A 247,752-nucleotide genomic window follows, 5' to 3' on the forward strand; every position below is an offset into this window, starting at 1 on the left:
TGTAGCATATTGTTTATATTCGTCACTTAACTGTCGAACAGCAACAGTCGAATTTTTTGGTTATGCAAAACTTCAGTAGCTTTTTCTGTGATGCACTGAACAAGTATCAAGTCCAAAGCAAAGTAATTATTGCAGACCTACAATAAGTATTTCTGACTTTGGTGACTCTGGCAATAAATTTCTTACTACAATTTTGATTTGGCTCAGTGTTTCTCTGTTTGTTTTTATCTTTTGAATGTTGTAGTGAATTTACAAGTAAGTGGAGGTGGTGGAATTAAATAATGATGGGACCAATATGTAAGTTTACCTTTGAGAAAAGATCAGTAGTTAGACTAGCCTACATCTTCTGACAAAAACCCCTGCACAGAAGTGTGCATGTATTTACATCAACTGGAATTTGAGCATTTGCTGATGGTTTTCATATTATAAAATGGGGGAGAATAAGGAGGGAGATTGGCCTGGTTAAAAGCCTGGGGGCAGTCTGGGTCGGAAGCAGAAAGAGAAGCTGGAGTGGGAGAAACGGTGAGAGTGGGAGAGATTGTGGGGGAGGAAGAAGGAGCAATTGCTTCTTTCTTTATCACGATCCCAAATCTCTCTTGCCATCTCCCTCCATCAACCCTGACCCTCTTTAAAACACTGCCTAATTCTGCTGCACCAAACAGTTAACCCTTCCCTGCACCCCCGCAATGATTCCTGCCCTGCCTCTGCCCCAATCCCATCCCCTCATATCCCAATGAACCTTGCCCTCCCAATGAATCCCACTCTTCATACTCCAGTGAAGTCTGCCCCCACCCCCCATGCCCCACTCCCCAATGAAGCCCACCTTTCATGGCCCAGTGACCCCTACCCCAGCCTAGGCTTCCCCTGATCCCAACCACACACCTGTCTGTCGAGTTGCTGCCCCAGTCCTGTTGCTCTCCGGGCACAGGGCCTTGGTGATCCATCTGCAGATGCTCTGCTCCCTCACACCGCAGCTGAGGCTGACTGAGGTCAGAGGGGGGTAAGGCATGGTGCAGGAGGTTAGTCACCTTCCTTCTGCTTCCCCACCCCCCCTCTCAGCCCCGTTCTCTCGTCCTGCCCAGTCACTGGCTTCTTGCTCAGCCAATCCCAGTTCCATAGCAAGTCCTTTGTCTTCAGTCTCTTTGGCCAGCCAGTCCCAGTTCTCCCAACACCATCTTCTATCTAAATTTCCCCTCCCAACCCACTGGTGCCCAGTTCTGGTCTCCCTTTCAGGCTTCTCCTCTAACCTAAGTCTCCCTCAACCCCTCCTTTCCCTCCCTGGTTTCTTGTCCAAATCGCTTTACTCAGCCTGTGTCAGTTTGTCCTTTGCATCCCAAGTCCATGTCAACTCCCTATCCCTCTCCCTCACTGTGGTTCCAGTTTGCATGGCCAGCCAGTTCCCAGTTTCCCCTGACTCCTTGTCTGATTTCACTGTTCCCCCTCGCCGAGGGAGCTGACCACTAACATACCTTTCCAGCAGGCACCAAATACCACTACTTCTCTTGAATTTGAAACGTAATTTCCTAGTGTTTTGCTTGAATTAAAAAGCAGAAATTCTGCAAAGGTCAAAAGACTAAAAAAAGTTTTTTTTAACAACCATAATTTGCAAGGAAGCACTGTTATTTTGAGGACTGGATCAATTCTGCGTGCTTACTTTACCATCTATAGCCGATTTAAGACTTGTAGCATTTCTCTTTCTAGTTTGTCAGGTAAAGCATAGTACAGTGGTGAATATGTTACTAATAAATAGTACTCTACTTATGCTAGTGAGGGGGAAAAGATGAGTTAATTTTTAATGGCCTAAGGGTTTTATTTTGAACTTAATCATGTGCCACCTATAAAAAAATAAGCAGAATAATTTAGTCCCCAAGCTTGTGACTGACTCCATCTGGGCAGCCCCTTGTGCCTGCACAGAGCCCCATTGATTTTGGTTGCAGGATCTGGGCCTTATGTAATACTTTCCATCTCCAAAGCCTTTTCCGGGCATTAAAAATTATAATTTTATTTAATTTGCTTCTTTTTAAATCATGTGAGTGATGAGGGTATTCCGCCAATGGTCTGTACATAGCTTGAGAGAAACTTGCCTGGCATATTAGGAAAATTCCAGGAAAGGTTATCAGAGGCAAAGCATAAAACAACCCAAGGAATTTACTGAAAAGATCAAATGACACATGACTTCTAAACTTTTTATAATTGCACGAAAATTGGTTGAATGGATGTGAGCAGGTCAGTGTCAATGTAAAGTTGCAGGACCTGAATTTACACAGTTGATCACCTTACATTTTACTGAGCTTGGCAGTTTGACAAGGCTGCTACTTTACCCAGTTTCATAGACTCTAAAGTTAGAAGGGACCATTGTGATCGTGTAGTGTGACCTCTTGTACAATACAAGCCACAGAGCTTCTCCAAAATCATTCCTAGAGCAGGGCTTTTTGAAAAAAAGCTTCCAATCTTGATTTAAAATTTATCTGTGATGGAGACTCTGCCACGACCCTTGGTAAATTGCTTCAATGGTGACTTATTCTCACTGTTCATATGCCTTACTTCCAGTCTGAATGTATCTAGCTTCACCTTCTGGCCGTTGGATCATGTTATACTTTTCTCTGCTAGATAAACCACTTTTGAGGAGTTCTTTCTTGATACTTAGTGCAAACCCTGTTTGCCATCAGCAGGTTCTCAGTTTTTCTTTACCCCTTTCTACAATATTTTTTTTTTTAAGAAAAGAAGTTGGAAAATACAAGAAAAATTTCACTCTGCTGGGTGGCAACTTGTTTGCAAAGTTTACTGGTAAAGTTGCAGCTGAATGCAAAATTCCACTTTAGATGCACGAAGTGCATGGCCGTGAAAAGTGTATTTTGATTTTTCTGCCTACAAACACTCCCTCCCCAACCAATGGAAATTTAAGCAAGGCCAGAGTTTTGTAGGTCTCGTAAAACACATCATGATGAAGTCTAAATAAAATCTTTCTCTGTCGGCCTCTGTATCACCCACACTGTCCCCTCCTCTGGGAACTATCATGCCCATTTTAAGGTCCCCTAAGCTTGTGAGGACCTTAAAACACCAGTCGTGTTTGTTGGGAGTTTGTATTGCATTGTGCATCAGGAAAAGGAAGTGGGTAACATGGGAAACAAATTTGGCCAGTTCTCTTTGTGAGAGTGCGAAATTTCGTGAAGCAAATCAGAATGTCCATTCATTTTTGAATACAACCACCTTCCTTTGTATCTTTGGCCAGTCATGCAATTTAATGTGGGATCTTGTTCCATGATCCTATTCCTTTTAAAGATTTTAGTACCATAGAGCATCTGGTAGTTTTTATTTCACCTCAGAAAGTCTGTATGAGAGGTACTGTGGGGAGAATGAGGTCAGTTATTGTCATCTTCGCAGTACAAGATAAAAGGCCAGTTTTTCTGCCCTGTGTAGGTTACACCAGTGCAAAGTTGATATTAATTGCAGACCATTCTGATAGTGTGTTCCACCCACTTTGCACTCAATTGGGACAGGGACAGTGGGACTACACAAGGTGTAAAGTAGTGGTGCATCAGCACAAGAGGGTCTGAGTCTTTTCTCACTCACAAAAGAGTAAATCAGAAGTGAGAGTACAATCAAGTCCAGAAAATTCTCTTGAAAAGGCACTTGCAGCAAAGGTTGTCAAGGTAACAGCTTTTCAGGGTGCTTAATAATATAAAATAATAAGCACTTACACAACTCTTTGCAGCTCCAAAGCACATTAATTCTCCCAATATTCCTATGAGATATGTGAAGAGCATCATCCCCATTTCACAAATATGGTGAATCCACAGTAGAGAAGTTAAATGACTTGTCCATGGCCACACAGTGAGTCAGTGGCAGAGCTGATGGGGAATTTAAGAATTCCTGGCTCCTGGTTCCATCCAGAGGGAGATTCATTTGGAGGGCAGACTAGGGTCTTTTCTTCACTGCAGTGTAGCTCAAGGGATAGCTTGAGTTTTGGCCCTAACCTGATGCTTGTGGTCAAGTAATGCTGATGCTTAAGCTACTTGAGAGGAGTTAACTCAAGGGTTGATACCCGGAGCCAATACTGCAGTGAAGAAAAGCTCTTGATGACTGTCATGATGCCTTCTTTAAAGTCTTTGTATCTAGTCTCCTGCCCAGTTTATTAGGCCATTCTGCCTTGTTCCATGCTGGCCATGTCACATAATTGTTTGGAGGCTTTGTGAATACGAACATGACTGAGGACTTGTATACACTGGATTTTTTAGTCACTGGATAGCAACACTGGCCTTGCCATACCAGTGCAAGCCTCTAGTATAGACACGCCCCACTGGTTCAAGTCCTGGTTGACACCATGGGGTAAGCTGAACTAGTGCAAGTCATGATTCAATCAGTAGTGCATGGTCACACTGATGCAGCTGCCCATGGCTAATAACCTCAGTGTAGACAAGGCCTAAGATTCTGACCTACGGTAGATCTACTAGCTGGAGAGGTGATGTGACAGAAAATATTATAAGACATATAAAGGCAGCAGATGTCCCAACAATGATCCTGCTCCCGCTGAAAGCAATGGTAACACTCCCATGAACTTCAGATGAAACATTATCTGGCGCAATATGGGCTTATGTCCAATAAAAAAAAAGAGGAAAAATGGATCAGAATGAGTAATTTTAATGTATTTAAATTAAAGAATTTATTTTTCTAAAAAAATCCCCAAACAAAACCAAAACAAAACAGTGGTTTGATCTAGATACAGCAGCACTGTGACATTATTAGACATTATGTACGAAGAATTCAAGCAGCCATAGAACACAGAAGCCATTATCTTCAGTAATAACCTCAAAATGAAACTAGTTTCATAAAACAATGTTAGAATCTCCCTGTAATAAAACAACAACAAAAAACCCTTTGGATACTAGAATGATTTTTTGTGTGTGTACAATGTCAACAGCCACTAGTTCTTCTAATTGAGAACATTTGCTTTAATTTATTACAAAACTGATTTGTTGACTGAATTATGAAAGACAACTTTAACATTTCTTTAGAAGTGTCTGTTCCTCTTACAGAGACTACAGTATTAGCAGTGCTTAAAAACATTTACTCCTGGATACGCTTGTCAAATTAGATCAGAATACTACTGTGTGTGTGTGTGTTAATACCAAATGTGAATTTTAATTTTCAAAGCCGGTGAAAAGACTAGTCGTAATATGAAAGTCTGCAGTTTTACAATTTAATCATTAGTCAGATATGGGCAAATACAAGATGGTTCATGAAATTTTTAGATCTATCTACATTGCTTGGAAATGCAAAATGAAGTTTTTACATCCTCCACCTTCAAAGGAAAGGCAAAAAGTTGAGTCTTTTAGATGAGTGTCCAGTATTTAAAAAGTGCAATCAAAGGAGATTGCACTCAACACATACAATATAACTCACATGGACTGGTTAATAAACACACTGAACAGCTGTGGAATGACAAGAATGGAAAATACATTTATAATCCAGGCACTATCTGACATGTTTCTTCTTTCCTGGTAGTGATGGTTCCTTGGGGGCCATTTGATTTCCAGAACGCCTGGGATTCCCTTTTGAAGTCCTTTGATCCTAGAAATGTGATAATCTCTTTAGTTTTCATAGATGGGCCAGTGAGTTTTCCCAACGTTTGTCCAACATGCATCATTCTGATTTAACACAGCATTTCAGTTATTCAGTATCTAGGAATTCTGTCACATGTGGAACAACTGTTCAGCAGGCAAAGAGAGATTTTGAAGTTTAACTGGTGATTATTTTTTGTCCCCTCCCTCATAGATATTTGTTTTTAATATAAAAAGGGGAGGATCTTGAATGATTGCTATTACTCATTAGCTCTGAAACAAGGAAACGAACACTTTAAAGTCTATACTGTTAGCTCTGCAGGAGGTCTCGCTGCTGAAGCAAAGTGCATAAAATTTCAGCATCTCAAAGGAACTAGGACAAACTATTTGAAAAAAATCATGAACCCTTATTTATGTGAGTTGTCTCACTGAAGTTACATAGGTAAGAGCTGCTAGATGAGGCTCAATTCATTCAAATAAAAAACAATTAATATTGATACTTAGCATTTTTTTTTTTGTCTAGAGACTTCTGAGTGCTTTCCAAAGGTGGCTAGGTTTCATTACTCCTTTTATCAGACCAGGGAAGCTGAGATGCGCATAGGTTAATTTTGTTGCCACGGGCAAGACAGAGAATCAGTGGCTGGCTTAGGGATAGAACCCAGCACTCCTGACTCCAAGTATAAACAAACAAACAGGGGAAACCTGAGCCAGACACAAGGAGATCATCTTAAATCAAAAATCACTCTGCCACTGCCAATATAAGTAATGCACTGTTTAAGAGTCTCTCAGCATATGGCTCTTCCTTTATAAAAAACATCTGATAGTATTCTGCAGTAACAGACCCCAGCATGGCAGCTGATATTTGTATTACTGCAGAGTAGAGGGGCTATTAGTACAGACTGCTGTTGGCTGGCTTTAAACATCCTCTTACAGCACTGCATAAAAGCTAATAGTTGTTCTCGCTAAAGGAGGTTGCTGTCCTCCTGACACATGGGAATTTGGAATGAATAGGATTTAACCCTGTTTCCTCGGCTTCAGCCTAAGGACACTCATCGCTATCATTATTTTTTAAATGATAGGTGGAGTTAGTGCTTGTGAGAGGTCTCAAACTGATAGCTCTGTTTAGCCACAGCTTCTCTTGCACTTCCCTGCTAATGGTTCTCCACCCGGCCTGGGATAGACCAGGACCAGCTCCCAGGATGAGGGCAGGTCAATCTCTGAGTCCATTCGCTCCTTGGCCTCCCAGTTTTAAGGGCCTTCAAATGTGCCAGTGATGTTTTGGTGAAATGGGCACCTAGGCACTTATTAATGCTGTTATTTAAATTAAAGTAGCAGCCCAAGGCCACAAGCAGGACTGGGTCCCATTGTGCTAGGTGCTGTTTAAACACACAGGAAGACATGATCCCTGCCTGGAAAAGCAGACTAGCCCCGGGCAAAGAGAAGTCCAACTTTTCAAAGCAAAGAGAAGTCCAGCTTTTCCAGTGCTGTTTAGAGAATGCTCAGGAGCAGCTGATGAGCCATCTCATTTTGATCAACATATTTAACATGTGGGAGGGAGCCTTACAAACTTTGAACAACAAGAATTTGTGAACTTAAAGAAGAGAACCTTTCACATGAACACACCCACACACTAACCTAGTTCTCAAACTGTACTTAGGAGTTCATAGATACTGTATCTCCCTGTTTCTGCTTATTTTGTTTGTACTACAGAAGTTTGTTTATCTGAGGCTTCTCTACTGAAAAGGATAATAGCAACTGACTTTGAAATGTGAGACTTGGGTGGAAAAAGTAAAGATGCCAGTTGGATCTAGCTTGGAAACATGAGAGTTGGCTTAACAAAAATAGTCCCTGCTGGATATTGTGTGTTCTAATTCTATGTATACTCTGAAGAAGAAGAAAAAAGCAACTGTATCCAGTAAGATACCAATCAATCAGCAAAGTTTGGCTACATGTTTCTTACAATGAAATTGGACATAGTTACCCGGGGAGGGGAATGATCACAAGTGACTTCAAAGATTTCTTAAAAACATTCCAAATTTTCTATGAAAAACAGAGCGTCAATTGAACAAATTCCTCTAAATATCTATATTAAGTAGATCTGATTCAGCACTGCAAGAACGGTGTTCACTAACTTTCATTTGAATTCCTATTGGCTGCTTGGTTTGACCAGTTTTGTGCGTTTTTTCATTTGCATGAACAGGTTTTTGTTCACACATGTCTTAGGAATGGCTGTTTGTGCACGAACACCCTTATTTTCACATGAACAAGGTTATATGTGCAGACTCAAAAATATGTATTTGCTATTATTTTCATGTTTCAGAAGTTTCAATCATCCAAGCAGAAAGCAGAAAAAATGCCATGTGACTCCTTCACACACAACTCAAACAACCATTGAACTGGAAAGTTAATGAAGAACCCATAGACCGATGAGTAATTTTCAGCCTATCAGGAGAAGACTTAAAAATAAATCCTGTTGCAGAATTCAGAATCAGTTTGTAAATGTTTTCCAAACATTTAAAGAGCTAAATTTGCTCAACAGTCTACTCATACAAATAATTCAACCAGCTCGAATCTTGTGCACTTCCCAAAAGGATCTTTGCTCTAATTGGAATGATAACAGACAAAATGAATCTTGTGCTGGAAAACTACGAAATAACTATTTCTTTCTACTCTTTTGCTATGTGCAAACCCACCTCAGAGCTATTCATTATGATTCAGAGTACTAAACACTCTCTTGCTAGCAGTATGCTCTATCCAAAGTAGTATAAAGAAATTATAGAATCATTGAAAATCAGGGTTGGAAGGGACCTCAGGAGGTCATCTAGTCCAACCCCTTGCTCAAAGCACGACCAATCCCCAATTTTTGCCCCAGATCCCTAAATGGCCCCCTCAAGGATTGAACTCACAACGCTGGGTTTAGAAGGCCAATGCGCAAACCACTGAGCTATCCCTCCCCTCATGTTGTAGGCCTGGTTTTCAGAGGTGCTGAACCCCCATAGCTCCCATTGACTTCAGATTGAATTGCGAGTATTCATCACCTCTGAGAATCAGGCTCCATGTATTTGGGGGAGTTAGGTTGTGCAACAAATTGATTCACTAAAGTTCCATCCATAGATATCTGTGTTCCAATTTTTACTGGATCACACAAGTGAATGCGAGCACAGTGTGTTCTCAGCCGAGTCTCAAGTAGGATATTTAACACAAGTAGGATATTTAACACAAAATACTGCTCAGCTGGACATAGTAGGCAAGCGCTGTTCAGGAGACTCACAGGACGGGTGGTCAAGACTGGTATTGACTGGCAGTGTTGTGGCTACACATGATGTTCCTTCGAGCCAGGGTTATCAACTGGTCATTTAGCCTTAACAAACAGCCTTCAAGGGAGGGTTCACTGTAATTAGGTTTTTCATCTCTAATCTAAATGTGAAGAGTTAAAACAACAACAAAAGAAAATGGAGTCTTCATGGACCAAATGGTTAAAAAGGTAGAGAATGAGCTCCTCATGCATACGCTCTGCACTCACGTTTAATGATGAATATTAATATGTGACTCTTATAATGACTTTTATCCAAGAGCCTCATCACACTTTACACACATTCATGATTTAAGCCTCACAACCCCTGCCACACCCCGAGCGGCAGGCAAACATTATTATCCACATTCTTCTAATGGGAGATAGGTGCCTCTATAATGCTACAAAATGAGGGAGTAGCAGAACTCAAAACAGAACCTAGGACCATGCTCTATCTACCACTCAGTGCTCCCTTTGCTTTGCATTTGTGCTTATGAATTAACCGGTTTGAGAGAGCACTGACATACTGCGCACACAGATGAATCTGAGTGTAGTTCCGGCACGTGGAAGTCAGCCTTTCCCTTTGAAAAAACGTTTCCCCATAAGGATATTCTAGGCAAAGCAAGGAAAGTTCTACATACAAAGCTTCTCATGCACACTGGTACTGAAACAGTGAGCCCTACATTAAGCCCCAGAGATACTGAGGTTCCTCTTCGAATTCTCACCTACATTTCTTGAAATTGGGGGAAATCCACCCTGATGCAGAGGGCTCATGCAAGGCCATCCACAGAACGCAAACTTTGCATAAGGGGCCTAACACAAAGCCCACTACAGTAAGCGCACAGATTCCTGCTGACTTCAGAGGGCTTGCGTCAGAACATAAATGGAGAGTTTCACTCACACGGTACTTCTCTCTTCTCATGCCTACTAGTGAGTTGGAAGTATTACAACTAAACTGGAGACATAATTAGTCCAAATTCTCAGCATTCGCTTCTCCACATTCTTTCACCTCTGCTCAAATCTGCAGTGGCATCACTAACACAGGTGAAACTGCTGGCACTCTCCCTGTTGGATCTTTGCATGGATAAAGTGAGGGGTAAACACCCTCTGTGCCACCGTGTCTTCCCAGAACATCAGTCAGAAGGAAAAGGGAGACCATTTTTCATTACTGTTTTGGATTGTTTACAACACAGTCTTAATTACCTGTATCTCTACAAGTGATTGAGAGAACCTACAACCTTATTAGTTGACCTACGGGGTGTCTTGGCTTCTTGGCATTCTGTACTCCATGACAAACGCACATCAGCCCAGTACATACATACATAGCCCAATATCTCCATTACTGACCTTAAGTTGTTCTAGAACAGGGATCGGCAAACTTTGGCATGCGGCCCACCAGGGTAAGCCCCCTGGCGGGCTCCGGGCCAGTTTGTTTACCTGCTGCATCTGCAGATTCGGCTGATCGCGGCTCCCACTGGCCGCGGTTCACCGCTCCAGGCCAATGGGGGCTGCGGGAAGCCACGGCCAGCACATCCCTCGGCCCGCGCCACTTCCTGCAGCCCCCATTGGCCTGGAGAGGTGAACCGCTGCCAGTGGGAGCCATGATCAGCCGAACCTGCAGATGCGGCAGGTAAACAAGCCAGCCAGGGGGCTCTTACCCTGGTGGGCCTCGTGCCAAAGGTTGCTGATCCCTGTTCTAGAACTTACTTTATTTTGAGTCCTTATCATTCATGGCTTTTCCTGTAAAAAACCTTATGTACTCTGTTGCTCTTTCTGTGTTGGCCAGGGAAACCAGTTTCACATCAGCATCGGCGCCGACTCTGTGGGTGCTCCGGGGCTGGAGCACCCACAAGGAAAAAATGGTGGGTGCTGAGCATATACCGGCAGCCCCCTTATCAGCCCCTGCCCCCCAGTGTTTGCCACCTGCCAGCTGGCCCTGCTGATCAGCACCTCCCCCTCCCTCCCCGCGCCTCCTGCCTGACGCAATCAGCTATTTTGCGGTGTGCAGGAGGCTGCGGGGACAGGGAGGAAGAGCGAGGGCTCAGCGTGCTGGGGGGGGAGGGGGCGGAATGGGGCAGGAAGAAATGGGGTGTGGGTGGAATGCAGGCAGGAAGAGGCAGGGTGGGGCCCGGGAGGAAGGGGTAGAGTGGGGGTGGGGCGTGGGGCAGAGCCGGGGGTCGAGCACCTCTGGCACATTAGTAAGTCGGTGCCTGTGCACACCAGTCTAATCAAAGAAATGCAGGGCTGGAAAGGACTTCAAGAAGTCATCTAGTCTATCCTCCCATACTGAGGCAGGATTAAATATATCTAAGCCATCCCTGACAGGTGTTTGTCTCACCTGTTCTTAAAAGCCTCCAATGATGGGGATTCCAGAAGCTCTCTAAGTAACCTGTTCCTTATGGCTAATTAAACATACATGTAATTCTTGCTAGAAAGATGCTAACCCAGTTTCCCTGGGCAGCACAGACCTGGTCTAACCTTAGCGTAATGGTTTAATTCTTAGACATGACATGTCAGGCATCAGTTGTCCCAAAGGTTTAGGAAAACTCAATCAATTAAGCAACCATTGTAAAAAACATGGTCAACCAAACTATTTTACAGCAAATGTTGAATTCAGCAGATTCTGTCTACACCAGTGGGGCAAATGTTTCCCAACATCCGTTGAAATGTGTGAAGCTGTGTTTGACACTTGATGTCCTACATGGCATGTTTAAGAATAGATACACTCCTGGCATATAGTATGCTTTTGTTAACTGGTTCATAGAATGGATATTGAACCTGACTGAGCCCATCTATACCAGTGGGACAATTGTTTTAAACAATGATTTGGGGTAGCCTGAGATGATGCATTGTGGAATCAAAAAAGAGCAAATGATACTGTTTTACAATGGGCACTGAACTCAGCTAACTCTCTGTACTGGGACAGTCGTTTCATCACTGGTTGAGGGGGCCAGAAAAGAAGCCATACAGCCTAAGGGCTCTAGAACGGCTCACTTGACAGTGGACATGGGTCGGAATGGATATAATGGACGTGAACAAGTTGAGATCCAGAGCTGAACCTTCCTGGCTTGGTTCTGTCCTCTATAGCTTCCCTGGCCAGCACAGACAGGGCTATTGAGTCAATCTCCTGGTAGCTCTGTGACATAAGCAACTGTTGTAAAAGCCTCTCACTTGTGGCCTGATCCTTTATCACTGAAATCAATGGGAGCTTTGCTGTTAATTTCAATGGGTGCAGGATTTCAGGCCTTTGAAGAACTGAGGACAACTTGTCTTTCTTATCTCCCCTTGCTAACATTTGTTCTTTCTCTCATTAGCAATAGTAAAAAAAGTTTGAAGAGGAGGGCTTAAAACAGGGTTCCATTAAAAACAATAATATTGTGATGATCTAACAACAAAAATAAGTGCAAATCTCAACAGTGCTGGTCCCATGACATTACGAACTTCAGACATAGCAAATAGTATTCTTAGATGCGGCAAAGTCTTGACTACGTATTTTAGCATTTAACACAAGACTTTACAAACCAAGAAAGAGGAAAAATGTATGCAGTGTTGCTGTAAGCCAAATATACAGATGTAAAATAATTAAGAATAAATTGTGCCATAAAAATGCATGTCAGTAAAACCAACTTGATAAAGTGAAATATGAATAATTTTCTACACTTACTAAAAAGAATGATTTCTCATTTGAGGCTCTGGAAGTCTTGAGTCACATTTCTTTTAAAAAAAAGTCTTAAAACACATGGCTTTACAGCTGCTGCTCAGAAAATATACACCCCAAAGTCTGACTTTCATTTAAATACAAATGTACAAAATGTAAACTGAGACAATAGAGAAATTTACAAAACTTTTCTTTAAAAATAATAAAGACAAAATTCAGTTCTAGTATGATGCTATTTAAATACGTGCAAGTAGTCATGTTCGTTGAATTTCTATTGCAATGTTCTAAATAGACAAATCTGATTCACACCATCTTGAGTGCCACCTCCAAAAACAGACCTGAGTGGAAATTTCTTCATAAAATGTGAGGCTCCACTGGAAGGAATGGATAGAATATCTCCATTGCTGGGAGATCATTTATTTTTTTAACTCAACGGTGGATGCTCTCTCATCCTTAGAAGCTCCATAGATTATAGTGGAAGGATGCAACACGTTGTTTCATGAAAGTTGAGTTCAAACTAGCTGCTTCCGGTGGAGTTTGAACTTACATGGTTTGAATTTATGTGGTGATTTAAACTCGCCTTTGAATTCGGTGAACTCTTTGAATTGTTTTGATGCTGGAGAAAGGAGAAAACAATTATATTTATATCCCCCAAACATCCCAGACCTCCCATCTGTTTCACATTTTGGTCGTGTCATATTATCCCGCCTACTTCTGGTCTTGTAACATTGTGAAGATTTACTGAAATAAAAATTATTCAGTGTGCTTGCCCTTATTTTCCATGGGTCAGGAGAACCATGGGAGCTCTCCAGAGACACAGAGAAGACGATACACGTTAGAGGAGTCAATTCAATACAGCACAAACCGTTCTGGCCTCCTAAGCTTTGTCTTCCTCAGAGCATACCTGCTAACATTTAGGGAGACATGCCTTGTAACTCCAGTGTAATATGCTGGGTTCAAAATGTTATGTGAAAAAGTGGTCAATATTGTTCTAAAAAATAAGGCCTGTCACTCTTAAATAGGGATGATGGGTAGGTATGTCAGAGCCAACACAGCAAGAAGTGTTAGGAATGGCACATGGGGGCCCAGCATACTCCAGTGCAAAGAAGACACAGTGCTGCGCATGCACCACTGTAAAATAAGAAAACCAAGTCTCAGTCGTGAGCTCCACTCATGCAGTAGGGAGGCGAGGTGGAGAGAGACAGAGGACGTGCTTGTTTTGGGAGGGAGCAGTAGGGTTTGGGTTCATTAGCATGACTAGTTCTCCCAGCCTGGCAGCCAGCTTTGCTAATGCCCCATTCTTAGCAGGTGTTCTTTTCATGGACAGTCCCCAGTAGCCCTGGACACAAAGGAATCAGCAGGGGTGGCAGAGCTGCCCTTTGTTGGACATAGGTGCTGAGCCAGGGGTTACTAAGAGCCTGTGAGGGTGGGACTGAGACCAATGTCAGGAGTAGAAGGTGTCCTTGCTAAATTCCAGCCTAAACTACCTGCAGCCTGTTGAGGGGAACATGATAAACAACAGAGCTGGTCAGGAAATGGGATTATTTTCTGCAGAAAATTCAGATTTTTCAGCAAAATATCAAAAACTGAAATATTTCAGCCAACCCCCAAAATACTTGGATTTGGAAATGTTGCTGTGATGCCTCTTTGAGAGTCGCATTTCAGATGCCTCATGCTCCCATTCCCCTCTATGGGCCAGATTCCCTGGTCGGACAACATCTCCTATGGTCTGGGAATTCGTTTATTTAATGAAAAATTGACATTTTCCATGAAAAGCAGACAATTTTCTCTCTCACCCACACAATCATGTAACTTACAAACCCAATTTTCCATTAAAAAAACCAGCTTAGATAGAAACATTTCAACCAGCCCTAATAAATATCAGACTAGCTATGGCCAGGTCTTAGAAAGTTGGAAGTACTGAATCAAATAAGAACTCCTAGGTGCAGACACTTATTTGAACCACCTGAACATACAGAATCTTCAGAAAATTACAAGGAAACTGTGAGAACGAACCCTCCCTGGCATTTCATGTCTCTCTCGTGATGGACATACCATAAGGGCAGCATACATATCACACAGGAAAGTTCATCAGGACTCGGAGACACAGGCGCCGACTTTGCAAAGTGCCAGAGAGTGCTCGACTCCCGGCCCCACCCCGGGCCCCACTCCTGCCCCACTCCTCCTGCCCTCACCCCACCTCTTCCCACCCACTTCCACCCCCCACCCCGCGTGTGTCGTGTCCTCGCTCCTTCCCCCCTCACCCCTCAGACTTCTGCACACTGTGAAACAGCTGATTGCAGCAGGTGGGAGGTGCGGGGAGGGAGGGGCCTGCTGGCAGGCAGGTGGGAGGGAGGGAGGGAAGGGGGATTGATAGGGGGACTGCTGGTGGGTGCTCAGCACGCACCATTTTTCCTCCAAGGGGTGCTCCAGCCCCAGAGCACCCACAAAGTCGGCACCTATGCTCAGAGAGGCTCCTTCTGTTACATTTAAGATCTCACCTGACGTTTAAATATTCTATGTAGTAATCCTTTCTTGGGTGGCTCTGGGGGGTAGCTTTTGTTTAGGTCTGGTGAAATAGTACCATTTGGTCCAAACACATTTAGTTCTTTAAAACACTCTGTTTCTATCATCTGGTAAAACACAGAAAGAATAAAAAGAGATGATGCATTATTACTATTATTTATTAATATTACAAGAGACTCCAGATGCCCCAATCGGGATTAGGGGCCCCATTATGCTAAGAGTTGTACAAGCATGAAATAAAAGACAGTTCCTTCCCTAAAGAGCTTACAGACTAAAGAGGGACAAGATGTGACAGGAGGGTGTAGGAACCAACAAGGGCCAATCAGCAACAGAACACTTCTCTGGCTATTATTGTTAGGCAGTTTACTGTGGATGTAGTAGCAGAGATGGGTCTGAAGATGTACAGTCTTCTGATGGCTTGTTAAATTGAACTGAGTAACTCTAAGGTCCTAGAGTGGGAAAATCAGAGTTAACCTCACAACCAAAACACCACTTTCAGTTTCACTGGGAGCTTCCGTAACTAAGCAGTTCTGACCGCTGATGCTGTCAGCCCAAGATGACCTGACCGTAGCCACCTCGAGGAAGAGTCTCACTGTTCAAAACAGCAAGGCAGTTTAGTCAGCTTTCCCACCATATTCATCACCTCTCATGAGGTGCTGTCAGCATGCCAAGGAATCAATACAGTGTAAAAAGCATCTTTTGCCATCAAGGGTTTGAAGGGGAAAGTATATTGTGTTCAAGCAATAGCTGAACCCCTCTCTGTACTGGCAATACAACCTAACAGATGGCTTCAATCTCTAATGTATAAGCTTCTGCACTATTCCAATACGTCTTACTAAGAGAATGCCCCATTCAATTTTGCATTGTTTTTCTTTTCTATGTTGGAGAATATAAAATACGGATTGGCCTGAACCCAAAAGGCCAGTTTTGAGCCCCCTAAACCATGGGGAAGTTTATACTTGGATCTGAACTTTACAGCTGGCTCTGTTTCTACTGCAGGCAGAACAAATCCCCCAATCAAAAACCCTGGCACTTCAGAAAAGTTCAGATCCAGATTCAAATGCAACAGCTGGGGCCCATCAGATACAAAATAATGAATGAGATGAGTGTCACGGATAGAGAGCCACATTAAGGCAGAAATCCATTCCGCGGAAGTTCTTTAGAGCCGTTATCAGAACATCTCTATGGAGACCAGCAGGAGGAAGTACAGGAGGACCCTTGCCAATTTATACAAATATGCAGAATCTGCAGATACAGTCACCTGAACCTGACATCTGTGGTACTTTATAGATCTTGAAAGAGTGCGTTTGTAACTTATGAATGCATTAGAGTCTAGCAAATTACCCAGTGGGTATACATTACTGGAAGCATACAACTGCTCTTAAGCAGCCTGGGTTAGAGATTGCATTGGGGTGATATGATCATGATGTACCCTTACCTCATTCTGCCATGGAATAGATACGGATCCTGTGGAAAACTTGGAATAGAAATCATCATCTGTTTGGTCCAGGTTTACCCCTTTCACTGTGGAGAATTGCTCGATGTCTAACACATCCTTGCAGTACACGGCTCTGGGCTGTCTCGGGAGAAAAAGCAGGAGAGAAAATGTCTTTGAGTCTGGACACGTGCCTTTATTCACACACACATTCAAGTGAGAATGTCTGACCACAAGCGACTAGCCACATCCTGCCTTCCTATACTTGCTCTGCCCATGTGTTTATCGTCACAGGCTGACTTGCTTTAAGCATTTAAAGCTTCCACTTTGAAGTCCTTACAGCATCAGCAGAACCACAGTGGGCTTTAGTCATCCATGTAGCACATAGCTAAGAGGTGATGTGATGAGGACAGAAAAAATAAGATAAGGTAAAAAAAGGATAAAAAAAATAGAAGCACTGTTTTCTTTTAGAGAGGGGGACACACACAGGCCATTCAAAGACTGGAAAATCTGTACAAAATGCACACCTGGGATGGCTTTGTCTGACCCAGATGGAAGTCTCATTCTCCTCAGCCAGCTGTGGAGTTTGCAAGCTTAAAGCTTTAAAGGAATTTGAACTAAATGCTAAAGAACACAGAAGAGGTTTTGAGTTTTTCTGTTGTTTGTGTTAATAGCTCAGCTCTTTCTCAGCCGTTGGAAGCTCTCTAGAGCCATTCCTATGAACTGCGACAGTTTTCACTGCTGTATTTCTACAGATGCAAAGTCAAATACCTTGAACTATTTTACTATCGCTCTTAGCTCTCTGGAACGACTGCTACGTCACTTTGAAGAGACATTTTCCTCAGCTAACACACCAATAGTCAGCCATATTGAACAGAAAACAGAAATACTCCCTAGTGGTTACTTAACATGGACTCATTGCATGTCCGCAGAACCTACCCTAGCTGCACAAAGTTACCCTTTAATAAGGGCATAACCAAGATGCAGCTTGCAGGACTAGAGTAGCCCACCGAATTCTACAACATGATCCACTTCCATGTTAAGGAAGATAGCGTAAGTGCGGCTTGCAAAGCCTAGAGATCCCAGCATGCAACTGAGCAGTCTGGCCAAATTAATCAAAATGAAGTGCTACATGCTGGAATCTGTATTCTCTGTGTGCTGTGCCTTCTTATTAAAGATGAGGACAGCTATAGCCTACTTAATTCTCTGTGGAGGCAGTGTGGTCCAGTGGCAGAATGGGAGATGTGGGTTCTCTTCCCACCTCCATTCCTGACAGTGTGACCTTGGGAAAGTCAATTAACCTCTCTGTGCTTCAGTTACCTTCTCTGTCAAATGGTTATAACAATACTATACCTCTCTCTGTAAAGTGCTTTGAGATCTATGAATGAAGAGAGTTCTGTGAGTGCTGAATTACCTAGCTTAGATGCAGCTCTTGAGTTACCAATAAATTGCCAGCTGCCCTTAATGGGGCAAAAAATTATGAGCCTCTACTTTAGCAAACACATGGATAATAGATGCCCTCTAGCCATTACATACCACAATTAAGCTTTCAGTAGGCTCTAGCTGATCCCATATTTGAGTCCAGAATTTTCTAATTTTCTTCATGAGAAAGAAACACTAGTTTGTCTCCTATTTCTTCCCACTGAAGCAGGTCATAACACTCTGGGCTAATTGGCAGGAATAATGAGGCTACATAGTAAACTGCAAAGCCAACCAGAGCAGCTAAAGTAAACTTTTGTAGCTTTTAAACCACTTTGGTTTGATTGAGTTTGCAGCAATGCAAACCAGAGCTGCCAAACTGTTACTTTCCCTAATATGTTAAAACTACAATGTTTACTTAGAGCCATATGGGGACTTTAAGGCTAGAAGGCCTAGCCAGATAGACAGGCTGGGAAGAGGAAAATAACCATGGAACTCTGTGCATGGGGAGGAGCATGGGGAGGAGCAGTGGCGGATTAATGATTTTGCCCTAGGCCCAGAAATAATTGCCACCCCCCCCCCAGCTCACCTCCACTCCGCCTCCTCCCCTGAGCGCGCCACCAGGTCCTGCTTCTCCCCGCTCCCTGCCAGTGCTTGTGCACGAAACAGGTTCATGAAGGAGGGGGAAAGGGGGGGAACGCGGTGCACTCAGGAGAGGAGGCGGGGCTGGGGCGGGGATTTGGGGAAGGGGACCAATAGGGGCAGGAAGGAGGTGGGGAAGGAGCAGAGGTGAGCTGGGGGGGGGTGGCAATTATTTCTGGGCCTAGGGCAAAATCAATCTATAATGTATTTATCCTCACATCACCCCTCTGATGTAGAGCAGTGCGACTATTCCCATTTTACAGGTGGGAACTGAGGCCCAGAGAATGTAAGAGACCTGCCCCAGGTCAACCCAGAAGTCTCTGGTGGAGTAGAGCAGCGGTTCTCAAACTGTGGGTTGGGACCCCAAAGTGGGTCACGACCCTGTTTTAATGGGGTCACCAGGGCTGCTGTTAGACTTGCTGGGGCCCAAAGCTGAAGCCCAAGCCCCACTGCCCAGGGCTGAAGCTGAAGCCTGAGGGTGGCAGGGCTCAGGTTACAGGCCCCCTGCCTGGGGCTGAAGCCCTTGGGCTTCGGCTTTGGCCCCCTCCTGGAGTTGTGTAGTAATTTTTGTTGTCCGAAGGGGGTCGCAGTTGAGAATCCCTGGAGTAGAGAACTGAACTTACCTTGCCTAAGACTGAACCATTCTCCCTCTCTGTACAAATATACATACATGCTTAGCTGAGCTTTCTGAATCACTTATGTCTCCAAAACTGGACTGGGAATTCTGTGAAAATATGCTTCCCTATGAATTGTCTGCTACTTGCAGGAGGGCTGGTGCCAGCTGGAGGTGCTCACAAGGCACAAAAACAGGGGAGAAATAAAAGGAGTTCTTTTAGAACCTAAGAAAAGGTTGAGTTTAAGTTTGGGGCTCGGGAAAGGGTTTTATTTAAACCGGTTCACCATCCTTATCCAAAAAAGAAATGAAACAAGTCATTGCCAGCTATGGGAAATATAAGGGAACAGTCGTTTTAGAAAGACATCTAAAGAAGGGGTGCGTGCAATATATTCTCTCTAGATCCAGGCAAGTGGGGTTTTCTCTACCATATGCTACTCACATCAGGGACAAAGGGGGGGTCCAACATTCCTGCTTCTAATCGTTTGAAGTTCATACTCTTGAAGAATGGGTGCTTCTTCACTTCCACTGCACCTTCCCCCTGACATCCCAGTCTCTGCTTCACATCTTTGGTTAGTAGCTGAAACAGACCAGGCAAAATTGTAAGAAAGTCTGAAAAGCAATAGCCCTACGATGATATTTTTCCAACTGTTTGTGCTTGAATAGGGGCGTGGGAACAGGAGAATTATCATGACTTAACATTTACATTGTGGCAGAGCCTAAAGGCTAAACAGGTCAGGACTCCATTGTTCTAGGCATTGTTCAAACATATAGACAATGATCTGCCTCAAAGATTACAATCTCAATAGTAAAGGAGTACTTGTGGCACCTTAGAGACTAACCAATTTATTTGAGCATAAGCTTTCGTGAGCTACAGCTCATTCATCCGATGAAGTGAGCTGTAGCTCACGAAAGCTTATGCTCAAATAAATTGGTTAGTCTCTAAGGTGCCACAAGTACTCCTTTTCTTTTTGCGAATACAGACTAACACGGCTGTTACTCTGAAATCTCAATAGTGTTGTCCTCTATCCTATAGTCTCCTCCCACTTATTTTCAATGGGTAGCTGAGAGAAGAGGAGGTTTGACATATGCCCTATAGTCCCACATATTCTCTGAATGCTCGTTCTCAAGCTACTGTTGTTGGAATGATGCTCCTTTGTTACTTTGGCCTGTTTATCCCTACCCAATGCAATACTTTCCAGTATAGCACATAACACTGAACTTTTAAATCACACTTTTTTCGTTACTAAACCTACTGGGCCCATTCCTGCTCCCGCTGACGTCAACGGGAGTTTTCTCAACGGAGCTCTACACTGATTTACACCAGCTGAAGATCCAATATGTGTCAGTATTGGCACCGTGTCCAACCTCCATCAGCCCAAGCCTAGATTTTTAAAGGGCACCACAAGACACCATCTCTGCACTGCTACATCTGTTCCTAAATCCTGAATTCAGGCATCTTATAATGGGCTGAGGGAAGCTCACTTGCAACCCTGGAGGAGATCTGGAGAAGTCGACAGAAGAATCAGTTTGACTGCAGAGATTTCCTCTCTGCTCACAGGGATCCTTAACAAGGCAATGGGGATTGACTGAACTCAGCATAACTGGTAAATTAGATAAACATGCACAGGAAGATAACCACAGAGACATGTGTGTTAGAACCAGAGTCCATGGGGAGGCCTCTATATTTCTGATAATTGGTCTGGGGAGTTAGTTCAATGAGTGAGATATTTTGGTGCCTAATCCTTTTAAATCAAGTACCCGTAATCAATTAGAACAAGCCAATGACACAGTGTTTACTCAAACTAACGATTATTTTTTTTAGCTTTGAAAGAAAGGCAGAGCTATGTATGTAATGACGACCTTTGTGCATCAGCCTATGCCAATTACAGATGGCCTTTTTTATATGTCACTACTGTATCACAAATTTCTGACATTCTCCTGAACCGTAAAACTGACAGTGGCCTGGAAGGTTTGTGGGGGAGGGGTTGTCTTCATTCAGTTTAAGTGGCTTTTTCTTGCATGCAGGCATTTTTAGCCAAAACAGTGAAACATGAGCCACAACTCATAATAAACTGACACTGCAGTTGACTCATATAGTGAAAAATACTTCCCCTTGATAAGTCAAAGGAAAATAAATACGCAATAAAAGCAACTGATTTTACAAAAAGATTAAAGTTAGATCTGTTAGCATATCTTCTCTAGCGAATGCTGGTTTCTAACGCTGAAAGACTGGGGAGAAAATAAAAAACCTGCCCTTTTAAATGAGACGGGGATACTTACTAGAGTCAGGGGAATACCATATGGGGAATATCCGACCGGAGAGTTTTAACTAAAGACTCTCCTATGGCAGTCTGATTCCAAAAAGGCAGCCAAGACATATGCTACACGGACAAGTCAGGCTAGCAAAAGCCTTAGGTTAAAAAGGACTCTATCATGCATTAGCAGCAAGGCGTATAAGGGGTACTCCCTCCTTCTCTCCAAGCACTGAGAAAAGGAAGAAAAAACATAGGATGGGAGAGAAAGAAATACAGTTTCATTCTCAATATAGAGGGAAATTATTATACAGGAGGGTACAGCTAATAGTTCACACAGCTCAGCTGTTCTTAGAACATCTCAATCCACCAGGGGGCAACAGAGGAAAAGATAATTGCAGCAAGTACATAGCAAACATCTAGTATGTGAGCAGCATTACACTTTCAAAAGCATCAGAAAAACATGGCTGAGTAAGTAGGCAAACCCCCAGCCAAACAGACTCACTAGCACTGTGTGATTCATTTGCCTCTTCTGAGTATTCAAGCAGACCATTCCTAGTGGGTTCTGCCCCCTAAGGAGGCAGATGATCAGCAGGGACATGGCTCCGTGTCTGAGAACCTCTCTGGGGACACTGCTTCCAAAGAGGAAACAAGGAGTAGTAGTTCCCTTCCTGTATTTCACCTCTCTGTGCAGCACAACAATCACATCTTCCTCTGAACTGAAGGGTTGCTGGAGCTCCAACCCTAGGAAGGGCTGGAATGGCAAGCCTGGATGCTCAGAGAAGAAAAACCACCAGGCCTTTCTTTATCATCTCCAACTATGCCGTTCCTACAGAGGGAGTCCTACTGCAGTGAAACCCCAAGGGCTGGACATGTAGATAGGTCTTGCTCAGGCTAACAAATCACCTTGAGAAATGGCAGCCATGGTGGACTTGGACTTCTGGGTCTCCATTTGAACTGTGATGTTCAGGGTCTTGGAACTCAAGTTAGCCCTGATGCCCGGGGAACAATGTGAACAAATCACTAGTCATCTCTCCAGCCTTAGAACTGATCCAAGAGCCTCAATAATCAGCAAATGGGGATATAGCCTCCATCATCTGCTTGGGCTTTACCATGTTCCAAGAGCTAGGAAGGGGACAAATCACTCTGTGAGAGAAAGGGAAGATCTGCTGAATTTTATCATACAGCCCATTGGACTGAGAATCGGAGGATGCCCACAGGGATCACAGCACCTCAGGCCTGGGAAAGGAAGATGGGGAATCAGGAATCCTTGTTGCAGTGGGAGGGTTGTCTGGAGATGTCACGCCTAGCCGTGATGTGTTCCAGTGCCCTCTGTCTGAGTGATGGTCTCAGCTGCAGAAGCTGAAAGGACTGTTTGCTCCTGATGGAAGGTTTGTAATCTCTCCTTGGGTGCCTGGCTAATGACAGGGGTTTCTCACCCTCATCCTTGGCTTATAGGATAACATTTCCTAAGGCTTCTCCAGTTTGCTCCCTGCATGACACCAACAATTTGGTGGTTTGCCTTCCACTGCCTGATCCATAAATGGCTTGTCACAAACCTAGTCACAAAGAGTATCCAGGGACAAGTCTGATATCAAAGCCACTGGCTCCTGGTCGTTAGCCTCTGAGAGGGAGCCGATACACAACTGAATAGCTCAAGTAAGAGATGCCGAATCAGCAGAATTTTAGTGTGGCAGAGGTGTAATTGCCTTGCCAGGAAGACTGAATCTGGCAATCACCCCCCAAAATGATGACCAATTAATTCACAAGGTCACCAATGACAATGTTAACCTTTGGGATGGTGACAGTCTGATTTTGGCACTGGGACTGCATGGAACCTTTGAGACAGCTTAATGAGCCTCAGACTTATTTATTAGCTCCTCTCAATCTAATCACCTTCAAAGCTCTTTTGAGGTGGTGGAGGGAGTTTGAAGGACAGCATCTATTTGTTGTCTCACCATTCTATGTGCACAGTAGGTTCAAGTGGTCAAGGTTCAATGGTTACCTGGTACAATATCATGCTGAAACAGTCCAGGGGAAAGAATCTTTTCTGGCACTCTTCCGCTGGATCAAAATCAGACAACTTGCCTTGCTCAGATGAGAGGCAGGAAGGAAGTTTTGCTTTTGATGGCTTGCAGGAGACTGTGAACTGGGATGTCTTGGGGCATGTTTCTCTGCATTTGTGTTTTTTTAACCACAGCAGGTTTCTAAATTTCACCCTTTATAGGGAAAGCTCATTGAGGTCGATGGCCTAAAGAGTTTCCCATCTGAGTCCGACTTTTCTCCAGCCAGTTTCTGTAGCTCCTGGGCAGAGAGGAAAAAGACCATATCCACTTCCTGCCTTTATGCTGAAGGGTCCTGTCCTCCTATGAGAGGAGAAATCTCAGCGCAGAAGGCTCTCTTTTACTCTTAAGCTTCTGCTGGTTCTTGGGCTTTACTTTGGCTGACTTTTTCCTGGAAAATGTTTTACTGATGTTCAGAAGCGTTCAGGGCCAGCACTGCTGACAACTGAGATGCAGTGGGCAGGGGTAGAATTGGAGCAGCCTGTGTTAGATGGAAGATGCCTGCAGCTCTTTCTCAGGATGGAGGGAAGACAAAAGGGCCCCACTGCTTTATTATAGTTTCCAATAGTCCTTGCAGAGCTTCGACCTCTGGGTTGGCTGGGGATATTAACTCAATCTGGGAATTGATCCTCGTCTGGCAGAAAATGTTCAGGCTGCTGTTTGGTACATGCGGTCACAGGGTGTGTTGGCTGAGGCTGGGTGGGGAGACCTGAGTGCCACAGCGGTGTCCAGGAGCCAATTTGCAACAACCTTTGATGCGGAAGCCGGTCTTTGGAGCATGCGTGGAGTTGGCAGCTGGTGCATTGCTGCTTCTGGCTGCAGAGGCATAGGTGGAGCAGGCAGCTGGGAGTTGGCTGAAACCACTGGTCACTGCACAACGGTCTGGCCCCTGTTGAGACACTGCCTCACAAGACACACTGAGCCTGGATCTGAAGTGCCAACAACTGTTCCTCCAGCTGGGGCCACTGCCTGGAAGCTGCTTCTGTTGGTGCAGTGGGGTCTGTTTGAGAGGAGAGTGCACTTGCTGGGGGGAACTCCACCTGGACACAGAAAGGGCAAGATTCTCCTGCCTGGCTCAGCTACAGGGAACCAGCACTCATCTCTCTGCCTTTGCCTGAGGCCTGTATGCTGCTGAGCAAACTTCTTAAAGAGGCCGTGAGTCCCAGCAGGGACAAACCTGGAGCCATATGGAAATTCTATAAGGACTTCCCAATGCTCTGTAGCTCAGGTGAAGTAGGAGACTCCTTATCTGCTGCTGCTGGCAGGAAGCAGAGTGGACTGGGGAGTTTTGTAGAAGGAGGTGGCCCATTACTCCACAGGCATTGACAGGTCCTCCTGCTTGCTGAAGCTCCAGTGGGCTTTAGCAATAGTCAGCCTGGATATGAGACTGAAATGTCCATCCCATGTAGACATGACCAGGAACGGAGATGATGACTGTGTATTTTGAGCTGTCTCTATAGTTTGCAGAGGGTTTTCTTTTTAAATGTTAAATTTGCAAAAGATGCATTTAATATGAATAAGGCACAACAAAAGCGAATGCATCACTATTGATGGCAAGGCCTCTTGGGACATTAGCCAAATGACTGGAGCAATTGTACTTTAATCTAATTCAGAGCCTATCGTCTATGAACAGAGCTACAAGTCAGAAGATCTCCTAGAGACCCTCACGCCAACCAGTGAAGTTGATCCTAAGCAGCAATACTTTCCATCAGGATGACACAGGCACAAAGTGGGATGGCAAGGGTGTAAGTGAGGGCAGCATTTAATCCACAGTGATTTACAATCACCAGCATAGGGCTATCACGAAGTGGTCTGAAATGGCAATGTCACACTACTGCTAATGCTCCATACTTTGGTACAAAGGATTCTCTGATCCTTTGATGTCACAAATTCAGATCTCAGTTAGGGATTCCAACTCTGTAATGTCAGAGACATTTTCTGTGTAGTTTTCCCCTCTACAGGAAAAGAAACAACTGGACCAGGGATTGTCAAATCAATCAACCCACAACCCCCTTATACATTTATGGATTAAATATGTGTTAGGAGATTCAATCTGTCAGATTCATATCATACCACATGACAAAAAAAAAGCCTTTCCATCCTAAAATGACAGGAATAAGGGAAGCAATTTATGGGATAATATGGAAAATGCTGAGCAGGGTGGGGAAACAGCACAAGGAGAGTCACAACACTCGTTAGGTCAATTAATATAAGGGGGCCCATTAGATTAATTTTGGTCTCAAAATGGAAACCAGCACCCAAAGGAGAGACTTTGTTTTAACTAACTTTATTAAGGTTAGAAAAATAAGACACCGTGCACGTGGTCGACACTCAGTGAATGAACCATACTGATACTGATTGGGTTAGGTAACAAAGAGGCAGAGATAAATAAAACATTGTATATTACACCAACCAACGTGCATGATGTCCCAGGTCCCATCAACCTGGAGGAGACTCAAAAGTCTCTCTCACAGAGTTAAAGGGGACGTTTTGTGATATCTGAGAGTTCAAGATCTCATTATGAGGTATTATTATTATGTATTATTATTCATTTTGAAGAGTGCCCTAAAGTGTGTGAAGTGCTTCCCCTGATGGGTAAAAGAGATTATCACTGACACCCGCTACGTCCAACTGCCCCTTGACCTAATCTAGTTTTATTGGCTGATTTCTGATAGGCATGACATCAGGGACGGGACAATTCTACCACCAGTCCACTAACCCTCACCTAGCTCTCCTCAGCTTTAACTTTTTGTGGACAGTGGCTACATTATTTTACTCTGAATGACACTTTTTCCCACCATGCTTCCAGCCCTATAACTAGGTGCAGAAACAGAAGTAAAAATCATTTTTGTCTCCTATCCATTTCTTTACAACAGGCTGGAGGTTTCTGTTTGGTGTGTAATGTAAACTTAATGCTGGCATGGCTCATGAACACCACGTTGCCACCAGAAGGCTTTCCCCCTTGCCTATCATTAGTTGAAATGGGGCTTGTCAGGAGAAGGCAGGCTGTTTGAATGCATGAAACCATCATTAAGGAATCGCCTACTGTCCTTTACCCTTGTACTCAACTCCTACTGACATCAGTGGGGAGTTCTACTCGCAGATCAAAACAGCATATGGCCTCAAGAATCTATCAGGAATGATGCCCGTTAATTACCACTCCATGAGATGAGGCACTGGGTTAGTGCGCTGTGAGTGAATGACTTGCACTCATGATGCTTGCCGGTGGTGCTGTTCTTAGTTTGCTAGGAGACCTCAGTAGCTCCTATCCAGTCCACCAACCAGAATGATATTAATACACTGCTTGCCTGTGTGTTGCATAAGGTATTGGTGAAGCTTGCGCTATTTATTCACTAACCTTTCCTTTTCCTTCTGTTTCTCTGCTAGTTTGTATTACCCTGCAGGACACCACACTAGAAAATCAAGGCTAAGGCAACACTCCTTTCCAAATTAAAATTTGGCCTTTCGAAGCCCTGTGCTGGAATGGCATTGATTAACTCTTACATGGTTTGGGGATTTCCCATGTGGTTTGGGGATTTCCCTTACCAGCAATGGCCATGGTTCTAGAAAAGAGCACTCCCAGCTGAAAGGGTAACAAAAGACATTTTAAAGGACAGCCCAACGGTGATTTAACAAGCCGGTCAGCATGGCAGCCCTAGGGATAAGTGATAGTAAAGGGAGCAAGTTGGGGGTGGGGGGAAGGGGTTTACAACACTGTCATAATGTAATCTAGGTCCTGAGTACTCTCAGCTCTCATGGAAGACAATGGCAGTTAAGAGTGCTCAGGTCTTGCATGAGACACTCAAGAGTCCTGCAGCACCAGGCCTTTCTTCCCACAAGGTTCATAAAAGCCACAAGGTACATTCTTGGCTAAAATCTGGTGTTCAAAGTCTCCTGAATCCATGAAAATATAGCTACTACTCCCCCATCCAAAGAAGATTAGCTAAAATCACGCTGATCCTCAAGAAACTCAAACCAGCATTGAAAAAAAAAACCCAAATAAACCCACTCAACACAATCTGGACGAACAGTGGATGCAAATCTCCTGGTAATGGACTGGTGGGGTTAACCCTGCGTTCTGCAGCCCTCTGAGTTGTAGTTTGTGGGCTACAGCCTGCTAACGAATCGACCACAGTGAGTTGTCAAATCCCCTTACCATTTTACAGACAGACTTTGCCTCCTCAGAAAATTTATGGGAGTACACCTCTTCTGTCTCCAGGACTCTCCTGTCCACCTCTTCTCTCTTTACCTTCTCTTTCCTTCCACGAAAGGGTGATTGTCCAGCAATCATTTCATAAATGAGGCAACCTAGCCCCCAGTAGTCAGGGCTGAGGGTGTATCTCTGATTGTTCAAGACTTCTGGAGCTGTGAGGGACAAAGACACATCTTGTGAAAACACTTAATGTTTCTACAGAAAAATAATTCAACCCCCCTAGCCCTCTTATTTCAATGACTGAATATACAGCTGGAGAGAACTGTGGGGAAAAATATAAGAGTCCCTCCTGGCTTCTACTAGCTGAGTTACAGAAAATACAGAATACAGCTATTCATGCAGAAGCATATATAAAAATACAGCTGGGGTTTAAAAAAACAACAACAAAAATCAGTGGAAGCCAAATATTTTTGACTAGCCCAATCTTGAAAGTTCATAAAGACTTTACATTTAAAAAAGAAATGACAAACAAACATTATTTAAACAAAAACAAAATTTCCTAAAAAGCAAATTCTGTCCTTTGGATCAGTTTGTGTATATATTTTCATTTAAAATACAAACATCTACTGTGTGCTGTATATATACTCACTCTGCATACAGTCACTTTCCAACAGGTATGTTTACTCTCTGAACACAAACACATGGTCCTGAGCTACACACAGATTTGCATCAGGATAGCTAAAGATGTGCTTTATAACTTATTTAGTTACTTAGATGCAAGTCTACCTATGGAATACAAGTGGCTAAAGTCAGTTTGTTATCAACTTTAGCCAAAACATTTTAAACCACTTTTATTCCAAAACGAGTGTCTGCATACAGATTTACATTGAAATAACTCAGTTGGTTTTAGGAAACTGGGGTTAGTTATATCAGTGCATGTTTGTGTGTAGACTAGCACACCAACTCTCTCCTTTTCACCCAAAGTCTCTCTCTGTCTGAAACACACAAAGACTTGCTCACTCTATCACAAACACACAGAGAAAACCTCTCTCTCTCTCTCTCACACACACACACACACACTCGCTCTCTCATACATGTACACACACATACTTTTTCTCTTTCTAACAGATACACAGAGTCCCACAGTGTATGTCTGTACTCAAGTGGATGTGTGACTGTAGCAAGGGCAGGCATACACATGCTAATTTTAACCCAGCTGGCACAGGTAACAATAGTAGTGAGAGGTGACGGCACAGACTTCAGCACAAGCTAGCAAGCCACGTACAAGCCTGCTGGGGATCCTGGATATGTACTCTGGTTGCTAGCCCATGCTGACATGTCTTCATCACCATGGATATGCCTACTCATGCTACAATCACACCTTCACTTGCAGGGTAGATGTCCCCTCACACGTTAATACACACACATACAGTTCTCCCCCCTCTAGTACACATTAGGACGCACACACACACACACACACACACACTGTAGTTAACACTAGTATAACTCTACTGACTGCAAGGTTCAATTTAGCCCACTCACACATTCTCTCTTTATGTTGAAGAGCTCTGCATTTGCAACATGCTAACTGAATGCTGACTTGTTTTATATTCTAAAGCAGGAGAGAATTAATACCACGCTCATTTGAAGACCATTGCAAAACTTGAAACCCCTTTGGCAATCACCAGGAAATTGGAATCAAGCCAGAAGAAGAAAAAACAGCCATCCCTTAATATAGCCCCTTAAAAATACTGGAAAACTCACAGACATCTCTACTGGTTTGATGCTCTGGTCTTGTAGAACAGTTTCCTATAGATTTAGTTAATCAGCACTCCAGGCGGAGCTCCAAAGTCACAAAAGCAGAGTAAACTATCAATAAAATGAGCTACTGAGGTACTTACCCATATACCCTACTGTTCCTACCCTTCCACGGATTGAGTCACCCTCTGGGATTTTAACAGCTAGACCCAGGTCAGATATTCTAATATGGCCTAAGGGGGAAAAAGCAAATATTAAAGTGCAGTCCTCCAATGGCTAAAACCACAAAAGTTACACTCAGTGGACCTCTTTTGAAATTCATCTGAATGCGGTGAGGAGAAAAATGCCACTAGCACTGACTTTGAAAAACTACAGTCAGGGCGGGAGACATGATTTTGGGTGACACTCGGGGTTTTGCCTAAGAGCAATGCAGTGAAATTAAAAAAAGGAAGGTTTAGGCTGAATGGCAGTGAAAAAATCCAAACAGTGAGGTCTGTTATACTGTGGACTAGTCTTCAATGCTTGACATATCTAAAACTGGACTGGAAAAAAAACAATGGTAGGTATATTGTCAGGAACTATCTTGCATTGACCTAAGGGGATGGACAGGTTGACCTAATTGGTCTTTTCAATTTCTAACTTGTATCACTGTATGATAATTTACTTTGTAAAAGTAACTAAATTTGGTCCTGAATCTATAACTAAAGCTCCACTTTCAGGTCTCGTTTGCCACATAAGAGTCTGTTCCTTGAGAAATACTATTTAAGAGCCCTGAAAACCTGGAGGTCATTACTACTTATATCCAGATTTTGGAAAGTCAAAGATTGGGGAGCATGTGAGTAAAGGAACAGATTTTTGAAATTATATTTGCCCGCCTCCCCCACCCCCCGACCATATTTTTAACTTAAATCAAATTATCTCAGAAAGGAAACCACTCAACAACTATGGAAACATAGAAATCAGCTCAAGTATACTGCATTTTAGAGCAGTGTTTTCATTAAAATGTCCAGTAACTTTACAGATCCCTAGTCTATGGTGTATCATTCCTTTAGAAAGGTGGGAGAGTCAAGACTGAGATAACTTGGGTAACTTAATCTATTTAGTCCATTAAGGTTCCTACCGCAATCCCATTTCTGTGGTATCAGAGGACCAAGTAGGTAGCAATTTGATAGTTCACTAAATTATAAATGGCCTAATGATTTAGTAACGGTCTGAAGGCTGCATAGGCTTGAAAGCCACAGTTCAAATGGAAGCACATCATATACATGATGGTAGTCACTCATGTCCTGCACCAGGAAACCTGGCACTGGCATGGTCAGTGCTGAGCCAGAGTCATAGGAACACAGGATTTCCCATAGACTTCCTGCCTCAAAGAAAGATATACCTGCCCTTTGACCAATTCTGCACTGCTGTAAATGGGGGAAATTTCCTTCCTGACCATAGCAGTGATTAGTTTATGCACTGAAGCATGAGGCTTGATCATGGCAGGTTGCAGCTAGCAATGGGCTCACTGGTTTGAATAAAATGACAGCTGACAAACAGGCGGTAAAGTACCTCTGAAAAGGGAGTCGGGGGCATAGATTTCACAACTTCCTTCCCATTGTGGAAGTAATGTAGGGAAGACACTGGAAAAGGCAGACCCATTGCTAGGAAAGCCATTGTCCAAAGGAACATACTCTGCCATGCAGCCTAGTTTCCTCAGCTGTGTAGCAGTTCTTTTGTAAAGTTTATCACTTTATGCATCCCAAGACACAAGCATTAGTATCTGATGAGCCTCTTATTCACTTAAGAGCATTATTTGCCTTATTACAATGTGTCCTAAAACTAACTTAAGCTACTCTCCTGTGAAAAAAATATCTCTAAACCTCTGAGACTTACCATAATCATCTAGCAGGATATTTTCTGGCTTCAAATCTCTGAAAATGAAAGATAGCAGTTATTTGTGTGAAAGTGGTTCACAAGCCCAGTGCAGGGTATGAGTACATATCCTGCTGGCGATAAACCAGTTGGGAGTCAACTGAAACAGTAAAGAACTTGTAAAACCAATATGAGACTCCACTATTTATTGCACAGCAAGACTGAGTCCATATATGTCTTTTTCTGAACTGCAGTTAAATTGTTTCCCTAAGGAAAGACTTCACTTCATAATTTGCTTTCTAATGGATTCACACTGCCTTCTGATAGTTGGCCTGGCACATGTTATAGGCCAAGATGGTAGCTACCCCGCCTGTAGTTAAGGTTGCCTGACAGTTCCCATCATAAAATCCCATTTTCAGTTGCTTATAAATTTGGTCAATTATAACCATTCAGGCTGAAACTTTCCAAGCCTGGTGTCTGCCTCAGCCTGTTTTTTTTGTTTTTGTTTTTGTTTTGGAAAGGCACCATATTGCTCGCAATAGACCAAGTTCTTCCCCCTATAAGTGTGTTAAAGTAATGGGGTTGAACAGGGTGTAAATTCAGGTAGAATTTGGATCACTGTTTTTTAAAGGCCACCTGGATTTATGAATGTATTAGATTCCCCATTAAGAAAGCTTTCTTTTCAAATTGTGTGTGCGTGCGCACATGTGTGTGTGTGTGTGGGCAGTGGGTGTCAGAAGGAGAGAAATCTGCATTGCAGAAGGCCCACACACCGTACAGAGTCCATGCAGGAGTGCTCCCTGATATTTCAAACTGGGCTATTGGAATAACTGGAGTTTTGCAATCATTGGATAGGGGTATTTTATAATCTGACAGTGCCCAGGGCACATCTGCAAAACCTATCTTGCTCTCGTTTATTATTTTAAGCAGAAACACATGGTGCCACAAACATTCTTTTTTGCCCTTTGCCAGTTAAAAACCCTCTTGACCTCACAAGACAAACTTTGCTGAGTGCCCAGTGGTACCAAGCCTACTTTTCAAACAAACAGTACTCAAATATGTGAAGGGGAGAAGAATGCTGTGGAGAATGTATGACTTTATTTTACATACTACTGTGTGCTTCTCTCTCAATGTTAACCAAAGGCTCTCCGTGTTGGAGCCATGTAATAAAAGTCATTCCCCACATACTTTTTTCAATCTAATTTTAAACTCTTAGGAGCCATTTCCTTGAGGAGCCTAGATTCCATCCTTTACTTTCATTTTCAATCCTGTCAGCAATCAGTCACATTTCATGCTGCAGGATCAGCCAAGTGAAGTAGGAAAAACCTGAACCTGCATGTTCAGGTGAATTCAGAAATTAATTTTGATTTGAATAGGAGCAAAGATGGTCTTGTGATTTACACTCTGGGCTGGGTCTCAGGAGACAGTGATTCAAGTCCCAGCTCTGTCACTAGCTCCATGTATGACAAGGCATGTCATCTTTCGGTGCCCCGGTGCCCTATCTGTAAAATAGAGGAAAAATACTTCTGTTCTCTCGGCCTGTATTTGTCTTTTAGACTGTAAGCACCTCCAGGGCAGACACTGTCTCTTATGCATGGTCTACACATGAATATTTTAATGGTATAACTATGAATTTTTAGAGTGGTGTCATTTTTTTACTGAAATAGTTATACTAATAAAAGCCCTACTGTGAATGCAGTTATAGAATCATAGAAATGTAGAACTGGAAGGGACCTCGATAGGTCATCTAGTCCAGTCCCCTGCACTCATGGCAGGACTATGTATTATCTAGAGTAGACCAGCCCTGACAGGCGTTTGTCTAACCTGTTCTTAAAAACCTCCAATGATGGAGATTCCACAATATCCCTAGGTTATTTGTTCCAGTGCTTAACTACCCTGACAGGAAGTTTTTCCTAATGGCTAACTTAAATCTCCCTTGCTGCAATTTAAGCCCATTGCTCCTTGTCCTATCCTCAGTGGTTAAGAACAACAACTTATTACCCTCCTCCTTACAACAACCTTTTACGTACTTGAAGACTGTTTTGTCCCCCCTCAGCCTTCTCTTCTCCAGACTAAAGAAACCCAAGTTTTTCAATATTTCCTCACAGGTCATGTTTTCTAGACCTTCATGTTGCTCTCCTCTAGACTTTCTCCAGTTTGTCCACATCTTTTCTAAGTGTGGTGCCCAGAACCAGACACAGTATTCCAGTTGGGGCCTTATCAGTGCTCAGTAAAGAGGAAGAACTACTTCGTGTCTTGCTTACAACACCTCTACTAATACATCCCAGAATGATGTTTGCTTTTTTTGCAACAGTATTATATTGTTGACTCATATTTAGTTTGTGATCAATTATAACCCCCAGATCCTTTTCTGCAGTACTCCTCTGTAGGCAGTCATTTCCCTTTTGTATTTGTGCAATTGATTATTCCTTCCTAAGTGTAGTGCTTTGCATGTCTCTTTATTGAATTTTATCCTATTTATTTCAGATCATTTCTCCATTTTGTCAAGATCATTTTTAATTCTAATGCTGTTCTCCAAAGCACTTGCAACTCCTCCAAGCCTGGTATCATCTGCAAACTTTATAAGTGTACTCTCTTATGCCATTATCCAAATCATTTTTGGAGATATTGAATAGAAATGGACCCAGGACAGATCTCTGCAGACTCCACTCAATATGCCTTTCCAGCTTGACTGTGAACCATTGATAACTACTCTCTGAATATGGTTTTCCAACCAGTTGTGCACTCACCTTATAATAGGTTTGTCTAGACTGTTTCTGTTGTTTATTTATGAAAAAGTCATGTGAGACAGAAGCCATTACCCTCTGATCCCACTGAGAGTTACCAAAAGCATCTACAGCATTTGCTCAAGAAACTTCCTGAAAAAGCACAAGATCAAATCCGCACAGACACACCCCTGGAACCCCGACCTGGGATATTCTATCTACTACCCAAGATCCATAAACCTGGAAATCCTGGGCGCCCCATCATCTCAGGCATTGGCACCCTGACAGCAGGATTGTCCGGCTATGTAGACTCACTCCTCAGGCCCTACGCTACCAGCACTCCCAGCTACCTTCGAGACACCACTGACTTCCTGAGGAAACTACAATCCATTGGTGATCTTCCTGATAACACCATCCTGGCCACTATGGATGTAGAAGCCCTCTACACCAACATTCCACACAAAGATGGACTACAAGCCATCAAGAACACTATCCCCGATAATGTCACGGCTAACCTGGTGGCTGAACTTTGTGACTTTGTCCTTACCCATAACTATTTTACATTTGGGGACAATGTATACCTTCAGATCAGCGGCACTGCTATGGGTACCCGCATGGCCCCACAGTATGCCAACATTTTTATGGCTGATTTAGAACAACGCTTCCTCAGCTCTCGTCCCCTAACGCCCCTACTTTACTTGCGCTATATTGATGACATCTTCATCATCTGGACCCATGGAAAAGAAGCCCTTGAGGAATTCCACCATGATTTCAACAATTTCCATCCCACCATCAACCTCAGCCTGGTCCAGTCCACACATGAGATCCACTTCCTGGACACTACAGTGCTAATAAACGATGGTCACATCAACACCACCCTATACCGGAAACCTACTGACCGCTATTCCTACCTACATGCCTCCAGCTTTCACCCTGACCACACCACACGATCCATCGTCTACAGCCAAGCTCTGCGATTCAACCGCATTTGCTCCAACCCCTCAGACAGAGACAAACACCTACAAGATCTCTATCAAGCATTCTTACAACTACAATACCCACCTGCGGAAGTGAAGAAACAGATTGATAGAGCCAGAAGAGTTCCCAGAAGTCACCTACTACAGGACAGGCCTAACAAAGAAAATAACAGAACGCCACTAGCCGTCACCTTCAGCCCCCAACTAAAACCCCTCCAACGCATTATTAAGGATCTACAACCTATCCTGAAGGATGACCCAACACTCTCACAAATCTTGGGAGAAAGGCCAGTCCTTGCCTACAGACAGCCCCCCAACCTGAAGCGAATACTCACCAACAACCACATACCACACAACAGAACCACTAACCCAGGAACCTATCCTTGCAACAAAGCCCATTGCCAACTGTGCCCACATATCTATTCAGGGAACACCATCACAGGGCCTAACAACATCAGCCACACTATCAGAGGCTCGTTCACCTGCACATCCACCAATGTGATATATGCCATCATGTGCCAGCAATGCCCCTCTGCCATGTACATTGGTCAAACTGGACAGTCTCTACGTAAAAGAATAAATGGACACAAATCAGATGTTAAGAATTATAACATTCATAAACCAGTCGGAGAACACTTCAATCTCTCTGGTCACGCAATCACAGACATGAGGGTCGCTATCTTAAAGCAAAAAAACTTCAAATCCAGACTCCAGCGAGAAACTGCTGAATTGGAATTCATTTGCAAATTGGATACTATTAATTTGGGCTTGAATAGAGACTGGGAGTGGCTAAGTCATTATGCAAGGTAGCCTATCTCCCCTTGTTTTTTTCCTACAAACCCCCCCCCCCCAAGACGTTCTGGTTAAACTTGGATTATTGCTGTGCACATTGTAAGATGAGCTATTGCCAGCAGGAGAGTGAGTTTGTGTGTGTGGTTTTTGGAGGGGGGTGTGTGTGTGTGGGGGGGGGGTGGTGGTGAGAAAACCTGGATTAGTGCTGGAAATGACCCACCTTGATTATCATGCGCATTATAAAGAGAGGTTTCAAAGAGGGATGGGCTATTACCAGCAGGAGAGTGAGTTTGTATGTGTGCCTGTGGGGGGGGGGGGAAGGGTGAGAAAACCTGGATTTGTGCTGGAAATGGCCCTCCTTGATGATCACTTTAGATAAGCTGTTAGTTACCAGCAGGACAGTGGGGTGGGAGGAAGTTTTGTTTCATGGTCTCTGTGTGTATATAATGTCTTCTGCAGTTTCCACGATATGCTATGCATCCGATGAAGTGAGCTGTAGCTCACGAAAGCTCATGCTCAAATAAACTGGTTAGTCTCTAAGGTGCCACAAGTACTCCTTTTCTTTTTACGAATACAGACTAACACGGCTGTTACTCTGAAACCAGTACTAAAAGCCTTATTAAACTTGAGATATATCACATCGGCTGCTTCTCCCCCATCCACGAGGTTTGTTACCCAGTCAAAGAAGGGTATTAGTTTGGTTTGGCATGATTAGCTCTTGACAAATCCATGCTGACTGTTATTTATCACCTTATCTTCTAGGTCCCTATAAATTAATTGCTTAATTATTTGCTCCATTATCTTTCTGGGTACAGAAGTTAAGCTGATTGGTCTATAATTCTCTGGGTTGTTCTTTCCCCCTTTTTATAGATAGGTGCTATATTTGCCCTTTTCCAGTCCGCTGGGATATCTCCCCTCTGTGACACTGCACTCCATATTCTTCATAGAGATATTATTATGATGATATGATTATGGCATAATTATGATGTATTTTATGCAAGATAAGTCATGTGAGGTGTCACTGGAAAGATTATGATTTACTGAATATGATTATCCTATTTGTATGCATGTATCATTTTTGTACCTGAAGTTGGGGATATTGACTATGTATCTATATTACAAATGTGTTTATACCTGGAGAATGCCCACTAGGCAAAAGGCTCTCAGTATAGATGGCTGGCTGAGAAGGGCCCATTCAGGTTAATGAGCCATTAGGAGAAAACAATAGCTCTTAGAATAAGCTTATCTCCCACCCGGGAGCCTTCCTGAGGACCTTACAGACAGCCTCCGAGTTATGGCTGCTGCAACACTACAGGGACATGTGACCAGGTTACCTGGTGCTGGACTCCATCTTGGGATATCAGTGTTTTTCCACTGACTGGTGTGGGAACCAAGCTTTGAAACAAAGGAGTCGCGCCATATACAAAATCTATTTAAGGCAGGGGAGAGACATCATCATGGTTCTTCACTGACTCCCCACCCAAAGAGACTCCTGGAAACACCTTAGGAACAAAGGCTGAATTGGGGGAAGTGCTAGCCCCAGGCTAAAGGGATTTTTAGCCTGTGAATGGAACACCTGGGGATGCCAAGCTATAAGCCAGTGCACCTTGCTCCTTAAGAGTCTGCAACTTGCTTGTATAATCACTTATGGTGAAGATTTGCTATTCATATCCGACCTATATAGTATATTAAGTTTAGTTTGCATGTGTTGTTTATTTGCTAGTTAATCTGCTTTGATCTCTTTGCTATCACTTCTAATCACTCATAATCTATCTTTTTGTAGTTAATAAACTTATTTGATGTCTTAATCCAAACCAGTCTGTGTTTGGCTAAGATGTCTGGAGAAAATCTAATTTTGGTTACCACAAATGTGCATGGTCCTCTTCACATTGAGGGAGAGGCAGACCGGGTGTTAAACCCATATACTGGCCAGATTTGACCAGGGCAGGATGATACTGCTGGACTGGGGTCCTAGGCTGGGAGGCTGATGGTTAGAGAGCCTGCATATAAGTGCAGCTGGGTGTGTTCCTACCCATGTGAATGCTGGTGAATGTGCAAGCTTGGAGGGCTTTGCACTTGTCACAGCAGGACGGTATGAGAAGGAGCCCAAGCTGGTGGGTCAAGAGGGCTCAGTGGTACCCCAGTTCCAGGTGGCACCCCAGGGGAACCTGTCATGACCTCCACCATGAGTTCTCAAAGATAATTGCTAATGGCTCAGAGATCTCTTCAGCCAGTTCCTTAAGTATTCTAGGATGTATTTTGTCAGGCCCTACCAACTTGAATACATCTAACTTGTCTAAGTAATTCTTAACTAGTTCTTTCCCTATTTGAGCCTCAGATTCTACCCCATTTACACTGATGTTCATTATGTTAGTCATCTGACCACTGCTAACCATTTTGGTGAAAACTGAAACAAAAATTACATTTAACACTTTGGCCATTGCTGCATTTTCTGTTATTGTTTTCCCCTCCCCATTGACTAATGGGCCTATCCTGTCATTGGTCTTTCTCTTGCTTCTAATATATTTGTAAAATGTTTTCTTGTTACCCTTTATGTACCTAGCTAGCTTAATCTCATTTGGTACCTTGGACTTTCTGATTTTGTCCTTACATGCTTGTGTTGGGTTTTTTTTATATTCATCCTTCATAATTTTACTTATTTACCACTTTTTGTATGACTACTTTTTGAGTTTCAGGTCGTCGAAGAAAGCCTGGCTAAGCCAGGGTGGTCTCTCCCCATACTTCTTATTTTTCCCACGCACTGGAATAGTTTGCTCTTGTATACTTAATAATGTGTCTTCAAAGAACTGCCAGCTCTTATGAACTCTCTTTTCCCTTAGACTTGCTTCCCACAGGATCTTACCTACCAATTCTCTGAGTTTGCTACAGTCTGGTCCCTTGAAGTCCATTGTCTTTAATCTGCTGTTTTCCCTCCTACCGTTCCTTCGAAGCATGAACTCTATCATTTCATGATCACTTTCACCCAAGCTGCCTCTCACCTTCAAACTCTTAACCAGTTCCTCCCTATTTGTCAGAATCAAATCTAGAACAGTCTCTCCCGTAGTCACTTTCTCCACTTAGACAGGCATAGGTTTCATACTGATATAAGATTATTCCCCTTCCCATAGTGGAATAAGCTGTACAGGCATAAGCACTCTTATACTGATATAACTGCATACCCAGTAGGGAGGTTGTACTGGGGTAGTTAAAGCTGTACAAGGCCTAACTATATATTTCTACAGTGCCTAAAACAATGGGGCCCGGATATACAGTAGATGGGAAACTCCAGGCACTACTGTAACATAAATAATAATTAATAATTCAGCTGGGTCCGCAGCATGCTTGCTTTCCAGGAACAGTTGAGCTCTACTATTACAGACATGGTTGAAAAGTGAAATTTAAGCTCAAATGTTTGACTAGTAACAGGAAGTGAACTCTGAATTGTATATTTAATTGTAAATATTCCAAACTGGACACATTCTCCTCTGATGGTACTGGTTTCAGAGCTATCTAAAAATGAATACATTTTGGAATTTTTGTCAACTACTTGCAAACATTTTGCAAATAGAGTAAGAAGTGAAATGTGATGAAAAAGTGTGATGTTATGAATTATTCACTTGGCTCAAGCTGCGGCATTTTAGTTACTACATTTATTGCCCTATAGTGCCGTTCGTAAGACTCAAAGCACTTAATAGAATTACAAATAATGGGCCGTTGCTGAAGCTTCCAAAATAGTGCTGGAACAGTGTCATGGGCAGGAATGTAATGTCACCCATCACCATCACTCCTCTCAGAAGTTTCCTCTCCCAAAATACTCCCTGACACTCCCTGTGAGAGTTAGCAAGATCACAGCCAGAACTGGTATAAAATTGCAATAAATGCTTCATTCCTTATCCTATTCCTCACAATAAAGATAGCACCAGACGCTGTATGGCCACATTCGTGATTTAAATTGTGGTCTCATGTCAAAACACGTGATCTTCCTGGAAGTAATGCCCCTTGGATGGTACCTTATCAATACACAGGACCTCGGCAGTATAGAATGCCAGTAATAATGATTTCACAAGCCAGGCTCAGGAAAACAAACATTACATATTATTTTAAACTATATTAGAGCGCCATTTGAAAAAAAATATTCCTGGCATCCATGGAAATTGACTCTGCATCCAGCCTGCTGATTCAGCAAGAAATCCCTGACCTCTTCTGCAAAAGCATTTGTACATGGTGTCCTGGTGCAATGAGATGCCCAGCCAGTATGGAGGTGGAGAGCTCAGACACATTATCTGTCCTCCTGCTCTGCACCCGATGTGCCATAAAAGAGTGTCTAACCCTCATCAAGAACCGCATGCTGAGTTTTTCAGGCTTGGGGTCTTTTTTTGCCTACTAGCTGCACATTCGGCATCCATTCAGCTTGACGCTGCAGACCTGGATCAAGGTTATGACATGGTCTATAGCATGCCTCACTTGCATGACTTCTCTGAAGCTCAAATCAGTGTCATTTCATTCAGACACCTATTGTTTTATTCACCCTACTGGAAGGAAGAGGAATAAACCCCTCACCTACTGGAGGACCACATGCTTTCTAATGTCATTATTCTTTTCTTTTCCCTGCTTATAGGTCTCCCTGCTGACTGACCTGTCCATTTCCAACAACAATGTTGCTTCTTGAGGGAAAGAAAGAAAGAGAAAGCAAGTGAATGAGAAACCCACAGAGAATGCCTAATGTGTCGTTCTGTAGGGGCCGAAGAGGGGAAGGTTGGGTGGGGAGGGGAATTTGGTCTGTAATTATCTCATGGTGCTGCATATTCTCAGTACACCTGTGGTGTTTCTGAAGACAGTGTGATGGGAGGGAAATATGCAGATTCTCGTCTCTCACCACGTTTAAACCTCTCTGGTCGTTAAGAAAAAAAACATATTTGGCTACCTTGACGGAAGGAAGAGCGATAATCCCCCATCCACAACTCCTTTTGACTTTATTAGAGTCACTCCTGAGTTACACCAGCATTCATGATAGGAGAATTACACCCAGTGTGTTAATTTAAAAAACAACAAAACTCAACCATGTAGTTAACAAACTATGTGTCCATAATCACTCTCATCATTTTGCTTGCATGTTACATCCCTTTCCATCATCCTTTGCCTTTGTATTTTTAATCTGTACCCTTCTGCCTTCTTTTCTGTTTGGGAAGTACATAGCACATTACAGTCACTACCACAATCTAACTAGTAAAAATGGAAGTTTCATGTCCCAGGATGATCTCTGTATAATACTGACTAAGAAGTAGCTTAGGAGAAATAACTCCTACAGAATCTGTCTAGGTTTTATACATGCAAGTTGAGACAGGATTTTGGGAGCTTTAGTGAGTTCTATATAGTATGTTCTATATCATCTATACAGAATGTATTCTGTAAAGCTACTGCTTCCTTCCATTATTATTGCGTCTTATTGTATTCCTCCAAAGCCCTGAGAAATCCGAGACACCGCATAAGCATGTAGGAGGTATTGCACTGAAATAGGCCCTACAATTCAAGCTTCACCTGATGACTATCCCAAGACACTGAGGAAAGCTTACCTGTATACCGTGTTTTCTCTATGCAGATCTTCCAAGCCACAAAGAATCTCTGCTGCATAAAACAAAGCTCTCTCCTCCTCAAAGCCTGGGTTGCCCATGTTGTAGATGTGGAACTTCAAGTCACCCCCATTCATTATGGTCAGAACTAAACACAGTGCATCCTTTGTTTCATAGGCATAGGCTAAATTAACCTAGAAAGATAGTTGTAAAATAGCACTCGCAGTTCCGTCATAAGTTGTGTTGAAGTCATTGCTAACTTTTGTACAGTAAAAGTGCCAAAATTTGACAACAGTGTGTTGTAAACAAAGCAAAGTGCGGAGAAGATAGAAGCCTTCTTGCACCATCAAGCTTGTTTTACAAAACCACATTAAACCCCCCAGCAATTAGAATATGATGGACTGATACTTTGAATCCTCTGGGGCCTCAAGCTGGTGCTTTAAAAATAGCTGCGTAGGCCGTACTTTGCAGTTGCAGCTCCGGCTGGAGCTCAGGCTCTGAGGCCCACTCCCTTCCTTACGTTTCAGAGCCTTAGTCACAACTGCAAAACACTGTCTCTACTGCTATTTTTAGAGTGCTAGCAAGAGCCCTGCTGGCCTGAGTCTGTCAACCCATGCTGGGAGGCTTGCTCCCGCTTGCTCCAAAATCTATGTAGACATACCCTCAGTCACAGGACGGTAGGGTTGCTGACTGTCTAATCGCACAAACCCAAACACCCTTGCCCTGCCCCCTCCCCGAGGTCACACCCTTGCCCCACCCCTTCTCCGAGGCCCTGCCCCTGCTCACCCCATCCTCCCACCCTCTGTCGCTGACTCTCCCCCAGCCTCACTCACTTTCACCGGGCTGGGGTAGGGGGTTGAGGTGCAGGAGGGGGTGTGGGCTCTGGGCTGGAGCCGAGGGGTTCGGAGTGTGGGAGGGAGCTCCGGGCTGAGCCTGGGGCAGGGGGTTGGGGTGCAGGAGGAGGTTCGAGGTGTAGGATCTGGGAGGGAGTTTGGGTGCGAGGGGGGCTCAGGGCTGGAGCACGGGGTTGGGGTGAGGGGTGCGGGCTCCGGCCGGGCGGTGCTTACCTCAGGTGGCTCCTGGAAGCAGCAGCATGTCCCTGCGGCTCCTAGGCTCAAGGGTGGGCAGGCAGCTCTGTGTGCTGCCCTTGCCTTCAGGCACCGCCCCTGCAGCTCTCATTGGTCACGGTTCCCAGCCAATGGGAGCTGCGGAGCTGGCTCCTGGGGCTGGGGCAGCGCACAGAGACCTCCTGGCTGGCCCTGAGCCTAGGAGCCGGACATGCTAGCCATTTCCGGGAGCCACGCAGAGCCAGGGCAGGTAGGGAGCCTGCCTATGCCCCACTGCACTGCTGACCGGACTTTTGGCCAATTAAAATCTCCCGGATTGCTTTCAATAGCAAACAGGAGATTGAGGCCGATTCTGGGAGACTCCTGGCCAACCTGGGAGGGTTGGCACCCCTGCAGGACAGACCAGGCCCATATTGACTAAATGGTTCCTGCTAGCCAAGCACCATCATCTTCGTCTTACTGGGTTGAGTCTCAGCCAGCTCACTCTCACCAAATCCCTCTCTCACCCAGGTACTGGGAAATCAGGCAATCACTGGGGATAAAAATAGCTCAGCCTGACACAACCCCAATACAACTGGAGGCTGCAAAGAGTAAACATTTTAAATTTCCTAAATAGAAGTAGCCACCACATTTGATGCACGTCTCACATACTGCAAGCCAAAACTAGAATCAGTTGAATGGAAAAGAGAAGGGCTCCGGTAAACTGAGTAAGCATTATAGAGTTGGCCAGCTTCCACTGCCACTATGTGTACCATGAAGCCAATTGGAGGCACTGAAGTCAACAAGAATTATGCACAGGGACTGACAATGTAACTGGGCCCAGAGAGAGGAGTTCAATACTCACTACAAATTGACTATTGACTTTTTCTAAAATCTGCTTTTCATTTAGTGCCATGGATTCGCCTTTCCTCTTTTTTATTCTCTTCTTCTCTAATCTTTTGCAGGCATACATTTTCCCTGTCGCTCGGACTTGGCAAGCACAGACCTAAAAATTAAAGAGAAGGGAAAAACAATTACTTGGGTAGCTTAAAGAAAATACCCTTTATCTCTAAAGTTTAGTACCTCACCGTGTGATTTGTCTGCAGGCTTTTTTAAGGGCTTGCTAATGGTGTGAGAGGCAGTGTAGCCTACTGCATAGGGCACAGGACAGAGCATCCAGAGACAAGGGTTCTCGCCCTGGTTCTGGAACTGACCTGCTTTAGAAACTTAGTGTAGTCATTTCACCTTTCTATACCTGTTTCCACTCCCACCCTTTGTCTGCCTCGTCTACTTAGGGTATGTCTACACAGCAGAAAAATCAACATGGCAGCAAGCCTCAGAGCCTGGGTAAACTGACTCGGGCTCACACTGCGAGGCTAAAAAGAGCAGTGTAAACTTTCAGGCTTGGAGCCCAGGCTCCAAGACCCTTGCTGGGTTTCAGAGCCCAGGCTCCAGCCAGAGCTGAACATCTGCACGGCTATTTTTAGCTCCACCGTGCGAACGTGAATCAGTCGACCTGGGCTCTGAGACTTACTGACGCAGGGTTTTTTTGCTGTGTAGATGAACCCTTAGATTATACACTCTTCAGGGCAGGACCCTGTTTCATACTGTGCATTTAGATGATGCCCTGATCTAAGCAGAGGCCTCTAGTTGCTATTGTGATACAGATAATAACTGTGTGAGCATGATTCAAAAGTAACTAACAGACAAAACAAGAGAGTCATTTCTGTAGGTGACCCTGGAGGGTTATAATCTTATGAAATGTTAACAGAAAACTGTCAGCAATTAAGTGGTTAAAACCATCCTCTTTCTTATGAAAAAGATTTCTTTTAACCTGCAGTGCCTGTGAGGTGAGAAACATTCTTAACAGAAGCTTTCAGAATTACTCACCTCCCCAAAACCACCTTTTCCTAGTACCCTGTACTGCCTAAATGTGTTTTTCGTTACTGGTTGCCTGAAAGAAAAGGAAATATAAAAAGAAACTCTACATTTAATGCACTCTCTAAGATTTATTTATTTCAGATCATACTTTCGAAAGAACAAAATAGCTAAATATTGTATAATCACATTATTTCAAGGCAATCACATTATCTAATAGACTACATAATTATGTAATTACATTACTGCAATACTGTGTATGGCTTGAACTTTTCAATTCCAACATATTAAGCTGTAATAAAATACAACACATTAGTGAGTCACTGGTGTGCAGCATAATTTCTGACAAAGTCTTAGGAGTACATGGGGACCTGACTTTCCATCATACAGGGTTTTTTTTAAAAAAAAATATGAGGAGTCAGAAGAGTTTGAAAAGACACGATCATGCTATGAATCATCCGATAATTCACAGGTATCTATTAAGGGTCAAATCTTGCCCCTTCCTCCATGGGCACAGAGTGCCTTACCTTGGGTGGAAATCCTTCAGGCTCACTGGACTGATAGGGAGCCTGTGTCCCATTTGTCTCATGAAGTCAAGCTTCTCAGGGACTCTTTCTTTGTCCTATTGCAGTGGGGTTTGGTGCGGGAAGGCAGGAATGGAATGGGCAAGGAAGAGGGAATTGAGCAGCCATATTTGTAATGTACTTTCCCTCTGGCCCAACTCAGTTTCATGTAGTTGTCATGAAAGCCTGTTGTTGTTATTTATTATTTGTATCACCACAGCACCTAGGTCATAGACCAGGACCCCACTGTGCTAGGCGCTGTGCAAACACAGACCAAAAACATTAGTCCCTGCCCCAAGGAGCTTACAATCTGCAGACTGGTTTTCCATTCAGGCCTGTTTCTATATTTATTTTAGAATAACTTCTATAGAACTTGATCTCTATTAAATGTTATACAATTTTCCCATAAAAGGCAGGCCTCCAATCCTAATTCTAACATTTACCTCCCTTACATTTTTATAATTTGCTGGAGAATATTTGATTTCAAATACCTTACTTTTTAAATCACCGCTCTGTCACTAAGGAACGAAATAAAACTATAGTAAAAGCTACTGCTAATGAATATTCATATGAACCCTATAGTAGCTTTGTTTTGCTGCTGTAGGGCAGCAAACTGAGCACAAGTTAAATAGCATAGCTGTGAGACCAACACAAAGGATGTGGCTGTTGATAACAAAGGAAGTAAACATTAAGGTGAACCGTGTTCATTTGTGCTCTATTTTAAAAAACAGCAAGCGTGAGGGAGGGAGAAGGAAACCTTATATAAATGAAATGGGAATGGACCAAACTGGAAGGGGAAAATGTGATTTTCAAGCTTCTACGAAAATATTGCAAACACTAGTAGGGTTAAAAGCACCAATTAACCCTGATAACTATGTATTTGCCAGTGTCCCTGGAATAAACTGAGCATTTAGCTGTTCTGTTGAAGCCAACAGGCTCTCAGAACGAGCTGTTAATCATTCCATGCTAGTGAAGTTGTCTTTGTTTAATGCTGGAAAGTCTCTTCAGTTTCCTAAACTGAGTGGACTCATCTGATGTCTTGTCAAGTTTGTTTTGTTTTGTTTTGTTTTTTGAGGGGGGGAGGGGATAAAAATCTTCAATGCATTGGACAAAATTCCAAATCCTAGATGTGACAGTAGACTGAAAAAGGTCAGACTTGATAGGAAACATCTGATCTTTTTCAATTTAAGTGGAAGAAAGAAAATAGAGCATAACAGTGAACACTGGATGCTCTGGTTTTCATGTAGAATATGGCATGTACTGACCTGAAATGACTGACCATCAGCCAAATGGTATTTAATTTTAAGAGCTAGATTTTTAGCTGGTGCAATTGGCACAGCTCCGTTGATTTCATCTGAATTTTGCTGATTTACACAAGCTGAGAATCTGGCCCTAAATCTTCTCTTGTAATTCACAAAAAGAAAAGGAGTACTTGTGGCACCTTAGGGATGAACACATGTATTTGAGCATAAGCTTTTGTGAGCTACAGCTCACTTCATCGGATGCATGCAACCACTCCATGCATCCGATGAAGTGAGCTGTAGCTCACGAAAGCTTATGCTCAAATAAATTTGTTAGTCTCTAAGGTGCCACAAGTACTCCTTTTCTTTTTGCGGATACAGACTAACACGGCTGCTACCCTGAAATCTTGTAATTCAGATTGTGGAAAGTGTGGAATGCCTTTAACTCAGAGTTACAGACACCATTAGCCAGCGGCACCAATCCGCTGTGGCACCAGCCAACAAAGAATACACGTTTCTTTGTCTTGGCAGGTCAAAGCCCCTAAGGATTCCTGAAAATGAAGTGTGCCTGGAAATGTGTACCTAATAATTTTGGCCCTAGGACACACATGCTGTATTTTCCTTTGTGTTATAAAAACAGAAATAGTGGGTCCTCCAAAAAGTTATCGTAGATCTGTCTTGGTCATCAGCATTCAAAGGTTAGCTACGCAAAAGGACGGCTCAAATTGCAGAATGTTTTTTTTTTTAAATGGTACCCAGTGTACTGGAAGTTAAACACTACAACACACTAGCCATAGCTAGGGCGTTTTTCTGTTTTATTATTAACTTTTCTAGCAAGCAGAATCTGGTTTAGCATTGCTTATCAAGCTGTTTGCAAATGTGAAAACTGGATATTAGATGCACATCTAAAACTTCACATCATAGACACATGCAGGTAGGATGTAACTGCTGAAGTGGGTCATTTAAACATATTTGCAACAGGGTGCAAACATCTATTTGCCTGCAATGAAAAACTTTTTGTGACAGGGAGCACAGTAACTATTAGGGAAGAGATTTTTTGAAGCCACATAAGTAAATTTGGATACCCAGTTCCCATTAATTTTAATGGGAATTGGGTGTCAAAATTCCTCAAGCAGCTTTGAAAATCTCATCCTATAGGTCTATGGTGCACAACCCACATTCTGCAATGTAGCTTCCCAAGGTGTTATCTGTGGCCTACGACTTCAATATAGTCTGGTCTACACCTAAATATTAAATCAACCTAGCTACATCACTCAGGGCTGTGAAAAATGTCATGCCCTGTGCAACATACTTGGGTCAACCTACTGTAGATGCAGCAAGATCAGCAGAAGGATTGTTCCACAGACCTAGCTGTCGCCTCTCGGAGAGATGGATTACCTTCATCAATGGAGAAACCCCTTCCATCAACATAGGAAGCGTCTACGCTACAGTGCCACGGCAGCATGTGCCGCAGTATCACTGTAGTGTAGACATATCCTCACTATCTTGAGGAAAGTGGTATTCTAGAGAGTGGAGGGAAGGGGAGGAGATTATTCCTGAGTCTGTGCACATACAAGGAGGACCACTGCTATCTTGGCTATAGTTGGTGTAGACTGGTTCATGGTTGGAGGAGCTCAGCTAGTGGGTGAAATGGGATCTAGCCCTGAGGTAAGTTTGATTCTTATCTGGTTTCATTCTGCAGGACAAAGCCTCAATCGGCTTTTTGACCCTTCTAACAATGGGCACTTATGACCAAATACTAAGCTTGAGGAAGCCTTTCTGAGAAGAATGGAAATCCTGAAGCATAGCTTAAGGGCGCAGAGAGCATGGCACGAGGGGTCTTTGTGGAGGGAAAGAGGGAGAATGGAGGAGAGCAAAATCTGAGAGCTGTTATATGGAGTCTAGGAGGCAAGAGGGAAAGCCGATGGGAGGGGAGGTTCTAGTAAATGTCTGGATGGTCAGGCAAATTCTCACTACAATAATTTATGTCACTTCCCCCATCCCTCTTCTCATTTGTTGTAATTTTACATTCTAAAATAGTTTGTAACTCAAAGATAGGGCCAAATTCTGCCTTTGATTTAAAAACCAGTGGGAGCAACGCATGCTTTTTTGACACACAGACTGCACGTTTTGCATAGAAACTGAAAATATATATATTTTTTAAAAGAGCAGTGCTTACCTTTCCAACCACTTCCACTGCAGAAACCTATCAAAGTACATGCTGCCTAGGTATTCTTGAAACGGCTCTCCACTTAGGTAGTCAAGGACAGATCTGTCTCAGATGAAAAAGATATATAAGCATTTTATAATCCTGAACTTGAAGAAAAAAAAAAGGAATTTCAGTCTTGTTCTAAAGCAATGTTGCTTAGTTTACTTCCACCTTGTTTTAGTCACAGTTTTAATCAGTAGGAGCTACATTGGAACAATGTGTCATGTACGCTGTACCTCACCATGTGTGATACTAGTATGCCACCGTGTGTGTTGACAAAGGCACTGGTTCTGAAACTCTTCAGCTGGCTGGCACCAAGAGCCGGTAACAATGGTAGCTAACAGTGAGGTCACATGTAGGGGGCATGTAGGTCTTGATCCAAAGTCTATTGAAGGCAATGGAAAGGCTCCCACTGACTTTTTGGACTTTGGATTAGGCCCTTAGCCACTAGGGCAGTTAATAACTTGAGGAGGGGGCCAAACCAAACCCCACCGGAGTCAGTCTTCCTGAACTTTGGGGAATGTTCAGATCTGGACTCAAACTTTCTGGCATTGACATCTCAGTTATCGAGTGACCATCAGGGATGCTGTTAGCTAAAGCAAAGGAGTCAGTCATAACTCATGCTTTTGGGAAGAAGTAATTTTAGTCCAAAGAAAGCAAACAATTACTGAATTAAGCCAAAGGACCCTGCCCAAGAGCTATGTTGCTAGCAGAATGAAACAAATGAAGAAAGTGGGATGGGCCTGTGGATCTGGACCTGTGTCAGGAAGGGGCCTTGGGTGGTCATGTTGTGGATGCAAAGCTTTGGTAGAAAGCCAGTGAAAATGTGCCAGAGAATTAGTGTGGGATAGGCAACAAGTGGCCAGAGGCAGAGAGAAGTCCTGTCAAACTGGCTGAGGGGCAGGGCTGAGAGAAATAAGATGAGACAGGCCTCAGGCATTGATGTGCAGGGTCTGCTGCTGTATAACTGATTGCTGTCCTGTCCTTTCAGGTCACTGCTGATTGGTGAGCTAGTACCTCTGCTGGCATGTCATCGGGGGGCAGAGCTTAGCCCAGCGTGGAAGAGACACAGCACAGGGAATGAGAGTTGCTCTCCCCGCAGCCTCACAGCACAGTGGCCCAGAGTTACTTGAGGGGAAAAGGAGGCATCTAATCATATAGAGTCTAAAGATTAGTCAATCAGGGCTCCTCTGATAGCTCTTGGTCTCCTGATTGGCTAGAACTGCTGGAACTAGTCTTACCTTGTGACCAACCAGTGCAATGGAAGGCATGGCATGCTTTCTAGCCAAATACACTTTAATTTAGAAAAGGATTTCAGAGACAGAAAATGACATCCAGACAAGTACTGGTATAAACCTGTTGGCAATGACGACATCACACAAGCACCTCTCTAAGTAGAACACAGCTCTGAGAGAAAGGAAACATTTCTATGGTATGTCCCATTGAGGAACAAGTGTGCTTTGGGACTAGGTCTTCTCATTATCTAACTGATATGGTTCTCGAGCTGAGCAAATTATTCATTGTTAATAATTTATCTCCTGAATTTAGCTTTTCTCCATTCATTAATTGCCCATGAGCCATTTTTAATTTTCTGGAATTTGTTGTTTGTTTGAAATTATTTCCTAGTAATTCTTGTTTTGTAGATTGTGAATGAGGAGTTAATTGTTAGTATTTTACATTCAAGATTCCAATTCAAGTTGTCTTGGTTAGTTTTGATAGGACACACAGATCATGTGGTATATGTCTCAATGACAGCAAATATTTTTTCTCAGAAGTGTAGTTTACAGAAGAAAATCTCAACATTAGCGGGTTACTAACAAAAAGAAAAAAAAATCCAAAATCACACCTAGACCCAACAAGATAACAGTGGTATATGCCACCGCAGCTATTAAAAAACAAAACAAGGGAAACACATGCAAATATATATATTTCTCCAGGGGATCAGTCTTATCCATGGAGATGTATTTGAAATAAATCCTTGCTACAACACATGAAGGCAGGCAAACATCACATTTCATAAAATCATAGAATATCAGGGTTGGAAGGGACCTCAGGAGGTCATCTAGTTCAACCCCCTGCTCAAAGCAGGACCAATCCCCAACTAAATCATCCCAGCCAGGGCTTTCTCAAGCCTGACCTTAAAAACCTCTAAGGAAGGATATTCCACCACCTCCCTAGGTAACCTATTCTAGCGATTCATCACCCTCCTAGTAAAAAAGTTTTTCCTAATATCCAACCTAAACCTCCCCACTGCAACTTAAGACCATTACTCCTTGTTCTGTCATCTGCTACCACTGAGAACAGTCTAGATTCATCCTCTTTGGAACCCACTTTTAGGTAGTTGAAAGCAGCTATCAAATCCCTCCTCATTCTTCTCTTCTGCAGACTAAATAATCCCAGTTCCCTCAGCCTCTCCTCATAAGTCATGTGCTCCAGCCCCCTAATCATTTTTGTTGCCCTCCTCTGGACTCATTTGTGTGTGTCCTTTCCCTGTCTGGGTTTGACTATGCACACTTCCAAAATTAACATGGTGCAATACATTTAGCCCACACCAACAGCAAGTTTTTCAAACTTCCTTTTAAGCCCATTCCAGTTCATGTGAAATGATCAGCATTTTTATGAATGAGGTTTCATAACCATTTATGAACTGAAACAGATAAATTAGCCAGTTATCTCAAACTCTTCTTAATACAGAACTCAACTAAGTGGTGTCCAAAGCTTGCCATCTAGTAATTAAAAGTTTCACATATTATAACAAACAATGGCTGCCTTTCACCAGTTATTTGCTTTTTTGTTGCCGTCCTCAGCATCAACAAAATACATTTTACAGTAAACTGTCAGCTTTGAAATCGAGTTCAGAAACGGAAACCGATATCAGGTTTTTTACGTCAAGCAAAGCTCTGCCTTTGTCATCTTCAGGACTCATGCACTCAGTTGGGGTAAGTTATATCAATATCCCAACAGACACGAGACCAATACAAGTAAACCAATTTGTTATAACAGAGGGCCAGAAGTAATCCACACCTTTTCCCAATGCAAAGCATAACTGAAAGCAGAAAAGGTCAACAACAGGAGCCAAATCAGTGAATGACAGCAGAGCACATTTTCAAATCCGTGTTACATCACCTAGGAAAAACAAAATGTGCTCAGCCAGAGACCAGATGGGACTGTTTTAGATGTTCCCCCCTTTTCGTATTTTTGTTTGTTTCTGATCTACTAGCATTAAACATACTAGGATCGGTGTTTTCAAATGCAAATTGCATACTGGGAACTTTAGGACACAACAACACAATTGCTTCACCTCTGCAAAACTGATAAGCCTTTTCCCAGACAAAAGGATTAAATAGTGCACACACATTTCAACTCCATAGACAGACTGATGGTATTATTTTTTTAAAAGCCCCATCCTTTTGTTGAAGGTTTTCAGGAAAAGCCATGCAGGCAACATTTGCACATTCCTCTGTATAAATGGACTGTATAACCACTTAATTTTTATTCACTTTGAAACAGAGATGTTTTCTTTGGATTCATTATCATTGTACCTCTTTCCACACAGCATGAAGTCTAGGGCTGGTTCACTTGGCTAGAACATTCTGTCAAATACCTGAAACACTAAGTTCCTGTATGTAGTCTGCATAGTGGAAGGGAAATATTTACTATATTTTATACAGATGAAGCAATTTCATCACTTGTCAGTTATTTGTCTGAGAGTATGAATGTAAATTTAAGAAAATGCAAGGTGCAGATCCAAATTAAAATTTCCTCCCCTTATCTGACGCGGTCTTTTACAAGTCTGACCACTGCAACTGTGTGATTTTTGGAAGTCAAGTTATACTTACTTTGCACAGTGAGAAAACAGCTCTTTGCAGGGGCTGATTTCGAGTTTTTCCTCAGTCTGCTGGACAAGATCTTGACTGACTTCTGCAACATAAACTGGGGACTAGGGAAAGACGAAAGGAGCAGTGTTATCTTTGTTATAAGGCGCAACCGATTCCCTGCTAGCACATTAAGACATGTTCATTAGCCAAGCTCTTGGCCATTCTAAGTCAGCTCCAAGGGTTGTGTAAGAGCAAGTGAGAACTGAGTCGTGCTGCAGAAAAGTACGATACTGTAGTAATTTGCTCTACGCTCCACTGTATCCCCACATGAATGCGATAACCTTTCATGCACTTTTCTGTACTTTCACCTCTTCTTGATCTCCATGGATACGCAAAAGATGCTGGCCTGCCAACTCTATCAGTTCACAGACCACATTTTACATCCCATGAAAAACCTGCAATACAGAACTGCATAGGGACTAGTCCTTCATTCTTTAAAACAAAAGAGAATTCTGCCAGTGTTTTCATCTCATTGATACTTCTTTGTGTTGTCTAAAATAATCCATTTTTTTCCCAGCAGGAGCGCAACATAAACCAAGAGCAGAAAGAATGTATTTTATTTATTTATTCAGATTTACGTAATATTAAAAAGACACCTATACATGAATCTGGGCACCCGAACATAATTAGTAGTACAATGAAATCTCAGCACATTAAAATAATCATTTCAGACAGGAATTCTCCCAGTCAACTACCTACAAGAACTCCTTTCCACCCCTTCATTGCTGTAGGAAACATACCTTCAGCGCTCTGCAAAATCCTTGTCAAACAGATGTCTTTTGCAATGTGCCTGGAAGATCACCAAGTTGGTCTATTTCAGACCAGTTAAAAGAAGGGACTTGTTTTTGGAGACATTTCATACATTTGCATATTGATAAGAAAACTGTGTAATTATAACATTTGAATGAAATCTATCCATCGATCTATAGCTATCACTATAGCTATATTTCATTCACCTTCTTATTTGTGTCTGTGCTTATTTACACGAAGACCACCCCTTCCATATTCAAATCAGTGGGATTTGAGCACCTACCTCCGTTTGGCTCCTTTGAGATCCCAGCCATATGTATCAATCAAACCCTCTCAATATACGTGCAGCAGGAGCCCTAACACTTTGTGAAGAAAAACTTTTCATTCATGACCATGACCACCAGATGGTGCTGAGTGGGAGGATCACAGGCAGTTAACCACTCACTTCTAACCAGATGGCCTGGGTAGCTCACGCTTGGTTTGTGATATCCTGACAAGTATTGTAATAAATTGCAGTGATAATTGAGCAAACGATGGACGCGAAGGAGAAGGGGACAGGAGTAAGTAGGAGCAAATCCCCAGCTTGGTGGAAGCTGAATGAAATCTTTCTTTTTTTCTCTGCTGAAATGAGAATACGTTCCTGATTACAACAGGGAAGCATATTCTGTGCTCTGCTGGAGTATTTTTAAACAGGGCTGCAGTCTACTTTATTGGGCAATGGAGGCTCAGAGTTTAGCATTTTAATAAAATCAGTAGAACATGCCTGATGTTTTTGTCCTCGGTGGAAGATTTCCTCCTTCCCTCCATATGTCTAGCCCAAGAAGGTTGGATGGAATGCCTGTAAAGTTCATTATCACCACTCAGATCAGCCACAGGGTTTCTCTGGAGAGCAACATGGTTGCTGGTGAGTATTTGCTTCAGGTTGGGGGGCTGTCTGTAAGCAAGGACTGGCCTGTCTCCCAAGATCTGTGAGAGTGATGAGTCGTCCTTCAGGATAGGTTGTAGATCCTTGATGATGCGTTGGAGAGGTTTTAGTTGGGGACTGAAGGTGATGGCTAGTGGCATTCTGTTATTTTCTTTGTTGGGCCTGTCCTGTAGTAGGTAACTTCTGGGTACTCTTCTGGCTCTGTCAATCTGTTTCTTCACTTCAGCAGGTGGGTATTGTAGTTGTAAGAATGCTCGGTAGAGATCTTGTAGGTGTTTTTCTCTGTCTGAGGGGTTGGACCAAATGCGGTTGTATCGTAGAGCTTGGCAGTAGACAATGGATCGTGTGGTGTGGTCTGGATGAAAACTGGAGGCATGTAGGTAAGTATAGCGGTCAGTAGGTTTCTGGTATAGGGTGGTGTTTATGTGACCATCGCTTATTAGCACTGTAGAGTTCAGGAAGTGGATCTCTTGTGTGGACTGGTCCAGGCTGAGGTTGATGGTGGGATGGAAATTGTTGAAATCATGGTGGAATTCCTCAAGGGCTTCTTTTCTATGGGTCCAGATGATGAAGATGTCATCAATGTAGCGCAAGTAGAGTAGGGGCATTAGGGGACAAGAGCTGAGGAAGCGTTGTTCTAAGTCAGCCAGAAAAATGTTGGCATACTGTGGGGCCATGCGGGTACCCATAGCAGTGCCGCTGATTTGAAGGTATACGTTGTCCCCAGATGTGAAATAGTTACAGTGGACACCATCATAGGGCCTAATCACATCAGCCACACTATCAGAGGCTCATTCACCTGCACATCTACCAATGTGATATATGCCATCATGTGCCAGCAATGCCCCTCTGCCATGTACATTGGCCAAACTGGACAGTCTCTACGTAAAAGAATAAATGGACACAAATCAGACATCAAGAATTATAACATTCAAAAACCAGTCGGAGAACACTTCAATCTCTCTGGTCACTCGATTACAGACCTAAAAGTGGCAATTCTTCAACAAAAAAACTTCAAAAACAGACTCCAATGAGAGACTGCTGAATTGGAATTAATTTGCAAACTGGACACCATTAACTTAGGCTTGAATAAAGACTAGGAGTGGATGTGTCATTACACAAAGTAAAACTATTTCCCCATGTTTATTTCCCCCCCCCCCACACACACACACACACTGTTCCTCACACGTTCTTGTCAGCTGCTGGAAATGGCCCACCTTGATTATCACTACAAAAGGTTTTTTTTCTCTCCTGCTGGTAATAGCTCACCTTACCTGATCACTCTCGTTACAGTGTGTATGGTAACACCCATTATTTCATGTTCTCTGTGTATATAAAATCTCCCCACTGTATTTTCCAGTGCATGCATCCGATGAAGTGAGCTGTAGCTCACAAAAGCTTATGCTCAAATAAATTTGTTAGTCTCTAAGGTGCCACTAGTACTCCTTTTCTTTTTGAGGCCTGCAAGGCGACACCGAATAGGACCAAGTGCTACAAGCAGGGCCCATTGATGTAATATGAACATTTAACTCAACAGAAGAACTTCTAAATAATGACATCAGACTTCATCAAAGGACCTCAAAGTGCACTACAACAAACTAACTAAGCCTCATGACACCATGGGAGGCAAGAAGTATTACTGTACTCATTGAACGGATCAGGAAACAGGTACAATCTCATCATGATAGCTCACTGAAGGCAATGGGAATTGCGGTGTGCAGAGCACCATGAGAAATCAAGCCACTTATTTAGGCGCTTAAATATGGATTGAGATCTCTACATTTAGGCATCCAATTTTGAAAATTTGTATGTATACGATTGACTGGAGGCATGACAGTGAACGAACTGGAAACAAAATATAATATAAATTCTAAGGCATTTAAGAATATTTGTCCAGGGCCTGATCCAAAGACTACTGAAGTTAACAGGAGTCTTCGGGGGGGGGAAAGGATAGCTCAGTGGTTTGAGCATTGGCCTGCTAAACCAAGGGTTGTGAGTTCAATCCTTGAGAGGGCCATTTAGGGATCTGGGGCTAAAAATATATTGGGGATTGGTCCTGCTTTGAGCAGGGGGTTAGACTAGATGACCTCCTGAGGTCCCTTCCAACCCTGATATTCTATGATTCTATAAGCTGCGTTAGAAAACATGTTAACTTAAATGTTTTAATTAACATGTGGTTAACCCCCACTCACTACCTAGTGTAGACAAAGACAGCAGTGTTTAAGAATGTATTAGTTGGATGTGGTTAGCAGAGCTGAAGGGAGAGGCAATGATCTAACACATGTTAAAACATTCCTGTCCATACTTAGACAGCTAATAAAAATGGCCTGGTTTGTAGAGGTGTTGAGCATCTGTATCTCCCCTGGGTTTTTGTGGGATCAATAGTTTATGCGACCTGCAGGCATTCAGCACCGGAAAACAAGGCTTTTATTTAAGTGCCAAAATACAGATATAGGTGCAGAGCTTTAAGCATTCATTAGAACACTTTGGCTCCATTTCCATCCCCAATCATACAGCCATGCTCTCCATTTCTCCTCCTCTGTCTGGGATCAAGTTAATGTTATGGCACTGAACACATCACATTTTGTCTGAGACCAAAGTGTATTACAAAATGGAGCCCAGCTGGGACCACCATTCTCCCCCGCACGCACACACGGACGCAAAAATATGCAGGGGAGACCCCTCACACACACTCTGGTGAAAGTATGACCCAGGTGCACCTTCTCCACCCTCACCTTCCTTGGAGAAAAACTTCAGATTGCAACCAGCCAGTGGGAGCAGTGATAGAAGCAGCCAAGGCAAGGGATCTTTGTACATTTGATACATTGTAGTTTTGACTGGCCATTCTCTGCTCTGTGCTGATTGGCTGTTTGCTCCAACCCTCCCTTTTCTCTTACCTCCCAATTTCTTCACCTCAGCTTCACTCCACACCTGCCTCTTATACCTTCCCCTTCCCTGCTCTCTCCCCCTCACACCCTTCCCTTTAACATCCTCTCTCCCTTCACTTCTCTTTCCATTTAGCTCATCTCTTCTGAACTAACCCCCCCTCAAAAAAAAAAAAAAAAAGAGAATCGGAACTAACAATGTTTGCTGCCATCACATTGTTCATGCTGCTTGTGTGTCATAAGTCTTCCTCCCACCCTTTCTCTGTCTTGTCTGTTTAGGTTGCAAGCACTTTGGGACAGGGACTGTCTGCTACCATGTTTGTACAGTGCCAAGCACAATAGAACCTCATTGTTGCTTGGCTCTTAGGCACTACTGTAATAAACATGATTAACAGTAATGATAATAGGATATTACACTTTCAAAAAAATCATAAGCACAATTTTAAGAACCATTTTAATATGTGAGGAGACTGAATTTGGGATAAAGTGAGGGGAGAAGGAAGGGAAGAAAAAAGAATGTGAGAACTATTTATAAGTACAGTTAATTGCCCTTTTCCATCCCAAGTTCATGAGAGACATAGTCAATGCTTAATTTTTCAAAACCACTCGCAACTGACCTTTGAATCGCTCTTCTCTTTCCTCCCCTCTTAACAAATCAACAGCAAATGAACAATATTAATGGAAGTAAAGGCATCTAAGAACACTAACATTCTGCACTTTTTAAAAGGAAACATATGGATGGACTGGAGCCCAGTATATAGTGCAAACAGTTTTACTAGACCATTTAATTTTCTTTAACAAAATACATTTTTTTCATCTGCAGTTCATTTTCTGAGGTATTGTATGTCTATGAAAACAAGTTGTGTAATTGGGCAGCCCTTGAAACCGTTCAAAACCAGAGGCTTAAAGCCAAAGGGACCATTCCAACTCAATTAGTGTAGCCTACCCTTCTGTACACCTTATAGTCCCAAAGAGTCTGCTATATACAATATAGACTGACATAATTTCTTAGATTTTTCATATGATTTCATATCTCACAATGATAGACCGAACGTGTCCATCAGAATTCTTAAACAATCCTGTCATTTTTTCTTAGCTCTTGCAATTCAACACATATTCACATTGACTGGAATTAAAAATAAACAAAACACCGCCCCCCTGATCGCGCCCCCCCCCCCCCCAAAAAGCCCACCAACAACCCACACAACCTTACTTTTGCTCTGGAGAACAACAAATAGGTAGTTTGAGGGGTTTGGTATTCAGGAGAGGGCTCCAGGGTTGGGGCTCGGGGTTGGGGCGTGGGCTTACATCTGGTGGCTCCCAGTCAGTGGCAAAGTGGGGCAGCTAAGGCAGGCCTCCTACCTGTCCTGGCACCGTGGACCGCGCTGCATCCCGGAAGCAGCCAGCAGCTCTGGCTCCTAGACGGAGGTACGCCAGGCAGCTCTGCACACTGCTTTTGCCCACAGGCACTGTCCCTGCAGCTCCCATTGGCCACGGTTCCCAGCCAATGGGAGTGTGGAGCCAGTGCTCGAGGTGGAGGCAGCGCGTGGAGCCCCACAGTCCCCCGCCTAAGAGCCAGAGCTGATGGATGCTTCTGGGGCACAGCGCGGAGCCAGGACAGGTAGGGACTAGCCTGCCTTAGCTCCGCAGCACCACTGACCGTACTTTTAATGGCCCGGTCGGCGGTGCTGACCGAAGCCATCACGGTCCCTTTTTGACTGGGTGTTCTGGTTGAAAACCAGACACCGGGTCACCCTACCAGTGCATAGTAATGCATTTTCCCTAATGACTACTACATTTTCTCAAATGCTAAAAGACTGATTTTGATCTCACTTGCACCAATGTAAATCAGGAGTAACTCCACTGAAACAGGTGTAATTCAGATCAGAATCATGTCCTAAGACTCTGGCAGAGCATGAAGCTATTGAGTTGATCCAATAAAAATGAAACTCATCAAACTACACCTGTTGACTAGACGGTTTAATCGAAGTCGAAAGGGTAACTGCTTTTACCAGACTTTTAACCAAAATAAAAAGCACTATATACTGCTGTGTTTGTGTATATCTGCATATCTAAGGATGAAGGTCAACAGGCACTGAGATACCTCACTGTGCAAGTACTGAAGGGAAGCTCAGACTCTGATGAAAGCTTCCAAGATGATTCTGAAGTCCCCATTATCTGTTATTTTAAATGTCACCTTGTATCATTGTGCTCTAGAATGTAAACTTGCCTTTTATGACAGTGCCATAACGTTCTGCTACAGGGTGCTTCACTCAGCCATTTAAGACTCATTATTTGTTGTCTACTGAACAAAAAAGGAAACAAATTATCCCCTTCATCTCTATATGTTTTGTCGTAATATCTGTAATATTTCTATGATGAGGAGATATTTTCCATGGGAACCTGTGTAATACATGTGGCATTTTGTCATTCTGCCAACTGGTCAAACCCTTCAGAAGTATTGGGTAAGGCACTTCAGCAGTAAATGGTTGTGATTGGAGTATTCATTTCTCTAATAATTATATTACTTTGTTAAGATGTGTTAAATGTGCTACTGCTCCTTTAAGATAGGGAACTGCTAAATGTGGTACTACTTTTTGTTTAAGACATGGAAACTTTGGTCGGGATGTAGTGAGCTGGAAGGTTATGTCTGGAAGTTTCTAGTTAGCAAGGCTTGGGTCCTAAACCTGTTCTGTGAATAACAGAAGTTTCTTGTTCATCTGGGTCAGACTGACTTTTTAACCAACAACGACAATTTCTTAGTCCATAAATAGTAATAATTAATACTTTGCAGTTGTGCAATGCTTCTCATCTAAGAACCTCAAAGCACTTAAGATGCACTAAGTAATTAAGCCACACCCTGCAGAGGCAATGTCGCCTAGAGGGTAGAGTCCCAGACTGGGGCTCAGGAGACCTGCATTCTATTCATGGCTCTGCCACCGGCCCATTGGATGAAACTGGGCAAGTCACTTTACCCTTCTTTGCCTCACTTTTCCTATCTATGAAATGGGGATAGACACTGAGCTCCTTTGCAAAACACTTTGACATCTACTGATGAAAACCGCTATATAAGAGCTAGTTATTATTATTATTACTGCCATTTTACAGATCAGTAAACTGAGCATAGAGAAGTTAATAAGCCCCCCATTTTTCAGATGTGCTGAGCATCCACAACACCTAGTAAAATAAAGAAGTCCCACTGAAGTAAGATGAAGTTGTGGGTGTTCAACACTTCTGAAAATCAGACTATACATAGCTTGCCATTGTCACACAGTATGTTAGTGGCAGCATAGGGAATTGAACCCAGGAATACAGGTTCCATCCCATACTCGCTCTAGGGCAGTGGATGCCACTCTTCAGAGAACCTTAAAACATGAATGTTGAGATAGAAGCAAAGCTAGACAGGAAAAAGAATATCTTTTTTTAATAGTATTGATTGCATGCAAGCTCTCTGATCATAAATATAGCTACACTGCTGGCAAGTTTCAGACAGGCTGCAATGATGAATCATTATGTGTTATTTTAAATGTTGCTTGTATAAAACAAATAACGTTCAGCATATGTTACGTTTCAGTTTCTGAAAACATTCCACGACAAACTAGTCTAAAATTAATTAAAAATGGTTCAGTCCATGGACAAAAGGTCAAGCCATAACTTTTCCTAAGCTGTCTCCAGATCCAAGCACTTATGACTTAACGATGTGTATATTTTCAGATGTGGGCAACCAACATTCCATGTGTAAACGATTTGCAAATTCTCTACGTGGACTAAAAGTTAGAAGAGGTATGAAAGCTCTGAAAGGAACAGTTTCAGATGAAAAGTGAATGTCCTATAGCATGATGTGATCAGAATGGTCATGTGTCTAAGAGAACCTGGAAAAAATAACTGTCCAACTGTCCTGTGGCTTCATTTGATCTGCATATTTGCATATCTCTCACCGCTCTGCAGCACCGAAAGCAACTCACTCTGTCAATACTAGCAAACCTTTGGCATGCAGTACCAATTCTGCTGCTGCTTCATTCATCCCATATCCACTTCCAGATGTTTCTGAAAGGTATAGCCATTATAGGATGTGGTTAATGATGCCTAGTGGTGCTTAAGTTTGCCCCCACTGTAAGTCATATGAATGTGGTGATGAGAGGTCCTGCAATCAGGGAAGGGATTGGAAAGAAAATGGACTGAGTGCTTCTAAGAGGAATGCAAGGTCTCTGATGTTGGCAGAGGGCAGCACCAGTGTATGTGATAGTATAGGAGGGTGGGAGAAAGTGCATTAGATGAATATGTCTGGAGTTGAGGAGCAGAGATAGTGGGTTGGTTTCATGCACTGCACAGGGAGGTGCCACCAAGGCCAGCCTTCTGCTTGCCAGGGGGGACTCACTCCAGGAGAGGGCAGATGGTATTTCCACTGGAGGCTCCACTGGTGCCCCTGCAATGGGGATATTCTGACTCTCCATAACCCAGGCTAGGCAGGGAATCATAGAATCATAGAATATCAGGGTTGGAAGGACCTCAGGAGGTCATCTAGTCCAACCCCCTGCTCAAAGCTGACTGGGGGCGGGGGAGGGATGTACAGCCACTTTCTGCGACTGCACTCTCCACTCCCACCCCAGTGGGCAGGGAAAGGCCAGCACAAACCAAGATTTAATCTGACCCAGAGACCGACGGGGTAGGAAGAGGTAAGCAGGGCTTGTGGAGTGGGTGAGCTAGTGAGGGACAGATTGAGGGGGATAAGGTGAGAAAGGCAGAAGAGGAGAGGAGAGTGCAGTCAGAGAGGAGGCAGAAGGGAGGTATCCTAGAGACTGTTTGTGTTTCAGCATGGCGTGGATCAGATGTGTGTCACCCCCATGAGAGAAGAGGCCCCAGTACTGTCCCATCGCACACACATTTCATTGGTCTCTTTGGTAAGGCACAGAGACATTTGAAAATCATCTTTTTTCCCCTGACCTTCAGAGCAAGTTGCATTTGTAGAGAACAGTCAGTTTCAGATCATGAGAAGCGGCATCAGTTTAAGTAACCGACAGCTGGGTTTTCTTTTCCTACCACAGAGTCATCTGGGTCTGGCTGAGGCAAGCCAGCTGAGCACAAGGCTTCATAGTTCCAGAATATTTTTGTTTCATATCACAGATATAGGAATTGACATTGGGAGTGGATAAGAGCACGAGCTGCAGCTGTGTTATTATTAGTATTAATTCTTTATATTGTGGCTAATACTTGGGATAACTTCCTCAGACACTGACAACATCTATCCTGCCCCCAGTCCTGGGGACCTATTGCTTTCAGCTGGGCAAAGGCCTGAGTCCACCTCTCCCTCAATTGGAAGCATGCTGCCACCCTGCACTGCAGTGCCAAAGGAACCCTCACCCCCCTCCTCTGTGGATTCTAAGGTTCAAATACCCTTCTCCGGGCTTCTCTCTGAGACACACCCCTCCATGCTCCCTAGGGCAAGATCTATTACTGGCTCAGCTGCATCGGACCTGCAGCTACCAGCTGGAACAGCCCTTTCACTGGCAGGCAACACCCTCTCCTCCCACTTTGGGAACCCTACACAACACTCCTTCATGCTGCGAGTTACCACACCAACAGTCCTGGCCTTGTGGAAAAAATTGTTCCCTACCAACATGTCCACTGGGATGTCCTCTAGCATCCCCACAAGTAAATCGCTTTCCAAACCTTCCCACTCCACATGAACCTTTGCTAGTGGTACTGGGAACCTTTCCGGCCCCACGCCCCTTAATGCTGGCCATTTGTCCAGGTAAAATACTAGCCTCTGGGACCACACTCGATCGAACCAGAGAGCTGGGCCCCAGTATCTCTCCAACCCAGGCACTCTGTGCCATCAATTCTGACAATCTTAATGAGTTCCTTGTCTGGTTCACCAGGCCCAGTGTTCACCAAGAAGGTGTGATAAGTTATGGGGGTACCCTCCGGTGACTTGGGGCTGAGGACAACCGAGCCAACATGGGACAGGGGAGGTTTATTCTCCTTCTATTTGGGGCAGTTATACTTCAGGTGCTCTACAGAATCACAGTGGAAGCACCTTCTAGGGTCTCCTCTTTTTGAGGGTGGTTTGGGACAGGTATGGGAGTGCCTCATCTCCCGGCCACCCTCCCTTTCCCCAGGGATAAAGTGGTGACCTGGCTTCCCACCAAACCTGAACCCCTCTGCCTGTGACTTGTTCCTAATAGGTGCTTGGGATTGTTCAAAATTATCTGCAAAAGCTGCAAGTTCTTCGACCATTTCTACCTTTTTATCCCATAAACACTGTTTTACATCATCATTAGACATATTCAGGAACTGTTCCTGAGCAACCAAATCACACATTGCTTCAAAGTTTGTAATACCTTTTCCCTTCGTCCACTTATCCAGTAAATCTCTCATTTGGTTCACATAAGCCACATTACTTCATCCAGCCCCTTTCTTAAGGCTTCTAAATTTTACTCTATAAATTTCAGGTGTAATCTGAAACTGTTTCAAAACCAATTCCTTAAATTTACCATAATTGGAAGCATCACCAATTGGCATCTTATTGAATATGTCCAGAGCTCTCCCAGTCAATTTTGCAACCAAAGTGGTCATCTGTTGATCTTCAAGAATTGCATGGAGCATAGACAGCCTGTCACAGGTGATGAAATATTCAGCAATGTCCCCAGACTCATTGTACGCTGGGCACAACCGCTCCCACTTGTGGATTTTTGGAGGGGGGGGGCTTAGTGTAGGGTTCTGTCTCTTCCACTCCATTGTGGCCAGTTGATGCTTCCTCTCTTTTTCCTCCTGTTCTTTGTCTTCAAGTTCCAGGGCTAACTTCTGCCTGGCTGCTTCTGCTTCCATTTCTTTGTCAGCCTCCAGTTTTCTCCGTTCTCAGGCTTCCTCAGCCTCTAGCTATCTCAATTCCATGGCCCTCTGATGTGCAGCCTTTTGCTCATCCATTTCCATCTGTTTCAACTCTATCTGTCTCTTATACATCTTTTCATTTTCTTCTACTTACAACCGGTAAAGCTCCAACTTTTTGGTAGCTTCACTTCCGCTCTTTTTCCTGCTTTTCCTGTCCCTACTTCTCTTTCCCAAAATAAGCAAACAGAAAATAACAAACCAGTAACCACTTTGTCTGATGTCTAGCCGACACACTTAGAACTCACTTAAAATCACCACCAGTGTTTCAGAGCAACATGCTGTACATGACCCTGCTCTCTGCACCACTGTGATGGGTTGGACCCCTTGTCTGGGGTGTCACTTGATGTACTGGGGTTTCACTGAGCCTCTCCTGCCCCACCAGCCTGGATTCCCTCTCCCTGTTTTGCTGAATTAGGCTCTCTGGCCTCTTGCAGCACACACACACAGGTAGGGCCACACCCAGCTGCAGACACCGACTGAAGTCAGCTCTGTGTGAGAGGACTCACCCAGCACTCACATGAACACTCCTTTTGGGAGATAAACCCCAAATAATACTGCCTTGCACTGTATAGAAAGATCTGCACAGCGCAAGCTCATAAAAATTCACCCTCTCCCTCAATGTGGAGAGAGATGTGCACAGCTTCTTGTCCCCCCAGATATGAATTGCACAAACTGGGTTATGTTATAAACAAGAAATATGTTTATTGACTACAAAAGGAAATTTTAAGTGATTATAAGAGATAGCAAACAGATCAAAGCAGATTACCCTAGTAAATAAACAAAAACTGCAAACTGAGCTTAACACACTAGCTAGGTAAGATATAAATTAACAAATTCTCACCCTGAGTGATAAACAGGCTAGCAGATTCTTAAGGCACAAGATGCCTTGACTTTCCCAGGTTTCCATACACAGGCTAAAAATCCTTCTAGCCTGGGACCATCACTTCCCACAGTTCAGTCTTTGTTCCTCAGGTGTTTCCAGGTGTGTTGTTGTCGGGAGAGTGAGGTCCCCCCATGATGTCATTTTCCCCCTTTTATACCTTCTCCCCACTTGCTGGAAAGCTCTTTTACTGTGAGCTGGGTCAAACAGTTCCCATTGTGTAGTGCTATCTCTGAGAGGTTTCTAGTATACACAGTTCCTGGGGTAATCCTTGTGCTTGTATGCATTTCCTCAATAAGCCATTAACATAATTTGGCCTTTTTACTGTCATACCTGAAAGGCTGTGTGTGGGTGTTTTCAACTTCAGGACCTGTTTCAGCAACCCATACATAGCCAAACTTCATAACGTCACACACGATGACAGCACATACAATCCAATGAGATATTACTGTCTAGCAGATCAAGACTTTTAGAATGACACCTCACAAAGCATGCTTTGTATAAGACATATCCTAATTACATGACAGTGGTGAATGCTGGGGTATCAAGGTGTAACAAGGACAATTATTACTAGAAGTTAGATCTGTGATACCTCATTATTGGAAAAGGACAGATTTCTCAACATTAGTGGCATGGAGAAATAAAGTATGAGAAACTTATTCAATGGGAAAAAATGACAGATAGTCTTTTGTTCAGGATCAAGTAGATTTTACAATATGTGGTTACCATTTTTGGAATTTGAATAAAATATATATACAGATAATGATAAGATTCATTAAACACAAACAGGTCTTTTAAAGGTAACAATTGAGATTATGAATGAGATTTGTTACTACTTATATGGAAAGCTCATGTGTGTTAAGAAGTTAAACAAGAGAATAGAATAGAAAGTTCTCTTTCAAAAGCCTCATTTTCCAGCCACACATTAAAGGTTCCAGCCAAAAATCAAACATCTGTGAGAAGAAGTCATGGTATACCTCACTTAGTTTGAAGAAAATCAGAACCAATCTACATTTTCCTGCTTTTGCTACATTTTGGCCTGACCTCAGCACAAACCCCAGAATCAAATACCATTAGGAAAGTCTGGATTTTAGAATCCCGGTTTGTCATCTGACCCTCCTACATATCATAAAATAGGCCAACCCAAACCCCAGATCTGAAGGCTGTGACACTTGTGAGAAGTTCAAACCTGACCTGTCTATCTCTAGTTCAACTGAACATATTTTTCTGGTTAAAAAAAAAATTTAGATAACTGTTATCAACAATCATTTTTCTTTTGTGCCTGGCTCAGATTTCTGTTCCCATACAGGACCTGGCAACAGAAGCAACAAGATAATATGAGAAAGCCTGTTCTAACAAGCTTTCCTATTCAGTTTAACGTGCTCAAGAGTTTTGGATGAGCACCCAGCTCTTCAGCTGCTTATTGGAACTTCTCTACCTTTTGACATTCTCCTATCACTGGTGAGTCGTCTAAACATTAGCAAGCAACCTTATGTTGCAATAGTCATAGCTTGGCTTGCTCTGGTAAACCAAATGTCATTTGTTCCATAAAAAAATAAAAACTCATTTACAACCTCGCTGTTATTTAATGGCTTTCTAGAGGGAAAACAGACAGACCACTGCCCAAATTAGCTCACCCCAGACATAGGACCTGATTCGGAAACTGTTATGCATGTGAGTAACTCTTCCTTTACAAGCTGCGCCACTGAAGTCATTGGAACCACTTGCATTGAGTAAGGTTTGCTCACGTGCATTAGAGGCCTGATCCAGCTTCCACTGAAGTCAGAGGATTTCTTGCTCCCAACTGCAATGGGAGTTGCATTGGGCACAAAGTTTGCAGGCTCTGGCCCTCTTTAATAATGAGCTTCACTACGTAATAGGTCAAAATCCTGAGAGGGAGGGAGGAAGAGAGAGAGTGCGTGTGCACGTGAAATGAAAACCCTGCAGGCAGCTTGCTATTTGAGGGTATTAAAAACAATTTGGAAATGAGTAAAATTAATATAAAACAGGATGCTGGGTGCCACTTTTACTGAAAGACTGGAAACACCCACATGAGAGCAGAACAAAAAGTCACACAAACACCGACCCCTTTTAAGAAGGGAGTCCCCTGATCACGTGTACCATGTGAACGGCCAGTTAGATAACACGCAGTAACTGCCATCAGAAGAGAATGGAGAAGAAAGATGTTTATTGTTCAGGATGACATGCTGTTTACAGTGGCATATTCTGCTCTTCCTCAGTTTTATCTGTTGGACAAACAACAGCTGTTTTAGGATCTTTAAATTATGATGCTAGGATTTTGAATTGGGTCCAGGCTTTAGCCTGATTAAATGATATTAAGTTAATTTACAAGCAGAGGCTTGGCATGCAGGTCAAGTGCTTTTAACATGTGTAGTTCCCTTTTAAAAAAAACAATTTAAAGTTGAGCGCTTTGAGAGCCAACTTTCCACAGCATGAATAAGCTAGTTATGTTTTAAACCCACCTGCCATCAAAGGAATTTTTGGAGGCTCATATTTTTTTTAAAAGAGATTTTTCTCCAATGAAGTTTTAATGCATTTAAATACATTTTGTGTATTTATTACTTGTGAGACAAAACCAGTGTCTTAAGATGCTGTTGTGATTTTTGGATCTGTTAAAACAAAACACTCTAATGTTATTAGCAAACTGATTTTCCCACTCGAATTTTACCAGATAAGAGCATAAGTCTCACGGCTCACATCGTAAATCTGCCAAGCCCATTCATAAAAGGGTATCTGGTTAATGTAGCTTTTAGATGGAGAAATCAGGAGGCAGGCATCATATTTAACCTCACTTTAACAGTCACTCTTAAGGGGGATACTGACGGCAGGTACCAACACAAACAGGCTAAGTGTAATCTGCATTATCCCTGTGTGAGTTTTTGTCTCCTTCTACTGGCTGCAGTTGATCAGTCTGCTACTGCTTTTAAGCTACCACAGATGCTCCTTTAACTCAAGAAGTGGAACACCACCACCCCTCCGCACGCATGCTTTTAGATCCAGAGATTCCAAGTTCAAGTCCCATAGATGATCCCCACCAGCAATGTTGTTATAAGTGTTGGCCCATACGGAGATTTGAACTGTTGAGGACCTCTGACGTTCAGGACAAGCTTCCCCAGTCAGTGTGTGACCCATATATACCAATCTAGGTTATGTGGGTTATACAACCATGGTGGGAAACTTGCTTCTCCTCATCACCCAACGCCATAAGAAATAAGCAAGCTGTAACAAGAGACATACTTATGGTTTGAGGGCACAAAGTGCATCTCCTCCATTTCTCAGATTCCCCTGCCAGACAGTACACTATTATTAGTATTAATAATAATTGTCTACTTCAGTCACTGGCATCATAGTGTTTTGACCAACTTTGTAAACTTTGTCCAGTATGTAGGAATCTCTTCTTCACCCAGCTAATTCCGAGAGGAACAATGTCATGTGCATAACATCTGCAGAACAATTTTGAGGAGGGAAGTGAAGATTATCTTCCCCCAATGGAACAGCAGGGGGATTGGCAAAGCCGGGGTGGTTTTAGATTTTATAAATTCTTGTCAGTTGGGTTTGGGTTTTGAAAAACAAATCCAGGGTTTTTGTTGGAATTGGATCCAATTTTATCCAAAGTGCAGAAGTTCAGGGTTTGGGTGTGAGGTAGAAACTCAGACAAATGATTAGTTTTAGCCCATTGCTACAATATTGGTAGGCAAACTAGAATTGCCTTCTACCTAAGCTGCCGTTTGGCCAGTTATGACTGCCATGGGATAATGGCTTAGGAAAAGAATGGACATACGCCCTCCTAGCTAATAAAGGAAAGGTTACTGCAGCAGAAGTTACTTCAGGTAAATGTTGTGTATCCATAAAATTCAGCTTTACAAATTGTTGTTGGTTAAACATCCAACACATGCAGATTGAATGCTGACATCTCTAGAAAGCAAACCATCTAACTTCTCAGATACACTGGCTAGAACACAGTCTCTATGACGCTAGTCACTGTGAGTTAACAGCCTGTGAGGCCTGCCCAGATCGAATGACTCACATGCTGTCCAGTTGTACACATTTTGCTGACATGATTCAGCTGGCACAAGTTTCCATTTTTCAAAGGTCAGACCAGAGTAATTCTGTCAAACCTGAGCCAGATAAATGGCCTTTGCCCATGGACCAAGTCATCTCAGTGATTTTCCTGACCACACATGACAAACTGTTGAGAAATGTCTGCTCAGCAAAAAATATGAACCTGAGAATTTAACCCCGCCACAAAGACAAGTCAAGCGACATTTCCATTTAAAATGTGAGCAGTGCAGTTATTGTACCTGGCCCAACCTTTTAGCCACATGAAAAAGTGTTCTACCAGAATAGCCCTGTGTACGTCAAATGAGCACAGAGGAGTACCCATAGATTTATTTTAGGACAGTGGAATAGAACAGACTCCATATCATTTTCAATAGGATATCCAGCAGTTTGGCATCATTGCAAGAACCAGAAGTCCTAAGTGTTTAGTTAGCTAGAGTATGTATTATAAACACTGGGTAAGGTATTAGGGAACAGGGCTTGAACAAACCATGGGAAAATGTCATTTACTTTGAGACAAGAGCAAAGAAACTCCTCATCAAACCAGTTGTACAATTTTTTTGTTTAGATTCCACTAACACGCAGTATTACAGCTTGTCCCCTGTAATTGGAAGAATGCTTATTAATAGTAAAGCCTGATTATAAAGCACTAATTTGAGTAGCAAGGTCACTGGACTGCTGTTCAGAACCTTTGCCAAAATGGAAACATCCATGTGAATCTATGGAGATCTGCTTGTACAGAAAGCACACTGCAAAGTTTACTTCCCAACTTTCTTAGGACTGAGACACTCGGATCGCTAGAGACATTGATTATGCTGTCTCTGGAACAACAACAATTACATATTGATTTCTCTGGAGACTGGATTATATATTGATTATGCTACATACAAGGTGGAGGCTCAAATTAAACACTCACCACTAGTCACTACATAGTAGTGAAGTCAATAAAAGGAGGAACAACAAATTCATCGAGTCAGAGGGTGAAATCCTGGCCCCACTGAAGTCAATGACAAAACTCCCATTCACTTCATTCAAATCACGATTTCACCTAAAGTATTTGGCATCCTAAAAGTTTTGCGATAATTCTAAAAGCTGCTGTGAATAACATTCGGAGCTGGTAAATACCCATGGACAGTCTTAGAACCCTGCAGCATGTTGTGTTCACATGGCACACCACACCACATGCCCCTTTTGTGTCAAAAATCAAGTGCTTACTGCTTTGTCGGTAATCTGATCAGGGGACTCTTGTGCAGTCTCAGAATGGTTCTACAACCAGCTCTGCAGAGAGCCACTCCCCTTCGTACAGGCTCCCACCTCCACCGTGACATGCATCAGGTATGTTCTGTACAAACACTGCACACACAGTATCCAGTGAAAGAGAATGTACTGTACTGTATGGTGTTGCTCTTTTGTTACCATTGAGACATATAACTGGAAAGTGAAAGGCCAGCTGGGTATATGACCAACTGGCTGGATTTGCTTGAGAATGCAGTGTTCTAGAAAGCAATCCCAGAAAGTTTGTCTCTCAGAACACTAAGCCTCTGTCTCACACTAAGCTTTCTAGATTGTTTTTATCGGAACTTTAATTTCTTCTTTCTGAGCATCATTTCCAGTGACTTTCAACTTCGATTCATGGCTGCTCCAAAAAGTAATTATTGAATCTTTCCTGCAAGGCATTTAGCATAACTAAACAGAGAGATAGCAAGAGGTCTCAGAACTATAGTGCAGTTCTCAGTATGATGTGACCTGCCCTTCCATAAATGGGATATAGCCAATATAATTAAAAAGTGATACAGCGAGTCTTCCTCATGGGAGATGGAAGGCAGCAGTGATCCGAGAAGATGATTAATCCAGCCAGATGAGTGCCTTGATTTTGCATTTATGTCACCAGTGGAAAAAACAAGAAGGGAAAATAAATCTCAAGGAGACAACAATGGATGTGTTTGATAGTGGAAAATAAAACCCTCAATAGCAGGATTAAAATGATGCTGTGCAACAAGAAGTTTATTCTACGGCAGTGCGTGACTGATACAAACTCTGGGAGCACTAGACTCAAGTGGGAGAAGTTTGCCCAGCAGAAAAGGTTAACATACAACTGTAATTTCCTCCCATCCACATTAAAAATAAGTTGATATCATTGACAGAGCCTAATGTGAATGCACAGCACTCCTTAGCTGGTATACAAATGCAAGGCCAGACACTGCTGATGAGCCAATTTCCCCTTCACAAGACTAAGCCCTCCCTTCCTTATCCTATAATTGTTTGTAAAAACAAAGGGCACATTTTTTTTTAAACAAAATACCCATTGCTCTCCCCTCACTGGAATACAAGGAACTATATCCTTGTCCTATTCACCTCCTGAAGAAAAGGGAAAAAATGGCAAACATGGCCTTTATTCAGTGCATTTCCTGAAGGAAAGGTGAATGAATAGGAATTCAGATAAGAAAACGACTGCAGTTACCGTTCTGCGGATTCTGTAAAGTATATTAATGGGAATAACAATGCACATTAGCCATCCCATTCAGTAACATTTTTAGTACCCAGCTGAGTCCAAATATAAACTGTAATGGCATATGGAGAATGTCTTAAGAGCCATTTCAAATCAATTTGCTTTTATATAGCATCTCTCAGACAAAGTATCTCAAGACACTGCAGAGAGAGAGAGAGAGAGAGAGAGAGAGAGAGAGAAAATAACGAGCTAATGATTTAGTAGAGTTGGGTACAGTGGTTCTTACAAAGACAGCAAGACAAAAATGATGTAGAGAGATGGCATGCAAAGCTCTTATTTAAAAGCAGTACTAATGTAAGTATACCTCTTTGCCTGCTATTACAGTGGGGAGGGCGGGAGTCAGGTACAATAGGAAGCCAGGCAATGAAGTAAAGCTGTGTTGGGTTTAGTTATAACTGTTCTATGACTACTCTTGTGGACTTTCTATCCATAGACAAGGTGGAACTTAAATCTCAAACATTTCCATTATATCAATGAGTTTATGAAAAGCCAAAACACAACCTGCCAGTGAAATCAGGAAAATAATGTTTGTGAAAATTCACATGAACATTTTTATCAACCCATATCACAGCTTCAGAAATTTGCTTTCCTTTTAGGCTTCCAAGGTGCTTCAGCCTGTGCCCTATGAGTGGGACTCATCTCTCTCATGGCTAGTTCTATCAAACAGGAAGGTGTTGAGTAAAACCAGTTAGGAATTTTTAGAAGAAATATCTTGTGTTGAAAAATGCCAGTTCGACAAAACCAAAACTTTCCATGGAAATATATTGGTTTTTGACAAAATTTTCATTAGAAAGGTCTCTGAGGTCCAGGGTGGAATTTCTGTTCAAAACCTGAAAGAGAAAGAGAGGTCTTGATTTTGTTCCGATGAGGAATGAAAGGAAATTCTGAAACCTCAACATTTTTCATGAATCAGAATTCTTGTTTTCTGGCCCACCCTAGAGTTGAGTACTTTATTTGTAGCGATTGTTAAAGCTTCCCTAAAGGGAGTAAGGTGCCATCCTCCCTGAAACAAGCCACTAGTGAAGAAACTCTCTCAAAGCTAACTTAGCAGACAATTATTGCCCAGCCCTTAGTCTTTCCTTTTTGGTGAAGTCTACTGAGAAGGTTGTGCTGAGGCAACTTTGAAGCCATCTGGAGTCTTCAGATTTCCCAGTTCCTTTCAGATGGACATTCTGTCTGGGTATGGCATGAGATGGCACTCATATTTTTGGATAGAGGTCTCTTCTTAAGGATGGACAAAGGTCTGGTCCATGCAAAACTGGCTGTCTCTGTCGCCAGCCTTTGATACAGTAGCACATGAAATTTTGTTGACTCACCAGTGGCCCCTATCTGGGGAAAAGGATAGAACCCTGAGGTGATTCCATTCTTTCCTCTTCCAGGTATCTCCTAGAGAGGTTTAGGGTAATTGCTCCTCTGCCACAACAGATCTCATATGGAGATCCCAAAAGGATTTATTTGATCTCCTCTTCTTCTCAACATTCGTGTGAAACCGCCAATGAAGATGACAAATCAGTTTACGTTGAGGCAGCATTAGTATGTAGATGCAGTTCTAGGTCTCATTTCCATCAGAGCCAGATAGTTCAATGCCTCTGTTTTGCCAGGTTTTGGCTGAGACTGGGACTTGGATGTGAGTATGCTGGCTTCAGCTTAATTCAAACAAGAAAGAGGGAATGTTAATGCATCAGGGTAAGGTGGAAGAATGGAGGATACCTACCTGGAATTACGCCTGAAATTACAGCGGTCTTCTGTGGCCAAAAGCACCTATTTTTATCTGCATCTGGTTAGGCAACTCTGCAGCTTGCCATGGTGAAACATTCTTTTGTGGCTTGTCGATTGGATTATTACAGTGTCCTCTAAGTGGGGCTGTACATGGAGACTACCTGGTGGCTACAGCCAGTACAGAATGAGGCTACTTACCTTCTTTGTTGTATTAGCCATGGCAAACATATGAGCACTTTTCTCCTTGAACTGCACTGGTTACCTATTTGCTTCCAAGTTCAATTCAAGATGTGGACTTTGATCATAGTCTGAGTCATGATTATTTGAGGCATTGCCTCTCTCCACAACATCTGACAGGAGGTGCTGAGCGAGCACAGCCTAGATTTGATTGTCTGGGGGCTAGTGCTGAATATTATCAACAGGCAGTCTTTTACTCTGGAATTCACTTCCCCTACTGATCTGAGGACACAGTGCAAGGCCCATCTCCTTTCAGGCTACCAGCTGTGTGAGTCACATGAGGATTTTGGGGGTAGTGAGGTATGGTCTATTTATTTTGGGGAAATGTTTTCTTCCTGTTATTTCTATGACATGTGTAACTGAGCGTATTTTAGAGTGATGATATATTTTATTTTGTTATACTTGTAACTCTTTCTAGCTTCATTCCTTATACTTGAACTCACTTAATCCTATGTATATTTTGTTCATAAATTTGTTTTATTTTTACTATATACCAGCTCAGTGCTGTGTTTGAAGGGAAGAGTGTATTTACCCCAGTTAAGTTAATAAGCTGTAATGTGCTTTTGTCTCCTTTAAAGGAGCAACAAACCTTATTATAACTCTGAGTGGCCCTGGTAAGGGCTGGACACTCAGGGCACACGGTTGTAGGGAAATTTGGAACTGGGAGTGTGTTGGGGTCACCTTGCTCGTTGTAACCCAGGCTGGTGGAAGCCAGAGTGGGGCTGTAGACAAGCTGCTGCGGGCAGAGCTGCTGAACCAGGGCTGTGGTGGGCATGCCTGCAAGCTGGCTATGAGCATCCCATGATATAATGATGATCTATTATATGTATTGCATCCTAATGGGCATGGCACAGCTACAACACTACAAACTACTTAGAAATCGAAATAAAAATAATCATAATTAATAGCCAGAATATGGAGTCAGCATTTTAGTTTGATTTTGCTTCTGATCCTGCATTCCAAAAAGCAGCAGCAGCAGCAACAAATTTACTCTGATTTTAAATTTGAACCATCATTCCAAGAAATAAATCAAGAACATCTATAATTTTCTTCCATCAGTCAAGCTTTATGCCAAACTATTTTTATACCAAGACAGTGAGGTTCTTTGAAGTACAGACATAAAGCTGCTGAAGAAAAATGTTCATCTGAAAGCAGAAGGTGTTTGAATCTGAGATAACTTGTCTATTTTAATGGGCAGGTAATTAAACAGAGAAATGCAAACCCCTAATGAAAAAGAGCTCTTCTTTGCTGGTTTGGATGGTACCCCATCAGGGCATCTGCTCGATATATTTAGGCTATGTCTACATTGCCTCGCAGTTCGGACTATGGGTGTGAGTGGGGGGTGAATAGCAGTGCACACTCTCCCACTGTAACTCCGCCATATAGATTCTAAAGGTGTGAACAAAAAAAAGTTCCTAGTTGGCATTAACTAAATGCTGTTTTGGGGGCAATGTAGACAAGCCCTTAGGGTCCTTGAGAAAGGAGGAGATTTGGATTAGTAAATCTAGTAACCAATCTGCAGAGGTGGCACAATTAGTCTAGCCTCTGGGAAATATTTTCTCCTCCATAATGAGTTGCACTGACGTCATCTCCAAAAAGAAACAAAAATGACACAGTATCTTCTTCCAGTAATAACAAAGTGAAGGGCTGAGGGTAGTGCAGGTACTAATCTCCCACCTCTGGAGACCTGGAGTTAGGTTACAAAGGAAGTAATATAACTTCACATTTCTATAACCCCTTCTACCTAAGAATCTTAAAGGAATGAAGCCTCACAACACAGACAAGTGAGTAACTATTATGAGAGGACACAGGATGGAAACTCCAACTCCGGAGTCTTAATATATTTAATAAATCTTGATATATCTTGATTTTAGTAAGGCTTTTGACATAGTCCCACATGTCATTCTCATAAGCAAACTAGGGAAATGTGGTCTAGATTAAATTACTATAAGGTGGGTGCACAATGGTTGAAAGACAGTACTCAAAGAGTAGTTATCAATGGTTCTCTGTCAAACTGGGAGAGCATATCTTGTGGAGTCCCTCAGAGTCAGTCCAGGGTCCAGTTCTATTCAATACTTTCATTAATTACTTGGATAATGGAGTGGAGAATATGCTTATAAAATACACAAATGACACAAAGCTGGGAGGGGTTGCAATTGCTTTAGAGGACAGGGTTATCATTCAAAATGACCTTGACAAATTGGAGAATTGGTCTGAATTCAACAAGATGAAATTTCGTAAAGACAAGTGAAAAGTATTTTATTTAGGAAAGAAAAATCAAATGAATAACTTCAAAATGAGGAATAACTAGCTAATCAGTAAAGGATCTGGGGGTTATAGTGGATCACAAATGGAACATGAGTCTACAATGTGATTCAGCTGAGAAAAAGGCTAATATCACTCTGGGGTGTATTAACAGGAATGTTGCATGTAAGACATGGGAGGTAATTGTCCCGGTCTACTTGACACTGGTGAGGCCTCAGCTGGAGTAGTGTGTCCAGTTCTAGGCACCACAGCTTAGAAAAGATGTGGACAAACATGTCAGTGATGGTGATTTACTTGGTCCTGCCACAGTGCAGGGGGCTGGACTTGATGACTTCTTGAGGTCCTTTTCAGCCCTACATTTCTGTAGTTCTATGATTCTTCTTTGACCTCAAGACCATCCTTCCTTTTGATGAGAAAGAAATGAATTTCTACGAGAGGCGGTTACTGCTCAAGAGACTGTAGGTATGTCTACAGAGCAATCAGAGGTGTGACAGCAGCACATGTAGACAAACCTGAGCTCACTGTGAGCTAGCTAACTCAAATAACAATAGCAGTGAAGCCATAGCAGAAGAGGCAGCAACACGGGCTGCAAACGTCTGCCAAGGACCACGGGGATATACTCAAGCAGCTAGCCAATCTTGCTGCAGCTTTACTGCTGCTGTCATTCAAGCTAGATAGATCAAAGCTAGCTTGGGTATGTCTACAAGTGCTGCAGTCAGTCACAACTAATTGCAATGCAGACAATCGGATTGCAGTGGTGCTGTTGGTCAGCACTGAGGTGGATTGTCAGAGATGTTTGGGGAAACTGCACCATTCCTGGTCATGCTTAACTCAAGCCAGTGAGCACTGACCTTCTCTTGCTTTGATTAGTGCTCAAATGTCACTAGCATCACCAACACTCACTTCTCCACTGCAGAGAAAAACAAAACAGGTGTTTCTGGGGCAAGAGGAGAATGATGGCCTTTAAATATTCAACCCTCATCCCTTATTACTCTGCAACAGAGACTTCAACCTAAACTACCACCTTGGAAAAATAAAACCCAGTGGTAAACTTGGGGTCTATAATGAATGGATAGCAGCAATTCATACCAGCAGCATCTCTTCCTTATATACTTAAAACTAATCAGGTTCAATAAATGAAACTAGGTTGCAGACAACTCCCTGAGAGAACTTAAAGTACACAATCAACTTTATCATAGGAAAATGACTGACTGGAAAAAAAGGTGGTCTGCCCTGCCCCTCCACCTCCAAATCACACTGTATCATTTAAATGTTTTAAAATGCATTTACTACAACATGTAATATGTTATCCTTGGGGTTAAACGCATTCCTCTTGTAAAGTCCTCTAAGCGGTGGTTGTGGGACTCAGTTACTCTTAGGAAGCTTGAAGCAGCTGAAAGCCTACAATAATTCATGTGTTTGAAGCTCAGCGTTTGTTGCTTACTGGCACAGACTTCTGCAAAAGGTTAAATGTGGTCAGCAAATGAACAAAAAACAAAAAAGAACTAGTCCCAGCTGCAGCCTGCCCAAAATTCTTGCAGCAGCCTTGTGGTCCAGTTCGTAATGCCACCCAGTGGACACAATGTTCACATGAGTTTTTCTCCTTCATGAATACCAAAGATTTAACAGCAAGGACTTAACAGGGAGAAAAGAATATGATTTCTGAGTATGAACCTATCCTTAAGAAAGCAGCTGAAGAATAGCGTTCCATGTCTTAAGAGACACGCAGCTCCATAAAGTATTTACAAGGGATAGAGATGCAACACTAAGTAGTCTAATTCACCAATCGATATATAGCAATTGCCACTAAAAAGCCACCACTCACCAACGCTTACCACATAATTGTGTCCGGGATGCCACCGTTTTTCCGTTTGATTAGGATAGGAAATAACTGTGGAATCTGTTGGCAGATGTTTGCTTTTTAATGGTGGCCACTGTGTGAGGATTGTCTTCACACTGCATATGTGTAACTTCTACATAAAGGGAAGAGACCAGAGAAACCCTCTTATGCATCAATGAATGCATAAGGCCCCTAAAAAGTTCATTATCTTTCAAAGTGAATTTTTGGACTGAAATGTGACCCCACTTATACCTGGCTGTTTTACTTAACAGATTAAGTTTTGTTCTCTGGAAGATATTACCACTAAACTGCACACCATTGATTTAAGAGCTTGTAGCAGAGGAGTGCCCTGCATTCCTTCAGTGATATCATTTTGGCAGCCCCTTACCTCTGGTGTGAGGTATTTCATCATGATTTCCTTTCCTTTCTCTCCCAGTTTTTCATCTGGAGCAATTTCATACTCTGCCTGGAAAAGAAATAAAGAAACCATCAATATTTGTACTCATACTTCATCATTATAACTTCATTTTGGAGATGGCCTTAACTGAACATTCCACTTGAATAATTTGGAAGGCAAATATAATCTTCTGATGGAGGTAAACCTGTACAGTTGATCTAATTGAAAAGCAAAACACTGGCGTCAAGATGTTTTGACCAAGACCAAGAAAACGGTTCTCTGAAACCAGCCCTCTTTGACAAGGCCACATATGAGTAAATTTAATTTATTTATACTTTATAGATATGCCAAGCCCCAATGTTTTGAAAATGTTTCTGATAATTAAGGACCCCTCTCACGGAGCTTTATTTGTTTTCACTTACTTGTATGTAGGGAGTAGAAATTAATTTTTCCAAATCATAAAGGAGGATTATTTGTTTTGTTAATCTCTATGACAGAAAAAACTACTTTATTTAGGCATAAGGAGAGCTCTCTCAGTAGGTAGGGCTTTTGGAAGCTTGGGTCCTCCTGTGGATTTTAATTTTTTCTCTCAGTATAACACTCATTTCTCAAACTCTTCCCCCTCTGCAGAAATTTTGCCAATTTTTTGCTTTTTGATGCAGACTTTTGAAAAGGGATATCTCAAAAACCTGGGATATTTCAGGGCTTAGAAAAATAAAAGGGACTAAATGAAGAGTGATGTTCAGTACATACTGGAATCTTGTTTGATTTCTATTGGGCATTACAAAAGAGAGCACACACACTGCATTTTTAAAATATTATTCTAAGGATTCTGCATATCGTACCAGCACTGATCTGTGGTAAATTTTAGGATAAACTTTATTTAGGAAACAAAATATTACTTAGGCATCACTGAGACATTGATCATTTTACTTAAAATTCTTCAGCAATGCAAATCATTAAAAGACAAGAAAAAAACCCATTTAAAGCTTGCAACCCCAAGTGAGACAATAACTAAATGATAATGACAAATTCTTAGAGACATTCTAATTTGTCACTGCCTGGGGTACAAAATTTTAGTCTTATGATCAAAAGGGCTTTCTGGAAAAAAAAGTCAGTTCAACATATTTTTATGAATGCTCATATTAGGAAAAGGATCCCAGAACCTCTTGCCAAACCAATTAAGTAAGTTGGTCCAATACAAGCTGCCTGAGATGATAAATGAGGAGGAAGTAAAAGACAACATATGGTAGATCAGTCTGAACTGGCACTTGGAAGAACGCACTTCAGAACTGTTGCACACTTTAGGACATATACATTGTTCTCAGTTTCATACAATAAATCAGATGGAAGGCTATAACAAATACTCTAGCTAAACAGACCAAGGAATAACATGAAAACCGCGAAAGTAATAATAATGCTATTAACTATGTATCCGGCCAATGCTGATTTAGCCATTGTAGCTTAAGCTTAAGACTTTATACAGCAGGGTGTTCAAACAATCAGATTTAATTTGGTAAATGACAATGACCAAAAAGAAAAGAAAACAGTACTGCTGATGAGAAATACACTGATGGTTAAAATCCACAAGTACAGTACTTCTTTCTTAGTAACCATGTCGGGGATGAACTGATTATGTTCTCATAAAACTTAATACAAGGGGCTTTTTTTGGAATCTTTCATTCAATACCCTGTCCATTTAGATGGTATCCGATAGGTCATTTCAGCTCTTGAACGCATGAACACTCCAGAGTGTTTATAGAATCTTAAGAGCATTTTTTCTCCCAGAATCTCTGCTAAAGGATAAAACAAACAATAAAAAAAAAAAAAGAGCAAATTAAAGAAGGTCGGAGAAGTTGCATTTTAGCTAGGCACTCACCGTTAATGATAACTTCAAAGACAGGCTAGGGGATTTTTAATTTAAAGTAAAGATTGAAATACAAAATGTCTTTTAAGAAGAGAAAATATTTGTATTTAAATTTAACTCTCTGTGCAGAAGACTGCCAAACACAAAAGCCAGAATTTATTGGTAATGTCTCAATGGAGAAGGATTTGGGAGCATAACTAAGCCCTCATAGAATCATAGAATATCAGGGTTGGAAGGGACCTCAGGAGGTCATTTAGTCCAACTCCCTGCTCAAAGCAGGACCAATTCAGCACAACTCATCAATCATCTAATAATTATCATTCATTGTTCCCTCAGCAGCTTTGAGATGCTAAATATTTTGCCATATCAGAGGTCTAGCAAACAGATCCTTTAAGCGATTTCAGTGGGACTGCATTCATAGCAAATGTTGGTCAGGTAATTCATATAGTTTGAATTAATATGGCATTTGCTTCAATAAAACAGAGATCAGGAATTCAGGTGGTATTCTCAATATATGCATCATATATTGTGATTGACTGGCAAGTACCACTGCTCTCTACTGGATATAATTAGACTTGGGTACATGTGTGATGGTCTTGTTTTGTGGCTTAAACAGAGATTTTAGTTCATTTCAAGTGAAAGAAGCCTGAGTTTCTGAAACAGATTACAAATTTGTAACTCTATGCCATATATATTCAATTTATTTTAAGATGTTAGTGTCTGCCCATAGCTATGGATTGGTGCCAGAGTGTTCCATGGGATTCCTGTCAATCCTAGATGCCTAAAGATAAGCTTTGCACTGACTAACCTTTGGTAGTGAAAGTAGTAAAAGGAATTATGTCATGTATCTGTTGGGGGTGGATGTAAATCACTGCCTTCCTCAAGACAAAAGCAAACCTCCTCAACCAGCTGTGATTAATTTTCCGCATAGTGTGATTATTGTAATTTATTAGATCTAGCAATTAAGACACTCCCCCCCCCCCCCCGAGAAAGCTATATCTGGTACAAAACACAGCAACTTGTCTGCTTAACAACATAGGATGCTGTGAACATGTCACCTCAGGGCTTTACTCTCTTAACTGGCTCCTGACTAACTAAAGTCTAGTTCAAAGTCTCTGTTCAAATATTCAAAGTCCACCAGGGGATTGTCTCTAACTGCCATGAGAACGACTCTCCCTTTGCAACCATGACATCCCATTGTAGTTACCACAACAATGAAACTGTTGGCCAGTAGGCAAAGCAGGGAGGAAGACAGAACTTAAACAGGAGCAGGACATATGCTATGGAACTCCCTCCCACAAGAAATAGGAATGACCATGGGCCTCACTACATACAGAACGAAATGCAAAACTCATTTCTTTGACTAGCTTTCCCGCAGCAAGTTACACACACACACTCTATACTAAGCCTATTTCTCTTACAGCTGGGAACAACGAAAGAGATTTTCATAATTATTTCTATTTTAAGTTCTCAGGAGGTGCTCAGATACTAAGGGGACAGACAGACAGACAGATATGAGAGTGAAGATCTGAAATGGGCCTATAAACCCTAATATTGGTGAGTGTTAACAAAAATTCTCCTTTCGCTCAAATGTTAAAAGCTGGGTTTTGATTTTTGGACGAAGATCATGAGTTTTATCTCCAATATCACTTGCATGCTATTCAGCTTTCCATGGGCATCTGTGCATATTCTGCCATAGATTGTTACAATAGGAAGAATTATATAAATATAGACAGATTAAGCGTGTGGCCCAAGGTCACTGAAAGTTTGTTCTGGAACCTGGATGAGTACTCAGGTCTGCTGACTCACAATCTTGTGCTTTAACCAGAAGACCCCTCCCCTTCTTCCTCAGCACAAGAAAAACTGGTTACAGTCTGAAAGTACATAATTAATAGCAATAGCATTATTAGTTACAATTGCGACATGGTGCACAATCAAAATTCCCTTAAAGTCCATTAAAGTCCACTAGGAAACTTTAAGTGTACCCAGCAGGGTCAGCATGGGCCAATTAGTGCACAGCACGTTAGTGCACTTTAGAAATCACACCCCTGTAGCACACTGCTTAGCCACGCCCTATATCTTAATGTAGGAGCAACCTTAATTCTGGCATTTCCTCATTTGAGTGCTTGCCTTTGCAACCTTAATAATATTCTTTTAACTTAGGTTTTTTATAGTGTGCCATTTCCTAGCTTGAAAAAATACACCAAAACTTAAATGTCATGTGGAGCCATATAGAGCCATGGGTCATCAGCATGGAATCTCGTAACTAGCAGCAGTAAAAGACTTATATTCCAGGTGGACATGCCAATACAGGAGGATGGAGACACACACTTTGCCCATGGGTTTCACAGCTATTTGCCAGATAGCAAAGGAATGTGGTGACTCAGGAGTAATAGGTTCAATTCCAGGTTCTGTAGACCTTTCTACCCCATCCCTCTAGTCTCTTCCTGTCCTCATCTGCTCCTATCCCCCCTCCACAATCCCTACCCTGGTCCTGCTCCTGTCCTCTGACCTGGGCCTTCCCCCAGCTCATGCCCGTGTTCCCCTCTGCTCCTATCCTTCAACATGCTTGGTTCCTGCCAGTCTATGCACTTCCTTCTGTTCTTGGCCCTTCTTCCCCTACCCCCAGCACCTGCTCCTAACCCCTCTCCTGCAAGTTTTCTATCCTCCTCATCAGCTGCCATGCACCTTTTCCCTCTCCCGCACCTGTTCCTAGCCTCTCTGCATTCAGGTCAGGCTGCTTCCGCCTTCTCCTCCATGCCACCCGGACACCAGCAGGGGGGACACTGAGAGAAAAAGTTTCCCTGCTCTCGGTTTTCATAGCTGGCACCATTGGAGGAGCAACTGCAGTGAAAGTCCTGCTCAGCCCCTGCAGCCCAAGAATGGAGCATGCTCAGGCCCTCTGTTGGGATGGCACAAGAGCCGTGTGGTCAGCACACAGGCACTGGGAGGGGATGGAGCATGCTGGGAGTTGCCTGCAGGAGACTGCCAGCCTGGAGCAGGCTTGCTAAATGAGCTAACCAGAGATGCCTGGTGCAGGGAGGGAACCAGAAGCAGCTAGTCCCTTATAAAAGAGCTGAAGCCGTTGTTTGAGGAAGTAGACTCTGGGAAGTCTGCAGGGGAGTCAGATCTGAGCGGGACAGCTGCAAGCCAAACCTCCAGGTGGGTCACCCCTCGAGAACTCATAAAAAAGAAAAAGAACAAGATGAAGGAGCCCTTTTCACTCGCCCAGGCTCTGAGGTAAGAGCCATGTCTTGGACAGATTATTTGCGGGACTCTGAGTATTACTTTTGAGTTATTGCCTGAATAAACCCAGACCCCTATAAAGGTAGTGATTGGACAAACAAGCATGTGGAGTCTCTGTAAAAGGGCTTGGAAGAAGGAAGAATAATGGGCAGAGCAGAAGCACCCCACCCACAAGGGGACACACGGAGGCAGCCTATTCTTGCACAGAGAATTTAGTTTCCAAACTCTAACCAGTCTCTACTGAGTGTGTGCAAAATGAGATTTTTTTTAGAGGTTTATACCTTGACCAAATGTGGGTGGATTTTCACAAGGACAACAAAAGCCCCATCTCTGTTAGCAGGGCAACCCCCCCCCCTATCAAATTTAAAGTCACAGCATAGAGGTACTACAACTTTTCAGCTACACAGTTGTAACAATTTTTGTAACGTGGGCAAAACAACATATTTTCCCCTAAACATGGTCTATGAAGTGGCTTAACCTGAGGCAGACATCCAGCACAGAAAATTTCAGCCCAAATGGTTAAAGTTTGGCAAAGTGATAAAGCAACTAAAGCCAGGATGTTATAACGGGAAGTGTTGGGTAACCTTAATGGTAGACATCACCACCTGTGCTGTTTACCCCTCCCGCCGTCCCTCATATACACACACACTCTGCAGTTTGTATACCATGTACAGGAATCAAACTAAACAAATGAAAACAGTCTAGACGAAAGGGTAACTTTTAATAACTGGAATTAAAGTGGATGATTGTTGACCTTTTTTACCCCTTTCCATATGTGTGTCTAGTGAAGCATTCAGCTGAAAAATTCCACGAGGTAATTGTACCCCCACTGCCAGCCCCTGGCTCCAGCAGAAACAACCTAGACAGGCAATTGGGCTGTTCTCTATTCTTAAATCATGCAGTTTACATTTCTGCAGGATGCTCTTTTAGTTTAGGGCAGTGTAAGCAAGTACAATGTAGCTCTGCTCTTTGGTGGGTGAAATGATTTGGAATTTATTTTTCTCTTGACCTGAGTCAGCCAGTCTGTTCATGACTCCCTCCACTCAGACCCATTCTGGCTCATGTTATAAACTGAAAAGCCCCCCACTCTCCCCCCCCCAAAATGATTAGGAATCTTCAATTAAAAATGAGTAGAGGAAGCAGGGGAGGGAACTGAGGGAGGCTGCAAGATAGGCAGAAGACCAGTCCAAAGGGAAATCATGACACAGCAGAGACCTGCTGAAAGTCACAGCGCCTGTTTATGTGTATTATTTTATGAAACATTCATGTTAAAATCCTGCACTGGATTACCATATTCTAATTCTGCAGATACCAGCTTGGAGAACAGGAAATGTATACAGCTAAGATGTCAGCTACTTATTGATCCCCCCCCCCCCCAGCACAGGAAATGTGTCCTGCAAAACTTTATTTTAAGGACCTTCTTTCAACAGGTACAAATAGATATTTCTTTTGTAAGCATGCTACTACAATGCCTGGTAAGGGTAAGGGTTGTAAGGGTTTGCAAGAGAGTTAATTTCACCATAAACCAGCTACAGCATGCTGCAGTAACAATAGCTTTCATTTTGGACAATGCCTTCCTCTGGAAGCCTACCAAAGAGTTTGGCAAATGACTGTTTTACACACAGGAGATATTACACATGTATGTATGAGGATACAGGTGTGTGTGTGTGGTGGTGGGGAGATGGTGGTGTGATGTGGTATAAAGACTTCTCAGCAGGAGGGTGGGAATGCCTGCAATTCAAGGCTGGGATGCTCCTCTCTCATTTAGGGGAGAGGCCTATTTTGATGGAGCAGCTAAGGAAGCCAACGGAAGTGAACAGATTTCAGATGACTGGAGGGGTGTACTTTGTTGTCAGCTGACCACCATATTTTAGCAATCTTGCATCCATGCCTGTTGATAGAGTGGCATCTGAGTGTTGTGTCCCTTGGCTTTGGCAGCCCAGAGCACTGTGGTTTACAGGTGATTTGGGATGGATGAGGTGACAGGGAAAGCTGGTTAGAGTGCAGGTGAGGTAGGGCACCTCCTAATTTTCAGGGCTGGTCCTGGACTCGCTGTTGGGTTTCACAATTGAGTCAGCTTCTCTCTTTGGAGTTTCAGCAAGTTTCACTCACCAAAGGTCTGGCAGTGTTGGGGCACTTTGGGCTACCACATACACATTGACCCATGTCCCTCCTGCCTGGTAAAGGCCAGTGGTAAGACACTCTTGTGATCTAGAATACTTAGCCAAGAGCATGGCCCCATTGCCCGAGGTGCTGTTCATACACACAGCAGAAACAGTCCTGCCCCACAGAGCTTACAACATAAATAGACAGGAGAGACAGAGGGTGGGAGAAAGGAAGTCCTATTATCCCATTGCACAGATGGGGAACTGAGGCACAGAGAAATTGAGCGACTTGCCTGTGGCCATACAGGGAGTCTACAGCAGCTCTCCCAAGTGCTAGCCCAGTTCTTCAGCCACAGGATCATCCTTTTTCGGTGCATATTAAAACCTTCAGTTTTATTACAAATGTAGGGCATCACCTTTGCAAGCCACCCCTACATATACTTTGTTCATTTTAAGGGCTGCCTATTTCACTTGAAACGGCTCAGAGAACATATCTAATCTTCTGCACACACATGCCTTCCTTACCGAGAAGCACTTGGAAGCAGGGCTATAATTCTGTGTGGTAGGACAGATTGACACATTCCTGCACTTTCTGTCCTACGGCACACCTAGCCCCCAATGTGTAACAGCATCTCAATCTCAAGCCCTTGGAACGTATTGCTAGGAAACATTAAAACACAGGGTGACCAGTTTTAACTTTCTGGTAGTTTATTCTGTTTGAGAAAGGCTGATTTACAAAATTGTGGCACAGTTTTTGGTTCAGAGCCACAGCTTCCCTTTTGGCAGGTGCCCTTCTTAGCCATGGGCTCTAGCATGACACTTTGCTTAGCATCACTTATAGTCCCCTCCATTTTTAATTCTCTCCTTATGTTGGAATTGACCCTTCTGGGAACTGTTCCTCTGTATTTGGCACTGGTGTAACCACTGCTGGAATAATGTATCCAGTTCTGGTACACACAATTCAAGGAGGATGTTGATAAATTGGAGAGGGCTCAAAGAAGAGCCATGAGAACATTTAAAGGATTAGAAAACATGCCTTATAGTGATAGACTCAAAGAGTTTGATCTATTTAACTTAATAAAGAGAAGGCTAAGGGTGACTTGATTATAGTCTCTAAGTATTTACACGGGGAACAAATATTTAATACTGATCTCTTCAGTCTAGCAGAGAAACGTATAACATGATCCAATGACTGGAAGTTGAAGCTAGACAAATCCAGATTGGAAATAAGGTGTAAATTTTTGACCGTGAGGGTACTTAACCACTGGAACAATTTACCAAGGGTCATGGAGGATTCTCCATCACTGATAATTTTGAAATCAAGACTAATGCTAATGTTAGGGCCCTATCTTCATGTTTAAAAATAAAGCCAGTTAAATTGGAAATTTTGGCCTGTATGCATATCTGTGACTGAAGCACATTATTTGGCAGGACATAGTGTACAAAGGAGACAAGTGTTCAAATCTTAGCATTAAATAGAGATGAAATGTAAAGTCCAACAACTTGTTAATTTCAATAAAATATTGTATTAATTTTTGCAGGGTGGGATTTTCAAAAAGGCTCAGTGTTGACCTAACTCTGCCCTCATTGAAGACAAGGGGGGGTGGGGGTGGGGTTGCCCTGGATTTCAATGGGAGAAGAGTTAAGCCAATGTTGAGTGCTTTTGAAAATCTTATCCATAGTCATAGATGCAATCTTGTGTTCTTATCACTGTCATTCATGTCTTCCCCTCCATTCCCACTCCTCTGCATTGTTCTCTACCCACACTGTCACAGCTTGCCCCAACTGACTTCGAAGGGCTTTGGATCAGGCCCTGAACTGGTCACACAGATAAATCTATTTGAAAATGTAGGCCCCGATTCTCCTCTGCCTTGCACCTTGTGTAGTCAGTTACACCTGGGCAAAGTGAGTGTATAATGCTACTATTGTGATTCAGCAGCATTTGATACCCAGGCAGCACTCTCTTGGCAGAGATATAAATCACTGTGCAAGGTGCAAGGCAGTGGGGAATCAGGCCTGTGATTTTTATCTAGTCAACATCCCTTGTCACACTCTAACTGTAACAACCCGACAATTGTATCAGCAAGAGGAATCTGTTTCCTGTGCTAACTTTAGTGATTGTGGAACGTGCTTTATTATAAAAATGAACACTTTAAAAATACAAACAAATTTATAATATACCCTATAATCAGTCTCCCCAGTAGATCACGTTGGGTGCTCGTGACAGCTGAAATAAATGCCATGTAAAGGAGGGACTTTTCTCAATATGTAATGCAGGTCGATATTACTGATGTTTGAAATCAGAGGAGTGAGAAAGTTCTCTCTAAAGTGGGTCTGTCTTGCATATGGAAAAGAGAGATCATGGGTAGGCTGGTGACTGTCTGACAGAACTCCTCAGCTTGCAGTTTCCACTCCAACCTGTGCTTGTAAATCACACACAGCATTTATTGTTGCCTGCTTTTGGAAGCAGTATGGTCTAGTGGTTAAAGAAGGGGACTGGAAGGCAGGAGACATAGGTGTATTCTGGGCTGTGCCACTGATTTTCTGTGCAACCTTGGGCAAGTCACTTAACCTCTCTGTGCTTCACTTTCTCTCTCTCCGTAAAACAGGGATAATAATACTCGCAATCCAGCAGAGTGCTCTGAGATCCTCGGATGAAGAGCTGAGTATTTTAAATTATTTTTCATCTTTATTTGGTACTAAGTAAAAACAAAGTTTTGTTGTGTTTCCTACTTTAGACAGAATAATGAAGTCACAGAGCAACCAAAAGGCTGTACTTCACCCACTGCAGGTCCTGGGGCAGCAGGTGGTCTCTAAAATGGTATGGTCCACATTTCTGGTGGTCTCAGAATGGGTCTGTAAAATCAGACATTTGGTCTCATTATGGGCCTCTTCTGTGTAACCTAGGAATTGGCCTGGTTCCCATTACCCATGCCACACAGACTGACTTTGGCGGAAATTCAATTTAATGGCTATGTGCTGTGTTGCTGGACCTTGAGGTTGGATAATATAGGAAATTTCACTAGTGGTCAGCAAACTTTTACAGAAGTTGAAATCAATAAACAAAAGCCATCAAAGCTGTTCAAAGATAAGAGAAAAGGAGTACTTGTGGCACCTTAGAGACTATCAAATTTATTTGAGCAGAAGCTTTCGTGAGCATGAAAGCTTATGCTCAAATAAATGTGTTAGTCTCTAAGGTGCCACAAGTACTCTTCTTTTTGCGAATACAGACTAATACGGCTGCTACTCTGAAAGATAAGAGAGTGACTATCCAGACCTCCATATAGCTCAGTCATTTTGTTCAACCAATTATTGGTGATCTCAGTTGGACTGTGAATACAGATCTCTTGGCTACACTGAAATATTGCAGTAGTACACAAGACAGTTAAGGGCCAGAGCTGCAAGAAAAGGGTGTTTGCCAAGGGCATCTCTGCAGAAGGGTCGTGGGATATTTGTCTGGGGTTATTGGGGTTTGGAGCTTTTAAACACAACCATTTCCCTTACCAGCCTCCTCTTAACCTTTCACGGTATTCTTGTCTAAGGGTTTGATTACAGTGCAATAAAACACCCATGACTGGCCTGTGTCAGCTAACTCAGGCTTGTGGGGGCTGTAAAATTACAGTGTAACTGTCTGGACTTGAGCTGGATCAGTGGGGGATGGTCCCAGAGCCAACACTCCAGACATCTACACTGCAGTTTTATAGCCCCACAGCCTGAGCCCTGTGAACATGAGTCAGCTGACCCAGGCCAACTGCAGGTGTTTTATTGCAATGTAGACATACCCACAAACACTGCACTACAGATAGGAGGGTGCTGAAATGCCATAGCTGGTTTCACTCTCAGGATCTCAGGCTAAGGGCTGCAGAAGGGTAAGGCAGTTTGTTGCCCTAAACTCCAAGAGTGACTTCAGCAATACCCCCAGTACTTTGTGTAAAGAAAGGTTATCATGTTGTATTGTAAAGTTGATTGTGTTGTCGTGACAGGATGATATACACCCAAATGGGGATAATAATACTTCTTTTTGCCCAGCCTTTGTCTCTCTTATCTATTTAGACCGTAAGCTCTTCAAGGCCTAGACTTTCTCTTACTATGTGTCTGTACATGACTAGCACAATGGGACCCTGATCTCTGAGGCTTCTTGGCATTCCTGGAATACAAATACAGAATTCAGTTTTTAAAAAGCAATTCTGACAGGCAATATCCATGTTTAATTTTAAGCATAAGTGTTTTTATCAGGGCCGGCTCTAGGATTTTTGCCACCCCAATCAAAAAAACTTTTGGCCACCACTGCTTTTTTTGTGCCCCCCTCCGCCTCCGTCCCAACTCCCCCCCCCTTCCCACCCCCTTCCCCAAATCCCTGGCCCCGCCTCCTCCCCCGGGAGTGCCGCATTTCCCCCCCCATTGCCTCCTGCAGCTTCCCGCCCACAACCCCCTACCCTAGCTCACCTCTGCTCCGCCTGCTCCCCTGAACACACCGCCGCTCCACTTCTCCCCCCTCCCTCTCAGCCAAGGGAGAGGCAGTGCGTTCAGGGGAGCAGGCGGAGCAGAGGTGAGCGAGGGTGGCGGGGGAGCGCAGGAAGTAACGGAGGTGGGGGTAGAGGAACCGCTCCCCGCCCCAGCTCACCTCCGCTCCCCCGAGCGTGCCGCTGCTCAGCTTCCCCTCCTTCCCTCCCAGGCTTGCCACGCGAAAGAGCTGTTTCGCACGGCAAGCCTGGGAGGGAGGGGGGAGAAGCGGAGTGGTGGCGGCGTGCTCAGGGGAGCAAGAGGAGGCGAATGGGGGCGGCAGGGGCACGTTTCCAGGGGCGGCATGGCCGGCGCCGGAATGCCGCCCCTAGGAATGTGCTGCCCCACGCACCTGCTTGTTTTGCTGGTGCCTAGAGCCGGCTCTGGTTTTTAATCGATTTAATTTTTTATAATTGCAAGAAATATGGGGGGGGGTGTCAGACAATAATTATTTAATGACACTACAACACAATGAGATTCAAAAAGTTAAAGCTTTATAACCATTAAAACACAATTAGTCAACATCACATGTCAAAATATACAAAGTAAACATCCTTACATTAAACTCAAATAAGTTCTCTAGCAACCCTTTTCTTTCTTTGCCTATCTGTAAATTTCAATGATCAATAGAAATATTTTTTCTGTTGGTTTGTGTGTGTATGGTGAAATTGACATTTATTCATAAAAATGTAATCCCTCTAAGGCTATTAATAATAGACAATAGTGGCACACAGAGCCCCTAAATTTTGTAACCACTCTGAATTTTGAAAACTTCCTGTTTTCTTTTAAATGGAAGACACACAGAAACCAAAGATCATTCTTTCTCGTTGTTGTCTCCCAAACCAAAATGTAAGACATAATCTTCGCACATTTTACATGGATGACTAAAGGCACTTCCATCAGGCAGGCAAAGACCACTGTTCATTTCTGTCCCCATTTCCTGAACTAAACTGTTGTGTAGAGGCCAAAATCCATCCCAAAGATGGCTTGTGTTTCAGTGGAGGACGAACAGAGTCATTCTATGACAGCAGCTTCTGCCTGTCCTCCCGCAGCTGCCCACAGGTTTTCTAGCAGGCACCTGTGTGCAGTAGCTAATAAATGTAGCTATATGCACACATTTAGCTACCCAGTTGCACTGCCAGTAGGAGTTCAAGATGGAAGCTGTCTGGCTACCCTACCGAATCTACTCCATAGCTACTCTATGACAACTGCATGATGGCTACTGTCACAGAATGCTTAGAGGTAGGCACTACACTTTCCATTGAAAAATAATGATTTTGGCTCCTTCACTGTCCTCCTATGACAGAGATACAGCATAACAGTACAATCTTGGATATATTCTTAAAGGCATTTGTAACCTTTTTTCACTCTACTCAGCAATCTGAAAGTTCTGCCAGGTGAGCACCCGCCGTAGCATGAGGAAACTGTGAAATGTATTTGCAAGTGGTGAACCCAGAGATCAAAGAGATCGCAATCTGACCTCTAAAACTGCACTCACCACCCTTCACATCTAAGAGTCTGAGTGTGCAATTCTCCGATGCACGTGCAAATGCATTGATGCATGCAAATCCACGTTGGTGCATCTGCAAAAACAGAGACATGAAAAGTGGTGGGTGCAATTGTAAGGCCATTTTTCACATATGTGTCTCTGTGTTCTAAGCAGAGTGTAGAGCATTTCTGAGCCTGCTTATGAAAGAAGGCATATTGCTAAAAGTTGCTTTATCGTTTGTTACAGAGGCAAGGCAGCATGGTAGTCTAACACACTACACTTAGAACCAATTGCCATCCCGTTTTATACCGTATAAACAAACCAAAGAAAGAGTCTGTGTTTAATGAGATCCTGATCTTGCGATACATTGCATGGACTCAGCAGTCTGTTTGTGCCACCAAATCCCAGGATCAGAGTCTACACAAAGATTTTGGTCAAATAGCATTAACATTCTTTTTATGATGTCTATCAAGCTAAAAAAAAAATCTTACACTCTCTTGCACTGAGTTCACAGATGACCAATACAATTTTTTCCTTTTTAAGTAGGATTGGATCAGTAATGTCAATTCAATAACATTAAAAACCCTGTATTTTCCAATATATTTTATAGTCAAGGTTTACAATGATTGCTGGATGTCAAGAAGAAGCTTCTGGAGAGGGAGCAAAAAAATTTTTGACTATTGACATGATAGAGATATTTATGGTGACAAACCAAATATTCTGTAGGAGCCTAATACATGAAAGGCTCACATCTTTATGCTCATGTAGAGAATGTTACTCCTTAAGAACAATGGTTTATTTTTTGTACTCCTACACTGATGTTCTTAAGTTCATTACCAAGGAACAGAGTGCAATAAAGCACTGCAAATATCAGAAGAATTAACTTACCACCGAGTCAAGGAACCTAATGCAACACTCAAGCACCGGTCGAGTTTCACAGAACTGCCGAAAGAGAAACCTTCCAATTGGCTGCTTGTCGCATAAACTGTAATAATCTCTATCTAGAGGCAATAAAAGAAGAAGAAAAAAAGAGTGTAAAAACCTGAAGATCCTCTGTGTGTGTTTTGGGCTGGCTACAATTTTAAAACACCACAAGTGAGCGCAGTAAAAGGACTCCAAACCATAACCCCCCCTTGGGAAATCAAAGCCAAAAACACAGGACCCACGAGGCAAGCACATGCTCAATTCTACACTCCTAGTGCAGGCAAAAAGTCCCGCTCATGTCATTCAGCCATGATAAGATGACAATTGTTGACCTTTCATTTCTGGAGTTATATAGAATCAGAGAAGGCAATTCCCATATTGGTTACCTTTGTGGGGAAAAGAGAGAGCGGGGGAAAAACCTTCAGGTGAGAGTTACCAGAAGCCTTGAAAAAGTGAATTTGCACATGTAGTTACATCAATGTTTGGAATTAACGGGAACTTGCAATAGCCCTATCCCCAGTTCCCCATATATTTAAATACAGGTCAGAATGCTGCTAAACTCTGGGAAAATTAGGGTTTGACTTTGTGGCTAAAGCCCTTCTCTAATATACATGTATTTATGGTATATATATCTTAAAAGTATTTAAAAATCTGTGTTATCTGTTCATTGGCAGTAACGAGGGCTTTGCACATACAACATCTTACTGATGAGATTGAGTTTCACATGACATCCCCCTTTAGAAGTTTATTTCACCTACTGCTTTATTGTATTTTTAATTGTTGTTCCATCATTGTACAGCACTGAACAGCCATGTGACTACAGTGAAAAGCACTTTATGAATCAATATTTAAAAGGAAAACAAGGAAAAAGAAAGAGTACCACAAATTGACATGGCTCAAGTATAAACCAGCTGGTATCAAATGTTAGCTTTGCAAGATCAGCATTAAACACTAGTTAGCATGGGGCTGCTGCACACACTTAAGATATATTATTGCTTTAAAAATACACAAAATGTCAAACAACATATTGTGTTCCCTTAAGCATTCTTTTCACCGCCTTCCTCGTTGCCATATGGCAGTCACTGTTATTATGGAAACAACTCACTTCCAAACACATAATATAATACTGCAAACAGACATACAAAACCCACACAAGTTGTCAGTGCCTGGGTTACTTTTATCTTACAGCTGTAGCAGCTTGTGCATTTATTTCCCCCACCCTCTACTAGTAGAAAAAAACATAGGTGAACACAGGAATCTGTGAATGAACCGTCCATTTGATGGAGATTCTACATACCCACAACAGGGTTTTTACCCACTAGAGCTGATTTTGTCATGCCCATCCCCTGCAATAACAGGATGTAAGCCCCAGGTGGAATATATATCCGATTTTGGAATTGCTCACATATGGCCAGATTACAGCCATCTTTTGCATGGGTTGTAAAGGCAGGGGCAGCCAAACATCCTCCACCTCCTATGTAGGGGCTGGTCACAAGTCTAGTGATTGCATACACCCATGTGTATGGATTGCAGGTTTTTTTGCATCATCCTCTGATGCATAAGTGCCAACTCCGTGGGTGCTCTGGGGCTGAAGCACCCACCAAAAAATAAGAGGAGGTGCTCAGAACCCGCAGGGCTGGATTAATCTTTTGTGGGCCCTGGCACAGACAGTGGTCCTACCCCCTACTCTGCCCCGAGGCCGCGCCCTTGCTCAGCATCTTCCCCCTGAGGCTCCTCCCACCGCTCACATGGAGGGGATGTGGCAGAAACGGGCACCCACCAGCAAAAACAAAAGTCAGTGCCTGGGATCTGATGCATCGGGTACTGGTGGCTGTCAGAGACAAGATACTGGACAAGTTGGATAATAGTCATATATTTGCCAAGAACCCAAAAGTGAATGGTGTATCGTTATTTTAATCATGGGTGGCACGTGACTTCTCCATTTGGTGATCCCACCGTGACCCCACCCCAAGGCCTGCCCCTGCTTGGCCTCCTCCCCCTGGAGCCCCGCCCATTCTCCACCCCCACCCACCTCTCGTGCCTCTTTGCCCCCTTCCCCGAGGCCCCACCACCCACCTCCCAGCCAGCCGCTCACCACTCATGCATGCCTCTTTACGCCCTCCCCTCTGGCCCCCATGCGGGTGGTGCGGGGACGGGAAGAGGGGGAGTGAAGGCGGGGCTTTGGGCAGAAAAGGACGAATGGGAGCAGGGCCTCGGGGCACAGCATGGGTGAGGCCACGGCCGGGGTGCCCTTTTGGCGGCGGCGGCATGCTCCAAAGGTGGCAGGCCAGCTGTCAGGGCCTCTTATACAAGCCGCCCATTATTTTAATCTTAATTTGTCCTCTGGACCACCCACTAACAACAACTTGTGGTGCTGGTGTGTTTGTATTGGCTGGGGTATGCAGCATGGAACAGTATGACACAAGCATACACTGAGAGAAAGTCAGAATGCTGAATTTTAGGCCTAACTGCCTTGATAGTGGCCCTTTCAAGCGCTGCATGGTTTTGCAGCTCAAACCTGTAGGTTTCTAGAGAGAAGACACATGCAGAGCAATAGCAATCAAAGCAGAACTTGCTCAATTCAAGTGAGGACATAAAAATGAGAATCCTTTGATTGGAATAGAGAGGGGAAGAAAGAGATGAAGGGGAAGGAGAGTCAGATGGTAGGGAGAAAGGCATAAAGAGAATACCAGTATGGATTGGGATGATGACACCTGGAAAACAGTGATGCTGAAAGAGACCCGGCACAAGCCTTTATCCATCAAAGCATTTAAGTAAGTGCTTAACTTTAAATATGTGCATGCGCTTTAAGCATGTGCTTAAATTCTTTCCTGGGCCAGGATCAGAGTGGGCAGCAAATTCAATAGAAGTTTGCAATGCAATAGGGGGGCAGAAACAGAGACCTGTGGCAAACTAAATGTGCTGAGCCTCGAATGAGGTTTAGCTGGATTTCTGAAGGTAGAATTACATAGAAACCTTTTGCTGCATTTGCTGTCTCAGTTCAAGGTTAACAGTAATTGTGTACTTATTGTGCATCATGTACACTCAGAAAAAACATCCTGAGTCTCTGTGTCACTCATCTTTTCCCCAAATTAGGAATCGAGCCCTTCTAAAAGTCCCAAACTCTACTATGATTGCTCTGAAGCCAAGACAATGTAAAGTGAACAGTGCGAAAGGTAATATTTCTTAATATAGATTAAATGTGTGAATCAATGTAATAAAATGCAGCATACATGTACACATATATGTAAACATTTGATGCATTTTAAATGTTTCTTCTTGTAGAGCCTTATTTTATCTATAGCATAATTATTTATAGTATAAAAATATATGCAGCTTTTTAAAATTTGTCAAAATAGGATAGTATGGGAAACATTCACCCTAAAATGCTTATAATATCATTAAAGACTAGTATTGGAGCATATATATTGTCTGAATAATCTATGAGACTCATACATTCAATAGATTGACATTATGGCATGCAAGATACAGAAAACATTATGAAGCAAGTTAAACATTATTTTTATTGATAATATAAAATAGAGAATAAATGAACACACACCTGCTACTATAGCTATATAACATGGCCAGCACATGAGAATGTTAACCCATTCTTAAGGAGGAAAAAGGAAATACCAGTAATAACACCAGCTAAACACAAGACTCAAGTCCAGTTCCCTGGAGCCAGTCTGTCTTTGATAAAAAACGGGATATATTTGATAGGTAACATAAATAAATGGTGTAATTGTTTTCATTCCTTTTAGGTGATATAATTTTTTTCCCCTAGGCCCTGATCTTGCAGTTGACCCTGCTCAGTCAGTTGCAGGATTCTGGCCTGCATTAGTATTTTGGGATAAACGCACCATGTTCTGAATTAAGAAGTGAAACCATATGTCTCAGCTTAAGCCCAGAAGGTGACAATTTTGTTATATTAAACAAGTGCAAAACCAATGCAAGCTGTGCTGTAATTGCACATCCAGATTCTTGACTACAGACTAGCAGCCAGGAAGGGAAAAGACAGATCGCTGGGCAGATCATATGATCAGAAGCCTATCTTGGACTGGGTTTAATTATTGTGTCATTTTCTGTATGCCTGCCAATAAAGATATCCATCCAGTTTCAAAAGTTTAAAAAACAGAAAGAATGATTTCCTGAGGAAATGGAAGGAAATGTTAAACATTTGGAAGTGAAACCATATGTTTGTGATGACGCAGTGGAACTAAAACAATTCTGCAAGCAGACTACCCCTCCCATTTTGGAAGACTTTTGCTTTAACACCTGCAAGGTCACACACAGACAGAATGGATCTTTAAAAAGGGAGGGGTGAAAACTATAGGAGGTCAGTTAGTTTTAACCTTTCAGTTTCTTTATTTAGAGATTGGCAAATACAGTAGTCCTGCCAGTGAACTGTTTATCATCCCAATTAAGCAACTGTCCAGATTAATAGAGGAGGCTATTAAAAAGATGGCAGAAAAAATTTCTTTAAATAAAATATAGTAACAAATACTAGATGATAAATTATATTCACTCCAGGCTTATTGTACATTTATTTGGTGATTTCTATATTAAGAGTTCGGAGTTCCATACGTTAAACACCACTTGAACATTTGGAATTGGCCAACAGCATTTTCATTGAGCTAATTATGTCTTGAAAAGCGGAGGTCACTACTGTTCACTGTCATAAGGCTAAGCTTGTTCCCTGGGAGATGTTTCTATAAAATAGGTCTTTTGATTAAGGCCCCAATTCAGCAAAGTACTTAACAGTATATGCCTAACTTTAAGCACGTGAATAGTCCCATTTCCAAAATTTCATTTTGGTCAACCTTTTTGTAAATAAATAAATAAATGAAATGGTTTCCATTAACATTGTTTTACTTTTGGTAAAACTTTTTAATGAAATGTGGGGGTTGTTGGTTTATTTGGGGGACTGGGGGAAGTGGGGTAACACTGAAAAAAATGATCAAAACGGTTTTTTGAAAACTGATAAAAATGAATGGATTTTGATTTTGGGTAAAGAAAATGCATTTTCCCCTCTCCCCCAAATCTCATGCAACATAATTAGCATTTTCTACCAGCTCTAAAGAGGGCCTCAACATCTTTGGAGGGAGATTGGGGGATTTTTTTTTTAATCTTTGCAATACAGATTTTATTGTTTTTTAGGGAAGGACTAAAAAGTTGGAGAGGGATAATGACATTAGGCTGACAAAATTATTCTGATGTTTTCAGGTCTAGTGTAAATTGCAAGATAACACCAAATTTGCAAATTTTTCCCAAGGTGTTGAAACATGTCAGAACAATATGCAGCTTCTGAACCAGCTTAGGCATGCGTGGAACTTTTATCTAGAGATGGGGTAAAACCAGAACCATTCAGCCAACAGCTCTGTCTCCTACTCAAAGTTAGGATGGTTCATATAAAATAGATCCTAATTGCCCTTCGTTTTGGTTTTGCAAACCTAAACCCCAAATAGGTTTTGCAAAACAAAAATCACCTCCATTTTTTGCCCAGCGTTGCTTACAAAATGTAATCTCTCAAAAGCACAAAAAAATGACAAAAGCAGGAAATAAATTAAATGTTAAAGGAATATACTATTTGCTTATCCAAAAAAGAACATGAGTGCTTTAAAATATAAACATAATTGTTATGTGTACCATCAGCATAATAATGGAAAGTACCTTTTACAACACTGAATAACCCCATTTAGAGACACTTTAAAAAGAAATATGTTTTTCCTTTTAAAACCAGTAAGTCTAACACTAGTGCTTACCTGCAATAATTTATTCTTGCCCTTCTCCAGTCGAATGTGAAATTACAACTACCTACATATAAACAGAGCACACTAATCCATCCAGTCTTTGAGGGTGATGAAAGTTGCTTCCTATCAAAGGCTTCTTTGTGCATGATTTAAAAGGGCCTGAAATGCTTTGATTGCATTATTAACAGTGTCTGTGTTACTGTTATATTTTAGAATAAAGTGCAAAGTTGGAATGCCAGCTATTACATTCTATAAAATATGGGATTTCATCTCCTATAATAAATGTGTTTCACTACAAAAGACCATCCTTGTGTTCCAAATTAAAGAGCCAACTTCAGCCTCATTTACACCAGGGCTCCCCCAATTATTCTGTTCGATTCTATTCTGGTCCTTTATCACCATAGATCTGAGAGCTGCATAAGGCTTTCCGGGGAGCCATGTATTTGCAATCTGCAATAAGAAAAACACCATACAAGAGTTCAGCATTGTTATCTCTGAAAAACAGTTCCACGGCTCATAGAGTATTTTATTCTTAATGGGGAGGCAGGGACATTGTTGCCCCAGCTCTGCCTGCTGGAAATGTATTTACAGTGGGAAGAGAATCATTTGCTTGGTGACTTAGGAGGAATACTGCAGGCAAGTTGGTGGGTATGCAACGTAGGTCTCACCTGTTTTACCATCGGGTGAATGTGGCAGTCTACGGGTTCAGACAGTGCTGAGAACTTGCCCTCTGAAAAGCAGGCCCCTTTAAGATGTCTCAAGCTGGGCACTCAAAATCATGAGTCACTTTTGAAAATCCTGGCCTAAAAATTAACTAAGCAAATCAGATCTAAACAAGGGTGACCAGACATCCCAAAATAGCAGCAGTGTCTTATATATGCAATTATACTCCCCCCCTCGGGAAAAAAAAAGTGTCCAGATTTTTCATACTTGCTATCTGGTCACCCTAATCTAGTCATTTTAAAGAGAGAACACAAGAGGGAGAAAAAGTTATAACTCAGTTCACCCAGGAAATCCCCAGAAACTATGATGATAGTCACATTATAATTGTTGAATATAGACAGACACTACAGATAATGCTGCACCCACTGCTCAGTGGCGCACAATATTTCCATCTGCAAAATGGGGATAATAGCACTTCCCTGCCTCACCGGCATGTTGTGAGGATAAATATGTTAAAGGTTGTGAACTGCTCAGATACTATGGTAATAGGACCACATAACTGTGATAGATTAGATTAGATTATCTATCACTCAATTTCTTCAGGAGCGATTGACTTAATATTGTTTCAAGTGCTAGTGTCTCTCAGAGAAAACCCTCCTATAAGCATGCAGCTTCTGGCTAGCCTGAAACCAACATAGACAGTGGTGACTGTCTAGGAAGATGAAGAGATTCAGCCCCAGCTCACCCAGTTCTAAGGAATACTTTGATGAGTGAATGTCCCTGAGTTGAGATGCACATCACTCAAGAGTGGCTAGTGCCGGGGATTTAAGGTCCAGTATAATAAGGCTGAACAATAACAACGGATGCAGCACAAGGAGGAAAATGTGTTTATTCTTTGAAGAACTGAACTGGATCCTCAGAACTCACCCTTCCCTAGTGCTACTAGATAGTCTTAAAATTCCTTGCTAATTACTTGTAATCCAAATCCATAAAGTAGACATTGAGCCCAACAGATCACAACAGATCTCTTTTTATATTGAACATCTACATGTAGGCTGGGAAGGATTACAGTTTTATTGGTAAATGTTGATTTCATCATACACATACACAAATTGACGACAAACCATTTCCATCTATGATCATCAAAATTGGCAAAAATAGGAAAAATAAGAAAAATTCTGCTTCAAGATATTTATTTTGCATATTTTGACATGTGATGTAGATAGCTTGTGTTTTAACGGTTATAAAGTGTTATCATTTTGAATCTCAATGTCTACTGCTATTCAATAATTATTGTCCGACCCCCCCAACCAAAATTTCCTGCAACTGTGACCACTTAAATTGATAAAATTAGAAAAAAAAATCACTTAAAACCCATCATTTTGTACAACTGTGAAAATTTAAAATCGATAAAAATTAAAAAAGGCTTGAAAATAAACATCTGATATTCTTCATTACAATTATAAAAAAAATTGAATTCTGACAAGCCTATCTATACTGTACCATCATTTTGCATGCACTTTACAGAGATTAAAAACAAGGACATGGACCAAGATGCTCAAAAGTGCTAGTTCCCTTTGATTTCCTAAGGGTGTTAGGGAGTTTTGAGGATCTGGGCCATGGTTCCTGTCTTAACAAGTATATAGATTAGCACAATGTCTGTACTGCATAGGTGCATAATATCAATCCTAAAAATAAGGTTTGGAAAGGAGTTACTTTACCACTAACAAAAGCACACATTTTCTAAAATTCAATACTTCACCCATTTATTATTTTTATTTACGTTAAATACTAAAGTGGATTAGACTACGCTACAGTTGAGAGGCTTGCAATATTTTTTATTTTAAACTGCCATCGTTTTCAGTTTGCTACTCAAGCACTCTTCCCCCTCCCCCCCCCCGCCCCAGTTGTATAACTTTAAAACATCCAGACAGTGTATAGTAAATTCCAGCCTGGAGCACATTTTTACGCCTGAGTTATTTCCCCCCTTGTATGTGGGATTTTATAACTCTGACAGACCTACAACCAACCCCATTGGACTGCGTGTTGCTTTGATGCAGACTACACTAATTAATTAATAATACTAATATAATTAAGATTATTTGTGACAATGGAATTACTTCAAACTGGTTTCAAGTCCTGCCAATTTCATTTTCTCTGCTTGGTCAACTGTCTCTTTTAAAACAAACAAATATAATCTTCGGATGTTTAATCATCTCATTTATTCAGATTCAGATAATGCTTTGTATACCTTCCTTTCCTCCCCCCAGCCCCTCAGCTTTCACTGTGTTACACTACATGCATAGACTCCATGCATTAGAGAAGCACTACACTAAAGATGAAATGTTCCAAACATTAGACCTAGGCTGATATTGCAAAAAAAAAATAAAAATGGTTAGGAGAATACTTCAGAAAATTCCCACAATTTCATTTGCTGCAATGGTATGGGGGTCCCTTTTATTTGTTTCCTGTGAACAGATGTGGTGAAGTTTTCCCCAGGGAAATTTGTGTGCAAAGTCGAATCCCATGAACAGCTGCATGAATACGTTTGCATGAGCATTTGCAGCAGAAATGTTTATATGTTTATAAAAACCTCTTTGTTGATTTTGGAGAAAGGCTTTGGATGAACAGCAGGAGGGATGACTAACCCCTCCCCACTTTTTTGTAACGTGCAACAGCAGCAAAGCAAATGACGTGTTGTGGGAGTTGTACGGCCACCACCACCACCAGAAACATCAGTGGGGTTGAGAGTGTGGTAGCACTTCGTTGGCAGGAAGGCATCTGGTAATCCAGCCCTGTGTCAGGACTACAGCCAAGTGGTATGGCAGGGGAGTGTAGCCCCTGGGATCCAGCAATTGTGTGGTAGCATGTATCTTTCAACTTAATGAAGCCCGGCTGTCTATATTGGCTGTGGACATGGACAGACAAGTACATCTGTCAATGGCACTGCTAGAAATCCCTCTGAGTTATTCCAGCCCTCCTCTGCTCTGTAAAACTTCTGTTCCCTGATTGGATGACCATAAATATTACCATGTGACTTAGGTGACCAATCACACAGCTCAAATAATGAATTGAGATACTGTATAGTCAAAGTAATTTTTGCAGATAAAAAAATGTGAAAATTTGTTCATATGAAAGATTCAAACCATTTTGAATCATGAACAAAAAAAAATTGCTTGCCAACTATTTGTGAACAGGAAAAAGGGGGGGGGAACCAGCTGAATAAATTGTTAGTTACAAATAATGAGCCTGATGCCAAGCCCATGGAAGACCATAGAAAGACTTCCACTGATTTCAAAGGGCTTTGGATCAAGCCCATTGTCCCTCTCTGGCAAGCACATTTTAAATCAGTGGCGCCCAACCTTTCCAGACTACTATACCTCTTTCAGGAGTCTGATTTGTGTTGTGTACCTCCAAGTCTCCCATCACTTAAAAACTACTTGCTTACAAAATCAGCCATAAAAATACAAAAGTGTCACAGCACACTACTACTGAAAAATGGCTTGCTTCCTCATATTTACCATATCATTATAAAACAAATCAATTGGAATATAAATATTTACTTACATTCTGGTGTATAGTATATAGAGCAGTGTAAACAAATCATTGTCTGTATGAAATTTTACTTTGTACTGACTTCTCTAGTGATTTTCATGTAGCCTGTTGTAAAACTAGGCAAATATCTAGATGAGCTGCTGTACCCCCGGAAGACCTGTGCATACCCCGGGTTGAGAACCACAGCTTTAAATGAATAAAACACTCAGTTTCTCTCCCAGCTATGCATTAACTGTGATGAGAATGTATGGGAGGTGACCTGTAATTGGGTATCATGTTCTGAGTAAGCAATGTTTATTTGGCTTTTTTTTAACCTTTTCATCTAATGGTTATCTATCCCATTCTTAAACAAATCCTATATTTTAGGAATACATTTGTTACAAATTAGAATTTAGGGTATTTAATGGAGTCAATGAACTTGAGAAGAGCTGGTATATTTTTTCACATCTTTGGTAGCTCAAAAATCCAAGCGACTAGTAAAGAAGTAGCTACTCTTCCTGTAAATCACACCCTTTATAAACATATGTCACTGAATCCATGCCGGGGGGGGCGAAGGGGGGTCTCAGTAAAGCTTCAAGAATGGATCCTATGTGATTGGTTGGGACGCTACTGAATGGACAACTGACATTTGCATTCTCTTTGTGTATCCCCATTAGCAGGCCATGACACCAACCGCCTTGGCATAGAATACCTCCCCCCAGCCAGGTTGACACAAACATGGTTAATGTTTTATAGCCTTTGTGAAACAATTAGCAGTTCCCTGATAACCATATCTGATATAGACACTTAAGTTTGGCTAGGAAAACAATTTTTGTCTTCTTAAACAATGCCGAAAAATGTATGAGCCACAAGGACAGATGGATTGAAAAATTCCCCCAAAGAAATATGAAAGGTCACCTCAGACTCTAGAGGTGTCCCTTGGAGTAGGGAATGAAGGTTTGGTTATCCCTATGATGTAGTAGTTAAAGCAGCTAGTGAGTTTGTCTTTTACCTTGGGGCTTTTATGTCTGGTCCTAGAGATATTGACTGAAATACCCAACTTATTTTCTGTCTAGTACTTTTATTTAGTTGTTGTCCTGGTTATATCCTGAGTAATACGTGCTGAAAGAATATTTTAGTAAAAGTTGTAATTTGAATGTTTAAGGTTATGAATTCTACAGAACTGTTGCTGTTGTACACAGAACAAAATAAACATCCCAGTTCCAGGAAACTAAAGGAGACATCTTGTGAATCGTTTTCTTAACACTAAAAAGAGTTCTGTAAAACCACTCTATGCCTTCTGAATCAGTCTAGACTAAACCTTCATCAGATCTATATAACGGTGCAATGGGCAAAGAAATATGCCAATGCACATGTATAAGCAATATAAGTTTCTACTGTGCATATAATAAAATTCCTTATGTAAAATTGTTACTGTGCATACTATCCAGTAGCCACTTCAAGTTTTAAACATCTTAGCCATTTCATTAACGATTCTTTTAACAAAACAGTAGATTCTGTTAGTTGCTGCCTGGTTGCTAGATTTCTTTCTTTCTTGCTGGTTTTGAAATACACACTCAAAATCCCCAAACAAACTAATGAAACCCCACAGTCTTAAGATGGCAAATTATTTTTTAAAAACATTTGTCTGCCCCCATCTTTTTATTTTTAAAGTAAACTAAAAACTATTGAAAAACAAACCCAATAATTATATTAATCAAACAACCAGTAACACACTGTAAAATATTTTTTTTTAAAAATCAATCCCTTCCACCAGTTTTGAAGAAATGGATATAATTTTCACTCTTTAACAGATACCTATCTTAACAAGTTAACACCAATGCTTTTGAAAAACAAGGTTTCTCTCTGTAATCGGAACACTGACATAAGCTTAATTTATGTTCTCTCTCTGCTTCAACTTCCTGCTGAGCGATAACCCCAGCTGAGTGGGTGTGAAGGTGCTGGTATGCTGGGTAAAATTGGTATTAACAGTGGAAAAGCTATTTAAAAGTCATTTGGAAACTCAGAAGAAACTAAGAGGAACTTGTGCTAAAGGGGACTGTTAACGGAAAGTATGTTGATTTCCTTTTTAACAGACGTATGCAGTACCAAGCTCCTCTCTTCACTGAACAGTGTGATGGATTGAGAGGGCTCAGTGGCTGGTGTCCAAATACGTAGAAACCTTGAACAATATTAAAGAGAGCTAAAAAGAGAGTGTATTTTTACGAGGAACCTCTTTCATGTATTTATGAAAGCTCATTTGTCTCAGGAAACTGACAATGGTTTCCCTCTCAGCGATCATCCATACATTTTCTAAGCTGCTCTTAATTCTTATTCTTCATTTTATCTCCTTTCATTCTTTTCTTCCATTCCCTGGTTTAGTTTCATATTGTAATACGAATCTCTTACACTTATATAGCGCCTTTCATCCCCAAACATCTCAACATGCTGTGCATTCTTATGCTACAGCATTTACAGGGATCACAGAAAAGCAGCCACTGTTTAGCAGCACACATGAATGCTACGCAGAGGCATACAGTAATAAGCAAAACAACCAGAGGTGAAAGTAAGCCAGTATGGTCCGGTACGGTGTACCGGCAAGAGCCAGTATGCCGTGCTGGACCGGACCAGCTTCCCCAGGCTGGCGCTTTAAAGGGCCCCGGGCTCCGTGCAGTGGCCGGAGCCCCGGGCCCTTTAAAGCACCACCCGAGCCCCACTGCCGGAGCCCCGGGATAGCGGCGGCAGGGCTCTGGCGGTGATTTAAAGGGCCCAGAGCTCCGCTGCGGTAGGGGCGGCCAGAGCCCGGGGCCCTTTAAATCGCCCCTGAACCCTGGGGCTCCCAGCTGCCTCTGCAGCTGGTAGCTCTGGGGATGATTTAAAGGCCCCAGGTATTTAAAGGCCCCGCCTCTTCCGGTTGAGGACACGCCTCTTCTGGTCGAGGCCACGCCCCCCCCCCGCTCAGGACTCCGGAGTACCAGTAAGTCCTTTAAGTTATTTTCACCCCTGAAAACAACCAAGGGAATTTCAGTAGACAGACTATAATTCCCGCCCCCCCGCCAGGAAACTGACAAGAACTCTGGGCTTAACTAACACCCCCACTACTGTAAACTGTGCGATGAAATGTTTAACTCACCACAAGTGGTCAGAAGCTTTGATTTGCTTCTCATTTGAAAGACAACACCTGAATGCCCCATGCGGTACGACTAATTCTAAGGGAAGTACCACCTAGTGAATCACCAACCTTACACCTCCTAAGCATCCCTGGAAGGCCTCCCATCCAAGTGCTGACCCAGCCTTACCCCACACAGCTTGGCAATGATAATAGGATCACTGCACAAAGGGGCATGGCTATTTGCAAACCACCTCAACGGTTTCAGAATATTTGATGTTCCCTGAAGCGTAGTGTGCCCACTTATGTGTTTACATTGTTCATGTAAACTGTTGAGTTTCACTGAGCAAGGAGAAATGTGGGGTTATCTCACAATTACAGTATATCTACATTTTCATATACACATAAGGTTTGACTTCAATGAGGCGTTGGGTGACTAAATGCCATTCATTTATTTGAAAATGTGAGGCTTTGGAGTGCACAGCACTGCTCATGAAAACAGGCATGCTGTGTGCCAGGCAACCCCCACGCATATGATAGAGCAGCCAGAAGTCTGCTCTAAATTACAATGTCTGCTGGCAGTCAAGGATCAGTCTGATATAACAGAGACATGGGCGTAACAGAGTCACAGGCATAATAGAGTCATGGGCATGCCCCCTTTGCTGCCAGTACAGCACTTATACAAGTAGTAGGGAGTAGAGTGAGGTAGGAGACACCAGGACTGCTCTATGGCTGGGGAGGGTGACCCTCCAATGATCAGTTATACCAGCTTTGTGCCAGTAACTCAGTGCAGATTCTTGATTATAGTTTGGTTCTTTTGGAGTGGGGGTTAGTGTGTGTACACTGTACTTCATTATACTGGTTTCCTTCCCGGTGATAGGAGGCCATTGCACGAATTTAAGGAATTAGGGAGCTCAAGCTGAACGAAATCGTACACACACACAAACCTACAACAACATGTCCCCATCAATGATTGTCAAAATGTACAGAGAGGCACAGTAAGAAAAATGCTGCTTGAGACTTATTAGAGTCAAAATCTAGTGATTTAGACTTTTGAATTAGGCTGGTTACAAATGAACAAGTGAATGAACAGTAAGAACAGGTATGATTTGCTGATTTAAAAAGATTTACTTTGTATATGTTGACAATTTGTGTTTTAACAATTTATAAAGCTGTAACTTTCTGAATCTCAATGTCTACTGCCATTAAATAATTGTCTGACTCCCCAGAATTTCCCACAATTATGAAAATTTTAAATCGATAAAAATTGAAAAAACAACAAAAGCTGAACATTCCTAATTTTGTACAACTGTGAAAATGTAAATAGATAAAAACTAAAAAATGCTTGAAAATAAACATTCATATTTTCCATCAAAATTACCAAAAAAAAAATTGAATTCTTCTGAGCCTATCTATGGTTTGTGAACAGTGCACAGTGCACTGTCCCCTGGATGAAGATAATTGGGGGAGGAAAGGATATGCAATGTTTCATACAGGCTTGGATACTATAGTGACAGACATCATTGAGAGACTCTAGATAGCTAGAATTTGTTGAATGCCTTTAAAAACACAGAAAAAATCTTACTATCCATTCCTACCACAGATATAACCATGCTGTTTATAAACAGTTGTTGCTAGCGTGGTTTACTATGGGTTTCCAGACGAGTACGGGTTGGGTCGGGCAGGGGTGGGAGGGTTAAAAATTTATGCTAGAGATTTAGAACAAGCAGTCTCCTCTTAACTGGTTAAGAGGTTGCATGAACTCAGGCTGCAGATTCCACAGCAGGGAGGTGGAACAATCCAAATAGAACAGAATAGAATGGAACATGAACATCACTCCAAGATCCATTAAGGAGCAAGAATGCAGGAATCGATCTGTGCTATCTTCTTAGCCATCAAGCAAGTCCCTGAACTTGAATGAAAACTAGGATTTCCTTTTCACTGGCCACATTAAATATGTTTGTGCAAGGGGAAGAAAAAAATTGAGGTGGAAAAAGAAGAACCGCATGCCTGATCTGAAAGGAAAGCATATTTGTGCCGACACTGAAACATTAGAGACATTGTTCAAGAGCAGTTCATTCTTCCAAAAATATTATCCTCGTAATGCTGCCAAGGTCAGTGAAAGTATGGGATACCTGCCATGGAAGTACTGGGTATGCATGCTTATTTACACTCTGCACCTAACTTTTCAGATACTCTCAAGTTTAGCATTCATGTGCTGGCATGACCTGTTCATTCATGCATTTTCTCCCCTTCTCTTTATTTGCCCTTTGGGGAATCTTTGGGCCCCTGACTGTGCAGTGGTTGAAAATTCCATTGCTTGCCAGAGAAACCCACATTGATTAATTTCATCCTACTTGCATGGAAGAGGCAAGGTATGCAGCTCTCCAACTAGGGACAAGGAAATCCCTGCTGCTTACATGCCACATCAAATAAAGTAGCTCCTGGATAAAGCCACTGGATTTCAGAATTCACTCCGCCTGCAGGAAAAATGCAAACTGCCACTGCAACATGAAAACAGACAACAAATATTACAAAACTGCTCACCAAAGGGTAGGGAACAGCAATGATTTTCTTGGTAACAGTTTAAGCAAGAAAGAATTCAGCTATTGCCCTACATTTATGTCACTTCCCTAGATTAATCAGTTATTTTAGTTGCAATTACACACCAAATATCTAAGTTAAAATAACATTATGAAGGTTGCAAGTCAAGCACTCCAAAATTAGGAATGCCTACACTAAGGCTGCTGGTGTAACTTGATTTGGCCCCCGTGTGCTTATGCATTATAACGTGGTTTTTAATTACATGATCTCATACTATTTTTTCCATAGGACCTCTGCCTCATTCACTGAACAGGGTGAATGGTGCTCACTAAATGAGCAGCTACTTAATATTTTGTTTTCTCCTTGTTGTTCAATGGGCGGCCCTGGGCACTCTTTACAGCACACTATTCAAACCCTGCTCTGAAGACAGAATGTATAACTTTCCTGATGGTCTTTTCAATGGGCTCATCACTATTGTATCTGAGTGCTTCACAAATGTTACTAAGCTTCATCTCACAAAATCCCTGTGAGCTGAGGGGAGTATCTCCCCAATTTACAGATGGGGAACTGAGGCACAGAGAGATTAAGCTCAAAACTATCCAGTAATATTGGGTGTCCAATTTCCGATGCCTAGGACCTGATTTTTCACGCTACTTAGCATGTTATATGTTCAAAGCACAGCTCCCGCTGACTTCATCTGCAACTGTGAGTGCTCAGCACTTCTCCTACTGAAGACCCCAGCACCCCACCTGAGGCATACAGAACATGAGGAACACACAATTAATGACCACATCAGAAATCATGCACACGTTTGAATTCAACCACATCTGAAGCAGGAAGTTTCCTCCTCCATACTGTCTTGGCCCATCAAGTGTCTGTCTCAGGCTGGATATTTTGGGAAAATTTCAGCCCAAACAGTGCAACTGTTGCAAGAATGAGGCTAGAGGAGAGTATATTATTTTGCCCATGTTCAAGAATGCTGGTGACCTTTCTTTCAAAAGCGTTAGCACCCCCATGCTTTGAGCAGGGCCTTGAAATTTGGCAGAGCGTGGCATTTACAGTAGAAATCTTCCCATATTTTGCTAAGTTAGAAAAATCACAATTTGGTACATGCTCAGTGAGATTTCTTAGATTTTAGAAGCTAAATTTTCTGAAGACTCCATCAGCACTGAGAGCATGTTCCAGCCCAGGGCTGAGCAGGACTTTCCCTGCAATTACAGCTCAGGGCAAGATCCAGGTCTGGGCATCTGAACTGAGATCCCAGAGACCATCCCGGCTGCCCCCTCAATGCCCCATTGGGGCAACTGAAACAGGGTTTTATAATGGGAAGGTTATAATGAACAAGCTTAATAACCAGGCATCCGATGAAGTGAGCTGTAGCTCACGAAAGCTTATGATCAAATAAATTGGTTAGTCTCTAAGGTGCCACAAGTACTCCTTTTCTGTTAACCTTAATAATACAGTGCTACCAGCCCCACCTATAATAACCATTCCTCAGAGATTTTGGCTTTTGGAATAACAAGTTATTACGTATTATCTGTGAAGGGCCCAATTATGCCCAGCCCTCCTTATGCTGAGTTATTCTGTAAGGTTTTACTGATCTCAGCAGGACTGCTTGCAAAATAAGGTGCCACTGAATGTGTGTAACGCAGGCAGAATCAGACACTCAAATGGCAGCTACAGACAGTGTCTGCCCCAGTGACCATACCATAAAAATTAGACAGATATGGGGTGGGCAGGATTCAGTGAGGAGCTCAGAAGAGAGAACGACTAGGATGTTTTAAAATATTCTTCGTATTATAGGTTTATAATAATTATTAATCCTCATCTTTATTAATGCTTAAAATTATTTCACACTCTTATATCTAAGAAATTCATTCCATCCCTGCACCATGGATATTCCATATTAAGATTTTCTTCTCTCTCAATATTACTTAACCTTTAGTAAGGACTCAATACGTTATAAAATCTGGCCTTGGATCCTGATTTAAGAAAAAGGCCATTTGGGGCTGAACCACGGACCACTGCTGTAATTTGCCAACAAGGGTAAAGTATAAGATGTCAGTAAGGAACTAATGCATTTTCTTTCTAAGTCATGAAAAGTCACTGGTATAGATGTGTAGTAAAAGTTATCGATAATATTTTGACAGATTTTTTTTGAGTAACTTCCAGTTTAAAATATTGTACAAAGCCTTGCATTGTGGCCTCAAAAGAGACCGAATTGTGAGTTATTGCTATGCTTGACCCCACTTCAGTCAATGGAAAGTTTCACTGGCATCTGGATTTGTTGCTTTGGGTCACTGCCTGGCTACCAGCACAACGTGGCATATAATACTGTCATCAGATAAAGATGAATGTACCGTCCCGCAAGCAAGAAATGCATGGAAAAGTACATTCCCCCCAGCATGTTTTGCAATCTCCATGGTATTCCTCTCCCCATCTTGCTTTCCACTCATCTCATTTGTGGAGAGAGAGAGGAGAGGAGGGAATGCAGGAAGTAGCACATGCTGACCAAGAACTACCTGCGGAATGACCAACACAAAGCCTGTGCATCACATAGTTCCTTACAATAGATGGTGTGTTGACACAGGAATGAATTTCACCTCATTAAACAGGAAGCAGGCTTCTCTGCAGGGGTTGTGAGGTAGGATGACAGAATCCTCCCCCAGCATGGGAAGTGTCAGCAAAGTTGCTCCATGCCCTGGTCATCTTCGTACACAGAGATTTTGCTCAATGGAGCCATGTTGTCACTCTTCATTGGCTAATCCCCTCTTCTCCACACTGCCCTACCCCCTGTCTTCCTCTGAGCTATTGTAGAAAAAGGACCTTTGCAGCACACTCCGTGGAGAGCAGAACCCCCTATGTACGGTCTCCACGTCCTGCCCCAAACACAGCAGAACTATACCCTTTTCACTGTCATTCAAGCCCTATGTGCTTGCAATGGGGACAAAAACAGGCAAGATTATGGCCTCAGTGTGTTGGTAATTTGGGACAATCTGCAGATTATCTATTTAGATTTCTAAAACTAAAAAGTGCATCCATAGCTCTAAGCATTGTGGCATCTATTCAAATATCAACCCTGGCCACCTGGTGCCTATTAGCTATGGAACTGGAGACAGTTTTTCCCTCCTGTCCCTTGCTCCCCGCACATATACTGCTCACCCTACTTCCCATCAAGGAAATTAAATACCTTAAAATAATGCTAAAACATTTAAAGTTGCACAGTCAAAATGCTAAAGTTGGAAATGCAAAAATTACAGATCCTAGAGCAATGCTAATTCTCCCCCTTGTACATATTCCAATTCTTCTTAAATGTGTAGCTGCATATAATACTCATTCTGCTAAATATATTTAAAACAAATATAAAGGATGTGCGAAGGTTGCTATATTCACAGGGTTGCAGGAGTCTTATTTGTTGCATTCACTGTTTAGTGTTGCATGAAAGTAGGATTTTTGCATTAGGTGTGATCCTCTACATACACTCCAGGTGTGTGATGGTGATAGCCACATGAAAAACTGCATCTTGCGCTTTGTGTCTTACACTTTGATCTCTCATTTGCTCTCTGCGCGGACTGCTATGTTTCTAATATTCCAAATTCAGAAAGGCTTTCAGTCACTGAGTCAGAAAAGCACTTAAACCCCTTTGACATCAGCGGTACTTAAGTAATTGTCTAAAGTTAAGCACATGCTTGGCTGAATAAGGGCCACAAACAGCTGCCATTTAAAAACAAAACAAACCACCCCTAAGAATATTTTTTCCCCACACATGTGTAATCACCCCTGCAAGTAAGATTGGCCTGAGGTGCTGGACTGACAATATTCAGTTCCAGACTAGTGATATACTTAAGGTTCAATATCTTGCAGCCCCAGGAGCGATAGCAAAAAGGGCATTGCTCCCACTACATATCTGGGAATGACCTCTGTGTAATGGGGACAGAACATCTGTTTCTAGCTCTGGCACGATAATGGAGCTGAAAATTGCAATATTATGGTATTTATATAAATGTTATTTTTCAGTAATTTTTAGCAGTACTTCTAATGGGCGAGTTATTAGTTTCCTCTCTCTTTGAGGTAAATGCTGTAGGCTTCAGGGTAGTAACCCAACCTGGAAGAGGCATGCCATAATTCCAGGGTCCGATGCTGTCATTTTAATTGGACCACTTGCAAAGAGAGGTGCTACTCAACATGAGTTGGGGGCACAGAATTAGATGCACAGTAAACAGTCCACAATAAAACAGACATTTTGCTTCTGCACTTGACTAGCTGTTCTATCTGTGCTGTAAATCCAGTCTCAAACATGTCATTGCATCTTGTTTAGTGACTAAATACATTAAATGCATGGGCAATGATGGTACCTGTTATGCAAGTGCCAATACAATACTTCTGTTGTGTAGCAGAATATATAGAGGAACAAGTTCCACAGGCATGAACTCTAACCTCTGATACGTTAGGTAAGAATGTGTGTCTCTGAGACTCAGTCTGAGTGTCTAAAAACATATCACTCATTTCACTTTTGCCCCTAAAAGACCATTGTTCTTGTTCTTTTCATTAGGATCCAAGTATGAGGAAGTAATAAGGTTTCCCTCACTTAATTGACCAGAGTGCTATCTAAAAATATAACAAGTGGAACCAGCTTCTTGAGTTAATTATGTCTGTTAAAAAATAAACCTGCCATATAAAATGACATTCACGGACACCTAGACATGCCCTGAATAAACCTACAATTTCTTCCTATCCTCATGCCAACTTTCAAGGTTTCTTTTATGAGGAATCCCAGAATCTGGCCACCAACCATTCGGTGATCAGGTCTTGCCTGTCTGACTGTAGCTGTTATTCCTACACCTTCTTATATAGTTCTGGGCATTTAGAAGGAAGATAATTTAATCAGTATTGTAAAAAAAGAAATGAGGTTTGTTCTTTTTGGCACTCTGGGCTGCAAAGGAAAAACGTGTCTGCAAAGAGGCTCCTTAGAGGTTTGGCACCCTTTTACCTCTACATAATGGGAGTCACTGAGATTTCTCTGGGGACATTTACATACGCTTTTTAGAATTTAAAGCAGAGACACAAGTGGGCCCAACAATAAGGGGTTACTTGGTCTCCTTGCAGAGGAACTGCAGAGTGGGCAAGCCAGCCATCTCCCAGAAAGGAGACCCAACAGAGAGCGCGGAAGCAAGGCTATTTCCAGGAGACCTACTGAAGGGATTATGATCTACCTGCCAATCCCCCATAAAGCAGCAAAGCATTGAGAGAGAGGCAGAACAGGCTATTCTTCTTCTTCTTCATTATTTGTATTGTGGTAACACCAAGGAGCCCCAGACATGGAGTAGAATCCCCATTGTGCTAGCCGCTGTACAAATACAGAACAAAAATGCAGTCTCTGCTCCAAAGGACTTAAAGATTTGGAAAATGTGAATAAATGTCCCTCTCTTTGGATGCTTGTTTCAACCACCTTCCAAACCTTCTGAGGTTCAACAACTACGATTAATTTACCAAGAGAAACGATCATCGGGATTTACTTGGGTAATGGAAGAGACACCTAAAAACACGTTGTGGTGATTAAGTAAAAACAAACAGAACAAATGAGCCTCTTAAATAAATACAAAAAGAAAAGGAGTACTTGTGGCACCTTAGAGACTAACCAATTTATTTGAGCATAAGCTTTCGTGAGCTACAGCTCACTTCATCGGATGCATACTGTGGAAACTGCAGAAGACATTATATACACAGAGACCATGAAACAATACCTCCTCCCACCCCACTCTCCTGCTGGTAATAGCTTATCTAAAGTGATCACTCTCCTTACAATGTGTATGATAATCAAGTTGGGCCATTTCCAGCACAAATCCAGGTTTTCTCACCCTCCGCCCCCCCCCACACACAAACTCACTCTCCTGCTGGTAATAGCCCATCCAAAGTGACCACTCTCTTTACAATGTGTATGATAATCAAGTTGGGCCATTTCCAGCACAAATCCAGGTTTTCTCACCCCCCCCCCCCTTTTTCCAAAACACACACACACAAACTCACTCTCCTGCTGGTAATAGCTTATCCAAAGTGACCACTCTCCCTACAATGTGCATGATAATCAAGGTGGGCCATTTCCAGCACAAATCCAGGTTTTCTCACCCCCCCCCAAACTCAAATACACACACAAAATAAATACATATTCAGAGAACAACCCTGATGTAAAGATGTATTTTTTTCTTTCAGACCCTTGTTATGGACCAGCTCTAAATAATGTACAGTAGCTACTGTGTCTTACCATGTTCTGACCATACGGTGTTAGCAGCTATAGAAAAATCTAAGAAAAGTAGATATGCTAAAAGGTAAACAAATGAATCCAAGGTCCTGGAGAAAAAGGAGAAAACATAGGGGTGTGTTATTTTATGTGAGTGTATGTGTAGTTCTTATTAACATTAATCACAGATGCATGCTCCTAAGCGGTGAAGAGACCCCACATAAAGCAGAGTTGGGGGAATGTGAGGAGTGATTCATTATTAGCAATGGGTGATCTTCAAAAGTTTGGTTGCTTGTTTTACTTAAGTATCCAACGGGGATATTTAGGTGGGCAGAATGTAAACACCCAAGATGGAATTTGGCCAGAACACTAGGTTTAACATCGTATTCCTAACAAGGAGCACCATGCAGACTGTAATTTCCAAGCAAAGCAGACACAAGCTCAATGTTAAGGTCTCCTTTGGAAGACCCATACACAGCAAACTGCAAAGACCTCAATTTATATGCCTGGGAAGTATGAACGGTTGACCTGGCCCACAGCTGGCAAAGGTGGTACAGTATTTTGAGCAACATCTGTTATACATAAAAGCAAGTAAGGCAAGTGAGCTTTCCCTAGCGGAGTCCAGGGCGTGCTCCACAGAAAAGAACATTATCTACTGGAGGCCCCATCTCCTCTCCCTGTACTGTTGACTTGCCTCTCTTCTTTGCACCATGGTGCTCTCATTTAAGCTTGCTCACAAAGTAATGACAGCCTCCCTGCTCCCTGGACACCAGATTCTCAACTAAAGGAAATGAGGTGTTGGGAGTGTTTTCACCTTCTCCTCTGCCAGGAACATTTTCTTCCCTTTCCTATTTCTTTCTTTCTAGGAGCAGTCAGGACACTGTTAAGGCCTGGTCTACACTATGGGGAGGGGGGAAATCAATCTAAGATACGCAATTTCAGCTACGAGAATAGCGTAGCTGAAGTCGACGTATCTTAGATCGACTTAGAATCACTTACTTCGCGTCCTCATGGCGCGGGATCAACGGCCGCCACTCCCCTGTGGACTCCGCTTCCGCCTCTCGCCCTGGTGGAGTTCCAGAGTTGACAGCAGAGCGATCGATTTATCGCGTCTACACTAGACGCGATAAATCAATCCCCAGTAGATCGATCACTACCCGCCGATCCGGCAGGTAGTGTAGACGTGGCCTAAGACAGAAACTCTCAATAAAATACAGTTAAAAACATTTAGTGCCTGGCTTCTTCTTCTTTCCCTTTCCTTTCCCTACCCATCACTTCTCTTTTATCCTCCTTTGTCATCTCTTTACTTTTTCCCCACAGTATTTTTCCTCAGACTAATTTTTTCTCCACTTCTTCCAGCTTTTTAAGAGGGTTTACTTGTTCACTAAATGCCTGTCTTCTCCAAAAACACCTCTTTCTTCCGGTTTGGTCTGCCTTCCCCACTCTAATATTAACTTGTGTGTGTTCTACCCTCCTTCCCTCTCCCCCATCTTCCCTCTACTTTCTTCTATTCAACTCCCACCCTCCAGGTCCTTTCTTCTCCCTTCCAAATGTAGAGTTATGACATCCGTTTATTTTAAGGCAATTTACTGGAATTTGGGAGAATGTCATTGACCCCAGTAAGTGCTTTTACAATTCCTTACATGGTGTGCTGTCAACATGTTAGAGATAATAATGTGATGCCTTAAGAAGATAAAGACCATGGACCAAATTCACGACAGTATTACTGAAGTTTTGCTGGTGTGACTCCACTGAAATCAATGGAGTTGCACTGACATAAACTGGAGTAATGTGGTGATGAAACAGGCCCAGAGGTCTTAATTTATTTCCTATACACTCCAGTATTTCAGATGGGACCACATTGGCATGTGGGAAATAGTGAAGACATGCCTTCTGGATGTCTGTTTTCACTCACATCATGTTCTTCCCAAACTGCTCTATCTATAAACTAGCAGTGACTAGCTAAGCTGTTTATATTCTATTGATAACAGTTGGAGGCCTGCTTTTGTAACAAGAATTCTACTATATTCAGGCTGCTTCCTTCCAAAATTAATCCTTGAGTTTAAGCAGCACAGAAGGCAAAGAAGTTTGTTGATCTTGGATTTTGGTACCCAGACAACATATTCTTCCTCAAATAACCTGTCTACAGAGATCTGAACAGAAAGGACACGTAATGGAAAAGACTCTCTAAGCAAGTTCAGTGGAGTCTGTCATATCATCTACTTAACACCTTTCATCCTAGGATCTGAAAGTGTGCTAAAGTACTAATTAAGCATCACAAAAACCCTATGAAGTACGTATTTATTGGCAAAGAGACTTTTTCATTTGCATCTGTCATAACCTATACAGTGGTATCAGCAAAATGTATACATGGGTATATTATACAGGAGCTGGTGCAAGTTATCAGTGACAGGTCATCTGATAAAATTAATACTTTATATTTTATGACATTACATTATCTAACATTCAGGTGGAAACTTATAATAAATATATTTGGCTTTTACCTTTTACAGTAGCAATACTTGTAATTTAAACTTTCTATTTTAAATGTTTAAACCAATGGAATACTCCTGTAAGTAACTGCTTAACAATGAGAGTAAGGGGGCACAATCTGGCTCCGTGTGACATGCTCAAGGTCAAATGAAAAGTCAGCGACTGAGTCAAGACTGGAATCCCAGACTCTTGACTCCCAGTTTCCTTCTAAGACATACTGCCATCAAACATCATTTCTACTGGCCACATTCCACATACCACAATGGCCACAAGACTGGAAGGTGTGTGAGCCTGTGCAAATTGAAGTGAGTGTAGGGCATTCAGAGAGGTGACAGATTCTCCAAGCCGAGTGCCATGGAAATTGAAAAGGCCTGAATCATGGATTAGGCTTGATAGGTGCCAAAGTGCAGAAACCTAGATGTCCACCACCCACAATATTAAGCCTTTCAGAGGACTGGCACTTGGAGAAAACAGCATTTTCTATCACGTTAGTCTAATAGGACTATTCCAAAACAAAATCTGTGTCTTGAGCAACATTTTATCGATTATACATTTCCAAAGACTTCCTTTCAACCACAGTCATTCCGTGGTACAGCAGCAAATATCAAAACAGGGGGACTCTGAAGAAACATGCAGTGTAACGTTTTTATTTAGACCCTTAAACCTGTTCCTGTTAAAATAAAGTATATGTACAATAAATAAAAATGTTTTATTTAAGGTTAGATTAGTAGAAAAAAAGGATGTTGCCCATCATTTCCATCACCCCAATAAGACCAACAGGACTATTAATATCCAAACATCGCAGATCCATCTGCCCTTTGGCCTTTTCAAAAGCCTGAGAACAATATTTAATAATGGGCTCTTCAGTCTAGCAGAGAAAGGTAAAACATTACCCAGCGGCTGGAAGTTGAAGCTAGACAAATTCAGACTGGAAATAAAGGCATACGTTTTTAATAGTGTGAGTAATTAACCATTGGAATAAGTTACCAAGGGTCTCGGAGGATTCTCCATCACTGCCAATTTTTAAATGAAGATCGGTTGTTTTTCTAAAAGCTCTGCTCCGGGAATGATTTGGGGGAAGTTCTATGGCCTGTGTTACAAAGGAGGTCAGACTAGATGGTCCCTTCTGGCCTTGGCATCTACGAATCTATGAATCATACCCTGTGATGAAGCTTGATGTGCAATTATCTACATTATTACGTTGAAACCGGCAAGATGTGTTATTTCTATGGAGGAGTTTTATATAGCTGCAGCAATTATGAACTTAATCAAACCCTGCTTTATGGCACACATTAAGCTGCCAAGTAAAATCTGTTTGAAAAGGGTAAACAGAAAACAACAATGGGCGTAGTGAGATGCTCCCCAGTATGGATTCTACATTCAGTCATCAGTATATATTGTTTGTGCACCTAGTTAACTGAACTGGAAATAAGCAGATCTACATTTTAGACCTTATTAGGGCTCAAAGCATAAGCTTTAATGAGCACAAATTACTGCGTAGGAAACTTTTAAAAGCCAGTTCACTGTTCCTAATTACACCTTAAAGGTATAAGAGAGCTGGCCTCAGAGTCAGTGACCAGCAAAACATTTAAATATGCCAACTGCTATTAAACTTTCCCTTGGTTTCCTTTTACAGTGAGAAATAGGTGGTGCTTGACTAGCATAAACTTGCTAGTTTGCTTCAAATAAATAGTCCAATTAGACCAAATGTGCATATATTAAATGACCATTGAAATTGTTATATTATTTTTATTTAAATTTAATAAGGGTCCCATAAAAGTTAACATAATGATTCATCACCTAGCTGCTGCCAAATGTTCCAGGTAAGTCAAGGTGGAATGCGCCCGCTGAGTTGTTAAATGTGTCAAGTACCCAAACATGCCTATTACATAATATTGATTTCACTGGTTAATGGAGGACTGCTGCACAGCGGATACACTTGGGAACAACTTGCTTTTCTGTAGTGCCCCTTTGCATTGTGGAACTCCAAAGGCACTCAGGGGCAAGGAATCCATGCTAGTGACCAGGCTCCAATGTTGCCAAGGCAGGCAGAGCTCCCATCACCAATACAGAAGCAGAAGATATCTGTGCAGATGGCCCCATGCTTCTGGCGAATCACTGAGCTCCGCAAGGAACTTGGGGGAAGCTTGGAGTTTGGTGATCGCAATCCTTTGATTTTTTCCATTGGGATGGGATTGGGCAACTTCTCAGAGTTTTCCTTCCTGCGCAACTTTGTTTTATAGGTTTTTTTCCCCAATCTGAGGACGTAATCTGCACCTTACCTTGGGTATTTGTCAATTGGGTCTCCCCTTTGTGTTGTTTTCCCCAGACTCTATGTATCTACTTCTCATATATGCTACAAAGAAATATCACAAGAACTGCAGGTGATGAGTCCAGAGAAGAAAAGACAGAGAGGAGACCTAAGACCTAACTAACTGAGAATACTGGGGTCAATAATTCTCCTTAGTCAAGAAAATTAGTCACATGAGTGAAGTTGGCAGGAATTGGCTTTAGAGTGAAATAATCACCTTACTTATTTTATACAAAACTCTTATTATAGGACCTAGTATAGTATTTATCTTGTTTTGGTTAATGTCACACTGTTGACATGCTCAGTTTTTCACCCATTATCATCTCCAAATCCTCCCCTTGGTATCACCACCTAAATTATTATTACCACATCTATATTTCTACATTCAAATTATTCCTTCCTTCATTTGCCACTTTACATATCTTTATGAGTGCTGAGCACATGCAATTCCCATTGACTTCAGTGGCAGCTGTGGAAATTCAATACCTCTTGGGACCAGACAACTGATCTGATTTAATTGAGCTCAGACTGGTTTTCCAATTCATCCTGGTCATGCTGTATTTTAACCCTATCTTCCAATGTATTTTGTGATCCCTCTTCATTTGATATAGGTCTCAGATGTGATTAGTTTGTTCTCCACTCCATCCTCCAAGTGCCTGATTAAATCATTGAATAGTACTGAACCCCAAAAAGGCTCAGCAGGATCCTAGTGGATACCTTGCAACTCAACACAACTACTAATTATTTCCTCATTGTGTGTTGCATTTATTGTATTCAGCTTTGCGTCAAATCTATATTTCTCTAGTTTCCCTTTGAGAGTGCCACATGGAACCATATCACTGACCTCTACGTAAGTCAGGCCTACTATATTGACTGCATTTTTTTTACCCCTGGCTCCCACTCTTTCCCTATGTATATGCATAGGTAACAAGTGGGTTTTGGGGAGAGGAACTTCTACAGTGCACCATTACTAACAAGGAAGTGTCTGACACAATGTCTTCAGTGCTGTCATAAATATAAAGGGGAAGGGTAAACACCTTTAAAATCCCTCCTGGCCAGAGGAAAAACCCTTTCACCTGTAAGGGATTAAGAAGCTAGGATAACCTCACTGGTACCTGACCAAAATGACCAATGAGGAGACAAGATACTTTCAAAAGCTGGAGGGGGGGGAAAACAAAGGCTCTCTCTGTCTGTGTGATGCTTTTGCCGGGGACAGAACAGGAATGGAGTCTTAGAACTTAGTAAGTAATCTAGCTAGATAGGCGTTAGATTCTGATTACTTTAAATGGCTGAGAAAATAAGCTGTACTGAATGGAATGTAGATTCCTGTTTTTGTGTCTTTTTGTAACTTAAGGTTTTGCCTAGAGGGATTCTCTGTTTTGAATCTGATTACCCTGTAAGGTATTTACCATCCTGATTTTACAGAGGTGATTCTTTTTACTTCTATTAAAATTCTTCTTTTAAGAATCTGAATGCTTTTTCATTGTTCTTAAGATCCAAGGGTTTGGGTCTGTGTTCACCTATGCAAATTGGTGAGGATTTTTATCAAACCTTCCCCAGGAAAGGGGGTGTAAGGTTTGGGAGGATTTTTGGGGGGAAAGACGTTTCCAAACGGGCTCTTTCCCAGTTATATACCTGTTAGACGTTTGGTGGTGGCAGCGACAAAGTCCAAGGGCAAAAGGTAAAATAGTTTGTACCTTGGGGAGTTTTAACCTAAGCCGGTAAAAGTAAGCTTAGGAGGTTTTCATGCAGGTCCCCACATCTGTACCCTAGAGTTCAGAGTGGGGAAGGAACCTTGACAAGTGCCCTTTAAGAGTTTTCTCTAATATCTGTTCTGAAGTCTATAGGGGCACATGGTACAGTTTAATATGACACTAGAGGATTGCAATTCCAGATATGACCTACATAGTCCTTCATAATGATGTAGTGCTGGTGAAGGGCACTCCTTGTAAATGAAGACTTCTGTTTATCCAAAGAGCAGGTACAGCACAGCTAAAAACAGTGCAAGCCTCCCATTCTGCTCTGCTAATGCTCCTGCCTTTCATTTTCTAGGTGTGAGAAAATATCTCTGCTCCTGGGAAACATGCAGTCCTAGGTCCCTACTGAGACTGATGCTAAGGGGACCAGTTCTGTGTCAGTTGTGATGGTGCTTTAGATTTTGTCTGTTTCATGCCATGCTTACATGATGGCCCTCATTGTTAATCACTAAACCACAGCCTAAGCCAGATTCAACTTAGTGACTGAGAAGTGAAAGTTGAAAGGTTTTGTTTCCCATTACCAATCCACTGAGCCGTCCAGTACTTGGAACTGTGACATTTTATCATAGTCATAGCTTGGTACCTGGGGTCCCCAGGCTTCTTTGAACCCACTCAGTTTGGTTCTAGTCCAAACTGTACTATGGAGGCTCCTTCCTTTGGGATACAACCCAGAGGACAGTATTGGGCAATTACTCCTCTATGCTGAGGTTCCACTGAGCTATGTCTTGGAACCATTCCTATATATCATACATATTCTGGTTAGCTAAGGGTATGGCCTATAGTGTCTTCAGCATGCGCATGGCTCCGAGCTCTAACTTTTCACTTCATCCAATAAATTCAGAGTGGTCTAGTGACTTACCTAGTGCCTATCAGAGACTATGACACGGATGAAAGCTGGCTTTTTCAACATACATAAAACAGAGAAAATATTACCAGTCTGTCAGAAATAACTGGAACAGCCAGCCATGTTTGTCATTGCCCCCGAAAGAGGTAAAAGTTTGTCACTCTGATTCATGAGCTATGAGTCCTGGTGGATCTCCAGCTCTTCTTGGAGGTACAGGAAGAAGAGGTTACAATGAGTGCTTTTTACCATATGCAATTGCCAAGGTTGTGACTTTGGGGTTTTTTTATATGGACCTTGCCATGGTGACCCATTCCTTTGTCACCTTCAGACTAGATTACAAGGATGCTCTCTACATGGGACTCCACTTTCAAACCATTGAGAACTGGTAGCTGGTGTAGAATGGAGCACTTTTGCTGGGTTTCCTCCTCAGCACATTACACAGGACTCTGTGATCTGCACTAGCTAACATGTGACTTCCAGGTGGAGTTTCAGCCACTGACAGATAAAGCCCTAAATGATTTGAGATTTTTGGCTACCTTCTCCCATGTCAGATGCAATCTTCTGAAGTGCTCCAGCTAATAAGTTCAGTGGTTTAAACAGGAGGGGGATAGTTGCAGAGTATTCTCAGTGAAAGAGTCCTCAACTCTGGAATGTACTTCCCCACTTGATCCACCAGAGCCTGGATTCTGTAACCTTCAGATCATGGTGCAAGGCCCATCTGTTTTCCCAGGCTTTGTGGGGTGGAGAAGTTTGAGAGGTTGTGAGGCTGCAGTGGGAAATTCTTAGCTGCAGGGAGGTTGGAAGATTTTCAGTTTGGGCACATTGGTCCAATGCGTATAGATTTTACCAATATTGTGTAAATGCACCCAGTGTGCAGGATGGACACATTTTAATAAATCTAAAGGCAAAAACACTTTTTGACTTTGTTGATGGGGGAGATGATAGAGTATTTCAATGGGCTGACAAGCAAAGTAGCACTGATTCAATCTTAAATCTCTGTGAATAAAGCACAGTTCAAATAATAAAAAAAAAACATGCTAGCAGGACACGTAGATCTTGGAATTGTAAAGAAAGAACAGGAAAAGAGAAAAATAATTTCTTTAAGAGCTTGTTCCAAAGAGATTAGTTAAAAATAGTTAATGTTGTTCCCTTTGCCTTCTAACTCCTTGAAAGAAATCACCATTTTGTGTTGATGCCATTTAAAGTAAATTATACTTTCAGTTTTGTCTGTTTCCTGCTATATTTATATTAAACTATTACCATGTACCAGAATCTAGAGAAAGCAGGCCATCTGACTGGATGTTGCTGGGAATGGTTTTCTTCAGATGACTTTAACATAGAAGGCTTTTAACACGGGTCAGCAGATTACCCCAAACAGAATACTGGAATTTAATCTCTGTGTGTATGAGCTGCTCACTTACATGGCCTTCACAGTGTTCTTTAATTACATTCCTACTGTAAACGAGGGCTAAAAAAATCCCTTTAAAAAGGCAGCTCAGTTTTCCCTGAGAGACTTTAACTATGAATACTATATTAGGGAGCTGCCAAGTTGCTTGCTGAGGTCCTATACCATTTTACCTCTTTCAGGGACACATGTTTAATTAAAGCATTCCACAAGCTTTGAAACTGATTTCAGCTGGAAAATGAATTTGGTGTTGTGGGTTTTGGTACCCCGCCCTCCCGTCCAAATAAACCCTTTCCTTCTGTCTCCACAAATAATAGATTCAATTCATGAGAGCTAGGAAAGTAAATGTCAGCTTTACCTTCCAGACTGCTAGGGCAGACTGAAAATTCATCTTTCTGGGTTTCACTTTCTATTTAAAATGTCAGGTTTCAGAGCAACAGCCGTGTTAGTCTGTATTTGCAAAAAGAAAAGGAGTACTTGTGGCACCTTAGATAGAGACTAACCAATTTATTTGAGCATAAGCTTTCGTGAGCTACAGCTCACTTCATCGGATGCATACATACTATGCATCCGATGAAGTGAGCTGTAGCTCACGAAAGCTTATGCTCAAATAAATTGGTTAGTCTCTAAGGTGCCACAAGTACTCCTTTTCTTTTTATTTAAAATGTGTTTCTTACATGAGTTTATTGGGTCGGGGGGACAGAAACAGCTGGAAAACTGTTATTGAAGAGACTGGGGGATTAAAAAAAATATGAATAACATACTGGCATGGCAACTTGGGTTGGCAGTTGGCAAGTTTACTGCACAAAAATCACCGTCACAACTGCCACCTTGCAATCTCAGACAAGAGGCCAACAACTGAATGGTCATAGGAGCTGAAATATTCTCTCTCTCTAAGCTATGGGCCTTCCAGGGCTGTGAAACAATGGTATGGCAGTGAAGCTGGGCTGTACCTGTTTGGTGGATAAATAGAGGATTTCTGCGCCCAGGGCTGCCAGTTCACCATCTGTCACTGGAACTTAAATTTACATACATTAAGGAAAAAAAGGAGAAGTGGTATATTTGCTTTCTAGTTTTATTGTCTAGATGTTCCGTGTCTTACACATGGAAGTTGGATTTGAACTCTCAGTAGCATCTGACTGCAAAAATTCAAAAAAGGAGGTTTCTGGTTCTTTCCACAGTACATGTTTGGGCCACATGTTGTGAGTGGGTGGTTGACAAGTGTGACTTATTCCTATGCCTCAACAAGTGAAACCCTGGGAGCAGCCAGGTCTGGGGACTTGTTAGAGAGATGCTAGCTGGCTGCAGGAAGGGAAAATACTATAGCAAAATATAATCTATTACTTTCAGATAAGACAGTATTTGGATCTGCATCATTCTAAAGACACCGGCAGCTACTTTTGAGACAGGATATAGCTTTCTGTATGATTTTAATTAATCATTACCTAACGTCAAGCAAGAGAGTTGGTCAAAATCGTCAGTAAAGGACAGAGGAATTACCAACGTAGATCTCTTTTCACGGACAGTGATGCGTTTACAACTGCTGTCAAATTGAATTAGAAGAGAAGCCAGTATATTCTAGATATCACTACTTACGCTGAGCATTTATAGAGCCTTTTCATAGAATATCAGGGTTGGAAGGGACCTCAGGAGGTAAGCTAGTCCAACCCCCTGCTCAAAGCAGGACCAATCCCCAACTAAATCATCCCAGCCAGGGATGTCAAGCCTGACCTTAAAAACTTCTAAGGAAGGAGATTCCACCACCTCCCTAGGTACAAGTTCAAAGCACTGTACAGACGTTTAGTAATTAATTATATGAATGGTATTCACTTTTCCTGCACAGAGCCCAAGTAATTCAGCTGTGCTAAGAAGCAAAGGGTGAAATTCACTCCCTGTTCTCTGCTCAGGGCACCCTGCCCCAGTAGGGCCAGGCTTGGGCCTTGAATAATGGATAGAAGTTTGGCCCTAATGCCTTGTGCAAGTGGGCCTCCGGTTCCGTGTAATGGTGAATGTCATGGCCTGAATCCCTCCGCCCTGGCCAGTCCTTTCCCACATCTCTGTAATTACGTGGGCCTGGACCAGAGAAACCCTCAGCAGCAAACAGAGGGAGCAAAGGCCTTCCTCTGTGACCCTTCCACCAGCAGCGTCCCTGCAGGGCCTGAGTGCTATACAGGGCTTTGAGCAGCCTCTCTCCTTTCACATGGATTTCAGCCTAAATGAGCATCTTTTAACCTGCAGGAAAGGCTCTGGCTCTGGCCTAACTTCTGCTGACACCTTGAAACAGACTTACAAAAAAAGCCCACAATTGATTTCTGTGATAGGAATGAGTAGGGGGCACTGTCCCTGGCAGAGGACTGGGAGTCTGGATCCTGGGGTCTAGCCCCAGCTCTAAGCAGTGATACAACAGGTAACTGTGGGTCAGTGAGGTGCTGACAATATTTTTAGGAAGACTTCCACAAAAAATGAAAAAGCTGTGGGGCTCACTGGTGACTCAGGAGGGAAGACTATCAGCATTGGCCTAGATCATCTCTGCCAAGCATGGCCCCATCAGGTAGGTAGGCTCCTCCACAGCAAATGGAGAAAACTGGAGGATCTTTAAAGGCCTGTGCTTTTACAAGGACATTATTCCTCACTGTGCCTCCTGCCCCTGGCTGTATGGCTTTCACTGGAGCAATGCTACCAGGGCTTTACCTATCCATGGGATCCTGAGGTGGGGTTTGTGTATGTGTGTGAGAAGTCATTGGCAGGGATAATACTACCTCAGGCTAATTTCCAGAAGGACAGAGGGAGTATGATATGGATACATCCTCAAGACCCACCCCACACATCTACTCGTCCCTCAGGTCAGTTCAGTCTCCATCTCTTCCCTCAGCACAGATCTCCGATTGCATGGAGAGACCTCCATTGGTCTGGAACTGGAATGGTATTGGAGAGGCGGATAAGCTTCCAACTGGGTGAAAATGGGAAGATCCATATCCAGGGGGTGTGCCCAGCACCACTTCTTGCACCACCTATTCTTTCCTAAAGGTATCCTATACAATTACTTTCACAATGACTATCTTCAGCTGATGAGATCTGGCAAGGTCACTTTGTGAGGTAACATGGCTACTGGCTATAAAACTATTAAAGCATTTCATATATTGGATTGGTATAATAATAAAGCTGTCCAGTGTGAAACTGCCATAATGGTCTACATTCAAATTAAATAGTCTGCTCCACACATAAGTAACATCTCTGCTATGTTTTGGAGTAAAAGCTATATAATGTGTTTGCAGCATACTACAATAGCCAGTTACTTCCTAGGCCTACAGTGGGATCTAAATGTTGACGTTCTTATTAACATGATGCTGAAAGTTTAAAAAATTTAAAGGATCTTGAAATTTTAGGCTGTTTGCTCAAACCTCAAGCATTTACACTGAGCTGTACCCATTTCTGGACATCATAGAGCCCTTGAATGAAGACAAAATACATATAAGCAGTGGGTTATGCACAGTTTCATAGACTTGTAGGGCTGGAAGGGACCTTGAGAGGTCATCTAGTCCAGTCCCCTGCACTCAAGACAGGACTAAATATTATCTACACCATCCCTGACAGGTGTTTATCTAACCTGCTCTTAAAAATCTCCAATGATGGAGATTCCACAACCTCCCTAGGCAATTTATTCCAGTGATTAACCACCCTGACAGTTAGGAAGTTTTTCCTAATGTCCAACCTAAACCACCCTTGCTGCAGTTTAAGCCCATTGCTTCTTGTCCTATCCTCAGAAGTTCAGAAGAACAATTTTTCTCCCTCCTCCTTGTAACAACCTTTTATGTACTTGAAAACTATTATCATGTCCCCTCTTCTCTTTTCCAGACTAAACAAACCCAATTTTTTCAATCTTCCCTCGTAGGTCATGTTTTCTAGACCTTTAATCATTTTTGTTGCTCTTCTCTGGACTTTCTCCAATTTGTCCACATCCTTCCTGAAATGTGGCGCCCAGAACTGGACACAATACTCCAGCTGAGGCCTAATCAGCGCAGACTAGAGCAGAAGAATTACTACTTGTGTCTTGCTTACAACACTGCTGCTAATACATCCCAGAATGATCACTTTTTTTGCAACAGTGTTATACTGTTGACTCATATTTAGCTTGTGGTCCACTATGACCCCCAGATACCTTTCTGCAGTACTCCTTCCTAGGCAGTCATTTCCCATTTTGTATGGGTGCAACTGATTGTTCCTTCCTAAGTGGAGTATTTTGCATTTGTCCTTACTGAATTTCATTCTATTTATTTCAGACCATTTCTCCAGATCATTTTGAATTATAATCCTATCCTCCAAAGCACTTGCAACCCCTCCCAGCTTGGTATCGTCCGCAAACTTTATAAGTGTACTCTCTATGCTATTATCTAAATCATTTACGAAGATATTGAACAGAACCAGACCCAGAGCTAATCCCTGTTGGACCCCATTCATTATGCCCTTCCAGCATGACCGTGAACCACTGATAACTACTCTCTGGGAACAGTTTTCCAACCAGTTTTGCACCCACCTTATAGTAGCTCCATCTAGGTTGCATTTCCCTAGTTAGTTTATGAGAAGGTCATGTGAGACAGTATCAAAAGCTTTACTAAAGTCAAGATATACCACATCTACCACTTCCCCCCTATTCACAGGGCTTGTTACCTTGTCAAAGAAAGCTATCAGGTAGTTCTGACACAATTTGTTTTTGACAAATCCATGCTGTCACTTATCACCTTCTAGATGTTTGCAAATTGATTGCTTAATTATTTGTTTCATTATCTTTCTGGGTACAGAAGTTAAGCTGACTGGTCTGTAATTCCCCGGGTTTTCCTTATTTCCCTTTTCATAGATGAGCACTATATTTGCCCTTTTCCAGTCTTCTGGAATCTCTCCTGTCTTCCAGGACTTTTCAAAGATAATCCCTAATGGCTCAGATATCTCCTCAGTCAGCTCCTTGAGTGTTCTAGGGTGCACATTACAGGTCCTGGTGACTTGAAGACCTCTAACTCGTCTAAGTAATTTTTAACTTCTTGTCATTTGTGTTATCACAGCTTCGTTCTGCATGTGTGTCTCAGTAACTTCAGTAGCCTGGTTCCCCCGCCCTATATCCTTCCGTTTTCATCTTCACTTGTGTTGTCACGTCTTTCTCTAAACTGTAAGCAAGTTGAGACAAGGAACATGTTTGTTGTACACGTCTCAGAAGCTATAAAAATGAAATAATTGGTGTAACTAACAACTATTAGTCAGAAAAGTATTGGTGCAATCAGGAATGCTATCAAGAAGTGATATTTGGATCTGATCCTCCTTTTTCTTGACCCACACTCTACTACTGAGAGTGCCTTTTAATTCCAATTCTCATGTTTTAATCTACAGTGCATTAAAAGTAATATCTTCATTACCAGTTCCAAGAAGTTTTCAAAATAGCATCTTAAATGACTATTTGAAAAATAAGTAGACTCTGTGAATAATTGTCCTGATTGAGGTAGATGTAGTCGCATTCCACAAAAGTTCTTTAGTACAGTTAGGCCAAATAATGGGAAAAAATCAAGTATTTAATATCCCACAAATCAGTTTGTTTTCATCACTTCTTAAAAACAGGGTCATAGCAAAGAATTGAAGAGCACGTCTTTGTAGGTTCACCATAAAAATCTCATACTTCTCTTCCCCTTGTAAGACTAGAAATTGGGAACCATCAGAATATAAGGGGCCAGATTTTTATTTACACTAAAGTCCCTTTACCCTCCTTCTTGCATTGTGAAGAGGCCTTAAAGTAGATATACATTATTTTTATTATTTACATATTTATTAATTTTAAATGGCTGTACATTTAATAATATGTATTATATTTATATTCACTTTAAGGTCCCTTTTCCCTGGCAGGATAGTAAAGGGGGTAAGTGTAACTGAAAATTAGATCCAGTGTCTTTGTGCCCAATAGAGAGCTCAGAGTCAGGAAGTCCTACAAGTTTAATAATAAAAATGTTAATATGATTTATTATTTATTAAAGATGCTCAAAACTGTTATATTTTCAAAAATAAATTTCAACCAAAACAAACACACACTGTATAGTATGACAAAACTGTCAGTTTTTGTTTCGCTAAAAAACTGAAAAATTCTGTGAAAAATTTTCAGTTTTTGAAAAACTAAACAACAAATTGGTTTGGTTTCTTTTCTCCCTTCTCTCCCCATTCTTCCCTTTTTTTCCATTGGAAAATGGAGGGGTACGAGGGGGGAAATTAAAAAGAAAGGGGGGGGAATGCTAAATCTTTCAGTTTTCAGCTTTTTGTCAAAAAAGGAACATTTTGACAAATGTATGTTTTCTATGAAAATATACATATCAAATGAAAAGGCATTTTTATTGAAAAAGTGTTTCAACACAAAGTTCAAAGCAGTTCTGTTATCTCCTATATCTACATTTGTGTGTGTACGTAAAATAGGGGAGTATTTCAGAGAGGTGAATTAGATAATACTAATCAGAATAATAAACAGCATCTATTCCAGAATAATGTGGTGCATGAGTATAAAGCAGAGCAGCTATTCTGGAATCACTCCCGAAGTGTAGACACTCTTATTCTGGAATAAAATTATCTTTTTCTGGTTTAACTTAATCCACTGCTAAAGTGGAACTAATGGAGTTATTCCAGAATAGCTATCCTGGATAGAGCTGGGCAAAATTTTTCAGACAAAACTTCTTTTCCATCAAAAAAAAATAAATAAATAAAAATAAAAAATCAGGTTTGGCTCTGTGACATTTTGCAAATGTGTGTCAGATTCACCAAATTGTTTCTGTCAGGTAAAAAAAAAATCCAGAAAAGCTAAAAAGTTTTGGTTTGACTTTTCAATTCAAAATGACTTTTCATAATTGAATTGTACTTTAAATTTATTTTTAAAAATTATGAGTCTGATTCAGCACCATTTAAGGTAAAGGGGATTTTGCCATTGACCTCAGTGGAGCTGGAACAGGCCCTAACTGCTATCAGTTGGCTTCTTCTGTCCTGCTACTTTCCTTCAGTGGTATCAATGGCAAAACTCTGATGGACTCCAGTGGACACAAGAGTAGGATTTTAGCATAAATTCAGCCCCCCCCCTCTAAAACCTGCATAAGCTAACTCAATTTTAAAGAAATTTTTCTTATCAATTAGGTAATACTTAACACGAACACTGAGTACTTAGATAGCACTTTACAATTTCAAAGCTCTGCACAAGTATTAATTAGTGTTAATGACTCATATTACCTAATAAGATAATGACAAACCCTGCAGCTCACAATATCTAATTTCTATTTTCAGTGATAGATAAGAGGCATCTCTTAAAGGCTGTATTTTCTTCTAGATCCCTTTCTGCCTATTATTCTGATAGTTTTTGGAAACTGAGTGTGCATTGTGGCATTTTTCTTTTTAATTTGTGGGCAAGAATTCATTGCACAAAACACACTTTTGTCCACAAAAAAGGGGTTTTAGTGATAGTATCTCTGGGGGTTTTATACAGAATGACACTGGGTCAATGTGGTCTCCTAAGCATTACTGGATAAGGAGAAGGGGATTCATTGCCTGTCCTTTAGGGGAAACAGCAACGGCTTTCTTGGTTTTTTGCTGCATTGCCATTGCCAAGGTAGTGCTTAATGGATTAAGTTTTGTGAAATAAATTCTGTAAACAGAATGTGGGCTGAGATCATTTAAACTCATTTCCCCTGTGTCCCCTTACAGTCCTGGAAGCTGTCAAGTGCAGGCAGCCTGCAAGCAGACTGTTCTCCCAGTGTTAGTATTGAGTCTCAATAGATGCATAAAACAGCTTGTTTTTCACATACTTTCTGTGATGGTATTAAAAAAATTACAAAAAATGCTTCTCAGTTTCACCCATTGCCTTTAGCTGCATAGAGCTAATCCTACAAGGGCACCAAACATTGCTCTGTTTGTCCGTCATTAGAACATTAAAGACGTATGTTTATGGAAGAATGATATGCGAGTCTGAAGGATTTTAAATAAAGGAACTGCACCAGAGATGGGTTTATGAATAAACAATAACATCCAGGCTTAAGCAGTATCATTTCAAGTGCTGGAAGCATAGAGAGCATGAGGCAAGGCTCTTGCCCTGAAGAGTTTATAATCAAAAGTGGGCGAGTGCATGACATAGAATTACATGTCAAACCTGAGAAAGTGCTATGGGGATGGTGCTGGGGGCAAGACCCACATAGGAAGGATTGTGAAAGAAGTGGGACAGAACATTCAACTCATGGAAGTGGGGAGGCTGTTCTGAGTGTAGAAGAAGGAATAAACCTGATGATGGGGATTGAAGGAAGGGCCCTGGAGGATGAGAAAGGGCTGATCTTCATTTCTTATTTAGAAATAAATCAGTTTCACTTTTCAGTATTAATGAAATCCATAAATCTACATAACTTTTTCCAGAGCAATAAATCCTTTCAGAGGCTTTTAGTAGTTTCTCCAATTTTGATTCACTCATCCACAGACTCCTCTTTTTCCATGCTGAGTGTTGCAGTGGAAACCTTCTCATGCAAGCCAGGGGAGGTAGGGCAGGATTTCAATTCGAGCAGGAAGTGAACAAGAGTAAGATTCATACCCATGGCACTAGACGCAGTTGCCATGAGAATGATGTCACCAGCCGGGCTAAGAGAAGCAGTAAATCTCCAAGGACACTACCAGCAAATAACCAAGAGTTGTTCTAGGCAAGCCTTCGAAGATGGGGACATAATTGGCTGCCTCGCCTTCACCACCATATTATCTTGCCATGCAAAATTGCTAGCCCAGATATTCAGCCTTTTGGATGTGGTTCTTCCAGAAAGGACAACTCAACGTGGTAGATCATTGTGTGGGATTCTCAATTACCTATCTTTACAGGCAGGAAGTTCACAGTATGTTAATTGCCAGGGCCGGATTTCCCATTAGGCACAGTAGGCCTAGGGGCGCAAGCATTCTAGGGGTGCCTAAAAATCCAAATTTTGCCGCTCCCGGAAGGGGGGACAAGCTGAGGAGGAGATGGCCCCATGCAGCCCTGCTGGAGCGCTCCTCGCTCAGCCTGGCGGACAAAGTCACCTCCCCGCGGGGCCAGTGAGTGCGGCGATGGGCAGGGCTTGGGAGAGTGGGTCTCTGATGGGGCTTCAGGGGGGAGCTCTGGGCAGTGAGGGGGTGGGGAGTGGTGGGCAGTGCAGTGTTTTATGGGGGTGGTCTGTGCATGTTGGGGCGCTGGGAAGTTGTAGTGGGGTTGTGCGGGGCAGCACTGGGAGGTCTGTGGGGGTGCCTAAAAGTTAAAAGTGGTTGGGTACCACCGCAACCTGCTGCAGTTAGGCGCTCCGAGCCACCGCGGGTGGCAGGGGGACCCCGGAGCTCTGTGCCTAGGGGTGCTCAAGGTGTAAGTCCAGCCCTGTTCATTGATTATACCACGGCTGAGTGAAACACATCCTACAGCCACCTCAGGTCCTGAATCCACACATACTTCCACATGGGGCATAGTGCTACTAACATGAAGTCCCAGTTGATGTCAACTGTATTCAGTGGGACTGCTCATGTGAGTAAAATTACACGTTTATAAGTGTTTGCAACTTAGGCCTGAAGTGATGTGGAGGAAAGTCATTGTTTTCTTGAAACTCTTTGGGTATAGATATTTCAGTGAATTCAATAATTGTCTGATTATCCTGTAGTATTTATTACCGACATAGCGCCTTCTATCCAAAGAGTTTAACCAACTCCAGTGGAAACCAAATCACTCATAGAAGTATCTGAGGCCTCAATCCTGCAAGCGCTTACAATCATGCTCAAATATAATCACATGAGGAAACTACTGGCATCAGTGGGACTGTTCACTTGTGAAGTAAAGTGTATGCCTACATGTTTGCAGGCCTGGGGCAGAAGTAGTGTAAATGTTGCCATATTTTCTATGTGTCTTGTTTATCACAAAACTTCAATCTTATAATTAGAGCTGGTCAGAAAATATTCCTCCCCACTCCACAGCCCCTATGGAACGTTTTGATGACAATAAAACAAATCATAGACATTTTCAATGGAAAATTTTGATTTGCTGAAAAAAACCCAAAAAGTTTTCCAACACAAAACTGAAAATTTTCAAGTGAAGCAGAACCTGACTCGGAAAATGTTTGTTTAGTCCAGAACTCAATATTCCATCAAAATATAATTTTGATGGAAAATGTTAGACTAGCCCTACTTATAATATTTGATCACTAATTGTATAAAATGATCATAAAAATCATGCATTCCCTAAGCATTCAAAATGGAAAGACAGTTGCAACTCTTTACCTTTGTCTTCAGTCATTATGAACATTTGAACTGAAGAAATAGTTGAGAGGGAAAAAATGGACATGACTATGATTAGATTTGAAAGTGAACTTTGATTATTTATTTTTATTACCATAGTGCCTAGGAGCCCATGTTATGGACCAGGACCTCTGTACAACCACAGAACAAAAAGCCAGTCCCAGATTGCAACCTTTTTTGTACACTATTTCTGTGACTATTTCAGTATTTGAGCTCTGTGAACACCAATGCTCACAAAGAGTTAATTTTACACTCAAATGCTCAGTTTCTGAATTGCGTGTTTGACTGTATAATGTGCAGGTTTCACTATGTTGGTTGTTTGTTTAAGTCATTCAATCTGGGAACAGAAAGCGTCTGAGGTAACTAAGGCTGTGATCCTGCAATCTGATCTGCATGGAACTTTACACCCAAGCCAGAACAGGGGCATAGGGTCTCCCCATGTGGATCGGATCACGTGGATCGGATTGCAGGATCCGGGCCATGAACTATAGTGACTGAAAGTGGGTACTATCTTGTAGCTGGTTAGTAGCTTATACAAAATGAGTTGCTGGGCTCAGTGTAGTTCCCAGAGAAGAGTTGTCCACATTGCTAAATATCTACACAATTGCTATTAACTGGCAGAGTTGGCCAATGGTAAATTTGACCATGCAGACTAAATTGCCCTTTCATCCTTAAAGACCCACAAAACCAGGTGGAAGGTGCACAGTGGGCAGGAGTGTGAGGGTAGGAAGTGCTGTAGGGATTTTCTTTCATTTCTTTTGCCTGTGCAATACCTGGTCTGTGGATTATCAGAGAACTTCAGTCTGTGAGCCAGATACCTTAAACAATTCAATTTAAAAATGTAAGAAAATAATGCAGATTTTCTGCAGGCTTGGAAGCCGCTGTACAGAGACCAGTTCTTTGGAGGGAACTCTCTGCACCAAGGCATGATTTTTATGACAGCAAAAAACAGAAGGATGGTGTGGTAGTTGAAGCATATGTGATGTGGATTCTATTCCTGCCTCTGCACTGATTTATTGCTCAGCAACCTTGGGCAAGCCTCTCTATTACAGGTTCCCCATCTGCAAAGAGGGTGTAATAATACTTCCCTTCCTCAGAGTTTAATGAGGTTTCATTCATTAATATATTTCTAAAGTGCTTTGAGATCTTTGGAGTGAAGGCATCACAGAATTATTAATGGGACTTCATTAGGACTCATAAAAGCCAAAATATCAGAAAAGGTCACTCATCTGAAGGTCTTGATCACGTTTTAAAAAAAAGCATGGACTTTTTTTTTTAAAACTAACTTTCACAAAAAAGCCAGCCTGTGAATGATATGGTTTGAATTTGGACCAACTTACTCTATTCGTCCTGCCTACAAAATCTCTACACAGAGAAGAGTATTTTTAACAACACTGAACTCATCCCTGCCAAAAAAAGGAGTTCAAAGTTTGTTATCCTGACCAAGATGGACACGTATGACTTGCAACAGGTTAACTGCAAGGCGAAGAATTATAATTATTTTTTTAAACCAAGCATTACAAGTGGTAAAGCAAAGTTAGTGTTGATCCTTTTGATTATAAACCTCTCTAAGTCTAAAGCCGTAACAAGATAAAAACACCAGAGTTATCCTTCTTATTTGCCTATAATCCATGGCAAGAATCCTCTTTACTGAAGGAGTTAAAGTTTTTGCAATAGTATGCCACAAGCTAAAATTTCTGACAGCCAATCTTGTGTAATGCAACAAATCAGTGTGACATAACAAACAGCAGCCGCATTCTGTGGCACAGCGTCCCCATAAACTTCAATCTCTGGGTAAAAATCTTGATTTATTATATAGCTTTTGGACAGTTACGAAAGAAAATTTGCCAAAGATCAGAATAATCAACTCTTTCACCCAAGCAGTTTTTTATGAAAGAATAAAGCACAGAATGGGTCTGAGCAAAATAAATAAAAATTCCACACTTTTAACCCACAGAACCTTTTGCGTCATTCAGAAATATTTGCAGACATTAACAATCTTTTATCATCAACAAGGCACTCCAGCCTTCAAAATTAGGGATTTTTCTTAAATTTTCTTTTATTTGTGGCCTTCTAACTATCCTGTTAGTGCCATTACTAACTTGTAAACACTTACTGATGTTACATTTGTCAAAGCAGGGCTTTTTAAAGATGCATGTAGCTAATTTCCCCTAAAAAAAAACTCCTCTGTTTTGCTAAGATATTCTCTGCAGGTTATAAAAATAGTAGTATATAATTTACAAATAGTATCTGTAATAGGATTCATTGTTGTGAATGTCTGAACTATATGTTTTCATCCACTGAAAGGGAAAGTAATACTTCAGACTCCTCTTGGAAATGCTGGTTGTTTTAATGCAATTTGCTTCTCCTTATTTTGGACTCATGAAGAGGGTTGCAAACAGAAACATACATTAGCCATTCATAATAAATATACTAGCCCCATTCAGAGCATGTAAAGGCATTACTGTTGCATCATTCTGAACAGCCCTGCTGTTCCACTTGCCCGTGTAATTAGCACACAATGCAGGCCAGACCGTTTCCTGGCGAGAGGCTCTGTGTACTTAGGACGAAATAAAATAGTAACGGTAAATAATAAATAAATAAAGGCTGTTTTGACATCTGACTCAAGAAATGGCTTCTTGGCTAAATGGTGCTTTCGTGAAGATGTTCCCATTGTTTGTTGATTTATCAAAAAAACATTGCTACTCACTGATGTTTAGATATTTGTATCTGGGGGGGGGGGGGATTATTAAGCAAGTCTTTCAGTAGGACACCAGATGATGGACAGTCAAACACAGAGTCTCCTGTAAACACAGAGAGAACCAAAAGGTATGAACTGACTCATAATTGTGTCAACACAGGTTGCAGACCCTTGGTTTATTTCAGCCTTCCTGTTTTTCACACTGCATTTTTAGACACAGTCTCTTTTCAATACACTTTCGTGGGGTGCAGAAGAATAAAAGTTTTTAAACTGAAAGGTAGACATTTTTACACACACACACACACACATGTATATAGTGTGATGGGTTTGGTCACAGAGACCCCCTTGGGACCAGAGTAACAGCCGTGTTAGTCTGTATTCGCAAAAAGAAAAGGAGTACTTGTGGCACCTTAGAGACTAACCAATTTATTTGAGCATAAGCTTTCGTGAGCTACAGCTCACTTCATCGGATGCATACTGTGGAAAGTGTAGAAGATCTTATTACATACACACAAAGCATGAAAAAATACCTCCTCCCACCCCACTTTCCTGCTGGTAATAGCTTATCTAAAATGATCACTCTCCTTACAATGTGTATGATAATCAAGTTGGGCCATTTCCAGCACAAATCCAGGTTTTCTCACCCACCCCCCTCAACACACACAAACTCACTCTCCTGCTGGTAATAGCTTATCTAAAGTGACCACTCTCCTTACATTGTGTACGATAATCAAGGTGGGCCATTTCCAGCACAAATCCAGGGTTTAACAAGAACGTCTGGGGGGGGGGGGGGGAGGCCAAGGGGAAATAGGCTACCTTGTATAATGACTTCCGCAGGTGAGTATTGTAAGAATACCCACCTGCGGAAGTGAAGAACATATTGATAGAGCCAGAAGAGTTCCCAGAAGTCACCTACTACAGGACAGGCCCAACAAAGAAAATAACAGAACGCCACTAGCCGTCACCTTCAGCCCCCAACTAAAACCCCTCCAACGCATTATTAAGGATCTACAACCTATCCTGAAGGATGACCCAACACTCTCACAAATCTTGGGAGACAGGCCAGTCCTTGCCTACAGACAGCCCCCCAACCTGAAGCAAATACTCACCAGCAACCACATACCACACAACAGAACCACTAACCCAGGAACCTATCCTTGCAACAAAGCCCGTTGCCAACTGTGCCACATATCTATTCAGGGAACACCATCACAGGGCCTAATAACATAGGCCACACTATCAGAGGCTCGTTCACCTGCACATCCACCAATGTGATATATGCCATCATGTGCCAGCAATGCCCCTCTGCCATGTACATTGGTCAGACTGGACAGTCTCTACGTAAAAGAGTAAATGGACACAAATCAGATGTCAAGAATTATAACATTCCTAAACCAGTCGGAGAACACTTCAATCTCTCTGGTCACGCGATTACAGACATGAAAGTCACTATTTTACAATAAAAAAAACTTCAAATCCAGACTCCAGCCTATTTCCTCTTGTTTTTTCCTACCCCCCCCCCGCCGTTCTTGTTAAACCCTGGATTTGTGCTGGAAATGGCCCACTTTGATTATCATACACAATGTAAGGAGAGTGGTCACTTTGGATAAGCTATTACCAGCAGGAGAGTGAGTTTGTGTGGGGTGGGGGGTGAGAAAACCTGGATTTGTGTTGGAAATGGCCCACCTTGATTATCATACACATTGTAAGGAGAGTGGTCACTTTAGATAAGCTATTACCAGCAGGAGAGTGAGTTTGTGTGTGTTGGGGAGGGGGGGGTGAGAAAACCTGGATTTGTGCTGGAAATGGCCCACCTTGATTATCATACACATTGTAAGGAGAGTAATCACTTTAGATAAGCTATTACCAGCAGGAAAGTGGGGTGGGAGGAGGTATTTTTTCATGCTTTGTGTGTATATAATAAGATCTTCTACTCTTTCCACAGTATGCATCCGATGAAGTGAGCTGTAGCTCACGAAAGCTTATGCTCAAATAAATTGGTTAGTCTCTAAGGTGCCACAAGTACTCCTTTCCCCTTGGGACCGTCATCTGACGTGCTGGAATTACCTCTGAGCCAGTTTTCCCTGCCAGCTTGGGACTCCAGAACCCTGCCTTGGTTGGCCAGACATGCTTAAAACTCACTTAAAATCACTACCAGTATCTCAAAGCAATCAGCTGTGCACAGATCCTGTTTGACTACACCACTGTGACAGGACCTGTCACAGTGGCCCATCACACATAGGGTTGGGTTTTTTTCCATCTCAAGAGCCTGACCCTGCAACTGATCCTCATGCAACTAGACCCACTAACGTCAATGAGGTTTTTCACCTGTGGAAAGGTTGCAGAATTGGACCTGTGATTTGGAAATAGGTTGTCATGTGGAATGCTAGATCTTTTCCAAAAATCCATTTTAAAGATCTCACAAAATTGTATAAAACTACAGAGCCAAAAGAACTGCTCCATCCAATCTTCATCCTCAGTAATTTAAACAGTCAGATATTAGGCTTAGGGCCAGATTGTGACGTACTCCTGTTGAGTAGTGCCTAAATCCTTCTATAGTCTTATTAAAGTCAATGGGTAAAGTGCTATTCAACAGGAATAAAGGTGGCAGGATCTGGACTTCTTTTTATTTCCATCTGTACCAAAAATGCATCAATCACTATAATTTTTAATCAACAAATAATCTTTGCAGAAAAGCTACATCTGACCACTTCGCCCCAAGGGAAACTTTGTGCCTGCATTTTTTTTTCTGGTCCATTAATAAAAATATACGAAGAAAACAAATTTTAGAAGGGAACTGCCACAAATAAATGTCAGAAGTGACACCCATATAAAATTTCAGAAACAATAAAAGTTGAGACAGATTGAATTTTTAACGATCTTCCTTGAAGGTTATTGTGTGTTTCTTTGCAGCAGGAAGTCTCATGCAGTACAGTTTTCCCTTTTAGAAGCCAAGGTTAATTCAACAGCAGAGATAATTCCATGTGCAAATGACAATATATTAAATTCCCCTTGCTCCCAGCAGGTTCTGTACCTTCAGAAACTGTTCCAAGGTTTGAGTGACTATAGAGTAGGCAAGTGTCCATGAACTGGAAGAGGTGCTTTTTTTTAATGTCCATTGCCCTTCTTTAGCTCCCTTCAACCACACAGCAAGGGAAGTGAAATTTGCTGGAGGAGACCATGAAAACAGTTTCATAACTTTCCACATATTTTCCCTGCATAAATACACAGCAAATTTGGAGTGTAAATCATGCTATAGCACATTGGTCAAGTCCCAGGAGTGCCACTGAAGTCAGACAAATTATGGTATTTGCTATCTCAGTTGTTACAATTTCTCGCCTTTCATTTATTCATTGCCAGTATCTGGATTTACGTCAGAGGGGAAAAATAGGAGTTTTGCTAGCTAAAGTTAACCCCTTATTGCAGGAACGGTAACATCATGTTTTCCGGCAGCAATTTACAAGGATATACCCATTAACATTCTCAGTAATGATGCAGTCAAGAAAATTTCCAGATGTGAGTAGGAGAGATTATACTCTGTGGAAACAGCAACTGGAAACTCCAATGCCAAACCTTTGTTTTATTGATGTGAAACAATTATTAAAGTAATTTAAAAAAAAAGTTTTACAAGGCCTATATAAAAGTGCATAAAGACAGTGCTGTGACATGCATGCTGGATGGCTACTGCTGAGCGAGTCTGCCTGGCTGTACAAAGTATTTACTATTTGCATAATACCTCCAGAATAAACTAAAATTATTAATGTCAAACCGCACTGAAAGGCTCTCTGCTTTTACCAAGTCTCCAACTCCCTGATATAGGGCTACTTCTTTCAAGGCAGTGTGGGGTGATGCAGAAAAGGATCCATTTCCACTCGGTAGAGCCTGTTATGCACAATGTTGGCCCCCGTATGGACCAACCAAAGCATCTGTTACACATACCCTGAATTGTCTAATGGAGATACACCTTTTAAACCAAGTCCCCTTTGACTGCCAGGGCCTGCACACACAACCAGAGGGGCATTGCCTTTGTCCTCTGCCTTACAAATGTGCACCTGTTGTAATGGTCAGTGCGTCCTATGCCCATAATACTGACGTTAGTTTATAATGCCTCCTTCAGACACAGAAAAACGTGTTGTTTGCACAATGAAGTTACAGGAGCTAAATGGAAGCTGCTCAGGTGTGGAGAATATGTACTTTGTTCCTGCATTGTTTCTAAAAGAGAATAGGCCTCTTACCTATTGTTCTTCGGAGATCTTCACACAGGCTAATGTGAGGGAATTTCAAGATTTCCTTCCACTTTTTGCTTTTGCCTTTGCGCTTTCCTCCACCCCCTGCAGAAGAAAGAGAAGAGATGTCAGGATTATAGTCTTTTTCAATGCCACGCCCAAGCCAGACCTGGGCTGTCCTCTCACTCAGTTTTATTAGCACAGTCACAGCCCACATAAACACCTTTTGAGTATCGCAGCTCTGTGAGAGTGGCAGTCAGAGTCAGTGTTGTGTTAGTAAAAGGCCCAGGCTACACTGAGATTTGAACATTGTATTGGCAGAGATAGGTCAAGGAGGAAAAGTCTGGATCCAGACCTGGATTACTGAAGCCTAGAGTTCAGCCTGAGCCCCAGACCAGACCAACAAGTTTGAGAGTGCTGAACTGAGCTGTTTTCATGGCATTTCAACCCCAAGCAAATTCATTAAAATCAGACATTCGTCTGAAGTTTCCACCACCTTAGACTTCATCTAAGGTTCATCTGAATAACAGGCCTCTTCCAGTTTTGAATCTGATCCAAGCCCCATAACTAAGGAAGGCTTGGATCTGGAGGTCAAAAGTGAACACCTCCTGTCCCTACCTCAAATTATTTGTACAGCCATAATCTCAAAGTGGCATTGCCTTTAGGAGTTACACTTATGGATCACTGCTTCCTGAGTAGGGTTAGTATTCATTTAAAAGAAGAAGAAAAAACAAGAAAATTCAGTCAATTCACCCAAGTATACAAAGAAGAGATTCTTTTCTTATCTTTTTTGTCTTTCTTTCCTTTGCTGCTATTCATCCTTCCCCCGCCCCCAATCCTCCCTCACCTTTCCTTTGGGCCCGATTCTTCTCATTGCAAAAAATAAGAGGCAGTTTGGAATTAATCTGAAGCCTGTATTGCTGCTAAATACCATTTTAAAATGTGGATTGCAAGACAATAACAATAAATGCTTCCATCAGAGGGTCTAAAAAGTGAGCGACAACCGTTTATATAGAAAATAATACAATATTTGTTCATATATCACTTCATCACAAAAAATAGTTCTCCACTGAGGATCAGGAGCCAGGACTCTGGGGGCGAGTGTGGGCTGCTTCGCAACACTCCCCACACGGAGCTGCCTGGAATCTGGGAAGTTCCTAAGGCCCTGAGCCCATGGGGTACAAGTTGCTCAGAATTCTGCCTCTGCAACCCCAGCCGGAGTCAAAGTACCATGGGTATATGCAGGCTGCTGCCTCTGCTCCCACTGAGACCAGTCTTGGGTGGGTTACTAAAGCTTCCCAAGCACGGCTGCTGAAGCTCCAGGTCGAACCAAGTCACCCAGGGCTTCTCTACTCCGGGAGGTGAGACAAATTAAGCAAAGCTGTGACATTAATCCCCTCCTGTGTGGATGCTCTCATTCAGAAGTTAAAGCACATAGCACATAACAAAATTTCAGTTTGTTCACTGAAAGGCCACTTTGCTTCTGAATGAGCGCATCCACATGGGGGTTTAATGCTCTATGTGCTTTAACTTCACGGCTTTAATTAATTCGTCTTAACTTGCCTGAATGTCCCTGTGCAGACAAGCCCCCGGGGTGAGCATTGGGCCACTCTGTCCCCCATATCCCCACCAGAGACCTGCCCCCCAAATCACCTTTACGGATTCTACTGCTGGCATCACTGCCTTCTCTGAACAATCTCTCTCGTGAGCATGTTTAACAATGTCACCTCCCACCCCTCTAGTTTCTGTGCTCCCCTCCCCTTTTCCTCACAACTCCACACAATTACATCCTCCTCCACACTCCTCCCGCTCTCCTGCCTTCCCTCCACCTCTTGCCTTCCTACATTCCCCGCTCACCTTGCTTTTCAGTTTTGACACAGTAGTAACAATACCTGATTCGCTACACTCACAGATTCCACCAACGGAACTGCACTGGAATGATGTCTACAATCAGATTTTTTTGAACCCAAGATCTGGGGACAAAGAATGCATGGGCTGGGGAAACAGAGTCCTACCAGGATTTAGGGCAAGGCAGAATGATTCCTGGACAGATGGCACAATTGCCAATCAGATGAGGATTTTGGACAATCAATACCCAAATAATTTTAGGTAACATTCTCTCTTAGGCTCTAGAGTCTTCTGGAGCATCTTTAGCAGAGCTCTGCTTCTTACTGGGATCTCCAGAGGTTGTAGTACCTATGGGCTCACTCATTTCAGCGCAGGGAAACATAATGAAGCCAAATACGCTGTAATTATTGTCTTGCAGTGTAATGCTAAACGATTTCTCACATGTAGACTAGCTTAGCCTACTGAGGGTATTTTAATACTGATTCTCTGTTTCTTTCTCTGTCCTGGCATTTTAAATTCTAACTTTTCTTTCTCTCTCTCTTTTTCACCTTCTTTTCCCCCCATGATTACACCCCACCACAGGAAACAACGGGTGTCAATAAAAGTTTCCACATCAGCAATAATAAAGGGTATAGGAATGTGATGAGGAGAGTTTCACTCTCATCACAGAACCTGCCATGCGTCTATTCCAATTAGACATCACGGAGAATGAATATTCTTCTAAATCTGAAACCCCAGCTGTTTTTTCTGAGATTTCCCTCAGTGCTGTATTTATTGTGATTCAGTCTCTGCACACAAAATCCGATTCACATAATTCTACTTTAGATGCCATGACACGTCAAGTGACTAATTCAGAGCCAAGTTCATTGTTAGTGAGCTGGGAGAGATGTAATCATAGATTGAGAGTATGGTGGATACTACATGATTTTGCAGACTAAATAACGGGTGTTGATTCAACAGATAACAGAACATTACATGGGAAGCTTGAAAGCTTTGGAAGTTTTGCAAAAATCATGCAGTATTTGGGGTACTTCTGATCATGTAAATACAGCCTTTCCACAATATGGGAAAAAGGGGAGTTCTTTCTGAATCATGACGAACTCACTTCTCTATTCTCTTGCCTCTGTGACTAATGGCTTTGTCGTTTAAGGGCTTGGTACGCCCACATCTTGAATATCGTGTGTAGATCTGGTCGCCCCATCTCAAAAAAGATATATTGGAATTGGAAAAGGCACAGAAAAGGGCAACAGAAATTATTAGGGTATGGAACAGCTTCCATATGAGGAGAGTTTAATAAGACTGGGACTTTTCAGCTTGGAAAAGAGACGACTAAGGGGGAATATGATAGAGGTCTATAAAATCATGACTGGTGTGGAGAAAGTATCTAAGGAAGTGTTATTTACTCCTTCTCATAACACAAGAACTAGGGGTCACCAAATGAAATTAAAAGCAGCAGGTTTAAAACAAACAAAAGGAAGTATATCTTCACACGATGCACAGTCAACCTGTGGAACTCTTTGCCAGAGGACGCTGTGAAGGCCAAGTCTATAACAGGGTTCCAAAAAAAAAAAAAAAAAGAAAAAAGAAAAAGAAAAAACACCTTGATAAGTTCACAGAGGATACATCCACCAATGGCTATTAGCCAGGATGGGCGCGTATGGTGTCCCTAGCCTCTGTTTGCAAGAAGCTGAGAATGGGCGACAGGGGATGGATCACTTGATGATTACCTGTTCTGTTCATTCCCTCTGATGCACCTGGCCACTGTTGGAAGACAGGATATTGGGCTAGGTGGACCTTGGGTCTGACCCAGTGTGGCTGTTCTTATGTTCTTGCCTTAAATTAGACTTTAAACTCTTTATTGACAGGAACTTAGTTATTGTAATACTCTCCTTTCTATCCTTGCCTTTTCTCCTCTCTTCCCTCTCCAGTCCATCCAAAAGGCTGTTGCTAAAGACATTTTCATTTTCTATCCCTCTAACTACGTCTTTCTAGAATCACTTCATTTGCTGTCCTTGTTACTTGCATATCTCCCACTTCCTGCCTCCTAAACGTCTACTCTCTCTTCTTCTTCAGACCCCATTGTAAAAATCACTTATTCCAGGAATGTTTTCCTCCTTCTAACCACTGATAATTTTGATTGCACTCTCTTCCCTGAACTACTGTCTCATGCCTTGTCTTGTGTGTGTTTGCCTTGTTTACTGTAGATTGTAAACTTTTGAGTGTTCAACTCTATGGTGTTATATTTCCATGGGAATTTGCTGCACGATATAAATATTTATTAACTAGTTGTGGGGACAGATCCTCAGGTGGTGTAAACAATTGGGCTATGATAAAATACACCAGATGAGGAACGGCCCCACTGAGTACAAATGTGCCAAAGATTTTAGGATCAATCATTCTTTTCTTTTTTTCTAAGCCACCTTCACAGAAATTCTCAAGATGTGTTTCCAACTGTAGCAGCACAAAGCAGTGCAGTACATTATAAAGCAACTCTCCACCTGAAATGTCAGTTTCAATATTGTGTTGGGGGGAACCTGAGCATGATGGGGCAGAAGGACTTTTAAAATGCATTTGATTTAAAATATATATTGATACAGACAAAATGGAGGACGCATTTTTTACATTAATTTGCATCGCAATCTGGGAAGGGCTCCTACGTCCCTAGTTGCAACTGTGACTGATGCATGGTATAGCCAGTGAGTTCTTTTCTCTTCGGTGCCCATCCTACAAAAAGCAGCAGCCTCCTCGGATGAATGATTTTCTCTAAGCTAAATGCAACGTAGTGTTACTATTTTGCCTGTGACGTCTTTATGTTAAAGATGATGATCAACTGCTTTAATCTACCTGACCTTTCGGCTCTCAGCAGCAGCACTTGCTGGCTCCAAATGTAATTCTAGGGTGTTTGAAGGACATAATGCATTGAGACAGCTGAGACAGGGTAAATTGTCTGGCAGAGTTAAAAGCTAAAAGGGAAGGTTTCTCTGAATAGTTTGGTAATTGTGCAGGTTGCACAAGTAAAGGCTTTTCACTTGCCTTGATTCCTGTCTTTACGCTGTCTACTCAAGCCAGGGTGATCTGCAATCTTAAAGGCAGCTTTTCTTAGCAAAAGCTGGCAAACCTGCTGTGTTTTATAGGTGAGTTTTATCATGAGGGTGTGGGGTGGCTGATTTGAAACCTCAGTTTGATGATGGCAATACAAGGCGAAATGCCAATAACAGTATGAAATCTCAGTGCTGTGACTGTGCATTCACTTAATGACTGGCATACTCAGGAGTGAAACTAATTTTTCATAATGCCATCCAGTCCTACAGGCAACAAAAATATTTCCTCTCTGCAGAACTTACTGAAAAAATACATGGCCTTTTTAGTGTCAGATATTCAGATCCCTTATGGCAAATCTACCTCTTTTCTCTATATGTATGTTAAATAAAAACATGCATACAAAACATTTAGGACTAGCAACTGCCCTTAATCCAACCTGACTAATTATATGGTCCCCATCACTGTAGTACATGGATGTTTACCATCACAGCCCCCAGAAGATCTATCCAGGGCAGCAGAGGCAGTATTGTCTCCATGCCCATTTAATCACTGGCCTTTCTACTACCACTGACAATTGGGGTACTACCAGTCATGTAGACACCTTTCAGCTTGGCAACAGACTCGACTGATGCAACCAACTTGTTTCACATGAGCTGCTGAACAGCCACTGCATAGCAACCATTTCTAGTTGTGACTGAGATGGGTTGGTTTGAACTAGCAGCCTAGTAGATTTTATCTATTTTGCAGTCATGAATAAATAGGACACCCCCCCCCCCAAAAAAAGGACTGAATTTTGGGTGGTATTGTGGTCTGATTTCTTAAGACCTGGTGATTTATTTCATCAGGGTGTAAATATTTACTTAATACACTTAATACATACTCATTTGTATTTCATAGAATCATAGAAGATTAGGGTTGGAAGCAGTGGTGAGCTGGAGCCGGTTCGCACCGGTTCATGTGAACCAATTGTTAAATTTTGAAGCCGGTTTAGAACTAGTTGTTAAAGGGGTGGGCAAACTCTGGCTCGTGGGCCACATGCGGCCCATTGGACCGTCCTGTCCGTCCCGCCTGAGCTCTCGGCTGGGGAGGCTCCCCTGTGAATTTTTATTCACCCAGTGGCACTCCGAGCCTTCGGCGGCGGGTCCTTCACTTGCTCCGGGCCTTCAGCGGCGGGTCCTTCAGTGCCGCCGAAGACCCAGAGCAACTGAAGGAACCGGTTCTTCAGCTTCTGGCAGCTCATCACCAAGAGCTGGAAGAGACCTCAGGAGGTCATCTAGTCCAACCGCCTGCTCAAAGCAGGACTAACCCCAACTAAATCATCCCAGCCAGGGCTTTCTCAAGGCGGGCCTTAAAAACCTCTAAGGATGGAGATTCCACCACCTCCCTAGGTAACCCATTGCAGTGCTTCCCCACCCTCGTAGGGAAATAGTGTTTCCTAATATCCAACCTAGACCTCTGCCACTGCAATTTGAGAGCATTTGCTCCTTGTTTGGTATGACCTCTCCAGTGTACTCTCACACTGGGTGGGGCGGGGCAGGGAGGGGGAGGAGAGGAGGCAGGAACAACTCTGGGCCTGGGAGGCCCCACCCTGGCAGGCCTATGGGCATGTTGCAATGGGAGGAGGGGCTTAAAAAGGAGGTGCTGCAGCCCAGCAGGGGGCAGGCGGAGAGAGACAGACCTACGCTCGCTGCTGCGGAAGGGCTATGCTAGGAGGGTATCCCCAGGAGGAGGACTGCTCCATGAAGCCAGGAGTTTCTAGCCTCCAGAGGCCCACGGGCTGGGTTGCAAGGAGAACCACAAGTCACAACACACCCGAAGCAGGGACAGAGCAGTAGGAAGAAACCCAGGGGAGAGTCAGCTGGACTCCAGGCAGAGGTGCTGGAACTCGGGGTGCTCCCGCACCCCCCGGCTTGAAGTGGTTTCCATCATATACCAGGTTTACAGTTTGGTTCAATGGCTCTCAGCACCCCCACTATACAAGTTGTTCCAGCACCCCTGACTGCAGGTAGTGGACGCCTTCCTTACGGTGCCACGGGAGCCCTGGGTTGGAACCCAGGGGAGTGGGAGGGCCTGGGTTTCCCCACCATTAGGTGGGGCTGCCGCCACAGACTCTAACCACTAGGCAGGGGCTCACCCACTCACAGCAGCATATAAGAATCTCTCTGAAGATGGCGCCTACTCAGCTGAAATTAAGCACCACACATTTAAAATACAAAACATTAAAGAACAACCTTCCCAAGTCGACACCAACTGAAACCCTCAAAGGCTCTAGCAAACGTGCCCTCAGGCAAACCACACTGACACACTCCAGTGAACACACTCTACAGGGAAAAATCTATTCAAAACAACTTAGAAGTCCCAAAAGTGGCAAAAGAAAAATTGGCTGCAATGAATGGACCTCAAATATGGATTAAAAGCAGCCAACGAGGGATTCAGACAGACTTTATGTGGCAGAAAGTTCCACAGATCAGGTACCCCAGCAAAGCAAACTCTGCTGCTGAGCTGATCTTGACCAACACTAAAAATTCAGGACCTGAAAGGAAGCAGAGAAACTGCCGTCTGGCATAGCAGGGGTTAAAGAAACCTTTCGGTTAAGCTGGCCTGCCCCCACTATACCTGCAGCCAATGCCAGGCCTGGAGGGGGATGGAGGGAAGAAATGAAGGGAGCCTGGCTCAGTTTGGGGCTGACTGGTGAGGAGGCAGGAGCTCTCTGTCTGCCTGCCCAAAGGGACAGATCAGCGACCTGCCAGCCAGCACAGCCACTGCCAAGGGGAACCTGCAAATAAGCCCTAGGTGCCAAGCCCCAAACTAAAGAGACTTGAAGGAAATAGCCCAGGGAAGAGGGTCTCAACAACCCCTCCCCCACAACCCCAGGAGGAAGACCCATCTCCCCTGTTTAGGGGTTGACCTACACAGGGCCCTGGGCTGAGACTCAGTGGAGAGGGAGGGTCTGAGTCTCCCTGACACCCCTTGTCGCCTTACAGAGTGAAAAACCAGCTATCTAGCCACTAGGCTGCACGGCCACAGAATGCCTATCACAGGACCTGATTCTCACTTATACTTGGGTTCCTTGACTCTGGCAATGAAAAGAGGCCTTAAAATGGGAGTAAATGTAGGTTACGTTATGGCCCCTTTTGGTGCTGGAGTGGTGTCGAGGGCCTTTAGTGTAAAATGAAAATCAAGCCCCAGGAGTCAATTTGCAATGGCTGATCAGACTGTGGGCAAGAGAAATAGTTGAGTGGCAGTCACTCAAGTAAAGTGATTATTAAAGAGTCATATTTTACCCAGAGTTTCCATGCTCTTGTATCTAAGACACCAGTTATTTCTTTTCTAGATATAGGGAATTTTTAATGTGGGTAAATATTTAGTTTTTAACAGTGACTACTGTGGGCCAGAATTATGAAGGGTTTTAAATAACAGTAGTAAGATTGTGATGCGTCTTTTGGTCCTCTAGCTGCCAGTGTAGATGATGGAGAGCCACCATGAAATAACTGTAAGCGCTTAGACTCCAATTAGGATGTTATTCAGGAAATTCACACCTCTCTGGGTCTGGAGGACTGAACGTGAATTGCATCTGCCATTAATTCTCAAACAAACAGTGATGGGATACTTTCCAAACTGAAACTGTCAAGCATGTATATCTATAACAACATGCAGATGGATTTGTGTGCAAATGTGCCGTGATATTCACAAACACATTAACAAAATCTTGGACTAGTCTGAGAGCCATGCTCAGCAAAAAGGGATCTGCAGAAGCCCCTGACAGATCGTGGCTCTGGCTTTTGCATTTTGATATACGATGGTAGCTACAGAATTTTATTCTCTTTGGAGAGCGTATTTTGGGCTTTTGATGGTATTTCATAAGTCACAAACACTAACTTTCTTCATTTTATTGGTAGTAATAAATTAGGGGATTCTTTTGGAGATTCCCAATGATTCTATCAGGTTTTCCAAAAAGAGATTAGCTATGGGGCTCCCCTAGTATGCTAGATGGCTAAAATAAGCTTCCTGTTTTATTTTTCCCAGGGTGAAGGGATGGGATTGTGGGGGAGGAAATTACTTTATTGTTTGTAACAGGAACCATTTTTATTTTTTATAATACATTTCTATTGGAGAATAGGCAGGGTCGATGGGCAACAAGAATGATTAGAGGCACGGACAAACCTCTGTATGAAAAGGATCTAAAATACTGGGATTATTTACTTTAGAGAGGAGATTAATAGGGGAGTCGACATGTAAAAGATACACAAAATAATGAATTAGATTAAAAAGGTGGCTTGGCAACTTCTCTCACCATGTCTTATAATACAAGCAAAAGGGGATGTTCAATGTAATGAAAGGTACCACATTTGAAATGGATAAAAAAAAAATTCCTTTTTAACAAAATGCACAGTTAGCTTGTGGAACTCCTTGACACAAGCTATCATTAAGGCCAAGAAGTTAGTGGGATTCAAGAAAGGACTGAACATTTATTTGGATAATGACAGCATCCAGAATTACAGTTGAATGGATTTACAATTTTTTTTAAAAAAAGAGTGCTTTGGAAGATATATAAACCCTCATGCCTCTGGGAATAAACCACATCTCATTAATGGGGTTGAGAGCACTGTTCCCTCTAAGCTGTACGCGTGTGCGTGCGCACACAGATCCTAAACCCCACGCACACGGCGAAATACCGTGTGCACATTTGTCCCACATCCCGACTGCACATCGGTCAGGACGCCCTTTGTCCCAATATCGGGGACTGCTCACCATCACCGCCAAAGTCCCGGGGCTGGCGTGGCGGTGCTTTCTGGGGCAGCTCCCGGCGGCGCACCCTCCCACCGGCAGGAGCCTGCAGTGCGGGTGGCCCCTAGGCACAGAGGCAGAGGGAGTGTCAGTGTGCTGCACCGGCTCCCTCCTGCCCAAACAGAGCTCCCGGGGGGGAGGGAGGGAGGAGAAATCTGTGTGTATTGGGAAAATAGTGAGTGGGGGGTTCTGTGTGGGGTGCTGGGCAGCTGTGATGGGGCTGTGGGAAGGGGGGCGCTGGGCAGGGGTGGTGGTATGCACAGCACTGTGCATTTGTGGTGGAAATGTGGGGGTGTTGTGGGGGGGCTCTGGGCATAGTGGGTTCAGGGTAGGGGAGCTGTGTGGCTCTCTTTCTGCCCCCCACCCCTGCTCACCCAACGTGTCCTGATATTTCACTCTTGCGATCTGGTCACCCTATTTACGGGCGACTTTTGACATTGTTTGCCCACCATCTATCAACACAGTCAGATTCTACTAGCTGACAAGGGGGTGGGGGGAAAAGGGAAAGGAGGGCAATGAATCGTACCCCTCCCCGCTGGCATTTTGAACGTGGAACGTTGATCACGTCGGGATGGTCGGGACCCACACATCTCCTTGTAGTCTGTTCATTTGGCTGTGTACAAACTCAGGTATGTGCGAATAAGTCAAAATGCTTGGCCGTAGTTGCTAAGGAACTGCAAAGATTTCCCAGAAATGAACAAATGTAAGTGTTGTTTTCGTGATTGAAATTTTTCAAAGGCATTGGACTCCATACATTTACTCATGATGCTTTAACATTTTCCCGCATTTTTTGTGGCAGATGCATGGACGTGATCAGAGTTATGCACAAACTTCCAGTATCCTGATCTGAATGATCTCCCATTTGCCCTTTTGTTGAGTCACACTGTTAAGCACATTGAAATAGTAGCCATATAATAAAAGTATTAATTTTAAATAAACCAATCTGGTAAAAAAATCAATCCCAAAATGTCACTGTCTAGAGGTCTAAAGCGTAAAAGAACAGCGACTTCATTTAAATCTGGATGGCTGGATGAGATTATAGAGACAGTTATACCAAAGTCACATAGTGTAATGCTCGTTAAACTTCGTGAAATATTCACATATGATGAGGACAACGGCGTGGTTTGTGTATAATGTCGAGATGCCAGAGCTTCGGGAGAATTTTCAAAAGGAAGAATGTGGAACGATGTATGGAAGTTGGATTTCTTAAAGCGTCATCTGTCAAGTAAGTCTCATACAGATGGTGTAACAAGACTTAGAAACAAAAACAATTCCTTACGGAGTGGATTGCTTTGCATGATTCTTAAAAGTCCAGCTGAAAAGCAGAGGACACAAATTAATCTTGAACGCAAGTACTCAAACCCAGAAGAAATCAAGGTACTTATTGACAGTGTGTTGTTGGCTATTAAAATGAACAGCTCAGTGCTTTCTGTTCAGGATATTAATGACCATATGGAAAAGTATGTACGCATACCAGCGAGCTGGAGAAGTAAAAATTATGCTTTTGAATTTCTTGAATTATCATTAACTGCATTGTCCAAAATGACCTCATGCATGAAATAGCATCGGCAATGTTTCATACTCTAGCTGTTGATGAAAGCACTGATATATCCATTAACAGATACTTGATACTCTACTTTAAATATAGATCCATAAATTCTGCAGACTATAAAACTTTGTTTGGTGGACTATTGTGATTGCAAGAATGTGATCTGTTTCAATAGTGTCTGCAATCAAAGAGTTTTATAAAAAACATCAACTTGATCTAATGAAAATGGTGATGTTCACATCTGATGGTGCCTCCGTGATGTTGGGCAAACTCAATGGTGTGGCAGCTCAGCTGAAACGTGATATTCCACACTTAGTCCAGCAACATTGCATTGCACATCGGGAAGACTTGGGGATTTCCAATCCATGGAAAGAGGTCAAGCTGATAAGAGACATTGAAATTTTAATGAGAACTGTCTACATGGCGTTCTGTCGGTCATCCAGGAGAAAATGCAAATTTCAGAAAATAGTGGATGCTTCTGAATGTGAGTCAGTGGCTTTCAGCCCACTCAATCAAGTGTGCTGGTTATCTAGGCACTTTGAGCAATTATTCTCAATTATAATCCTCTTCTGGAATATTTTGAGCAAGACAAAGATACTGATCCAGTTTCTAAATACTGCCACAAAAAGCTGAATACCAAATAACATTAGAAGTTTTGAATGATGTTTTGTTGGAGCTGGCTTCACTGTCCACGCTGCTCCAGAAACAGGGCCTTACATCTCTTGAAGCCTTTCACCTTGCCCAAGGTAAATTGAACAAGATCAGAAGACAGTACTTTGGAGATTCAGTCTTATGGAGTGACAAAATTAAGGCTCAGTCTTAACCAAAAAGATATGAGCTCTCAAGAAAATAATGAAATTGATACCAGTTCCATAATAACTTTCATATACATCTTGTGTGCACATTTGGCAGACAGGTTTTCAGAGGATGAAGTCCAGGAGCGGTCCGCTTTTGATTGTGCAGCAATAGTTAAGCGTGACTTCAATTTTGGAATTCATCAGGTCAAATCCTTATGTTCAAAATACAAAGACTTTCTTGCTGAAGAGATTGTTATAGTCAGTCAGTACAATGATTTCAAGTTTGCAGTAGCCGAAAGAATCAAAAGCCAACTGGTTTTAAGTTTCCCGGATATGGTGACATTTGCTCACCAGAACGAACAGTTTCAGGATCTTGCAAAGTTGATGGATATTGGAGGAACATTCCTAGCATCAAGTGCAGACTGTGAGCGTGGCTTTAGCTTAATGAACACTTTAAAAAACAAACTACGGAATCATTTACAAGTAGATCATTTGGACATGCTGATGTGTATTAAGAGTTACCAGCTGGATGGAGGACTGATAGATCTGGACAGAGTTTATATTGAAAGGGCAAATGAAAAAGATTGCAGGGAAAAACAGTAAGGTTAGTTTAGCAGTCTTTGACATTTCGACCAATAAGGAAATTAAACTGCATTTGTAATTACATATCTTATTCTTGGCTGATAATCATTTATTGATATTTTTTAAGAAAATTTTAAATTTAAAACACAAACTCTTGTTTTTCTTTTTTTACTTATGATGTCTCTATCTGAAAACCCATATAAATTGACATAAATTGCAAATTAAAACTTTTTAAATGTATACGCATTTTACTCGCTTGGGCGCATTTGCCTCATGGCACACAAATTTGAACTCTGCTTCAAAAATTTGCACAGAAGAAATTTTTTGCGCATACGGCCTGTCAAAAATTAGAGGAAACACTGGGTGAGAGGAAACTTTCTCTGAGACAGTAACTGATTATTGCAGGGTTACTTACACTTTCCTCTGATGCCCCTGGTATTGACCAGTGTCAGATACAGGATACTGGACTGGATTGGTAATTCTATTGTTTCTATGGCAATGGAAACATCTAGAGTGGTGCTGATATAATCAGACCCCAGTTTCAATGGGACCACTCATTTCTAAAGCCATAATGTCTGGGCTTTTCTTCAGATGTCATTTTACATCTCCAAAGTAGCATAAAGCAGCCATGGTGTCTGATGCAAAACCCACTGAACTCAACAGGAGCCTTTCTGTTAGAATCATAGAATATTAGGGTTGGAAGAGACCTCAGGGGGTCATCTAGTCCAATCCTCTGCTCAAAGCAGGACCAACCCCAACTAAATCATCCCAGCCAAGGCTTTGTCAAACCGAGCCTTAAAAGCCTCTAAGGATGAGATTCCACCACCTCCCTAGGTAACCCATTCCAGTGCTTCCCCACCCTCCTAGTGAAATAGTGTTTCCTAATATCCAACCTAGACCTCCCCCGCTGCAACTTGAGACCATTGCTTCTTGTTCTGTCATCTGCTACCACTGAGAACAGCCGAGCTCCCTCCTCTTTGGAGCCCCCCTTCAGGTAGTTGAAGGCTGCTATCAAATCCCCCCTCACTCTTCTCTTCTGCAGACTAAATAACCCCAGTTCCCTCAGCCTCTCCTCGTGAGTCATGTTGCCCAGCCCCCTAATCATTTTTGTTGTCCTCCGCTGGACTCTCTCTAATTTGTCCACATCCCTTTTGTATTGGGAGGACCAAAACTGGACGCAATACTCCAGGTGTGGCCTCACCAGTGCTGAATAGAGGGGAATAATCATTTATCTCGATCTGCTGGCAATGCTTCTACTAATACAGCCCAATATGCCATTGGCCTTCTTGGCAACGAGGGCACACTGCTGACTCTCATCCAGCTTCTCGTCCACTGTAATTCCCAGGTCCTTTTCTGCAGAACTGCTGCTTAGCCTGTCGGTCCCCAGCCTGTAGCAGTGCCTCGGATTCTTCCTTCCTAAGTGCAGGACTCTGCACTTGTCCTTGTTGAACCTCATCAGATTTCTTTTGGCCCAATCCTCCAATTTGTCTAGGTCACTCTGGACCCTATGCCTACCCTCCAGTGTATCTACCTCTCTCCCCATTTTAGTGTCATCTGCGAACTTGCTTAGGGTGTAATTAATCCCATCATCCCAGATCATTGATGTTGACTCAAGTGGGCTTTGGATCAGGTCCTTATTGAGAGACAGGATCTGCCTCAAAACCTCAACAAGTTTTTCTACCCCTACAGGTGGCCTCACCAGATCAGGGGTTGATTAAAGCTGGCTAGAAACCAGGAATTCTATTGCATGGGAAATACTGGCATTTCCAAATTTGTTTCCATTCTAAATCAGAACAAAAAGTTGACATTTCATAAATTTTTGTGGAACAGAAATGTCAGAAAATTAGATTTGGGAATAATGAAATATTTTCTTTTGATAATGTCAAATCATTTCATTTCAAGAAGGTGAAATGTCCCATCTCTCTACCGGTGAAACATATAATATATAATATTAAAATCATTGTAATATAATTAAATAACAAAAACAACATGAGAAAGAATTATTTGCGTTCAGCTGTTTTCCCTCAAAATATCATCAAAATCAACATGTTCCATGTTCCTGCAAAATGTTTTGATTTCAATGAAACCATATTTTCTGACAGAAAACTGTTCCGTTTAAAATGTTCTTACTAGATCTAGTTTTGATACATTTGCCGGGCAGCATGGTAGAAGCCTTAGTTGTGCCTGTTTTGAATGTGTGGGGAGGAGAAATTGGTCTCAGTTCTTCAGGGCTGGCAACTTTCTCCAGCATTAGAATCATATGGAAAGTAAAGAACCCAGAGAATGTTCTCCCTGGACCTACACCCAATTTCCTACTTTCACCACCGCTTCCTTTTACCTAAATGACTTGCACAACTGGAATATATACTGAACATAAAGGTCCAGCTTCATCTTCCTAACAGTTCTCCAAAGAGTGAGCACAACCTTGGGTTTCAAGCAGCCTGCTTGTAAAGGGCTTGATAACATCTCTTCAGGAAGGAACCATTTTTTACAACAGCTTTTTCAACTTACGACCTGCTTTATAAATTTATTACCCTGTTTTAGTAAAGCATCCAGAGCTGCTGGCTACCGTTTAAGAACTTGATCCTGAAAATACTTCAGCAGGTGAGTGACTTCACTCAGGCATGCACGGAACTCTTGTGACACAACTCACATGAACAAAGGCACTCATGTGTTTAAGTGTTTGCAGGGCTAGCCTTGAAATCCAGAATTCCCAGAAGAGCTCTTGTCCCTTTTAGATACCAAAAAGAAGTGGCTAGATTTTTGAACGCGCTCAGCACACTGGCTGCAAAACTCTCTTGGAAATCTGACTTTTCAGGTCACAATGGGAGCTATAGGGGACATAGTGCTTGTGAAAATCTGGCCCTTGTGTGGATACCCAAAGAGGAGTTGAACTCTCTTGAAAAACTGGGCCCCACTGGTAGGTGCTGAGCACTTGAAAATTTGGCCCTGAACTTCAGAAACTCTCGGCTTCCATGTCCATGTCAGAAAGAGCTGTGTGGGCTTTTTCTCCCACAGAAATCTGTTGTGCATAGTCTCCAAAAAGAACTTAGGTTCCCATTTTGTCCTCATCCATGTCATATTTGTTTTTTACTGCGGGTATCCCTGAGCCATGGAGATCAGCCCCAAATCCAAAATTTCCCACCGTGTTGGGGAGGTTCCATTTAGGAACCATCCCGCCTTTAACCAAACTCTTCAGAATTAATTTCCTATCAACCTGATTACGGAGTGGGGAGGTCTGTGGAGAGAAAATAAGCCTTTTTATGAAATGTGATGAAAGGTTAATGATCTGGGACAGAAAATATCCTGCCTAATTTGATTGATTATTAGTTCCAGCTAATTGCTGGGAGCCAGCAGATGTTCTGATAAGCACCCCAGAAATCCAACTGTTATTTGTTCATAAACAAAAAACAATATGTGCATTACTTATTTCAGAGTCAGGAAAACAACAACAAGAAAGAACCAGTGTAAAGTCTCTATGAAGGAGGCATCAGAGTGCATCTCTCAAGCGGCAAGATCCTCCATCTTGAATCCCCTCATAGCCCTGCTTCCTAGCACACAGAGAGGCAGATTCTAAACATTTAAAAATGCAGCACATCCAATCCTAACTATACAGAGCCTGATTCCTGGCTATCTTGCAACCCTTTTTTCACTATCTCTGGCAGCACAAAGATGTTGTAAAGCAGCTTCCCAGGGCCCGCAGGGAATATCCTTGTCATTGCATCCCCCTATCTCCTGCAACAGGCCTCAGCATATGGGATGCTCCGGCATGGGATAGGCATGTATGAGAAAGTGGGTGTTGTGGGAGTGAGACAGAGTGGCTGGCGCATTCTTATGCTGTGGTGTGTCTGCACCACTGCAGTGGTCCATAGGAGCCATTGTATCTGTTGCATAGTGCCCTGCCTAGAATTGTCCTTGCTCTGGTGCTCGGATAAATCCCCTTGATACTCCACAGAAGGCTTATGCAAACTATGTGAGCCTCTCGGGGCTGCAAACTTGGGCTAGGAGTCTTATGAGAATGGGTTGACTTGCAGAATGTCCTGTACTTCCCGCTCAGAGTAGCTTCCAGAACATTCTCTTTTCAGGCCGTTCAGCACTTCCAGAGCCAACCAGAAATACAAATAACCCATCATTCTAGTATCAGTAGTTTCTATTTGAGTTCAGGGCCTACCAAGCTTAGGGGTTGGGGGTAGCGTCTTATTGTTCAAAATCTCCTGCCCATTGCTAATCACTGATCTTTGATACACATTTGTGTTACCTGGGGAGCAGGCTAAGTGTGGGAGAAAAGGTGTCAAGCTGCTTTACAATCAGAAGAGGTGGCCAGTAGAGAACAACACAACACAAAAGCTGTGGATCCCAGCTTGTTAGCCCTGTGATGACTGAAGGCTACTGATGCCTGAACTTAAAGGAGCCTTGTCAGGACACAGAAGCAGAGTGAATTGAAGAACTGGCTCCCCCTTTCTTCACATCAAAAATAGATCATTTCATTGTACATGTACTCTTCAGAACTCTCCTGCAGAACTCCGAGTCCTTAGCCAGATTCTCACAGTAAACACTCGACAGCACTGCTGCACCTACACAGCCACCCTGGTGGGGAACATTTCCATGCACAGGTCCATTTTTTCAAAGTAGGTTCCCCCCCGCACACACATATATGTAACTTAATTCCACAGACAGCAAGAATTCACATGCAATATGCAAAGATATGAAGGGGGGTGTCTCCATGAAAATCAGTTTGAAATGCCAGTTAAGATCAAACATAGAGAGGCTGCAGTTAATTGGCTTGCACAGACACATCACATGCCATGCACAGTGGATTAAAGATGGGCTGGCTAGCTAGCTGGGCAAGGACGGAGTAGCTGCTGATCCAGATGGGGAGAGACATCTTTGTAAACAGAAAGGGTTGAAGCATTCTGGGAGCACTGCTACCCTTTGATCTCAAGTGGCACCTTGGTACTAAAGGGCTAATAACACATGCAGCAAAAACAATCTATGGGCACTCACTGGGTTGACTGGGCATTGCCCATGACTGCCATCTCTTAATTTATTATGCAGCCTGATTTCCTTTACTACCCTCTTCTGCCTGGCAACAAGGTACCCAATAGCTCCTTTTACTGGATCACTGCAATACACCACGCTAAATCATTCCAGAATACTACAGCATCGGAAACGCTGCCCTTAAGAACAATGAAGAAACTGCCCAAAAGACTACAGTAACAAGATTTTATGCTGCAGAATTTAGGCTCATTATTGTCAAAGGTCGGAGAAAAGATTCTGAGGTAATTTGCAAAAGCTTAGTGATTACCAATTGTAACAGATTGCACTGCCTGTGATTCACTTAATTCTGTCACAGCATTCTGCAGGTTGCAATTGCAAATAACAAGCAGAACGTATCCAGTTCTCTAGGATCTCGGAATACCCCAGGCTGTATGAAAAGATCAGGCAGAGCTTTGGTAAGCGAAGTTAGTAGTAGCCGTGTACTATTTTCACTCATTCATGAGTGTTTCCATAGTTACCAGTGCAGAAGGGCTCAACAAGAAAGGCTAAGAAGAAAAGAGAAAATTAGGAGGGACAGGGAAATAAATAAGAGGAGCCTTATTACAGATCAAGCTGGTCAGAGGGTTTAGCTGCTTCGTTAATGGAGTGCCAGAAAGCAGTGAATAAAAAAAAAATGGGGGGGGGGATTTAATACTGTGTTGGTTATGCTTTAATTTCAGATGATGCGGGCAAGTGCTGTCTGCTCAGCCTCCCTTTTCCTATTGCTGTATGGAATCACAGGAAGGTAGGGCTGGGAAGGGACCTCAGTAAAGTATTGCCTTCCACCCTGGACCCGCTGCACCCAAAAGGCAAGGGATTTAAAAACTGATCCCAAACTGAGCAGAACGGGCAAAGCTTCATGTATATGCACAAACACATGGGACTCAGCACCATGTGACCAGAGACCCAGCCAATGGGAAAAACACAATGGAAACAGGAACAATTACTGAAATATAAGAGGGACAGGGCATTCTCCAAGAGGGAGCCCTCATATCGGAACATATCCCCGCCACGGTCACAAATAGCCCATCCGTCAGGGCACACTGCAGGGCCCAGTTCTTTACCCAGGTGCTGGGAATGGGATGGGCACAGTCATTCCAGGCTGGTATTTATGTGGATGAAGAGACAGTGTGGCCTAGTGGATAGGACAATGGCTTAGGAGCCAGGAGACCTGGTTTCTAGTACCAGCTCTGTCACCCAGGTTCCGACATTTGGTGCATATATTTGGCTGAGGAGCCAGTGATGCAAGGCTACCATCGGTGGGATTATGACTGGATGCCCCTAAAACTGAATTCCCCCTAAATATATTAAAGAGGTGGAGATGGGATTGATTGATTTTATTTCCAGTTGGTTAGTTTCTGATTTCAGCGTGAGTGGATGCTGCTAGGTTATTTTTATGGGCTAAATCATGGCTTCTTATACTACATGCCCAAGCACGGGAATAAACAGGAGTCATACCCCTGCACAAACTACCCAGAGCTTGTGTCCAGGTGCAGAGAGGCTGCTGCCTCCCCACTTACTCCCCAACTCAAGAGTAGGTGGGCAGGGAATGGGTGGCAAATGAGTGGAGCCTTTGCGCCATCCCCATGCTCCCTGGCCTGCACACAGGGTATTATTGTTTACTGCCAGGAGAGGCTAAAAGCTACTTACTACCCCATCCCAGAGCAAGGAGGCAGCAGGGAAGGAACTGGGACTCAGAGGGGTGTCTGTGTCACAATATGTCCTGGAGCTACTCCTGAGGGAAGGCAGTTCACTCATTGCTGCTTGCTCAGGGCTGGCCTAAAGTGACAATCCAGGACAACGTGGGTGTATTTATAAGATCATCAAAAGCACCTAGAACCAGGGATAGGCACTTCTGATACATATTATAAATCTAAATAAATACTCCATGGCCACCGTCTCTCTCTTTTGCCAGCTGGCGGTTGCCCCTTGTTTGCTGTTACCCTTGGCCCTAGCCCATAGAGATGGATCACTTAATGATTACCTGTTCTGTTCATTACCTCTGAAGCACCAGGCATTGGCCACTGTTGGAAGACAGGATACTGGGCTAGATGGACCATTGGTCTGACCCAGTATAGCCGTTCTTATAGGTCACTGGGTCATGATCTGGGACAGTCTGTTATCAACTTTCATTACAAAGCATATGTCTCGCCCTGGTGATGGGTAAAGACTAAGGCTCTGAGTAAAGAAAACTCTAGGACAGCTTGTGGGGAATGACAGTGAGCAGATATTCACAGGAATCTGTCCCCTCTACCCAAAGACCAATGACATTATGTCAGAGGCCACCAGCTTAATTGACCAATGAGTTACTGTTGATGAATGTCGGTTTCCTCTCTTGTAATCTTGTTCACATAAACAGTGGTGCATTTGTCCACATTCGATTTTTTCACAGCTGAAAACAATATTATTTGAGGAGGATCTTAGATTGCTGACATCCTCAACAGAGGCCAAATCCTGGTCCCACTGAAGTTAGCTGAAGGGAACTTTCTCATTGACTTCAGTGGAAGCAAGATCAAGTCCTGTGGGCCTGATCCAGCACTCATTAAGTACCCTTTTAAAAAAAATTACAAAGCAAACATAGTCCTCAAAAACATCAGAAAATAAATAAATTTGGGGGGTGGGCCTTGTGCTCCTATAATCTGGCATGGTCGGTTTCATCTTGTTTTGAAAAGAAAATACAAAGAGCGACAAAAACCAGAAATAATGTGTCTGTGGAAATGCTTTTAAAAAAAAGTAATTTAGAAAGTAAAAGCTTTCCTTTGGGATTTCCTTCCTCCAGAAAATGCTTCTCTTTCATTGTCCCATGTAAGCCTAGTTTTTCGACGTTGCATTTTTGAGAAGTAAAAGTCATCGTGAGAGAAATAACAAAAATGGGAAATACCAGGAGCACATTTTTATCCTGTTAATGACATTTTGTGAACTCTGTTAACAATTTACCATTGTAATGACCTTTCACGGCGAGAATGAGGCCTACTCACTTTGTTTTCAGGTTTTCTAATCTCATTTCAATTCAGATTTTAATGTGGAAAATGGAGCTATAAAAATACTGTGAAAGCTTCTCTTTGTTTTAAGGTTCTAATTTAAAGCTGGTCATGTTAGTTCTGAGCTATGTTGTGTAATAAGTTGAAGGGCACATCTTTTCTTTTCATCTGAAAACATGTGAACCAGTCTAGCACTTAATTTAAACCACAAATGCAAAGAAGGAGGTTTTTCTGGGTTATAAAAGACATAGTATCAGTGTATCTGATCATTTCCAGTACCTTTAAAATAATTCCTTGCACCATAAATCATTCCTCTTAACATGGGACATGTTGATGTCTTCAATTAATAATTGTAATATAGAACACTGTCAACAAGGATATACAACACTGAATTAGGCAACTAAAGACTATACCCACACACACAGGTTTAACAGTGTATTTCTGAAGAGATTATGTCAACCAGGGAATAGACACATTCTTTTTTTAAGTAAATCTATGTAGTCTCTAACTGAGCTAATTATAATGGCAACTTCTGCACTGCTATATTTAAGAGTCATGCCAGTACGTCCATGACAAACCATTATGTTCATGTGTTTAACTCAGATATAAAAGTTTGCTTTATAGGGTCATATTTAATCATAACTCCAACAAAAGAGAAGTTAGTAGCAGGTGGAGTTTATTGTTTCTTTGGTTTTTTTGGTCTCAATATACTTTAAAAAAAAAAGACTTGTTTTATCACACATTTTTCCAGAATTGGTGAATTAATCATTTTTGCCATTTAAACAAATAAAATCTGGAAATAACTGAGAATTGGCACTAGCATACAATTGTATACATGCTAGCGTTCATGCAGCACCTTTGTCACTCATCTCTGAAGGAAGCCCAGTACATTTACAGACTAAACAATCTCCACTAAGCCTTGACCTATTCCTGTGCAGCGAGGGGAGGTGGGTCAGGGTCATAAATTAAACATTTGCCCAATTCATTCCACATTGCAGTTTAAAAACTGACTTGATAGTTTGCTGCCATGAACTGAATAGTAAGTATGTGCATCACTGCCCTCTGCCGATGGAATCAGAAATGTTTTGCTGTGTGTCATAGTTCCTATGCTGCTATCAGTGAAACTAAACTAGTGGAAGATATTTTCAGAGTAGGAAGATGTCAGATTTCTCCTCTGTGCTGTTGTAAAGTTGACAAATGGGTATGATGGAGGATAGTGACAAAGATGAAGACCTAGGTGACCGTAAGTTATATTACATGGTCCATTATGCCCTTGTGTAACAATGTAATGCCATTCATTTAAATGGTATTCATTACAAAAATCATTCATTTCATATAGTTTTAATTCTCAGATTTTTACACTCACAAGAGCCAAGAAATTCAGAGTTTACACGGAAAATCCAAGCTGTCTTATCTGTCTAACTCAGTCTGCACAGCAGCACACGCAGAATGTAACATAACGGAACAGACCGAAGACTCCTGTGGTATCTAGACACAGCTCTACAAGGCACGTCAGTCTGAACTCTGGATCTCCTTGGATTTGTTAGCTCAGCTTCTTAAGGGCACTTAAATGAACTTTTTTTTTTTTTTGGCAGTTGATATTTAGCCTACCCTACCGGGAAACAACAGACTATTCCCACTCATGGACATTAAACCCTATTAAATCTCACTTCCTGCCAGCTTCAGGTGTCTTCCAGTTTAAGGCTATGTTTACAGATAAAAACAGGGCAGTTGCTCTTCCCGGCCAGCCAAATAGCATCCTAATCGCTTGTGTTTAATAGGAAACAAATGACTGAGCACTGATAAAGTTGACCAATCTGCTTTTGAGGAAAAGAAAAATGACCACAGAACAATCTGATAACAAGGGAATTTGCTTCCCGTGTAACATGATATTTATAACCTCCTGAATAAGAACATAAAAAGGGCGGGGGGAATAATTTCAGTTGGCTGGCATTAACATTTTAAACATTAAAAAACAATGTTTAAGGGCGAGATACACAAAAACAACAAAAAGGAGGGAAACTCAAAGTTCAGGCTGCCCTTTGCTCCTTAGACTGTAAGCTCTTCAGTACAACTACTGTGTCTCACATGTGGCTGTACCTGCCTAGCATAATGTGGCCATGATCCAAACAGAGGCCTCCAGGTGTTACTGTAATACACCTAAATACTAAGGGGCACATTCTATCAGCACATTTACTGCAAATCTGAACATTTCTTGCTATTTTCAAATGAACAGACAGCCCATACCTCGATTTTCAATTACTTTCTTGGCTTTTATGTATTTACCTCTTTCCTGAAATTTTAGAAATCAGGCAATGGTTGCCCAAGACTGTAGGAACTCTCACACATGCAGCAATATTTATGAGCCATAATGACCCAAAGCCCAATTGTGCTGATCACCTACAACTCCACTTGATGTAAATTGGAACTGTGGGTGCCCAGCATCTCTGAAAATCAGGCCCTAAGAGAACAACAACAAAGAACAAAATAAACAGAGAGCGAGAGAGAGAGAGAGAGTGTGAGCATACAAACCCCAGTTTACATATCTGCCACCCAGATATTACAAAAAAATTTTTGCTTCAGGAATAAGCCTTTGGCTGTCAGATTTCACTGTGGAGAAACTTTCTATGGGCGAGTGATAATCCCCTGAAAATTAAGATGTGGAAGAGCATCTATACTGATAGAAGAAAACAAAATGATGTTATGAGAATTTTATGCATGAGAAAGGCAAAGGTTTCCATTCAAAAATATGAATGAAATGTGTTTATTGGTTCAATATATTCAAAAGTAGAAAGGAGCAAAAAGCCTATATTATATATAGCAGATCTTACTTCATTTCACATTCTTCATAATAACAGGTGACAAAGCAGCTTGCACTTAGCTATCTTGACTTCACATTCCAAATGAAAAATGTTTCTGAATCTGTTTTTAAAGTGCATTAATAAAAAGAATAAAATCAACATTATACTTGGCATTTCTATAGTGCCTTCCAGCTACAGACCTCAAAGTGCTTTGCAGACAAAAGAGACCAGGCAATTATTTACCAGATTCAAGATGAGTTCTGTCCTCAGATGTGTTAGCATGATTTTAACTGATCTATAGAGTTGTTCCACATGCACATCTGGGATGAGAAATTGGCACAACATATTTAAATGGACACCATCAACTTTAACAACTACCACCAAAAACCACTTCTGTCTGACTTGTTTTTAGATAACACTAAGCTCCAAGATTACCAGAACGGAAGGAGATTAGAGGGAAAAATATGTTTGCCTATTTGGTTTGTTTTCTTTATTATTATTAACATTTGTATTGTAGTAATTTCTAGAGGCCAACCAAACTGGGGCACCATTGTGTTAGGATTGTATATACAAGGCCTGCCCCAATGAGCTTGCAACCTGACCGCACTGCACCTGGAAGCACTTTGCGCGAAATCTTGGCTCCACTGAAGTCAATGGGAGTTTTTCCATTTATTTCAATGGGGCCACTATTTCATCCGTTGTGACTGTTTCCTTTCTGTAATCAGTCAATTCCCCCTTTTTTTGTGAGCATTTCACACAATGAACGGGGAGAGAAAAAAACCACACTGTTAAAAATGGGTATTATTGGGAAAGAATGTGAAATTGGCAAGGGAAATTTTAAATTGATGGTGTGACGTTGCACTCCATGTTTTATGGAAATATGCTAATGAGTGTGAATATAATGTAACTGGAATATGCTTCATGCAAATGGTCTCTTGTAAGGTCTCATTACAAAGCTTATAATCTACTGAGTGTATTCATCCTATTTGTATGTATGTAACATTCTTGTATCTAAAACTAGAAATATAAAGTATTACTCTGAAGTCCTATTGTAACTATGCAAAGTGTGGGCCATTAATGGTGGCCTGGAATCTTGATGGCTCCCATTAACTAGGATAATTGGTTGTAAATGGCTCTGTTTACTTGTAAGCCTTCCTGTATACGTGTGCGCCAGCCAGGGAGTAATGAAGTCTCAAAGGACATGTGAACATATCACATGATCCTGGAATCCATCTTAAACCTGGTGCTTTTCCATTTAGAAGGAAGGGTGGGAACCCAGAGAGAGACAAAGGATTCCTGCCTTGTGCCAAAGATATAAAATGGGGTGGAACAGAACAAAGGGGGCTGCCAGTCATGAGAAATCCCCTAGTTACCACCTGAGCTGGAACTAACAAGAACTGTGCCGGGGAAAGGATTGGGCCCAAACTAAGGAGGAGTCTAGTCTGTGAAAGAAGCTTATTGGAACATCTCTGAGGGTGAGATTTACCTGTATTCAGTTTCTTAAATGTATTAGGCTTAGACTTGCGTGTTTTGTTTTATTTTGCTTGGTAACTTACTTTATTCTGTCTGTTATTACTTGAAACCACCATGGAAAGCGGGGGCCCTGGGGAAGAGGTGATGCAGGGACTGGAGCAGTACACAGCTGTGCAGGGCACCAGGAAATTTGGTGCCCCACACAGCTATGTACTTTGCGTATGGGTAAGGACTGTAAGATAAAACTACCTCAAAAGGAAAGTGCTTCTTTCTAACTAGGAGTATAAAGAAACGAATGAGATTAATGCAGCGACAGTCACACCTTTTCTTACACCTCTTGTGCCATATACTGCTGTAAATTTGCGTGTGCGATTACCACTGCTGTCAATGAGAGATATGCATGACATCTGAAGTCACAATATACCCATTAAGCATGTCTCATTCTTTTCTATACATTCCCTCTCTGATCTAGCCCATTGGAGGATTTGCCCTCCCCTTAATGTAACTGGATGTGTCTTCAAGATTTTCCATGGCTGTGTAGAAGACAGATTGCTATCTTCATGTCAGAGGATTTTCTAGTTTATATAACAATCTGGTCCGAGCTCGGTGATTTGTAAGTGAAGTCAGAATGTGGCTCTGAAAATGTGTAAATAAAAGGAAAGCGCTTCATGTCAAGTCCATATATATGGTATTTACTCAAAACCTCCATGAAATGTGTAAAAAACAAACCAACCCCCAAACCCTATAATGTGAGAAATAATTGCCAAAAGTCATTAAAATCTTACACTATGATATGCCCTGTCTTGTTTCCCTCAATAAAAGAGAGCATGCACTGTGAAAGACATCCGCTTTAGAAACTCTTTAGTCTTTGAGGACAAGGATAGGAGTCCTGATTATTCTGTTCTTTTAGAATAAACAGTTTACCATGGATTTCTTCCATTTAATATTCTGGGTATATCAACAACCCCTGAAGTAGGGGGTGAAAAAAAATCCTTATGGCAAATGCTCTGAAATGTCAGAGATTCAGGTAGAAAGCTGCATTTCTCATACATTAATTTTCATAGGGGTATATTCGGGGCTGAAAGCACAGTGAATTAAATGCAATAATCTGTCAGTTGTGGGGGATATAGGTATGGATAAAATTGAGTTCATCACAGTTAGCTGAATTTGCTGGCCAAAGCAAAGTGCCTAGTGGAAACTATTAGGGTAATCTCCTGACCTCCTGTAAAGTCAACGGGAGTTTTGCCATTGACTTCAATGAAACTAGGATTTCACTCTTAGTCACATACACAAATCACACACAAAAATTGGGTTTGTTGACTGATGGTCTCTAGACAAGGCAAGACTTGGAATTGCAGGTCTATTGCAGGTCAGGCATGAAGCACATCGTACGAGATGAGAACATCTAAAGGTTTGTAATTCAGGATCAGACTCTGTACATTCTGGGTGCTTTTAAAGCAGTCCAAAGCCCTGCACCGAATATAGTCAAAGAAAGGAAAAGTGATATTCAGCTGAGGTGCTCCTGTAGGCCTAATGCACAGTGTAATGTAATAAACTTGAATTCCCACATCCATGGAAATACTGATTCACTTACAGCACCTTGCTTTCCAAGTGTTGTACAAACATTAATTAATAATAGTGCTAATAACAAAGAGCCACCAACCCTGCCTCTTCCCGCCCTTGCCCCGCCCCTTCCCCCACCCTGCTCCGCCCCTGCCCCGCCCCAGAGGACTACAGCAGGGCCAGGTCTGCACTCACCAGTGGCGGAAAGTGCAGCCCCAGCCGTGCCACCGGTGAGTGCTGGGGGTAGGTTCCCCCTTGCCCCCCAAGCCAGTCCCGCCCCGCCGCAAAGACCTGGGGCCCCACAACCCCCCCCCCACGGGGGGGCTGCGTAGGGGCCCCAGAATAGCTAGGGTCAGCCCTGACTGTCAGCATGGGGTACTGTGAGTTAGCTTCTGAAGGCCAGTAACAGTCCAAATTACCAATGCAGCATCTACACCGATGCTGCGTCGGCCTAACTACGTCGACCTTGACTCTGTGAGGTTTATGAAGGTGCAGTTATTACGTTGGCATAACAAGGCAGTTCCGTCAGTGGGAACAAAATTTAAGTGTAGCTACTTCCATAGTTAGGTCGACGTAAGTTGCCTTGCTAACTCTATCGTATAGACCAGGGGTCCTCAACCTTTTTCTTTCCAAGGTCCCCCCGCAACACGCTATAAAAACTCCACGGCCCGCCTGTGTCACACGCAACTGGTTTTCTGCATTTAAAAGCCAGGGCTGGTAGCAAACAGGGCAATTGCCCCCGGTCCCATGAAGCTCGGTTGCTCAGGCTTTTATATATAGAAAAAAATGGGTTTTCTGTGGCTTGAGTGTTCTTCAGCTTCAATCCAGGCGGTGGGGCAGTGGGGCTCTGAGCTTCAGCCCCAATAGAGCAGTGGGGCTATGGGGCGGCAGGGCTTCAGCCCCGCGCAGCAGAGCTCCGGGGCTCCAGCCCCATGTGGCGGAGCTCTGGGGCTTCAGCCCTGGCAGGACTTCAAGGCTCCAGCCCCTGTGGGGTGGCAGGGCTCTGGGGTGGTGGGGTTTCAGCCCCAATCAGCAGGGCTCTGGAGTGTTGGGGCTTCAGCCCTGGCAGGCTGGCAGGACAGTGGGCCTTCAGCCCCAGGTGGTGGGGCTCTGTGGCTTGGCAAGCCCCCTGAAACCTGTTCCTGAACCCTAGTGGTTAGTGCTGACCTGGCACTCTGGAGACCCAGGTGCAGTTCTTTGCTCTACTTCCTGTGTGACCTTGGGCAAGTTACTTAGTCTCTCTGCGCCTCAGTTTTCCCCCTGTAAAATGGGGATGATAGCACTTCCCTACCGCACAGGATGCTGCAAGGGCAAATCCATTAAAGACTCGGAAGCATGAGAGCTGCTTGGAAATTTTCCAGCGAAACATTCCAATTCATGTCAAGAGAAGTGTTTTGAGGAAACCTGTCAATCTTGATGAAAACTTCATTTTGAACAAAAAAATGGAGAGAAAAAGATCAAAAATAGAACATTGCAATTTTCTGTTTCAACAACTTTTCATTTAATTTTTGTATATTATAAAATATAAAATAAAGAGGACAAACATTGGAATGATACATATGGAAATAAAACATTTTGATTTTATCAAATCCAAAACATTTAAATTGGCCCCAAAACATTTTTTTTCCAGAATTTTGGTTTGCAGGAAATTTCAGTATCGCTGTTCCAGGCCAATGGGGGCTGCGGGAAGGGCAGCCAGCACATCCCTCGGCCCGCGCTGCTTTCTGCAGCCCCCATTACTCTGGAGCGGCAAACCAAGGCCAGTGGGAGCTGCGATCGGCCGAACCTGCAGACGCGGCAGGTAAACAAACCGGCCCGGCCCGCCAGGGGCTTTCTCTGAACAAGCGTCGGACCGGCTTTGAGAACCAGTGCTCTAGAGTGATTAAGCAGGACACTAGTGAAATACCATCAGGGGTTCCAAAATGGGATCACATATGGTGTGAGGCTTTTGAAAGACCTAGCTCTGCTTCCATTGACTTCAGTAGTAGCAGAGTTCAGTCAATGCAGAGCACTTTTGAAGAACCTGGCCCTAGTGTTCAAATCCTACCGTGCACCAAGTATAGCTCTAGCCATGCAGATTATTCTTACTATCAGGAGGTTGTATATACTTGGGAGGGGCAGTTGCCATTGTTAAATTAGGGAGTGACAAAAATGGTAATATAGTGCAGATGATAACTCCTAACTCAGCCCCAACCTGATTCCTGTTCAATAAAGGAGAAATTACCGGGGGGGGGGGGGGGGGGGGAGAGGGAATTGAAATTGCACAGTTGTTTCTGTTTGACAGGGTCCCAAACAGACCCAGTTTCCATTTTTGGAGACATTTTCTGTGATTTTTTTTTTAATGAAAATGTTTCTCTTATTGTACACTAGGTTTTAGATAAAAGTTTTCAACATGTTTTTGTCTAATCAAGAACCCAGTGTACAGTAACAAAAGGAACCCAAAAAAGCCAAAAATGACTTTGATACAAATTTGTACGAAAATGTCAGTAAAGTAAATCACAAAATTTCACAACAAATGGGTCCATTTAGAACCTGGTGAAATAAACAAAATTTATTTAAAAAATCTCTTTCTTCCAATGCTAACAATTTTTTGTGAAAAGTTTCATTTTTTACAAGAGGTCACTTTTTGGACAATAATACCACGTAAGAGAAAAATTCCAACTAGCTCTAATTCCTGTTACGGAATCTGCAAAGCCGTCTCCTCAGGAATTTTTGGGGACCGAGCATCCGAACAGAAGGCTTCTGCCTTCTCTGGCCCCAAGTCCCTGGGGTTTCAGGTAGGGCCCTATGTGCAGCACCTTGCCAGAATTCGATCCCATGTCAAGTCTCCTCTATCAAAGAGCAGGCAATTTTGAAAAACAGGGGCTCATGCATTGAAACAGATCACAGACAGCAACTGTGCATGGAGATGACAACCGACTCGAATCATCTACATCATATGCCCATAATCCCAAAATCCAGGCGTGAGCTATTAGGAAATCCCTCTAATCAATAGCAGAGATAAGAGCACAATTTATTCTTTTACTGTGAAGCACAGGGGAGGCACTGGAGCACCAGCAATACCAGTTATCACATGTAAATCTGTACATAAAATAGGGAATATATGAACCAGCAAAGCCATGAGAAGGTGGTTGGGACCTCAATAAAGTCAACCAAAATCAATGGGCTGCACTGCTTTTTTAAAAATGCCATTGTGTAAAATGAAGTATAACAGCTCCACTGATCCTTAATCCTTCAACATTAAGGGCCAGATTCCCTATTGCCTTGTGCAGTGTGCAATCACTCGCATCAGGGCGACATAGGGGTTAAAATGTTGCTAAGTCAAAACGGTAGCAATTTACAACCACTTTGCACTGAGGCAAATGACTGCACAAGGTGTAAGCAATGGGCAATCTGGCCGAAAGTCTCTATTAAGAATGGATTTGATGTGAGATTATAAATATTTACAACAGTAAATGAACCTAATTAAACATAATTCATTGCAGTGCACAGCCTAGACTGGAAAGTCACTAATGGAAACCTGTGCATTTGTCAGGGGGGTGGGGGGGGGGGAGAATTGACCCTTATACAAAGGGCAGCAAAAGGTGTATGCCCCAAGAAAGCCTTATTTTGAGGACGTGAGTGGAATTTAAATGGGCATAATGCTTGCACCAGCCCTCTGCGCAAGGCTGAAGTTCAATCACTGTTGGCAGACAACGTACAGGTGTAAGTATTATAAGCAGCACAAAACACACATGGATATCTAAATCTGTTTATATAAATACAAAGATCTGATGCATCACTGTATGTTAAGTTGATAGCAAAATTTATTCTGACTAAACCAGAACAATCAATGCTCAGGGCACATAAGCACAATGTATACAGTTCATGTCAAGATACGCAATAAGTAGCCAAAACAGAAAAGAACAGGATGACTTATTAATCCTATATTTAGATAGAGAAACTTTATCACAAAATGATTTACACATTCCTCTCTCTCACACACTGCATTTGAATATCTCACCTCATTCACCACTGAAAAGCACTTTCCTCTGAACATGGAAGGTGTTAAACAGTACACAGTAACACTATACTACTGAGTTTAGGAGAGGGAGCAAAGATGAAAACTTAATCCAACTGAAATAGAAAGGGGAAATTGAGGTAGGCAGCATGTAATCATCCAAGATGGCTCTATTCATGAAGAAAAAAAAAGGTTTTGAGATTTTTAGGCGTTAGATTTACATTTAATTTGAAAGATGTTGCTTCCTACAGTACAGCACCCTCAATTATTATTCTTCAAGTGCTCCACCTCTACACATGACTCTGAGACAAACGAACTGCCAGGTCCTTGCTCAGATCTAACACTGTAAATGGCAGGAACTAGTGCAAATAGCACACTAGCACTTAACTAGTACAATTCACAGGTGGGTGAAATTATTTGATGGGAACCTTTTTTGTTGAAAAAATGCAGATTTGGGTCAGCCAGAACATTTAGCGAATTCATATTGATTTCAGCAAATTGTATGGTTTGAAACAAAGAGAGGAATGTTTTTGGAAATGTCAAAATGAACTATTTCAATGTTTCTAAAAGGAAATGTTTTGATTTTTCGGGCTAGATTCACAAGGGATTTAGGTGCCATAGCAGGAGGCAGTGCCCCCCGCCTTTAGCCCAGTGACTAGGGCACTCAGTTAGGATGTAGCAGACCAAGATTTGAGTCCCCACTCGGGAACAGGGACTTGAACCCAGGTCTCCCACATGTCAAATGACCATTGGGCTAAAGGTTATAGGGAGCAGGGCAGTAGCACCACCACCACCCTTTACTTCCTTTGTTTTTATTAAAAAGGTTAAAAATGCCCAAACTGTTTTGTTTGATCCAAAACAAATTTTTTCCCACATTTTTGATTAGCCAAGAATTAAAAACAAATTTGTTTTCAGTTCAGCCCAAATGGAACAATTTTTCTGCTTTATGGAATTGCCAGGGGACTGAAAAAAATCAGTTATTCGCACAGCTCCACTGTGTGGGACACCTCCCATCATGCTGGGGCACAGATTTGCTATCAACCCAGAGGGAAGAGTTCCACCTACTGGATTTCTTCCACCTCTTCCCATAACTCCTGGTTTTCCTTGATTGCCAGCCAAGTGCTGAGCAGAGAAAGGACATACGAGGCTTGTGAAATATGACAAAAACTGCAACTTAAGGAGGTTTCCTGAGCATAAAATGTATTAAAATAGGATTTGCCCTTGCATAGCCCAGGTACCACAAAGCACTGAATCATGGGGGCAGTGACTAGAGCTTGTACAAAGCACTAACCACTAAAAATTGTCCTTGTGGGTCCATTACCCCCCCCCCATCAGCTCACACATTTTTCATGAAGTAAAAAGCAGTTTAATGAGGTGAATAACAACAGCTTCTGCAGCTATATTAGGGACGTGAAAGCGGTAAAAGGGCTGTTGGTTCACATGCTTTCTGGCATACTCTGATCAACTGCCAAAATCAGAAAGGAATCTTTTCCCCCATATAGTGCCTCCAGAGCTAGGTGCTAAGGTTTTGTTTCTTCGTCCGAAGCACCCAGCATCGGCTACTATCAAAGACATAATGCACACCTCAATGGGCCATGGCATCTTCCTGTATTCCTTGTTTTCACAGTTAAAATGGTAACGTGTCTCTGTACAAATCATGAATTCCCACCCGAGGAATATTCATGACATTCCCCACAGAGTAGAAGGTCACTGTTTTTTCCTGCCAAAGACAGACAAACAGATCTCGGATGGAAATGACAGTGCTCCACTTGCAATAGCTTAAAGCAGAGATATTCAAAAAGATTACATTCGGTAAGGTATCAATCCCTGCAATACATTTCTGCCACAAAGCCAGATTTATAAACTGCATTTGATAGTAAAAAGCAAAATCTGAATATTTTCCAAGACACTTAAACATGCTAATCAATCATCTCAAACACAACAAAAGAATCTGAATGCTATGACATATTGTTGTGGTACAATACAACCAACCAAATTTAACCTCTAGCATTTCAGTCACGTAGGGTACCTTTTATTAATGAAAACTTCCATAAATGTAATACAATCTATAAATATAACCAAATCCTCTGATAGTTGAACTGAATGAAGTCTGACCTTTGGGGTTCAGATTTAAATGCCATGGGTTATGAGCACAGTATGATGCAGCTACTGACTGCAATCGAGGGCTCAGTGCTGACAGATGTCCCTTTAAAAATCAGTAACATGGAATGAATGGAATGCCTCCGTACAGTTCCTGACTGCCAAGTAGCACATTTTAAATGAACTTGAAAGAGTCCATGTCCTATTAAAGCCTGCTGATACAGCTACAAATACATTATATCTCACCCAAGAAGCCCATTGTATTTATTTTTTAAAAATCTCATAATTGTTTTGAGCAAATGATTTTTTTCCTGCTCTAGAGCACATATATATTCTTGTCTCTGGATTAAGGACAAAATTCTCCTCTCAGATCTGCAGGGTGGATCGTGACTCCAATCTTCTGCTTTCCCTGCAAGAGCCTATCTCCCATTGACGTCAAAAGGAGTTCTGCACACGTAGGGAGATAAGCATATCGGAGGCCAGATCCGCCATACGGATTTGAGTGGAGAATTTTGCTCCAAGAATTCACAAGCCTCTGGAAGGCTAACAGTTTTCTCTCTTGATTAAAGCAAGAAAGAACGTTACACAAACATGACGGCTGACTCCTGGCTATCTTAAGTCTGCCTCACTCAGGGCTGTCTGCTGTTAACCCATCTCAGTTTATTTTAGGGACAGAAAACACTCCTTTATTTTTTAAATAAGCCAAATGTAAAAATTAAAAACAAAAACCAAAGTAACAAAACCTTGGTTTGTTATATAGTGTATCAAAGCAATGAACTGTCAAGATACCTTTAAAAGCCGAGAAAATATTTGTGGTGCAGATTTTAAGCAATGTGCGTGTGTATTTTCCCGCATTATTAATCATTGTGCTCTTGAAAGAAAATGTCAGTTAAGGGAAAATTTATCAATTTGCTGATTTGTCTCTCTTTGCACTGGAGTCTCTCAGCCTCGCTTTCTGATCTGAGAATACATTAGCAGCTCTTCCTTCTCTCTAGCCAGAATATAAACTCCTGGGGGCAGGGACTGTATCTGCATTTCATGTAGCTACAGCCCCTGCTACAATAGGGCCATGACCCTCATGGGAGACTCCACTGCAATACAAATAAATCGTCATCTCAAAATAATCTGGAAAATGTAAAATCTCAACCTGTAAATAGCTAAACACACCGGTCCAATGTTGGGGATGAGTGAGGCCACACTGAGTATATCTAACTTTTAGAGTAAGAGAACTACAAAGCTGAATCTAAGGGATCTGTCACCTCAACGATTCACAAAGATACTTAGAAGCACACCTGAAGAATACAACACTGATAAACATAAGCACTCTGAGATCTATTGATACAAAGCACTATATAAGAGACATTTATTATAATAATAATAATAAATACCTAACATCATAGCAATTATAGATATATGGCAGATACCTGGTGTGCTATCATCCTGGGGTACATGTACCGCTGGGTGTACTTAGAGGCCTTCCAGGGGGTACTCAACTCATCTAGATCAGTGTTTCTCAACCTGGGGATTGCAGTCCCCAAAGAAGGCCTTGGGACGGGTTTAGAGAGGTGACAAGTGCAGGGCCGGCATTAGGGAGTGGCAAGCAGGGCAATTGCCTGGGGTCCCACACCACAAGGAGCCATGTGAAGCTAAGTTACATGCTTCAGCCCTGGGTGGCGGTACTTGGGCTTCAGACAAGGCTCACAAGTGAAAAACAGGCTCAAGTATCACACTGAAATGTAAGTACAATATTTATATTCCAGTCCATTTATCCCATAATGATATGGTAAAAATGAGAAAGTAAGCAATTTTTCAGTAATAGTGTGCTGTGACACTTTTGTACATCTATGTCTGATTTTGTAAGCAAGTAGTTTTTAAATGAGATGAAACTTGGGGGTATGCAAGATAAATCAGATTCCTGAAAGGGGTACAGTAGTCTGGAAAGGTTGAGAACCACTGCACTATACAGTTCATTTAGGCAGAGAGTCTCTTTTTTCTTTTGAAGACACCTCTGATGAGTAATTTTATATGATAGTATCTCACAAGCTGCTTTTTAGCAGACTACATCTGTAGAGTTGTATTGACCGTGCATACTACACTTCCTACTGTGTGCATACTATCGTATTCAGTCTCTTTTTATGAAGAGGGGTTTGTAGCATTAGGCTCTGTATTTTAAGTGTAAGTCTTTATATACACTAGCACATAATGTTTTTCATGGTTACTCGGTTTTCTTATACTACTTCTATAGTATGCCATTTTAAGTACATTTTACTTCATACTTTTCACATAAAAAGAAAAGGAGTACTTGTGGCATCTTAGAGACTAACAAGCTTATGCTCAAATAAATTGGTTAGTCTCTAAGGTGCCACAAGTACTCCTTTTCTTTTTGCGAATACAGACTAACACGGCTGTTACTCTGAAACTTTTCACATAAAGTGACTGTCATGGACTGTCTGCCATACACAGAGGACAAGGTGAGTGATGTAATAATTTTTTATTGGACCAACTTCTCTTGGTGAGAAAGACAAGCTTTTGAGAAGTTGGTCCAATAAAGGATGTTACCTCATCCACCTTAGTCTCTCTAATATCCTGGGTCCAACATGGATACAACAACACTGCATACACAGAGGAGTCCTACACAGTAGTACAAGAGATTGCACTCCAAACCCCTATCCAGAGTGATAGAAAAAGCTTGTATACTATGTTGTGCTATTTAAGGAATAGCGTGTGTCATACAAGTAAACACTGAATCATAACGCATACACATAAGGGGGCAGAGTGAAGATTGCATGTTGAACTTTCCTACTTCCTGATTTTTAAGCATTTACATTTCTAACCCTAACATTCCATTGCTAATATCTATTGTTATGTATTATAAAGATTGTGTGTTTGGAGTCTGGCTTTGAGCTCTTGCATATGGATGAGACGTTCAAAGCAAAAAATCCTCACTTGGACAAAATGTAAATTTCATGAATGAAGTACAGACGGAATTTAGAATGGCCATTTCAGAAGCACAGAATACTCTGGAGTGCAGCTACACGTAATAACTTGCCATCAGGCTGAGGCATAGTCCCAGTTTACAAGTAGTACAAAGGTTATTTGTATGTCAGAGATGATTTTTCCTGCCATTTTTTCCTCCACTGCCTGATTATGTGCTGAGGAAAGAGGGAGATTCTCATCTACAGTCAATAGGCTCCTTCTTTCCTCTTGTCCTTCAATCTGGACAGAACAAGGCAGAGCAATGCAAGAATGGAGGTAGAGAAACATTCAGCTACTGTAAATAATACAGGCTCATGCGGTCTTCACCACTGTGGAACTGCTCTGTGGCATATTTTTATGGTTTATAAATAGCACTGCAAGATGCCACTTAGGAGTTGTCATTCGGGATGACACCATTAGTCCATCAAGCTGCTTGATGCTTCAGAAGAAGGCACTTCTGATACCTTGTGCAGTGCTTTACACGAGGTGAGAGAAAGGGGGAGAAGAAAGATTATTTATTGCCCCCCCATGATTGATGAGACCATTTCCTAAAGCATGAGATTCAATTATCTTTCTCGTATGAGGCACCACTACAAACATTACTAGCCGTAGAATTATCCAGCCGCTTAAAAAGTCTCCCCAAGGAATTTGACTCAATGGCCTTCTGCAGCAGTGAGTTCCACAAACTGACCATTCACGAACTGCAATAATATTTAACTTTATTTGTTCTCTATACGGTTATTACCTTGGTAGCACATATTTTTGACTATGTTATGCAATAACCTATTGAAATCTGTTTGGTAAACTAAGGCAACATGGAAAATTTTGGACAAACGAGCCCTACCAGAGAGATATACAACTATTTAACCTTCAAACCATCATGATTTAAAAATCAACTTACATCTATTTGCAAAAACTAAAATAAAATTGAACTGAGGCAGAAAAAGGTCATTTCATTATTTTTTCCCCTGTTAAGATTTCACATAAATTGCTGGTTGTCTAGATGCCAGAGGAAATCAAGAGTTAAAATACAGAGCTGCCCAAGACAGCTTCAGGACCGTAGTTTGACACAGCGATTTCTATTGGTGACCACACTTTCATCTCATCGGGATGCCCTTAAAAAACTCCTACTGCAGTCGGAAGCAAAAGCTTCTCCAATTCCTGGAATGCACAAATGCAATATGAATCGTCACAGGCCAAGAAATTCCACAAAACCCACATGGATTAGCTGTGATAACATCTCTTCCCATAATATTAAACACTGACAGAAATAAAAGATGAACAATTTTAATATTGAGAAATTCAGGGCTACATCCTCCCTGTGTTAGGGCAACTATGCATGAATCCACAGGAACAAAGCTGCCCTATCACTGGCTAACCTCATTGTGGAAGGATGTCCCTTGCATACAGAGATCCTTGGGAGGCCCAGAGCCTCTGTAACACTCCTGTGGTTGGTGGAGGGGGCGTGGCTGTGGGAAAGAGATGTGGCCAGGGTGTTCCTGCACCTCAGCACCATACCAGCCCTTAGACACATAGTCAGCTGACATAAGTTAGAGAAATCTTCACGCTGTTCTAGTTTGTACCTCAGGACCAGACCAATGAGAGTAGCTGCAGGATTTGAGATAGCAAAGGAAGCTTCAAGGCACATTTGTACCCAACCCCCCAACTCCTCAGCTGCCCTAAAAATGCTTCCGCTGCAGCTGAGGATCCAGTCCCCAGTAGTTCTACTGACCTCAAGGGTGCAAGTAGAGCTAGCTAGAGCAGTGTGACGTTAATGGGATTGCTCACATGCTTAAAGCTAGGCTCACTCTGAAGTACCTTGCTGAATTAGGGCCGAAATGGCAACCAGTTTCATATTACTGTTTCTTCCGTATGTATGACCCAACACTGGATCTTCTATCAGTCCAGTACATCTCCCCAAAAGCTTGTGTAAGTTTGGTTTCTCTCATTGCTCAGTGACAGCAGCCATTCCCATTGCTGAATAAAGTTCAAGAGCAGCAATATTGCGGGACACTGCATGGAATTGGATTTCCCGTGACAGAGCAGGTGAGTCACAGACACATAAGCAACTAATATCCAGAGATCTAGAAGTCCATATGACTGATGTACCAGAGATTTTCAGAACCCTCACAGTCAAGAGTGCGGATTAAGAATCGTAAGTCTCCATAGGCATCATTTCTCAGTCAAGGGGTGGCCTGGTACAGTCAAATTTAAGGAGGGCTTTTCCTTCCACTGTATGCCAACCCCTTTCTTATAGTGCACCTGGGAATTTCTCAGCCCACCTCATCCAAGCAGACCATCTACCCTGACAATCTTTGCCCTTAGGTTGAGCAGCTCTGCCTTTCCCTTACTCTTTTGTTAACCCTTCAGCTGCCAGTAGAGCTGGGTAAATAATGGATGTTTTGGATCGCTGGCAGTGCCGGAAATCAAAACATATTTCAGTGCGGGTCAAACTGAATCCAAAAAATGCTGATTTTTTTTTACATTGAAATGGTCATTTCAGGTTGCAAGAAACACATTGTTTGACCTAAAACATTTTACTTCCAGGCATTTTTAAAGGGCTAGACTGACAACACTGCTGGAGAAGGGGGTGATGCCAGTGCCTCCCATCATATAACTTTTAACGCAGTGCGTAGAGTTCTCACTTTGGATGTGGGAGATGAAGGCTGAGTTCTCTGCTCTGCCAGGCGTGCAGAAGGGATTTGAACAGGGGTCTCCCACACTGCAGGAGAGTGCACTAGCCACTGAGCTCTGGGGTATTCTGAAACAGGGCCAGAATAAAATGCATGTGTGCATACATGTGTGTGCGCACAAGAGAGAAAGCATGAATGACTCTAAAGCCCAGTGGTTAGAGCACGCACATGGGAGGTGGGAAAACCAAGTTCAAGTCCCTGCGCCAATCCCTATACAAGTATTTTATACAAAGGGGAACAGCTTCAGCAGGAGAAACTGAGAAAAACCTGCCCCAGAATAGCCCAATGACTAGGGCACTCTCCTACAACATGAGAGATCCATGTTCAAATTGCTTCTCCACATCAGGCACAGGAGAAACTGAAACTGAGTTTCCCATATCCCAGGGGAGTACTCTAATCAAGTGGTCCCCAAACTGTGGGGTGCATCCTCTAGGGGCCCCCCAGATCAGCTCCACCCGCAGCCACAGCTCCAGTCTGCCTCCTGCTCTGCCCCCTCCCAGTTCCGCCCTCATTCCCTCTCCGCTCCCAGGCCAGCTCTGCCTCTACCCTTAGCTCCTCTCCCCATCCCCAGTTTAGCCCCTCCAACTCCACCGACAGCCCAAGCTCCTCTGCTGAGCCAACTGTGCAGTAATGGGGGAGGGGTCAGACAGATTCCATTACTGGTAAGGGGTGGGGGCAACAGAAAAGTATGGCACCACTGCTCTAAGTACTATGCTAAAAGTTATAAGGTGGGCAGCAGCACTGTCTCTTCTTCAAGCCATTTTGTGAATGGTGCCTAAATCCCCTTGTGAATCCAGTCTAATATTATATATTATACACGTTGGCTGAAGCGATTTGGCAAATTGATGTCAAATCTGCAACTAGTTTCAAAGTCAACTGAAACTTCATTTTTTGGTGAATAAGCTATTTGCCCCCCAAAATTTGCCCAGCTGTGGGTGCCAGCATCTGGATGGAGTCTATATATTCCATCACAGTGCCCTCTCACTGCGCGCTCTTAACCAGGGACAGCGACACAACAGAATATAGATATTCCAGTGTGGAATGTACAGACTAGCAGTGTTATTCAATCACATATCGCATAGAGCAGAGATTCCACATGGGAGTGTCTAGTATCTTCCACATGCATCTTATGCATTTCCTGTTCATTACTAGCACTCTTTGACTAGCTCATCATTTACTAACATCTTGTGTCCTGTAGCAGGCTTTTCATCTCCTGTCAGCAGAATGCTGGTCAGTCAAACAAGGAAGCTCTGAGGCAGCTCTGGTTACCAGACTTCTGGATGTCCTAACGTGAAACCAGCGAGGGCTATTTCAAGCATGGAACTTGTGTGGTCTTATTTGTTATTGAATCTGGAGATGAAAGTGTGGGTCAGATTCATCTCTGGAGTGACTCCATCGACTTTGGCAGTGGTGAAGTTGGCCCAGCATGTCCTGGGCTGTGAGAACAGAATACCAGCCAGGAAAGAAGCAAAACCTGAAAGCTCTTTAGGGCACTGTTCACACTTTAAGTTTGGCAATGGCACCCTTTCCATGCCCAGAAGCTCTCAGGAGAATGTGAAACAGTTTCCCACACTTCGCTGATGTGTTCACACAACATTCAGCCAGGTCACATCAACTCATTTTTGCCAGATGCTAGGGAAGCTTCCCACAAAGAGTGCTGAGGAGAGTTTATTATAATGCCCCTCTGTGGTCTTGCTTGAACCAAATGGAAAAAAATTGCCAAGCCTGGTCACTTTTAAAATATAATTAAGTTCAAACAGATAAGCCATAGGCCATGTCCCCTTAATCATAGCCACATAAGATCAAGAGGAGCATACATACCAGTGCTCCCTTGTGGGAATTCTGTCCACAGAAAACAGAGCTCATGTGCACCCATAGTTTGTTGGCTGCCTCTCCTCAGGCCCATCTGTTTGTATGGCAAGGTGCCTGGTCACAAAAAGGCTGGAGGCTTGCCCTAGATTAGAACATAGGTGCCAAGCCAGTTTGGGCTTAAATAGGCAGCTCCTTTACCATGCCTAGCACAACACAGCTTCATGCAGCAATGGTGCCGCATTCTGCTGTCCAGCTGTGCCAAAAATAAATAAATAGATGGAGATGGAAAGGACGACACGTCTTACAAGTGTTTCTGGCTGATTCTTGCAGTGGGTGTTTGTTCAAACATAGCAAGAAAATAACAAACAGCATAAAGTCCCATGTCTGACAACGGCACCGGAAGTGAAGATGAAGCCAGGTGAAGTTAAGTCTGTATCAGAGTTATACAAGTTATTTGGAAGAGTGGGCAGCCATCCCAAGGAAGATCTAACCCTGCCTAGTCAGCTACATGGCAGTACAGATTAATCCCTTCTTTGTGGTTCATTGAAAACCAGAGAGATTGCACAAGTTTGTTTTGAAAGGGAAACACCCCCTGGTTCTTGAAGGATTTAAACAAATAATCAAATCTGAGATCACAAAGATAGGACATTTGTCTCCTGAGCACAGCCGGCCTGTGGAAAGTGCTGTAGCAAATCAACATGGCAAACATAAGAAAAACTGGTGTTTCCATGTAAATAGCAGAAGTGTGGTCGGTTTGCATTCCAGAGACCTCTCCTGCGCTCCGATGCTATTGTCCTCTCCAGACATGCTTTTCAGCCATGGCCACATGTGGGGGAAAGGACAGCTTGCACGGTGTTAGGTCAGGCCCGTGCATGCTACCAAATCTAAGGTTCAAGAAAAGTATTTAGCTACTGATCCAGGGTTCAGTTACGTGGCAGTGTGAAAGGCCCACAGTTCAAGGAAGCTGAATTCTTCTCCTTTAGTTAATATCTGTGGAAATTTTAAGGCTCAACTTTCTGAACCAAATATACTCTTAAAGGGTAACTACAAAAATAAAATATAATAATGGATAAAGGGTAACATTTTCAAGAGTGCCTCCGTGACTTCGGTGCCTAAGTGACTCCAGCACTTAGGAGGCCAAAATTTCATTGAAAGTCACTGAAAATGTTAGCCAAAGGCTCCAAGAGGTTCACTAGATGGCTCAGGGGCTTAATCATGAGCTATGAAGCTTTCACCACTTTAAATCCAGCCCAGTTTGGTAGTGACTGACCATTATTGTAATCTGATAGACTGAGACCACCATGTAAGGTCTAACTCATAAAAAGAAGGCATCACAGAAAACACTACTGTAATTGGCAGAAACCTGGAGATCTCAGCAGAGGGCCTAAGAGTGAATGACCCATTGCAACGGATCCGATGGTATTTGTTGTTGCCTAGGCTATACCTTTTCCATGCACAGTCCTGTCAGGTCCAGTGCCTTTCATGAGCACTAAATTTAATTCAATGCCCAATTTAAGCACTTCCAATATAAGAGGAAGGATTTTAAAAAGGAATTGATTCAATTTTAAAGAATTTCTATGGAGTAACAAAGATAAGGAAATTCAAGCAAGTAAACCAGTCAAACAATGAAGGTCATTGTCAAACATGAAACTTTGATTGTAGGAAGAAAGATGGATGGAGAGAAAAAAAGAAAGGTTTAGAAGACAAGGAGACAGGGAAAGGAGATGGAGACTCTACGAAGATAGAAACAGGAGAATTAGAGAAAAAACAAAGAAACAGATGTTAGGAAAATACGATGTTCCCACAGGGTTATCACTTATCAGCCATTCTTGCACATAACACACATTTTTTCCCAACATTAAGCTGAGAAAGCTATTGATTAATCATAATTAACAGAAATAAAACCCGGGTCCAGATCCTAATGTGGAATAATATTCTTGCAAAAGTGAATGCTATGGAAGGTTCCAGACACCCACATAAGATATGGAGAGGTCTCAGGAATAGGACAAACCCAAAATATTTAGAGCGGATGGATGTCCACAATGAGCCAGCCCATCAGAGAGCCAAAGCACTCAATTTAATAAGTCAGGGCATGGCCCTCCTGAAGGGAATGCCTGGGGAAATAATTCTGGGTGTTGGGATATTGGACACTGTGGGCATGTCCTACTACCAAGCAAACGTTTACCTGTGTTTCCTTCTTCCTTGGAGACTCAGGAACTCCACTTGTTGAGGGAGGGTCACTTTAGAGGACTCGTGGCATAGTCATGTATATGGACACTGTGTGGGATGACTGTTAAAATGGGAATCTCCTCGACTTCCCCCTCAGACTCACCAGGGCATAGTTCAAACAACTTTAGCAAGCAGGCACCCTGCATACCCTTCAAACGTCATATCTCCGCCATTTACCTTAGTAGCCTGCAGCTTCACCATCCTCTTTGTGCATACAGGGGCAAGCCATGAAACTTGCTCTTACTTCTATGCTGTATCTGTCATACCACCCTGCCGTGAGACTGCGGACTCTGAAATGCAAGCAATTACCAGGGCGCACATGGCCTATTTTCACATTGCAACCAAGTGGTTTTCTCTCCCTTTGTGCTTCAACAGTGCACCTTCCAAAGCACCTCTACAGCCAATATGCCTATCCTACTTCTCCTTCCCAAGCTTCTACCTCCTTCACCGAGTCATCCACTCCACCCCAACCTATGCCAGCCAACACAGGGCAATGGGACACGGGCAATGATGCAACCTCCTCGCATGGGCTGCTCCTTCAAAGGAACAAAAGACAAAGGACAGTAATTTATCAGCTGTCAAGAAAAGCAAACAAATAATTTCTCCCCGACTGTTCTTTTGCTGATTGCCACATGGTTATTTTGTTGATTTCCATAGCTGGATGCTGCATTCAGAGCAACGCTTGAATAACTTGAGTAAAGTGAAACTGATTTCATCAACTGCCTGTGTGTGCGCGTGCCTGATGTGGACATACAGGCCTCCTTCCTCCTCTTCAATTATCCATCTATTATGTTCCCCAGCAGCAAAGCTGGTTGAAGTTTTTCCGAAGGAACACTATTCCTTTGGAAAATGCTGATTTGACTAGATCAAAATATACCACAGGCATGTACTGATGTTAATTTTTTCTAAGATAAATTACCAAAACATTTTGTTTTGACTTTGTTATAATTTATAACATAAACATTGAAATGTTTTGACATTATAATTTAAAATGCAAAACAAAAGTCAAGTTGACAGTTGAAATTAAATATTTTGACTTTATCAGAATGAAATGTTTTGATAAAGTCAAAATGAAATGTCATTTTGATTTTCTCTCTAAATGAAATTTCAGAATTCCAGTTCAATGGGAAATTTTAAAAAATTACTTTAGTGTTGATTCAGAATGAAAAAAAATACCTGAAATGTCAGATTTTCACATCGATCAGGAATTCCATGCTCTGACCAACCCCAACCAGCAGTCTCTTGTGGTCTTGGGAAGGCTACCACATGTTGGTGGCTCTTGAATATGAAGAGGCAGTAATGCTTTCTGAAACATCTCTACAGCCTTCCCTTTCTTCTTCCTGCCCCTACCCCTTTTTAAAGCAGTGGCATGATGGATGGCTGCATTGTTGACTCCTGGGGGAATTCTGCGCCACTGCGTGTGCGCAGAATTCATGTCCCATGCAGATTTATTTGCTTCCCTGCAGAAAAATGACTTTGACAGGGAAGCTGCAAGAGCAGTCACACACCGCTCTCTAGCAGCGCAGGTACATTGTTTCAGGTACCCAGAGCAGCCAGTGGAGAGCTAAATCACCCCAGCCAGTGGCTCCTACCCTGAGCGGGGATCAGCTGCTAGTCCCAGCTGGGCTGGAGGCAGGAGAGGATGGGACTTCCTCTTCCCCTGTAAGGAGGGGCTGGGGCTGTGTTAGACCCACCCACAGAAACCTCTCCCAGCTGCAGGAAACTAAGAATCCTCCTGTTTCCTGTCTCTATTCCTCCTCATCTGCAGGGGTCACTGTACGAGGAGCTGCTCCCCCGTCCACCCAATCCTCATGCATCCAAATCTCTCATACCCAGACACCCCTGCCAAGCCTCACCCCATACACCCAGAACCCCTTAGCCCTCCATACCCAAACCCCACCCCACTGAACCTCAACCCCTGCATCTGGAGCCTCCTGTACCCAGCCCCCCTGCCTCTGGACCCCAACCCTTGCACCCAGACCACCCTGCACTGAGCTCCCTGCACTCAAACCCCCAACCTGACTAGCCCCACCCCCCTGCATCTCCCTGAGCCCCCACATCCAGACCCCCACGCCACGGACCCCCAACTAGCTGCACCCAGACCCCCACCCCACAAAGCCCCACTCCCCCAGCACCCAGACCCCCCTGCTGAGTCCCATTGCCCCTGCACCTGGAACCCCCACCAACGAGCCTCTGTGCATCCAGATCCCCCCACACCTAGACCCACCACTGAGCTGCCTGCATCTAGATTGTCCCACACAGAATCCTCTCACCCCACACCTGGGTTCCCCCACACTGAGCCCCTCCACACTTGGATCCTGCCTGCCCGAGCCTGCCTGCCCCACATCTGGTGTGCCTGGCACAGAGAGGCAGGGCCCCAGGATGTTTCTGGAGCAGGCTCAGGCCTTGTGCTGTGTCACAGGGTCAGGTGCAGCCTCACTGCTGTGTCCGTGTCCCGGGGTGGGGCTGCAGGGTGATCTCCCACCTTTGTGTAGCCAGTGGCCTGTGCTCCCCACTGCAATGCTGGAGCCTCTGCATTTTATTTATTGACACATAAATGGGCTCATTATTTCATTGACAAATAAAACCTGCACAATTTTAAAATATTGTGCACAGAATTTTAATTTTTTTGGTGCAGAATGCCCTCAGGTGTAATTGTTGGTGATGGCCTTTACTGCAGCCTACTTGAAGCTATTCCTCCCAGGGACCCACCTCTCTCATTCCCCACTTGCATCCTTGTCCTTTTCTATTCCTTCATCCTACCCTGCTCTCTTCTAGGAGTTCCGTATCACATACTTGCTCTCACTCGCTCTCTCTGCGCAACTCCAGTTCTGCAGTGTATTTGGGGGGCTTTGCAATCACTGTGGGGTGAGGTTTGTGGCTGTGCTGTGTTGGCCTTCATTGATAGATGGCTGGGAGATGAGGGTGTTAAACTGCTCGTGCTGAGTTAGTCATACCTCAGGTACAAATGAATAGCCATGCACTTAATTGCACCCCTTTTCCCCCAGTTCCCACCTGAGCCCTTTTGAGGCCACTTACACCCTCGTTTTGAAAATGCTACACATACCCAGAAGATATCGCAGCCAAAAAAACAAAAACAAAAACATTTTGTTTTCCTAACAGCTGTACCAGCTGTGGAGAATTCTGGCCATTCTATAAGCTTAGGCTTCCTGCCACTAAAACAAAAGGTAGATTTTTGCCTGGGAAAGAGTTGTGGTTAATGGGTAGCCAGGCCAGGAAACCAGTTACCATTACTGCCTGCTCTCTTCACCCATTAGTTCTCCCTCTGCCCTCACTGTTTTGTGCTACTGCACAAGCTCATTTGTTATTGTTCAGATGTGCCAGTCTGGTAGTACCACGCTGTTGTAAGGTACAGGGCAGCTGAAGCACTTGTTTCGGACAAGAATAGCCACAGGTGCAAAGAATGACAGGAAAGTCTTTCTTACAGCAACTATTGTTCTCCCTTCTCCCCTACTTTCTGATGGCAACTTGATAGATTTCAAACAGAAGAGACGCTATAGAAAACTTCCTCTCAAGCGTGCAGGTAACTCTAAGGATGGTCTAGTTCTAAAACTGTGGGTCAGGATCCCAAAGTGGGTCATGATCCCATTTTAATGGGGTCACCAGGGTTGGCTTAGACTTGCAGGGGCCCGGGACAAAAGCCCGAGCCTCACCACCTGGGGCCAAAGTCCAAGGGCTTCAGCCCTGGGCAGCGAGGCTCAGGTTACAGGACCCTGCCTCAGGCTGAAGCCCTTGGGCTTCGGCTTTGATCCACCCCTTCCTCCCACCCAGGGCAGTGGGCCTCAGGCTTTGGCCCTCCCACCCAGGCAGCGGGACTCGAGTGGGCTCAGGCTTCGGTCCTCCCCTAAGGTTGTGTAGTAATCTGTGTTGTCAGAAGTGGGTAGCAGCGCAGTGAAGTTTGAGAACCCCTGCTCTAGTTGGTGGAGGACACATAGGAGTAGAACTCAGGAGTGCTGGGTTCACCTTGCTGTTCAGCTGCAGACCTTGGGCAAGTCACTTAATCTGCCTTGTGCCTCAGTGTCTGTAAAAAGGGATTAATACCACCATAGTCCAGAGGGGCACCGTGAGGACACGATCCATTAACGATACCAAGGTGATTAGATACCACAGTGCTGAGAGCCATATAAAAACCTAGAAGGTCCTTTAAAGATTTTTTCAGTCACAAGAAAAAAAAAAAAAGAAAAAACCCTAAACCCCTCTTACGTGTTGAAATGTCAAATCTGAGTTCTTTTAATAGCTGTAGTCCTACAACAAGCAAACAAGATTGTATTGTATTGATGTGCTTGAGTAAACAATTTAGTGTAATCTAAATCAGAAATATTTAATTGCGGTATTAAAAAAGCCATTATCAACTGAATACAGTGACTAGAAAAATTACAGCTCATGAATATGCAAATTGCTAGACAAAAACACATTCTGTGAACGCTTCAGCAATTTTCAGAGATAAACCTTGAACAAGCTGCCTATTTCAACTGCAGTTTTATTTGTAGATAAGTAGCTGGTGCTCAGTAATGCAGATTTAGGAAATAGGTCTTTACGATGCAGTCATGTAGAGGAGTTTCTGGCTGGTAAAATGCATTTTAAAAATTCTTCCGTTTTACCCTACGATACTCCTTTCTGTGCTATTTAGGAATGTTAAAGCTTGAGGTCCAACTGTTTCTAACCACTTTCTCCCACCAATTTCACACAGTAGGTGAGACAATATTGAGCCACGATAGTACCTACCAGTACATGAAGGTGCACAAGTCATAAAGCCAACCACAAAGGCAAGATGTTGAATTGCTACAGCCATGTCCCCTCTGGCCTTGGCCTGTCAAGGTGCTGAGCACTCTGGCCCTGATTAAGCAAAGCACTTGGGGCCAGACTGACAAAGAGATTTAGGTACCTAAAGATGAAGCTAGGCAGCGAGTAGGAACGGCTCTAGGCACCAGCAAAGCAAGCATGTGCTTGGGGAGGCACATTTCCAGGGGCGGCGTTCCGGCCAGCCTTTTTGTTCCTCCTGGCCCTGCTCAGTCAACCAATGAGGCCCTGCGTGGGGTGGGGCGGCGGGCTCAGCGCGGGGGTCCTGGCCCAGGGGCGGTCCCTGCCCTGGCCCACCACCGCCAGGGGAGCGGGGCGATGTGGCTCCTCCCCCCCGCCCACCCCTGACGCACGTGTCACAAGCGGAGGAGGAGCCGGAGCCGAGTGAAGCGGAGCCCGGGATTGGGGCAGGACCCGCGGCTGGGCAGGCGCCCCTGGTCCGCCCCCCTCCCCACGGCTCACCCACCCCCCAGCCGCTCTCTCAGTTACTGTCCCCTCTGCGGGGGAGGGGCTGGGTCTGAGATCAGGCTGGGGGCCCATGGGCGGGGATGTACAGCCCCGAGCACCTCACTCCAAACACTGCTGTAGCATTACGCATTCTTTTAACATTACCAGTATCAGTGGCTTCTGATGAGCGCCGTTTCTCAAAACTGAAATTACTAAAAAATTATTTGAGGTCCACCATGTCTCAAATTCGTTTGTCAGGACTTGCATTAATTTCAATTGAAAGTACCATTGCAAAAATTTTAGAATTCACCGAATTATTAAAAGACTATGCAAGTATAAAAACCAGAAAAATTCAGTTCATATAAATTCTTTTAATTTATGAGAAACTGGGCACACCAGAACACACTAACATTTTTCATTACAGTGTTTAGTTGAACCCAAATTGTTTGTAATTGTGATTTTGTTAAAATTAAATGAGTACACTAGTAGGAAATTGTTTATTTCACTAACTACAAATTCTCTGTTTTTTTTTATTTAAAACAGTCAAAAAAAACCCCCTGCAAAGTGCAAACATGTGAAAAAGCAAAAAAAAAAAAAAAAAAGAGGGGGTGGGGGGCGGCCAAAATTTTTTTTGCTTGGGGCAGCAAAAAAACCTAGAGTCGGCCCTAGCAGCGAGTGGGATTTTCAAAGCATCTCTCTCTCTGTCTCTCTGGCGCTTTTGAGAATCCCCTAAATACCTAGGTAAATTAGGCCCTTACCCCTGATCTTGTCCCAGTCAGTGGGGACTTTACTATCATGCCTACTAGTTCCATTGAAATCAATGGGGGTACTCAAATACTTAAAGTTACAGATGTGCTTAGGTGCTTTGCTGGATTGAGCTCGAGCACTCAGCACCTTGGAGGATTGAGTCTTTCCCACATAATATGGTTACTGTCCTCTGAAGGCCAGTCTCAGGCAAGTCTTGGAGACCAAGGAAGTATTCTTTGTGAGCCCACTCCAACACCCACCAAAATCACTAGGAATCTTTCCATTGGCTTCAAAGAGCATTGCATCAAACCTTATATGCCTACCCGTGGAGTCACAAAATTGTAGCCAAGAGCTGTACATAACTGTACTGTTATCTTCCTAGGATCTAGGCCATCACCCTGAAACCAAATGCACGTTGGGGGTGGGGGGGAGGGATTTCTTTTTCATCCGTAACAATAATCAAATCATTACAAATATTAATATGACAAGATTTAGAGGAAACATTTAATGTAGATTTAGCCAATTTATAAAGTATTCTAAAGTGACAAATTTACATTCACTCTTCTGCATTTAATTGGGTGCAAGCAAAAGGGTTCACAATTAAAAAAAATAAATGTTTCCTTAGTGGCTGTAATGTAGCAGTGAAATGGTTTGCACACGCACGGGTGTACACCATTCCCATCTACCGATCAGCCACAGAACTGTTCTACTGTGTATCGTAAGATTTATACTATCAGGAGGTAATTCACCTTTTAAGCTTGAGTGGCCAGAGGATCTGAGTTCTAGCCTCGCTATCCCTGTGAAATTCAGTATGGCCATTGTGTGCAGCACACTGACAACCACAAAGTCCTGCATTTGTTACATCCACATGTTGTCAATAAACCAACAGTCGGCCTTGCTCAGCAAACTGCCTCTGAGAATACTGCATGCAAAACTCCTGATGCTGAAGATTCCCATGCCTTAATTTGGGAGGGAATGTTATCGGATTATTTTATTCTGCAGAGTGTAATACATTCAGAAAATATGTATTTATAGTCCAACAGTAAAATTGCATACTCTTTACTTCTTAATGCTCTAAAATTTTCTTTGGATCTAGTACAGTTTTTCACAAAGCATTTACAGAATGAACACCATATACTTTGCAGCTGTTAGTTTTACCACTTAATCTGGATGAGTTTTAATCTCCTTTCTGGTGGGTTTATACATGCTACATAAACATGAATAGTAAAGAGATAATTAACAACATACAATGGAGATACAGTCAAGCAAGTATTTAAACAAATTGGCAACGGGATTTCTCTCACCTAGTGCCCATGCAAATGCTATTGGGTATTAGTGTTAGGTCAGGGATTCACAAATGTTTTTTATAGGCTAGATCACATTTTCATTCAGAGATTGTCTTGTGGACACTTCCCTGGCCATTCATAGTCACTTGGCCCACCTCTTCCCATTTGCAACCGCAGAATAACCCTCTGACAACTATGCCCAATTCTTACATGGTAAAGTGATAGTAGGAATTTGTAATGTATGCATTAAAGCCATCTTTCATGCAAGGTAGCATCTGGAAACAACTGCTTTGCTGACCACCAATAGTCCACAGATTGAAAACAACTGCATTAGAGTGATGTGGAACTGAAGTTAGGAGTGGACTGCAGATAAGTTACCTTGATTTCTGAAAATGTGGTTTTTTACATTGTTTCAATATATAACAATTATACACCCCAAAACCTCAGAACATATCAATTTATTCAAGTTGCTCTTCTCAAACGGACATCAAATACTAACTCTGACCAGAAAGATACAAAGACCAGTAAGCCAGATATTAGTCCTGCTGCCACTGGGGCAGATGTGCAGAAGCACTAGGCATCCTGAGGTGCCCTGAGATCTGCGTGTTCATCTAGGGAGCTGCTTCCACTGCCTGTTTTGGGGAGCTGTAACCCCACCCTTCCAATACAGAATGAACGGACAGGCTCCTTTATCTAAAAGGGCAAAAGGAAAGGGGCCCCACCCCAAATCTGAACTCCATTGTAATAAGTTGGATGAGGAGTCTAAGCAGTGGATGATTTTATTTAAAAACACAGGGTCAGTCTTTTATACACACCTATGTCCCTTTCCTCCACCTTTTGGGTTTTGCTTGTTGTCTTAGACTGTAAACTATTTGGACCAGGGATTGCATCTTCCTATATTTTAGCATACCACCCAGCATAGGACCTTGATCCTATTGGGGATTTCAAGTGCTACTGTGATACAAAGAGTATATTAAAAATAATAAGTTAGTAATAAGATATATATAACAAAATATACATTCTAATGCATATACACACCGTGAATTTAAGCCTTGGATTTTGTTTGACTTGAACTGAAATATTTTTTTCATTCCCCCCCCGCCCTCCAAAGAACAGGAAAATCAGTTATTCACTCAGATGTAATTGTCCAGATAAATCTAATAATGATTATGTGTATGGGGAGGGGGGAACGACCATATAAGTACCTAAGATAGTGGTGAAACTTCTGTAACCTGTTCAATTTTTAAAAATTATGTGTAAATGAATTTAGGTACATTTGAGAGTCAGACACAACCTGTGATAATCGTATCAGCAGAACTAGAAAAAGTCCTGAATATGTGCAGTTTCTAAAGAGAGGAATGGATGTAATTTACACACGTCAGCACAGTATATCCATTTACTCATTTTCTATCTCTGCCATAGGATGTACATTTCCCCCTTACATAAATGGAAAAGCCCCCTAGTGAATTTCTTTTCCTGCTATGACTGCCAGGCAACTGTAGGATCAAGGGATTGAGATGCATTTTCTCAAGTTCCAATCAATCCAGCCTGTCTCCACACATACTTATTTGTAATTACTTCTCTCTTCTCTTCAAGATGGCGTATTTTCCCCTAGAATTATAGTTAGTTAAATTTGTTCTTTAACAGGAAAAGGAGATATTTTCATAACTCAGATGTTTATATTATTTTACAACAAAAATAATTAATTTATTTTCAAGATCTGAGGGAGACCTAATGACTTCATGCTTTAGTTAAAAGATACCACGGCAAATGAAATGAATACAATACCAAGTTCAAAGAACTTGAGCAATAAATAACTAACCTATTTGGGGTTCTTATAATTTTTTTTTAGCATCTCAAGATAGGGTTTGATGCACATCTAGAGATGCATGAGACAATTACCAAGACGTAAAGCTTTGTACTTTTTAAAAAAAATTTTAGTGTCACATGCCTGTGATTCCCGGTTTCAGACAGGAGGTGACTGATCCTGCTTCTCAATAAATATGTCCTGCACTTGGGACAGGATGGAAGAAGGGGTAGAGGCACAGGACTCTTTAACCCATCTTTCACTCCACCCCTTCCAGGACTGTTCAGCCCTGGTGTAAATTAAAGCAATTCTGAAGCTGTTCTAACTTACACTCTGCTTCCTATGGCCCCCTCTAGGAAACAGCTGTAGTGCAGTGCAGTGCATCTGGTCATAGTCAATCCACTGACAAATAGTCAATCCACTCCTTCCTAGGTCAGATTGCAGGGCTGGTATGGAGCCTTTATGCAAGCTCTACATGGGTCAGGGAAACTCCCTTCATGAGCAGTATTCTTAAGGCCCCTCCTTGTTGCCAGACTGGTGTAAAAGGGCTTTAGCATAAATAAGAATCAGGCCCAGCGAGTAAATTTCTCCTTGGCTACTTCTGAACAGGCCAAAGCCACAAAGTTTTGTTCTCATGATATTTTTAAATTTTGAGTTTTGTGCTCTCGGCACCTTCTCCTTTCCAGGAAGGGAAGGGGAGTGGGAGATCAGAGTTCTCTGGGAGCTGGGCTGAAAAGTGTTAAGCCAGCAAGGTGTGTTGTTTTGTTCTGCTGGCAGTGTAGCAAGCCTAGAAAGGGGCAGCTATAGCCAGCACCACAGAGTGAGGAAAGTAATGAAGAAAGGAAATAAATCACTAAGCCTGCCTGAGTAGCTTCTTAAAGAACCAGCATCAGGAAATGCAGGCCAAGATTATTCTTGCAATAACTTGGTGGGAGGAGGGAAATGGGAATTCAGTTTCTGCATCAGGGGGAATGTTAAACAGGACACCGAGCAGTCGCAGTCTCTCAGAGGTGGGGGCAACTGTACGACTTCCTAACGGCCATTCCAGCAAAGCCAATGTGGACAACTTTTTATTTGTACAATGAATATTCAAAAGTTCAGATGCAGAAATACCAGGCAGCTTCACAGAGATGGGGTGAGCTCACTCCAGGTATGCCAAGAGATGCCCCACAACTTATTGCAAGCGTATTTTAGGCTGAATCCAGAGAGACTCTGAGGACCATAACCCCCACTGACTTCATTGGGACAAGCAGGTGCTCAGCATCTCTCGGGATCTGGTGCTTGTTGAGGAAAGGCATGTCCTCATTTGTTATATTTCTCTGACCAGAGCTAATGAAAGCGAGACAAGCCCCTTAACTCTAGGTTTAGGTTCAGGGGACATTCATAAATATATGTACGGATATGTCATCATTAGCAAAGGAATCATCAGCATCCAGAAACTCAGACTCCCTCCCATTTACGAGTCGGAGTCACTAGAAAGGATGAAGAATAGAAACTGAAATCCCTGTTTGTCTCTCCTGAGTGTGCTGAGGTAGAGGAGTTGGAAGAAGAAATACCTTCCTATCTACAAAATGTGCAACAAAGGAAATAAAGGCCTGAAAAGAAACTTGCCATTCCGTCCATCTATCAAGAAAACTAAAAGCTGATTATTAACACTTAAAACAGATGGATGGCCCCTGCCCCAAGTAGTGGTGCTCCTCTGTGTTCTACACACACTCTTAAGGTATTTTCACAAGTTCCCTAAAATCCTGTAGTATTACTGAGGGAAGGGATAAAGCAACGGACATTGAGAGCAATGCTGAGATTGGGGCGGATGCTAAGGGCACTCTACCACCATACCCCTGGGTGGACCAGCAGCAGCAGGGACCGAACCTGGGATCTCTGGTTCTAAATGCATGAGCCTCTATTGCCCACCCTAAAAGACACAGCTCTGGAAGCCAAAGCTGTAGCAGCAGGCTCATCGAGTTCTGGAGAGGGGGACAGAGGGTACCCCTGAGTGGGTTACACTACCGCAGTGAATATGACCCCAGTATGAGGCTGATGTTCAGTTGTTGTTTTTAAGCTTCTTCAGGGTACACAGACCTGAAAGGTTCAGATTATTCAGATAACTTTCAGAAAGGGTTTTAAATGTTTTATCTGAATCAAATCAAATGGATCTAAACCTTTTAGTTCACACATCACTGGATGCAACATAAAAATATCACATGGCACTTTAGGAAAGGTTCCATGGCACAATTAAATGCCTTTTGTAAAGAAACATCAACAGGTCTTGATAACGAGAAAGGTCAACAGATGCTCTGAATGTCTTGTTACCAACACACGTAATACTTCCTTTCTCAATAGGATGATCTGTTCACGTGTTCATTTTTGTCTGTTTCTCCCCACCAGGCTACATAATCACATCACATTTATTTTTTAAAGTCTGTGATAGAATTGGTTGTAGGCTAGATGATCTTTATGTGACATGGGATTTTGTTATGGCAATGTAGGCTGCTCCCAGCAGCTTAACCATAGACAGATTTATTTCATACTTGTGTCAGAGCTATGCACTTGATTACAAAGCTACTGTATACTAAGCTACAGAACAGTTGCGATGTCATTAACCAACATTCTACTCTCTCCGTTCCCTCCCCTTCCTTCCCAGACACTATTCACCAACAGTTCCACAAAAGAAGGCGCAAACAAACATTAATTGATGTCAGATTAATTTACTGTCATATCCTGGTTTTTCAGGAAATCCCAGGGGAATTTGCTGCCTACTGTGTTTACATACCAGTGGGAATTCCCACTTCAGTCTTCACTAATTTAAAGAGACACATATGTGATGCCCTGGGACTTTCTGCAGTTCTCAGTGACTTTCTCCATGGCATGAAATTCTGAACTATGTTAAAGCATCATCAGCACCAAAAGTGCACCAATTCTTAGATTTTTAAATCTATGCCTATGACTTTCACAATGCCACATACTGATGTATCGTCTTGCAGTTAGAAACTGTTTATTCTACTTTATTATGAGGTATCCAACATTAAAGCACAGTAAGCAATATACAGGAGAAAGACATGATCTCGAGGCCGAGATCCAGGAACTTCTCTAATTCCTAAGACCAGTGTTCATGCTGCAACTTAGGGCAAGTCACTCATTTGTTGTGCCTTTGCTGCTCCATCTGTACAATGGGTATAATACTAGTCTCCCCCACAGCGGATTGGTCAGGTGTGGTTAAGGATTATGAAGTGCTTTGAAAAAAAACTAACCCACTATATAAAATGGAGAATGCTGTAATGTGAGCCTTTGTTCTTAGAGCACTTTTGATCTGAAGATCTCAAAACACTTCAAAAATGCCAACACACTATTAAGCCTCGCAGCACTTGATGAGGTAGGGAAGCATTAGCTTAATTTTACAGCTGGAAAAACTGAGACAGAGGTAGGTTGAATGATAGGTCATATCGCTATAGCAGATCAGGCAATACTGTCCCCCTGATGAAAAATGTTCAGAAAAACAAATGAATCAATAAATGTGTGGTTGGTTTGTTTTCATTGAAATATTTCAAGTTTTCATTGAAATTCTGCAAACCTTTTTATGTAGTTACATATTTCTGGTTTTCAGAAACCTGAAGACATTCAGTTGTAAACTGAAAAATTCTGACAAGAACCTGAACATTTTTGTTGAAAACCACTAACTTCCTGTGAGGAGCCCAGATGCTACGGAAACAGGGAGCCATACATTTATGAGCTACGCAATACAAAGCAGAAATAGATCTTGTTTTCTGTGCAGTCTAAACAAAGGAGAACCCACAAGTTTTTAGTTTTACAATGGACTTGGCCTGGCCCTTAGAGAATATGACAGTATTCTATAGTACTACCCCCAAACACTGTAACATCACAATATGGATGGGGAGATGGAATACGCTGACGAGCTGCAGAAGGGCTCTCATTCTGGAGACTCGGATAACTTTTCCAGCAGACTTTACAGAAGATGTTTCTTGGAAAGAAACAAAAACAAAACAAAAAAAAAAACTTCTACAGGTGGACTCCAAATCCTGCATACAATGGTTGCAACAGAATAAACAGGATCAAAATTTTATGCTACTATGCACAAAGTAACCTTTTTTAATACCACAGCAATGTGCCACACAAGCTGCAGTCAGTTCAGTAGCTTTATGCCACTCCCTAATAAAAATGCCAGCATACGCCACGAAAATACTGCTTGTATGCTGCAGGACATTCTCATATGAACTCGAGGTCATATTTCTGAGGAAGAATTTTCAAAAGTCCAGAAATAATTAAGGTCCAATCCTTCAATTTTAGATGGAGAAGACTAAGTTCACATGGATGATGGATCAAGACCCTCAGCTTCAAGATGGCCCTTTGGATCCCAGCAATGGGAGGATGAAGAACACTCGATGGCTGTCAAAGTGATGTTTCATGGCCTATTAGATGGGACCTTTGTTGAAGTGCCTGTCTCCAGTGTAGAGTCATTAGCCTCCTGAACTGCAAGGACTCCTTTCTTCAGGAGAATATAACAGAGAGTCCAGCTATGCTGCAAGGAGCTTGGCCTGGGATATTGCACTTTGAAAAATGCTCAAGCAGATCTCACATCAAGTCATCATCCTTCCCAAGGCCATACAGGTAAATACAGTGTGTCAACTGGTCATCATCTGTACTTGCAGCCCATGTCTCTATTCTTGTAAGAGAAAACATAACAAAGGACACTACCCGGCACAAACTACAAATAAAAAAGGGGGACCCAAACCTAAACATACTTAACAAAAGAGACTAGCCAGGACATTGTCAAAACAAGTCACCAAAAGTGATTAGCTAGGTCTTGTGTCCACCAACTGATCCCAGCCAATGCCAAATACTTAAGAAAACTTTTATTTAAAAGAACAGAAGTACATTCAGGTCATGCCAGCAGTTAGCTGCAGGAACCAAATGCCTGGAACAAAATCCAGTTGTGTAAACTGTCCAGAAACAGGATAACCATGGGACAGGCCCAAGTGAGCCACTGTTGGAGTAGAGAAGAGAAAAGAACAAAACAGTTGAGAGTTACTGCCCATTGGCATGCTCAGGCAGGCATTAAGATGCCCCCAGCTGGTGAGATGACTCAGCAGCTCAGAGCTCTGAAATTCCAAGCAATGCCTCTGATGCATGACAAGTTCCAAAGAGTGAAGATTTATTACAGCTGACATCTTTGGATGAAAATAATTTACCTTCATCTTTTAATTGTAAGCTCTACGTACCCAGCTAGTTAAAATACCAAACTGACATGGTACATTATTGAAGTATTACTTTTAGGAGAAGATTAGTTTTCTGAGGCCCTGGCAGTTTTGTTCAAACCACGAGATTTGAATGCTATATTAGGAAATGCACTTTGGACATTATTTCTCTTCAAAGATGAAATCAAAGCAATGTCTCGAATGTGTCTCTGTGGAGGTCTACCACTCATTTTATCAATATACAGTACCAACCTCTGACTTTTTTTTTTCTTGCTTTTAACACTCATACATATTTTTCAGTAGTTTGAATGTCAAAAATACAGCAGAGTTTTGGTATTGCACTACAAGAATAACCATGATGCTAAGGCCTTTTTAAGCTTAGCTGACTCTGTGCTGATACTCCCCATAAAATTTTAAAAAGTCATAAATATCCAAACTAAAATTGAGAGAAAATAAAATTGAGAGGGACCTAAGATACAAAGATTGAATATGGATCCAAATTTTGACAAAGTTCAGGAATGTTTTTGATTTATTAAAAATACATAGGGCCAGATCTTCAGTTGGTATCAATAAACAGAGCTCCACTGAAGTTGGTCAATGGAGCTACATTGGTTTGTGACAGCTGAGGATCTGGTCCAATATTTAGTGGTCAAAGTACTGAAACCCTGCAATTCCCACTGCAATTAATGAGAGGTATAGGTGCTCAGCTCCTTTGAAAAATCAGGCCATCAATGTCAAGTAGGTACCAGTAATTAATAGTTGAGCAGGGAATAGAACTCAGGAGTCTCAAATCCTAGTCTTCCTCTCGAATCATTAGATGGTACTTATTCCCTTAAAATGTAGATCTCAGAACATCTCATGGATTCCAGTCTTTAAAGGAGAGAGTTTGTCAAAAAAAAGTTCCATTATATAAATTTCTCTTTTAGATGATGCATCAGAGGGACATGCAACCTGTTTGTATGTAAAACTTGACTAATTTAAAATAAAATAAAAACATATGGTGAACGTGTTCTCCAGACTAAAAAGCCATCTTTATAAACATCCACCATTCTGGCAATGAGAAGCAGGAAAAAACAATAACCATCCTATCTGCGTGGCACAAACACAAATCCATCTCCTGCTGCTTTGTATCCAATATTTAACCAACAAAAAGTATGTCCAGAGCGGTCTTAATTCTTCCTCACACCATACAGGTGTAAAACACAGGGAAACAAACACAAGGGAAGTACACCTCTACCCCGATATAACGCAGTCCTCGGGAGACAAAAAAAATCTCACCGCGTTATAGGTGAGACCGCATTATATCAAACTTGCTTTGCGCCCCCCCCCATTCCTTGTTCCCTGACCACCCCCTCCAGAGACCCCCGTCCCTAATCACTCCCAGGACCCCAACCCCCCTGCTCCCTGTTCGCTGACTGCCCCGACCTCGAAACACCCCCCCGCAGGTGCTGACCGGCAGTGGCGGGAAGCGGAGCAACACGGCCCCAGCCCGCTCCACTCCACTCCGCTTCCCACCACCAGTGAGTGCAGGGAGGTGGGGGAAAGGACGCCCCCCGCACTCACCGGCGGCGGGAAGCGGAGCAACGTGGCCCCAGCCCGCTCCACTCCACTCCGCTTCCCACCACCAGTGAGTGCAGGGAGGTGGGGGAAAGGACGCCCCCCGCACTCACCGGCGGCGGGAAGCGGAGCAACGTGGCCCCAGCCTGCTCTGCATTCCTTGCCCCAGCCCCAGCCCTGTCGCTGGGGTGGGATTGGGGACAGGTCCCGCACTCACTGGCGGCGGGAAGCGGAGCGCCGCGGCTGGGAGCGGGCTGGGAGCAGGCTGCCGCCGCCGGTGAGTGCGGGGAGGATCCCTTCCCCCAACCCCCTCCCCCAAGCGACACGGCTGGGGGAAGGGCGAGGGAAGCGGAGCGGGCTGCTCCCGGCCCCCTGCTAATCCCCCGGGCCACTCTGGGACTGCGGGTCCCCCAAAAGTGCCCCCCACAGCTCCTGCCTCCTAGACCCGGGGGGGGAGGGAAGAGTCCCTGACTGCCCCCAAGACCCTCTGCCCATTATCCAACCCCTCGGCCCCGGCCCTGCACCCTTAACACTCTGCTAAGAGCAGCGTGTGGGAGCTTTACTGTGAAACCATGTTATATCGGGTCGTGTTATATCGGGGTAGAGGTGTATATTGGCTTCCTCTCTATTAGAAGTGTATAAAATTAATCTGTGTTTACTAACGGATTTAGAAAACAATCCATAGGGAAATCTGTCTTGCATTTTCAGGTTACTAAGAAGTAGTGCAAACAATGAAAAGAAAAAAAAATGTTAAACTCTGTTAAAAAGAAAAAATGATAATTTTTGAAAGGATTTTTAATTCCAGGCAGTTCGGTTTTATTCTGCTTAGAGACTGAGCCAAGCCACAAAATTTGGATCTGAACATTCCCCAAGTTTAGGGCGTTTGGATCCAGATATTTTGGTTTGGACCCAATTCTAATTCTGTTACTGTATGGGTCAAAAATCTTAAGATAATGATAGTAAACAGCAAGAGAAAGTTCATAGAATGGCCAGTACTCCCTGTGTCCATTAATAACATCTCAGAAAATGTTAATAAACAGTGGGATGATGCTGTGGATACCAGAAAGGCCCACAAATACGGCAAGTTTGTAAGATAATAACCTCATCCTAGCTTAAGTACACTCAAAGACTGACTGACTGACTATTAAATTCAGAATCTAGTTACTTGTTAGGGAGTTAACAGAAAGGATCCTGAAGTCACTGTTTTACTGAAATCTGTTCCCATTCTCTCACCATTGTGCTGCTGGCTACTGCCCTCAAAATTTGTCTTCCATATATCCACAAAAACCATGGCCACCTCAGTTTCTGACCTGCCCCACCTCAGCACTGTCACCCATCTAGTCTAAGTCTCAACATCTGCCATTTCCCTACAAGCTCCCTTAACTCTTCTTATTCCTGTTACCATAATGTCTCAGAGTCCTAGTCAAGGACCAGAACCCCACTCTGCTTGGTGATGGTCCTTGCCCCAAGAAGGCTTACTGGAGGAGACTGAGTCAAGCCCCAGTTTAAACAAATTAAAAACTGGTCTAAATTAGAGCAACAGGGTGGGGCAGAGGGACTGTAAATCAAAATGGTCATTTGTTATGGGTGTACAAATGGGTAGTTCTGAGTACAGAAGCCAAACTGAAGGCAGGGATTGCCGTAATAAACGTGGGGTTACACAAGTTTGAGGCATGCATCATCATCATATACACAGAAATAATGTAACATTTTGTTCTTCTATAGAGACATTCACTTGAGAATCTCAAAGCGCGTTATACAAAATTAATTACGCCTCATAAGACTTCTCCAGGCAGCAGGAAAGTACTTTTCACCCCATTTTACAAAGGGAGAAGTGCAGGTAAAGTGTGACCAAGTGACTTGCTACAGATCATAATGTGAGCCAACGGTAGATCTTGGGAATGAAATAAAAGCCTTTAACTGCCAGGTCCATACAGTAACGAGTAGACATGCTTCCCTAGTCTTGGTTTAACCACTAGATAGGCAAGTCATGCAGCTTTCAGTTTTCCTAACCTTTACTTAGCCAGCAAGCCAAACCCCTTATTTTTAAAACCTAAGCAATTTTTAGAGATTAACAGACTTCACATTGGATTTAAGTGTAAAACTCCCCCTGAAGTCTACTGCCTGAAATGCCTACACCTGAGGAGAGAATTTGCCTGCTGGTTTCATTTGTGGGACCAGTTGTTATGATTTTCTTAGAAACCCTGCAGGAGGTAGAGTATGTCTAAGAAAACCAGGCAGTAGGACTGAGTAAATGGAGCATGAATTTCCATGACAGAAGCTGTCCTTCTCGAACACTTTGCTCTGTTTGTATTTTTGATTCCCAACTTGGTTTCGTCATTCCAGGATAGTTAGAGTCCTGCCAGATTCCAGCACAGACTTTCACAATGAACTGGCTCTAAGCATGAAAGGAACTCAGTTTTCTCTTTCTCTCTTTGTAACCCCAGTCAAACCCTGCGGAGGCTGAAAGACAGTTTAGTTACTGCTTGTTCCTAGAAAACTCTGGAACAGAAACACATGGTCCCCAAAGGAGTAATCCCAAAACAGCCAATAAACTTCATCTAGTTTGAACCAATGAGAAGGAGAGGGCTGCCATGTTTTGACATCCATTAGAACTGCCTTAGACAGTTTTCTGTTATTTGTTGGGTGCCAGTAACAAAAGACCTGGCATTGTACGTACATATCAGCATTGGCTTGGTGCTGTACATACAACAGGAAACAATACCTGTCCAGTGAGTTCATCTAGTTTGCAGCTGCACTGAACTCACCTTTAAAAAAAAACCTAAATTTTCATGGTGAAGAGGACATCTCTGATTGCATCCAGTAGAGGACAGTTGTTTGCCTGTTATTGCAATAGCCCAGTGGTTTGCAACCTTTTTCATTTGCGGGTCCCTAACAAATTTCACATGGAGGCATGGACCTCTTTGGAAATCTTAGACGCAGTCTGCGGACCCCCAGGGGTCCGTGGACAACAGGTTAAAAACCACTGCAATAGCCCTAAAATTGCTGGTTTGCCTTTTCTACCTGGCTGTACTGATGGCTTAAGTTACACAACCAGCATCAGACACAGTGGTGGTAGACAGCCACCCTCTTGTCTGACACAGCAGGGATTGAACTGGGAATCTCCAGAGATAAAAGCATCAGCTGACACAGCTTGAGCCAAAGGGTTAAAGCTCCTTAGATGGAGGCAACAATCATATCCTCTGCGGACTGGGCACAGAGGGAACCCTGTAACACACACTGGCCAGTGGGTGACACATACACACAGTCTAAACTGCTGCAACAAAGTCAAACACAAGGACCAGAATGTTTAACCTGCACAAAGGCCTTTAAGTTTAAAATGAAATGTAATCAAAACAGCATTTAACAGCACATGGAGCTTGCCTACCAGGTCTGGTGGCCAAGCCAAAAGTATTAGGTAGAGTTAACTTTGGCTGACACTACAGCTTTTACTGTTTAATTTCCTGATACTTAAAAAATAATTTAAAAAAAATAGCTGTATCTTGAATGTATCTGTGTTTGGGAACAGCTCCTTATTTCTTTAACAAGGGCTGTGTTTTTGCAAGCATATTTTGCAGAATTTTTTTCTTACTGTGCTCAATACAACAGCAGCCACAGCATCTTGGCTTAAGCCTCCCTTTGACAAATATGTCACCAAACATTTCTGGCAGGATATCCTTTTGCAGATAACTGAAATGCCAAGCTCAAAACAGTCTTTGCTGCTTCCACAGTCCCTTTGCCCAGAATGTAATATATTGTTTTGCACTGTTTGACTTGGGCTCAGTTGTAGAGCTCTATGGGACTCAGTTTGGCCATATATGCACCATCAGGTTAGATGGGGGTGTTGGCAACCCCTGGGCTTGGGGTTCAGATAACACCAAAAACTTAAAGCGAAGCTCAGTCCAACTAACCAAGTTTCACCTGTTCTGCCACTTCCTGTTTGGGTGAGGAAGAAACTTCCCCATAGATATGTTACTGCAGAACTGTCCTTTATGGAGGTATTATGCCTTCCTCAGAAACATTTGGTACTGCTCACTCTCAGAGAGAGACTATTGGTCTGATCCAGTATGGTAATTCCTATATGGACCCAATACTATGCAAAAATGACCAACAAAGTCCACCCACCCCAAAGTCACTATTTATGGCTTCAATGAAGAACCAGGTGCAGTCCAGGTGAGCTTGAAAGGTTCATGGATAGCAATTATAAAGCATTCGAGAGTGCCCTAAACCTACGAGGGGCTTTGCAGAACACCTGCAGAGATGTTCCCTGCCCCCAGGAGTTTACAATATGAATAGAACCAGAACAACATGAAGAAGGGACGGGAGACAACAGTGCAGGTAAAAGCGAGAATGGGGATTGCTGAGAAGAAGAAAGGAGGGGAGACTGTAGGTGTGTTTGAAGGAGGTAAGAGAGGGTGCTTGGCAGGTGAGATGACAGGAAAACTCTGCCAGGCCCAGGAGCAATGTGACACAAGGCAGAAAGCAGGCAGTGGGAGAAGGAAACACATGAGCATAGAGCACAGAGGTAACAGAGCAGAGACTTGGGGAGAGGCAAGATTACATGGGACCTCATGGGGAAGAATGAGGAACTTGAGTCTGAAGCGGTAAGAGAGAAGGTGGCAGTGGAGGGATTCGAGGAGCGAGTGGGGGTCAAAGCAGCTGCAGAGAAATTGTGGAGGAGTATAAACTTTATGCTGAAACCTACCTAGCAAGTTTCAAGCATTGTTTGCAACCACTATTTAAATAATATTCCACAGTAATATTATATTGTATGTACACATAATATGGTATTATTATTGTTCAGTATTTATTCACTTTGAGTTTGTATTTCCTTACAATTTCACTTCCCTGCCCTACCGCTCACTCCCCAGTATCTCCTCTGCATTCATCTCTGCAACTATGTTCATTAGAAAATCGGGAACAAAATATCACTTTGTACGTCGCCTCACTGACTGGGCGCCTCATCTCTCTACGCACGTGTCTGTCTGGAGGTGTGAGATTCCCATCTCACTTAGGCTTTGGACAGTAATTGCCCCAAACTACATTCTGATTAGATGGTTGGATATTTCTAACTATGTGCCGGGTATGCACCAGCTCACAAAGCATGCATAGTTAAGACCTCACCACTGACTAACCCACACCCTAGATCCAATCTTTCCCTAATTTCAGGATGTTCTGATCGGGCCATGAGCGGCTAACTCACAACTGAATTTTAGATCCAAGGTTTTGGTGGAGGCAAATGTCTACTGAACATATGTCACAGAACTGGAGAGCATTACAGTGCCAGCAAGATAATCTTTCGCCAACCTTCTTTTTCTCCATGCATTTACAGGTGATGATATGCTACAGTATAAGAAACATGGCAGAAAGCATTTCACCCTTGTTGCTAGGCCACACAGGACTTCGTACTGACAGCAAGTATAGACTAACTCCTATTGCCCATACACCTTGAGCTCAAGGAGAATGTCTACTAGCAGTGCTCTGTAGAGTCTAGGACACACAGCTGAGCTGATCTGTTTCCAGCAGGTAGAGGGAAGGGATACAAAAATGACTTTTAGTCTTGAGAATAATAAATTTGTTTTCTTTCCCAGGGAGTTATTTTTTTCTGGCACAGTGACATGTAAAACACTGAATTTTCTACGGGAAATATTGTTAAAGCCCCAACCTTTATCAGTAGAGTGTATCTAAAAAACAGAACAATCAGACACATGAGAACGCATGTAACTTGGCCACGGATGCCTTTGTGAGTTATTTGTCACACACAGCTAAATGCATTAAGGCCCATCATGTATATTCTGGTGTGGCTTATTTCTTAATTAATATGCATGACTTCTCTTCACACAGACTGGTAGGAGCCTCCCCCCGTCCCCAAGAATCCATCACTATTTGGTGACCTTCTCTCCATTTCCCCTGTTGCAATCTAGTGGTACATGTACTGAGAGGAGAAGTATTCCAAAGCAAGGACATTTTGTCTATGCATCAAAACCCAAAACCTTGAGGGCTGCACTGGGAGCCGTTGCACAGAGCTAGGAATCCAATAACATCAGATACTGAAAGAGCCAGTGGCCCCATGTATTAACCCAGCTCAAACGTTGAGAGACAACACTGGCAAACATCTGTTTACATTGTGGGCTGCATAGGAAACGAGATTCATCGTTTTGGAGTAAATTGATAGCTAAAATGCACCATTTAAAATAGGCAGTGTTGTGGTAGCCATGTTGGTCCCAGGATATCAGAGCTACACAGTGGTCCTTTAAAAGATATTACCCCACCCACCTTTTCCCACCCATTTAAAATAGAACTTTTACCAAGCTTTCCAGGATAATGTCACCCAGTCTTTGCCAATATTTAAATATCTCCAAAAATGAAGGCAGCAAAGGAAGTTCCATGCAGCACACTTAGTTTGAAGGAGGTTTTCCTGCTAGATAATGGGAAAGGAGAAGAGAATTTCTGAGCTCTAGTTTGTTCTTACTTGCACACCATGCTAAGATACTTTTCAGAATCATTAAGAGAGAGAGTGCTCTGCATCAAATCACATCTCCCATTTAGCTTTTCATTAATGTGTGCTGTGGACTCCATTATCTGAAATGCTACTATCACTGCCTTTGTGACTTTGTCTTGACTAACACATCAACAGATGCAGATTTCAGACATTATGGGCCTGATTCAAAACCCACTGAAGTCAATGGTAGTTTTTCCATCGACTTCAAGTGGGCTTTGATCTGGTCCCTTCTATGCACAGCTTAAAAAATGTGGAGCGAAGATAACACAGGAATTTGCCTCAATAGTCCCTGCTCCTTGTAACTCCAAGTTATGCCATTAAAGTAGGCAGGGAAAGTACTTGGGGTTACACTGAAGCCAGGGATGGTGGGGGTCTGCCATCTTCCCCATGGTTTGCATAAGCCAATCAGTCCTTTTGGTACCCTGAAGCGAGTAATATTTTCCCCAAAATAAAACTTAAAATTGCAGTCATGTTCCAAACACCACAGTAAATATACCTAGCCTGCCATCCTTGGAACATGAGGCATCCCTGACTGGAAACGCTATGGACAGGGAGAAAGAGGTCATTTGTAGAAAGAAATTGCATGATTAAATGATACCGTTTGTTACTGGCTCCGAACGATCAAGCTGAGGAAGAGGGAACAAAGGACAGAATGTGAAGGGACAGCCATACAGTTGTTTTCCACAGAGAAGCAAAAGGGAATGGAACAGTTGTAATTGCAAATGACCTTGGTCTTGCGTATAGCTAAGCCCCTAAGTAAGTGGAGGGTTATTTTAGGCTGAGAGAGAAAGGAGGTGAGTGAGTTGTAAAGGAATGTGTGTGTGAAAGCGTGGTGCTGAAAGGTACAGCTCCAAACCTGCCAGGAAAGGGCTAAGCTATGACACGCTGGTCTTTAGAAGGAAAGGCAAAGAAGTATAATGAGGGACAACAAAAACCTCACTGACCCAGCAGCTGGAAACAACTGAGACATACTGTCTGTATCATGGGCAGAGTGCTTCATAGCCTTGCTTCCATGAGTCAGCATTTCAGGGGTGACAGGGAAGCACAGAGAGTGGTCAAGGCGTGTGCAGGAGGAAGGGGCTATTTGGATCCCAAATAAGTAATGTGGTACGTGAGAGAGGTCGGCTGAAAGGCATGCCAGGGAACATTGGCTTGGAAAGTGTCTGAGGGCATATGGAGTTAGCAGAATAATGCACAACAGGCTATTTAAGCAGCAAGGTCAAGAAAGAAAAGGAAAAGGCCTTCCTGGATTTTCATGGCATCCTTTTGTAGAGGAAAAGCATGTTCTCTTTGTACAGTACTTTCCTGTAGAGAAACAGGATAAAGGATACAACTGAAGGATACAAAAATCCACCACTAGAGGGTGTCCACCCCTTTTCCCCACAGCCATAGACAGGCACTTCTCCTGAAGTAGTCTTCATGGGAAATACCAGAGGGACAGAGCTTCTCATTTGGGGAGAACAGTACAGGCTCAGCTGACTTCCGTGCAGCTAAGCTCATTTACATGAGCTGAGGAGGGTCTGGCCCATGGATCTGTAATGCAGTGCATCTAGGCCGTGGGGCGTAAGGCAAAGGGGAAATCACTGGAAGACTCAATACTGCTTCAACAGACGTGAAGAAAACACACTAGTTTTCTCTTTCTCTCTCACACACACACAGAGACAGGAAAAGACAAAGGTATATTTGAAACTGTAAGGAACTAGTGTGATTTTCATGGCCCCTCCCTTATATCAACTTCTCCCCTTTAATAAACATTATTTTCTTCTCCTAAACCCAGGCCTCTGGATTCCGCAGCATTCTAGTGTAGCAAACTGGAGATTCTGTGGCAGCTTCAGATTTTTATTTTTTTTTCTGAAATGGAGATTGTTATTGAATTAAATATGAAAATGAATAATGCATGGAATCAGAGAACTGTAGGGCTGGAAGAGACCTTAAGGTCATCTAGTCCAGCCCCCTGCACTGAGGCAAGACCAAGTAAACACGGACCAGCCCTGACAGCTGTTTGTCTAACCTGTTCTTAAAAACCACCAGTGACGGGGATTTCACAATCTCCCTTGGAAGCGTATTCCAGAGCTTAACTGTGTATATAGTTAGAAAGTTTTTCCTAATATCTAATCTAAACTTCCCTTGCTGTAGATTAAGCCCATTACTTCTTTTCCTATCTTCAGTGGACATGGAAAACAAGAGATCCCTGTCTTCTTTGTAATAGTCTTAACATATTTGAAGACTATTATCAGGTTCCCCCTCAGTCTTCTTTTCTCAAGAAAAGAGGATCTTTTTAACTTTTCCTCACAGCTTGGGTTTTCTTAGCCTTTTATTATTTTTGTTGCTCTCCTCTTGACTCTCTCTACTTTGTCCATATCTTCCCTAAAGCGTGGCTTCCAGAATTAGACAGTACTTCAGCAGAGACCTCACATATGACACTCCTGTTAATACACTGCAGAATGTTCTTAGCTCTTTTTGCAACTGTATCACATTGTTGATTCATATTCAGTTTGTGATCCACTATAACTCCCAGATCGTTTTCAGCAGTACCACCACCTAGCCAGTTATTCCCCATTTTGTAGTTGTGCATTTGATTTCCTGTCTTCCTAAGTGAAGTACTTTGCACTTATCTTTATTTAATTTCATCTTGTTGATTTCTGACCAATTCTCCAATTTGTCAAGATTGGAGGAGAGAATTAGAATTTAAAACAAAGGGACCTCTCCCACCATGGTGTCATCCACAGATTTTATAAACACACTCTCCACTCTGTTATCTAAGTCATTAATTAAAATATTGACTAGTACTGGACCCAGGACTGACCCCTGCAGGATCACACTAGATAACCCCTACCAGTTTGACAGCAAAACATTGATAATTACTCTTTGAGTAAAATCTTTCAACCAATTATGCACCCATTTTTTGTAATTTCATCCAGACCATATTTCCCTAGTTTGCTTATGAGAATATTATATGGGTCTGTGTCAAGAGCCTTACTAAAATCAAGATATATCACATCTACTGCTCCCCCCCACCCACTAGGCCAGTGACCCTGTCAAGGAAGGAAATTAGGTTGGTTTGGCATGATTTGTTCTTGACAAATCCATGATGGCTGTTCCTTATAACGCCATTATCTTCTAGCTGCTTACAAATATCCAGTGTTCTTCCAGGTATAGAAGCCAGGCTGACTGTTCTATAATTCCCCAGGTCCTCTTCATTTCTCTTTTTAAAGAAAGGTAATGTGTTTGCCCTTTTCCAGTCCCTTCACCTGTCTTGCATGTTTTCTTGAAGATAATTGCTAACTGTTCTGAGATTGTTTTGGCTACTTCCTTAAGAACCCTAGAATTAATTTAATTGGGCCCTGCCAAGCTGAATACATCTAAGGCTATGTCTACACTTATCCAAGTATTCTTTAACCTGTTCTTTCCCTATTTTGTCTTTTCCTTCTCCCTTGTGTTAATCTTGTGTTGAGTATCTGGTCATAATTAACCATTTTAGTGAAGACTGAAGCAAAATAGGCATTAAAAATTTCAGCCTTCTTATTAGCTTTCCTTTCCCACTTGGTAGAGGACCTACACTTTCCTTTATCTTTCCCTTGCTTCTAATGTATTTATAGACCCTTTTCTTATTGCCTTTTATGTACCTTGCTAGGCATAACTCATTTTGTGCCTTAGCCTTTATGCTTTTGTCTCTACATGCTTGTGCTATTCTTTTATACTCATCTTTGTCCATGTTTCCACTTTTTGTAAGATTCCTTTTTGATTTTCAGGTCATTAAAGAGCTCCTGATGGAGCCATGGCCTCTTACTATTCTTCCTATCCTTCCTTCACATTGGGATAGTTTGCTGCGGTGCCTTTAATATTGTCTCTGAGAAACTGACAGCTCTCCTGAACTCCTTTATCCCTTAGATTTTCTTCCCATGGAGTCTTACCTTCAAGTTTTCCGAGTTTGATAAAGTCTGTATTTTTGAAGTCCATTGTCCTTATTCTGCTGCTCTCACTCCTTCCTTTCCTTAGAATCATCAAATCTGTCATTTCATGATCACTTTCACCCAATTGCGTTCAGCTCTGAAACCAATTCCTCCCTGTTAGTCAGAATCAAGTTTAAAATAGCTGTTCCACCTCCCCGCGCCCCCATTACTTCCTGCACCGTCTGAAACAAAAAAGTTGTCCCCAATACATTCCAAGAACTTACTAGGCATTCTGTGTTTTGCCATATTACTTTTCCACCCATGTCTGGGTAGTTAAAGTCCCCCATTACTACCCAGTCCTGTGTTTTGAATATTTCAGTTATTTGTTCTAAAACTGCTTCATCCAACTCCTCTTCCTGATTCAGAGGTCTATAGTAGACCCCTACCATGACTTTGCCTGTTTTTTCCACCTTTTATCTTCACCCTACCCTTGTGTTGTTCTATTTTATATTAAAATCAACTTGTTTTGTGCTGTCCTGAAATTTGTATTTTCAGTGTGCTGAAGAATCTTGTATTGAAAACACATAATTGCAATGTACAGTTTCTCAGTGAGGAAGCTGATTGTGTTGGTAGCTTGTTAGGAGACAACCTGGGGGTTTTGGTAGCAGGATGGAAGATAGCTGGAGTTTTGGGCTCTTGAAAAGATGTGGGAGGAAGTTTGGGACTGTGGCATAAACATATTAGCTGGATATTTCTGCTGACCTGATCAAAAATTCAATTGCTGACAATATTAACATTTTAACTGACATCAGTAGATGCCTGTTGAGATGAATGGGGAGCAATTCATGTGTCTCAGACCTATTGTTTCAGGTTCTATGAAAACTCAGGCAGAATACACTGCATCAGGTGCCCCCCCTTTCAGGTTTGGAAAGTTTCTTTCATAACCATATAGGATTAGAAATTTATGGTTTTTAATGCAATCTTAGATCCTACAGCAAACTTCATGAATTTCTGAATGCACAGGCTAAAACCAAAACCAAAAACTTACTATAGAGATATTTATCTATTAAATTCCATAAATTTTTAGAAGAATTTCTATAAAACACTATCATTAAATTCTATAAGACTTTTACATAAAGAAAAAGAATGTTTATATTTCACTAGTGTCAGTTGTATATATACCAATGCACTGTGTATATATATATATTTTGGAGAAAAGGGAGTGCCCCAGGCAGCTCTGAGCTTTCTTGGCTCTTTGCTTGTTTTCTCTAGGTCATCAAAATAAACACAACAACTAAATTCAACAGGGCATAACAGCACATCTATTACAGCTACACGTTTCCCATCAGACTCTACCACTTTTTAGGCACATTTGGGATTAGAAGCAGAGTCTGTGGGATCATTTATAAACAGGTGGGTTAAGGAGCTTCAAAAATGTGTACACTGAATAAAAAACAGACTGTTTCCTCTGAGTGGGATAGGATACTGGTGCCTGAATTCTTGTTAACAAGGTGCTACATTATATAGGAACCAGGCCTCAATTCATGGAAAATGTTCACTTTCATCATCATCATCATCATCTAAACAATTTATGTCACAAATAAAGACATGTTTAATACATCTCCTCATGGCAGATTTCATGGCAAACCATAATTTGAGATTGGTTGTCTTTTTAAAACAATTTATTTCATCCTCAGTTTTATCATATGAGAAATTTTCAATGTATAAGGGGAAAAAACTCATTTGGCCTTGATAACATCGAACTTCCATGTAAAAATGATTTTAACAAAACCACCAAGCTTAAATTCTCCAGTTTCATGCCCTTCATAACACCTGCAGAATTACAAAGTACCAACAACTTACAAAAACTTCTCACTCGGTGCACCTTGAAAGTGAATTACAAAAATTACTCTTCCAAATCCCTCATCAGTAACAGAATGGGTTTAGGTCCTTTCCTGCCCAGGAGTGAAAGTCAATGGGAGTTTTGCCATTGACTTTATTGGGGCCAGGATTTTACCCCAGATGAGCAGGGTCTGGGAGGATTGAAGAGGCATCAATCAAGTGCTCAGCCAGCACTCTGAGTAGCAACGAATGGCTTTGTTGGACACCACATTGCACACTCATGCAAAGAAAAGCCTGTGGCTGGACAGGGAGAGGATGGCTCAGTGGGTACGGTGTTAGCTTGGGAGTTGGGCGCAATTCCCTACTCTGCCACAGATATTCTATATGACCCATACCAAGTCACTTAGCCTCTCTGTGCCTCAGTTCCCCCATCTAAAAAAATGTAGAGAATAGCACTTCCCTACCTCACAGGGGTATTGCAAGGATGAACAGATTACAGACTGTTAGGTGCTCAGATATTCTGGTGATAGTGACCAGATAAATACCTAAAGTAGGAAGAATTATGGATCATTCCCTCAATGAAATTTACAGATATAGGGCCTTTTCATAAAGCACCTACACACAAGTAACTTTACACACGAGTTGTCCCTTTGAGGTTGATGGTGACATCCCATTCGCACCATTCTGAAGTCCATGGGACTACTTACGTAATAAAGTTAAGAGCTACAGGAACAGGCTCATATTCTCAGGTTAAAACCAAACATCCTTTACTTACCTGTCCATACTTGATCTTCAGATTATTTTCCCCTGCAGGAAATGTCCTCATCACCAAATGCCTAAAGAAATGCAGGAAAATGCTCTGGGCTTTAAAGACTCAATGGAATCATGAACTCAGGCTTTGGCTGGAAAGTATGAGAGGAAATAATTTTGCACATACAGTACTTACTTTTAATCTGTACTTTTACCACCATATCAATCTAGATATACATCCTGTTGCTCATATGGGAATTTACACAATATTCTTTGGATTATTAAAAATATACTTTCGTCTTTAACTAGAGATATTTATTAGTTCCACATTTCACTAACATTAATTACTGCTGGGAGCCATACATTCATGACTCGTATGCACTAGAAACAGGCACTTGTGTAAACTTAAAATTCAGTCTGTCTTGATGTTGTTATACTCTGCTTGGAACTATCCTCTTCATTCAAAATAAAGAAAGTCGATTACTACTACTTTCTCAGAGAATTTTTTTTAAGAAATCATTGCCATTTTGGTCAATCATACAGAAATCAACATATAAGGAGCTCCCCCTTCTAGTCTGATACAGCAGTTGCTTAAAAAGGAGAAAAACCAATGCTCTCAGAGCGGCTTGCATTAGTGATAAGGTTAAAAATACAAAGAAGATTAATGAATCATGAAACCATGAGATTACAAACCATGAACAGAAAAAACAATGGAAGGAAAAGTTAACAGTGTCTCCTTAAATCTTCCTGGGGATGTGTATGGCTATGATATTTTGGAAGGATTTATTCTTTAATTTGGGAATTATTTTAGGGCTAGGTGATACTGAGGAACTCATTATTATGGCTTAAATTGGATATGATGCAGGCAGATGATGTCTGTCCAAAGACTTTTTATCTCGATTTGAAACACCTTTGTTACTTCTAGCATGACTGCTTCTCAGAAGAGCCAAACTGCAGCTTTTGTTTACATGGATTAGAATGAGACCATCAAATTTATTGTCACTTATATCCTACAGCAGGATTCATAAGCCAAATCTCTAGAGGTTAAAGACACTTCACTGGGCATAGTCAATGGAAGTCTTTCTATTGACTCCAATGAGCTTTGCTTCAGGCCCTAACATGCTGACTAACAGCTGGTATGAATAAATAGTAGTAGGGGTGAAAGTAAAGTTTCACTGATGGGATTCATTTCTGCTATGCAAGGTTTATCGTTCTTCCTGCCATATGTTTTGCTTTCCATAAAAGTGAACAATATTAGAAATTCCACTTCATACAGGAGGAATCTGACCCCGAAAAGTGCAAAGCTTAAGTCGACCATTGGCTAAAAGCCAGGGCGGTGTTTTGCTGTCTGGATCTAAAGCTGAATGAATTCATGCTCTCCGAGTCAAATCGTGAAGTGTTGCCCTTGCAGACATTTGCTTTAAATGAGCTATTTGTTGACATTTTTTCTTGTAATGCAGGGGGTGGAGATAATTCAACTAGTCTACCAAGTTACAATAACATATTCCTAACGCAGCACTCAAATCATGTTTCTGCTGCTTATTATAAAGACCTAAGACAACATTTTAAACATACGTTTTTCAAAGTCCAAAGTATTTGACCCTATTTGGAGGGGAGGAAGGGTTGAACTGTTTAAAATACAATACTGCTCGTAATAAGATACGTAGTGTGAGCACCTACTTTGGAATTTATTCCGTCACTATGTAATACCTTGGGGAGCTGTGGGCCCCTATTTAGTGTACCTTGTATACCTAAAACTTATTTTTTTACTATTATCCAATAAAAATCCTTTCATTTCCATATAATTAAATTTCTTCTGTTTTCTTGGCCACCAAAGAGGCCTTGGGCAACCTCTATCATATGGCAGATTCTATTCCACAGATAGTTACAGTAGCATGAGTTTATGCCAGTGGTGCACAAACTGGGGAGCATGCAAGAGAGTCTCGGGGTGGCACAAAGAAACTGGGATCCTGTAGGTCCCCCAGGCCCCTCGGGATAATAACGGGAGCAGGATAAAAATAGAATGGGTATGGCAGGGGAGCACAGGAGCAGGATGAAAAAAAGAGTTCCCCCATGCCACAAACAACATGAATGCCCCAGCCAGCAGCTCTCTGGCCACCCAGCAATGAAGGCAGCACTGTCGCCAGCAGCAGCACAGAAGTAAGGATTACTTCAGATTACAAGTAAGTGTGTGTGTGTGGGAGGGGAGGGGGATAAATTCCCTGAATGGTAAGGTGGGTGTGACCGGAAAAGTTTGCACACCACTGCTTTATGTTGTACTTTGCCATGCTTCTACTCTGTAGATTTCCTCAGATCTCAATCTGATCATATACAAGGTTCTATGGTGGATACGCATCTCTGTACACCAACGTCATGTGTCCCTCAAGAAAAACAGACAATGAAACCTAAGGCGGAAGGTCTTCATGGTTACAGAGCTTTTGTCCAGAAGTTTGCTGAGGGATAGGACGAGCTCATCTTCAGAAAAAAAGAGAGAGGAGGCCTGAGACAGCAACTGGATAGGTCTCATAGCCTTTTAGCATCTGCTGTAGAAGGCAGTGTGATTCGGTGGGTAGGGCTTTGGCCTGGGACTCAGGAAAACTGAGTTCTTGGTGGGGGCCTCTAGGCAATATTTGTAATACTGACATGAGCAGAAAACAGAAACCCCATCTACTTCCTAATATTGTTATTATGCCTCCACTGAAAAATGTGTTGGACAAGACTCCATCGGCAGATGGGCCTATACACTATAGGATACTTACGGCTGGAAAATAGGATCAAATATTATTACATCAAGTTGCCAACATTTTGGTGGAAACCCCCAATGAGAAAGGATGCCTACTCTTCAAAATAATATTTTTCAAGTCTCAAGATCTGGTACAGTAACTTTGTCCCAAGGCAGTGGAACAAGGCAGGCAAACTATTGTAGCACCTGTGCCAGCTGGTGTCTTGGAAACAGTGAAGAAAGCCTAAGCAATTGATTAAATATTTCAAACGTTTGGACATTGCTGTGTAGAATCATAGAACATTAGGGTTGGAAGAGACCTCAGGAGGTCATCTAGTCCAATCCCCTGCTCAAAGCAGGACCAATCCCAACTAAATCATCCCAGCCAGGGCTTTGTCAAGCCAGGTCTTAAGAACCTCTAAGGATGGAGATTCCACCACCTCCATAGGTAACCCATTCCAGTGCTTCCCCACCCTCCTAGGGAAATAGTGTTTCCTAATATCCAACCTAGACCTCCCCCACTGCAACTTGACACCATTGCTCCTTGTTCTGTGTAAACTAGTCCATTTCTTTATACAATTGATCAAATGGATTATTGCCTTTTAGACTAAAGAAAGAGACAGAATCTCCCAAACTTTAAACAAAAAAGTTTTTAAAAGTTGGAGAAAATTCAGAAAATCTTACTGATTTATTTTTAATTCTATAGGTATTTGCCTACTTCCCAAAGATGTTATGAGGTTTCAGCAATGTTTGCAAAGAATGTCATGCTCCTCCAATTAATAGTGCAAATATTTGAACCTAATAACAGTAAAGTGCTTCATAAAGAGGGATATAGAATCATGAACTCCATTTTGGGAAAGGGTAGATGGTCAAGGTTAGGCAGTGAACCAATGGCAGACTAGGAACACACCCAGGTCTCCTGCCTCCCAGATTGGTGTTCCATCAGAAAATAATGCCTCCCTATTTGCCGACAAGCGAGTGCTATCTTCACAAGTACAGTACCTGGCTCCGAGAAAAGTGGGGGCACCAGGCTGCTAAAATGCATTGACTGACATCATATTGTTGCCATGCCAAGAATGGACCATTTGAATGATCACTCTGCTCTTTTCGGCTCTGATCCTGCCAAGCCCCTGCATTCTTGTGGAAGTCACTCCAGAATCGGGGCCTTTAAAAGCAGTTTGCCATAGCAGCACTTCTCTTTAGCATGTTAGAGGCCGAGTTCCTGCTGAAGAGAGAGACTTTCTTCTAAGTGGCAATGTGCATTATGGAAAACTATTCTGCAGTTTAGGGATTCCCGCCTTCACTCTCTGATTGCCTGCAGAAAGAAGAGCAACAGCAGCTTTACAGTGAGGCGCTGCTGGGGAGCACGGATCACTTACATGAACGAGGAGCAGTGGTCAAACGATCACTTATTCCAGAATATAAACGATGTCCGTGTGCTTTCTATGCTCGCCTCGTTGATAGGATTGGTATTGCCATTCTTTCCATGTCTGTAGTATGCTGGGATTTTAGCTTATTTGTCAAAGTGAAAGGAGTTGGCATACATTTCTCTGCAGTTCCCAACTTAAAAAGAAAGGCACCCAGGACCAGTGGGTTGAACGGAAAATGATGGTGATTTCACTCTATTCCATTAAATAAAATGTAATACCATTCAACTTGAATTGAGCCTTTGGCATTCACCCAAACATTGCAATGTCTTTAGAAAGCAAAGAAGATGTGCTTCATGCATATGTACGAGACAGTGGAATAAAACAGGAGTTGTGGGGAAGTTAGCCACAAAGCTGTATGTAAGAATTGTCAGTGAAAGCTTTTCTCTGCTACTGCGGAGAATAATTAAAAATGCCAAGATTTGAGGATACATGGCATGTGAGGAGAGCCTTCTAACTTCCTTCAAACCAGAAAATTAAGTGAACAGTCTGAGAGTTTAAGGCAGTGTAAAAATCAGCAAGACTTTTTTATGATTTACAAAAAATGGTTTACCCAGACTACAATACCCTAAATTAAATAGGACGGAGACCTCAGCTATCATCTCTTTTTATCATTAACTATTTAGTTATAACTTTAAGATGGTAGCTTAAAAGGAAGCCATGAATATTCTTATACACTTAAAGTATCATCACACACAAACATGTCAGCAACATTTGCTAAATACGCAGTTAATGTTCACTGTATAACACGTCAGTAAGGACCAGATCAGCATTGCATAGCTCTAATTCTATTAGCATTGCCCTCGAGTTCAGCGGGATCATTCATCAAGAAAGGTGTGAATAGGGGTGTCAGAACCCAGTCCCAAATTGACAGCTGTGTTTACAGATTCTTTAGGGTGCTGCCTATTTTGAACCAGTGAATCACTGCGATAAACATGCCTTTATTTGTAAAAGGTATTTTTGGCAAAATATGAAGCCCTCATCGAAAACTGCTCTGCTTACGTGCCACACCTGAAGCTTTAAATCCAAATCACCTTTCAAATTACTCTGGCAAAAAAAGGGGCAGGCTGAAGTGTCTTCACTGGTGAAAACCACCAGTCTCTCATGCCTTGTTAAATAAAAAACAACCAATGTCTGTCAGACTTTCCAAAACAAAATAACAATGAATTGCATGGAGCAAAATTTAACCCTGGGCAATCTATAAGCACAAGGTACCACTACCTACATCCCACTTTATTTCTCCCCTGAACTTCGCACACAGTGAGTAAATGAAATTGCAGCCTCACAGAGAATTTGGGGGAGAAATGCGTACACCGGTACAGAAAGAGTCACCTTCATTCTAAACTCCTAATCAGCCACTTGGTTAAAAAATACAATGCTATCAAAATCTTTGTTACCGAATACTATAATTACATACAAATCCACTTGGCCTCATGTAATACGGAGAGTGAATAAGATTACATATTGCACGTTTAATGAAAACAGACAATGTCATCATAAAAGACATTTTTCTTGTAAGCAGCTAAGTCCTTGGTATCATTTGCCAGAATTAGTGCCTGATCCTGCAAACACTTATGCAAACAAGTAACTTTACTCATATGGACAGGCAATAGGCCAGGTTGAGAGCCCTTTTCTCCGCTGATGAGTGGCTGCTCGCACAAGTCGTCCCACTGAATACTCACCACTGAGAGTAAGGGACTCACGGCAAGGCCCACTCGGACTTCATGTCAGTAAATCACTCAGGTGCCTAAGGCCTGGTCTACACTGTGTGTGTGGGGGGGGAATCTATCTAAGTTACGCAACTTCAGCTATGTTATTCAGGTAGCTGAAGTCGACGTACTTAGATCTACTTACCGCGGTTTCTTCACTGTGATAAGTTGATTGCTGACGCTCCCTCATCGACTCCGCCTGCACCTCTCGTTCCAGTGGAGTACCAGAGTTGACGGGACAGCACTCGGCAGTCGATTTACCACGTCTTCACTAGACACGATAAATGTAGACCCCTGCTGGATCGATCGCTCCGGAGGTAAGTGTAGACATGCTCTAAGTGTTTGCAGGATGGAGCCCTTAGCTTTCTGATTGTTACTGTACTAATATGGGATAATATGGACAATATAACATGCTTCCACACTCAACATTATTTAGAAAGTTATAGTATATTGTGAGGTTTGAAAGGTCACCTGCACCATCACTACCACCAACCTGCCAAGATCAAGGCTGTCAGGTATATAGGCCTTGATCCTTGCAGCTACTTTGTGCAGGTGGAGTGCTATGCTTGAAGTCCATGGGGCTCTGTGGGGGTGAGCTTCAAGGTACCTATGGAAAATTGCAGGCCTCTTACCCTGGATCTCATTCACTTCAAGAAACACAAGTTACTTAATTTGTTTAGCTGAAATTAACCAAAATGCTTTTTTAAAAACCACAGCTATAATTTTTAAGGTGGTAGCATGGAGAGAAGATTAAAGTACAAAGATAGGAGGGCCTTAAATAAATACTAAAACATGCTATTAATGCTTCCTAAATGATCCAAGGGACATATTGGGACATAGATCCTTTCACCAATGGGTCATTAATTCAAATCAGGTCCAGGTCACTAGAAACCAAATGTTCTCACCACCTGATGGCTGTTTAGTAACCCATTTGAAAGGAGCTCAGTATCACTGTCCACTTTTAGTGGACCAGTCAGCATCTCAAAACTCACCATCACAGTTAGTGTAACCCAGCCTCCCTTCCCTCCCCACCCCCCACTTTCTCTCTCTCTCCCTGCTGAGAGGTAGGGTCAGGCCAGTGGGGGTGTTTGGAAAATTATCGGGCTTAGCAAAGTGATGATAAAGATGGAATAAGCAAAAGGCAAAGTAGTTAGGCCATAACCAGGGCGGGGCAAGCGGTGCAGCTGCTCAGGGTGCAAAGTGGGCTGGGGGACAGAAAAATGACGTAAAAGATGGGAGGGGGTAGAGCCCTGCAGTGGGACTGGGATCCCACTGGTCCCACCAGACCCACTGCCACAATAGTGGGAGCAGGATAAAAATTCAACCAACAATGCGGGAGCGGAAATTGTTCGGTCTCCCGGAGGGCACCCAAAAACTGAAGCACCCAAAAAATCACTCATCACTTTTGAAAGTTTAGCTGTAGCTTCAGAATAGAGCCTCCCTTGTAAGACAGTTCAGTTTACTGTCTAAATGCCATCACCCAACTGATAAATGATAAATTAGCTACTTCTACTATTGTGTTCTTAGGACCCGATTCTGATCCTCTTACTCATGCCAAGTAGTACTTTAGTAGTTCATGAGTAATCCCATTGGCACAGGACCATTTGAGACGTAAACTGCCATGCAGTAGGAACAAAGTGTTAGAACCTGATCTTTAAATACTAACAAATTATTCTATGGTCACATCTTGCCAGTGATTTTTAGACAAACTGATTTCAATGGGGATTACTCCTGAGAGTACAACATGACCCATTAAAACTTGTGCAGGACAGATTGCGTGGCTGTTCTAATCTTGCAGTAATTAAAATATCTGGAATAATATAGATGTATTTCCCCACGTTAGCATTAAGGCAAACGTACACATTATAGCAACCCAAAAATAAAAGAGAGGGGAAAAATCCATTAAACACATCAAAGAACATTTCACTACCTCACAGCACTTCCATGGCTGGATATGGCGACGAAATACTCTACTCTAATACAGCAAGAAGTCTGTATTAACCAAAATAAAAAATGCACCTGAAACTTGCCGGAGGTCACATAACTGACCATCTGACTGAGGGTTTTATTACTGTGTTTTGTAAATCAGACCCACGTGGTTGTAGACAGGCATACATATGCTACAGAGCACAGTTTCTTGAGGGCAACATTTCTCATGGGGACTGGCAGGTGTTCTGTTCATCAAGGCTGTTATTACACCAAACTGGGCTGTGGCATGTGTCACAAAGCCCTTTCTGGGTAGCACTGGACATTGGCCCCACAAATTAGCATAGATGGGCTTTAGGTGGTCTGATTGGCAGGCTTGAATTATGTCTCTTTATGGAGTGTCCAGCTGGAGAGATGCTGTGGTGATGAGGTCTGTCAACAGGGAGTCCCACTACCTTCCATTGCTGGCAGATGGCAATCTACCCACCCAACCCTTTTGAGGTTTTTTTTCAGGCTGGAATTCTTTGGTTCTGGTGCAAGAGAGTTGGTTAGGGTGGTGGTTCTGCATGGCCTGGAGCTAGTCAATTTGGTAGTCATTCCATTGTACCATATCTGGGATCAGGAAGGAATTCTTCTTAGGTGGCAATGATCCCATCATGAATTCTTCTTAGGGCAGATTTGCCAAGCCTTGTCCTTGATGTGGTACACAAATAAAGGCCAAATTCTACATTTGTAGGCTCCCACTGACAGCAGTGGAAATCCTGAATGCACAGCCCAGGGCACCATTTGGCTCTAAAAGCCTAATACTTCTCACCCTCCCATAGATAGTGCCAAAAAACCTGAATATTTTTAACGTATGAGTGGCTAAGAGCAGCCAAGTCTATGCCACACTATTGCTCTGAAGAGAGGGAAGCTACCATTTGCATACTTTGTGGAAGACAAGAACTAATGACAACACTCTGCACTTGAGTGCTTCCAATAGGAGGATCTTTAAGTGGTTTCCATGTATTAATTAATTCAAACTCACCAACACCCTTATGAGGAATAGCCCATTATTCCCATTTTACAGATGGGGAAGCTGAATCCCAAATTGTTAAATGACTTGTCTGTGGCACATCTGGGAAGAGGGTCCAGGTCTCATGACTCTCAGTTCTGTGCTTTACCATTCTCTCTTGTCAGACCAGAAGTCAAGGGATATATATACCAGTTTAATATTCCTAGGCACAAAAATCATGAAAACAAGGTGCATTGTAACCATGAGAGGGAAGTCCTAACCTCCAGTAATCCACATACTTCTTTCTACATACTAGCTTTTCAGAAGCACATTCCAGGAGCAAACTATAGTTTAGACTCTTGGTGAAATAAAGTAGATGAGCCTCCCCAGACATGTACTCCACAGAGAATCATTTGTCAACCTGTGCTTATAGCACCTTCAGAAAACAGACTCTTCTCTCAGAGACACGATGGGGATCTGAGACATTCACAGCAGAGGAAAAGAGGGGTTTGTGCTTACAAGTCAGTTATGGGACTACATCACTGTGCCTGCAAGTTATTCCATCTGTAAGGGATAAAATATTGGAGAGCATTCTTCCATGAATAATACAAAGGCTTAATGTTCAGCATAAAACTACCTTTAGTTTACTTCACTGAGCTAACACAACTGAAACTGCCTCTGAAAAACTTGCAGGGCAGAGGACTGCCCATCTTCTCCTAAAGGTATGGAATCCTTTGCAGGGACTGCAATGCTGTTTCCTCGGAACTGATTGGCCAACTGCCATTGCAAAATGAAACTGACTAGACTAGAGTGTTCCTGAGCTTCCCTTTGCTCTCCTGCCTTTGATGTAACACACTAGTTGGTAACCTGTGCAGTCTGTTCATATGCTGAAATGATGCTACACAAACCTGATCACTGTTTGATCTCAAAATATTTAGTGGATGAAGGGACTCCAATAGATTCTTTACGGGCTTTTTAAAGCATGTTCTCATAGCTTTACACAACTAGTTTGGATAGGATGGAGCACTGTCATAATGGCTGCAAATTCACCGGACAACAACAAACAAAAGGGCAATAAAGAGGGAAAAAAATGCACGAAGCCAAAAGGTGTGCCCCTAGGGACTGACATTTGTCCCAATCTTATTTAAAATAAAAGTAAACCTCATTTTAATGAAATCAGTGAATGCTGATGAATTGGGAGGTGTTGCAAACACCAGTGAGGGCAGAGAAATAATAGGTTAGACACGTGGAGAAAAAAATAACTAAAAGAGATTCAGTGCAGACTAATACAGCTGGGGAAAAACAATCCAATGGGAGGAAGATTCTGGGAAAACAGGAATGGCCCAGGAGGACTGGGGATAGTTAAACAGGGACAAAATAGATCTTGTACTTTGGGGCTTCATACACAGAAAAAAATCAGGTCACAGGCCAGGGATGTGCCAGTCCCCCTGTACAGTCCTGCAAAATCATGCAGGAACCTCAATATATCAGAAAAATTCTAGGCTTGATTCACCCCGGTGCTGCAAAGAGGAGCATCTTGCATCTGGAGCACAACATTCAGCCCCAAGGCAGGTGGCAGGGCCTTCTTCACAGGGCTCCACTGGGGAGTGGCACAGGTGTGGGTAGAGCTCCATAGTAAGCCTACTGATGGAGGCCACCCAGAAGATGTGCTGGTTCATCTCATCAGCCCTGGTGCCACCCCTTCCCTAGGGATGGCCCACCCACTGTCAACTGCATTGGCTCCACTGTGGATTCTAGGCCACCTGGAGGATCAGAATCACTGACTGTTTACACTGCTGAACCCAGCCCTGGACAGAGTTCCTGCTGCTGGGAATGAACTGGGTCCACTGACTAACTGAAAGGAATTCAAGGAAGAACATAAAAAAATGACTGGAGGGACAAGCTGAGCAGGAGAAAGAACTAAAGCTGTTAAAGTTGGTTAGATAATAGCTAAAGGTATATACAATGACAAGTATCTAGAGGGTGTGAACACCAAGGAGCAAGAGGAACCGGTTAGGATGGTCATTAGGAGTAAAGAGAATGAGTAAAGGAAAATTTAAGCAAAATAGTCAAGGAAAAATTAGATCTCTCAGACTGCGAAAGAGTCTCCCATAGGAGGCAGCAAAATCCCCATCTCCTGAATCTTTTAAATCAACAGTGGATAAAGCGCTGGAGAATATACAGTAGAATGTATTCCTATGCTGGGAGGGGAAGGGATGACGACATAACATGTCTTTGCCGTATCTAGTTGCTAATGGCCACATTCACTCCCAGCCACATCTGTGTAACCCCGTTGACTTCAGTGGAATTGCACCAGTGCAAACGAGAACAGACATTTACTCATGCACTTAATTTTAAACATGTCAGTAGTCGCAATGAAGTCAGTGAGACTACACACATGCTTAAAATTCAGCACATTCATAAGCGTTTCTAGGATTAGGGCATAAAATTATAAGGAAACCCCACCCACAGCTCTGTCACAAAAGATTAATTATGAATAAATAAATTGTGCTTATCCTAGAGCTCATAGACATATCCCTCCTTTATTATTATTAATTATTATTATTAGCATTATTGTACTCTTAGTACTTGTGTATATCTGTATCCTTTCAGGCTAGCACTTCTTTTTTGAATAAGTGTTCTTGCCAGTTTCTTCAAATGTATATGAAAAGACATTACATGAAATAGAAGCAGCTAGGTTACTACTACACGAATTCTGCAGCCCTTCCCAGGCTCATCCATCTTTCCCACCATTCTTGTTAGGTTTTGTCCTTTCAGTTTAACTAGTATCCTTGCAGAATTTCCAAGAAATGGTCTACTATGCTTGTGGGATTTTCTTCTTAAGAATATTGACTTAAATTCTTGCTCCCTGTCTAATCTTTCCAACAAAGCAATGTGCATTTTTAAATCCTTCAAGCAAAATAATTACAAAGATAATCCAGCACAGTGTAATCAAACTGCAGGGTTCTTTATTTTCCTAGACTTTTAATTTAATTTTGTATCCTGTGGTCTCCTAAAAAAATATTAGGATATCATCTTTTTATTGTTTCGATTACATGGCTGTATGAAATGAAGAGTGGCTGGTTTTCTTCCCATTCACTGTTACACCATATACAACATTGCTTAATTTTAAATGACTCTCACAAGGGTAGGCCTCACTCTGACGAACAGGAATTTTATCCTTAACTCCCATTGGCAGTAGTGGGAGCTATGCATGTAAAGTCTCCTGCCCAGCAATGATAAAAGAGGCTCCTTAGACGTTTATGGAGGAAAACAACTTCAAAGGGTGTGGTTTGATTTTTTTAAAATGCATTCGTGGGATTAGATGTTATCTGACTTGGGCTTCCAAGAATTCCCATTCACTTCAGTGGGACTACACGTGCTTAAAGTTGGACACGTGGTTAAGAACTTTGCTTTACATCAGTGGAAATCAGGAGTAACTCCAATGAAGTTAAGGGAGTTACACTAGTGTACAAAGAGTGTGAGAAGACAATCGGCTCCACATTCAGCTGGATAATGTTAACCCGGATTGACAAACTAAATGCTGACTCTGCAGTACATCCTAAAGAACGAATTCAAGCCTCATTCTGGCTCCAGGATCTGCATGCTCCTATACTAGCAAGTCCAGTGCAGGCCTGGAGCCTCGAGCCTTCCATTAAAAACATCCTGCCCTCAGCACCTAGATATTCGTTGTTGGTTAGCGTGAACAGGAGCTCATTGGTGAATCTCAGCTATCGCAGTAATGCATGAAGATAGATGAGCTCTTAAACAGCTACGCCTCAACTCTTACAGGACTTAAGATCACCACCAACACTTCATATTGCAGTCAGGAGCAAATAGACTAGAGCAGCCTTTGGAGCAGTGGTATAGCAATGCTTGCCCCAGGGAGCATGTTAAGTAGAAGAGCCATTATATTCTTCACTAGCTGTAGCTTCGGAGTGGCCTTCAACACGTATGAGCGCAGGGAGATAATGCCTGGAGGTGACACGAGCCTGGATCTGGATCAGACAAAGACTTCTGTTCATTTTCTCTATTCTGAGTTATCAGAGTAACTTATCTCTCTCCCACAAACACATACACTGTAGTTAGGTTGGGGTACCAGCAGAATGATAAAACACAAATTCAGATGGGAAATAAGGTGCAAATTTTTAACAGTGAGGATAATTTACCATTGGAACAACATACCAAGGGCTGTGATAGATTCTCCATCACTGGCAATTTTTAAATCAAGGTTGGATGTTTTTCTAAAAGATATGCTCTAGTTCAGAAGGAATTAATTCAGGGACATCCCATAGCCTCTGTTATGCAAGAGATTAGACTAAATTATCACAGTGGTCTCTTCTGGCTTTACAATCTATGAACAATGAGTAGGGCCCTACCAAATTCACGGCCATGAAAAAACACGTCACAGACTGTGAAATCTGCTCTCACCCCGTGAAATCTGTACAGTATAGGGTAAAAGCACAAAAGACCAAATTTCATGGGGGGAAAACCAGCATTTCAAATTGGGGGTCCTGACCCAAAAGGGAGTTGCGGGGGAGGGGTCGCAAGGTTGTTGGGCAGGGGTGGGGGTCACAGTATTGCCACCCTTGCTTCTGCACTGCCTTCAGAGCTGGGTGGCCGGAGAGTGACGGCTGCTGACCGAGGGCCCAGCTCTGCAGGCAGCAGTGCAGAAGTAAGGGTGGCAATACCATACCAGGCCATCCTTACTTCTGCGCTGCTGCTGGCGGCCTTCAGAGCTGGGATCCCGGCAGGCAGCCGCCGCTTCCCAGCTATCCAGCTCTGAAGGCAGTGCAGCTGCCAGCAGCAAGACAGAAGTAGTACCGCACCCCCCCCCCCCAATAACCTTGTGACCCTCCCCAACTCCTTTTTGGGTCAGGACCCCTACAATTACAATACTGTTAAATTTCTGATTTAAATAGCTGAAATCATAAAATCCTATGACTGTGAAATTGACCAAAACGGACTGTGTATTTGGCAGGGCCCTCACAAGAGTGTGTGCCTATGGTCTCAGACTGATACGTACTCGGGGCAGCTCCCGCTGCCATGGATACACTATTTTTAATGTGCTAGTTAGACCAAGAGCTAGTGTGAGTATGTCTGTCTGCTCAATCACACCCCCAAACTCAAGGTGCTGACATACCCTCAGAAATCTTTACCCAAATTCTTTACTCCAATACAGAAAAGCAAAATCCTACCACAAACCCATAAATGTTGTTGGTTTCCTGTAAGTTCCTTTTTGACTGATTGTTGTTTTTTTTTAAGTGAAGATAATTGACTACCTTTTCCGAACAGGACCATGTGAAGACACCAGTATAGGCATTCTCCCCATAAGTAAAAGACTGATTATTTTCCACTGGAGGAAGATAATCCCATTGGGTTAATGGAGCAGATAAAAGTAACTATTCAAGCCACTGTAGTTAATGTTTGCTCCAGAAATTCCCATATACACCAGGAGTTAATAGCTTCCAATATATTATCAGGTTAATAACCCAACAGACTAGCACAATGTTAAATAATTTTTACCAGGAAGGCAAACCAAACAAGAGGAGTGGCTATTAGGCCATAGTATGCTGATTATAAAGGCCAATTCCTAAGTCATATCATATGTCAACAGATCAAGAAGGACACAGTCCTAATCTCTTAAAAAAAAAAAAAAAGCCCAAATCCTCTTCTCTTGGGCAGAACAGAACCTGAAATGCCAGAGGACTCCACATATCAAGAGCAAACTACACACCACAATAGACTGACTCAGTCAACAACAGATACATCCATAGGGGGCCAAGGGGAGTGGAGTATAAGGCCAAGCAGCATCAGTGTTGGTCTGACTTGCACGAGATGTCAGGCAGGCCTCTGCACACCCTCAGCAGACAAGAAGTGGAAAACAAACAAAGTAGCTTAAAGCAAAGTTTGCCTCCTTCCACCTTCCCTGCCCCAAGAACAAGAACAGAATAACCAAGAATGAAGCCCCCTATGAATACTGTATCAATCTCATTTTATGTAATGGTTTTTGCTGTTACCCACTGGCTCTTTAGCATAAGTTCGCATAATCTTTCTGTGAAGGCCAGAAAACTCATATTTTAATGGTTTTCCTGATTCTTCTAAATTGGATCATCATGAAAATAGCCTAAACTCTTGAGACAAATTTTTCAAGAAGAAATGGTTACATGCTTTAAAGGGAATACTCTGTTTTTTAATCCTCTATTTAAAAGTAAACTGTCGCATTCATACTGATTTACTGTATTTGAGGCAACAATTTCTATAGTGACTCCCAATTCCATTCTTGGAATTTATTTATTTCTTGGTCTCCACTGGAGAAATCTTCCCCTTAACTCAAAAGAGTTGACCCATCTTGGTTTTATCATGTGTTGATTTCCTGTATCTTTATGGAAACAACTGAGATCTTCCTTACAATAGGTTTATTTTTTGAAAAAAATATCACCTCTAATGGGCTGCAGGACATGAAATCAGATGCTGCACTCAGCTGTCATGGTTTATGAACCTTGCTAAAGTCAAATTACAATAATCATATGCATGTTAATGTTCCATTAGGAGATGAGTGACACGAGTCATTGCCACCAGATAGGGTCTGTCACTACAGTGAATCTCTTTCCTTCTAAATAGGCCCTGTCCACTTCTATTACCCTTTTTAAAATTCTTGTCCTACAGCTGAGTTCTCAGATACTGAACGTTTGTCTTGTATAAGATGTATTGCTAATCTATTGGCAATAAGGACATGCTCAAATCTGTATTGGTATCTTCCAGAAAGGGAAGTTAAAAGTATGGCAATTTGAGGACTGGCTCATTTCACATCTTTGTTTTTTATATGGTGACAGGGTGCACCCATAACAAAAACATTATGATAGCCATAAAAATAGAGCATCCTATTTGGTTAGAGCCATCAAAGAACCTGCTTGGGTGGCATAAGTATATGTTTCTTTTAGTATTGCCGTCATCCCTAAAAAGGAAAAAAAAATCATATTTGTGTTGTGTTTTTAATGGGTTGTGCGTTTTTTGTTTTGTTTTTTGCTTTGATTGGGTTTTTGTGTAACCATTCTTTTGAACCGCAATATCTGAGAAAATTAATAGTTTCTCTTCCAAACTGGCCCTTCTTTAAAGCTAATTACCATGATGACCAATTCAGTTATTTCTAAAACTTTTTAACAAGTTTGTAAAGAACCTAGCAATATATTTTAGGATTATGTTGTCTAAAGAAAACTTCTGTGCACAAATGCAGTACCTTAACCAGGCAGGACAATGTCTTTCAGGCTTTGAAATAGTTGAAGCTTGACAAAGAGTCAACACAATAATCACTTGGGGGGGGGGGGGTATTTAACCAAATTGTTAGTACTATACATAAGATTTACTTTTATCATGGGTCTGTATAGGACAAAGCACTCTTTGAAAGATAGTAGATTCCAAACTAGAATATGCCCTCTAGCAGATCCATTATTATTTTTAAACATGCAGTGAGTGGTATGGAACCATGACTGCCTGGATCAGTTTTACAGCTTGTATTTCATATGTAGTTTATTGTTTTTAATTCACTCTCCCTAATATTCTGTAACCACCACCTTTTTTACAATAATAAAAAAACCCTCTTAAAGAATACTGTTACAGCCTCACTTTGGCAGCAGGGTTGTTTGTCTATTCAGTGTTGCCAACTTGTGTTTTCATTGTAAGTCTTGCAATATTCTGTGTTTTTTGAAAAGCCTCAATTCATGGAATTGTGCAATTATGTAAGAATCTCAGCACTCACTCTCTTTCCTTACAAGTTCCTAGCTCTCATGGTTGAGAGCTTCCTGAAAACATGAACCCCCAAAGGCTCAGTACCCAAAGGCAAATAAAATAACCCTAAATTTATTGCTTTTTTTTTAAATCTCATTTTTAATTTAATCTCATAGTTTTTGGGGGTGGTGAGGTGAGGGGTGACTCAAGATTGTTAAGTACTGGAGGCTGGTAATACTAATGTATCCAAATATCTTTTAAAAGCTCCTATCCTAAGCCCTGAAAAGGAGGACAAAAGTGAAATGATTTGCCCACTGGCTGCTCTCCATCACACAAAATGTGTGACCTTTTAAACAGTTGAGACAAAGGCACTATCCAGATAATCATATTTAACAAAAATGTCTTAGCAGTGTTATTTATGGCACTTAAGAGTTATATAACTGGTAGAGCTAGTACAATCTAATTTACTCTTCACACTTTATACCAATTGTCTCAGGGGACTGAAATGAACAGAGAAAACAAAATTAAACTGATCTTGGTCAATTTCACATTCTAGTTCATTCACTAGCACAAAGTAGTTTTCACCTTCGGCCAGGATATGAGGATGCTTTTATTTTTTTAAGAAAAAGTTTTCAGGGATATTTAAGAAGAAATGTGAAAATATTTATATTAGGTTTTGTGTATTTTTATCTTCCAAAAATCCATGAATTTTGAGCCTCAAACACTGAATGTACATATATCTTCTGATTTCTCCTTGCTACTATATATATAAACACACCTATGTTTATTATGAGCTTGCATTATAACCCTCTGTTTTGCATTTACAGGTCGGATATCTTCTTGATTCAGGTTTACTTAGAGGGTGTCAAGTTGTTTTCATTTTGGTAAGGACTGTAGCATAGGGTAGCGCTGCAGCACTTGCACTGTGGAAAGAAATCTCTCTCTCCCCACCATGTTCCCTTTTTGCAAGAGAATTTGGCATCACAATCCATACTCCTATTTCCTGATTTCTTGTGACTCTTGTTATTCAACCACAGTGAACGTCCTAATGGCTACAACTACACTGCATGAACCACGTTGGTCCCATATTACCTCACCCGCCTTGTCTTCCTAATGTTTTGGCATGCTACGTACAGTGTATTTAGTGTGGCCTATTCTGGGCCCAATCTGCTCAGAGTAGGACTTTTGCCTGAACAGGGAAAGCAGGATTAGGCTCTTTAGGGCAAACTTTGCTCACCTCCAAGCAAAGCAAACTATGATTTTTCTACTTCAGGGCTTTATCATAACAATGGAATTTGCCAGAGGAAAAGTTGCTTTTGTGCACACAATGGTTGAATGAGTGTTTAAACAAGTCAGTACATCAGCTACTCTTTCTGAGATCACGGAAATGGATGCATTATAGCAAAACTGAAAGTAATATTCATTTCATTTACTTTAATGGACAAATACATAAGGGTATTCCCATCCCCATTATCTTTCATGATAAGTACTTAACCTGGGAGGGAGAGACAAGTATGGGACGGGAGGGACAGCTCAGTGATTTGAGGATTGGCCTGCTAAGCCCAGGGTTGTGAGCTCAATCCCTGAGGGCGCCATTTGGGGCAAAAATTGGGGATTGGTCCTGCTTTGAGCGGGGGGTTGGACTAGATGACCTCCTGAGGTCCTGTCCAGCCCTGATATTCTAGGATTAAAAAAGGAGAGATCTGTCCCTTAGTGGTACTCACCCTCTAGTCTCTTTCCTTGCAGCTTTACAGTCATTGTTTTTTTACCTATATCTCATGTTTTTGAAACATCAAGGCCTCTGTGTTGTGCTTTTATCTTAAGTGTCTGGGCAAGTGTGTATTACATATTCTGGTTTTCCAAAATCATGACATGACTGGATGACTACACTTATTATTATTTAGCTATCTAGTTTATCTTCACGTGCTCCTTACCCTTGGTGCCTGTTCTTTTTCAAATTAATAGAAGATGGTCCAATGTATCTTTTTTGTTCCTATCAATTACTTTTTCTGTTTAGTTAAACCTGATATAATTTCTACTGAAACCTCCTAAAGCTTGGTAGTTTGTGTAACACAATGGTGTATTGAGAAAAGAAATATGAAACTGAGAAAACGTCACTTAAAAAAAGAGAGAGAGAAACCTTCACACTCAAAAACACCATTAAAAAACCCCCACAGATTTCTGAGTACAGCTGATAACTCAATTAATAATTTACATGATTAATATTGCCTATAAAATCATGAACATCCTGCAAATAGGTCAAATTTTTCTTCAGTTTATTCATTACTTGCAATTGTTCAATTAAGGTTTTTTTCTGTGCAAATTGTTTATTCCATGACTTGCAATTTGAGCTGCATTGTTCATTTATGACTGGTCACATAAGTCACAGTGCTTTGGTTTTGTTCATAGTTTGGATGAGTGCAATTCTTTATTATAATCATCAGGTTTCTGGCATGACTGTTTTATACAAACAATTTAAAGTTTGCTTTCCAGGTCAATTTCAGCTTAAAAATCCACTTTCCACTCATGGTTGTGCCCTATAACAATCACAAAATGAGCTTGCATAAAGGGAGCACAAGCAAAGCCAAAGTAAATGTTCTAAAAACCAATATTTGCAGGAAAATATTTATCTAGCTCTACTTCCAAGTCTTTGACATAGTTCTCCTTACTGGTTTAATGTTGCAGGCTTGTTGAAACCTTGGTTTAAAACCATTTTGAAGCCTTGCCCGAGTACTCTGGGCCTCACTCTCCCATTGAAATAGAAGGCAAAACTTCCATTGACTCCAGTGGGAGCAGAATAGGCCCCTTTTGCTACAATGTTTTGCTTGTCAGAAAATGTCAAGCCATAGCCATTGACTGAACCTCACTATTTAGTTTAATTGCTTTCTTCATTTCCATCTCTTTGAGCGACTCCTGCGCTGGTGGAGCTCCTGTAATTTTCAGAACATCCCTATTGTTTCAGGGCAGTGTTGTTGCAGCCACATTGGTCCCTTGAAAGCTCGTCTCTCTCTCTCTCTCATCAACAGAAGTTAGTCCAATAAAAGATATTACCTCACCCACAGCATCTCCCCCTATTGTTTCAGCTAATATAAACCTTCACTCTTGGTAAAACAGCAAAGGCCCGAGTCCTGCCAATACTTATGCATGTGCTTAACTGAACTGGAAGTGCAATTAAGAACACACAGAAAAGAGTTTTCAAGAAAAGGGCCAAAGTTTTTGCAAATTCAGTTTCAGATGCAGTTACTTTTGACTTAAAAAAAAAATTACTTAAGTCTTGGTATTCAGTACAAGCAGGTGTCTCAATCATCTACAATTGCTTCACAGAACACAGATTTTTTTAGGACTATTTTACTTGTTGCAGTTTGTAATAACATCTTGAAAACCACAAGACAATCTGTTACGTATCTTTTTCCTTTAGTATTGTGGGGTCATCCAGGTGTACTAGGCTCTTATTTTTAAAACCCCCTAATGCTATGAAGCATTTTTTTTTTAAAAAGCAAAAACCACACACACACACACACCTCCAACAAATTTCACAAACTTTTTCAGCCATGGAACAAAAGACATAAGGTAAATTTGGGGGCTACAAACCTAGAAGTTTTACTGTACCTTTAACTTTCAATTCCAGCTAATGAATTTGTTATACAAATTCTTTCAATATTACTGGAACTTCCTTGACGATCAGGGTAGCAAAAGGCCATTCAGTATATAGCCATATTTAAAATTCTTGCAATACATTGATTTTAAAGTGGCCAATTTTAGTTGGATGTATTCCTGGAGATTTCATCACATAACAATCTTTAATTAAAGATTAATCTTTAATTCCTGGAGACTCCAGGCCATTCCTGGAGGGTTGGCAACCCTAGCTGATTCTCTGCAAATGACAACTGTATTTCTTAAGAACATTAATACTGGTGTTTTAAAGTATTACTAGATATCTTAAATCTGAAATAGACATACTGGTGATGCCAAATCATATTCTAAGTGTACTGCAAAAAAAAAAAAAAAAAAAGGACCCACAGCCAGTGAGTCTCAAAGCCTGGGTCAGCTGACTTGGGCTCATGCTGCAGGGCTAAAAATGGCAGCATAGATGTTCAACTCTGAAACCCAGTGAGGGAAGATGGGACTCAGACCAGGTTCCAGCCCGAGCATCTACACTGCTATTTTTAGTCCTGTAGCATGAGCCCTGTGAGTCTGAGTCAATTGACCTGGGCTCAGAGACTCACTTCTGTGGGTCCTTTATTTTTATTTATTGCCATGTAGACATACCCTAAGCCATTTGATAAAAACCCAGCAGAAAATAAGAATGCTCTAGTTTGAAGTCAGAAAAGAATAATCCACTGATCTATAGCTAGTATTCTTTGAATGTACTAGAGAGAGAGCGCACATGCGCGAGCAAGCACATCTTTAATTCTGAGGATTTCATGGCTTTACTCTGTAGGTAAATCTCAAAATACCCCGTGAGTTCTATAAATGTTGTTATGCAGTTCTGACTGTTTTGTCTCAGGCATTCATGCGCTAGTATAATACTGAGTGGAGTAGTTGAAATTCTCTCTCTCTCTTTTTTTTTTTTAATAACACTAGTATTCCTTTATTTGTACTACTGTAAGAAAATAGGAATTGCCAGACTGGATCAGACTTGAGGTCCAATTCTGGGCCAGTGTCCTGTCTCTGGCAGTGGCCGGTACCAGTTGCTTCAGAGGAAAGTGCATGAAACTCTGCCGTTTATATCACATCTAGAACAGTTTTGCTCTAGTAACTGTTTTCAGTATATTGAAGTTTAAGAAATGTTGGATTCACATATTATTTTAACCAATCAAAAAAATCAGGGCTGCAATGCTTGCATGAAATAATTCCATCTGGGGGCTTAAGAGAAATTTTAACATCTAGAAGCAAAAAGTTCCTCCACGTGGACTTGTTTCCTCGTAAATCACACCAATCCTGCTCTCATTCACCATGAAATTTTCTCTGTTGTATACCTCTGTACATAATAAATCTCTGTTGAAATGGTTTCTGTGGAGAGGGGATCCCCAAGGTAAAACTGCTGCCTGGTTTAGGTCCCAAAGTTTGGGGGCAAACTGGACAAAAGGAGAAGGAATGAAATAAGAAGCTTAAAACATTAATTCCTGAGCTGTTTGTCACTGAGATCTCCGGATGGGTGCTGGTGGAATGCTGACAGAATGAACAAATAAATATCTTGTATGATCATCTCAGAAATCCCTTTCTGAGGCTTCTCAGGAAAATCTAATTCCTTTGCCCAATAAATAAAGGTTAACCACCCCCACTAAGAATAAATTAGATTAGTACAGACTAAAGCTTCACAAATTCAACTTTATAAATAATACAGGGTCTGTTCCTCCAAGGGAAGAAAGAGAGAGGAATATCAGAAGGAGATAGGAGCCTATGTCAGAACTGGCTCCATACTAAAGATTTTGCAGTAATCTGATATAGTCACACAAAGAGGAATTAACTTTCTATCCCTCTAGAGCCGTGGCACTTAGAATGGCCTGCTGCCTATACACATGTAGTGATCTCAAAAGTAATAATTTTGACTGCCAAGAGATTTGTTTCCCCAAGCCATGTAACGTATAATAATTTTCCAACCACCAGGTGGCTCCTCACAGATGTTCTCGCTAGTGGTTCTCCCCCCTCCCCTTGAGCTCTTAGCCATCAGTGGAATACAATCTCTTGCACACAGGTGTTCACACTGTCCTTACCACACAGAAGAACTCGAATACCATCAGGATTAGCCAGTGGAAGGAAGCTACCTCTAGAACGCTGGAGACCCATAAAAGTGATGTTTTCAAATTCAAAGGATCAGATGTGTTATTCCGGGAGGGACACCACATAAACAGTGAAGACTGTTATTGTTGATGGAAACTTCCATCGCCCCAAGGAAGAAAAAGGGGGAGGGGCATTTGAAATAAGTGTCAGATGGTTTTCTAGTGAATGGAAGGTTCCAAGGAGCGATTTAATTTCCACAAGTTTAACAGCCAAAGGATACCCTGCTGCATTATCTAATGAAAATCCAGCTGAGATCCGTGCGTGCCATATAAACACAGGGCTGAGACTGAGAACGGGAAAGATGTGCGAGATACCGAAGCAATGGGAGTCATTATCTTTTTGGCAAGGGGTTCTTCATTCATCAAACGCAGTGAATGGAAATATTAAATACTGCAAGCCAGGTTAATGAGCTGTTCCGTTATGATCCTCTCAAGATGTGAAAGCTTCGCACAGGGTACCCTCTGAGCCAGGCTCAGTAGAAACCTAATCATTCAGACCAGAAAACCACTTCCCCCTCTGAAAATACGCTGTACACACCAGGGGTATTTTAGAGTCATCTTCGGCAATGCAGCTAGCTCTGTAGCTCGCCCGGATATTTTTTAACGTATATGTTGCATTTTTAAAAGGATAAGCATCGATCTTTTTAGCGAGGATTTTCTTTTAGCCTCTCTCGAGCCCCCTCCCTTCAAGCATCAACCACCTCTCACAGATCGAACCAGATCTGCCTTTCAGACCAGAACGTTTAATAGCAGTTGCATACAATCATCTGTTGGTAACACAGCAAGCAAAGAAACAGCCGCCACTTCAGCTATTCACACACAAAATCCCCCCCGAAACTCGTGCATTATTTTGCAGATCGAGGTCCCTTTTCATATGCACCGTAGAAGCTAATTGCATGTCACCTCGCTGCGTTTGCATTTACTCGATTTTCCATATAAAACTGGATTAGGATAAAAAAAAAATATTCTTAAAAATGGACAGTTACCGGCAACAGTATAACACCTGATAATGCCGACGGAGGCAATGGCTGTACTCTGCCAGTCGCACCATCCGGAATAAAGGGCTATTTGCATATTTGCTAACCCTTTTGAATGAATGCATCTGCAGCTGACCTTTAACAATAGCACAATCTGTGGGATCAGACTGGAGAGAAGCGGTGACTATTTCACCCTTATAATCTCTGCGATCTCAAAAATATCTTCCCGCGGAACCTCCTCACAGCTGGAGACCAACATTCTTTTGTTTCGAATGAGCATTTTAAACGCAGGTTCAGCCCACATGCAACCTCGAGAGGGATCGGAATCAGCACGGGGTCTACAAAGCCACCGTATGCCTTTCCCCCTTCCTCCGGTTGTGCATTGCCTGCCACGACCAGGAGGGAAAATGCGACAGGGATGCTCCCTCGCCCTTGCTGTGCTCTCCCTTACCTTCCCTGGCTTTCAGCAAGACGGTATTGGCAACGATATTTTCCAGCTCCATTGACAGTCTCAGCCAGCCAAGGTAGCGGCACTGCAGCAGGGATGTCAGTTGCTGTAGGTGCTGCTGATTCTCTGTACGACTAGCAGCCTCCCTCCTCTAGTGCATTATTCCTCCTTATTTCCCCCTCCTGGAGTTTCCTCTTTCAGAAAGTCACTGCTCGCGCCCCCCTCACGAGTGTTTTCTCCCCCCCTCCGTATTGCTCTGCTACTCCATTCTCCTCCCCCCCCACCCCCACCCCCCCGGGCTCTCTCTGATGGTTTAGTGTTTCAGATGCTGCTGCCTCCCCCGCCCTCCCCGGGGGTGTGGCCCTGTGAAGCTGGTTCCGCAGCATTGCGCAGGCGCCGTCCTCAACAGCTGGTTCATTCCTCAACGCTACGGGACCGGGAATGCTGGGAGTTGTAGGCTGAGCGCCTGCTCTGGGTTTTGGCTTGCACCTTGAGAAGGAGACCTCCATTATGTAAACCCAGAAGGCGAGGAGTTGCCAGGGCCGTATAGGGGCTATGACACATTGCATCTAACTGTTTTGGGAGGCTACAAATGCAGCAGATCTGCATAACATAGGCAAGCAGCCAACAGCCCAAGCAATTGCGGGGAGAAGGAGGAGGAGGGTATGTTTAATCCCTTGCAAAGTATTTCAGAGTTCCCGGAAGTAGGACACTAGTTGTTGCTCGTTAGCTTTTCTGATGGGGGGGGGGGGGGGGAGAGAAAATGAGCCCCAGAGGAGAGTGGTGGGGAAATCACCATTAACAGGAGACTTCAATCACCCAAGTTCAGTGAAATGCTCACATTACTTTGAAGCTGGGTGGGAAGGCGGGGAGACAGCCATGCCCCACGCTTCGTGCAAAAAGGGTTGCACGCTCTGTGGCTTTGCACGAAGTTGTGAATTTACTACTGGCGCCTGCGCAATGGAGACAGCAAGGCAGTCGTGTATTAGCCTTCTAGTGTGTTTTCTTTATAGTATGCTGCGGGGGAAGAAAGAAAGATGCTTTGTGCACCCTATACTGTTAACGATTGTTTCCAGAGACCCTTATTGAGTCACATAAACCGAGCCGCTCAACTCCTTCCTCGGTAAAGTAAGCTTGGTTTCCTGTTGGTCTCACTTCTTGAGTGGTTACGGTCCCACGAGAAACACGATTCAAACGGGTAGGGGGTTGGGGGCAGGCCCTTCATGCATTTCTGTGCGCCGTAGTGATTTATAACAACTTTACCAGCAGCAGCGGGGCTAGCTCCGCGGAGTTAATCAGCCACAGCCCCACTGCAGGGTTCAGCTTGTATTGGGGCGCCCTCCAGTGGCTCGTGGTAGACAGTGTCTAATGGAGGTACAGTCACCAGGACACGAAGCGAAATCCTGTCTCCATTACAAGCAATGGGAGTTTTGCCATTGACTTTATTAAGGCCAAGATTTCACCCCCTCAGCTTAGAAAAGTCATAAGGCCTTATGAAGCCTCAGGTGCTGAGCCCCTACAGCTCTCAGCGACTTGAGCTGAAAGTATGAGTGCTCAACAACTGCAAAAAAAAAAAAAAAAAAAAAAAAAAAATCCAGCCACTGTTTTAAAAAACAAAAAATGTCCTTACCTGTATTACTAACTGAATTACTACTTATTTTATAGGACATACTCAATGCCTTTTATAGCTAATGAAAACAGACTGAGCAATTTCACTTTTGGATTTGGACAGTTTCATTTCAAATTGGTTAGATGCTCATCCATCAGCACAGCCACAGAATAGTTTGTTTGCAAACAAGGGAATGTTTTGCCAAACCCGCACATCTTTAAAAGCAAATAAACCTTCCTAACCAGCAGTGACTTTTAAAAATGTTTTTAACCCCCAATTTTAAGGTGTCAACCTAACAAGATCCCCTTATGCTTCCTAAGTGCATTTCCCCACCCCTTATATACCCATCCTTAAATAACCACTAATTTCAGTAGGAACCTTGCTTTCAGCTATGTTCATGTAAGCCCATTAATTTCGGGGGAGGGGTGTCATACACGTGTTACTGAAAGGAAGACTAGACAATTTGAATCCTACCACTATTCCAGTATTTGAATATCTGCTATATAGAACAGGTGCCATCTATTAGCATGATTCTGATCTTATTTACACCTGTGTAACTCAAGAGTAACTCCACAGAAGCCAAGGTAATGACAGCCACATAAACAAGATCAGGACCAGACTCATTACATTCAATGAATCCCTTTCTTATCTGCATTAATTAAATCCTTGTGAAGCAACCCAGATTAAAGTGCCCAGCATGTTCTTGCAAGTAGGATATAATCACCATGTCTTCCTATCTTTGTGTGCATACCGATTATACCCCAAGCTAAAGTTATATTCCTTTCTGACAGCGAGGCAAAACTGTCTGGGAAAAATGATACTCAGACTTCCTACTACATTGTCATTTGTCACAATATTAAATGCTCTTTTGCACCTGATTAAAGGACAAAGAAAAGAGGGTTTGGAACTTTAAAAATTAATCATACTGATGTCAGCAGGTGCTGCTACTACACTGTCTTCCAAGTCATCTTAACATGTGAGCAAGTGTTCAGTTTGTGGGGAGACATGCTGTGTTTCAGTTAGTAATTTTTTGTGTGAGAAATGCCAGGTTCTGGAGCTAGAGTTGCTCTGTGGGAAGCAGGCATTGGTGTTGGGTTAAGACTCCTGAAAGAGACTGCCCCATATGCTATTTGATCACCTCTGTCTGAGGTCTGATGTTTATGTGTAAGTAAAAGACACTTAGACTTTACATCAGATTTCTCCATAATGGGGAAAATGATATACAAGACCCTAGACATCTGCTCCCCCTCAGAGGGGTGATGGCAAGGTCAGAACAGGACATTGGTGTCAGAAGACAGGGTAACTATTTTAAAACATTTTTCATATTCAAACAAAAGAAATACAATAAGTCAAAACATTTTCTTTTCTTACCTCATGGTGCAGCTTCTTTCTTGAATTCATCCTATTCACCCTCCCCACAACAAGATACTTGAGCAGAAGCAAGTTTACAATAAGCAGTCACTTGGAAGTAGGTCTTCCATAAGCTGAAGTGGTCACGTAAGCCCTGATCTTGCCAGCTGATGTGTGGGTATAGGCCTGTACATCAGTAAAGTGGGGGCAGGGGTTCACATGTGAGGAACAGCTTGCAGGATTAGTGCCTTGGGCTCCCACCCCCTGAAGTGCTCATTGCAGCCTACAACATGCCAAACATGTCCCATTAATACTAATAGAATGCATGTGCACTCAGCACCACCCAGGAGCAGGCTCTTAACCAATAGGAAATTATTTTTTCCCTAGGAACTTGGGGCCTGCTCAGGCATCTATTGAAGTCAATGGAAATTTCACTCTTGCTTGTAACAGGAAGCACCCTTTTTCTGAAAGACTGAACTTTTAGGATCAGATTTTTCAAAATGCTCAGCACCAGCCATCAAACCCTTATTTAGGTGCCTAAATGAAAAGCAAGCTCTTTTGCCTTCTCAGCACAGTCATGGACAATTAAATTACAAACAAACAATAGTAGCAAAGGGCACCCAGAAACATATCTTCCATCCTGTGTTAAATGGACCACATGCAGTGAGGAGCAGGCCATTCAGTTTCCCTGTTTTCTATAAGGTGAGGAAAGTGCTCATGCAGAACAGGGCAGTGTTAAGGTATAATCACACTGTGAGCTGGGGGGTACGATTCTCAGCTCAAGGAGACTAGCTCATTGAGCTAGTCTGCTAAAAACAGCACAAGCAGCAGGATAGGCTAGCTGCCCTGAATACATACCATCTGAGACCCTAGGCATTCACTCAAGGCGCCTAGCTTGCACCACCATGTCTACACTTTAATGTTGCAAACCAGCTGGATAAGTACTAGTTGTCTCCACAAGCTGGAAATCATACCCCAGCTCTATACCCTCAAGCTCACAGGCAATTGCATAGTGCATGCAGTCATCCTGTACTGATGGAGGTCACATTCTACAGCTATATTTCAGAAGTATAGCTCTCTCCTCACCCTCCCTCCTCAGTACAGAAAGATCTCCTTGCAGAGAGACCAGGTGGGTGAACTTTAGTAATATCTTTTATTGGACCAGGTTCTGTTGGTGAGATACAAGTTTCAAGGCACATGGACCTGAAGACCTCTGAAAAGCTCAAAAGTTTCTCTATCACCAGCAGAAGCTGGTCCAATAAGAGATATTGCCTCACCCAGCTGGTCTCTCTAATATCCTGGGACCAAAACAGCTGTAACACTGGGATCCTTGCAGAGAGGCAGACACAAAGCACCTCTCTAGAGCTCACCTCCAGAGAGCTGGGGGCAGGGGGGAAAGAGGTTCTTTTTAAAAGGTTACCATGTATTTTTCAACTTACCCAATCATCCAGTTGAGGAATCCCTATGAAGCCACGCATTCCTTCTGGGAGTAGCCAGGTTATCGAGGAAGAGACATCAAGCACAGTCTTAACCAACCAGTTTGGATTATTTCACCCATTGGTTTCTGCTAGCGAGTGAAGTAGACACAACTGTAGTATCTTTCCCTAATAGCATTGCTGAGAGGAGGTGGGCAAAATGCATGGCCTTAAACAGGGGTAGATCTGGAGTATCCAGGTTGAATCTAGGCTCCAATGCCTTTCCAGTGGTGTGCCTTTTCTTTAAGAAAGAGTCCCAGGTACCCTGTCCCACAGCAGCATAGCTAGTTCAGTGGCCAAGCTCTCAGTGGTCTCCCAGCTATGCAGTTTTCTCCCCTCCTCCATCCATCTAAAGGAGAAAGTTGGGGGAAAACTGTCAGAAGCCAAGATTAGAAGCAAATACTGTTCTGAGCAGCATTCAGTGTTGAGGAGATTTCCACCTGAAAATCCCTGGTTCTGTTCCCAGCTAGGAGAGGACACTGCCTAAAGTAATCATTTTGAAATCCCCATACCTCAAGAGCATGTGTTACATTGCCCTTCCTTCCTCAATTATCTGCCTACTTCCATGAACTGAGGCCTGATTCCTCTCACAACTGTTGTAGAAGATCAGACCCCTAGCACAACTGTGCTTCCCTTTGTAGCAAGGAAATGGGGGCAGAAGGAAGAGAGTAGCCTAATGTTTGCACTGGGGGAGGAGAAGACTGAATGGGGGGGGGGGGGGAGGGAGTATTGACACTCAGAAGAATAATGGTATAAATAGATGCAATCTATTTAAACTTGTACAAATTAAGTTATTTTTTATTTAGAGCAGGTCAGAAAAGCCTCAAGTCCCCTTAAAACCTTTAAGGGCTGCTGGACGTCAGGAAAAACAGGGCTGGCAGCCCTTTCATTTATGGGGAAACAGGGGTTTATAAATAAAATGTTGACAGCCTTAACTATAAAGGCACAAATGCATCACTGTAATAAAAGGAGGGCAGCTAAGCAGAGCGCTATGAGCCATTATAACAGATGAGTCATCAGCAGGGTGGGCTCACAGGTCTAGAGCCATGAATGCTGCAGCAACACCCAGCTTTAGCCTGCCTCTAGAGCAGCAGCCTCCTGGCCTGATTACTGTACATTTAAAGTGTCAGGATAAGGCACCATGTTTACCAGATGCCAGAGGGGCCTTTGCCGACATTATCGGGAGGAAACATTCTCTCTCCCCTCATATACATACACATATACATTTAAGCCACTGATGTCCATTCGTCATCATCTCTAAGCTGGCCTATGTTTGAAATTGAATTAGGTCCAGCCCTGCAAATTGCTGACCCCCCCCCCCCCCCCATGAGCTCCCACTGATGTTCCATAGCAGTAGGTTGAGACTAGGCTGGCTTTTGCAACAGCCTTTGCAGACAGACTGTGTACCATATAATGTTTACAGAGTCCTTCGCATAAGCAGAGAGGCTGCCACATAGCAACAGCACTGGGGTGATGCAGCACATCCTCAACATGAATGACTGCCAGCACATCTTTTTGTTTTGGTTTACATCTATGAAATCTGCAGGGCCATGTAACTTCTCCCACTGTTTCTAAATTCCTTGTGCAATCATCTGTTATCTTGAAGCAGAGAAGTGACTAATGGCAATTTAACTACTTGGAGTGCACTGACTGTCAAGACGACAGCCAGAAGGAAACAAAAATAAAAATGGAGTTGTTATTCAGAAAGTGGCTACATCTTGGAATCAGCAAGAAGTCAGACATTAGCCTCACCACAGCAGTGGGAGATGGGAAGGAGGGAAAAAAAGAGCCCTTGCCCAGTCCATCTCCCTTCCCTTTAGGGATCTATCAAATTTGGTGTGGAAATAGTTTGTCCATTGCTAGTGATCCTTTAAGATGCTACGGTGCTTTAAACCCTCAACTCTCTCAGAATCATATAGTGCTTTTCATCAAGAGATCTTGGCGTGCTTTACAAAAGGAGGCAAGTATCATTCTGTGCCTCCATTTCCCCATCTGTAAAATGGAGATAAAGGGTAGATATTTGCTAATGGTCACATAGAAGGCTAGTAGCAGAGCCCAAGTCCCAGACCAGTGCCCGCTACATCACTTGGATCAGCATCTTGTCTGATTAGGCCCAAATGCCTGATCCAAAGTCCCTTGCAGGCAGTCAATGGAAAGTCTCCCCTTGACTTAAGTGGGGTTTGTATCAGGCTCAAAGGCCTCAGTCCAGAAATTGATAATATGTAGCTAGACTACCATGCCCACAAAGAGCCCCACTGAAGTTAGTGAGGCTCTGCCTGGGGCCAGTAATCTGCCTACCCATGATCAGTTGTAGGACTGTCTGATCAGAGACCTGTTTCTCAGACATCTCTCTCTTAGAATCTCAGCTGTCAACCACATCGTGTACCCTAGTATCAAACTTGCAAAGTGAAGCACAAGAGCAGAAAACCAGCAGAAGAGTAATCAAAGCCACATTTGTAGCGGGCAGGCGGGGCGGGGTGGGGGGGAGAAGAGGGAATGCTTTAAATACCTGAGTGGATCTTGACCTTAATTTTAGTACATTTTTACCAGCAAAATATTGGATTTAAATCAGAAACTTGGCTTAGAGGCAATAAAAATAATGTAAACCTTTTAAATATACTGAAATTAGAAATAGGACTCCTATACATGAGAACAAAGAGGCAGAATTTGGGGAAGAGGAAAGATACAACAGGGAAAGGAGGAAGAATGCCATCTTTGAGCATATGTTTAAAATATGGTTAAGCTCTGTCCACACTGCAAGATGGGACTGTGTTTTAACAGCATCATGTGGTACAGTAGTCCATTATGAGGTACCCAGAAAGTTGATTTTGTAATCTAGACAGCACCAGAATAGGAGGATAGAGAGAAAGGCACATTTTACAAGAAAGGGAGGGGAGAAACAGGTTTGGGTGGGGGGAAGCAGAGAGCTGCATCAAACAGCAGAGGAGAAATTTCAGCTAACCCCAAGTTTCCCACCCATACATAGCTCTCTACTGCTTTTAACTGTAGAAAAGCCCCATACAAGTTGGTGTAGTTATTTCGGATTATTGGTCCAGGGCAAGTGCCTGGAAAAAACTTACTGGTCCTGAAAATATTGTACTGGTTCATCAAAGTGTTTCTAGACTAGCAGATTGAAACATTGAACCACAAAAAAAAACAAAAAAAAAAAACAAAAAAACAAAAACAAAAACAAAAAAACATACATTCTGATTACCATCTTGGCCACCAATAGTTAGAAGCAGGACAAGCCTCCAGTGTAGACAAGGCCTTGAAGTCAGTCAATAGAATTATTTACCTTACAGCTCCCCCTTGCCCCTCAGTCTAGCAGTGCTTTTTTTTTTTGGGGGGGGGGGGGGGGAAGGAGGGGGCGGAGACCTGAATCTCTCAAACCAGGGCCCTCAGACCAGCATCATGTCCAATCCCTGCATTCTCTCAAGAGGAAAATCAACAGAAGAGTGCTTCCCCTCCTACCAGTCTAATGCTAGTTAACAAGTTATTTGAATATATGGTGTTTTTTTGGTTAGCTGAACAGCTGGTATGATTTTAAGTTTAATCTTTAGGACACTTAGAGCTTTTTAGAGGCTGTAGAAGAGCCCTCCGTGGAGAAAGCAGTGGTTCGGGACTATTTAGAAAAGCTGGACGAGCACAAGTCCATGGGGCTGGATGCGCTGCATCCAAGAGTGCTAAAGGAGTTGGCTGATGCGATTAGAGCCATTATCTTTGAAAACTCATGACAATTGGGGGAAGTCCCGGATGACTGGAAAAAGGCTAATGTAGTGCCCATCTTTAAAAAAGGGAAGGAGGAGGATCCTGGGAACTACAGGCCAGTCAGCCTCACCTCAGTCCCTGGAAAAATCATGGAGCAGGTCCTCAAAGAATCAATCTTGATCACTTTCCTCTCCTCTAAGTGCTTCAGGAATAGTCAGTATGGATTCACCAAAGGCAAGTCATGCCTGACTAATCTAATTGCCTTCTATGATGAGATAACTGGCTTTGTGGATGAGGGGAAAGCAGTGGACGTGTTGTACCTTGACTTTAGCAAAGCTTTTGACATGGTCTCCCACTGTATTCTTGCCAGCAAGTTAAAGAAGTATGGGCTGGATGAATGGACTATAAGGTGGATAGAAAGCTGGCTAGATTGTTGGGCTCAACAGGTAGTGATCAATGGCTCCATGTCTAGTTGGCCAAGTGGAGTGCCCCAAGGGTCAGTCCTGGGGCCGGTTTTGTTCAATATCTTCATTAATGATCTGGAGGATGGTGTGGATTGTACCCTCAGAAAGTTTGCAGATGACACTAAACTGGGAGGAAAGGTAGATATGCTGGAGGGTAGGGATAGGATACAGAGGGACCTAGACAAATTGGAGGATTGGGCCAAAAGAAATCTGATGAGGTTCAACAAGGACAAGTGCAGAGTCCTGCTCTTAGGACCGAAGAATCCCATGCACCGCTACAGACTAGGGACTGAATGGCTAGGCAGCAGTTCTGCAGAAAAGGACCTAGGGGTTACAGTGGACGAGAAGCTGGATATGAGTCAACAGCGTGCCGTTGTTGCCAAAAAGGCCAATGGCATTTTGGGATGTATAAGTAGGGGCATTGCCAGCAGATGGAGGGACGTGATCGTTCCCCTCTATTCGACATTGGTGAGGCCCCATCTGGAGTACGGTATCCAGTTTTGGGCCCCACACTACAAGAAGGATGTGGAAAAATTGGAAAGCGTCCAGCAGAGGGCAACAAAAATGATTAGGGGACTGGAACACATGACTTATGAGGAGAGGCTGAGGGAACTGGGATTGTTTAGTCTGCGGAAGAGAAGAATGAGGGGGGGTTGATAGCTGCTTTCAACTACCTGAAAGGGGGTTCCAAAGAGGATGGATCTAGACTGTTTTCAGTGATAGCAGATGACAGAACGAGGAGTAATGGTCTCAAGTTGCAGTGGGGGAGGTTTAGGTTGGATATTAGGAAAAAACTCTCTCACTAGGAGAGTGGTAAAACACTGGAATGAGTTACCTACGGAGGCGGCAGAATCTCCTTCCTTAGAAGTTTTTAAGGTCAGGCTTGACAAAGCCCTGGCTGGAATGATTTAGTTGGGGATTGGTCCTGCTCTGAGCAGGGGGTTGGACTAGATGACCTCCTGAGGTCCCTCCCAACCCTGATAGTCTATGATTCTAAGAGCAACTCACCAACCACTGCACAGCATAACAGCATCTTCCCCTCTTGTCTGGTACCTCCTCTTGACAGCTGTTCCAGCCCTGTCTGCTCCTTCTTGCAACTCAGCCCTCCAACTAGGGCACATTCTCAGATCCACCCCCCATCTGGTTAACAAAGTCCCATAAAACAATAGTTCAGTGGCCTTATAGCAGGTCTTTAGCCCACCTCTAGACTCCTTAGATTACACACGCCACATCAGGTGGCTTTCACCCTACTTTTCTTGGCACAGGGGAACCCAGGGCCCCAAGCTTCAGTCCAGGGATCCAAGCAGCTATGGTCAGCTCCCTCAAATGTTGCTACCTCTCTAGGCTACTTCCTAGCCGAGCCAGTCTCTTGGGCCGAGGCCCTTTTCCTCAGCCTCATCCCAAGCTCACACCTCTACAGAGTTCTTTCTAGCTCCTGTACCAAGCAATACCACCTACACTTTTTTCCCTCCATGGAGGCCTAGCTCCTATTGTCCTCTTCTATGACTGTTTTTATTACTCTTTTCTCAGGAAACCCAACCCCCTAGGCTACCGCCTTACAACCTTACCCTTTTGTCCAGGCTCAGCCCATGAGCTCACACCTCTCTCCTACACCTTTGCTAAAAGGCCCTTCTCTAGAGAAAGTGCTGAAAACTACTCTCCCCCTAAAGCACATTCTTAGTGCCCTCAAGTCCTTTCTTTATTAGGAAGTCAGCTCTCTTCCAGCTGGGACTCATCTTTAATTCAGCCTTGCAGACTCTCTAAGACTGGGCCTACTACTAAATTGGACCTGGCCCACCCTTCAGGTGCAACCATATGCACTAATTTCACTCTAGATCCAGTTAACTCTTTCTGTGCCAGTGTGGGATGTACACCCTGTGATGTTTCACTCCATATTCTTTATGAAAATATGCTTCTAATATGGATATGACATAACTGATATACTTTACGCAAGATGGCTCATGTAAGGTATCATTGGAAAGGTTATGATTTACGGAATGTGATTATCCAATTTGTGTGCCTGTATCATTTCAGTATCTGAAGTTAGGAATATTGACTATGTATCTGTATTTCAAATGTGTTACTTTAGGTGTCACCCCAACTAGTCCTTCAGGTACAACAATGGAAAAGCCAGACAGGGCTAATGGCACATTAGGAAAGACAATGGACTGTAAAAGAGCTTAGATTTCCTGTGGAGGCTCCAGACAGCCTATGAGTAATGGCTGCCACAGCCCTGCAAAGACATGGTACTGCACCCACCCCTTGGAATGCCAGTGTTCTTCCACTGGGAGACAAAGGGTTCCCCCACCATACACAAGAGTTATATAAGGCAGAGGAGTGATATCATCATGGATCTCCTCTGTCTCTCCACCCAAAGAGATACTGAAAGACACTGGGAAGTAAGAATAGAACTGAGGGGAGAAGGGTTAAACCCAGGCTAGGAAAGTGTCCAGTCTGTGAGTGGAAATACCTGAAACCCCCAGCTTCAGGCCAATACAGCTGCCTTTCAAGACTTTCTATAATCCACCTGTGAAAATATTTAGATTGAGACGTTAAATTTTGTAACCTGTTTCTTAATTATATTGCACTTAGCTTGCATATTTTATTTGTCTGTAATCTGCTTTGTTCTGTCTGTTATCTTTTATATTCACTCAAAATTCACTTTTTATAGTTAATAAACTTATTTCTTGTTTATAATATAACCCTGTTTGTACAATTCTCAATTGGGAGGGAGTGGGGTAAGAGGCTGTGTATATCTTCTTCCACATTGAGGAAGGAGGTGGATTTCACTGTAAGGGAGGTGGACACCTGAGTGCTGAGGCAAGTCCCTTAAGCTGAACCTTCCCAGAACTGATCTCCGTGTCTGTGTCGTTCTTCAGTTGGGTGTGGCCCTATGTGTGTGTGTGTGTGTGCTGGAGGAGGCTTAATAGCTTGGCTCAGCAAGACAGATAAAAAGGGTGCCCATGTTGGCATAACAGTAGGCTCAGTGGTATCTCCGCACATCAGGTGGCATCCTAAGGAGGCAACCCATCACACACCCCATCAAAAGAGGCCATATTTTACTGTTGTTTAAATCTAATGCAATATGGAGTTTTACAGTGCAGGGTGATAGTGAAAACTCACCAATATTACAGGTGACAAAACTGGCCATCTAACTCACCCATTATTTTATAATTTTCCCGCTGCTTGCTTCCTATGTGTGCTATTTTTGCAGTGATAGCAGGTAGCAAATTGTGGTGATTGTCAGCCCCTTACTAAAATCTTTCCCAAACAACTTCCCCTCATATGTAACAGAGGTTAACTAAAGAGGGTCTAATGAACAGAACAGTCACTTCCCCATATATTACTAGAAAAACAAGACCATATCCTTCCCCCAGAGAGGCACACACAATCTGGGCTGTGAGTACTTGTCTGGGGGTGGGGGGAGAGGGAGGAAGGGAAGGAGAAATTTCTGTCTAGGTTTTTATACAGCACTTAGCATAGTGTCAGAGTGCCTTAAATATTTGGGAATACAGTGATGATAAATGGTACAAGGAACATATTTAGGAAGCCCAACTGTGACAGGCAGCCATCTCAGCCATGCCATTGTGGCACAACCTGCCCCTACAGGTATTGTTCCCTTAGTTCCTCCTTTGTTCTTACAAGAAATTATTTCAAGGCCAGAACCCTTCAACCATGATCTCCCCTTTGTGAGGTTTCATTTATTAGATCTTACAGCATATCAAATTTGTTTTTAGCACCTAGAGTCCAACCTTTGTTCCATCTTGATTCAGGGTTCCCACAGCCCTCCTTCTGGGCCTGTGCAATACTTCAAGCAGGTAGTTTTCCTTCTTTGAGCCAGAAGTCCCACAGCCCTTTTTCTGGAGTGTGTATGTGTTGCTTCCCATCAGCTCTTCCCTTTATGTGAGGCATCTCACAGCCCTGTTTCTGGGATTTGTGCTGATAACTCAAGTGGGCTTTCCTTCCTTGCGTCAGGAATCCCACAGTGCTCCTTCTAAGGTCTGTGTGGGATAATCAGGCTGGCTAAAGCCCTCAATCAGCCTTTTCTGAGCTTTTCCTCCTCTTTGGTTTTGCCACCCAGCAGGCAGGCCACAAGCAAACTCCCCCTTTAGATCTCTGGAGGCTTCTCTCTTATCACTAGGCCTGGCCTAATTTAGCCATATGTGGCTACAGTACTATAATTCCTCTCTTCCCCCCCAAGGAGGAGAGCTGAGTCACAGCAGCTAGTCACCACATTCTATTTTTGTGTCTTTTGTGCCCTCTTCCCACGCTCAGGTCTTCTTTCATCCCCCTTTCCTTATGATCTGAACTACCTTCCCACCCAGGTTTGGCAAGTATGGATTTTCCAGGGTAGGGAGTGGTGGCGGTCCAGGCTTTCCATGCAGCAAAGGTGGTTAACATGTGGTGGGGTGTTGTGATTGGGGTTAGGCCTGGGCCAGGATGTGGTGTGGTTGAATCAATGGTTTCTTTGCAGCATGGGGGAGTTAGGTGGAAGGGGTCAACTTCAGGCTTTCCCCTCAGGATGGGGTATCAGATCTGGGATGTGGGGTAGGTTCAGGCCTTCCACAGCGTGAAGAGGAGCTGGATTCCCTGGGAGAGTTTGGGATGGGTGAAACCAGGATGTAGTTGGGCTCAGTCTTCCCCAGGGTGCAGGAAGGTGGCTTTCCCATAGTAGGAGTTGTATTTGGGCTTTCTCAAAGTGCAGGGGAGAGGGAGAAAGCAGGCAGATAGTCTGGAATTAGGTGCTGGTGGACCCCCTGTGAATAAGAGCTGGGTAGGAGGGTCCCGGGACGAAGGTTAG

At 42.5% G+C, this 247,752-nt stretch overlaps 1 protein-coding gene across 4 annotated transcripts; it reads right to left on the reverse strand.

Annotated features, from left to right (window-relative positions):
- Positions 1–4,685: 4,685 nt before the first annotated feature.
- GRK5 (G protein-coupled receptor kinase 5) lies at positions 4,686–234,576 on the reverse strand. Of its 4 annotated transcripts, XM_074959249.1 has the most exons (19): positions 234,349–234,576; positions 210,657–210,717; positions 208,061–208,196; positions 139,505–139,600; positions 91,589–91,701; positions 77,482–77,559; positions 52,074–52,174; positions 48,205–48,297; positions 44,234–44,297; positions 43,209–43,349; positions 41,301–41,491; positions 31,254–31,291; positions 29,519–29,608; positions 27,621–27,829; positions 19,589–19,726; positions 16,476–16,613; positions 15,013–15,144; positions 13,059–13,127; positions 4,686–5,571 (listed from the first exon to the last, which is right to left on the reverse strand). In XM_074959249.1, exons 3-19 carry the CDS (start codon positions 208,161–208,163, stop codon positions 5,476–5,478), a joined length of 1,890 nt encoding a protein of 629 aa, XP_074815350.1. In that variant the 5' UTR covers positions 208,164–208,196; positions 210,657–210,717; positions 234,349–234,576; the 3' UTR covers positions 4,686–5,475. The 4 variants fall into 4 exon arrangements, 3 of the variants coding, with proteins under 3 accessions (XP_074815350.1, XP_074815351.1, XP_074815352.1); XM_074959250.1 differs by lacking the exons at positions 208,061–208,196; positions 210,657–210,717; XR_012640339.1 differs by lacking the exons at positions 208,061–208,196; positions 210,657–210,717 and having other exon boundaries at positions 5,508–5,571; positions 12,850–13,127.
- Positions 234,577–247,752: the final 13,176 nt, after the last annotated feature.

The sequence above is a fragment of the Natator depressus genome, chromosome 7 (genome assembly GCF_965152275.1).
Source record: "Natator depressus isolate rNatDep1 chromosome 7, rNatDep2.hap1, whole genome shotgun sequence".
Classification (NCBI taxonomy): domain Eukaryota; kingdom Metazoa; phylum Chordata; order Testudines; family Cheloniidae; genus Natator; species Natator depressus.

Excerpts from the sequence above, each read along its gene's own strand:
- GRK5 (XM_074959249.1), bottom strand. The coding sequence starts at position 208,163 with ATGACAGATTTGATGATTCTAAGGAAAGGAAGGAGTGAGAGCAGCAGA. Across the intron at positions 52,175-77,481 it reads TGAAATACCTCACACCAGAG|TCCCCAGTTTATGTTGCAGA; the intron begins GTAAGGGGCTGC and ends GTCTTTCCCTAG. Across the intron at positions 44,298-48,204 it reads CAGTGGAAGTGGTTGGAAAG|GCAACCAGTAACGAAAAACA; the intron begins GTAAGCACTGCT and ends CTTTTCTTTCAG.